This window comes from Sorex fumeus, unplaced genomic scaffold (assembly GCF_029834395.1).
Source record: "Sorex fumeus unplaced genomic scaffold, SorFum_2.1 ptg000018l, whole genome shotgun sequence".
Classification (NCBI taxonomy): Eukaryota; Metazoa; Chordata; class Mammalia; order Eulipotyphla; family Soricidae; genus Sorex; species Sorex fumeus.
In genome coordinates, this window is record NW_026606075.1 from 37,044,419 (window position 1) to 37,318,555 (window position 274,137).

Genomic DNA, 274,137 nt, shown 5'->3' on the forward strand with positions numbered 1-274,137 from the left:
CACGCCAGCAGAGGGCCTGGCCACGCACCTGGGCCGCCCAGCGCCCAGCCCGGCCCGTGGCCTCGCTCCGGGCCGCTGCCGACCCCGGGGCTTAGCTCCGCGGCCCATGCGGGCTGAGGGACAGGCCGCGCGCTGGGGCGGTCCCGCGCCCGGCCCGGCCCTGGCCCCGCTCCGGGCCGCAGCCGACCCCAGGGCTTAGCTCCGTGGCACCCGCCGGGGGTGGGGCCGGGCCGCCCGCCTGGGCCGGCCGCGCCCGCTACGGCTCTCGGCCCCGCTCCGGGCCGCTGCTGACCCCTGGACTTAAGCTCCGCGGCACCCGCAGGACAAGGGCCGGCTGCGCGCACCGGCCGCTCTGCTCACGTCCCGACACTCGGCCACGCACCGGGCCGCTGCCGACCCCGGGGCTTACCTCCGCGGCCCACGCGGGCTGAGGGACGAGCCGCGCGCCGGGGCGCTGCCAACTCCAGGGCTTAGCTCCACGGCACACGCGGTCCGAAGGCTGTGCCGCGGGCCAGCGCCGCCCCGCACCCGGCCCTGCCCTGGCCCTGCTCTGGGACGCTGCCTAACCTGGGGCTTAGCTCTGCGGCACCCGCTTGCCGAGGGCCAGGCCGCGTGCCCGGGCCGCACCGCGCCCGGCCTGGCCTTCGGCCCCGCTCTGGGCTTCTGCCGACCCCAGGGCTTAGCTCCGCAGCACCCGCGGTCCGAGGGTTGGGCCGCGCGCCCTAGCCACCCCGCTACCTTCCTGCCCCTCAGCCGCATTCTGGGCCGCTGGCGAACCAGGGGCTTAGCTCTGCGGCACCCGCCGGCTGAGGGCTGGGCCACACGCCCGGGCAGCCCCGCGCCCGGCCCAGCCTTCGGCCCTGCTCTGGGCCGCTGCCGAACCCTGGGCTTAGCTCCGCGGCACCCGCGTGCCGAGGGCAAGGCTGTGTGCCTGGGCCGCACCGCGCCCGGCCCGGCCTTCGGCCCCGCTCCGGGCCGCTGCCAAACCCGAGGCTTAGCTCCGCGGCACATGCGGGCAACGGGCCGTGCCAGACGCCGTGTCCGCCTTACGCTCCACCCGGCCCTGGCCCCGCTCCGGGCCGCTTCCGACCCGGGGCTTAGCTTCGCGGCACTCACCGGCGGAGGGCCAGTACTCGCGCCCGGGACAGCCGCGCCCGTCACGGCCTTCGGCCACGCTCCGGGCTGCTGCCGACCCTGGGGCTGAGCTCCGCGGCACCCGCGGGCTGAGGGTCGGGCCACGCGCCTGCGCCGCCCCGCGCCCGACCTGGCCCTCGCCCCAGCTCCGGGCCACTGCCGACCCCGGGGCTTAGCTCCGAGGCACCCGCCATGGCCCTCGGCCCCGCTCCGGGCCGCTGCTGACCCCTGGGCTTAAGCTCCACGGCACCCGCGGGACAAGGGCCGGCCTCGCGCCGGGGTGTTGCCAACTCCAGGGCTTAGCTCCGTGGCACACGCGGGTCGAGGGCTGTGCTGCGGGCCAGCGCCGCCCCGCACCCGGCCCTGCCCTGGCCCTGCTCCAGGCCGCTGCCGACCCTGGGGCTTATCTCCGCGGCACCCGCGGGCAAAGGGCGGTGCCGCGGACAGGGCCTGGCCCCGCTCTGGGCCACTTCCGACCCGGGGCTTAGCTCCGTGGAACCACCCGGCGGACCGCTCGGCAGCGTGCCCGTGGCGCCCCGCGCCTGGCCCGGCCTTCGGCTGCTGCTGTCCCCGGGGCTTAGCTCTGCGGCACCCGCGGTCCAAGGATCGGTGGAGGGCCGGGCCGAGAGCCTGGGCGCCCCGCACCTGGCCCGGCCCACGTCCCCGCTCCGGGCCGCTGCCGACCCCGGGGCTTAGCTCCGCGGTACCCGCCGGCCGAGGGACGGGCCGCGCGATTGTGCCGCCATTCACCCATCTGGCCCTAGGCCCCGCTCCGGGGTGCTGCCGACCCCGGGGCTTAGCTCCGCTGCACCCTCGGGCCGAGAGGGGCGCCCCGTGCATTGTCCGGTCCTCAGACCCGGTCATGGCCGCTCCGGGCCCCGGGGCTTACCTCCGCGGCAACGCCGTCGGAGGACACGGCCGCGCACCTGGGCCGTACTGCGCCCGGCCCGTCCTTCGGCCCCGCTCCGGGCCGCTGCCGACTCCGGGGCTTAGCTCTGCGGCACCTGCCGGCGGAGGGCCTGGCCATGCGTCTGGGCCGAACAGCACCCGGCCCGCCCCTCGGACTCGCTCCGGGCCGCTGCCAACCCCGGGGCTTAGCTCTGCGGCCCACTCGGGCCGAGGGACGGGCCGTGCGCCGGGGCCGCCCCATGCCTGATCCGGCACTCGGCCCCGCTCCGGGACGCTGCCGACCCCAGGGCTTAGCTCTGCTGCATATGCCAGCGGAGGGCCTGGCTACGCGCCTGGGCCGCCCTGCACCCAGCCCGGCCCTCGGCCTCGCTATGGGCCCCTGCCGACCCTGGGTCTTAGCTCCGTGGCACCCGCCGGCCGAGGGCAGGGCCGCACACCTGGGTTGCCCAGCGCCTAGCCCGGCCCTCAGTCTCACTGTCGACCCCGGGGCTTAGCTCCGCGGCCCCCGCGCCCGAGGACAGGCACCACGCTGGGGCCGCCCCGCGCCCGACCCGGCCCTCGGCCCTGCTGCGGGCCGCTGCCAATCCCAGGGCTTAGCTCCGCGGCACCCACCAGCGGAGGACCGGGCCGCGCGCCCGGGCCAACCCGCCCCCGGCACGGTCCTCGGCCCCGCTCCGGGCTGATGCAGACTGTAGGATTTATCTCCGCAGCACCCGTGTTCCAAGGGCCGGGCCGCGTCCAGGACGCTCCGCGCCCGGCACGGCCCTGGCCCCACTACGGGCCGCTGGCGACCCTGGGGCTTAGCTCCGAGGCACCCGCTGGCGGAGGACCGTGCCGCACGCCTGGGCTGCCCCGCGCCTGACCCGGCCCTCGTCTCCCCTCCGGGTCGCTGCTGACCCCGGGGCATAGCTCCGCGGCACCCGCCGGCAGAGGACCTGGCCACGTGCCTGACTGCCCCGATCCCGTCCCAACCATCGGCCATGCTCCGGGCCGCTGCCGAGCACGGGGCTTAGCTCCGCGGCACCCGCCGGCCGATGGCCGGGTCGTGCACCCAGGACGCCCCGCGGTCCCACTCCGCGCCGCTGCCCAATCCGGGGCTTAGCTCTGCGGCACCCGCCAGCGGAGGGCCGGGCCACGCGCTGGGCCGCCCCGCACCCGCCCCGGCCCTCGGGCCCGCTCCGGGCCGCTGCCGACCCTGGGGCTTGGCTCCGCGGCAACCACCGGTGGAGGACCGGCCGAGCGACCGGGCCACCCAGCCCCCGGCCAGGTCCTCGGCTCCGCTCCGGGCCGCTGCCGACCCCGGGACTTAGCTCCGTGGCACCCGCGGGACAATGGCCGGGCCGCGCACATATGCCTCTCCGCTCCGTTCCCGACACTCGGCCGCGCTCTGGGCCGCTGTCGACCCCGAGGTGTAGCTCCGCGGCACACGCCAGCAGAGGGCCTGGCCAGGCGCCTGGGCCGCCCAGCGCCCAGCCCGTCCCTTGGCCTCGCTCCGGGGTGCTGCCGACCCCAGGGCTTAGCTCCGCGGCCCAGGGGGGCTGAGGGACAGGCCGCACGCCGGGGCCGCCCCGCGCACGGCCCGGCCCTGGCCCCACTCCGGGCCGCAGCTGACCCTGGGGCTTAGCTCCGTGGCACCCGCGTGACAAGTGTCAGGCCGCTCGCCTGGACTGCACCTTGCCAGGCCTGGCCTTCGGCCCGCTTCGGGCCGCTGCCGAGCCCGGGGCTTAGCTCCGCGGCACCCGCCGGCCGATGGCCAGGTCGTGCACCCAGGACGCCCCGCGTTCCCACTCCGCGCCGCTGCCCAAACCGGGGCTTAGCTCTGCGGCACCCGCCAGCGGAGGGCCGGGCCACGCGCTGGGCCGCCCCGCACCCGCCCCGGCCCTCGGGCCCGCTCCGGGCCGCTGCCGACCCTGGGGCTTGGCTCCGCGGCAACCACCGGTGGAGGACCGGCCGAGCGACCGGGCCACCCAGCCCCCGGCCAGGTCCTCGGCTCCGCTCCGGGCCGCTACCGACCCCGGGACTTAGCTCCGTGGCACCTGCGGGACAATGGCCGGGCCGCGCACATATGCCTCTCCGCTCCGGTCTCGACACTCGGCCGCGCTCTGGGCCGCTGTCGACCCCGAGGTGTAGCTCCGCGGCACACGCCAGCAGAGGGCCTGGCCAGGCGCCTGGGCCGCCCAGCGCCCAGCCCGGCCCTTGGCCTCGCTCTGGGGTGCTGCCGACCCCGGGGCTTAGCTCCGTGGCCCAGGCGGGCTGAGGGACAGGCCGCACGCCGGGGCTGCCCCGCGCCCGGCCCAGCCCTGGCCCCGCTCCGGGCCGCAGCTGACCCTGGGGCTTAGCTCCGTGGCACCCGCGTGACAAGTGTCAGGCCGCTCGCCTGGACTGCACCTTGCCAGGCCTGGCCTTCGGCCCGCTTCGGGCCGCTAGCGAACCCGGGGCTTAGCTCCGCGGCACACGCGGGCAAAGGGCCGTGCTGCGCGCCGGGTCCGCCGCACGCCCCGCTCCGGGCCTTTGCAGACCGCGGGACTTAGCTCCGCGGCACCCGTGGTCCGAGGTCCGGGCCGCGCGCCCAGGACGCCCCGCGCACGGCACGGCCCTCGGCCCCGCTACGAGCCTAAGCCGACCCCGGGGCTTAGCTCTGCGGCACCCACCGGCGGTGGGGCCTGGCCGCCTGCCTGGGCAGATCGCGCCCGCGATGGCCCTCGGCCCCGCTCTGGGCCGATACTGACCCCAGGGCTTAGCTCCGCGGCACACGCCAGTGGAGGGCCTGGCCACGCGACTGGGAAGCCCAGCGCCCGGTCCGGCCCTCGGCCTCGCTCTGGGCCGCTGCCAACCCTGGGGCTTATCTCCGCGGAACCCACCGGAGTAGGGGTGGGCCGTGCGCCCGGGCCGCCCTCAACCGGGCCCGGCTCTCGGCCCCGCTCCGGGCAGCTGCCGAACCTGGGGCTTAGCTCCGCGGCACCTGCCGGCCGTGGGCAGGGCCGCACGCCTGGGTCGCCCAGCGCCCAACCCAGCACTCGGCCCTGCTCCGGGCCGCTGCCGACCCTGGGGCTTAGCTCCGCGGCACCCGCGGGCAAAGGGCGGTGCCGCGCGCAGGGCCTGGCCCCGCTCTGGGCCGCTTCCGACCCGGGGCTTAGCTCCGTGGAACCACCCGGCGGACGGCTCGGCAGCGTGCCCGTGGCGCCCTGCGCCCGGCCCGGCCTTCGGCCGCTGCTGTCCCCGGGGATTAGCTCTGCGGCACCCGCGGTCCAAGGATCGGTGGAGGGCCGGGCCGAGAGCCTGGGCACCCCGCACCCGGCCCGGCCCACGTCCCCGCTCCGGGCCGCTGCCGACCCCGGGGCTTAGCTCCGTGGTACCCGCCGGCCGAGGGACGGGCCGCGCGATTGTGCCGCCATTCACCCATCCGGCCCTAGGCCCCGCTCCGGGGCGCTGCCGACCCCGGGGCTTAGCTCCGCTGCACCCTCGGGCCGAGAGTTAGGGGCGCCCCGTGCATTGTCCGGTCCTCAGACCCGGTCATGGCCGCTCCGGACCCCGGGGCTTACCTCCGCGGCAACCGCCGTCGGGGGACGCGGCCGCGCACCTGGGCCGTACTGCGCCCGGCCCGTCCTTCGGCCCCGCTCCGGGCCGCTGCCGACTCCGGGGCTTAGCTCTGCGGCACCTGCCGGCGGAGGGCCTGGCCACGCGTCTGGGCCGAACAGCGCCCGGCCCGCCCCTCGGGCTCGCTCCGGGCCGCTGCCAACCCCGGGGCTTAGCTCTGCGGCCCACTCGGGCCGAGGGACGGGCCGTGCGCCAGGGCCGCCCCATGCCTGATCCGGCACTCGGCCCCGCTCCGGGCCGCTGCCGACCCCAGGGCTTAGCTTCGCGGCACATGCTAGCGGAGGGCCTGGCTACGCGCCTGGGCCGCCCCGCGCCCAGCCCGGCCCTCGGCCTCGCTCTGGGCCCCTGCCGACCCTGGGTCTTAGCTCCGCGGTACCCGCCGGCCGAGGGCAGGGCCGCACACCTGGGTCGCCCAGCGCCCAGCCCGGCCCTCAGTCTCACTGTCGACCCCGGGGCTTAGCTCCGCGGCCCCCACGCCTGAGGACAGGCACCACGCTGGGGCCGCCCCGCGCCCGACCCGGCCCTCGCCCCTGCTGCGGGCCGCTGCCAATCCCAGGGCTTAGCTCCGCGGCACCCACCAGCGGAGGACCGGGCCGCGCGCCCGGGCCACCCCGCCCTGGCACGGTCCTCGGTCCCGCTCCGGGCCAATGCAGACTGTAGTATTTATCTCCGCAGCACCCGTGTTCCAAGGGCCGGGCCGCGTCCAGGACGCTCCACGCCCGGCATGGCCCTGGCCCCACTACGGGCCGCTGGCGACCCTGGGGCTTAGCTCCGAGGCACCCGCTGGCAGAGGACCGTGCCGCACGCCTGGGCTGCCCCGCGCCTGACCCGGCCCTCGTCTCCCCTCCGGGTCGCTGCTGACCCCGGGGCATAGCTCCGCGGCACCCGCCGGCAGAGGACCTGGCCACGTGCCTGACTGCCCCGATCCCGTCCCAACCATCGGCCGCGCTCCGGGCCGCTGCCGAGCCCGGGGCTTAGCTCCGCGGCACCCGCCGGCCGATGGCCGGGTAGTGCACCCAGGACGCCCCGCGGTCCCACTCCGCGCCGCTGCCCAAACCGGGGCTTAGCTCTGCGGCACCCGCCGGTGGAGGGCCTGGCCGCGCGCTGGGCCGCCCTGCACCCGTCCCGGCCCTCGGGCCCGCTCCGGGCCGCTGCCGACCCTGGGGCTTGGCTCCGCGGCAACTACCGGTGGAGGACCGGCCGAGCGACCGGGCCACCCAGCCCCCGGCCAGGTCCTCGGCTCCGCTCTGGGCCGCTGCCGACCCCGGGACTTAGCTCCGTGGCACCCGCGGGACAATGGCCGGGCCGCGCACATATGCCGCTCCGCTCCGGTCCCGACACTCGGCCGCGCTCTGGGCCGCTGTCGACCCCGAGGTGTAGCTCCACGGCACACGCCAGCAGAGGGCCTGGCCAGGCGCCTGGGCCGCCCAGCGCCCAACCCGGCCCTTGGCCTCGCTCCGGGGTGCTGCCGACCCCAGGGCTTAGCTCCGCGGCCCAGGCGGGCTGAGGGACAGTCTGCACGCCGGGGCCGCCCCGCGCCCGGCCAGGCCCTGGCCCCGCTCCGGGCCGCAGCTGACCCTGGGGCTTAGCTCCGTGGCACCCGCGTGACAAGTGTCAGGCCGCTCGCCTGGACCGCACCTTGCCAGGACCGGCCTTCGGCCCGCTTCGGGCCGCTAGCGAACCCGGGGCTTAGCACCGCGGCACACGCGGGCAAAGGGCCGTACCACGCGCCGGGTCCGCCGCACGCCCCGCCAGGCCCTGGCCCCGCTCCGGACCACTGCCGACCTGGAGCTTAGTTCCGCGTCACGCGCGGGCAAAGGGCCGTGCCGCGCGCTGGGTCCACCGCACGCCCCGCTCCGGGCCATTGCAGACCGCGGGACTTAGCTCCGCGGCACCCGTGGTCCGAGGTCCGGGCCGCGCGCCCAGGATGCCCCGCGCACGGCACGGCCCTTGGCCCCGCTACGGGCCGCAGCCGACCCCGGGGCTTAGCTCCGCGGCACCCACCGGCGGTGGGGCCTGGCCGCCCGCCTTGGCAGACCGCGCCCGCGATGGCCCTCGGCCCCGCTCTGGGCCGATACTGACCCCAGGGCTTAGCTCCGCGGCACACGCCAGTGGAGGGCCTGGCCACGCGACTGGGAAGCCCAGCGCCCGGTCCGGCCCTCGGCCTCGCTCTGGGCCGCTGCCAACCCTGGGGCTTATCTCCGCGGAACCCGCCGGAGTAGGGGTGGGCCACGCACCCGGGCCACCCTCAACCGGGCCCGGCTCTCGGCCCCGCTCCGGGCAGCTGCCGAACCTGGGGCTTAGCTCCGCGGCACCTGCCGGCTGTGGGCAGGGCCGCGCGCCTGGGTCGCCCAGCGCCCAACCCAGCACTCGGCCCTGCTCCGGGCCGCTGCCGACCCCGGGGCTTAAGTCCGCGGCACCCCCCGGCTGAGGGCTGGGCCACACGCCCAGGCCGCCCTGCACCCGGCCCGGCCCTCAGACATGCTCCGGGCTGCTGCCGACCCCGGGCCTTAGCTCCATGACACCCGCGGGACAAGGGCAGGACCGCGCGCATGGGCCGGCCAGCTCCTGTCCCTACACTCGGCCGCGTTCCGGGCCGCTGCCGAACCTGGGGCTTAGCTTCGCGGCACCCGCCGGCAGAGGACCGGGCCGCGCGCCCGAGCCGTCCCGCTCCCGTCCCGACCCTTTTCCGCGTTCCTGGCCACTGCCGACCCCGGGGCTTAGCTCCGCGGCACCCGCCGGTGGAGGGCCTGGCCACGTGCCCGGGCTGTCCCGCGCCCGGCCCGGTCCTCGGCCCCGCTCCGGGCCGCTGCCGACCCCAGGGCTTAGCTCTGCGGCACCCATGGGCCGAGGGCCTGGCCGCGCTACTGGGCCACCCTGCGCGCGGCCCGGTCCTCAGCCCCGCTCTGAGCCGCTGCCGACCCCGGGGCAAAGCTCCGCTGCACCTGCCGCCGGAGAGCCAGGCCTCGCGCCCTGACCGCCCAGCGCCCGGCCCCGCACTCGGCCCCGCTCCTGGCCGCTGCCGACCCCGGGTCTTAGCTCCGCGGCACCCGGGAGACGAAGGCCGGCCACGCGTACGGGCCGCCTCCCTCCCCTCCCGACCCTCTGCCGTGCTCCAGGCCGCTGCCGAACCCGGGCCATAGCTCCGCGGAACCCGCCGGAGTAGGGGTGGGCCGCGCGCCCAGGACACCCCGCACCCTGACCGGCCCTGGACCCGCTCCAGGCCACTGCCGACCCCGGGGCTTAGCTCCATGGCATCCACCATCGGAGGGCCAGGCCACGCGCCCGGGCCGCCCCGCGTCCGGCCCGGCCCTCGGCCCCACTCTGGGCCGCTTCGGACGCCCTGACTTAGCTCAGCTGCACCCGCCGGCGGAGGGCCGTGCCGCGTGCCTAGGACGCCCCACGCCAGGCCCGGCCCTCGGCCCCGCTCCAGACCGGTGCCGACCCCGGGGCTTAGTTCCGCGGCACCCGCCGGCGGAGGGCCGTGCCGCGTGCCTGGGACGCCTCACGTCCGGCCCGCCTCTTGGCCCCGCTCCGGGCCGCAGCCGACCCCGGAGCTTAGCGTCGCGGCACATGCGGGCCGAGGGCCGGGCCGCGTGCCCCGGCTGCTCCGCGCCTGTCCAGGCCCTTGGCCGCGCTCAGGGAAGCTGCCGACGCCGGGGCGTAGCTCCGTGGCACTCATTGGCGGAGGGCCGGACCACGCGCCCGGGCCGGCCCTCGGCCCCGATCCGGGCCGGTGCTGACCCCGGGGCTTAGCTCCGCGGCACCCACGGGCCGAGGGCTGGGCACGCACCGGGGCGCCCCGCGCCGGTCCCGAAACTCGGCCGCGCTCCTGGCCGCTGCCGACCCTGGGGCTTAGCTCCGCGGCACCCGCCGTCGGAGTGCCGGGCCGGCGCCCGGGCCGCCCCACACCCAGCCCGGCCCTTGGCACAGCTCCGGGCCGCAGCTGACCCCGGGCCTTAGCTCCGCGGCACCCGCAGGCCGAGGGCCGGGCCATGCGCCTGGCCACCCCACGCCGGTCCCGACCCTCGGCCGTGCTCCGGGCCGCCGCCGTCCCCGGGGCTTAGCTGCACGGCACAAGCCGGCGGAGGGCCGGGCTGACCCGCACCGGTTCGGTCCTCGGCCCCTCCTCGGGACGCTGCCAACCCCGGGGCATAGCTCCGCTGCAGCCTCCGGCGGAGAGCCGGGCCTTGCTCCCTGGCCGCCCAGCACCCTGCCCCGCCCTCGAACCCGCTCCTGGCCGCTGCCAATCCCAGGGCTTAGCTCTGCGGCACCCGCAGGCCGAGGGCCGGGCCACGCACCCGGGCGACCCCGTGCCTGGCCCTGCCTTCAGCCCCGTTCCAGGCCACTGCCGACCCCGGGGCTTAGCTCCGCAGCACCCGCCGGTGGAGGGACGGGTCGCGCGCCCGGACCTCCCCGCGCCCGGCCCGCCCCTCGGCCCCGCTGCGGGCCGCTGCCGACCCCGGGGCATAGCTCCGAGGCACCCGCGGGCCGAGCGCCGTGCCACGCGCCCGGCCGCACCACGCCGGTCCCCACCCTTGGCCGCACTCCGGGCCGCTGCCGACCCCGGGGGCTTAGCTCCGCGGCACCCACGGGCCGAGGGCCCGGCCGCGCTCCCGGGCCGCCATGCGCGCGGTCCGGCGCTCAGCCCCTCTCTGGTCCGCTGCCGAACCCGGGGCATAACTCTCGCTGCACCCGCCGGCGGAGAGCCGGGCCTCGCGCCCTGGCCGCCCAGCGCCCGGCCCCGCCCTCGGCCCTGCTCCGGGCCGCTGCCGATCCCGGGGCTTAGCTCCGCGGCACCCGCCGGCCGAGAGCCTGGCCGCAGTCCTGGGCCGCCCCACGCCCTGACCGGCCCTCGGCCCCACTCCGGCCAGCTGCCGACCCTGGGGCTTAGCTCCGCGGCAACTGCCGGCTGGGGCCCGGGCCGCTCGCCCGAGCCGCCACACGCCTTGCCCGGCCCTCGGCCCGCTCCGGGCCGCTGCGGACCCCCTGGCTTAGCTCCGCAGCACCCGCCGACGTAGGGCAGTGCCGCGTGCCCGGGCCGCCCTGCGCCCGGCGCGGCCCTTGTCCCAGCTCTGGGCTGCTGCCAACCCCGGGACTTAGCTCCGTAGCTCCCGCCGGTAGAGGGCCGGGCCGTGTGCCCGGGCTGCCCAATGCCCGGCCCGGCCCTTGGCCCCGCTCCAGGCCGCTGCCGACCCGGGGCTTAGCTCCGCGGCACCCGCGGGCCGAGGGCCGGGCCGCAAGCCCGGGACGCCCCACGCCTGGCACGGCCCTCGGCCACGCTCCGGACAGCTGCTGACCCCGGGGCTTAGCTCTGCGGCACCCGCCGGTGGAGGGCCGGGCCGCGTGCCCGGGAGGCCCCGCGCCCGGCCCGCCTCTCGGCCCCGCTCCCGGCTGCAGCTGACCCCGGGGCTTAGCTTCGCTGCACATGCGTGCCGAGGGCCGAGCCACGCGCCCCGGCCGCTCTGCAAACGGCCAGGCCCTCGGCCGCTCTCCGGGCCGCTACCGAACACGGGGCTTAGCTCCGCGGCACCAGCCGGCCGAGGGCTGGGCCACGCGCCTGGGCCGCTCCGCGGCCCCGCTCCGTACCGCTGCCGATCCCGAGGCTTAGCTCCGCGGTGTCCGCCGGCCGAGGCCCGGGCCGCGCGCCTGCGCCGCCCCTCGCCCTGCTCGGCCCTCGGCCCCGCTACGGGCCGCTGACGACCCCGGGGCTTATCTCCGGGGCACCCACCGCTGGAGGGCTGGGCCGTACGCCCCGGCCGCCCCGCGCCTGGCCCGGCATTCGGCCCCGCTCCGGGCTGCTGCTGACCCCGGGGCTTAGCTCCATGGCACAGGCCGGTGGAGGGCCGGGCCGGCCCGCGCCCGGCCCAGTCCTCGGCCCCGCTCTGGGCCGCTGCCGACCCCGGGGCTTAGCTCCACGGCACCCATGGGCCGAGGACCCAGCCGCGCTCCCGGGCTGCCCTGCGCGCGGCCCGGCCCTCAGCCCCTCTCTGGGCCGCTGCCGACACCGGGGCAAAGCTCCGCTGCACCTGCCGGCGGAGAGCCGGGCCTCGCGCCCTGGCTGCCCAGCGCAAGGCCCCACACTCGGCCCCGCTCCAGGCCACTGCCGACCCCGGGGCTTAGCTCCGCGGCACCCGGGAGTCGAGGGCCGGCCACGCGCACCGGCTGCGTCGCTCCCCTCCTGACCCTCTGCCGCGCTCCGGGCTGCTGCCGAACCCGGGCCTTAGCTCCGCAGAACCTTCCGGCGTAGGGGTGGGCCACGCGCCCGGGCCACCATCAACCGTGCCCGGCTCTCGGCCCCGCTCCGGGCAGCTGCCGACCCTGGGGCTTAGCTCCGCGGCACCTGCCGGCAGAGGGTCGGGCCGCGGGCCCAAGCCGCCCCGTGCCCTGACCGGCCCGGGCCCCGCTCCAGGCCGCTGCCGACCCAGGATGGCACCCGCCATCGGATTGCCGGGCCACGCGCCTGGGCCGCCCCGCTCCCCCACTCTGGGCCGCTGCCGACCCCGGGTTTAGCTCCGCGGAACATGCCAGCCGAAGGCCAGGCCGCACGCATGGGTGACCCAGTGTCCGGCCAGGCCCTCGGGCACGCTCGGGGAAGCAGCCGATGCCGGGGCGTAGCTCCGCGGCACCCGCCGGCGGAGGGCCGGGCCACGCGCCCGGGCCGCCCCGCACCCGTCCCAGCTTTCGGCCCCTCTCCGGGCCACTGCCGACCCCGGGGCTTAGCTCCTCGGCACCCGCCGGCCGATGGCCAGGCCGCATGCCTGGGTGACCCAGTGCCCAGCCCGGCCCTTGGCCCCGCTCCTGGCTGCTGCCGATCACTGGGCTTAGCTCCGCGGCGAACGCCGGCGGAGGGCCAGGCCACGCGCCCGGGCCACCCCGCGGCCTGCCCGCCAATCGGCCCCGATCCGGGCCGCAGCCGCCCCTGGGGCTTAGCTCTGCAGCACATGCGGGCTGAGTCCCGGGCCGCGCGCCCGGGCCGCCCCGCGCCCGACCCCGTGCTCGGCCAGGCTCCGGGCCGCTGCCGACCCAGGGGCTTAGCTCCGTGGCACCCGCAGCTGGAGGGCCGGGCCGCGCGCCCGGGTCGCCCCTTCTCCGGCCCGGCCCTGGGCCCCACTCCTGGCCGGTACCGACCCCGGGACTTAGCTCCGCGTCAGCCGCGGCCGAGGGCTGGGTGCGCACCGGGTCGCCCCGCGCTGGTCCCGAAACTCGGCTGCGCTCCGGGCCGCTGCCGACCTTGGGGCTTAGCACCGCGGCACCCGCCGTCGGAGTGCCGGGTCGCGAGCCCGGGCCGCCCCACACCCGGCCCGGCCCTTGGCACCGCTCCAGGCCGCAGCTGACCCCGGGCCTTAGCTCCGCGGCACCCGCAGGCCGAGGGCCGGGCCACACGCCTGGCCGCCCCGAGCCGGTCCCGACCCTCGGCCATGCTCCGGGCTGCTGCCGTCCCCGGGGCTTAGCTCCACGGCACAAGCCGGCGGAGGGCCGGTCCGCCCCGCACCCGGCCCGGACCTCAGCCCCACCTCGGGCCGCTGCCGACCCCGGGGCATAGCTCCGCTGCACCCTCCGGCGGAGAGCCGGGCCTCGCGTCCTGTCCGCCCAGCGCCCGGCCCCGCCCTCGGCCCCGCTCCTGGCCGCTGCCAATCCCGGGGCTTAGCTCCGCAGCACCCGCCGGCGAAGGGACGGGTCGCGCGCCCGTGACTCCCCACGCCCGGCCCACCCCTCGGCCCCACTCCGGGCCGCAGGCGACCCCGGGGCTTAGCTCCGCGCACATGCGGGCCGAGGGCCGGGCCGCACGCCCTGGCCGCTCCGCGCCTGGCCAGGCCCTCGGCCATGCTCAGGGCCGCTGCCGACCCCGGGGCTTAGCTCCGCGGCAACCCAGGCGGAGGGCTAGGCCACGCACCCGGGACTCCCCGCGACCGGCCCGGCCCTAGCACCCTCTCCGGGCCGCTGCCGACCCCGGGGCTTAGGTCCGTGGCACCCGCGGGACAATGGCCGGGCCGCGGGCATGTGCCGCTCCGCTCCCGTCCCGACACTTGGCCGCGCTCTGGGCCGCTGCCTACCCCGAGGCGTAGCTCCACGGCACACGCCAGCAGAGGGCCTGGCCACGCACCTGGGCTGCCCAGCGCCCAGCCCGGCCCTTGGCCTCGCTCCGGGCCGCTGCCGACCCCGGGGCTTAGCTCTGCGGCCCATGTGGGCTGAGGGACAGGCCGCGCGCTGGAGCCGCCCTGCGCCCGGCCCGGCCCTGGCCCCGCTCCGGGCCGCAGCCGACCCCGGGTCTTAGCTCCGTGGCACCCGCATGCCGATGACGACCCCTGGGCTTAAGCTCCGCGGCACCCGCCGGCGGTGGGGCCGGGCCGCCCGCCTGGGCCGGCCGCGCCCGCCACGGCTCTCGGCCCCGCTCCGGGCCGCTGCCGACCCCTGGGCTTAAGCTCCGCGGCACCCGCGGGACAAGGGCCGGCTGCGCGCACCGGCCGCTCTGCTCCCGTCCCGACACTCGGCCGCGCTCCGGGCCACTGCCGACCCCGGGGCTTACCTCCGTGGCCCACGCGGGCCGAGGGACGAGCCGCGCGCCGGGGCGCTGCCAACTCCAGGGCTTAGCTCCACGGCACACGCGGTCCGAAGGCTGTGCCGCGGGCCAGCGCCGCCCCACACCCGGCCCTGCCCTGGCCCTGCTCAGGGACGCTGCCTACCCTGGGGCTTAGCTCTGCGGCACCCGCGTGCCTAGGGCCAGGCCTTCGGCCCCGCTCCGGGCTTCTGCCGACCCCAGGGCTTAGCTCCGCGGCACCCGCGGTCCGAGGGTCGGGCCGCGCGCCCTAGCCACCCCGCTACCGTCCTGACCCTCAGCCGCATTCTGGGCTGCTGGCGAACCAGGGGCTTAGCTCTGCGGCACCCGCCGGCGGAGGGCTGGGCCACACGCCTGGGCAGCCCCGCGCCCGGCCCAGCCTTCGGCCCTGCTCCGGGCCGCTGCCGAACCCGGGGCTTAGCTCCACGGCACCCGCGTGCCGAGGGCCAGGCAGTGTGCCCGGGCCGCACCACGCCCGGCCCGGCCTTCGGCCCCACTCCGGGCCACTGCCAAACCCAAGGATTAGCTCCGCAGCACATGCGGACAAAGGGCCGTGCCAGACGCCGTGTCCGCCTTACACCCCACAATGCCCTGGCCCTGCTCCGGGCCGCTGCCGACCCGGGGCTTAGCTATGCGGCACCCCCAGGCGGAGGGCTAGGCCACGTGCCCGGGACTCCCCGCGACCGGCCCGGCCCTAGGACCCGCTCCGGGCCGCTGCCGACCCCGGGGCTTAGGTCCATGGCACCCGTGGGACAATGGCCGGGGCCGCGGGCATGTGCCGCTCCGCTCCCGTCCCGACACTTGGCCGTGCTCTGGGCCGCTGCCTACCCCGAGGCATAGCTCCACAGCACACGCCAGCAGAGGGCCTGGCCATGCACCTGGGCCGCCCAGCGCCCAGCCCGGCCCTTGGCCTCGCTCCGGGCCGCTGCCGACCCCGGGGCTTAGCTCCGCAGCCCATGGGGCTGAGGGACAGGCCGCGCGCTGGGACCGCCCCGCGGCCGGCCCGGCCCTGGCCCCGCTCCGGGCTGCAGGCTACCACGGGGCTTAGCTCCGTGGCACCCGCTTGCCAAATACCAGGCTGCGCGCCCAAGCCACCCCGCGCCGGTCCCGGACGCGCGCCGGGGCCGCCCCACGCCTGGCCAGGCCCAGGCCCCGCTCCGGGCCACTGCCGACCCCAGGGCTTAGCTCCGCCGCAAGCGCCGGCGGAGGGCAGGGCCGCGCGCCCGGGCCGCCCCGTGCCTGGCATGGCCCTCGACCCCACTCCGGGCCACTGCCGACACCTGGGCTTAGCTCCGCAGCACACACGGGCCGAGGGCCGTGCCGTGCCAGGGCACTTCTCTGCCCCGCGTTGGGCCGTAGTCAACCCGGGGCTTAGGTCCGCGGCACCCACAGTGCGAGGGCCGGGCCGCGAGCCCTGGCCACCCCTGCCTGTCCCGACCCTCGGCCACGTTCCGGGCCACGGCCGATCCCGGGCCTTAGCTCCGCGTCACCCACTGGCGGAGGGCCTGGCCGCGTGCCCGGACCTCCCCGCGCCCTGCCCGGCCCTCGGCCCCGCTCCGGGCTGCTGCCGAACCCTGGGCTGACCTCAGCGGCACGTGCCGGCAGAGGGCCGGGCCGCGCACCAAGGCCGCCCAGCACCCGGCCCGGCCCTCAACCCCGCTCCGGGTCGCTGCTGACCCCGGGGCTTAGCTCCGCGGCAGCCGTCGACCAAGGTCCGGGCCGCGCACCCGGGCCGCCCCGTACTCGGCCCGGCCCTCGGCACCGCTCCTGGCCGCTGCCGACCCCGGTGCTTAGCTCCGCGGTGCCCGTGGGCCTAGGGCCGGGCCGCGCGCCCGGGCGGCCCTGCGCCTGTCCCGGCCGTGTGCCTTGGCCGACCCGTGCCCGGCCAGGCCCTGGGCCCACACCGGGCCGCTGCCGACCCGGGGCTTAGCTCCGTGGCACCCGCTGGCGGAGGGCCGTGCCGCACGCCCGTGCCGGCCGCGCCCGGCCCGGCCCTTGGCCCCACTCCGGGCCACTGTCAACCCTGGGTCTCAGCTCAGCGGCATCCGCGGTGCGAGGGCTGGGCCATGCACCCGGGCCGCCCCGCACCCTGCCCGGCCCTTGGCCCCGCTCTGGAACGCTGCCCACCCAGGGGCTTAGCTCGGCGCCACCCGCCGGCGGAGGGCCGAGCCACGCGCCGGGGCCGACACGCGCCCGGCCCTACACTCCGCCCCGCTCCGGACCGCTGTCGACACCGGGGCTTAGCTCTGTGGCACCCGCGGACCAAGGGCTGTGCCGCGCGCCTGGGCTGCCCTGCGCCCTGCCCGGCCCTCGGCCCCACTCCAGGCTGCTGCCGACCCCGGGGCTTAGTTCGGCGGCACCCGAAGGTGGAGGGGCGGGCCACGCCCCCGTTCCGCCCCGTGCACTTCTCGGCCCTCAGTCCCACTCCAGGACGCTGCCGACCCCGGGATTAGCTCCGCGGCACCCGCCGGCGGAGGGCCGGGCCACGCGCCCGGGCAGCCCAACGCCCGGCCCGGCCCTCGGCCCCGCCCTGGGCCGTTGCTGACCCTGGGGCTTAGCTCTGCGGCACCCGCGGTCCGAGTGTTGGGCCGAGCGCCCGAGCCGCACCGCTACCGTCCCGACCCTCTGTCCGTGTTCTGGGCTGCTGCCGACCCCGGGGCTTAGCTCTGCGGCACCCGCGGCCGAGGGCGGGGTCGCATGCCCGTGCCGCACCGCGCCCGGGCATGCCCTCCGCCCCACTCCGGGCCGCTGCCGACCCCAGAGGTTAGCTCCGCGGCATCCGCCGGCGGAGAACCGTGTCGCGCGCTAGGGCTGCCCCGCGCCCAGCCCGGCCCTCGTCCCTGCTCTGTGCCGCTGCTGACCCCGGGGCTTAGCTCTGCGGCACCCGCCGGCGGAGGACCGGGCCACGTGCCCGGGCTGCCCCGCTCCCGTCGGGACCCTCGGCCGCACTCCGGGCCGCTGCTGACCCTTGGGCTTAGCTCCACGGCACCTGTCGACGGAGGGCCGGGCCGCGGGTCGGGGGGGGCCCCACGCCCGTCCCGACCTTGGCCCCGCTCCGGGCCGCTGCTGAACCCGGGGCTTAGCTCTGCGGTACCCGTCATCGGAGGGTCAGTCCGCGTGCCAGGGCCGGCAGCGACCGGCCCAGCCCCCGGCCCCGCTCCGGGGCGCTGCCGACACCATGGCTTCGCTCCACGGCACCCGCGGGCCGAGAATGGGGCCGCGCGCCTGGGCCGCCCCACGCATTACCCAGCCCTCGGCCCCGGTGCCGGGCGCTCCCACCCCGGGGCTTACCTCCGCGGCACCTGCCAGTGGAGGATGGGGCAGAGCGCCCGAGCCGTCCCGCGCACGCCCCGGCCCTCGGCCCCGCTCCGGGCCGCTGCCCACCCGGGTCTTAGATCCGCGTCACTAGAGGGCCGATGGCACCCGCGGGCCGAGAGATGGGGCCGCGCGCCCTGGCCGCGCTGCGACTTGTCCGGCCCTCAGCCCCGTTCCCAGCCGCTCCCGACCCTGGGGCTTACCTCCGCGGAACCCGCCGGCGGAGGATGGGGTCGTGCGCCTGGGCCATCCCGCGCACGGCCCGGCCCTCGGCCCCGCTCCGGGCCACTGCTGACCCCGGGGCTTAGCTCCGCGGCACCAGCAGGCCGAGGGCAGGGATGCGCGCCTGAGCCAACTCGCGCCGGGCCCAGCCCTCGGCCACGCTCCTGGCCGCTGCCAACCTCGGGGTTTAGCTCCGCGGCACACAACGGTGGAGGAACGTGCCGCGCGCCCGGGCCGACCCGCGCCCGGCCCAGCCCTCGGACCCGCTCCGGGCCGCGGCCGACCCCGGGGCTTAGCTCCGCGGCACACGCAGGCAAAGGGCCGTGCCGCGTGCCGGGGCCGCCGCACGCCCCGCCGGGCCCTGGCCCTGCTCTGGGCCGCTTCTGACCCCGGGCTTAGCTCCGCTACACCCCCCGGCAGCCAGATGGGCAGCGGGCCCGGGCCGCCCAACACCCGGCCAGGCCCTCGGAACCGCTCCGGGCCACTGCCAACCCTGGGGCTTAGCTCTGCGGCACCACCCGGTGGAGGACCCGGCGAGAGCCCGGGCTGCCCCGCGCCCAGCACGGCCCACGTCTCCGCTCCGGGCCGCTGCCGACCCCGGGGATTAGCTTCGCGGTACATGCCAGCGGAGGGCCTGGCCACGTGCATGGGCTGCCCCGCGCCCGGCCCGGTCCTCGGCCCTGCTCCGGGCCGCTGCCAACCTCGGGGCTTAGCTCCGTGGCACACAACGGCGGAGGACCGTGCCGCGCCCCCGGGCAGCCCCGCGCCCGGCCCGGCACTCATCCCCCCTCCGGGCCGAGGCCGACCCCGGGAATTAGCTTCGCGGCAACCGCTGGCTGAATGCTGGGCCACACGACCTGGCCACCCCACGCCCAGCCCGGTCCTCGGCCCCGCTCCGGGCCGCTGCCGACCCCGGGGCTTAGCTCCGCGGCACCCACCGGCGGAGGACCGGGCCACGTGCTCGAATGCCCCGATCCCGTCCTGTCCATCGGCCGCGCTCCGGGCCATTGCCGACCCCGGGGCTTAGCTCCGCGGCACCCGTTGGCGGAGGGCCAGGCCGCGCGCACGTGCCGCTCCGCCGGCTGAACGCCGGGCCACACGACCTGGCCACCCCACGCCCGGCCCGGTCCTCGGCCCCGCTCCGGGCCACTGCCGACCCCGGGGCTTAGCTCTGCGGCACCACCCGGTGGAGGGCCCGGCCGAGAGCCCGGCCTGCCCCGCGCCCAGCACGGCCCACGTCCCCCGCTCCGGGCCGCTGCCGACCCCGGGGATTAGCTCCGCGGCACCCACCGGCGTAGAGCCGGTCCTCGCGCCTGGGCCGCCCCGCGCGCGAAACGGCCCTCAAACCTGCTCTGGGCCGCTGCCTACGCTGAGTCTTAGCTCCGTGGCAGCCGCAGGACAAGGGCCGGGCCGCGCGCAAGTGCCGCTCCGCTCCCGTCCCGACACTTGGCAGCGCTCCGGGCCGCTGCCAACGCCGGGGCTTAGCTCTGTGGCACACGCCATTGGAGGGCCTGGCCACGCGCCTGGTCTGCCCTGCGCCTAGCCCGGCCCTCGTCCCCCCTCTGGGCCGCTGCCAACCGCGGGGTTAGCTCCGTGGCACCCGCCGGCGGAGTACCGTGCCTCGCCCGGGCTGCCCCGCACCTGGACCGGCCCTCTTCCCTCCTCCGGGCCGCTACCGACCTTGGGGCTTAGCTCCTCGGCACCCGCCGGCGGAGGACCGGGCCAGGTGCCTGACTGCCCCGATCACCTCCCGACCCTCGTCCCCGCTCCGGGCCGCTGCCGATGCCGGGTCTTAGCACTGTGTCACTCGCCGGTGGAGGGCCGGGCCGAGCGCCCGGGCCACCCCGACCCGGCCCGGCCCTCGGCCCTGCTCTGAGCCACTGAAGACCCCGGGGCTTAGCTCCGCGGACCACGCGGTCCGAGGGACGGGCCGCGTGCCGGGGCCGCCCCGCGCCCGGCTCGGCCCCAGCCCCGCTCCAGGATGCTGCTGACCCCGGGGCTTAGCTCCGCGGCAACCAACGGCGGAGGGCCGGTCCTTGCGCCTGGGTCGGCCGTGCCCGCCACGGCCATCGGCCTCGCTCCGGGCTGCTGCCTACCCCGGGGCTTAGCTCCGCAGCACCCGTTGGTGGAGGACTGGGACACGCTTGGGTCGACTGCGTCCGCCACGGCCCTCCTCCCCGCTCTGGGACACTGCCGACCCAGGGGCTTAGGTCTGCGGCACTCGCCGGTAGAGGGCCGGGCCGAGAGCCCGGGCTGCCCCACGCACGGCCCGGCCCACGGCCCCGCTCCGGGCCGCTGCCGACCCCGGAGCTTAGGTTCGCGGCTCCCGCGGTCCGAGGGCCGGGTCGCGCGCCCAGGCTGCACCGCACCCAGCCTGGCCCTTGGCCCTGCTCCGGGCCGCTGCCGACTCCGGGGCTTAGATATGCGGCACCCATGGGCCGAGGACCAGGCAGCGAGCCCTGGCCGCACCTCTCCCAGCCCGGCCCTCGGCCCCGTTAAGGGTCGCTGCCGACCCGGGGCTTATCTCCACGGCACCCACCGGCGTAGAGCCGGTCCTCGCGCCTGGGCCGCCCCGCGCGCGTACCGGCCCTCAAACCTGCTCCGGGCCGCTGCCTACCCTGAGGCATAGCTCCGTGGCAGCCGCAGGACAAGGGCCGGGCCGCGCGCACGTGCCGCTCCGCTCCCGTCCCGACACTTGGCCGCGCTCCGGGCCGCTGCCAACGCCGGGGCTTAGCTCCGTGGCACACGCCATTGGAGGGCCTGGCCACGCGCCTTGTCTGCCCTGCGCGGGGCCCGGCCCTCGTCCCCCCTCCGGGCCGCTGCCGACCGCGGGGCATAGCTCCGTGGCACACGCCATCGGAGGGCCTGGGCACGCGCCTGGTCTGCCCTGCGCCTGGCCCGGCCCTCGTCCCCCCTCCGGGCCGCTGCCGACGGCGGGGCTTAGCTCCGCGGCACCCGCCGGCGGAGTACCGTGCCTTGCCCGGGATGCCCCGCACCTGGACCGGCCCTCGTCCCTCCTCTGGGCCGCTACCGACCTTGGGGCTTAGCTCCTCAGCACCCGCCGGCGGAGGACCGGGACACGTGCCTGACTGCCCCGATCTCCTCCCGACCATCGGCCGCGCTCCGGGCCGCTGCCGACCCCGGGGCTTAATACCGCCGCACCCGTGGTCCGAGGATCGGGCCGCGCGCCTGAGCCGCCCCGCTCCCGTCCCGACCCTTCGCCACATTCTGGGCCGCTGGCGAACCCAGGGCTTAGCTCCGCGGCACCTAACGGCGGAGGGCCATTCCTCGCGCCCGGGCCGGCCGCGCCCGTCGCCGCCCTCGGCCCCACTCCGGGCCGCTGCCGACCCCGGGGCTTAGCTCCGCGGCACCCTCGTTCCGAGGTTCGGGCCGCGCTCCTGCGCCGCCCCGCGCCCGACACGTTCCTCGGCCACGCTCCGGGCCGCTGCTGACCCCAGGGCTTAGCTCCGCGGCACCCGCGGTCCAAGGGTCGGGCCGATCGCCCGAGCCGCCCCGCTACCGTCCCGACCCTCGGTCCCGTTCCGGGCCGCTTCCGACCCCGGGGCTTAGCTTCGCGGCACCCGCCGGCTGAATGCCGGGCCACCCCACGCCCAGCCCGGTCCTCGGCCCCGCTCCGGGCCACTGCCGACCCCGGGGCTTAGCTCCGCGGCACCCGCCGGCGGAGGACCGAGCCGCGCCCGGGGCAGCCCCGCGTACGGCCCGGCCCTCATCCCCCCTCCGGGCCGCTGCAGACCCCGGGGCTTAGCTCCGCAGCAACCACCGGCGGAGGACCGGGCCACGTGCTCGAATGCCCCGATCCTGTCCTGCCCATCGGCCGCGCTCCGGGCCGCTGCCGACCCCGGGGCTTAATACCGCCGCACCCGTGGTCCGAGGATCGGGCCGCGCGCCTGAGCCGCCCCGCTCCCGTCCCGACCCTTGGCCACATTCTGGGCCGCTGGCGAACCCAGGGCTTAGCTCCGCGGCACCTAACGGCGGAGGGCCATTCCTCGCGCCCGGGCCGGCCGCGCCCGTCGCCGCCCTCGGCCCCACTCCGGGCCGCTGCCGACCCCGGGGTTTAGCTCCGCGGCACCCTCGTTCCGAGGTTCGGGCCGCGCTCCTGCGCCGCCCCGCGCCCGACACGTTCCTCGGCCACGCTCCGGGCCGCTGCTGACCCCAGGGCTTAGCTCCGCGGCACCCGCGGTCCAAGGGTCGGGCCGATCGCCCGAGCCGCCCCGCTACCGTCCCGACCCTCGGTCCCGTTCCGGGCCGCTTCCGACCCCGGGGCTTAGCTTCGCGGCACCCGCCGGCTGAATGCCGGGCCACCCCACGCCCAGCCCGGTCCTCGGCCCCGCTCCGGGCCACTGCCGACCCCGGGGCTTAGCTCCGCGGCACCCGCCGGCGGAGGACCGAGCCGCGCCCGGGGCAGCCCCGCGTACGGCCCGGCCCTCATCCCGCCTCCGGGCCGCTGCAGACCCCGGGGCTTAGCTCCGCAGCAACCACCGGCGGAGGACCGGGCCACGTGCTCGAATGCCCCGATCCCGTCCTGCCCATCGGCCGCGCTCCGGGCCGCTGCCGACCCCGGGGCTTAGCTCCGTGGCACCCGCCGGCGGAGGTCCAGGCCGCACGCCCGGGCAGCCCCGCGCCCGGCCCGGCACTCATCCCCCCTCCGGGCCGCTGCCGACCCCTGGAATTAGCTTCGCGGCACCCGCTGACTGAATGCTGGGCCACACGACCTGGCCACCCCACGCCCGGCCCGGTCCTCGGCCCCGCTCCGGGCCTCTGCTGACCCGGGGGCTTAGCTCCGCGGCACCCGCTGGCGGAGGACTGAGCCGCGCCCCCGGGCAGCCCCGCGTCTGGCACGGCCCTCCTCACCCCTCCGGGCCGCTGCCGACCCCGGGGCTTAGCTCCGCGGCACCCACCGGCGGAGGACGGGGCCACGTGCTCGAATGCCCCGATCCCGTCCTGTCCATCGGCCGCGCTCTGGGCCACTGCGGACCCCGGGGCTTAGCTCTGCGGCACCCGTCGGCGGAGGGCCAGGCCGCGCGCACGTGCCGCTCCGCCGGCTGAATGCCGGGCCACACGACCTGGCCACCCCACGCCCGGCCCGGTCCTCGGCCCCGCTCCGGGCCACTGCCGACCCCGGGGCTTAGCTCCGCGGCACCCACCGGCGGAGGTCCAGGCCACGTGCTCGAATGCCCCGATCCCGTCCTGTCCATCGGCCGCGCTCCGGGCCGCTGCCGACCCCTGGGCTTAGCTCCGCGGCACCCGCCGGCGGAGGGCCAAGCCGCGCGCCACGGCCGCCCCGTGCACGGCCTGGCCCTCGGCCCATATCCGGGCCACTGCCGACCCCAGGGCTTAGCCCTGCGGCACCCGCCGGCGGAGGGCCAGGCCGCGCGCCTGGGCAGCCCCACGCGCGGACCGGCACTCGGCCCCGCCCCGGGCCGCTGCTGAACCCGGGGCTTAGCTCCGTGGCACCCACGGTCCGAGTGTTGGGCCGAGTGCCCGAGCTGCACCGCTACTGTCCCGACCCTCTGTCCGCGTTCTGGGCCGCTGCTGACCCCGGGGCCCAGCTCCGCGGCACACGCGGGCCCAGAGCTGGGCCACGCGCGGCCGGCCGCACCCGCAACGGCCCTCGGCCCCGTTCCAGGCAGCTTCCGACCACAGGGTTTAGTTCCGGCACCCGCGGGCCGAGGGTCGGGCCGCGCGCCCGGGCCGCCCCATGCCTGGCACTTCCCTCGGCCCCGCTCTGCGCCGCTGCTGACCAGGGGGCTTAGCTCCGTGGCACCCGCGGTCGAGGGCGGGGACGCGTGCCCGTGCCGCACCGCGCCCGTCCATCTCCTCCGCCCCGCTCTGGGCCGCTGCCGACCCCGGGGGTTTGCTCCGCGGCACCCACCAGGGGAGGACCGTGCCGCGCGCTAGGGCTGCCCCGTGCCCGCGCCGGCCCTCGTCCCCGCTCCGTGCTGCTGCTGACCCCGGGGCTTAGCTCCGCGGCACCCGTCGGCGGAGGACCGGGCCACGTGCCCGGGCTGCCCCGCTCCCCTCGGGACCCTCGGCCGCGCTCCGGGCCGCTGCCGACCTTTGGGCTTAGCTCCGCGGCACCCGTCGACGGAGGGCCAGGCCGTGCGTCGGGGGGGCCCCACGCCCGTCCCGACCATGGCCCTGCTCCGGGCCGCTGCCGAACCCGGGGCTTAGCTCTGTGGTACCCGCCGTCGTAGGGTCAGTCCGCATGCCAGGGCTGGCGGCGACCGGCCAGGCCCCCTGCCCCGCTCCGGGGTGCTGGCGACCCCGCGGCTTAGCTCCACAGCACCCGCGGGCCGAGAATGGGGCCGCGGGCCCGGGCCACCCCACGCTTTGCCGGACCCTCGGCCCCGCTCCAGGCCGCTGCCGACCCCGGGGCTTAGCTCTGCGGCACCCCCGGCGGAGGGCCGGGACAATCGCCCGGGCTGCCCCGAGCCCGGCCCGGCCCTCGATCCCCATCTGGGCCGCTGCCGACCCTGGGGCTTAGCTCCGCGGCACTAGCGGGCTGAGGACCGGGCCACGCGCCAGCGCCACCCCGCGCCCGGCTCGGCTCTCAGCCCCGCTCCGTGATGCTGCCAAGTCCGGGGCTTCGCTCCGCGGCACACGTGGGCCGAGGGCTGTGCCACGCGCCAGCGCCGCCCCGTAACCGGCCCGGCCCTGGCCCCCCTCTGGGCCGCTGCCAACCCCGGGGCTTAGCTCCGCAGCACCCGCGTGCCGAGGGCCAGGCCACGTGCCAAGGCCGCACCACGCCCGGCCCGGCTTTCGGCCCCGCTCCGGGCCGCTTCTGAACCCGGGGCTTAGCTCCGCGGTACATGCGGGCAAAGGACTGTGCCGCGTGCCGGGGCCGCCGCACGCCCCGCCCGGCCCTGGCCCCGCACCAGGCCGCTTCCGACCCGGGGCTTAGCTCCACTGAACCCCCGGTGGACGGCTGGGCAGCGTGTCCGGGCCGCCCCGCACCCGGCCCAGCTCTCGGACCCGCTCCGGGCCACTGCCGACCCCGGGTCTTAGCTCTGTTGCACCCGCCGGTGGAGGGCCGGGCTGAGAGCCCGGGCTGCCCCGCGCTCTGCATGGCCCACGTCCCCGCTCCGGGCCGCTGCCAACCCCGGGGATTAGCTCCGCGGCACATGCCAGCGGAGGGCCTGGCCACGCGCCTGGGCTGCCCAGCGCCCGGCCCGGGCCTCGGCCTCGCTCCGGGCCGCTGCCGACACCGGGGCTTAGCTCCGTGGCACACGCGGGCTGATGCACGGGCTGCGCGCCGGGGCCCCCCCGTGCCCGGCCCGGCCCAGGCCCCGCTCCGGGCCTCTGCCGACCCTGGGTCTTAGCACCGCGCTACACGTGGGCAAAGGGCCGTGCAGCACGCCGGGGTCGCCGTGCGCCACACCCGGCACGGGCCCCGCTCCGGACCACTGCCGACCCGGGGCTTAGCTCCGCGACACCCACGGGCGGAGGATCGGGCCACGCGTCCGGGCTTCCCCGCGTACTGCCCGGCCCTCGGCCCTGCTCCAGGCCGCTGCCGACCCTGGGACTTAGCTCCACGGCACCCGCTGGCGGAGGACCGGGCTGCGTGCCCCATCCGCCCCGCTCCCGTCGGGACCCTCGGCTGTGCTGCGGGCCGCTGCCGACCCCAGGGTTTAGCTCCGCGGCACACGCGGGCCTAGGGTCGAGCCACGCACCTGCACCGCCCCGCGCCCGACCCGGTCGAGGGCGGGGACGCGTGCCCGTGCCGCACCGCGCCCGTCCATCTCCCCGGCCCCGCTCCGGGCCGCTGCTGACCCCGCGGCTTAGCTCCACGGCACCCGTGGGCCGAAAATGGGGCCACGCGCCCGGGCCACCCCACGCCTTGCCCGGTCCTCGGTCCCGCTCCCGGCTGCTCCCGAACCCGGGGCTTACCTCCGCGGCACCCGCCAGCGGAGGATGGGGCGGTGAGCACGGGCCGTCCCGCGCATGCCCCGGCCCTCGGCCCCGCTCCGGGCCGCTGCCGACCCAGGGCTTAGCTCCGCACACCCAGCGGCGTAGAGCCGGTCCTCGTGCCTGGGCCGCCCCGCGCCCGGCCCGGCCCTCGGACCCGCTCCGGGCCGCTGCCTACCCCGAGGCTTAGCTCCGTGGCAGCCGCGGGACAAGGGCCGGGCCGCGCGAACGTGCCGCTCCGCTCCCGACCCGACACTCGGCCACGCTCCGGGCCGCTGCCGATGCCGGGGCTTAGCTCCGCGGCACACGCCATTGGAGGGCCTGGCCTCGCGCCTGGTCTGCCCCACGCCTGGCCTGGCCCTCGTCCCCCCTCCGGGCCGCTGCTGACCCCGGGCTTTGCTCCGCGGCACCCGCCGGCGGAGGACCGTGCCTCGCCCGGGCTGCCCCGCACCTGGCCCAGCCCTCGTCCCTCCTCCGGGCCGCTGCCGACCCCGGGGCTTAGCTCCTCGGCACCCCCCGGCGGAGGACCGGGCCGCGCGCCGGGGGGGCCCTACGCCCGTCCCCACCTTGGCCACGCTCCAGGCCACTGCCAAACCCGGGGCTTAGCTCTGCGGTACCCACCGTCGGAGGGTCAGTCCGCGTTCCAGGGCCGGTGGCGACCGGCCCGGCTCCCGGCCCCGCTCTGGGGCGCTGCTGACCCCGCAGCTTAGCTCCACAGCACCCGCGGGCCGAAAATGGGGCCGCACGCCCGGGCCACCCCTCGCCTTGCCCGGTCCTCGGTCCCACTCCCGGCCGCTCCCGACCCCGGGGCTTACCTCCACGGCATCCGCCAGCGGAGGATGACGCGGCGCGCACGGGCCGTCCCGCAGACGCCCCGGCCCTCGGCCCCGCTCCAGACCGCTGCCGACCTAGGGGCTTAGCGCTGCGGCACCCGCCGGTGGAGGGCCGGGCCGATCGCCCGGGCTGCTCCGTGACCGGCCCGGCCCTCGGTCCCGCTCCGGGCCACTTCGGTCCCGGGGCTTACATCCGCGGCACCAGCAGGCCGAGGGCAGGGCTGCGTGCCTGAGCCGACCCGCGCCGGTCCCGGCCCTCGGCCACGCTCCTGGCCGCTGCCGACCCCGGTGCTTAGCTCTGCAGCACACAACGGCGGAGGACTGTGCCGCGCGCCCTGGCAGACCCGCGCCCGGCCCAGCCCTCGGACCTGCTCCGGGCCGCTGCCGACCCTGGGGCTTAGCTCCGTGGCACCCGTGGGAGAAGGGCCGGGCCGCGTGCATGGGCCGGCCCGCTCCAGTCCCGACACTCGGCCGCGCTCCGGGCCGCTGCCGAACCCAGGGCTTAGCACCACGGCACCTGCGGGCCGAGGTCCGGGCCGCGCGCCCGGTCTCCCCCGCGCCCGGCCCAGCCCTGGGACCCGCTCCGGGCCACTGCCGACCCCGGTGCTTAGCTCTGTGGCACCCGTGGGACAAGGGCCAGGCCGCGCACCAGGGCCGCCCCGCGCACGGCCTGGCCCTCGGCCCATTTCCGGGCCGCTGCCTACCCCGGGGCTTAGCTCCGCGGCACCCATGGCCGGAGGACTGGGCCCCGCACCCGGGCCGGCCCTCGGACCCGCTCCGTGCCGCTGCCGACCCCAGAGCTTAGCTCCGTGGCACCAGCGGGACAAGGGCCGGGCCACGGGCATGGGCCGGCCCGCTCCCGTCCCGACAATCAGCCGCGCACCGGGCCGCTGTCGACCCAGGGGCAGCCCTCGGCCCCGCTCCAGGCCGCTGCCACCCGGGGCTTAGCTCCGCGGCACGCACAGGCGGAGGGCAGGTCCTCGCGACCGGGCCGGCCGTGCCCGTCACGGACCTCAGGCCCGCTCCGGGCCGCTGCCGACCCCGGGGCTTAGCTCCGCGGCACCCGCGGTCTGAGGGTCGGGCCGCGCGTGCCCCGCCGCACACCCGACCCGGCCCTCTGCCCCGCTCGGGACCGCTTCCGACCCGGGGCTTAGCTCCGCGACACCCGCGGGCGGAGGACCGGGCCACGCGTCCGTGCTGCCCCGCGCACTGCCCGGCCCTCGGCCCTGCTCCAGGCCGCTGCCGACCCTGGGACTTAGCTCCGCGGCACCCGCTGGCGGAGGACCGGGCTGCGTGCCCTGTCCGCCCCGCTCCCGTCGGGACCCTCGGCTGTGCTGCGGGCCGCTGCCGACCCTGGGGCTTAGCTCTGCGGCACACGCGGGCCTAGGTTCAGGCGGCGCACCTGCACCGCCCCGCGCCCAACCCGGCCCTCGGACCCTCTCCGGGCCGCTGCCGACCCCGCGGCTTAGCTCCGCGGCACCCGCCGGCGGAGGACCGGGCCGCACGCCTGCACTGCCCCGCGCCCTTCACGGCCCTCGGCCCTGCTCCGGGCCACTGCCGACCCCGCGGCTTAGCTCCACAGCACCTGTGGGCCGAAAATGGGGCCACGCGCCCGGGCCACCCCACGCCTTGCCCGGTCCTCGGTCCCGCTCCTGGCTGCTCCTGACCCCGGGGCTTACCTCCGCGGCACCCGCCAGTGGAGGATGGGGCGGCGAGCACGGGCCGTCCCGCTCATGCCCCGGCCCTCGGCCCCGCTCCAGGCCGCTGCCGACCCAGGGGCTTTGCTCTGTGGCAACCACCGGTGGAGGGCCGTGCCGATCGCCTGGGCTGCCCCGCGCCCAGCCCGGCCCTCCACCCCGCTCCGGGCCGCTGCCGATCCCGGGGCTTAGCTCCGCGGCACTCTCCGGCCTAGGGCCGGGCCGCGCCCTTGTGCCGCCCTGCACCGGCTGGGCCCCGCGGAACCGCTCTGGGCCTCTGCCGACCCCGGAGCTTAGCACCATGGCACCAGCGGGCCGAGGTCCGGGCTGCGAGCCGGGGGGCCCTGCTCCCATACCGGCCATGGCCCCGCTCTGGGACGCTGCCGACCACAGGCCTTAGCTCCGCGGCACCACCCGGCGGAGTGCTGGGCCGTGCGACGCCGCCGCCCCACGACCGGCCCGGCTCTCGGACCCACTCCGAGCCCCTGACGACCCCGGGGCTTAGCTCCGTGGACCACGCGGTCCGAGGGACGGGCCGCGTGCCGGGACCGCCCCGCGCCTGTCTCGGCCCTTGCCCCGCTCCTGGCCTCTGCCGACCCTGGGGCTTAGCTCCGCGGCACCCACCGGCGGAGGGTCGGTCCTCGCCCCTGGGTTGGCCACGCCCGCCACGGCCATCGGCCCCGCTCCGGGCCACTGCCTACCCCGGGGCTTAGCTCCGCAGCACCCTTCGGTGGAGGGCCGGGATTCGCAACTGGGTCGGCCGTGCCCGTCACGGCCCTCCTCCCCGCTCTGGGCCGCTGCCGACCCCGGGTCTTAGGTCTGTGGCACCCGCCAGTGAAGCGCCGGGCAGCGCGCCCAGGCAGCACGGGCTCCGCTCCGGGCCGCTGCCTACCCCGGGACTTAGCTCCACGGCACACGCGGTCCGAGGGCTGTGCCACGTGCCGGGGCCGCCCCGTGCACGGCCCGGCCCTGGCCCCACTCCGAGCCACTGACGACCCCGGGGCTTAGCTCCACTGACCACGCGGTCCGAGGGATGGGCCGCTTGCCGGGGCCGCGCCACGCCTGGCTCAGCCCTGGCTCTTCTCCTGGACGCTGCCGACCCCGGGGCTTAGCACTGTGGCACCAGCGGGTCGAGGGCCGGGCTGCGAGCCCAGGGGGCCCTGCTCCCGTACCGGCCATGGCCCCGCTCCCGGACGCTGCCGACCACAGGCCTTAGCTCCGCGGCACCACCCGGCGGAGTGCAGGACCCCGTGCACGGCCGGGCCCTGGCCCCGCTCCGAGCCACTGACGACCCCGGGGCTTAGCTCCGCGGACCATGCTTTCTGAGGTATTGGTCGCGTGCCCGGGCCGCACCGCGCACAGCCCGGCCCTCGTCCCTGCTCCGGGCCACTGCTGATGCCGGGTCTTAGCACTGCGGCACCCGCCGGTGGAGGGCCAGGCCGAGCGCCCGGGCTGCCCCGCCCCGGCCCGGCCCTCGGCCCTGCTCTGAGCCACTGAAGACCCCGGGGCTTAGCTCCACGGACCACGCGGTCTGAGGGACGGGCCGCGTGCCGGGGCCGCCCCGCGCCCGGCTCAGCCCCAGCCCCGCTCCTGGACGCTGCCGACCCCGGGGCTTAGCTCTGTGGAAACCAACGGCGGAGGGCCGGTCCTCGCGCCTGGGTCGGCTGTGCCCGCCACGGCCATCGGCCCCGCTCCGGGCTGCTGCCTACCCCGGGGCTTAGCTCCGCAGCACCTGTCGGTGGAGGACCGGGACGCGCTTGGGTCGACTGCGCCCGCCACGGCCCTCCTCCCCGCTCTGGGACACTGCCAACCCCGGGGCTTAGGTCTGCGGCACTCGCCGGTAGAGGGCCGGGCCGAGAGCCCGGGCTGCCCCACGCACGGCCCGGCCCACGGCCCCGCTCCGGGCCGCTGCCGACCCCAGGGCTTAGGTTCGCGGCTCCCGCGGTCCAAGGGCCGGGTCGCGCACCCGGGTTTCACCGCGCCCAGCCTGGCCCTTGGCCCTGCTCCGGGCCGCTGCCGACTCCGGGGCTTAGATCCGCAGCACACGCGGGCCGAGGACCGGGCTGCGAGCCCGGGCCACACCTCTCCCAGCCCGGCCCTCGGCCCCGCTAAGGGCCGCTGCCGACCCCGGGGCTTAGCTCCGCGGCACATGCGGGCAAAGGGCCGTGTCGCGCGCTGGGGCCGCCGCGCGCCCCGCCTGGCCCTGGCCCCGCTCTGGGCCGCTGCCGACCCCGGGGATTAGCTCCGCGGCACCTGCGGACCAAGGGTCGGGCCACGCGCCTGCGCCGCCCCGCGCCCTACCCGGCCCTCGGCCCCGCTCCCGGCCGCTGCCGACCCCGGGGCTTAGGCATCCCACAGCGGAGGGACGGGCCGCGCGCCCGAGCCGCCCCTGCTCCTGTCCCGACACTCGGCCGCGCTACGGGCCGCTGCCTAACCCGGGGCTTAGCTCCGCAGCACCCGTCGGTGGAGGGCCGTGTAGCACTTGGGTCGGCCGCGCCCAACACGGCCCTCCTTTCCGCTCTGGGCCGCTGCTGACCCCCGGGCTTAGCTCTGTGGCACTAGCAGGCCGATGCCTGGGACGCGCGCCTGGGCCACTCCACGCCCAGCCCGGCCCTCGGCCAGGCTCCTGGCGGCTGCCGACCCCGGGGCATAGCTACGCGGCACCCGCGGGCCGAGAGATGGGGCCGTGTGCTCGGGCCGCCCCGTGCCTTGCCCGCCCATCGACCCTGCTCCGGTCCTCTGCCGACCCCGGTGCTTAGCTTCGCGGCACTCGCTGGCGGAGGACCAGGACGTGCACCCGGGCTGCCCTGAGCACTGCCCGGCCCTCGGCCCTGCTCCAGGCCGCAGCCAACCCCGGGGCTTAGCAACGCATCACCCGCCGACGGAGGACCGGGCCACGTGCCCGGGCTGCCCCGCTCCCGTCGGGACCCTTGGCCGCTCTGCGGGCCGCTGCCGACTCCCGGGCTTAGCTCCGCGCACCCGCGAGCCGAGGGCTGGGCCGCGAGCCGGGGGTCCCGCTCCCGTCCCGGCCATGGCCCCGCTCCGGGCCGCTGCCGAACTCAGGGCTTAGCTCTGCGGTACCCGCTGACTTAGTGTCAGTCCGCGTGCCAGGACCGGGGGCGACCGGCCGGGCCTTCGGACCCGCTCTGGGGAGCTGCCGACCCCGTGGCTTAGCTCCACAGGACCCGCGGGCCGAGAGTCGGGGCCGCATGCCTGGGCCGCCCTGAGCCTTGCCCGACCCTCGGCCCCGCTCTGGGCCACTGCTGACCCCGGGGCTTAGCTCTGCGGCACCCACCGGTGGAGGGCCGGGCCGAGCACCCGGGCTGCCCCGCGCCCGGCCCGGCCCACGGCCCCGCTCTGGGCCGCTGCCGGTCCCGGGGCTTAACTCCGCAGCACACGCCAGCGGAAGGCCTGGTCACGCGCCTGGGCTGCCCAACGCCCGGCCCAGCCCTCGGCCTCGCTCCGGGCCGCTGCCGACCCCGGGGCTTATCTCCGCGGCCCACGCGGGCCAAGGGACAGGCCACGCACTGGGGCCGCCCAGTGCCCGGCCCGGCCCTGGCCCTGCTCGGGGCCGCTGCCGACCCCGGGACTTAGCTCCGTGGCACCCGCGGGCCGAAGGCCAGGCCGAGCACCCGGGCCGCACCGCGCCCTCCCCGGCCCTCGGCCCCGCTCCGGGCCGCTTCAGACCCCGGGGCTTAGCCCCACGGCACACGCGGGCAAAGGGCCGTGACGCGCGCCGGGGCTGCCGCGCGCCCTGCCCAGCCCTGGTCCTGCTCCGGGCTGCTGCCATCCCCGGGCTTAGCTCCGCGGCACACGCCAGCGGAGGGCCTCGTCACGCGCCTGTGCCGCCCAGCTCCAGTCCCGGCCCTCGGCCTCGCTTAAGGCCACTGCCGACCCCGGGGCTTAGCTCCGCGGCACTAGCGTGCCAATGGCCGGGCCGCGCACCTGGGACGCCCCGTGCCTTACCCGGCCCTCGGCCCCGCTCCCGACCCCTCCGGACCCCGGGGCTTAACCCCGCGGCACCCTTCGGCGGAGGAACGTGTGATGCGTCCGGACAGCCCCGCGCCCGGCCCGGTCCTCAGCCCCGCTCCAGGCCGCTGCCGACCCCGGGGCTTAGCTCCGCGGCACCCACCGTCGGAGGGCAGGTCCTCGCGTACGGGCCGGCCGCACCCGTCACGGACCTCAGGCCCGCTCCGGGCCGCTGCCAACCCCGGGGCTTAGCTCCGCGGCACCTGCGGTCTGAGTGTCGGGCCGCGCGCCTGCGCCGCCACGCGCCCGACCAGGCCCTCTGCCCCGCTCCGGGCCGCTGCCGACCCTGGGGCTTAGCTCCACGACACCCGCGGGCGGAGGACCGGGCCGCGCGTCCGGGCTGCCCCGTGCACTGCCCGGCCCTCGGCCCTGCTCCGGGCTGCTGCCGACCCCGGGGCTTAGCTCCGCGGCACCCGCTGGCGGAGGACCGGGCTGCGTGCTCGGTCCTCCCCGCTCCCGTCGGGACCCTCGTCCGCGCTGCGGGCCGCTGCCGACCCCGGGGTTTAGCTCGGCGGCACCCGCGGACCGAGAGATGGGGCCGCGTGCCCGGGTTGCCCTGCGCCTTGCCCGGCCCTAGGCCCCCCTCCCGGCCGCTCCAGACCCCGGGGCTTATCACCGCGGCACACGCCGGCGGAGGATGGGGCCGCGCGCCTGGGCCGTCCCACGCCCGGCCCGGCACTCGTCCCTGATCCGGGCCGCTGCCGACCCCGGGGCTTAGCTTCGGGTCACCTGCCGGCTGAGGACCCGGCCGTGCGCTCTGAACGCCCCGCGCCTGGCACGGCCCTCAGCCCCACTCCGGGCCACTGCCGACCCCGGGGCTTAGCTCTGCGGAACCCGCCGGTGGAGTGCCAGACCGAGCGCCCCGGCTGCCCCACGCCCGGCCCGGCCATCGGCCCCGTTCCGGGCCGCTGCCCACCCCGGGTCTTAGCTCCACGGCACACACCAGCAGAGGGCCTGGCCACGCGCCTGGGCGGCCAGCAGCCGGCCCGGCCCTCGGCCTCCTTCTGGGCCGCTGCTGACCCGGGGCTTAGCTCCGCGGCACCCACCGGCGGAGGGCCAGTCCTCGGGTCCGGGCCGGTCGCGCCCGTCATGGCCCTCGGCCCCATTCCGGGCCGCTGCCGACCCTGGGGCTTAGCTCCGCGGCACCCGCGATCCAAGGGTCGGGCCAATCGCCCGAGCCGTCCCGCTACCGTCCCGACCCTCGGTCCCATTCTGGGCCGCTGCCGACCCCGGGGCTAAGCTTCGTGGCACTCAACGGCTGAATGCCGGGCCGCGCGACCTGGCCACCCCGCGCCCGGCCAGGTCCTCGACCCCGCTCTGGGCCGCTGCCGGCCCCGGGGCTTAGCTCTGCGGCACCCGCCGGCGGAGGACCGGGCCACGTGCCCGACTGCCCCATGCCCGGCCCGACCCTCGTCCCCTCTCCGGGCCGCTGCCGACCCCGGGGCTTAGCTCCGCGGCACCCGCCAGCGGAGTACTGGGCCACGTGCCCGACTGCCCCGATCCTGTCCCGACCATCGCCTTGCTCCGGGCCGCTCCCGACCCCGGGGCTTAGTACCGCGGTACCCATCGGCGGAGGGCCAGGCCGCGCGTCAGGGCTGCGCCACGCACGGCCTGGCCCTCGGCCCCGCTCCTGGCCGTTGCCGACTCCGGGGCTTAGTCCCGCTGCACCCGATCGCGTAGGGCCGGGCCGCGTGCCCGGGATGCCCCACACCCGGCCCGGCCCTCGGCCCCGCCCTGTGCCGCTGCTGACCCCGGGGCTTAGCTCTGCGGCAACCGCTGTCCGAGTGTTGGGCCGAGCGCCCGAGCAGCCCCGCTACCGTCCCGACCCTCTGTCCGCGTTCTGGGCCGCTGCCGCTCCCCGGGCCTGGATCCGCGGCACACGCGGGCCAAGGGCTGGGCCGAGCGCGGCCGGCCGCGCCCGCAACGGCCCTCGGCCCCACTCCGGGCAGCTTCCGTCCGCAGGGCTTAGGTCCGCGGAACCCGCAGGCCGAGGGTCGGGCCGCACGCCCTGGCCGCCCCGCGCCCGGCACGTCCCTCGTCTCCGCTCCGGGCTGCTGCCTACCCAGGGGCTTAGCTCCGCAGCACCCGCCGGCGGAGGGCCGGGCCGAGGGCCCGGGCTGCCCCGCACGCGGCACGGCCCACGGCCCTGCTCTAGGCCGCTGCCGACCCTGGGGCTTAGCTCCGCGCCGCACGTCAGCGGAGGGCCTGGCCACGCGCCTGGGCAACCGAGCGCCCGGCCCGGCCCTCGGCCTCGCTCTGGGCCACTGCCGACCCCGGGGATTAGCTCCACGGCACCCGCAGGCCGAGGGTCGGGCCAGGCGCCTGCGCCGCCCCGCACCCTACCCGGCCCTCGGCCCCACTCCGGGCTGCTGCCGACCCCGGGGCTTAGCTCCGCGGCATCCCACAGCGGAGGGCTGGGCCGCGCGCCCGAGCCGTCCCGCTCCCGTACTGACACTCGGCCGCGCTACGGGCCGCTGCCTGACCCTTGGCTTAGCTCCGCAGCACCCATCGGTGGAGGGCCGGGTCGCGCTTCGGTCAGCCACACCCGCCACGGCCTTCCATTCTGCTCTTGGCCGCTGCCGACCCCGGGGCTTAGGTCTGCGGCACCCACCGGCGGAGGGCTGCTCTGCGGCACCCACGGGACAAGGGCCGGCCGTGCACACCGCTGCTCCGCTTCTGTCCCGACACTCGGCCGCGCTCTGGGCCGCTGCCTACCCCGGGGCTTAGCTCCGCGGCACACGCCAGCGGAGGGCCTGGCCACGCGCCTGGGCCGCCCAAGGCCCGGCCCTGTCCTCAGCCTCACTCCGGGCCGCTACCAACCCCGGGGCTTAGCTCCGCGGCCCAAGCGGGCCAAGGGACGGGCCGCGCGCCAGGGCGCTGCCAACTCCGGGGCTTAGCTACACGGCACAGGCGGGCTGAGGGATGGGTCGCGCGCCCGGGCCGCACCGCGCCCAGCCCGGCCCTCGGGCCCTCCCGGGCCGCTGCCGACCCCGGGGCTTAGATCCGCGGCACATGCGGGCAAAGGACCGTGTCGCGCGCTGGAGCCGCCGTGCGCCCCGCCCGGCCCTGGCCCCGCTCTGGGCCGCTGCCGACCCCGGGGATTAGCTCCACGGCACCCGCGGGCCGAGGGTCGGGCCGCGCGCCTGCGCCGCCCCACGACTAGCCGGCCCTCGGCCCCGCTCCGGGCCGCTGCCGACCCCGGGACTTAGCTCCGCGGCATCCCACAGCGGAGGGCTCGGCCGCGCGCCTAGCCGCCCAGCTCCCATACCGGCACTCGCCTCACTATGGGCCGCTGCCGCCCCCAGGGCTTAATTCCGCGGCACCTGCTGGCGGTGGGTCCGAGCCGACCGCCTGGGCTGGACGCGCCCGCCACGGCCCTCGGCCCCGCTCCGGGCCGCTGCCGACCCCTGGGCTTAAGCTCCGCGGCACCCACGGGACAAGGGCCGGCCGCGCGAACCAGCCGCTCCGCTTCCGTCCCGACATTCGGCCGCGCTCTGTGCCGCTGCCGACCCCGGGGCTTAGCTCCGCGGCACACGCCAGCGGAGGGCCTGGCCATGCGCCTGGGCCGTCCAAGGCACGGCCCTGTCCTCAGCCTAGCTCCGGGCCGCTCCTGACCCTGGGGCTTAGCTCCGTGGCCCACTCGGGGCGAGGGACGGGCTGTGCGCCGGGGCTCTGCCAACTCCGGGGCTTAGCTACGCGGCACACGCGGACTAAGGGCTGTGCCGCAGGCTGGCTCCGCCCCGCACCCGGCCCGGCCCTGGCCCCGCTCCGGGCCACTGCCGACCCTGGGGCTTAGCTCTGCGGCACCCACGGTCTGACGATCGGTGGAGGGTCGGGCCGAGCGCCGGGGCTGCCCCGCGCCCGACCCGGCCCACATCCCCGCTCCGGGCCGCTGCCGACCCTGGGGCTTAGCTCCGCAGCACCCGCGTTCCGAGGATCGGGCAACGCGCCCGAGCCGCTCCACTACCAGCCCGACACTCGGCCGCGTTCTGAGCCGCTGGCGAATCCGGGGTTTAGCTTCGCGGTACCCGCCGGCTGAGGGACGGGCCGCGCGACTGTGCCGCCATGCACCCGTCCGGCCCTCGGCCCCGCTCGGGGGCGCTGCCGAACCCGGTGCTTAGCTCCGTGGCACAAGCCAGAGGAGGGCCTGGCCACGCGTCTGGGCCGCCCAGCGCCCGGCCCGGCCCTCGGCCTCGCTCCGGGCCGCTGCTGACCCCGGGGCTTAGCTCCGCGGCCCACTCGGGCCGAGGGACGGGCCACGCACTGGGGCCGCCCCACGCCCCGTGCATTGTCCGGTCCTCGGCCCCGCTCACGGCCACTCTGGATCCTGGGGCTTACCTCTGCGGCACCCGCCGGCGGAGGACGGGGCCGCGCGCCTGGGCCGTCCCGCACCCGGCCCGGCCTTCGGCCCCGCTCTGGGCCGCTGCGGACCCCGAGGCTTAGCTCTGCGGCACCTGCCGGTGGAGGGATGGGCCGAGCGCCCGGGCTGCCCCGCGTCCGGCCCGGCCCTCGGCCCCACTCCGGGCCGCTGCCGACCCCGGGGCTTAGCTCCGTGGCACAAGTCAGAGGAGGGCCTGGCCACACGCCTGGGCCGCCCAGCGCCCAGCCCGGCCCTGGTCTCGCTCCGGGCCGCTGCCGACCCCGGGGCTTATCTCCGCGGCACACGCCAGCAGAGAGCCTGGCCACGTGCTTGGGCCGCCCAGCGCCCGGCCAGGCCCTCGGCCTCGCTCCGGGCCGCTGCCGACCCCGGGGCTTAGCTCCGCGGCCCACTCAGGCCAAGGGCCGGGCCGCGCACTGGGGCCGCCCCACGCCTTGAACGGCCCTCGGCCCCGCTCCCGGCCACTCCCGACCCCGGGGCTGACCTCCACGGCACCTGCCGGCGGAGGATGTGGCCACGCACCTGGGCCGTCCCGCGCACGGCCCAGCCCTCGGCCCCTCTCCGGGCCGCTGCCGACCCCGGGGCTTAGCTCTGCGGCACTAGCGGGCCGATGGCACCCGCGGGCCGAGAGATGGGGCCGTGCGCCCGGGCCGCCACGCACCTTGCCTGGTCCTCGGCCCTGCTCCCGGCCGCTCCCGAAACCGGGGCTTACCTTCGCGGCACCCTCGGGCCTAGGGCCCGGCCGCGCACCCGGGCTACACCGCGTCCGGCCCGGCCCTCGGCCCCGCCCCGGGCCACTGCTGACCCCGGGCCTTAGCTCCTCAGCCCAAACGGGCTGAGGTTCGGGCCGTGCGCTGGGGCCGCCCGCACCCAGCCTGGCCCTGCCCCGCTCCGGGCCGCTGCCGAGCACGGGGTAGCTCCGCGGCACCCGCATGCCGAGGGCCAGGCTGCGTGCCCGGGCCGCCTCACGCCCCACCCGGCCCTAGCCCCGCTCTGGGCCACTGCCGACCCAGGGCTTAGCTCCGCAGCACCCACCGGCGGACGGCTGAGCAGCGCGCCCGGGCCACCCCGCGCCCGGCCCGGCCCTTGGACCTGCTCCGGGCCGCTGCCGACCCCGGGGTTTAGCTCTGCGGCACCCGCCAGTGGAGGGCCAAGCCAAGATCCCGCGCTGCCCCACGCCCGGTCCGTCCCATGGCCCCACTCCTGGCCGCTGCTGACCCCGGGGCTTAGCTCCGCGGCACCTGTGGGCCAAGGGCCGGGCCGCGCGCCCGGGCCGCCCCGCGCCCGGCCCGTCCCTTGGCCCCGCTCCGGGCCGCTGCCGACTCCAGAGCTGAGCTCCGCAGCACCCGCCGGGGGAGGGCCTGGCCACGCGCCAGTACTGCCCAGTGCCCGGCTTGGCCCTTGGCCACACTCCGGGCCGCTGCCGACCCCGGGGCTTAGCTCCGTGGCACACAATGGCGGAGGGCCGGGCCGCACGCCTGTGCCGCCCAGCACCCGGCCGGGCCCTGTGGCACCGCTCCAGGCCGATGCTGACCCCGGGGCTGAGCTCCGCGGCACCCACCGGCGGGGGGCCTGGCCATGCGCCCGGACCGCCCAGCGCCTGGCTCAGCCCTCAGCCCCACTCCGGGCCGCTGCCGACCTCGGGGCTTAGTTCCACTGCACACGCCGGCCGAGGGTCGGGCCGCGCGCCTATGCCGCCCCGCACCCCACTGGGCCCCACGGCACCGCTCCGGGCCGCTGCCGACCCTGGGGCTTAGCTCTGTGGCACCCGCGGGCCGAGGGCTGGGCTGCGAGCCGGTGGGGCCCCGCTCCCGTCCCGGCCATGGCCCCGCTCCGGGCTGCTGCCGAACCCGGGGCTTAGCTCTGAGGTACCCGCCGATGGAGGGTCAGTCCGCGTGCTAGGGCCTGCGGTGACCTGCCCAGCCCTCAGCCCCGCTCCCGGCCGCTCCCGACACCGGGACTTACCTCTGCGGCACCCGCCGGCGGAAGATGGGGCCACGCGCCCGGGCAGTCCCGCGCACGGCACGACCCTCGGCCCCGCTCCAGTCTGCTGCCGTCCCCGGGGCTTAGCTCTGCGGCACCCGCCGGTGGAGGGCTGGGCCGAGTGCTCAGGCAGCCCTGCACCCGGCCCGGCCCTTGGCCCCACTTCGGCCGCTGCCGACGCCAGGGCTTAGCTCCCCGGCACTAGCGGGCCGATGGAACCCGCGGGCCGAGAAATGGGTCCGCGTGCCCGGGCTGCCCCGCGCCTTGCCCGTCCCTCGGTCCCGCTCTCGGCACTGCCGAACCCGGGGCTTAGCATGGCGGCACCCTCCGGCAGAGGACCGGGCCGCGCGCCCGAGCAGTCCCGCTCCCTTCCCGAACCTCATCCGCGTTCCTTGCCACTGAGGACCCCGGGGCTTAGCTCCGTGGCACCTGCCGGCGGAGGGCCTGGCCACGTGACCGGGCTTCCCCGCGCCAGGCCTGGCCCTTGGCCCCGCTCCAGGCCGCTTCCGACCCCGGGGCTTTGCTCCGCAGCACCTGCGGGCCGAGGGCCGGGCCGCTCGCACGGGCAAGCCCGCTCCCGTCGGGACCCTCGGCTGCGCTCGGGGCCGCTGCAGACCCCAGGACTTAGCTCCGCGGCACCCGTCGGTGGACGTCCGGGCCACGCGCCCGGGCCGCCCCTCGCCCGCCCCACCATCAGTCCCGCTCCAGGCCGCTGCCTACCCCGGGGCTTAGCTCCGTGGTACCGACCGGCCGATGGCCGGGCTGTGCGACCGGGCCACCCTGCGCCCGGCCTGGTCCTCGGCCCCGATCCGGGCCGCTGCCCACCCCGGTGCTTAGCTCCGCGGCACCACCTGGCGGAGGGCTGGGCCGCGCGCCCGGGCCGCGTTGCGCCCGGCCGGCCCTCGGCCCCGCTCCGGGCCGCTGCCTACACAGAGGCTTAGCTCCGCGGCACCCGCCGGCGGAGGGCCGGTCCTCGCGTCCGGGACGGCCGCACCCGTCACGGCCCCCGGACACGCTCTGGGCGTCTGCCGACCCCGGGGCTTAGCTTCGAGGCAACTGCGTGCCGAGGGTCGGGCCGCGCGCCAGCACCTCCCCGCGCCCAGCCCGGCCATCGGCCCCGCTCCGGGCCGCGGTCGACCCCGTGGCTTAGCTCCACGGCACCCGCCGGCAGTGGACCGGGCCAAGCTCACGGGCTGTCCCTCGCCCGACCCGGCCCTCGGCCCCGTTCTGTGCCGCTGCCGACCCCGGGGATTAGCTCTGCGGCACCCGCCGGTGGAGGACCAGTCTGCGCGCCCGTGCTGCCCCACGCCCTGCCCGGCCCTCGGCCCCTCTCCGGGCCGCTGCTGACCCCGGGGCTTAGATCCGCGGCACCCGCGGACCGAGTGCCGGGCCGCGAGCCCGGGCCGCCCCGCGACTGGCCGCCCTCTGCTCCGCTCCGGGCCGCTGCTGAGCCCGGGGCTTAGCTCTGCGGCACCCACCGGCGGAGGGCCGGGCCATGCATCCGGGCGGCCCCCTCACCCGGCCCGGCCCTCGGCCCCGCTCTGGGCCGCTGCCGACCCCGGCGCTTAACTCCGCGGCAACCCCCGGCCGAGGGCTGGGCCGCGCGCCCTTCTAGGCCCGCAGTCGGCCCGGTGCTCGGCCCCGTTCTGGGCCGCTGCCGACCCCGGGGCTTAGCTCCGCGGAACCCGCGTGCGAAGGCCGGGCCGCAGGCCCGATCTGCCCCGGGACCGGCCAGGCCCTCAGCCCCGCTCCAGGCCGCTGCCGACCCCGGGGCTTAGCTCTGCGGCACCCGCCGGCGTTGGGCTGTGCCGCGTGCCCGGGCTGCCCGCGCACGGCCCGGCCCTCTGCCCCGCTCCGGGCTGCTGCCGACCCTGGGGCTTACCTCCGCGGCACCCACGGGCGGAGGGCCGGGCCGAGCGCCCGGCCAACCCGTGCCCGGCTCGGCTCTCGGCCCCGCAACAGGCCGCTGCCGACCCCGGGACTTAGCACCGTGGCACCCACTAGCGGAGGGCCGGGCCACGCGCCACGGCTGCCCTGTGCCCAGCACGGCCCTCGGCCCGCCCTGGGCCGCTGCTGACCCCGGGGCTTAGCTCTGCGCAGCCGCGGGCCGAGGGCCGGGCCGTGCACACGGGCTGCCCCACGCCCAGCACGGACCTCGGCCCCGCAACAAGCCGCTGCCGACCCCGGGGCTTAGCACCGCGGCACCCGCCGGTGGAGGACCAGGCCACGCGTCCGAGCCGCCCCACTCCAGTCCCGACCTTCGGCCGCGTTCTGGGCCGCTGCCGACCCCGGGACTTAGCTCTGCCGCACCCGCCGGCGGAGGGCCGGGCCGGGCACACGGGCTGCCCCACGCCCGGCACGGAACTCGGCCCCGCTCCGGGCTGCTGCCGACCCCGGGGCTTATCTCCACGGCACACGACAGCGGAGAGCCAGGCCACGCGCCGGTCTGCCCAGCGCCCGGTGCGGCCCTCGGCCCCGCTCCTGGCCGCTGCCGACCCCGAGGATTAGCTCCGTGGCCTACGCGGGCCAAGGGCCGGGCCACGCGCCGGGGACGCCCCGCGCCTGGCCCAGCCCTGGACCCGCTCCGAGCCGCTGCCGACCCCCAGGCTTAGCTCCTCAGCACCCGCGGGCTGAGGCCCGGCTGCGAGCCCGGGCCACACCGCTCCTGGCCCGGCCTTCGGCCCCGCTCCGGGCTGCTGCCGACCCCGGGGCTTAGCTCCGCGGCACCCGCGGGCCGAGGGCGGGGCCGCGCTAAGGCCGCAGCACGCCCAGCACTGCCCTCGGCCCCGCTCAGGGCCGCTGCCGACCCCGGGGCTTAGTTCCGCGGCACCCACGTGCTGAGGGCTGGGCCGCGCCCCCGGGCCGCCCCACGCCCGGCCAGTCCCTCGGCCTCGCTCCGGGACACTGCTGACCCCGGGGCTTAGCTCCGCAGCAGTAATGGGCCGAGGGCCGGGCCACATGCCCGGGCCGCCCCGTGCCCGTACCGACACTTGGCTGTGCTCCAGACCGCTGCCGACCCTGGGGCTTAGCTCCACGGCACTGCGGGCCGAGGGCCGGACCGCGTGCCCGGGCCGCCCCGCGCTTGAACCGACACTCGGCCGCGCTCCAGTCCGCTGCCGACCCAGGAGATTAGCTCCGCGGCACCGCCAGCGGAGGGCCTGACAGCGCACCAGGCCGCCCCACGCCCGGCCCGGCCCTCGGCCCCGCCCAGGGCCGCTGCTGCCCCCGGGCCTTAGCTCCGCGGCACCCACGTGCCGAGGCCCGGGCTGCGCCCCCGGGACACACGGTGCCTGGTCCAGTCCTCGGCCCCGCCCCGGGCCGCTGCCGACCCCAGGGCTAAGCTCCGCGGCACCCGCCGGCGGAGTACCGGGACACGCACCCGAGACGCTCCGCTCTGGTCCCCACCATCGGCCGCGTTCTGGGCCACTGCCGACCCCGGGAATTAGCCCTGCGGCACCAGCCGGCGGAGGGAAGAGCCGTGCGCTCGGGCTGCCCCGCGCCTGGCCCGGCCCTCGGCCCCGCTCCGGGCCGCTGCCGACCCCGGGGCTTAACTCCGCGGCCCACATGGGCCGAGGGCCGGGCCGCGCGCCCGTGCCGCCCCACGCCCGTAACGACACTCGGCCGCGCTCCAGACTGCTGCCGACCCCGGGGCTTAGCTCCATGGCACCCGCCGGCCGAGGAAAGCGCCGCGCGCCCGGGCCGCCCCGTGCCAGGCCTGGTCCTCAGCCCCGCTCTAGGCCGCTGCCAACCCCGGGGCTTGGGTCCGCGACACCAGCGGGCCGAGGGCCGTGCGGCGCGCCTGGAACGCCCTGCGTCCGGCCCGACCCTCGGCCACACTCTGGGCCGTAGCAAACTCAGGGGATTTGACCCGCGGCACCCGCTGGCGTGGGCCTGGCCGCGCGTCCGGGCAGAGCTGCGCCCGGCACGGGCCCTAGGCCCCGCCCCGGGCCGCTGCTGACCCCGGGGCTTAGCTCCGCGGCACCCATGTGCAGAGGGCCAGTCCTGGCGCCCGGGCCGCACCGCGCCCAGTGCGGCCCTTGGCCCCGCCCTGGGCCGCTGCTGACCCCGGGGCGTAGCTCCACGCCACCCGCCGGCGGAGGGCCGGGCCGCGCGCCCGGGCCGCAACTAGCCCGGCCCGGCCATCGGCCCCGCTCCGGGCCGCTGCCGACCCCGGGGCTTAGCTCCGCGGCACCCGCGGGCAGAGGACTGGGCCACGCACCCAGGCCTCGCAGCGCCCGGCCTGGCCCTCGGCCCCGCTCCGGGCCGCTGCCAACCCCGGGGCTTTGCTCCGCGGCACCCGTCGGCGGAGGGTCGGTCCGCGCTCCCGGACCGGCTGCTCCAGCCACGGCCCTGGGCCCCGGTCCGGGCAGCTGCCGACCGCGAGGCTTAGCTATGCGGCACTGGCGGGCCAAGTGCCGGGCCGCGCGCCCGTGCAGCCCCGCTCCCGTCGGGACCCTTGGCCGTGGTCCAGTTCGCTGCCGACCCTGGGGCTTAGCTCCACGGCACTGCAGGCCGAGGGCCGGGCCGCATGCCCGGGCCACCCTGCGCCAGAACCGACACTCGGCCGTGCTCCGGGCCGCTGTCGACCCCCGAGCTTACCTCCACAGCAACCGTCGGCGGAGGTCCGGGCCGCGCGCCCGTCCGCCCCGCGCCCGTCCCCAACCTCGGTCCCGCTCCAGGCCGCTGCCGACCATGGGGCTTTGCTCCGCGGTATCCGCCGGCCGTGGGCCGGGCCGCGCGACTGGGATGCCCCGCGCCCTGCTCGGCCCTCGGCCATGCTCCGGACCGCCACCAACCCAGGGGCTTTGACCCACGGCACCAAAAGGCGGAGGGCCTGGCCTCGCGCCCTGGCCAACCGGCGCCCGGCCCAGCCCTCGGCCCTGCCCCGGGCCGCGGCCGACCCCGTGGCTTAGCTCCATGGCAGCCGCCGGCGGAGGACCGGGCCAAGCTCCCAGGCTGTCCCTCGCCCGAACCGGCCCTCGGCCCTGCTCCGGGCCGCGGCCGACCCCGTGGCTTAGCTCCGCGGCACCCACGGTCCGAGGGTCGGGCCGCGCGCCCGAGCCGCCCCACTCCCCTCCCGACCCTCGGTCGCGTTCTGGGCCGCTGCCTATCCCGGGGCTTAGCTCCGCGGCACCCGCGGTCCGAGGGCCGGGCCGCGCGCCTGGGCTGCACCGTGCCCGGCTCGGTCCTCGGCCCCGCTCCGGGCCGCTGCTGACCCCTGGACTTAGCTCCTCGACACCAGCGGGCCGAGGGCGGGGCCACGTGCCTGGGCCTCCCTGCGCCCGGCCCGGCCCTCGACCACGCTCTGGGCCGGTGCCGACCCAGGGGCTTTGCCCCGTGGCACCCGCCGTAGAATGGCCTGGCTGCGCGCCCGGGCGGCCCCACGCCCGGCCCGGCCCTCGGCCCCGACACAGGCCGCTGCTGACCCCGGGGCTTAGCTCCGCGGCACCCGCGGGCCGAGGACCGCGTTGCGCGCCCGGGTCCCACAGCACGCGACACAGCCCTCGGGCCTGCCATGGGCCGCTGCTGTTCCCGGGGCTTAGCTCCGCGCCACCCGCCAGCGGAGGGCTTGGTTACGCGCCGGGGCCGTCCAGCGCCCGGTCCGGCCTTCAGCCCCGCTCCGGGCCGCTGCCGACCCCGGGGCTTAGATCCGCGGCATCCGCTGGCGGAGGACTGGGCCACGTGCCCTGGCTGCCCTGATCCCGTCGGGACCCTCTGCTGCGTTCTGGGCCGCTGCAGACCCCAGGGCTTAGCCCCGCGGCACCAGCGGACCGAGGGTCGGGCCACGCGCCAAAGGCGCCCCACTCCCGTCCCGACCCTCGGCCCCGCTTCGGGCTGCTGAGGACCCCGGGGCTTAGCTCCGTGGCACCCCCCGGCGGAGGACCGGGCCTCGTGAACGGGTTGCCCCGATCCCGTCGGGACCCTAGGCCGCACACCGGGCCGCTGCCGACCCCGGGGTTTAGCCCCGCGGTACCCGCCGGCGCAGGGCAGGGCCGCACACCCGGGCCGCCCCGTGTCCGCCTCGGCCATTGGCCCCACCCTAGGCTGCTGCTGACCCTGAGGCTTAGCTCCACAGCACCCGCGGTCAGAGGGACGGGCCGCCGGCCGGAGACGCCCCGCTCCCCTCACGACCCTCGGCCGTGTTCTGGGCCGCTGCAGACTCCAGGGCTTAGCCCCACGGCACCAGCGGACCGAGGGTCGGGGCGCGCGCCCAATCCGCCCCGCTCCCGTCCCGACCCTCGGCCCCGCTTCAGGCTGCTGAGGACCCTGGGGCTTAGCTCCGCGGCACCACCCAGCGGAGGGCGTGGCTGCGCACCCGGGGCGCCCCGCGCCCGTCTCGGCCCTCGGCCCCTCTCCGGGCCACTTCCAACCCTGGGGATTAGCTCCGCGGCACCCGCCGGCGATGGGCCGGGCCACGCGCCCAGGTCTCCCCACGCCCGGCACATCCCTCGGCCTCACTCCGTGCAGCTGCCGACCCCGGGGCTTAGCTTCTTGGCACCACCCGGCGGAGGGCCGGGCCGCATGCCCGGGCCGCACCGTGCCCGGCCCTGCCCTCGGCCCCGCTCCGGGCCGCTGCCCACCCTGGGGCTTAGTTCCACGGTACCCTTGGGCCGAGGGCTGGGCCACGCGCCAGGGCCGCCCCGCACCCGTAGCGACACTTGTCCGCGCTCCAGACTGCTGCTGACCCCAGGGCTTAGCTCCGTGGCACCCGTGGGCCGAGGGCCGGGCCGCGTGCCCGGGCCGCCCCGCGCCAGTACGGACACTCGGCCGCGCTCTAGACCACTGCCGACCCCGGCGCTTAGATCCGCGGCACCCGCCGGCCGAGCGCCGGGCCCCTCGCCCTGGCCACCCCTTCCCCGGCCCAGCCCTCGGCCCCACTCCGGGCCACTGCCGACCCCGGGGCTTAGCCCGCGGCATCCGCCGGCGGAGGGCCGAGCCGCGTACCCGAGCCGCCCCGCTGCCTTCCTGACCCTCGGCTGCGTTCCGGGCCACTGCCGACCCCGGGGCTTAGCTCCGCGGCACCCGCGGGCCGAGGGCCGGGCCGTATGCCCAGGCCGCCCCGCGCCGATACGGACACTTGACCGCGCTACACACCGCTGCCGACCCCGGGGCTTAGCTCCGCGGAACCCACCAGCCGAGGGCCGGGCCGCTCGCCCGGGCCACCCCACAACCGGCCCAGTCCTCAGCCCAACTCCGGGCCGCTGCCAACCCCGGGGCTTAGCTCCGCGGCACCCGCCGGCCGAGGGCCAGGCCGCTCGCCCGGGCCACCCCACGCCCGGCCCAGTCCTCAGCCCCACTCCAGGCCCCTGCCGACCCCAGGGCTTAGCCCGCGGCATCCGCCGGCGGAGGGCCGAGCCGCGCACCCGAGCCGCCCCGCTCCCTTCCTGACCCTCGGCCGAGTTCCGGGCCGCTGCGGACCCCGGGGCTTAGCTCCGCGGCACCCGCGGGCCGAGGTCCGGGCCGTGTGCCCAGGCTGCCCCGCGCCGGTACGGACACTCGACCGCGCTACACACTGCTGCCGACCCCGGAGCTTAGCTCCGCGGCACCCGCCGGCCGAGGGCCGGGCCGCTCGCCCGGGACACCCCACGCCTGGCCCATCCCTCGGCCCCACTCCAGGCCACTGACGACCCCGGGGCTTAGCCCCGCGGCATCCGCCGGCGGAGGGACAGGCTGCGCGCCCGAGCTGCCCCGCTCCCTTCCTGACCCTCGGCCACGTTCCGGGCTGCTGCCGATTCTGGGGCTTAGCTTTGTGGCACCTGACGGCGGAGGGACGGGCCGCGCGCCCTGGCTATCCTGCGCCCGGCTATCAGCCCCGCTCCGGGCCTCTGCCGACCCCAGTGCTTAGCTCCGCGGCACCCGCGGGCTGAGGGCTGGGCCGCGCGCCAGGGCCACCCCTCGCCCGTACCGACACTCGGCCGCACTCCAGACCTCTGCTGACCCCGGGTCTTAGCCTCGCGGCATCGGCCGGCGGAGGTCCGAGCCGCGCGCCCGAGCCGCCCCACTCCCTTAATGACCCTCAGCCACGTACCAGGCCGCTGCCGACCCCGGGGCTTAGCTCCGCGGCACCCACCGGCCGAGGGCTGGGCCGCTCGCCTGGGCCACCCCACGCCCGGCCCAGTCCTCAGCCCCACTCCGGGCTGCTGCCGACCCCGGGGCTTAGCCCCGCGTCATCCGTCGGCGGAGGGCCGAGCCATGCGCCCGAGCCGCCCCACTCCCTTGCTGACCCTCGGCCGCGTTCCGGGCCGCTGCCGATTCCGGGGCTTAGCTCCGCGGCACCCGCAGGCCAAGGGTCGGGCCGCGTGCCTGGGCCACACCATGACTGGCCCGGTCCTCGGCCCCGCTCCGGGCCGCTGCCGACCCCGGTGCTTCGCTCTGCGACACCAGTGGGCCGAGGTACGGGCCGCGCACCTGGTCCTCCCCGTGCCCGGCCCGGCCCTCGGCCACGCTCCGGGCCGCTACTGACCCAGGGGTTTTTGCCCGCTGCACCCACGGCGGATGTCCTGGACGCGCTCCCGGACCGCCCCGCACCTGGCCTGGCCCTCGGCCCCGCCCCGGGCCGCTGCTGACCCTGGGTCTTAGTTCTGCCGCACCCGCGGGCTGAGGGCCGGGCTGCGCGGCTGGGCAACACCGCCCCCGGTCCGGCCCTTGGCCCCGCCCCAGGCTGCTTCCGACCCCGGGGCTTAGCTCCGTGTCACCACTGGCGGAGGGTCTGGCCACGCGCCCGGGCCGCCCCGCGCCCAGGCCGGCCCTCGGCCCTGCTCCGGGCCGCTGCCGACCCCGGGGCTTAGCTCCACGGCACCCACCATCGGAGGACCGGGACGTGCACCCGAGCCGCCCCGCTCCCGTCCCGACCATCGGACGCATTCCGGGCCGCTGACGACCCCGGGGCTTAGCTCCACGGCACCCGCCGGCGTAGGGCCGGGATGCGGCCCGGTCTGCCCCGCGCCTGGCCCGGCCCTCGGCCTTGCTCCGGGCCGCTGCCGACACCGGGGCGTAGCTCCGCGGCCCCCACCAGCGGAGGGCCTGGCCACACGCCCGGGCCTTCCAGTGCCCGGCCCGGCCCTCGGCCCAGCTCCGGGCTGCTGCCGACCCCGGGGCTTAGCTCCGTGGCACCCGCGGGACAAGGGCACCGCTGCGCGCATGGGCCGCCCTGCTCCCATCACGACACTCGGCCGCGCTCCGGTCCGCTGCCTACCCTGGGGCTAAGCTCCGCGGCACCAGCGGGCCAAGGGCCGGGCCGTGTGCCTGGGCCACCCCGCGGCTGGCCCGGCCCTCGGCCACGCTCCGGGCCGCTGCCAACCCCGGAACTTAGCTCTGCGGCACCTACCGGTGGAGGACCAGGCCGCGCGCCCTGGCTGCTCCGCGCCCGGCCCGGCCATCGGCCCCACTCCGGGCCGATGCCGACCCCGTTGCTTAGCTCCGCAGCACCCGCCGGCGGAGGTCCGGGCCACGTGCCCGGGCTGCCCCGATCCCGTCGGGACCCTAGGCCGCGCTCCAGGCTGCTGCCGACCCCGGGGCTTAGCCCCGCGGTACCCGCTGGCATAGGTCCGGGCCGCGCGCCTGGGCCTGCCCGCGTCCACCTCGAACCTTGGCACCACCCCGGGCCGTTGCTGACCCCGAGGCTTAGCTCTGTGGCACCCGCTGTCCGAGGGTCGGGCCGCGCGCCCGAACCGCCCGCTCCCCTCCCATCCCTCGGCCGCGTTCTGGGCTGCTGCCGACCCCGGGGCTTAGATCTGCGGCACTCGCCGGCGGAGGGCTGGGCCATGCGCCCGTGCCGCCCCACGCCCGGCTCGGCCCTCGGCCCCGCTCCGGGCCTCTGCCGACCCCGGGACTTAGCTCCGCGGCACCCACGATCTGAGGGTCGGGCCGCGCGCCAGGGCCGCCCCAAGCCCGTACCGACACTCGACTGCGCTCCAGACCGCTGCTGACCCCGGGGCTTAACTCAGCAGCACCGGTGGGCCGAGGGCCGGGCCGCGCGCCTGGGCCACCCCATGCCCGGCTCAGCCCTCGGCCCCAGTCTGGGCCGCTGCCACCCCGGGTCATAGCCTCGCGGCATCCGCTGGCCGAGGGCCGGGCCGCTCGCCCGGGCCACCCCATGCCCGGCCCGGGCTTCGGCCATGCTCCGGGCCACTGCTGACCCCGGGGCTTTGTTACGCGGCACCCGCCGGCGGAGGACCGTGCCACGTGAACGGGCTGCCCCGATCCCGTCGAGACCCTAGGCCGCGCTCCGGGCCGCTGCCGAACCTGGGGTTTAGCCCGTCGGTACCCTCCGTCGCAGGGCAGGGTCGTGCACCAGGGCCGCCCCGCGTCCGCCTCGGCCCTCGGCTCCGCCCCGGACCGCTGCTGACCCCGAGGCTTAGCTCCACAGCACCCGCTGTCCGAGGGACGGGCTGCCGGCCCGAGCAGCCCCGCTCCCCTCCCGACCGTCGGCCGCGTTCTGGGCCGCTGCATATCCCGGGGCTTAGCTCCGCGGCACCCGCAGTCCGGGGGCCGGGCCGCGAGCCCGGGCCGCACCAAGACCGGCTCGGTCCTCAGCCCCACTCCGGGCCGCTGCTAACCCCTGGGCTTAGCTCCGGGACAGCAGCGGACCGAGGGCGGGGCCGCATGACTGGGTCTCACTGCGCTCGGCCAGGCCCTCGGCCACGCTCTGGGCTGCTGCCGACCCAGGGGCTTTGCCCCGCGGCACCCGCCGTAGAATGGCCTGGCTGCGTGCCCGGGCTGCCCCGCGCCCGGCCCGGCCCTCGGCCCCGCCCCAGGCCGCTGCTGACCCCGGGGCTTAGCTCCGCGGCACACGCGGGCCGAGGGCCGGGTCGCGCGCCCGGGTTCCACAGAGCCCGACAGGGCCCTCGGGCCTGCTGCGGGCCGCTGCCGTCCCCGGGGCTTATCTCCGCGCCACCCGCCAGCGGAGGGCCTGGCTACGCGCCGGGGCCGTCCAGCGCCCAGTCCGACCTTCGGCCCCGCTCTGGGCCGCTGCCGAACCCGGGGCTTAGCTCCGCGGCATCCGCCGGCGGAGGACCGGGCCACGTGCCCTGGCTGCCCCGATCCCGTTGGGACCCTCGGCCGCGTTCTGGGCCACTGCGAACCCCAGGGATTAGCCCCGCGTCACCAGCGGACCGAGGCTCGGGCCGCGCGCCCAAGCCGGCCCGCTCCCGTGCCTACCCTCGGCCCCGCTTCTGGCTCCTGAGGACTCCGGGGCTTAGCTCCGCGGCACCCCCTGGCGGAGGGCTGGGCCGCGCGCCCGGGCCGCCCTGCGCCCGGCTCGGCCCTCGGCCCCTCTCCGGGCTGCTGCCGATCCCAGGGCTTAGCTCCGTGGCACACGCGGGCCGAGGGCTGGGCCCCGCACCAGGGCCGCCCCGCGCCCGTACTGACACTCGGCCGCGATCCAGACCGCTGCTGACTCCGGGGCTTATATCCGCGGCACCCGCCGGCCGAGGGCCGGGCCACGCGCCGTGGCCACCCCGCGCCAGTACCGACACTCGGTCGCGCTCCAGACTGCTGCCGACCCCGGGGCTTAGATCCGCGGCACCCACCGGCCGAGGGCCGGGCCGCTCGCCCGGGCCACCCCATGCCCGGCCCAGCCCTCGGCCCCACTGCGGGCCGCTGCCGACCCCGGGTTTTAGCCCCGCAGCATCCGCCGGCGGAGGGCCGAGCCGCGCACCTGAGCTGCCCCACTCCCTTCCTGACCCTCGGCCGCGTTCCGGGCCGCTGCCGACCCCGGGGCTATGCTCCGCGGCACCCGCGTGCCGGGGGCCGGGCCGTGTGCCCGGACCGCCCCGCACCGGTACGGACACTCGACCGCGCTCCAGACCGCTGCTGACACCGTGGCTTAGCTCCGTGGCACGCGCCGGCCGAGGGCCGGGCCGCTCGCCCGGGCCACCCCACGCCAGGCCCAGCCCTCGGTCCCACTCCAGGCCGCTGCCGACCCCAGTGCTTAGCTCCGCGACACCAGTGGGCCGAGGGCCGGGCCGCGCACCTGGGCCTCCCCGCGCCCTCCCCGGCCCTTGGCCACGCTCCGGGCCACTACCGACCCAGGGGTTGTTGCCGCGGCACCTGCCGGCAGATGTCCTGGCCGCGCGCCCGGGCCGTCCCGCACCTTGCCCGGCCCCCGGCCCCAGCACGGGCCGCTGCTGACCTTGGGGCTTAGCTCCGCCGCACCCGTGGGCCAAGGGCCGGGCTGCACGCCCAGGCCGCCCCGAGCCCAGCCCGCCCTCGGCGCTGCTCCAGGCCGCTGCGACCCTGGGGCTTAGCTATGCGGCACCCACCGGCGGAGGACCGGGACGTGCACCCGAGCCGCCCGACCATCGGCCGCGTTCCGGGCCGCTGCCAACCCCAGGGCTTAGCTCCACGGCACCCGCCGGCGTAGTCCCAGGCCGCGCCCCTGGCCGCCCTGTGCCCGGCCCGGCCCTCGGCCCCGCTCAGGGTCGCTGCCGACCCTGGGGCTTAGCTCCGTGGCACCCACTGGACAAGGGCCCGGCCACGCGTACGGGCTGCCCCGCTCCTGTCCCGACACTCGGCCGCGCTCCGGGCCCCTGCCTACCCCGGGGCTAAGCTCCGCGGCACCAGCAGGCCGAGGGCCGGGCCACGTGCCCGGGCTGACCTGCACCCGGCCCAGCCATCGGCCCCGCTCCTGGCCGATGCCGACCCCGTGGATTAGCTCCGCGGCATCCGCCGGCGGAGGACCAGGCCACGTGCCTGGGCTGCCCCGATCCCGTCGGGACCCTAGGCCGCGCTCTGGGCCGCTGCCGACCCCGGGGTTTAGCCCCGCGGTACCCGCCGGCGCAGGGCAGGGCCACGCGCCCTGGCCAGCCCGCATCCGACTCGGCCCTCGCCCCGCCCCGGGCCGCTGCTGACCCCGAGGCTTAGCTCCGCAGCACCCGCGGTCCGAGGGTCGGGCCGTGCGCCCGAGCTGCCCCGCTCCCCTCCCGACCCTCGGCCGCGTTCTGGGCCGCTGCCGACCCCGGGGCTTAGCTCTGCGGCACACGCCGGCGGAGGGCTGGGCCGCGCGCCTGTGCTGCCCCACGCCCGGCTCTGCCCTCGTCCCCGCTCCGGGCCGCTGCCCACCCCGGGGCTTAGCTCCGCGACACCCACGGGCCGAGGGTCGGGCCGCGCGCCCCGGCCGCCCTGTGCCCGGCCCGGCCCTCTGCCCTGCTCCGGGTCACTGCTGACCCCGGAGCTTAGGTCTGCGGCACCCGCGGGCTGAGGGCAGGGACGTGCGCCCAGGCAGCACCACGTCCGCCTTGGCCCTCGGCCCCATCCCGGGCCGCTGCCTATCCCGGGGCTCAGCTCCGCGGCACCCGTGGTCCGAGGGCCGGGCTGCGCGCCAATGCCGCACCATGCCTGGCTCGGTCCTCGGCCCCGCTCTGGGCCGCTGCTGAAACCTGGGCTTAGCTCCACGGCACCAGCGGGCCGAGGGCGGGGCCGCGTGCCTGGGCCTCCCTGTGCCCGGCCCGGCCCTCGGCCACGCTCTGGGCTGCTGCCGACCCAGGAGCATAGCCCCGCGGCACCCGTTGTCGGATGGCCTGGCTGCGCGCTCAGGCGGCCCCGCGCCCGGCCCGGCCCTCGGCCCCACCCCAGGCCGCTGCTGACCCCCGGGCTTAGCTCCGCGGCACCCGCGGGCCGAGGGCCCGGTCGCGCGCCTGGGTCCCACAGAGCCCGGCCGGGCCCTCGGGCCTGCCGCGGGCCGCTGCCGACCCCGGGGCTTAGTTCCGCGCCAGCCGCTAGCGGAGGGCCTGGCCACGCGCCCGGACCGTCCATTGCATGGTCCGGCCTTCGGCCCATCTCCGGGCCGCTGCCGACCCCGGGGCTTACCTCTGCGGCATCCACCGGTGGAGGACCGGGCTACGTGCCCTGGCTGCCCCGATCCCGTCGGGACCCTCGGCCGTGTTCTGGGCTGCTGCTGACCCCAGGGCTTAGCCCCGCAGCACCAGCGGACCGAGGGTCGGGCCGCGCGCCCAAGCCGCCCTGCTCCCGTCCCGACCCTCGGCCCCGCTTCGGGCTGCCGAGGACCCCGGGGCTTAGCTCCGCGGCACCCACGGGCGGAGGGCTGGGCCGCGCGCCCGGGCCGCCCCACGCCCGGCTCGGCCGTCGGCCCCTCTCCGGACCGCTGCCGACCCCGGGGCTTAGCTCCGCGGCACACGCGGGCCGAGGGCTGGGCCGCCACGGGGCCGCCCCGCGGCCGGTCCTTCCCTGGCCCCGCTTCGGGCCACTTCCAACCCTGGGGCTTAGCTCCGTGGCACCCGTCGGCGAAGGGCTGGGCCACGTGCCCGGGCCTCCCCAAGCCCGGCACATCCCTCGGCCTCACTCCGTGCAGCTGCCGACCCCTGGTCTTAGCTCCGCGGCACCCCCCAACGGAGGGCCTGGCTCCGCGCCCGGGCCGCCCAGCGTCCAGCCCGTCCCTCGGCCCCGCTCCGGGCCGCTGCTGACCCCGGGGCTTAGCTCCGTGGCACACGCGGGCCAAGGGCCGGGCCGCGCCGGGGCCGCCCCACGCCCGGACCGGCCCTGGCCCCACTCCAGCAGGTGCCGACCCCGGGGCTTAGCACCCCGGCACCCACGAGCTGAGGGCTGGGATGCGCGGCCAGGCTGTCCCGTGCCCGGCACATACCTCGGCCCTGCTCCAGGCCGCTGCCGACCCTTGGGCTTAGCTCCGCGGCACCCCCCGCCGGAGGGCCGGGCCGCGCGCCCGGGCCGCACCGGGCCCCGCCCGGCCCTCAGCCCCGCTCCAGGCCGCTGCCGATGCCGGGCCTTAGCTCCACGGCACCCACCGGCGGAGGGCCTGTCCACGCGCCCGGGCTGCCCAGCGCCCAACATGGCCCTCAGCCCCGCTCCGGGCCGCTGCCGAACCCGAAGCTTAGCTCCATGGCACCAGAGGGCTGCGGGCCGGGCCGCGTGCCCGGGCCGCCCCGCGCCCGTCACGTCCCTCGGCCCTGCTCCGGGCCGCTGCCGACCCCGGGGCTTAGCTCCACGGCATCCCCTGGTAGAGGGCCTGGTCGTGCCCGGGCCGCACCGCAACCAGCCCGGCCCTCGGCCCTGCTCCGGGCCGCTGCTGACCCCGGGGCTTTGCTCCGTGACACCAGCGGGCCGAGGGCGGGGCTGCGCTCTAGGGCCTCCCCGCGCCCGGCCCAGCCCTCGGCCACACTCCTGGCCGCTGCTGAACCCGGGGCTTAGCTCCGCGGCACCCGCAGGCCGAGGTCCGGGCCGCTTGCCCGGGCCGCACCGCGCCTGTCCCGGCCCTCGGCCCCTCCCCAGGCTGCTGCCGACCCCGTGGCTTAGCTACACGGCACCTGCCAGCGGAGGACCGGGACGCGCACCCGAGCCACCCCGCTCCCGTCCCGACCATCGGCCGCGTTCCGGGCCGCTGCTGACCCCAGTACTTAGCTCTGCAGCACCCACCGGCGGAGGGCCGGGCCGCGTTCCCAGGCTGCCCCACGCCCGGTCCGGTCCTCGGCCCCGCTCCGGGCCGCTGCCGACACCAGGGCTTAGCTCCGCGCCACCCGCCAGCGGAGGGCCTGGCCACGCGCCGGGGATGTCCAGCGCCCGTTCCGGCCTCCAGCCCCGCTCTGGGCTGCTGCCGATCCTGGGGCTTAACTCCGCGACCCAGGCGGGCCGAGGGCTGGGCCGCTCGCCGGGGCCGCCCCATGCCCGGCACTGCCCTGGCCCCGCTCCTGGCCACTGACGACCCCGGGGCTTAGCTTCACGACACCCGCCGGCGGACGACCAGGCCGCGTTCTGGGCCTCTGCGAACCCCAGGGCTTACCCCGCGGCACCCGTGGTCCGAGGGTCGGACCGTGCGCCTGAACCGCCCCGCTCCCATTCTGACCCTCGAACCCGCTTTGGGCCGCAGACGACCCCGGGGCTTAGCTCCATGGCACCCCCCGGCGGAGGGCTCGGCCGTGTGCCTGGGCCGCCCTGCGCCTGGCCCGGCCCTTCGCCCCGCTCCGGGCTGCTGCCGACCCCGAGGCTTAGCTCCGCGGAACACGCGGGCAGAGGGCCGGGCCGCGCCGGGGCTGTCCTGCGCCCGGCCCGGCCCTGGCCCCGCTCCAGACCACTGCCGACCTCGGGGCTTAGCTCCGTGGCACCCGCCGGCGAAGGGCCGGTTCGTGTGCCCGGGCCAGCCACGCCCAGCACGGCCCTCAGTCCCGCTCCGGGCAGCTGCCGCCCCCAGGACTTAGCTCCGCGGGACCCGCTAGCCAAGGGCCGGGCCACGTGCCCGGGCCGCCCCGCGCCCGACACATCCCTCGGCCCCGCTCCGGGCCGCTACTGACCCCGGGGCTTAGCTCCGTGGCACACGAGGGCCGATGGCCGGGCCGCGCGCCGCGGCTGCCCCTCTCACATCCCGGCCCTGGCCACGCTCCAGGCCGCTGCTGACCCCATGGCTTAACTCCGCGGCACCTGGTGGCAGAGGGCCGTTCCGCGCGCCCTGGCCGCACCGCGGCCGGCTCTGCCCTCGTCCACGCTCTGGGCCGCTGCCAACCCCGGGACTTAGCTCTGCGGCACCCGCAGGCCGAGGGCCGGGCCGCGCGCCCTGGCCGCACCGCGGCCGGCTCTGCCCTCAGCCCAGATCCGGGCCGCTGCCGACAAAAGGGCTTAGCTCCGCGGCACCCGTTGGCGGAGGACCGTTCTAAGCGTCCGGGCTGCCCCGCGCCCGGCATGGCCCTCGGCCGCGTTCCGGGCCACTGTGAACCCCGGGACATAGCTCCGTGGCACCCGCCAGCAGAGTACCGGGCCACGCGCCCGGCCTGCCCCGCGCCCGGCCCAGCCATCAGCCCCGCTCCGGGCCGATGCCGACCCCGGGGCTTAGCTCCGCGGCACCCGCCGGCGGAGGACCAGGCCACGTGCCCGGGCTGCCCTGATACCGTAGGGACCCTAGGCTGCGCTCCGGGTCGCTGCCGACCCCGGGGCTTAGCCCCGCGGTACCCGCCAGCGGAGGGCCGGGCCACATGCCCTGGCAGCCCCGCGTCCGCCCCGGCCTTCGGCCCCGCCCGGGCCCGGTGCTTAACCTGGGGCTTAGCTCTGTGGCACTCGCGGTCCGAGGGTCGGGCCGCGCGCCCGAGCCGCCCCGCTCCCGTCCCGACCCTTGGCCGCGTTCTGGGCCGCTGCCAACCCCTGGGGTTAGCTCTGCAGCACAGGCCGGCGGAGGGCTTGGCCACACACCCGGGCTGCCCCGCGCCCAGCCCAGCCCTCGGCCCTTCTTCGGGCCGCTGCCGACCCCCGGGCTTAGCTCCGTGGCACACAACAGCGGAGGGACGGGTCGCGTGCCCGGTCTGACCCGCACCCGGCCCAGCCCTCAGCCCCGCTCCGGGCCGCTGCCGACCCCTGGTCTTAGATCCGCAGCACACGCCGGCCAAGGGCCAGGCCACGCGCCTGAGCCGCCCCGCACCCGGCCAGGCCTGCGGCACCGGTCCGGGCCATTGCTGAACCCGGTGCTTAGCTCCGCGGCACCCACAGGCCAAGGGCCGGGCGGCGAGCCGGGGGGTCTCCGCTACCGTTCCAGCCATGGCCCAGCTCCGGACCTCTGCCAAACCCGGGGCTTAGCACTGCGGTACCCGCCGACAGAGGGTCAGTCCGCGTGCCAGGGACGGCCGCGACCAGCCCGGCCCTCAGCCCCGCCCTGGGGCGCTGCCGACCCCACGGCTTAGCTCCACGGCACCCGTGGGCCGAGAGACGAGGCCTGGCGCCCGGGCCACCCCGTGCCTTACCCGGCCCTCGGCCCCGATCCCGGCCGCTGCTGACCCTTGGGTTTAGCTTCGCGGCAACAGCCGGCGGAGGACTGGGCCGCTCGCACGAGCCGTCCCGCTCCCGTCCCGACCCTCGGCCGCAATCTGGGCTGTTGCCCACCCCGGGGCTTATCTCTGCGGCACCCGCCGTCGGAGGGCCGGTCCACGCACCCGGGCCGGCCGCGCCCAGCACGGCCCTTAGTCCCGCTCCGGCCAGCTGCCGACCCCGGGGCTTAGCTCTGTGGCACCCCTCGACGGAGGGCCGGGCCGCGCACCCGGGCCGCACCACGCGCGTCCCTGCCTCGGTCCCGCTCCGGGTCGCTGCCGACCCTGGGGCTTAGCTTTGCAGCACCAACAGGCCGAGGGTCGGGCCGTGCGCCCGGGACACCCTGCGCCCCTACCGACACTCGGCCGCGCTCCAGACCGCTGCCGACCCTGGGGTTTATCTCCGCGGCACCCGCCGGCGAAGGACGGGGCCGCACACCCGAGCAGCCCCGCTCCCGTCCCGAACCTCTGCCGCGTTCTGAGCAGCAGCAGACCCCGGGACTTAGCTCTCCGGCACCCGCCGGCGGAGAGCCGGGCCGCACGCCCGGGCCGCTCCGAGCCCGGCTAGGCCCTCGGCCCCGCCCCGGGCTGCTGCTGAACTTTCGGCGTAGCTCCGCCGCAACCGCGGGCCGAGAGCCGGGCTGCGCGCCCGGGCCGCACCGCGCCTGTCTCGGCCCTCAGCCCTGCCCCAGGCTGCTGCCGACCCCGGGCTTAGTTCGGCGGCACCGCTGGCAGAGGGACTGGCCGTGCACCCACACCGCCCCGCACCCAGCCCGGCCCTCGTCCCTGCTTCGGACCGCTGCCGAAGCGGTCTTATCTCCGTGGCACCCACCGTCTAGGACCGGGACGTGCACCCGAGCCGCCCCGCTCCCGTCCCGACCATCGGCTGCTTTCCGGGCCGCTGCCGAACCCGGGGCTTAGATCCGCGGCACATGCTGGACAAGGGCCGGGCCGCGCGCCTGTACCACCCCGCACCCGGCCAGGCCCGCGGCACCACTCCGGGCCGTTGCCGAACCCGTCGCTTAGTTCTGTGGTACCCGCTGACCTAGGGTCAGTCCGCGTGCCAGGGCCGGCCGCGACCGGCCCGGCCGTCGGCCCCGGTCCGGGGCGCTGCCGACCCCACATCTTAGCTCCACGGCACCCGCGGGCCGAGAGACGGGGCCGCGCGCCCGGGCCGCCCCGCGCCTTACCCGGCCCTCGGCCCCGCTCCCGGCTGCTGCCGACTCCGGGGCTTAGCTCCGCGGTACCCGCCGGCTGAGGACCGGGACGCGCGCCCGAGCATCCCCGCTCCCGTCCGGACCCTCGACCGCAATCTGGGCTGCTGCCGACCCCGGGGTTTAGCTCTGCAGCACCCACCGGCAGAGGGCAGGGACGCGCGCCTGGGCTGCCCTGCGCTGGCCCGGCCCTCGGCCCCGCTCCAGGCCACTGACGACGCCGGGGCTTAGCTCCGCGGCACCCCCCGGCGGAGGGCCGGGTTGCGCGCCCCTGCAGCACTGCGCCCGGCCCGGCCCTCGGCCCCAATTCGGCCCGCTTCCGACCCCGGGGCTTAGCTCCGCGGCGCTCGCCGGCAGAGGGCCTGTTCACGCGCCCGGGCTGCCCAGCACCCAACCCGGCCCTCGGGCCCGCTCCGTGCCGCTACCGACCCCGGGGCTTAGCTCCCGCCCCTGGTCACGCTCTGGGCCGAAGCCGAACCAAGGGCTTAGCTCCGCAGCACCCGCTGGCTGAGGGCCGGTCCGCGTGCCCGGGCCGGCCGCGCCCGGCACGGCCCTCGGTCCCGCTCCAGACCGCTGCCATCTCCCGGGGCTTAGTTCCGCGGCACCAGTTGGCTGCAGATCGGGCCGCGCGCCCGGGCCACCCCGCGCCCAGCACATACCTCCGCACCGCTCCGGGCCGCTGCCGACCCCGGGGCTTAGCTCCGCGGCACCTCCCAGCGGAGGGCCGGGCCACGCGCCCGGGCCACACCGCGCCCATCCCGGCCTTCGGCCCCCCTTCGGGCAGCTGCCGACTGCTAGCTCCCGGCCCTGGTCACGCTCTGGGCCGCAGTGGCACCCGCTGTCTGAGGGCCGGTCCACGCACCCTGGTCGGCCGCACCTGGCACGGCCCTCGGGCCCGCTCCAAACCGCTGATGTCCCCCGGGGCTTAGTTCTGCGGCACCAGCGGTCCGCGGGCTGGGCCGCGCGCCCGGGATGTCCTGGGGCCGTCACGTCCCTCGGCCCCGGTCTGGGCCGCTGCTGACCCCGGGGCTTAGCTCTCGGCCCTGGTCACGCTCCGGGCTGCAGCCGAACCCAGGGCTTAGCTCCGCGGCACCCACTGGCTGAGGGCCAGTCCACGCGCCCGGGTCAGCCGCACCTGGCACGGCCCTCGGTCCCGCTCCAGACCACTGATGACCCCCGGGGCTTAGTTCCGCGGCACCAGTGGGCCGTGGGCCGGGCCGCGCGCCCGGGACGTCCTAGGGCCGTCATGTCCCTCGGCCCCGGTCTGCGCCGCTGCTGACCCCGGGGCTTAGCTCCGCGGCAACCGCCGGCGGAGGGCCGGGGCCGCGCACCGACACCGGGGCTTAGCTTCGCGGCACCAACAGGCCGGGCCGCACCGCCCCGCACCAGTACCGACACTCGGCCACGTCCCAGACCTCTGCCGACCCAGGGTCTTAGCCCGCGGTACCCGCGGGCCGAGGGCCGGGCCGTGCTCCCGGGCCGCCCCGCGCCCATACAGACACTCGGCAGCTGCCGTCCCCGGGGCTTAGCCCCGCGGCATCCGGCAGCGGAGGGCCAGGCCGCGCGCCCGAGCCGGCCCACTCCCTTCCCGACCCTCGGGCGTGTTCCCGGCAGCTGCCGACCCCGGGGCTTAATTTTGCACCCGCCGGCGGAGGCAGAGGCCCTGACTGCGCGCCCGGGCTGCTCCACGCCCGGCCCGGCCCTCGGCCCCGCTCCGGGCCACTGCCGACCACGGGGCTTAGCTCCGCGGCACCCGCCGGCGGAGGGCCTGGCCTCGCGCCCGGGCCATTGCTGACCCCGGGGCTTAGCTCCGCGTCACCAGCGGGCCGAGGGAGGGGCCGCGTGCCTGGGCCTCCCCGTGACCTGCCCGGCCCTTGCCACGCTCTGGGCCGCTGCCAACCCAGGGGCTTTGCCCCGCGCCACCCGCCGTCGTATGGGGTGGCCGCGCGCCTGGGCCCCCACGTGCCCGGCCCGGCCCTCGGCCCAGCCCCGGGCCGCTGCTGACCCCGGGGCTTAGCTCCGCGCCACCCACGGTCCGAGGGCCTGGCCGAGCTCCCGGGTCGCACCGAGCCCGGCCCGGCCCTCTGCCCTGCCCCGGGCCGCTACCGATCCTGGGGCTTAGCTCCGTGGCACACGCCGGCGGAGGGCCTGGCCACGCGCCTGGGCTGTCCAGCGCATGGCCGGGCCTTCGGCCCCGCTCCAGCCGCTACCGACGCCGGGGCTTAGCTCCGCGGCACCCGCCGCCGGAAGGCCTGGCCACACGCCCGGGCCTCCCAGCGCCCAGCCCGGCACTCGGCCCCGCTCTGGGCCGCTGCCAACCCAGGGCTTAGTTCTGCGGCTCACGCGGGCCGAGGGCTGGGGCGCACCGGGGCCGCCCCGTGCACGGCCCGGCCCTGGCCCCGCTCCGGGTGGCTGCCGACGCCGTGGCTTAGCTCCGTGGCACCCACCAGCGGAAGGCCTGGCCACGCGCAAGGGCCTCCCAGGGCCCAGCCCGGCACTCAGCCCCGCTCCGGGCCGCTGCCAACCCAGGGCTTAGCTCCGCGGCTCACGCGGGCTGAGGGCTGTGCCGCGCACCGGGGCCGCCCCGTGCCCGGCCCAGCCCTGGTCCCACTCCGGGCGGCTGCCGAAGCCGTGGCTTAAGTCCGCGGCACCCGCCGGCGGAGGACCGGGCCACGTGCCCGGGCTGCCCCGATCCCGTCCGGACCCTAAGCCGCGTTCTGGGCCACTGCGGACCCCAGGGCTTAACCCCGCGGCACCCGAGGTCCGAGGGTCGTTGCCGCACAATCAAGACACCCCGCTCCCATCCCGACCCTCGGACCCACTCGGGGCCGCTGCCGACCCCGGGGATTAGCTCCGTGGCACCCATGGGACAAGGGCCAGGCCGCGCACACAGGCCGCCACTCTACTGTCCCGACACTCGGCCGCGGTCCAGGACGCTGCCAATGCCAGGACTTAGTTCTGCAGCACCCGCCGGCGGAGGACTGGGCCACGTGCCCGGGCTGCCCCGATCCCATCGGAACCCTCAGCCGCGTTCTGGGCCGCTCCCGACCCTGGGGCTTAGCTCCGCGGCACCCCCCGGCGGAGTGCTGGGCCGCGCGCCTGGGCCGCCCTGCGCCCTACCTGGCCCTTGGCCCCGCTCCGGGCCGCTGCCGACACCAGGGCTTAGCTCTACGGAACCCGCCAGAGGAGGGCATGACACGCGCGCAGGCCATCCAGCACCCGGCCCGGCCTTTGGCCCCGCTCTGGGCCGCTGCCTACCCCGGCGCTTAGCTCCGAGGCACAGGCGGCCCGAGGGTCGGGCCGAGCGCCGGGGCAGCCCCACGCCCGGCATGACCCTAGCCCCGCTCTGGGCCGCTACTGACCCTGGGGCTTAGCTCCAGGGCACCCACGGGCCAAGGGCCGGGCCGCGCACCCGGGCCGCACCACACCCGGCCTGGCCCTCGGCCCCGCTCCGGGCCGCTGCCGACCCTGGGGCTTAGCTCCGTGGCACACGCCGGCGGAGGGCCTGGCCATGCGCCTAGGCCATCCAGCGCACGGCCGGGCCTTCGGCCCCTCTCCGGGCCGCCACCGATGCCGAGGCTTAGCTCCGTGGCACCCGCCGGCGGAAGGCCTGGCCAACTGCCTGGGCCTCCCAGCGCCCAGCCCGACACTCGGCCCCGCTCTGGGCCGCTGTCAACCCAGGGCTTAGCTCCTCGGCTCACGCGGGCCGAGGGCTGTGCCGCGTACTGGGGCCGCCCTGTGCCCGGCCCGGCCCTGGCCCCGCTCTGGGCGGCTGCCGACGCCGTGGCTTAGCTCCGTGGCACCCACCGGCGGAAGGCCTGGCCACGCGCCCCGGCCTCCCAGTGCCCAGCGCGGCACTCGGCCCCGCTCCGGGCCGCTGCCTACCCAGGGCTTAGCTCCGCGGCTCACGCCAAAGGAGGGCATGGCCACGCGCCCGGGCCATCCAGCACCCGGCCCGGCCATCGGCCCCGCTCTGGGCCGCTGCCTACCCCGGCGCTTAGCTCCGAGGTGCAGGCGGCCCGAGGGCCGGGCCGCGCGCCTGGGCAGCCCCGCGCCCGGCCCGAGCCTAGCCCCGCTCTGGGCTGCTACCGACCCTGGGGCTTAGCTCCACGGCTCCCGCGGGCCGAGGGCCGGGCCGCGCACCCGGGCCGCACCACACCCGGCCTGGCCATCGGCGCTGCTCCGGGCTGATGCCGACCCCGGGGCTTAGCTCCGTGGCACACGCTGGCGGAGGGCCTGGCCACGCGCCAGGGCGGTCCAGCGCACGGCCGGGCCTTCTGCCCCTCTCCGGGCCGCTGCCGACGCCGAGGCTTAGCTCCGCGGCACCCGCCGGCGGAAGGCCTGGCCACCTGCCCGGGCCTCCCAGCGCCCAGCCTGGCTCTCGGCCCCGCTCTGGGCCGCTGCCAACCCAGGGCTTAGCTCCGCGGCTCACGCGGGCCGAGGGCTGTGCCGTGCACTGGGGCCGCCCCGTGCCCGGCGCGGCCCTGGTCCCGCTCCGGGCGGCTGCCGACGCCGTGGCTTAGCTCCGCGGCACCCACCGGCGGATGGCCTGGACACATGCCCGGGCCTCCCAGCGCCCAGCCCGGCCCTAGGCCCCGCTCCGGGCTGCTGCCAACTCCGAGACTTAGCCCCGCGGCACCCGCCGGTGGAGGACCGGGCCGCGCGCCCGGGCTGCCCCTCGCCCAGCCCGGCCATCGGCCCCGCTCCGGGCCGCTGCCGACCCCGGGACTTAGCTCCGAGGCACCCGCCGGCGGAAGGCCTGGCCATGCGCCCGGGCCTCCCAGCGCCCAGCCGGCACTCGGCACCGCTCCGGGCTGCTGCCGACCCCGGGGCTTAGGTCCGCGGCACCCGCCGGCGGAGGACCGGGCCACGTGCCCGGGCTGCCCCGATCCCGTCGGGACCCTCAGCCGCGTTCTGGGCCACTGCGGACCCCAGGGCTTAGCCCCGCGGCACCCGAGGTCCGAGGGTCGGGCCGCACAACAGAGATGCCCCGCTCCCATCCCAACCCTCGGACCCACTCCGGGCCGCTGCCGACCCCGGGGCTTAGCTCCGTGGCACCCACGGGACAAGGGCCAGGCCGCGCGCACGGGCCGCCGTGCTACCGTCCCGACACTCGGCCGCGCTCCGGGACGCTGCCAACCCCAGGACTTAGTTCTGCGACACCCGCCGGCGGAGGACCGGGCCACGTGCCCGGGCTGCCCCGATCCCGTCGGGACCCTCGGCCGCGTTCTGGGCCGCTCCCGTCCCTGGGGCTTAGCTCCGCGGCATCCCCGGCGGAGTGCTGGGCCGCGTGCCTGGGCCGTCCCCCGCCCTGCCTGGCCCTTGGCCCCGCTCCGGGCCGCTGCCGACACCAGGGCTTATCTCCGCGGCACCGGCCAGCGGAGGGCATGGCCATGCATCCGGGCCATCCAGCACCCGGCCCGGCCATCGGCCCCGCTCTGGGCCACTGCCTACCCCGGCGCTTAGCTCCGAGGCACAGGTGGCCCGAGGGCAGGGCCGCGCGCCAGGGGAGCCCCGCTCGCGGCCCGAGCCTAGCCCAGCTCTGGGCCGCTACCGACTCTGGGGCTTAGCTCCGCGGCACCCGCGGGCCGAAGGCCGGGCCGCGCACCCGGGCCGCACTGCACCCGGCCTGGCCCTCGGCCCCGCCCCGTGCCACTGCCGCCCCCCGGGCTTAGCTCCGTGGCACACGCCGGCGGATGGCCTGGCCACGCACCAGGGCCGTCCAGCGCACGGCCGGGCCTTCGGCCCCACTCCGGGCCGCTGCCGACGCCGGGGCTTAGCTTCGCGGCACCCGCTGGCGGAAGGCCTGGCCACCTGCCCGGGCCTCCCAGCGCCCAGCCCGGCACTCGGCCCCGCTCTGGGCCGCTGCCAACCCAGGGCTTAGCTCCGCGGCTCACGTGGGCCGAGGGCTGTGCCGCGCACTGGGGCCGCCCCGTGCCCAGCCCGGTCCTGGCCCCACTCTGGGCGGCTGCCGACGCCGTTGCTTAGCTCCGTGGAACCCATCGGCGGAAGGCCTGGCCACGCGCAAGGCCCTCCCAGCACCCAGCCCGGCACTCAGCCCCGCTCTGGGCCGCTGCCAACCCAGGGCTTAGCTCCGCGGCTCACGCGGGCCGAGGGCTGTGCCGCGCACTGGGGCCGCCCCGTGCCCGGCCCGGTCCTGGCCCTGCTCTGGGCGGCTGCCGACGCCGTTGCTTAGCTCCGCGGCACCCATCGGCGGAAGGCCTGGCCACGCGCAAGGCCCTCCCAGCGCCCAGCCCGTCCCTCGGCCCCGCTCCGGGCCGCTGCTGACCCCGGGGCTTAGCTCCGCGGCACACGCGGGCCGAGGGTGGGGCCGCACCGCGCCCGGCACAGCCCTGGCCCCGCTCCGGGCCACTGCCGACCCCGGGGCTTTGCTTCGCGGCACCCGCCGGCGGAGGGCCTTTCCACGTGCCCGGGCCGGCCGCTCCCGGCACGGCCCTCAGTCCCGCTCTGGACAGCTGCTGAACCCGGGGCTTAGCTCCGCGGCACCAGCAGGCCGCGGGGCGGGCCACGCGCCCGGGCCGCCCCACGCCCGTCACGTCCCTCGGTCCAGCTCCGGGCCACTTCGGACCTCGGGGCTTACCTCCGGGTAACCCCCGGCGGAGGGCCGGGCCGTGCGCCCGGGCTGCACCTTGCCCGTACCGACACTCGGCCGCGCTTCAGACGGCTGCCGACCCCGGGACATAGCTTCACGGCACCAGCGGTCGGAGGACCGGGCCGTGCGCCCCGGCTGCCCCGCGCCCGGCCCGGCCATCGGCCCTGCTCCGGGCCACTGCCGACGCCAGGAGTTAGCTCCGCGGCACCCAACGGCGGAGGACCGGGCCACGTTCCCGGGTTGCCCCGATACAGTCGGGACCATCGGCCGCGCTCCGGGCCACTGCCGACCCCGGGGCTTAGCCCCGCGGCACCCGCCGGCGGAGGGCTGTGCCGCGCGCCCGGGCCACAGCGCGCCCGCCCCGGCCCTCGGCCCCGCCCTGGACCGCTGCTGACACCAGGGCTTTGCTCCGCAGCACTCGCGGTCCGAGGGTCGCACCGCGCCCCTGAGCCTCCCCGCTCCCATTCCGACCGTCGGTTGCGTTCTGGGCCGCAGCCAACCCTGGGGCTTAGCTCTGCAGCACCCGATGGCGGAGGGCTGGGCCGCGTGCCAGGGCTGCCCCACGCCCGGCTCGTCCCTCGGCCCAGCTCCAGGCCGTTGTCGACCCCGGGGCTTAGCTCCGCCTCACCCGCGGGCCGATGGTAGGGCCACGCGCCCGGGCTGCCCCGCACCCAGCCCAGTCCTTGGCCCCGCTCCGGGTTGCTGTCAACCCCGAGCCTTAGCTCCGTGGCACCAGGGGGCCGAGGGCCGGGCCGCGCGCCTGTGCCGCCCCGTGCCCACCACGGCCCTCGGCCCCGCTCCGGGCCGCTGCCGACTCCGGGGCTTAACTCCGCGGCACCCACTGGTGGAAGGCCTGGCCACGCGCCCGGGGCTCCCAGCACCCAGCCCGTCACTTGGCACCGCTTCGGGCCGCTGCCGACCCCGGTGCTTAGCTCCGCGGCACCAGCCTGCGGAGGACCGGGCCATGTGCCCGGGGTGTCCCGATCCCGTCGGGCCCCTCGGCCACCTTCTGGGCCGCTGCGGACCCCAGGGCTTAGCTCTGCGGCACCCGAGGTCCGAGGGTCGGGCCGCGCACGCGAGCCGCCCCGCTCCCATCCCAACCCTCGGCCCCGCTTCGGGCCGCTGCAGACCCTGGGGCTTAGCTCCGTGGCAACCCCCGGCGGAGGGCAGGCCCGCGCGCCAGGGCCGCCCCGCGCCCGGCTCCGCCCTCGGCCCCACTCCAGGCCGCTGCCGACCCCGAGGCTTAGCTCCGTGGCACCCAAGGGACAAGGGCCAGGCCGCGCGCACGGGCCGCCACGCTACCGTCTCGACACTCGGCCGCGCTCTGGGATGCTGCCAACCCCAGGACTTAGTTCTGCGGCACCAGCCGGTGGAGGACCGGGCCACGTGCCCGGGCTGCCCTGATCCCGTCAGGACCGTCAGCCACATTCTGGGCCGCTGCCGAACCTGGGGCTTAGCACCGTGGCACCCCCCCGGCGGAGGGCTGGGCCGCGCGCCTGGGCCGCCCCGCCCCCGGCACGGCCCTCGGCCACGCTCCGGGATGCTACCGACCCCGCGGCTTAGCTCCGCAGCCCAGGCAGGCCGAGGGACGGGCCGCGCGCTGGGTCCGCCCCACGCCCGGCCCTGGCCTGGCCCCGCTCCGGGCCGCTACCGACCCCGGGGCTTCGCCCCGCGGCACCCGCCAGTGGAGGCCTGGCCACGCGCCTGGGCCGTCCATCTCCTGGCCCAGTCTTCGTCCCCGCTCCGGGCCGCTGCCGACCGCGGGGCTTAGCTCCGCGGCACCCGCCGTCGGAGGGACTGCCCACGCGCCAGGGATGCCCCGCACCCGGCCCGGCCCTCTGCCCCACCCTGGGCAGCTGCCGACCCCATGGCTTAGCTCTGCGGCACCCGCCGGCGGAGGGCAGGGCCACGCGCCCTGGCTGCCACGCGCCCGGCCCGGCCTTCAACCCCGCTCCGGGCCGTTGCCGACACCGGGGCTTAGCTCCGCGGCACCAACAGGCCGAGGCATGGGCCGAGCTCCCAGGCCACCCCGTGCCCGTACCGACACTCGGCCGTGCACCAGACTGCTGCCGAACCCGGGGCTTAGCTCCGAGACACCCGCGGACCGACGCCTGGGCCGCACGCCCGGGCCGCCCTGCGCCCGTACGGACACTCCGGAGAGGGGCCAGGGCCGGACCGCGCGCCTGGGCCGCCCCGTGTCTGGCCCGGCCCTCGTCCATGTTCTGGGCCACTGCCAACCCAGTGGCTTTGCCCCGCGGCACCCGCTGATGGAGGGCCTGGCCGCGCACCCAGGCCGCCCCGTGCCCGGCCCGGTCCTGGCCCCGCTCCGGGCCGCTGCTGACTCAGGCGCTTAGCTCCAAGGACCACGCGGGCCGAGGTCCGGGCCGCACGCCGGGGCCGACCCGCGCCCGGCCCGGCCCTGGCCCCTCTCCGGGCCGCTGCCGACCCAGGGGCTTAGGTCTGCGGCCCACACGGACCGAGGGCCGGGCCGCGCACCGGGGCCGCCCCGCGCCCAGCCCGGCCCTGGCCCCGCTCCGGGCCACTGCCGAACCCAGGGCTTAGCTACGCAGCACCCGCCGGCGGAGGGCCTGACCACGAACCCGGGCCTCCCAGGGTCTGGACCGGCCCTGGCCCCGCTCTGGGCCGCTGCCGAACCCGGGGCTTAGCTCCGCGGCACCCGCAGGTCGAGGGCCGGGCCGTGCGCCCTGGCCGCACCGCGCCCGGCCCGGCCCTCGGCCCCGCTCCGGGCCGCTGCTGACCCCGGAGATTAGCTACGCGGCACCCGCCTGTGGAGGGCCTGGCCACGAACCCGGGCTTCCCAGCGCCCGGCCCGGCCCTCGGCCCCGATCCGGGCCGCTGCCAACCCCGGGGCTTAGCTCCGCGGCACACAGGGGCCGCTACCGACCGTGGGGCTTAACTCCGCAGCACCTGTCGGCGGAGGGCCGGTCCGTGCGCCTGGGCCGGCCTCGCCCGCCACGGCCCTCATCACCGCTCCGGGCCGCTGCCAACCCCGGGTCATAGCTCCGTGGCATCCCCCGGCGGAGGGCTGTGGCTAGCGCCCGTGCCGCATTGCGCACAGCCCAACACTCGGCCCCGCTCCGGGCCGCTGCCAACACCGCGGCTTAGCTCCGCGGCACCCCCCGGCGGAGGGCCAGTCCTCGCGCCCGGGACGGCTGCTCCCATCATGGTCCCCGGCCCCGCTCAGGGCCGCTGCCGACACCAGTGCTTAGCTCCGGGGCACCCGCGTGCCGAGGGTCGGGCCACACGCCCGCAACTCCACGCGCCTGGCCTGGCCCTCGGCCCCACTCCGGGCCGCTGCCAACCGCGGGGCTTAGCTCCGCGGCACCCCCCGGCGGAGGGCTGGGCCGCACACCTGGGCTGCATTGCACCCGGCCCGGCCCTAGGCCCCGCTCCGGGCAGCTGCCGACCCCGGGGCTTAGCACCGCGGCACCCACTGTCGGAGGACCTGGCCGCGTTCCCGGGCCGCCCAGCTCCCGTCGGGACCCGCCGCCGTGCTCCGGGCCGCTGCCGACCCCCGAGCTTACCTCTGCGGCACCCGAGCCCGGCCCGCCCTCGGTCCCGCTCCAGGCCGCTGCTGACCCGGTTCTTAGCTTCGCGATACCCGCCAGCCGAGGGCCGGGCTGTGCGACTGGGCCACCCCGCGCCTGGCCCGGTCCTCGGCCTGATCCGGGCCGCTGCCGACCCCAGGGCTTAGCTCCGCGGCACCCGCGGGTCGAGGGCCGGGCCGCGCGCCCGGGCCGCCCCTCGCCCGGCACGGCCCTCGGACACGCTCCGGGCCACTTCTGACCCCGGGGCTTAGCTCCGCGGCAACCGCCTTCGGAGGGCCGGGCATTGTGCCCGGGCCGCACCGCGCCCAGCCCGGCCCTCGGCCCCACTCCGGGCCGCTGCCGACCCCAGGGCTTAGCTCCAGGGCACCAACGGGCCGAGGGCCGGGCCGTGCGTCCAGGCCACCCTGCGCCCGTACCGACACTCGGCCGCGCTCCAGACCGCAGCCGACCCTAGGGCTTAGCTATGCGGCACCCGCCGGCGAAAGGAAGCGCCGCGCGCCTGGGCCGCCCCCTGCCTGGCCTGGTCCTCGGCCCTGCTTTAGGCCGCTGCCGACCCAGGGGCTTAGCTCTGAGGACCACGCGGGCTGAGGTCCGGGCCACACGCCGGGGCCGCCCCGCGCCCGGCCCGGCCCTGGCCCCTCTCCGGGCCGCTGCCTACCCCGGGGCTTAGCTCTGCGGCACCTGCCAGCGGAGAAACAGGCCGTGCGCCCGGGCTGCCCCGTGCCCGGCCCGGCCCTGACCCCGCTCCGGGCCGCTGCCGACCCCGGGGCTTAGCTCTGTGGCCTACACGGTCCGAGGGCCGGGCTGCGCTCCGGGGCCACCCCGCGCCCGGCCCAGCCCTGGCCCCGTTCTGGGCCGCTGCCGACCCTGGGGCTTAGCTCTGAGGCCCACGTGGGTCGAGGGATGGGGCGAGCGTCAGGACCGCCCCGCGCCCTGCCGGGCCCTGGCCCCGCTCCTGGCCGCTGCTGACCCCAGGCTTAGCTACGCGGCCCAAGCGGGCCGAGGGATGGGCTGCTCGCCAGGGCCGCCCAGTGCCATAACCGGCCCTGGCCCCTCTCCGGGCGGCTGCCGACCCCGGGTGCATAGCTCTGCAGCACCCGCGGGCCGAGGGTCGGGCCGCACGCTCGCGCCGCCCCGCTCCCGGCCCGGCCCTCAAACCCACTCCGGGCCGCTGCCGAGCCCGGGGCTTAGCTCCGCGGAACCCGCGCGTCAAGAGCCGGGCCTCGCACAGGGGCCGCCCCGCGCCCTGTACGGCCGCGTGCCGGGGCCGCCCCATGACCGCTCATGCCCTGGCCCCGCTCCAGGCGGCTGCTGACCCCAGGGCTTAGCTCCGTGGCACCCGTCAGCGGAGGGCCGGTCCACGCACCTGGGCCGGCCGCGTCCGGCACGGCCCTCAGCCCCGCTCCTGGCCGCTAATGACCCCGCGGCTTAGCTCCGCGGCACCCGCCGGCGGAGGACCAGGCCGCGCACCCAGGCTGCCCCACACCCGGACCGGCCCTCGGCCCTGCTCCGGGCCGCTGCCGACCCCGGGGCTTAGATCCGCAGCACCCGCGGACTGAGGGCCGCCCGTGCGCCCGGGCGGCCCCCTAGCCCAGCCCTGCCCTCGGCCCCGCTCCGGGCCGCTGCCGACCCTGGGGCTTAGCTCCACGGAACCCGCCGGCGGAGGGCCGGGCCGCGTGCCCGTGCCGCCCCGAGACCGTCCCATTCCTCGGCCCTGCTCTGGGCCGCTGCCGACCCCGGGACTTAGCTCTGCCACACCCGCCGGTGGAGGGCCGGGCTGCGCACCCGGACTGCCCCACGCCCGGCACGGACCTCGGCCCCGCTCTGGGCCGCTGCCAACCCCGGGGCTTAGCTCCGCGGCAGCAATGGGCCGAGGGCAGGGCCGTGTGCCCGGGCCGCCCCGCGCCCGTACCGACACTCGGCCGCGCTCCAGGCCGCTGCCGACCCAGGAGCTTAGCTCCGCGGCACCCGCCGGCCGAGGGCTGGGCCACTCGCCCGGGCCACCCCGCTCCCAGCCCGGCCCTAGGCCCCACTCCGGGCCGCTGCCGACCCCGGGGCTTAGCCCCACGGCATACTCCGGTGGAGGGCCGTGCCGCAGGCCCGTGCCGCCCTGCTCCCTTCCTGAACCTCGGCCGCATTCCAGGCCACTGCCGACCCCGGGGCTTAGCACTGCGGCACCCACTGGCGGAGGGCCGGGCCGCGCAGCTGGTCTGCCCCTCGCCAGGCCCGGCCCTCGGCACCGTTCCGGGCCGCTGCCGACCTTGGAGCTTGGTTCCGCGGCACACGCGGGCCGAGGGTCGGGCTGCGCGCCTGGGCCGCAACGTGCCCGGTCCGGTCCTCGGCCCAACTGTGGGCCGCTGCCGACCCCGGGGCTTAGCTCCGCGACACCAGTGGGCCGAGGGCCGGGCCGCACGCCTGGGCCGCCCCACGCCCGGACTGGCCCTCGGCCACGCTCCGGACCGCTGCCAACCCAGGGGGTTTGACGCGTGGCACCCGATGGCAGAGGGCCTGGCCTCGAGCCCTGGCAGACCCGCACCCGACCCAGCCCTCGGCCCCCGCCCCGGGCCGCTGCCGACCCCGGGGCTTAGCTCCGTGGCACCAACGGGCCAAGGGCCAGGCCGCGCGCCCGGGCCGCCCCATGCCCGTACCGACACTCGGCCGTCGATCCAGACCGCTGCCGACCCCGGGGCTTAGCTCCGCTGCACCCGCCGGCCGAGGGAAGCGCCGTGCGCCCGGGCAGCTCCAGGCCCGGCCTGGTCCCGGCCCCGCACTGGGCTGCTGCCGACCCCGGGACTTAGGTCCGCGACACCAGCGGGCCGAGGGCCGGGCCGCGCGCCTGGGCCACCCAGCGTCTGGCCCGGCCCTCGTCCATGATCTGGGCCGCTGCCAACCCAGGGGCTTTGCCCCGCGGCACCCTCTGACGGAGGGCCTGGCCGCGCGCCTGGTGCGACCCGTGCCCGACACAGCCCTCGGCCCCGACCTGGGCCGCTGCTGACCCCGGGGCTTAACTCCGCGGCACCCGCGAGCTGAGGGCCGTGCCGGGCGCTCGGGCCGCACCGCGCCTAGCCCGGCCCTTGGCCCTGCCCCGGGCCGCTGCCAACACCGGAGCTTAGCTACACGGCACCTGCCGGCGGAGGGCCGGGCCGCGCGCCCCGGCCTCCCCGTGCCCTTCCCGGCCCTTGGCCAGCTCCGGGCCGCTGCCAACCCCGGGGTTTAGCTCCGCGGCACCCGCCGGCGGAGGACCGGGCCACGTGCCTGGGCTGCCCCATTCCTGTCGGGACATTGGGCCACGATCCGGGCCGCTGCCGACCCCGGGGTTTAGCTCCTCTGTACCTGTCGGCAGAGGGCCGGGCCGCACGCCCAAGCCGGCCCGCTCCCTTCCCGACCCTCGGCCGCGTTCCGGGCCGCTGCCGACCCCGGGGCTTAGCTCTGTGGCACCCGCTGGCGGAGGCCCGGGCTGAGCGCCCGGGCTGTCCCACACCCGGCCTGACCCTCGGCCTCGCTCCGGGCCACTGCCGATCCCGGGGCTTAGCTCCGCGGCACCCACCGGAGGAGGATCGGGACGTGCACCCGAGCCGCCCCACTCCCGTCCCAACCATCGGCCGCATTCTGGGCCGCTGCCGACCCCGGAGCTTAGCTCTGCGGCACCCGCGGGCCGAGGGCGGGGCCGCGTGCCTGAGCCTCCCCGCATCCGGCCCGGCCCTCGGCCACGCTCTGGGCCGCTGCCAACCCAGGGGCTTTGTCCCCCAGCATCCGCCGTCGGATGGCATGGACGCTCGCCCGGGCTAACCCGCGCCCGGCCCGGCTGTCGGGCCCGCCCTGGGCCGCTGCTGACCCCTGGGCTTAGCTCCGCGGCACCCGCGGGCCGAGGGCCGTGTCGCATGCCCGGGTCCAACAGCGCTCGGCCGGGCACTCGGCCCTGCCGCGGGCCGCTACCGACCCCGGGGCTTAGCTCCGTGACACCCGCGGGCCGAGGGTCGGGCCGCGCGCCCGGGCCGCCCCGTGCCCGGCCCGGGCCTCGGCCCCGATCTGGGCCACTGCCGACCCCGGGGCTTAACTACGCGGCACCCGCGGTCCGAGGGCCAGGCCGCGCGCCCAGGCCACACCACGTCCGGCCCAGCCCTCGGCCCCGCACGGGGCCACTGCCGACCCGGGGGCTTAGCTCTGCGGCAACCGCCGGCGGAGGACCGGGACGTGCACACGAGCCGCCCCGCTCCCGTCCTGACCATCGGCCCCGATCTGGGCCGCTGCCAACCCCGGGGCTTAGCACCGCGGCACCCGCAGGCCGAGGTCGGGGCCGCGTGCCTGGGCCTCCCCGCGTCCGGCCCGGCCCTCGGCCATGCTCTGGGCCGCTGCCGACCCAGGGGCGTTGCCCCCTGGCACCCGCCGTCGGATGGCATGGACGTGCGCCCGGGCTGCCCCGCGCCCCGCCCGGCCCTCGGGTCCGACCCGGGACGCTGCTGACCCCGGGACTTAGCTCCGCGGCACCCGCGGGCCGAGGGCCGTGTTGCGCGCCCGGGTCCCACAGCGCTTGCTGGGCACTCGGCCCTGCCGCGGGCCGCTGCCGACCCCGGGGCTTAGCTCTGTGACACCCATGGGCCGAGGGTCGGGCCGCGCGCCCGGGCCGCCCCGTGCCCGGCCCGGTCCTCGGCCCCGCTCCGGGCCACTGCCGACCCCGGGGCTTAGCTCTGCGACACCAGCGGGCCGAGGGCAGGGCCGTGCGCTTGGACTTCTCCGCAACCGTCACGGCCATCGTCCCCGCTTCGGGCCGCTGCCGACCCCGGGGCTTAGCTCTGCGGCACCCGCCGGCGGAGGACGGGCCCACGTGCCCGGGCTGTCCCGATACCATCGGGACCCTCGGCTGCGCTCCGGGTCGCTGCCGACCCCGTGGCTTAGCCCCAAGGCACCCGCCGGCGGAGGGCCGGGCCTCGCGCCTTGGCCACCCCGCGCCCACCCCGGCCCTCGGCTCCGCCCCGGACCGCTGCTGACCCAGGGGCTTGGCTCGGCGGCACGCGCCGTCCCAGGGTCGGACCGCGCCTCTGAGCTGCCCTGCTCCCTTTCCGACCCTCGGCCGCATTCTGGGCCATTGCGGACCCCGGGGCTTAGCGCCACAGCACCCGCAGGCCGAGGGCCCGGCTGCGAGCCGGGGGGGCCCCGCTCCCGTACTGGCCATGGCCCAGCTCCGGGCCGCTGCCGACCCCGGGACTTGCTCCGTGGCACCAGGGGGCCGAGGGCCGGGCCGCGCACCTGGGCATCCCCACGCCCGACCCAGCCCTCGGCCACGCTCTGGGACGCTGCCGACCCTGGGGCTTAGCTCCACAGCACACAATGGCGGAGGGCCGGGCCGCGCGCCCAGGCCTACCCGAGCCTGGCCCGGCCCTCGGCCATGCTCCAGACCGCTGCCGACCCCGGGGCTTAGCTCCGTGGCACCAGCCGGCTGATGGCCGGGCCGCGCGCCTGTGCTGCACCGCACCCGGCCGGGCCTGCGGCTCCGCTCTGGGCGGCTGCCGACTCTGGGGCATAGCTCCGCAGCACCCGCGGGCCGAGGGCCGGGCCGCGAGCCGGGGGGGCCCCGCTTCCGTCCTGGCCATGGCCCCTCTCCGGGCCGCTGCCGACCCCGGCTTAGCTCCACGACACCTGCGGGCCAAAGGCAGGGTTGTGCGCTCAGGCCGCACCGCGCCGATCCCGGCCCTCGGCCTCGCTCCGGGCCACTGCCGACCCCGGGGCTTAGCTCCGCTGCACACGCCAGCGGAAAGCCTGGCCACGCGCCCTGGCCACCCAGCGCCCGGTCCAGCCCTCGGCCTCACTCCGGGCCGCTGCCAACCCCGGGGCTTAGCTACGCGCCACCCGCAGGCCGAGGGCCGGGCCTCATGCCTGGGCCGACACCGCGCTCTGTCCGGCCCTCGGCCCCGCTCGGGGCCACTGCCGACCCCGGGGCTTAGCTCCGCGGTATACACGGGCCGAGGGCTGTGCCACGTGCCATGGCTGCCCCGCTCCCGTGCCGACCCTCGGCTCCGCTTCGGGCCGCTGCCGACCACGGGGCTTAGCTCCGCGGCACACAACGGCGGAGGGCCGGGCCGCGTGCCCGGGCTGACCCGCGCCCAGCCCGTCCCTCGGCCGTGTTCCAGACCACTGCTGACCCCGGGGCTTAGCTCCACGGCACACGCCGGCTGAGGACCGGGCCGTGCGCCTGTGCTGCACCGCACCCAGCCGGGTCCGCGGCACTGCTCTGGGCGGCTGCTGACTCCAGGGCGTAGCTCCGCGGAACCCGCGGGCCGAGGGCCGGGCCACGTGCCCGGGCCGCACCGCGCCCGGACTGGCCCTCAACCCCACTCCAGGCCGCTGCCGACCCTGGTGCTTAGCTCCGCTGCACACGCCAGCGGAGGGCCTGGCCATGCGCCCGCGCCACCCAGCGCCCGGCACGGCCCTCGGCATCGCTCCGGGCCACTGCCGACCCCGGGGCTTAGCTCCGCGGCACCCGCCGGCGGAGGACCGGGACGTGCACCCGAGCCGCCCCGCTCCCGTCCCTACCATCGGCCGCGTTCTGGGCCGCTGACGACCCCGGGGCTTAGCTCTGCGGCACCCGCCAGCGGAGGGCCGGGCCGCGCGCCCGGGCTGCACCGCGCCCGACCAGGTCTTCTGCCCCGCTCCGGGCCGCGGCCGACACCGGGGCTTAGCTCTTTGGCACCCGCGGGACAAGGGCCGGGCCGCGCGCTCGGGCCGCCCCGCTCCCATCCCGACACTCGGCCACGCTCCGTGCCGCTGCCGACCCCGGAGTTTAGCTATGCGGCACCCGCAGTCCGAGGGCCAGGCCGCGCGCCCGGGCAACACAACGCCCGGCGCGGCCCTCGGCCCCGCACTGGGCCGCTGCCGACCCCGGGGCTTAGCTCCGCGGCAACCGCCGGCGGAGGACCGGGACGTGCACCCGTGCCGCCCCGCTTCCGTCCCGACCATCGGCCGCGTTCTGGGCCGCTGCCGACCCCAGGACTTAGCTGTGCGGCACCCGCCGGCGGAGGGCCGGGCCACGCGCCCAGGCTGCTCCGCGCCCGGCCCGGTCTTCGGCACCGCTCCGGACCGCTGCTGACCCAGGGGCTTTGCTCGGCGGCACGCGCAGTCCCAGGATTGGACCGCGCCCCCGAGCTGCCCCGCTCCCTTTCCGACCCTCGGCCGCGTTCTGGGCAGTTGCGGACCCCGGGGCTTAGCGCCACAGCACCCACGGGCCGAGGGCCCGGCCGCGAGCCTGGGGGGCCCTGCTCCCGTACTGGCCATGGCCCAGCTCCGGGCCGCCGCCGACCCCGGGGCTTAGCTCCGCGGCACCAGCGGCCTGAGGGCCAGGCCGCGCACCCGAGCCTCCCCGCTCCCATCCCGAATCTCGGCCCCGCTTCGGGCCGCTGCCGACCCCGGGTTTAGCTCCGCGGCACTCGCCAGCGGAGGGCCTGGCCACGCTCCCGGGCCATCCAGTGCCTGGCCCGGCCTTCGGCCCCTCTCCGGGCAGCTGACAACCCCGGGGCTTATATCCGTGGCACCCGCGGGCCGAGGGCTGGGTCGCGTGCAGGGCCGCACCGCGACCTGCCTGGCCCTCGGCCGTGCTCCGGACCGCTGCCCACCCAGGGGCTTAGGTCCCGGCACCCGCCGGCTGAGGGCCGGACCGTGCACCTGTGCTGCACCGCACCTGTCCGGGCCCGCGGCACCGCTCTGGGCAGCTACCAACTCCGGGGCGTAGCTCCACAAAACCCGTGGGCCGAGGGCCGGGACGCGAGCCGGGGGGACCCCGCTCCCGTCCAGGCCATGGCCCCGCTCCGGGTCGCTACTGACCCCGACTTAGCTCTGCGACACCCGCGGGCCAAGGGCAGGGCCGCGCACCCGGGCCGACCCGCGACCGACCCGACTCTCGGCCATGCTCCAGACCGCTGCCGACCCCGGGGCTTAGATCCGCGGGACCTGCCGGCTGAGGGCCGGGCGCGCGCCAGTGCTGCACCGCACCCGGCTGGGCCCGCGGCACCGCTCTACGCGGCTGCCAACACCAGGGCTTAGCTCTGCGGCACCCGCGGACCGATGTCCGGACCGCGCGCCCGGGCCGCCCCGCGCATGTACGGACACTCGGCCGCGCTCCAGACCACTGCCGACCCCAGGCTTAGCTCTGCGGCAACCGCCAGCAGAGGCCCAGGCCGCGCGCCCGGTTCCCCTCGCCCGTCCCGGCCTTCGGCCCTGCTCCGGGCCGCTGCCGACCCAGGGGCTTAGCTCCGCGGCACCCGCCGGACGAGGGTCGGGCCGCGCGCCAGAGTCACCCCGTGCCTGCAACGGTCCTCGGCCCCTCTCCGGGCCGCTGCCGACCCCGGCGCTTAGCTCCGTGACACCAGCGGGCCGAGGGCGGGGCCGCGCTCCTGGGCCTCCCCGCGCCCGGCCCGGCCCTCGGCCCCACTCCGGGCCGCGGCCGACCCCGTGGCCCTCGGCCAGCTCCGGGCCGCTGCCGACCCCAGCGCTTAGCTCCGCGACACCAGCGGGCCGAGGGCAGGGCCGCGCGCCTGGGCCTCCCCTCGCCCGTCCCGGCCTTCGGCCCTGCTCCAGGCCACTGCCGACCCCAGGGCTTAGCTCCGCGGCACCAGCGGCCTGAGGGCCAGGCCGCGCACCCGAGCCTCCCCGCTCCCATCCCGAATCTCGGCCCTGCTTCGGGCCACTGCCGACCATGGGTTTAGCTCCGCGGCACCCCGCGGCGGAGGACTGGGTCGCGTGCCCGGGCCGCCCCGCGCCCGGCCCGATCCTCGGCCCCGCTACGGGCTGCTGCCAACCCGGGGCTTAGCTCCGTGGCATCCGTGGGACAAGGGCCTGGCCACGCGCACGGGCCGCCCCCCTCCCGTCCAGACACTTGGCCGCTCTCCAGGCCGCTGCAGACCCCGGGGCTTAGCTACGCGGCACCCGCGGGCCGAGGGCCGGGCCGTGTGTCCGGGACGCACTGCGCCCACTCCGGCCCTCGGACCCGCTCGGGGCCACTGCCAACCCCGGGGCTTAGCTCCGTGGCACACACAGGCCGAGGGCTCTGCCGCGTGCCTTGGCCGCCCCGCTCCCGTCCCGACCCTCGGCCCCGCCTCGGGCCGCTGCCGACCCCGGGGCTTAGCTCCGCAGCACCCCACTGGGGGGTCGTGGCCGCGCGCCCGGGCCGCCCCGCGCCCGGCCCGGCCCTCGGCCCCGCTCCGGGCCGATGCCCACCCCGGGGCTTAGCTCCGTGGCACCCGCGGGACAAGGGACCGGCCGTGCTCCCGGGCCACCCCGCGCCCACCCCTGCCCTCGGCTCCGCCCCGAACTGCTGCTGACCCCGGGGCTTAGCTCCGCGGCACCAGGGGGCCGAGGGTCGGACCGTGCCCCCGAGCCGCACCGCTAACTTTCCGAACCTCGGCCGCATTCTGGGCCGTTGCAGACCCCAGGGCTTAGCTCAGCGGAACCCGCGTGCCGAGGGTTGGCAGTGGCCCCGAGCGGGTCCGAGGGCCGGAGTGGGCGCAGTGCGTCCCGGACACACGGCCCGGCCCTCGGCCCGCGGGTGCCGCGTAGCTAAGCCCCGGGGTCTGCAGCAGCCTGGAGAGCGGCCAAGTGTCTGGACGGGAGGGGGGGCGGCCCGTGCGCGTGGCACCCGGAGCTAAGGGTCCAAGGGTCGGGCCACGCGCCCAAGCCGCCCAGCTCCCGTCCCGACCATCGGCCGCCTTCTGGGCCGCTCCCGACCCCGGGGCTTAGCTCTGCGGCACCCGCAGTCCGAGTGTCGGGCCGCGCGCCAGAGCGGCTCCGCGCCCGGTCCGGCCCTCGGCCCAGCTCCAAACTGCTGCCGACCCCGGGGCTTAGCTCTGCGGCAACCGCCGGCGGAGGACCGGGCCACGTGCCCGGGCTGCCCCGATCCCGTCGGGACCCTCGGCCGCGTTCTAGGCCGATGTGGACCCCAGGGCTTAGCCCCGCAGCACCCGCGGTTCGAGGGTCGGACCGTGACCCCGAGCCGCCCCACTCCCGTCCCGACCCTCAGTCCCGCTTCGGGCCGCTGCCGACCCCGGGGCATAGCTCCGCGGCACCCCCCGGTGGAGGGCTGGGCTGCGCGTCCGAGCTGCCCCGAGCCTGGCCCGGTCCTCGGCCCCGCTTGGGGCCGCTTCCGACCTCGGGGCTTAGGTACATGGCACCCGCGGTCCTAGAGCCGGGCCGCGGGCCAGGGATGCCACGCGCCTGTACGGACTCTGGGCCGCGCTCCAGACCGCTGCCGACCCCGGGGCTTAGCTCCGCGGCACCCGCCGGCCGAGGGCCGGGCCGCTCGCCCGGGCCACCACACGCCCAGCCTAGCCCTCGGCTCCACTCCGAGCCGCAGCCGAACCTGGGGCTTAGCTCCGCGGCATATGCCGGCTGAGGCCTGGACCGCGCGCCCGAGCTGCCCCGCTGCCTTCCTGACCCTACGCCCCGCTCCGGGCCGCTTCCGACCTCGGAGCTTAGATCCGCGGCACCCGCCGGCGTAGGGCCGGGCCACGCACCCGGGCTGCCCTGCGCCCGGCTCGGCCCTCGGCCCCGCTCCCGGCCGCTGCTGACACCGGGGCTTAGCTCCGCGGCACCCTCCAGCGGAGGGCCTGGTCACACGCCCAGGCCTCCCAGCGCCCGGCCCGGCTCTCGGCCCCGCTCCGGGCCGCTGCCGATCCCGGGGCTTTGCTCCGTGGTACCTGCTGGACAAGGGCCGAGCCGCGCGCCCGGGCCGCATCGCGCTCGATCCGGCCCTCGGCCCCGCCCCGGGCCGCTGCCGACCCCGGGGCTTATCTCCATGGCACCCGCTGGCGGAGGACCGGGACGTGCACCCGAGCCGCCCTGCTCCGTCCCGACTATCAGCCGCATTCTGGGACACTGCCGACCCCGGGTCTTAGCTCCACGACACCCACCAGCGGAGGGCCTGGCCATTCGCCCGGGCCGTCCAGCACCTGGTGTGGCCTTCGGCCCCACTCCGGGCCGCTGCCAACCCCTGGGATTAGCTCCGCGGCCCACGAGGGCTGATGGCCGGGCCGCGAGCTGGTGCCGCCCCGTGCCCGGCCCGGCCCTGGCCCCGCTCAGGGCCACTGCCGACTCCGGGGCTTAGCTCCGCAGCACCCGCCAGTGGAGGGCCTGGCCACGCGCCCTGGCCTTCCAGCGCCCAGCCCAGCCCTTGGCCACGCTCGTGCCGCTGCCGACCCCGGGGCTTAGCTCCGTGGGACCCTCGGGACAAGGGCCCGGCCGCGCACACGGGCCGTCCCGCGCCCATCACATCCCTCGGCGCCTCTCCGGGCCGCTGCCGACACCAGGGTTTAGCTCCGCGGCACCCCCCGGCGGAGGGCCTCTCCACGCGCCCGGGGATGCCCAGAGCCCGGTCCGGCCCTCGGTCCCGCTCCGGGTAGCTTTCGACCCCGGGGCTTAGTTCCGCGGCACCCGCCGGTGGAGGACCGGGCCGCGCGCCCGGGACGCACCGCACCCTTCACGTCCCTCAGCCCCGCTCCAGGCCGCTGCCGACCCCGGGGCTTAGCTCCTTGGCAACCCCCGGCAGAGGGCCGGGCCATGCGCCTGGGACGCCCCGCACCCTGCACATCCCTCAGCCCCACTCTTGGCCGCTGCCGACCCCGGGGCTTAGCTCCGGGGCAACCCCCGGCAGAGGGCCGGGCCGCGCGCCCGGGCCGCACCGTGCCCGGCCCGGCCCTCTGCCATGCTCCGGGCCGCTGCCGAACCCGGGGCTTAGCTTTGCGGCACCAACAGGCCGAGGGCCAGGCCGCGCGCCCGGGACAGCCCGCGCCCGTACCGACACTCGTCCGTGCTCCAGACCACAGCCGACCATTGGCTTAGCTCCGAGGCACCCGCGAGCCAAGGGCCGGGCCGCGAGCCGGGGGGGCCCCGCTCCTGTCCCGGCCATGGCCCCGTCTCAGACCGCTGCAAACCCCGGGACTTAGCTCCACGGCACCCACGGGCTGAGAGATGGGACCGCGTGCCCGGGGCCGTCCCGCGTCTTTCCCGGCCCTCGGCCCCGCTCCCGGCTGCTGCCGACCCTGGGGCTTAGCTCCGTGACACCCGCCGGCGGAGGACTGGGCTGCGCACCCGAGCAGCCCCACTCCCGTCCCGACCCTCGGCCGCATTCTGGGCCGCTGCAGACCCTGGGGCTTAGCTCTGCGGCACCCGCCGGCGTAGGGCCAGGCCGCGCGCCCGGGCTGCCCCGCGCCCGGCCCAGCCCTCGGTCCCGCTCCCAGCCGCTGCTGACACCGGGGCTTAGCTCCGCGGCACCCGCCAGAGGAGGGCCTGGTCACGCGCCCAGGCCTCCCAGCGCCCGGCCCGGCCCTCGGCCCCGCTCTGGGCCCCTGCCGACCCCGGGGCTTTGCTCCGTGGTACCCGCTGGACAAGGGCCCTGCCGCGCGCATGGGCCACCCCACGCCCGGGCCGGCCCTCGGCCCCACTCCGGGCCGCTGTCGACCCTGGGGCTAAGATCCGTGGCACCAGCGGGCTGAGGGCCGGGCTGCGCACCCGGGCCTCCCCGCACCTGGACCGGCCCTCGGCCCAGCTCCGGGCCGCTGCCGACCCCGGGATGTAGCTCCGCGGCACCTGCTGGCAGAGGACCGGGCCGAGCGCCCGGGCTGCCCCGCGCCCGGCCCAGCCCTCGGCCGCGTTCTAGGCAGCTGCGGACCCCAGGGCTTAGCCCCGCGGCACCCGCGGTCCGAGGGTCGGACCACTAGCCCAAGCCGCCCCACTCCCGTCCCGACCCTTGGCCCCGCTTCGGGCCGCTGCGGACCCCGGGGCTTAACTCCTCGGCACCCCCCGGCGGAGGGCTGGGCCGCGCGCCCGGGCCGCCCCACTCCCGTCCCGACCCTCGGCCCCACTTCGGGCCGCTGCCGACCCTGGGGCTTAGCTCCTCGGCACCCCCCGGCGGAGGGCTGGGCTGCGCGCCCGGGCCGCCCTGCACCTGGCCCGGCCCTTGGCCCCGCTCGGGGCCACTTCCGAACCCGGGGCTTAGGTATGCGGCATCCGCGGTCCTAGGGCCGGGCCGTGGGCCAGGGACGCCGCGCGCCGGTATGGACTCTGGGCCGCGCTCCAGACCGCTGCCGACCCCGGGGCTTAGCTCCGCGGCACCCGCCGGCCAAGGGCCGGGCCGCTCGCCCGGGCTACTCCACTGCCGGCCCAGGCCTCGGCTCCACTCCGAGCCGCCGCCGACCCCGGGGCTTAGCTTCGCGGCATCCGCCGGCGTAGGACCGGGCCGTGCACCCGGGCTGCCTCGCGCCCGGCCCGGTCCTCGGCCCCGCTCCTGGCCGCTGCCGACACCGGGGCTTAGCTCTGTGGGACCCGCGGGACAAGGGCCTGGCCGTGCGCACGGGCTGCCCCGCGCCCGGCCCGACCATCGGCCCCGCTCCGGGCTGATGCCGACCCTGGGGCTTAACTCCGCAGCACCCGCCGGCGGAGGACAGGGCCACGTGCCCGGTCTGCCCCGATCCCGTTGGGACACTAGGCCGCGCTCCGGGCCACTGCCGACCACGGGGCTTAGCCCCGCTCTACAGCCGGCGGAGCGCCCGGCGCGCCCTGGCCGCCCCTCGTCCGCCCCGGCCCTCGGCCCTACGCCGGGCTGCTTCTGACCCCGGGGCTTAGCTCTGCGGCACCCGCGGTCCGAGGTTCGGGCCGCGTGCCCAAGCCGACCCGCTCCCGTCCCGACCCTCGGCCGCGTTCTGGGCCGCTGCCGACCCCCCGGGGCTTAGCTCCGCGGCACCCGCCGGCGGAGGGTCGGGCCGTGCACCCGGGCCGCACCGCGCCCGTCCCTTCCTTCGGCCCCTCTTCGGGCCGCAGCCAACCCCCGGGCTTAGCTCCGCGGCACCCTCCGGCAAAGGACCTGTACACGCGCCCGGGCCGCCCAGGGCCCGGCCCGGCCCTCGGGCCCTCTCCGGGCCGCTGCCGACCCCGGGGCTTAGCTTCGCAGCACCAAGAGACCGAGGGTCGGGCCACGCGCCCGGGATAGCCCGCGCCCGTACCGACCCTCGGCCGCGCTCCAGACCGCTGCCGACCACGGGGCTTAGCTCCACGGCACCCGCGGGCTGAGGGCCGGGCCGCGAGCCGGGGGGTTCAGTTCCCGTCCCGTCCATGGCCCCACTCCAGACCGCTGCCGACCCCGGGGCTTAGCTCCACGGCACCCGCGGGCCGAGAGATGGGGCCGCGCACCCGGGCTTTCCCGCGCCTTGCCCGTCCATCGGCCCTGCTCCCGGCTGCTGCCGACCCTGGGGCTTAGCTCCGCGGCACCCGCCGGCGTAGGGCCGGGCCGCGCACCCGAGCAGTCCCGCTCCCGTCCCGACCCTCGGCCGCGCTCCAGACCGCTGCCGACCCCGGGGCTTAGCTCTGCGGTACCCGCAGGCCGAGAGCCGGGACGCGCGCCCAGGCCGCCCCGCGCCCGGCACGTCCCTCGGCCCCGCTCCGGGCGCTGCCGATGCCGGGGCTTAGGTCCGCTGCACCCCCCGGCGGAGGGCCGTGCCGTGCTCCCTGGCCACACCGCGCCCTGCCCGGCCCTCGGCCCAGCTTCGGGCCTCTGCCAACCCCGGGGCTTAGCTCCGCGGCACCCGCCAGCGGAGGGCCTGTCCACGAGCCCGGGCTGCCCAGCGCCCAACCCGGCCATCGGCCCCACTCCAGGCCACTGCCGAGCCCGGGGCTTAGCTCCGCGGCACCAGCGGGCTGCGGGCTGGGCGGCGCGCCCGGGCGGCCCCGCGCCCGTCACGTCCCTCAGCCCCGCTCCAGGCCGCTGCCGACCCCTTGGCTTAGCTCCGCGGCAACCCCCGGCAGAGGGCCTGTCCGCGTGCCCAGGCCGCACCACGACCGGCCTGGCCCTCGGCCCCGCTCCGGGCCTCTGTCGACCCCGGGGCTTAGCTTCGTGGCATCAACAGGCCGAGGGCCGAGCCGCGCGCCTGGGCCTCCCCGCGCCTAGCCCGACGCTCGACCACACCCCGGGCTGGTGCCGACCCCGTGGCTTAGCTTCACGGCACCAACAGGCCGAGGGCCGCGCTGCGCGCCCGGGCCGCCCCGCGCCCGTACTGACACTCGGCTGTGCTCCAGACCGCTGCCAACCCCGGGGCTTAGCTCCGCGGCACCCGCCGGCACAGGGCCCGGCCGCGCGCCCGAGCCGGCCCGCTCCCTTCCCGACTCTCGGCCGGTTCCGGGCCGATGCTGACCCCGGGGCTTAGCTCCGCGGCACCCGCGGGCCGAGAGTCGGGCCACACGCACAGGCCGCCCCGTGCCTGTCCCGGTCCTCGGTCGCGCTCTAGGCCGCTGCCAACCCCGGGGCTTAGCTCCATGGCACCCGCCGGCGGAGGACCTGGCCGCGCGCCCGGGCTGCCCCGCCTCAGGCCCGGCCATCGGCCCCGCTCCAGGCCACTGCAGACCCCGGGACTTAGCTCGGCGGCACCCGCGGGTGGAGGACCGGGCCTGGTGCCCAGTCTGCCCTGATCCCGTCGGGACCCTCGGCCGCGTTCTGGGCCGCTGCGGACCCCAGGGCTTAGCCGCGCGGCACCCGCTCCCGTCCCGACCCTCGGCCCCGCTTCGGGCCACTGCCGACCCCGGGGCTTAGCTCCGCGACACACGCGGGCCGAGGTCCGGGCCGTGCAGGGGCCGCCCCGCACCCGGCCCGGCCCTGGCCCCGCTCCGTGCCACTGCTGACTCCGGGGCTTAGCTCTGCGGCAACCACGGGCCGAGGGCCGGGACGCACGCTCGGGCCGCACCTCTCCCGACCCGGCCCTCGGCCCCCTCCCGGGACGCTACCGACCCCTTGGCTTAGCTCTGCGGCACCGGCCGGTGGAAGGCCTGGCCGCGCGCCCGGGCCGCCCTGCGCCCAGCCCGGCCCTCGGCCCCGCCCCAGGCCGCTGCTGACCCCGGGGCTTAGCTCTGCAGCATCTGCTGGCGGAGGGCCCGGCCAGGCGCCCGAGCCGCCCCGCTTCCTTCCTGACCCTCGGCCGCATTCCGGTCCACTGCGGACCCCGGGGCTTAGCTCTGCGGCACCCGCGGGCCGAGGGCCGGGCAGCGTGCCCGCGCCACCCCGCACCGGTATGGACACTCGGCCGCGCTCCAGACCGCTGCCGACCCCTGGGCTTAGCTCCGCGGCACCCACCGGCCGAGGGCCGGGCCGCTCGCCCGGGCCACCCCGTGCCCGGCCCAGTCCTCGGCCACACTCCGGGCCGCTGCCGAACCCGGGGCTTAGCCCCACGGCAACCACCGGCGGATGTCCAGGCCGCGCCCGGGCCGACCCGCACCTGGCCCGGCCCTCAGACCCGCCCCGGGCCGCTGCTGACCCTGGGGCTTAGCTCCGCCGCACCCACGGGCCAAGGGCCGGGGTGCGCGCCCGGGCAGCACCGCCCCCGTCCCGGCCCTCGGCCCCGCCCCGGGCCGCTTCCGACCCCGGGGCTTAGCTCTGCGGCACCCACCGGCGGAGGACCGGGACATGCACACGAGCCGCCCCGTGCCCGTCCCGACCATCGGCCGCGTTCTGGGCCGCTGCCGACCCCGGGGTTTAGCTCCACGGCACCCGCCAGCATAGGACCAGGCCGTGCCCCAGTCCGCTCCGTGCCCGGCCCAGCCCTCGGCCCCGCTCCGGGCCGCTGCCGACACCGGGGCTTGGCTCCGCGGCACCCGCCAGCGGAGGGCCTGGCCACGCGCCCAGGCCTCCCAGTGCCCTGCCCGGCCCTCGACCCCGCTCCGGGCCGCTGCCAACCCTGGGGCTTAGCTCCGTGGCATCCGCGGGACAAGGGCCCGGCCGCACACATGGGCCGCCCCGCTCCCGTCCAGACACTCGGCCCCACGGTACCGCCGGCGCAGTGCCGGGACGCACGCCTGGGCCACCCCGTGTCTGCCTCGGCCCTCGGCCCCGCCCCGGGCCACTGCTGACCCCGGACTTAGCTCCGCGGCACCTGCGGTCCAAGGGTCGGGCCGCGCGCCCGAGCTGACCCGCTCCCCTCCCTACCCTCGGCCGCATTCTGGGCCGCTGCCGACCCCGGGGCTTAGCTCTGCGGCACCCGCCGGCGGAGGGCTGGGCCGCGCGCCCGTGCTGCCCCGCGCCTGGCTCGGCCCTCAGCCCGCTCCAGGCCGCTGCCGACCCCGGGGCTTATCTCCGCGGCACCCACGGGCCGAGGGCCGGGCAGCGAGCCGGGGGGCCCCGCTCCCGTTCCGGCCATGGCCCAGCTCCGGACCGCTGTCAAATCCAGGGCTTAGCTCTGCGGTACCCGCCGACTGAGGGTCAGCCTGCGTGAAAGGGCCGGCCGTGACCGGCCAGGCCGTTGGCCCCGCTCCGGAGTGCTGCTAATGCCAGGGCTTAGCTCCGCGTCATCCAGGGGCCGAGGGCAGGGCCGCGAGCCGAGGGGGCCCAGCTCCCATCCCGGCCATGGCCCCACTCCAGGCCGCTGCCGACCCCGGGGCTTAGCTCCGCGGCACACGCCCAGCGCCTGGCCCGGCACTCAGCCCCGCTCCGGGATGCTGCTGACAACTTGGCTTAGCTCCATGGCACATGCGGGCCGAGGTCCGAGCTGCGCCGGGGCTGCCCGGCTCCCGGCCCGGCCCTGGCCCCACTCCGGCAGGTGCAGACCCCGGGTCTTAGCTCCGCGGCACGCGCGGGACGAGGGTTGTGCTGCGCACATGGGCCGTCCCGCGCCCAGCACATCCCTTGGCCCCGCTCCAGCCCGCTGCCGACTCTGGGGCTTAGCTCCGCGGCACCTGCCTGCGGCGGGCCTGTCCACGCGCCCAGGCGGCCCAGCGCCCGGCCGGGCCCTCGGTCCCGCTCCGGGCCGCTGCCGACCCCGGTTCTTAGCTCTGTGGCAACCACCGGTGGAGGGCTGGGCCGCGCACCCGGGCCGCCCCGCGTCCGCCCCGGCCCTCGGCCCCGCCCCGGGCCGCTGTTGACCCCAGGGCTTAGCTCCGAGGCACCCTCCGATGGAGGGCCTGTCCACGCTCCCGGGCTGCCCAGCGCCCTACCCAGCCCTCGGCGCCATTCCGGGCCGCGGCCGAGCCCGGGGCTTAGCTCCGCGGCACCAGCAGGCCGTGCGCAGGGACGCGCGCCCGGGCCGCCCCGCGCCCTTCACGTCCCTCAGCCCCGCTCCGGGCCGCTACCGACAACAGGGGTTTAGCTCCGCGGCAACCCCCAGCAGAGGTCTTGGCCGCGCGCCCAGGCCGAACCACGCCCGGCCCGGCCCTCGGCACCGCTCTGGGCCGCAGCCAACTCCGGGGCTTAGCCTCGCGGCACCAACAGGCTGAGGGGGGGGCCGCGCGCCCGGGCCGCCCCGCGCCAGTACCGACACTCAGCCCCACTTCGGGCTGCTGCTGACCCAGGGGCTTAGCTCTGCGGCACCCGCCGATGGAGGTCCGGGCCGCGCACCCGGGCTGCCCTGCTCCTGGCCCGGCCCTCGGCCCCGCCCCGGGCCACTGCCAACCCCGGGGCTTAGCTTCGCGGCACCAACAGTCCGAGGGCCGGGCCGCGCACCCAGGCCGCCCCGCGCCCGTACCGATACTCGGCCGCGTTCCAGACCGCTGCCAACCCCGGGGCATAGCTCCGCGGCACCCGCCGGCGGAGGGCCGGGTCACGCGCCCGAGCCGGCCCGCTCCCTCACGACCCTCGGCTCCGTTCCGGACCGCTGCCAAACCCGGGGCTTAGCTCCGCGGCACTCGCCAGCGGAGGACCGGGACGTGCACCCGAGGTGCCCCAATCCCGTCCCGACAATCGGCCGCGTTCTGGGCCGCTGCCGACCCCGGGCTTAGCTTTGTGGCACCCGCCGGCGGAGAGCCGGGTCGTGCTCCCGGGCTGCCCCGTGCCCGGCCCAGTCTTCAGCCCCACTCCGGGCCACTGCCGACACCGGGGTTTAGCTCCGCGGCAACCGCAATCGGAGGGCCTGGCCAGCGCCCAGGACGCCCAGCGCCCGGCCCGGCCCTCGGCCTCGCTCCGGGCCGCTGCCGACCCCGGGGCTTAGCTACGCAGCACCCGCGGGCTGAGGGCTGTGCTGCGTTCCGGGGACGCCCCGATCCAGTCCCCGACCCTCGGCCCCGCTTCGGGCCGATGCCCACCCTGGGGCTTAGCTCTGTGGCACCCGCGGGACAAGGGCCGGGCCGCGCGCAGGGGTCGCCCGGCTCACGTTCCGACACTCGGCCGCGCTCCGGGCCGCTGCCGACCCCAGGGCTTAGCTACGCGGCACCCGCAGTCCGAGGGTCGGGCCGAGCGCGTGTGCTGCACCGAACCCGGCTGGGCCCGCAGCTCTGCTCTGGGCGGCTGCCGACTCCGGGACGTAGCTCCGTGGCACCTGCGGGCCGAGGGCCAGGCCGCGAGCCGGGGGTCCCCGCTCACGTCCAAGGCATGGCCCCGCTCCGTGTCGCTGCCGAACCTGGCTTAGCTCCGCGACACCCGCGGGCCAAGGGCAGGACCGCGTGCCGGGGCCACACCGCGCCTGGCCCGTCCCTTGGCCCTGCTCCAGTCCGCTGCCGACCCCGGGGGCTTAGCTCTGCGGTACCCGCCGACGGAGGGTCAGTCCGCATGCCAGGGCCGGCGGCTACCGGCCTGGCCCTCGGCCCCGCCTCCGGTGCGCTGCCGAAACCGCGGCTTATTTACAAGGCACCCGCGGGCCGAGAGATGGGGCCACACACCAGGAACGCCCCACGCCTTGCCCGGCCCTCGGCCCCTCTCCGGCCGCTCCCAACCCCAGGGCTTACCTCTGCAGCACCCGCCGGTGGAGGATGGGGCAATGCGCCCGGGCCGTCCCAGGCACGGCTCGGCCCTCGGCCCCGCTCCGGGCCGTTGCCGACCCCGAGGCTTAGCTCCGCGGCATCCCCACCGCATAGGGCTGGGCCGCGTGCCCGAGCCGCCTCGCTCCCGTCCCTACACTCGGCCGCGCTATGGGCCGCTGCCTAACCCGGGGCTTAGCTCCGCAGCACACGTCGGTGGATGGCCGGGTCGCGCTTGGGTCGGCCGCGCCCGCCACGGCCCTCCTTTCCGCTCTTGGCCGCTGCCGACCCCCCGGGCTTAGGTCTGTGGCACCCACCGGCGGAGGGCCGTTCCTCGCGCCCGGGCGCGGGCCCGCGCCTGTCACGGCCCTCTGCCCTGCTCCGGGCCACTGCCGACCCCGGGGCTTAGCTCCGCAGCCGACTCCAAGGATTAGTTCGGAGGCACCCGACGGCGGAGGGCCGGGCCACGCACCTGTGCCGTCCTGTGCCCGGCCCAGCCCTCGTCCCCGCTTTGGGCCACTGCCGACCCCGAGGATTAGCTCGGAGGCACCCGATGGCGGAGGGACGGGCCGCGCGCCTGTGCAGCCCCGCACCCGGCCGGGCCCGAGGCACCGCTCCGGGCCGCTGCCGACCCCAGGCTTAGCTCTGCAGCACCCGCGGGCGGAGGACCGGGCCGCACGCCCTTTCCGACCTTGGCCCCCGCTCCGGGCATCTGCCGACCCCGGGCCTTAGCTCCATGGCACCCGTCGGCAGAGGTTCGGGCCTAGCTCCTGGGGCGACCCGCGCACGCACCGGCCCTCAGCCCCGCTCCGGGCCGCTGCCGACCCCGGGGTAGCTCCGCGGCACCCACCGGCGGAGAGCCGGTCCTCTCTCCCGGGCGGGCTGCGCCCGTCATGGCCCTCGGCCCCACTCCGGGAAGCTGCCAACCCCGGGCTTAGCTCCGCGGCACCCGCCGGCAGAAAACCGGGCCTCGCCCCAGGGTCGGCCGCGCCCACCACAGCCATGGGCCCCGCTCCGGGCCGCTTGCCTACCCCGGGGCATAGCTCCGCAGCACCCGTCAAGGAGGGCTGGGACGCGCAACTGGGTCGGCTGCGCCCGCCACGGCCCTCCTCCCCGCTCTGGGCCGCTGCCAACCCCGGGGATTAGGTCTACGGCACCCGCCGGTGGAGGGCCGGGGCACATTCCCGGGCAGCAACACGCCCGGCCCGGTCCTCGGCTCCGCTCCGGGCCGCTGTCAACCCTGGGACTTAGCTCCGCGGCACACGCGGTCCGAGGGCTGTGCCACGTGCCTGGGCCCCCCCCGTGCAGGGCCCGGCCCTGGTCCCACTCCAAGCCACTAATGACCCCGGGGCTTAGCTCCGCGGACCACGCGGTCCGAGGGACGGGTCGCGCACCTGGGCCGCACCGTGCCCAGCCCGGCCCTCGTCCCCGCTCCGGGCCGCTGCCGACGCCGGGTCTTAGCACTGCGGCACCCGCCGTTGGAGTGCCGAGCCGAGCACCCGGGCCGGCCCGCCCCGGCCTGGCCCTCGGACCCGCTCTGAGCCACTGACGACCCCGGGGCTTAGCTCCACGGCACACAACGGCGGAGGGATGGGCCCCGAGCCCGGCTCGGCCCTGGCCCCGCTCCGGGCTGCTGCCGACCCCGGGGCTGAGCTCCGCGGCACCCGCCGGCAGAGGGTCTGGCCACGCGCCCGGACCGCCCAGCGCCCGGCATGGACCTCGGCCACGCTCCCGGCCGCTGCCGACCCCAGGGCTTGGCTCCACGGCACACAACGGCGGAGGGACGGGCCTCACGCCCGGGCCGACCCGCGCCCGGCCCACCCCTTGGCCACGCTCCGGGCCCCTGCCGACCCCGGGGCTTAGTTCCGCGGCATCCGCCGGCCGAGGGCTGGGCCACGCGAATGTGCTGACCGGCACCCGGCCGGGCCCCGTGGCACTGCTCCAGGCTGCTGCCGACCCCGGGACTTAGCTCTGCGGCACTCGCGGGCCGAGGGCCGGGCCGCGAGCCGGTGGGGCCTCGTTCCCGTCCCGGCCATGGCCCCGCTCCGGGCCGCTGCCAACCCCGGGGCTTAGCTCTGCGGCACTAGTGGGCCGATGGCACCCGCAGGCCGAGAGTTGGGGCCACGCGCCCGGGTCACACCGCGCCTGGCCCGGCCCTCGGCCCCGCTCCCGGCCATTCCCGACCCGGGGCTTACATCCGCGGCACCCGCCGGCGGAGGATGGGGCCACGCACCCGGGCAGTCCCGTGCACGGCCCAGCCCTCGTCCCTGCTCCGGTCCGCTGCCAACCCCGGGGCTTAGCTCCGCGGCACCAGCGGGCCGAGGGCCTGGCCGCGTGCCTGGGCCGCCCCGCGCCAGGCCCGGCCCTAGGTCACTCTCCGGGCTGCTGCCGACCCCGGGGCTTAACTCCGCGGCACACAATGGGGGTGGGCTGGGCCGCGCGCCCGGGCCGACCCGCGCACGGCCCAGTCCATGGACCCGCTCCGGGCCGCTGCAGACCCAGGGGCTTAGCTCCGCGGCACATGCCAGCGGAGGGCCTGGCCACGCACCTGGGCCGCCCAGCGCCCGGCCCGGCCTTCGGCCTCACTCCGGGCCGCTGCCAACCCCGGGATTTAGCTCCGCGGCACACACCAGCGGAGGGCCTGGCCGGTCGCTGGGCGCCTGGGCCGCCCAGCGACCGAAACGGCCCTCGGACTCGCTCCGGGCCGCTGCCGACCCCGGGGCTTAGCCTCGCGGCACCCCCCGAAGGAAGGCTGGGCTGCACGCACGGGCCGCCCCGCACCCGGCCGGGCCCTCGGACCCAATCCGGGCTGCTGCCGACCCCGGGGCTTAGCTCCGTGGCACACAATGGCGGAGGGCCTGGCCGTGCGCCCGGGTCGCCCTGCGCACTGCTTGGCCCTCGGTCCCGCTCCGGGCCGCTGCCGACCCCAGGGCTTAGCTCCGCGGCACCCGTCGGCGGATGTCCGGGCCGCGCGCCCGGTCCACCCCGCACCCAACCCGGTCCTCGGCCCCGCTCTGGGCTGCAACAGACAGCGGAGCTTAGCTCCGCGGCACCCGCGGTCCAAGGGCCGGGCCGCGTGCCCAGGCCGCCCTGCTCCTGGCACGGCCTTCGGACCCGCTACGGGCTGTTGCCAACCCCGGGGCTTATCTCCGCGGCACCAGCGGGTCGAGGGCTGGGCCGCGCGCCTGGGCCGCCCCGTGCTGGGCCCGGCCCTCGGCCACGCTCCGGGCCGCTGCTGACCCCAGGGCTTAACTCCATGGCACACAACGGAGGAGGGCTGGGCCGCGCGCCCGGGCCGACCCGTGCCGGGCCCAGCCCTTGGCCCCGCTCCGGGCCGTTGCCGACCCCGGGGATTAGCTCCGCGGCACCCCCCGGTGGAGGGCTGGGCCGTGCGCCCGGGCCGCCCCGCACCCGGCCTGGCCCTCGGACCCGCTCCGGGCTACTACCGACCCCAGCGCTTAGCTAAGTGGCACCCGCGGGACAAGGGTGGGGCCGCGCGCATGGGCCGGCCCGCTCCCGTCCCGCAACTCGGCCGCGCCCCATGACCGCTGCCACACCCAGAGCTTAGCTCCGCGGCATCCGCTGGCAGAAGACCGGGCCGCGCACCCAAGCAGTCCCTCTCCTGTCCCGAACCTCCTCCGCGTTCCTAGCCACTGCCGACCCCGGGGCTTAGCTCCGCGGCACCCGCCGCCAGAGGACCGGGCCGCACGCCTGGGACGTCCCGCGTCCGGCCCGGCCCTCGTCCCCACTGCAGGCCGCTGCCGACCCCGGGGCTTAGCTCTGCGGCACTCACGGGCCGAGGGTCGGGCCGCGAGCTGGTGAGGCCTTGTTCCTTTCCCGGCCATGGCCCCGCTCCGGGCCGCTGCCGCCCCGGGGCTTAGCTCCACGGCACCAGCAGGCCGAGGGCAGGGCTGCGCGCCTGAGCCGACCCGCGCCGGGCCCGGTCCTCGGCCACGCTCCTGGCCGCTGCCGTCCCCGGTGCTTAGCTCCGCGGCACAAAACGGCGGAGGACTGTGCCACGCGCCCTGACAGACCCGCGCCCGGCCCAGCCCTCGGACCTGCTCCGGGCCGCTGCCGACCCCGGGGCTTACCTCCGTGGCACCCGCAGGACAAGGGCCGGGCTGTGCGCATGGGCTGGCCCGCTCCAGTCCCAACACTCAGCCGCGCTCCGGGAGGCTGCCGAACCCGGGGCTTAGCACCACGGCACCAGTGGGGCCGAGGTCCGGGCCGCGCGCCCGGTCTGCCCCACGGCCGGCCCCGCCCTGGGACCCGCTCCGGGCCGCTGCCGACCCCGGGGCTTAGCTCCGTGGCACCCGTGGGACAAGGGCCAGGCCGCGCACCAGGGCCGCCCTGCGCACGGCCTGGCCCTTGGCCCTGCTCCGGGCCGCTGCCTACCCCAGGGCTTAGCTCCGCGGCACCCACGGCCGGAGGACTGGGCCCAGCGCCCGGGCCGCCCCGCGCCCGGGACGGCCCTCGGACCCGCTCCGTGACGCTGCCGACCCCAGAGCTTAGCTCCGTGGCACCAGCGGGACAAGGGCCGGGCCGCGGGCATGGGCCGGCCCGCTCCCGTCCCGACAATCGGCCGCGCACCGGGCCACTGTCGACCCAGGGGCAGCCCTCGGCCCCGCTCCGGGCCGCTGCGGACCCGGGGCTTAGCTCCGCGGCACCCACAGGCGGAGTGCAGGTCCTGGCGACCGGGCCGGCTGTGCCCGTCACGGACCTCAGGCCCGCTCCGGGCCACTGCCGACCCTGTGGCTTAGCTCCGCGGCACCCGCGGTCTGAGGGTCGGGCTGCGCGTGCCCCGCTGCGCACCCGACCCGGCCCTCTGCCCCGCTCCGGACCGCTGCCGACCCGGGGCTTAGCTCCGCGACACCCGCGGGCGGAGGACCGGGCCACGTGTCCGGGCTGCCCCGCGCACTGCCCTGCCCTCGGCCCTGCTCCAGGCCGCTGCCGACCCTGGGACTTAGCTCCGCGGCACCCGCTGGCGGAGAACCGGGCTGCGTGCCCCGTCCGCCCCGCTCCCGTCGGGACCCTCGGCTGTGCTGCGGGCCGCTGCCGACCCCAGGGCTTAGCTCCGCAGCACACGCGGGCCTAGGGTCGGGCCGCGCACCTGCACCGCCCCGCGCCCAACCCGGACCTCGGGCCCTCTCCGGGCCGCTGCCGACCCCGCGGCTTAGCTCCACGGCACCCGCCGGCGGAGGACCGGGCCGCGCGCCTGCACCGCCCCGCGCGCTTCACGGCCCTCGGCCCTGCTCCGGGCCGCTGCCGACCGCGCGGCTTAGCTCCACGGCACCCGTGGGCCGAAAATGGGGCCACGCGCCCGGGCCACCCCACGCCTTGCCCGGTCCTCGGTCCCGCTCCCGGCCGCTCCCAACCCTGGGGCTTACCTCCGCAGCACCCGCCAGCGGAGGATGGGGCGGCGAGAACGGGCCGTCCCGCGCATGCCCCGGCCCTCGGCCCCGCTCCAGGCCGTTGCCGACCCAGGGGCTTTGCTCTGCGGCACGCGCCGGTGGAGGGCCGTGCCGATCGCCTGCGCTGCCCCGCGCCCGGCCTGGCCCTCGACCCTGCTCCGGGCCGCTGCCGACCCCGGGGCTTAGCTCCGCGGCACTAGCGGGCCGATGGCACCCACGGGCCGAGAGATGGGGCCGCGCTCCCTGGCCGCCCCGCGCCTTGCCCGGCCCTCTGCCCCGCTCCCGGCCGCTCCCGACCCCGGGGCTTACCTTCGCGGCACCCGCCGGCAGAGGATATGGCTGCGCGCCTGGGCCGTCCCGCCCATGGCCCAGCCCTCGTCCCCGCTCCGGGCCGCTGCCGCCCCGGGGCTTAGCTCCACGGCACCAGCAGGCCGAGGGCAGGGCTGCGCGCCTGAGCTGACCCGCGCCGGGCCCAGCCCTCGGCCACGCTCCTGGCCGCTGCCGACCCCGGGGCTTAGCTCCATGGCACACAACGGCGGAGGACCGTGCCGCGCGCCCGGGCCGACCCGCGCCCGGCCCAGCCCTCGGACCCGCACCGGGCCCTGCCAACCCCGGGGCTTAGCTCTATGGCACCCACGGGATAAGGGCCGGGCCACACGCACGGGCCGGCCCGCTCCCGTCCCGACACTCGGCCGCGCTCCGGGCCACTGCCGAACCCGGGGCTTAGCTCCGCGGCACCCATGGTCTGAGGGTCGGGCTGCACGCCTGCGCCGCCCCGCACCCGACCCGGCCTTCTGCCCTGGTCCGAACCGCTGCCGACCTCGGGGCTTAGCTCCGCGACCCCCGCGGGCGGAGTACCTGGCAGCGCGTCCGGGCTGCCCCACTCACTGCCTGGCCCTCGGCCCAGCTCCGGGCTGCTGCCGACCCCGGGTCTTAAATCCGCGGCACCCGCTGGTGGAGGACCGGGCTGCGTGCCCGGTCCGCCCTGCTCCCGTCGGGACCCTCGGCCGCGCTGCGGGCCACTGCCGACCCCGGGGCTTAGTTCACGGCACTCGCCGGCCTAGGGCCAGGCCGCGCCCCTGTGCCGCCTCGCACCGGCCGGGCCCCGCGGAACCGCTCCGGGCCGCTGCCGACCCCGGCAATTAGCACCACGGCACCAGCGGGCCAAGGTCCGGGCTGCGAGCCGGGGGACCCTGCTCCTGTACCGGCCATGGCCCCACTCCGGGCCGCTGCCGACCACAGGCCTTAGCTCCGCGGCACCACCCGGCGGAGTGCTGGGCCGTGCGACGCCGCCGGCCCGCGACCGGCCCGGCTCTCGGACCCGCTCCGAGCCCCTGACGACCCCGGGGCTTAGGTCCGTGGACCACGTGGTCCGAGGGACGGGCCGCGTGCCGGGGCCGCCCCGCGCCCAGCTCGGCCCTGGCCCCGCTCCTGGCCGCTGCCGACCCTGGGGCTTAGCTCCGCGGCACCCACAGGCGGAGGGCCGGTCCTCGCCCCCGGGTTGGCCGCGCCCGCCACGGCCATTGGCCCCGCTCCGGGTGCTGCCTACCCCGGGGCTTAGCTCCGCAGCACCCGTCGGTGGATGGCCGGGATGCGCAACTGGGTCAGCCGCGCACGCCACGGCCCTCCTCCCCGCTCTGGGCCGCTGCCGACCCCGGGTCTTAGGTCTGTGGCACCCGCCGGTGAAGGGCCGGGCCGCTCCGCTCCGGGCCGCTGCCTACCCCGGGACATAGCTCCACGGCACACGCGGTCCAAGGGCTGTGCCACGTGCCGGGGCCGCCCCGTGCACGGCCCGGCCCTGGCCCCACTCCGAGACACTGACGACCCCGGGGCTTAGCTCCGCGGACCACGCGGTCCGAGGGACGGGCCGCTTGCCGGGGACGCGCCACGACTGGCTCGGCCCTGGCTCTTCTCCTGGATGCTGCCGACCCCGGGACTTAGCTCTGCGGCACCAGCGGGCCGAGGGCCGGGCTGCGAGCCCGGGGGGCCCTGCTCCCGTAGGGGCCATGGCCCCACTCCCGGCCGCTGCCGACCACAGGCCTTAGCACCGTGGCACCACCCGGCGGAGTACAGGGCCCCGTGCACGGCGCAGCCCTGGCCCCGCTCCGAGCCACTGACGACCCCGGGGCTTAGCTCCGCGGACCATGCTTTCTGAGGTATTGGTCGCGTGCCCGGGCCGCACCGCGCACAGCCCGGCCCTCGTCCCCGCTCCGGGCCACTGCTGATGCCGGGTCTTAGCACTGCGGCACCCGCCGGTGGAGGGCCAGGCCGAGCGCCCGGGCTGCCCCGCCCCGGCCCGGCCCTCGGCCCTGCTCTGAGCCACTGAAGACCCCGGGGCTTAGCTCCACGGACCACGCGGTCTGAGGGACGGGCCGCGTGCCGGGGCCGCCCCGCGCCCGGCTCAGCCCCAGCCCCGCTCCTGGACGCTGCCGACCCCGGGGCTTAGCTCCGCGGAAACCAACGGCGGAGGGCCGGTCCTCGCGCCTGGGTCGGCCGTGCCTGCCACGGCCATCGGCCCCGCTCCGGGCTGCTGCCTACCCCGGGGCTTAGCTCCGCAGCACCCGTCGGTGGAGGACCGGGACGCGCTTGGGTCGACTGCGCCCGCCACGGCCCTCCTCCCCGCTCTGGGACACTGCCAACCCCGGGGCTTAGGTCTGCGGCACTCGCCGGTAGAGGGCCGGGCCGAGAGCCCGGGCTGCCCCACGCACGGCCCGGCCCACGGCCCCGCTCCGGGCCGCTGCCGACCCCAGGGCTTAGGTTCGCGGCTCCCGCGGTCCAAGGGCCGGGTCGCGCACCCGGGTTTCACCGCGCCCAGCCTGGCCCTTGGCCCTGCTCCGGGCCGCTGCCGACTCCGGGGCTTAGATCCGCAGCACACGCGGGCCGAGGACCGGGCTGCGAGCCCGGGCCGCACCTCTCCCAGCCCGGCCCTCGGCCCCGCTAAGGGCCGCTGCCGACCCCGGGGCTTAGCTCCGCGGCACATGCGGGCAAAGGGCCGTGTCGCGCGCTGGGGCCGCCGCGCGCCCCGCCTGGCCCTGGCCCCGCTCTGGGCCGCTGCCGACCCCGGGCATTAGCTCCGCGGCACCCGCGGACCGAGGGTCGGGGCGCGCGCCTGCGCCGCCCCGGGCCCTACCCGGCCCTCGGCCCCGCTCCGGGCCGCTGCCGACCCCGGGGCTTAGGCATCCCACAGCGGAGGGATGGGCCACGCGCCCGAGCCGCCCCTGCTCCTGTCCCGACACTCGGCTGCGCTACGGGCCGCTGCCTAACCCGGGGCTTAGCTCCGCAGCACCCATCGGTGGAGGACCGGGACGCGCTTGGGTCGAATGCACCCGCCACGGCCCTCCTCCCCGCTCTGGGACACTGCCGACCCCGGGGCTTAGGTCTGCGGCACTCGCCGGTAGAGGGCCGGGCCGAGAGCCCGGGCTGTCCCGCGCCCTGCCCGGCCCACGGCCCCGCTCTGGGTCGCTGCCGACCCCGGGGCTTAGGTTCGCGGCTCCCGCGGTCTGAGGGCCGGTTCGCTCACCCGGGCCGCACCGCGCCCAGCCTGGCCCTTGGCCCTGCTCCGGGCCGCTGCCAACTCCGGGGCTTAGATCCGCAGCACCCGTGGGCCGAGGACCGGGATGCGAGCCCGGGCCGCACCTCTCCCAGCCCGGCCCTCGGCCCCGCTAAGGGCCGCTGCCGACCCCGGGGCTTAACTTCGCGGCACATGCGGGCAAAGGGCCGTGTCGCGCGCTGGGGCCGCCGCGCGCCCCGCCTGGCCCTGGCCCCGCTCTGGGCCGCTGCCGACCCCGGGCATTAGCTCCGCGGCACCCGCGGACCGAGGGTCGGGCCGCGCGCCTGCGCCACCCTGGGCCCTACCCGGCCCTCGGCCCCGCTCCGGGCTGCTGCCGACCCCGGGGCTTAGGCATCCCACAGCGGAGGGATGGGCCGCGCGCCCGAGCCGCCCCTGCTCCTGTCCCGACACTCGGCTGCGCTACGGGCCGCTGCCTAACCCGAGGCTTAGCTCCGCAGCACCCGTCGGTGGAGGACCGGGACGCGCTTGGGTCGACTGCGCCCGCCACGGCCCTCCTCCCCGCTCTGGGACACTGCCGACCCCGGGGCTTAGGTCTGCGGCACTCGCCGGTAGAGGGCCGGGCCGAGAGCCCGGGCTGCCCCGCGCCCTGCCCGGCCCATGGCCCCGCTCTGGGTCGCTGCCGACCCCGGGGCATAGCTACGCGGCACCCGCGGGCCGAGAGATGGGGCCGTGTGCCCGGGCCGCCCCGTGCCTTGCCCGGCCCTCGGCCCTGCTCCGGTCCTCTGCCGACCCCGGTGCTTAGCTTTGCGGCACTCGCTGGCGGAGGACCAGGCCGTGCACCCTGGCTTCCCTGAGCACTGCCTGGCCCTCGGCCCTGCTCCGGGCCACTGCCGACCCCGGGGCTTAGCTCCGCATCACCCATCGACGGAGGACCGGGCCACGTGCCCGGGCTGCCCCGCTCCCGTCGGGACCCTCGGCCGCTTTGCGGGCCGCTGCCGACTCCCGGGCTTAGCTCCGCGGCACCCGTCGGCAGAGGATGGTGCGATGCGTCTGGACTTCCCCGCGCCCGGCCCGGCCCTCTTCCGCGCTCCGGGCCGCTGCCGACCCGGGGGCTTAGTTCCACGCACCCGCGAGCCGAGGGCCGGGCCGCGAGCCGGGGGTCCCCACTCCCGTCCCGGCCATGGCCCCGCTCAGGGCTACTGCCGAACTCGGGGCTTAGCTCTGCGGTACCCGCCGACTTAGGGTCAGTCCGCGTGCCAGGGCCGGGGGCGACCGGCCCGGCCTTCGGACCCGCTCCTTGGAGCTGCCGACCCCACGGCTTAGCTCCACGGGACCCGCGGGCCGAGAGTCGGGGCCGCATGCCTGGGCCGCCCCGAGCCTTGCCCGGCCCTCTGCCCCGCTCCGGGCCGCTGCTGACCCCGGGGCTTAGCTCTGCGGCACCCACCGGTGGAGGGCCGGGCCGAGCACCCGGGCTGCCCCGCGCCCGGCCCGGCCCTCGGCCCCACTCCGGGCCACTTCAGACCCCGGGGCTTAGCCCCACGGCACACGCGGGCAAAGGGCCGTGACGCGCGCCGGGGCCGCTGCGCGCCCTGCCCGGCCCTGGTCCCGCTCCGGGCTGCTGCCGTCCCCTGGCTTAGCTCCACGGCACACGGCAGCAGAGGGCCTCGTCACGCGCCTGTGCCGCCCAGCTCCAGGCCCGGCCCTCGGCCTCGCTTCGGGCCGCTGCCGACCCCGGGCCTTAGCTCCGCAGCACTAGCGGGCCAATGGCCGGGCCGCGCGCCTCGGATGCCCCGTGCCTTACCCGGCCCTCGGCCCCGCCCCCGACCCCTCCGGACCCCGGGGCTTAACCCCGTGGCACCCTTCGGCGGAGGTACGTGTGGTGCGTCCGGACAGCCCTGCGCCCGGCCCGGTCCTCAGCCCCGCTCCAGGCCGCTGCCGACCCCGGGGCTTAGCTCCGCGGCACCCACCGTCATAGGGCAGGTCCTCGCGTATGGGCCGGCCGCGCCCATCACGGACCTCAGGCCCGCTCCGGGCCGCTGCCAACCCCGGGGCTTAGCTCCGCGGCACCTGCGGTCTGAGCGTCGGGCCGCGCGCCTGCGCCGCCCCGCACCCGACCCGGCCCTCTGCCCCGCTCTGGACTGCTGCCGACCCTGGGGCTTAGCTCCGTGACACCCGCGGGCGGAGGACCGGGCCGCGCATCCGGGCTGCCCCGTGCACTGCCCGGCCCTCGGCCCTGCTCCGGGCTGCTGCCGACCCCGGGGCTTAGCTCCACGGCAGCCGCTGGCGGAGAACCGGGCTGCGTGCTCGGTCCGCCCCGCTCCCGTCGGGACCCTCGGCCGCGCTGCGGGCCTCTGCCGACCCCGGGGTTTAGCTCCGCGGCACCCGCGGGTCGAGAGATGGGGCCGCGTGCCCGGGTTGCCCTGCGCCTTGCCCGGCCCTAGGCCCCCCTCCCGGCTGCTCCAGACCCCGGGGCTTACCACCACGGTACACGCCGGCGGAGGATGGGGCCGCGTGCCTGGGCAATCCCGCGCACGGCCCGGCAGTCGTCCCTGATCCGGGCCGCTGCCGACCCCGGGGCTTAGCTTCGGGTCACCTGCCGGCTGAGGACCCGGCCGTGCGCTCTGAAAGCCACGCGCCTGGTACGGCCCTCAGCCCCACTCCGGGCCACTGCCGACCCCGGGGCTTAGCTCTGTGGCACCCGCCGGTGGAGTGCCAGGCCGATCGCCCCGGTCGCCCCGCGCCTGGCACGTCCCTCGTCTCCGCTCCGGGCCACTGCCTACCCCGGGGCTTAGCTCCACGGCACCCGCCGGCGGAGGGCCGGGCCGCACGCCAAGGCTGCCCGGCGCCCGGCTCAGCCCTCCTCCCCGCTCTGGGCCGCTGCCGACCCCGGGGCTTAGCTCTGCGGCACCCGCCGGTGGAGGGCCGGGACGAGGGCCCAGGCTGCCCCGCACCCGGCCCTGCCCACGGCCCCGCTCCAGGCCGCTGCCGACCCTGGGGCTTAGCTCCGCGCCACACGTCAGCGGAGGGCCTGGCCACGTGCCTGGGCAACTGAGCGCCTGGCCCGGCCCTCAGCCTCTCTCTGGGCCACTGCCGAACCCGGGGCTTAGCTCCACGGCACACGCCAGCGTAGGGCCTGGCCACGCGCCTGGGCCGCCCCGCTCCCGGCCTGGCCCTGGCTCCACTCCGGGCCTCTGCCGACCCCGGGGCTTAGCTCTGCGGCACCCGCCGGCAGTGGGCCTGGCCGCTCGCCAGGGCTGCCCGGCGCCCGGCTCGGCCCTCCTCCCCGCTCCAGGTCGCTGCCGACCCCGGGGCTTAGCTCCGCTGCCCACACGGGCCGAGGGATGGGCCACGCGCCCAGGCTGCACCGCGCCTGGCACAGCCATCGGCCTCGCTCCGGGCCGCTGCCAATCCCGGGGCTTAGCTTCGCGGCACCCGCGGGCCGAGGGTCGGGCCTCGCGCCTGCACCGCCCCGCGCCCGACACGGCCCTCGGCCCCACTCCGGGACGCTACCAACCCTGGGGCTTAGCTCCGTGGCACCCCCCGGCGGAAGGCTGGGCCGCACGCCCGGGCCGGCCCACTCGGGCCCGGCCCTGGTCCCCGCTCTGGGATGCTGCCGACCCCGGGGCTTAGCTCTGCGGCACCCGCCGATGGAGGGCTGGGCCGCGTGCCCGGGCTGCCCCGCGCCCGGCCTGGCCCTCGGCCCCGCTCCGGGCCGCTGCCGGCCCCGGGGCTTAGCTCCACGGAACACGCCAGGGGAGGGCCTGGCCACGCAACTGGGCTGCCAAACGCCCGGCCCGGCCCTCGGCCTCGCTCCGGGCCGCTGCCGAACCCGGGACTTAGCTCCGCGGCACACGCGGGCCGAGGGACGGGCCGCGCGCCCGGGACGGACCGCGCTCTGCCCGGCTCTCGTCCCCGCTCCGGGCCGCGGCCGATGCCGGGTCTTTGCACTGCGGCACCCGCCGGTGGAGGGCCGGGCCGAGCGCCCGGGCCGCCCTGCCCCGGCCCGGCCCTCGGCCCTGCTCTGAGCCACTGAAGACCCCGGGGCTTAGCTCCGCGGACCACGTGGTCCGAGAGACGGGCCGCGTGCCGGGGCCGCCCCGCGCCCGGCTCGGCCCCAGCCCCGCTCCTGGACGCTGCCGACCCCGGGTCTTAGCTCCGCGGCAACCAACGGCGGAGGGCCGGTCCTCGCGCCTGGGTCGGCCGTGCCCGCCACGGCCATCGGCCCCGCTCCGGGCTGCTGCCTACCCTGGGGCTTAGCTCCGCAGCACCCGTCGGTGGAGGACCGGGACGCACTTGGGTCGACTGCGCCTGCCACGGCCCTCCTCCCCGCTCTGGGACAGTGCCGACCCCGGGGCTTAGGTCCGCGGCACCCGCCATAGGAGGACAGGGCTGCGTGCGCAGGCTACCCTGCGCCCGGCCCATCCCTCGGACCCGCTCCGGGCCGCTGCCGGCCCCGGGGCTTAGCTCCGCGGCACCCGCCAGCCAAGGGGTGTGCCGCGCGCCCGGACCACACCGTGCCCGTATGGGCTCTCGGTCCCGCTCTGGGTCGCTCCCAATCCCGGGGCTTAGCTCTGGGGCAGCCGACGGCGGAGGGCCAGGCCGCGCGCCCTGACCGCCCCGCACCCATCCTGGCCCTCGGCCCCAGTCCGGCCGCAGCCAACCCTGGGGCTTAACTCCATGGCACCCGCCGACGGAGGACCGGGCCTCGCGCCTGGGCCGCCCCGCGCCCGGTACGGCCCTCGGCCCCATTCCAGGACGCTGCCGACCCAGGGGCTTAGCTCTGCTGCAACTGCGGGCCGAGGGCCGGGCCGTGTTCACGGGCTACCCCGATCCCATACCTACTCTCGGTCGCACACCGGGCCGCTGCCGACACCGTAGCTTAGCTCCGCAGAAACCTCCAGTGTAAAGTGCCGGTGGGCGCGTCCGCGACGGCCGTGCCCGATCCTGCCCTCGTTCCCGCTCCGGGCGGCTACAGACCCCAGGGCTTAGCTCCGCGGAACCGGCCAGCGAAGGGGCGGGCAGCGCACCCCGACCACACCGTCCCCGGCCGGGCCCTCGACCCCGCTCAGGGCCGCTCCCTACCCCGGGGCTTAGCTCCGGGGCAGCCGACAGCGGAGTGCCAGGCCGCGCGCGCGGGTTGCCCGGCGACCGGCCCGTCACTTGGCCCCGCTCCGGGCCGCTGCCGACCCTGGGACTTAGCTCAGCGGCTCCCGCCGGAGGAGGGTCGTTCTGCGCGTCCGGGTCAGTCGCGCCCAGCCCAGCCCTCGGCCCCACTCCGGGCCGCTGCTGACCCAGGTGCTTAGCTCCGCTGCACAAGCAGGCTGAGGGCCGGTCCGCGCTCCCGGGCCACCCTGCACCCGGCCCGGCCCTCGGCCCCACTCCGGGCCGCTGCAGACCCAGGGGCTTAGCTCCACGGCACCCGCGAGCCGAGGGCTGGGCCGCGTGCCTGGGCCGCCCTGCGCCCGGCCCGCCCCTCGGCCCCTCTCCGGGCCGCTGCCGACCCCGGGCTTAGCTCCAGGGCACCCGCCGGCGGAGGGGCGGGCCGCGAGCCAGGCCGCCCTGTGCCCAGCCGGGACCTCGGCACCGCTGCCGGCCACTGCCGACCCCGGGGCTAAGCACCGCAGCACCCGCTGCTGGAGGGCTGGTCCTCGCGCCCGAGCCCGCTGCGCCCGGCGCTGCCCTCGGCCCCGCTACGGGCCGCTGACGACCCCAGGGCTCAGCTCCGCGGCACCCGCCGGCGGAGGGCCGGGACGCGCGCCCGGGCAACCCCGCACCCGGCCCGGCCCTCGTCATAGCTCCGGGCCGCTGCCGACCCCGGGGTTTAGCTCCGTGGCACATGCGGGCAGAGGGCCGGGCCGCGGGCCCGGTTTGCCCCGCGCCCAGCCCGGCCACTGCCCCGCTTTTGGCCGCTGCCGACCCCAGGGCTTAGCTCCGCGGCACCCCCCGGCGGAGGGCACGGCCGCACGCCGGGGCTGACCCGGGCCCGGCACAGCCCTCGTTCCCGCTTCGTGCCCCTGCCAACCCCGGGGCTTAGCTCCGCGGCACCCACTGTCGGAGGACCGGTCCGCGCGCCCAGCCAGCCCCGCGCCCAGCCCGACCGTCCTCCCCGCTCTGGGCCACTGCCGACCCAGGGGCTTAAATCCGTGGCACAAGCGGGCCGAAGGAGCGGGCCGCGCACCCGGGCCAGCCCGCGTCCAGCCCGGCCCTCAGCCCTGCTCCGGGCCGCTGCCGACCCAGGGGCTTAGATACGCGGCACCCGCGAGCCGAAGGCCGGGCCGCGTGCCTGGGCCTCACTGCACCCGGGCCGGCCCTCGGCCCCTCTCCGGGCCGCTGCCGTCACCAGGGCTTAGCTCCGCGACACCCGCCGACGGTATGCCGGGCCGCGCGCCCGGGCCGGCCGCACCCGACCCGGCCCTCGGCTCAGCTCTGGGCGGCTGCCGACCCCGGGGCTTAGCTCCGCGGCTCCCGCCGGAGGGTCGGTCCACGCGTCCGGGTCAGTCGCGCCCGGCCCGGCCCTCGGCATTGCTCCGGGCCGCTGCTGACCCAGGTGCTTAGCTCCGCTGCACAAGCGGGCTGAGGGCCGGTCCGCGCTCCCGGGCCACCCTGCACCCAGCCCGGCCCTCAGCCCCTCTCCGGGCCACTGCCGACCCCGGGGCTTAGCTCAGCGGCACCCGCCGGCGGAGGGCCGGGCCGCACGCCCGGGCCACCCCGCGCCCGACCCAGCCCTAGGCCTAGCTCCGGGCCGCTGCCGACCCCAGGGTTTAGCTCCGCGGCACACGCGGGCAGAGGGCCGGGCCGCAAGCCCGGTTTGCCCCACGCCTGGCCCGGCCACTGGCCCCGCTTTTGGCCGCTGCCGACCCCGGGGCTTAGCTCGACGGCACCCACCGGCTGAGGGCCGGGCCGCGCGCCCGGACCGCCCCGCGCCCGGCCCGGCTCTTGGCCCCTCTCCGGGCCGGTGCCGACCCCGGGGCTTAACTCCGTGGCACCCGCTGGCGGAGAGGCGGGCCGCGTGCCCGGGCCACCCTACGCCCTGCACGGCCCTGGGCCCCGCTCCGGGTCGGTGCCAACTCCGGGGCTTAGCTCCACGGCACCCGCTGGCGGAGAGGCGGGCCGCGCTCTCGGGCCACCCCGTGCCCGGCCGGGCCCTCGGCTCCGCTCCGGGCCGGTGCCGACCTCGGGGCTTAACACCTTGGCACCCGCCGGCAGAGGACCGGGCCGCTCGCACGGGCTGCCCCGCACCCGCCCCGGCCGTTGGCCCCGCTACTAGCCGCTGCCGACCCCCGGGCTTAGCTCCGCGGCACCAGCGGGCCCAGGGCCGGGCCACGGGCCCAGGCCACCCCACTCCCTTCGCGACCCCCGGCTGCGCTTCGGGCCGCTGCCGACCCCGGGGCTTATCTCCATGCTTCCCACCGGCGGAGGGTCGGTCCGCAAGCCCTGGAAGGTCACGCCTCGCCTGGCCTTCGGCCCCGTGAGAGGCCGCTGGCGACCCCATGCTTAGCTCCGCGGCACATGCGGGACGAGGGCCCGGCCGCGAGCCCAGGTTGCCCCGCGCCCGGCCCGGACATCGGCCCCACTTTTGGCTGCTGCCGACCCCGGGGCTTAGCTCTGCGGCACCCCCGGCAGAGGGCTGGGCCGTGCTCCGGGGCCGACCTGGGCCCGGCACGGCCCTCGTTCCCGCTTCGGGCTGCTGCCCTCCACGGGGCTTAGCTCCACGGCTCCCGCAGGCGGAGGTTCGGTCCACGCGCCCAGGCCGGCCGTGCTCGGCACGGCTTTCGGCCCCAGTCCTGTCCACTGCCAACCCCGGGGCTTAGCTGCGCGGCACCCACTGGCGGAGGGCCAGTCCGCGCACCCGGGCCGGTCGCGCCCGTCCCGGGCCTCGGCCCCGCTGGGGGCCGCTCCCAACCCCAGGGTTTAGCTCCGTGGCACACGCCAGCGAAGGCCCGGACCGCGCGCCCGGGCTGCCCCGCTCACGGCCCGGAACTTGGCCCCGCTCCGGGCCGCTGCCGACCCCGGGGCTTAGATCCGCGGCACCCGCAGCCCGAGGGCCGGTCCGTGCGCCTGGGAGGCCGTGCCTGGCTCGGCCCTCGGCCCTGCTCCGGGCCGCTGCCGACCCCGGATCTTAGCTCCGCGGCACCCGCGGACCGAGTGCCGGGCCGCACGCCAGGGCCCCCCCTTGCCCTGCCTGGCCCTCGGCCCCGTTCCGGTCCCCTGCCGACCCCGGGGCTTAGATCCGCGGAACATGTGGGCCGAGGACCGGGCCGTGTCACCGGGATGCCCTGCGCCCTTACTGACCCTCGGTCGCGCTCCGGGCTGCTGCCGACCCTGGGACTTAGCTCCGCGGGACCTGCCGGCGGAGGGCCGAGCCGCATTTGGGGGCTGCCCCGCTTTCGGCACGGCCCTCGTACCCACTCCGGGACGTTGCCGACCCCGGACCTTAGCTCCGCAGCACCCGCGGACCAAGGGCTGGGCCGCGTGCCCGGGCCACCCCATGCCCTGATTGGCCCTCGGCCCCGTTCCGGGCCGCTGCCGTCCTGGGGAATTAGCTCCACGGCACCCGCGGGCCGAAGGCCCGGCCGCGCGCACAGGCTGCCCCGTGCCCGTCACGGCCCACGGCCCCTCAACTGGCCGCTGCCGACCCCAGGGCTTACCTCTGCGGAAACCTCTGGCCGAGTGTTGGGCCATGACACAGGGCTGCCCCGCGACTTTACCGACCCGCGACCGCGCTAGGGCGGCTGCCAACCCCCGGGCATAAACCCGCGGCACCCACCAGCGGAGGGACGAGCCGCGAGCCAGGCCGCCCCGTGCCCGGCGGGGCGATGGCGACGCTCTGGGCCGCTGGCGACCCCACAGCTCAGCTCCGCGGCACCCGCCGGCGGAGGGCTGGGCCGCGTGCCCGGGCCACCCAGCGCCCGGCCCGGCCCCCAGCCTCTCTCCTGGCCGCCGCCGACCCCAGGCTTAGCTCCGCGGCACACGCAGGCCAAGGGCCGAGCCGCGAGATGGGGTTGCCCTGCGCCCAGGCCCGGCCATCGGCCTGACTTTTGGCCGCTGCCGACCCCGGGGCTTAGCTCCGTGGCACCCCCGGTGGAGGGCCGGGTCGCGCGCACGGGCCGACCCGGGCCCGGCATGGTCCTCGTTCCTGCTTCAGGCTGCGGCCGAACCCGGGACTTAGCTCCGCGACTCCCGCAGGCGGAGGTTCGGTCCACGCGCCCGGGCCAGCCAAGCTCAGACCGGCCCTCGGCCCCGCTCCGGGCCGCTGCCGACCCCGGATCTTAGCTCCGCAAAACCCGCGGACCGAGGGCCGTGCTGTGCGCCCGGGCCACCCCGCGCCTGGCCGTCCCTCGGCCCCGCTCTGGGCCACTGCCAAACCCGGGGATTAGCTCTGCGGCACCTGCAGGCCGAGGGACGGGCCGCACTCCCGGGCTGCCCCGCGCCCGTAACGACCCTAGGCCGTGCTCCGGGCCGTTGTCGACACGGGGGCTTAGCTCCACGGCACGCGCCGGCGGAGCGGCAGTCCCCAAGCCGGGCTGCCCCGTGCCCGGCCGGGCCCTCGGCCCTGCTCTGGGCCACTGCTGACCCCAGGGCTTAGCTCTGCGGCTCCCGCAGGCGGAGGGTAGGTCCGCTCGCCCGGGCCGGCCGCGCCCGGCATGGTCCTCGGCCCCGCTCTGGGCCGCTGCTGACCCCGGATCTTAGCTCCCGGCTCCCGCGGACTGAGGGCCGGGCCGCGCCCCCACGCCACCCCGTGCCCAGCCCGGCCCTCGGATATGCTCCTTGCTGATGCCGAGCCCGGGGCTTAGCTCCGCGGCACCCGCGGGCCGAGGGACGTGCCGCACGCCCAGGCCACCCGTGCCTGGCCCGGCCCACAACCCCGCTCCGGGCCTCTGCCGACCCTGGTGCTTAGCTCCACGGAATCCACGGGCCGAGGGCTGACCCGCGCCACCGGGCCGCCCCGCGCCCTTACCGACACTCGGCCGCACTCCAGGCCATTGCTGACACCGGGGCTTAGTTCCACGGCACCAGCCAGCGGAGGGGCGGGCCGCGAGCCCGGCCGCCCCGTGCCCGGCTGGGCCCTCGGCCCCACTCCGGGCCGCTGCCGACTCCGGGTCTTAGCTCCGCGGTACTTGGCGGCGGAGGCCCGTACCTCACGCCCCGGTCGCCCCGCGCCCGGCACGGCCCTCGGCCCCGCTCCGAGCCGCTGCCGACCCCGGGGCTTAGCTCCGCGGCACCCGGGGGCCGAGGGCCGGGCCACGTGCCTCGACTGCCCCGCTCCTGACGCGACCCTCGGCCATGCTCTGGGCCGCTGCCGACCCCGGAGCTTAGCTCCGCGGCACCCGCGGGCCGAGGCCCGGGCCACGTTCCTGGGCCGCCCCGCTCCCGTCACGAACCTTGGCCATGCTCTGGGCCGCTGCCGACCCCGGGGCTTTGCTCCACGGCACCCACGGTCTGAGGGCCGAGCCGCACGCCCGGGCCGCCCCGTGCCCTGCCCGGCCCTCGGCCCCGCTTCGAGCCGCTGCCGACCCCGGATCTTAGCTCCGCGTCACCCGCGGACTGAGGGCCGGGCCTCGAGCCCGGGCTGCCCCGCTTCCGGCCCGCCCCACGGCCCCGCTCTGGGCCGCTGCTGACCCCGGGGCTTAGCTCCGCAGCATCCGAGGGCCGAGGGCCGGGCCACCCCACTGGGCCACCCCGTGCCCTTACGGACCCTCAGTCGTGCTCTGGGCCGCTGCCAACCCCCGGGATTAGATCCACGGCACCGGCGAGCGGAGGGACGGGCCGCGAGCCCGGCAGCTCATTGCCCGGCCCGGCCCTCGGCCCCGGTCCGGGCCGCTGCTGACCCAGGTGCTTAGCTCCGCTGCACAAGCGGGCTGAGGGCCGGTCCGCGCTCCCGGGCGACCCTGCGCCCGGCCCTGCCCTCGGCCCCACTCCGGGTCGCTGCAGACCCAAGGGCTTAGCTCCGCGGCACCAGCGAGCCGAGGGCTGGGCCGAGTGCCTGGGCCGCCGTGCGCCCGGCCCGGCCCTCGGCCTCTCTCCGGGCCACTGCCGACCCTGGGGCTTAGCTCAGCGGCACCCGCAGGGCGAGGGCCGGGCCACGTGCCAGGGCCGCCCAGCTCCCGTCGCGACCCTCGGCCGCGCTCTGGGCCGCTGCCGATCCGGGCGCTTAGCTCCGCGGCACACGCCTTCTGAGGGCCGGGCGACGAGCTAAGGCCTCCCGCGCCCAGTCCTGCCCTCATCCCGCTCCGGGCCACTGCCAACCCTGGAACTTAGCTCTGCGGCACCCGCAGACCGAGGGCCGGCCCGCGCGCATGGTCCGCCCCGTGCCCTGCCCGGCCCTCGACTCCACTCCGGGCCGCTGCCATCCCCGGGGATTAGCTCCACGGCTACCGCCGGCGGAGGACTGGGCAGTGCCCCCGCGCCATCCTGCGCCCGGCCCGGCTCTCGGCCCCATGCCGGGCTGCTGCCGACCGTGGGGCTTAGCTCCGCGGCACCCGCCGGCAGAGGGCCGGGCCGCGCACCCAGGCCACCCCGCACCCGGCCCGGCCCACAGCCTCGCTCCGGGCTGCTGCCGACCCCGGGGCTTAGCTCCGCGGCACCCGCCGTCGGAGGACCGGTCCGCACGCCCGGGCTGCCCTGCGCCCGGACAGGCCCTCGGGCCCGCTCCGGGCCGCTGCCGACCCAGGGGCTTAGCTCCGAGGCACACATGGGCCGAGGGCCGCGCCGCGTGCCCGGGCTGCCCTGCGGCTCGCCTGGCCCTCGGCCCCTCTCTTGGCCGCTGCCGTCACCGGGGCTAAGCTCCGCGGCACCCGCCGGCGGAGGGCCGGGCCGCACACCCGGGTCGCCCCGCAACCGGCCCGTCGCTTGGCCCCGCTCCGGGCCGCTGCCAACCCTGGGGCTTAGCTCAGCGGCTCCCGATGGAGGAGGGTCGGTCCGCGCGTCCGGGTCAGTCGCGCCCAGCCCGGCCCTCGGCCCCGCTCCGGCCGCTGCTGACCCAGGTGCTTAAATCCGCTGCACAAGCGGCCTGAGGGCCGGTCCGCGCTCCCGGGCCACCCTGCGCCCGGCCCGGCCCTCGGCCCCACTCCGGGCCGCTGCAGACCCAGGGACTTAGCTCCGCGGCACCCGCGAGCCGAGGGCTGGGCCGCGTGCCTGAGCCGCCCTGCGCCCGGCCCGGCCCTCGGCCCCTCTCTGGGCCGCTGCCGACCCCGGGGCTAAGCACTGCAGCACCCGCCGCTGGAGGGCTGGTCCTCGCACCCGAGCCCGCCACGCCCAGCGCTGCCCTTTGTCCTGCTACGGGCCACTGCCGACCCCGGGGTTTAGCTCCACGGCACACGCGGGCAGAGGGCCGGGCCGCGAGCCCGGTTTGCCCCGCGCCCGGCCCGGCCACCAGCCCCGCTTTTGGCCACTGCCGACCCCAGTGCTTAGCTCCGCGGCACCCCCCGGCAGAGCGCCCGGCTGCAGGCCTGGGCTGACCCGGGCCCGGAACAGCCCTCGTTCCCGCTTCGTGCCGCTGCCGAACCCGGGGCTTAGCTCCGCGGTACCTGGCGGCGGAGGCCCGTACCTCGCGCCCCGGTCGCCCCGCACCCGACACGGCCCTCAGCCCCGCTCCGAGCCGCTGCCGACCCCGGGGCTTAGCTCCGCAGCACCCGCGGGCCGAGGGCCGGGCCACGTTCCTCGACTGCCCCGCTCCCGTCGCGACCCTTGGCCATGCTCTGGGCCGCTGCCGACCCCGGAGCTTAGCTCCGTGGCACCCGCGGGCCGAGGCCCGGGCCACGTTCCTGGGCCGCCCTGCTCCTTCGCGAACCTTGGCCATGCTCTGGGCCGCTGCCGACCCCGGGCCTTAGCTCCGTGGCACCCACGGACTGAGGGCCGAGCCGCGCGCCCGGCCCGCCCCGCGCCCGGCCCGCCCCACGGCCCCGCTCCGGGCCACTGCTAACCGCGTGGCTTAGCTCCACGGCACCCGCGGGCCGAGGGCCGGGCTGCCCCACAAGCTGCCCCGTGCCCTTACGGACCCTCAGCCGCGCTCTGGGCCGCTGCCAACCCCCGGGCTTAGATCCACGGCACCGGCCAGCGGACGGACGGGCCGCGAGCCCGGCCGCTCATTGCCCGGCCGGGCCCTCGGCCCCGCTCTGGGCCGCTGCCGACCCCGGTGCTTAGCTCTGCGGCACCCGCCAGTGGAGGGCCGGTCCGCGCACCCGGGCCACCCTGCACCCGGCCCGGCCCTCGGCCCCACTCCAGGCCGCTGCAGACCCAGTGTCTTAGCTCCACGGCACCCGCGAGCCGAGGGCTGGGCCGCGTGCCTGGGCCACCCTGTGCCCAGACCGACCATTGGCCCCTCTCTTGGCCGCTGCCGACACGGGGGCTTAGCTCCGCGGCACCCGCGAGCCGAGGGCTGTGCCGCGTGCCTGGGCCACCCTGCACCTGGCCCGGCCCTCGGCCCGACTTCGGGCCGCTGCAGACCCAGGGGCTTAGCTCCGCGGCACCCGCGAGCCGAGGGCCGGGGCACGTGCCCGGGCCACCCCACTACCTTCGCGACCCTCGGCCTCGCTTCGAGCCACTGCCGACCCCGGGGCTAAGCACCGCAGCATCCACCGCTGGAGGGCTGGTCCTCCCGCCCAAGCCCTCCGCGCCCAGCGCTGCCCTCGGCCCCGCTCCGGGCCGCTGACGACCCCAGGGCTCAGCTCCGCGGCACCCACCGGCGGAGGGCCGGGACGCGCGCCTGGGCAACCCCGCACCCGGCCCGGCCCTCGTCCTAGCTCCGGGCCGCTGCCGACCCCGGGGTTTAGCTCTGTGGCACATGCGGGCAGAGGACCGGGCCGCGAGCCCGGTTTGCCCCGCACGCGGCCCAGCCACCGGCCCCGCTTTTGGCCGCTGCCGATCCCGGGGCTTAGCTCCGAGCCAGCCCCCGGCGGAAGGCCGGGCCGCGCGCCCAGGCCACCCCGCACCCGGCCCGGCCCACGGCCTCGCTCCGGGCTGCTCCGGGCCCGGCACAGCCCTCGTTCCCGCTTCGTGCCCCTGCCGACCCCGGGGCTTAGCTCCGCGGCACCCACCGTCGGAGGACCGGTCCGCGCGCCCAGGCAGCCCCGCGCCCGGCCCTACCGTTCTCCCTGCTCCGGGCCACTGCCCACACAGGGGCTTAGCTCTGCGGCACACGTGGGCCGAAGGACCAGGCCGCGCACCCGGGCCGGCCCGTGTCCTGCCCGGCCCTTGGCCCCTCTCTTGGCCGCTGCCCTCACCGGGGCGTAGCTCCGCGGCACCCGCCGGCGGAGAGCCGGGCCGCGCGCCTGGGTCACCCCGCGTCCGGCCCGTCGCTTGGCCCCGCTCCGGGCCGCTGCCAAACCTGGGGCTTAGCTCAGCGGCTCCCGATGGAGGAAGATCGGTCCGCGCATCAGGGTCAGTCGCGCCCAGCCCGGCCCTCGACCCCACTCCGGGCCGCTGCTGACCCAGGTGCTTAGCTCTGCTGCACAAGCGGCCTGAGGGCCGGGTCGCGCTCCTGGGCCACCCTGCGCCTGGCCCGGCCCTCGGCCCCACTCCGGGCCACTGCAGACCCAGGGGCTTAGCTCCGCGGCACCCGCGAGCCGAGGGCTGGGCCGTGTGCCCGGGCCGCCCTGCGCCCGGCCCGGCCCTCGGCCCCTCTCCGGGCCGCTGCCGACCCCGGGGCTAAGCACCGAAGCACCCGCCGCTGGAGGGCTGGTCCTCGCGCCCGAGCCCGCCACGCCCGGCGCTGCCCTTCGTCCCGCTCCGGGCCGCTGCCTACCCCCGGGTTTAGCTCCGCGGCACACGCGGGCAGAGGGCCGGGCCGCGAGCCCGGTTTGCCCCGCGCCCGGCCCGGCCACCAGCCCCGCTTTTGGCCGCTGCCGACCCCAGTGCTTAGCTCCGCGGCACCCCCTGGCAGAGCGCCCGGCCGCAGGCCTGGGCTGACCCGGGCCCGGAACAGCCCTCGTTCCAGCTTCGTGCCGCTGCCGAACCCGGGGCTTAGCTCCGCGGCACCCGCAGGGTGAGGGCCGGGCCACGTGCTCGGGCCGCCCAGCTCCCATCGCGACCCTCGGCCGCGCTCTGGGCCGCTGCCGATCCGGGCGCTTAGCTCCGCGGCACACGCCGTCTGAGGGCCGGGCCACGAGCTCAGGCCTCCCGTGCCCGGCCCTGCCCTCATCCCACTATGGGCCACTGCCAACCCCGGACCTTAGCTCCGCGGCACCTGCGGAACGAGGGCCGGGCCGCGCTCATGGTCCGCCCCGTGCCCTGCCCGGCCCTCGGCTCCGCTCCGGGCCGCTGCCATCCCCGGGGATTAGCTCCGCGGCTACCGCTGGCGGAGGACCGGACAGCGCGCCCAGGCAGCCCCGCGCCCGGCCCGGCCGTCCTCCCCGCTCCGGGCCACTGCCGACCCAGGGGCTTAGCACCACGGCACACGCGGGCTGAGGGACGGGCCGTGCTCCCGGGCCAGCCCGTGCCAGGCCCGGCCATCGGCCCCACTTTTGGCCGCTGCCGACCCCGGGGCTTAGCTCCGTGGCACCCCCCGGAGGAGGGCCGGGTCGCGCGCACGGGCCGAACCGGGCCCGGCACGGCCCTCGTTCCTGCTTCGGGCTGCGGCCGAACCCGGGGCTTAGCTCCGAGGCTCCCGCAGGCGGAGGTTCGGTCCACGCGCCCGGGCCAGCCGCGCTCGGACCGGCCCTCGGCCCCAGTCCTGGCCACTGCCAACCCAGGGGCTTAGCTGCGTGGCACCCGCCGGCTGAGGGCCAGTCCGCGCGCCCCGGCCAGTCGCGCGCATCCCGGCCCTCGGCCCCGCTCCGGGCCGCTGCCGAGACCAGGGCTTAGCTCCGCGGCACCCGCCGACGGAGGGCCGGGCCGCGCGCCCGGCCGGCCACGCCCAACCCAGCCCTCGGCCCAGCTCCGGGCCGCAGCCGACCCCGGGACTTAGCTCCGTGGCACCCGCGGACGGAGGGTCGGGCCGCGCGCCCGGGCCACCCCGCGCCCGGCCCAGCCCTTGGTCCCGTTCCGGTTCACTGCCGACCCCGGGGCTTAGCTCTGCAGCACCTGCGGGCCGAGGGATGAGCTGCGCTCCCTGGCTGCCCCGCACCCTTACCGACCCTCGGTCGCACTCCGGGCTGCTGCCGACCCCGGGGCTTAGCTCCGCGGCACCCATCAGCGAAGGGGTGGGCCACGCTCCCGGGCCAGCCCACGCCCGGCCCGGCCCTCGGCCCCGCTCCGGCCGCTGCTGACCCCGGGGCTTAGCTCCGCGGTATCCACAGGATGAGGGCCGGGCCACGTGCCCGGGCCGCCCCGCTCCCGTCGCGATCCTCGGCCATGCTCTGTGCCACTGCCGATCCCGGGGCTTAGCTCCGCGGCACCCACAGGATGAGGGCTGTGCCACGTTTCCGGGCTTCCCCGTTCCCGTCGCGACCCTCGGCCATGCTCTGTGCCTCTGCCGACCCCGGGGCTTAGCTCCGCGGCACCCGCGAACTGAGGGCCGAGCCGCGTGCCCGGGCCGCCCCGTGCCCTGCCCGTCCTACGGCCCCGCTCCGGGCCGCTTCTTACCCTGGGGCTTAACTCCGCGGCACCCGCAGACCGAGGGCCAGGCTGCGCGCATGGTCTGCCCCGTGCCATGCTGGCCCTCGGCTCTGCTCCGGGCCGCTGCCATCCCCGGGGATTAGCTCCGCGGCTACCGCCGGCGGAGGACCGGGCAGCGCGCCCGGGCCACCCTGCACCCAGCCCGGCCCTCGGCTCCATGCCGGGTCGCTGCCGACCCTGGGGCTTAGCTCCGCGGCACCCGCCGGCGGAGGGCCTGGCCGCGCGCCCAGGCCACCCCGCACCCGGCCCGGCCCACGGCCTCGCTCCGGGCTGCTGCCGAACCCGTGGCTTAGCTCCGCGGCACCCGCCGTCGGAGGACCGCCCAGGCCGCCCTGCGCCTCGCCCGGCCCTCGGCCTCTCTCTTGGCCGCTGCCGTCACCGGGGCTTAGCTCCGCGGCACCAGCGGGCAGAGGGCCAGGGCACGTGCCTGGGCCGCACCGCTCCCTTCGCGACCCTCGGCCGCGCTCCGGGCCACTGCCGAACCCGGGGCTTAGCTCCGCGGCACCCACCGGCAGAGGACCGGGCCGTGTGCCCGTGTCGCCCCGTGACGGGCCCGTCGCTTGGCCCCGCTCCGGGCCGCTGCCAACCCTGGGGCTTAGCTCAGCGGCTCCCGCCGGGGGAGGGTCGGTCCGCGCGTCCGGGTCTGTCGCGCCCAGCCCGGCCCACGGCCCCGCTCCGGGCCGCTGCAGACCCAGGTGCTTAGCTCCGCTGCACCCGCGAGCCGAGGGCTGGGCCACGTGCCTGGACTGCCCTGCGCCCGGCCCGGCCCTCGCCCCTCTCCGGGCCACTGCCGACCCCGGGGCTTAGCTCCGCTGCACCCGCCGTCGAAGTGTGGGCCGGGAGCCAGGCCGCCCCGTGCCCGGCCGGGACCTCGGCACCGCTCCGGGCCGCTGCCGACCCCGGGGCTAAGCACCGCAGCACCCGCCGCTGGAGGGCTGGTCCTCGCGCCCGAGCCCGCCGCGCCCGGCCCGGCCCTCGGCCACTCTCCGGGCTGCTGCAGACTCCTGGGCTTAGCTCCGCGACACCCGCCAGCGAAGGGGCGTGCTGCGCGCCAGGACCACACCGTGCCCGGCCGGGCTCTTGGCCCTGCTCCGGGCTGCTCCCTACCCCGGGGTTTAGCTCCGGGGCACCTGCCGGCAGAGGGCCAGGTCGCGCGCCCTGGCCACCCCACGCCGGTCCTGGCCCTCGGCCTCGCTCCGGGCCGCAGCCGACCCCGGGGCTTAGCTCCGTGGAACCCGCGGGCCGAGGCCAGGACCGTGCGCCCGGGCCACCCTGCACCCGATCCGGGCCTCGTCCCCGCTTCGGGCCGCTGCCGACGCCAGGGCTTAGCTCCGCGGCACCCCCCGGCGGAGGGCCCGGCCGCCCGCCTGGGCTGACCCGGTCCCGGCACAGCCCTCGTTCCTGCTTCGTGCCGCTGACGACCTCGGGGCTTAGCTCCGCGGCATCCACCGTCGGAGGACCGGTCCGCGTGCCCAGGCAGCCCCGCGCCCGGCCTGGCCGTCCTCCCCGCTCCGGGGAACTGCCGACCCAGGGGCTTAGCTCGCGGCACACGCGGGCCGAGGACCGGGCCGCGCCCCTGGGCCAGCCCGCACGCGGGCCGGCCCTCGGCCCCTCTTCCGGCCACTGCCGACACCAGGGCTTAGCTCCGCGGCACCCACCGACGGAGGGCTGGGCCGCGCGCCCGGGCTGGCCGTGCCCGTCCCGGCCCTCGTCCCAGCTCCGGACCGCTGCCGACCCCGGTGCTCAGCTCCACGGCACCCGCGGGCCGAGGGCCGTGCCGCAATCCAGGGCCGCCCCACGCACGGTCCGGCCATTGGCACCTCTCCGGGCCGCTGCCGACCCCGGGGCTTAGCTCCGCGGCACCCCCCGCCGGAGGGCCGGGCCAAGCTTCCGGGCCGATCAGGGCCCGGCACGGCCCTCGTCCCTGATTCGGGCCGCTGCCGACTCCGGGGTTTATATCCGCGGCACCCGCCGTCAGAGGACCGGTCCGCGCGCCCAGGCTGCCCCGCGTCTGGCACGGCCCTCGGCCCCTCTCCGGGCCGCTGCTGACTCCGGGTCTTAGCTCTGCGGCACCCGTCAGCGAAGGGGCGTGCCGCGTGCCTGGACCACACCATGCCCGGCCGGGCCCGTGCCCCTGCTCCGGGCTGGTCCCTACCCCGGGGCTTAGCTCCGGGGCACCCGCGGTGGAGGGCCAGGCCATGCGCCCTTGCCGCCCCGCGCCTGTGCTGGCCCTTGGCCCCACTCTGGGCCACAGCCGACCCCGGGGCTTAGCTCCGCGGAACCTGCGGGCTGAGGCCCAGACCGCGCGCCCGGGCCGATCCGGGCCCAGCACGGCCCTCGTTCCCGCTTCGGGCTGCTGCCGACCACGGATCTTAGCTCCGCGGCACCCGCGGACCGAGTGCCGGGCCGCGTGCCCGGGCCGCTACGCACCTGGCCCGTCACATGGCTGCGCTCTGGGCTGCTACTGACCCCGGGGCTTATCTCCGCGGCACACGCGGTCCCAGGGCTGGGCCACGAGCTCAGGCCGCCCGCGCCAGGCCTGGCCCTCGGCCCCCCCGGCCACTGCCGACCCCGGGGCTTTGCTCCGCAGCACCCGCCGGCGGAGGGCGGGTCCGTGCGCCTGGGCCGGCCGCTCCCGGCCCGGCCCACGGCCCCGCTCCGGGCCGCTGCCGATACCGGGGCTTAGCTCTGCGGAACCCACGTGCCGAGGGCCGGGTCGCACCACCAGGCCGCCCTGGGACCTTACAGACCCTTGGTCGTGCTCCGGGCTGCTGACGACCCCGGGACTTAGCTCCGTGGCACTCGCAGGCCGAGCCCCGGGCCGCGCGCCCGGGCCACCCCGCTACTGGCCCGGCCCTCGGCCCCGCTCTGGGCCACTGGCGACCACGGGGCTTAGCTCCGCGGCACTCGCTGGCCGAGGGCCGGGCCGCGTGCCCGGGCCGCCCCGCGCCCAGCCCGCCCCACGCCCCCGCTCCGGGCCGCTGCCGACCCAGGGGCTTAGCTACGCGGAACCCGAGGGCATAGGACCGGGCCGCACCACAGGGCCGACCCGCGCCCTTACCGACCCTCGATCGCGCTCCAGGCTGCTGCAGATCCCGGGACATAGCACTGCGGCACCCACCGGCGGAGGGCCGGGCCACATGCGGGGGCCGCCCCGCTCCCAGCACGGACCTCGGACCCGCTCCGGGCCGCTGCCAACCCCGAATCTTAGATCCGTGGCACCCACAGACCGAGGGCCAGACCGCGCGCCCAGGCCGCCCCGTGCCCTGCCCGGCCCTTGGCCCTGCTCCAGGCCGCTGCCATCCCAGGGGATTAGCTCCACAGCAACCACCGTCGGAGGACTGGGCCGCGTGCCCGGGCCACCCTGCGCCCAGCCCGACCCTTGGCACCGCTCCAGGCCACTGCTGACCCCGGGGCTTAGCTCTGCGGCACCCGGGGGGCCGAGGGCCCGGCCGCGCGCCCGGGCCGACCCGCGCCCAGCATGGCCCACGGCCCCGCTCCTGTCCGCTGCTGACCCCAGGGCTTAGCTCTGCGGAAACCTCAGGCCAAGGGCCGGGCCGGGACACTGGGCTGCCCTGCGCCCTTACCGAACTGCGGCCGTGCTCCGGGCCGCTGCCGACCCCTGGGCTTAGGTCCGCGGCATGCGCCAGCAGAGGGACGGGCCGCGAGCCAGGCAGCCCCGTGTCCGGATGGGCCCTCGGCCCCGCTCCGGGCCTCTGCCGACCCCGGGGCTTAGATCTGCGGCTCCCGCAGGCGAAGGTTTGGTCCACGCGTCCGGGCCGGCCGCGCTCTGCCCGGCCCTCGGCCCCAGTCCTGGCCACTGCCGACCACTGGGCTTAGCTGCGCGGCACTCACCGGCAGAGGGCCGGTCCGCGCGCCAGGGCCGGTCGTGCCCGTCCCGGCCCTCGGCCCCCGCACAGGACCGCTGCCGACCCCGGATCATAGCTCCACGCACCCGGGCCGCCCCTTGCCCTGCCCAGCCCTCGGACCCGCTCCGGGCCGCTGCCAACCCTAGGGCTTAGCTCTGCGGCACACGTGACCCGAGGGCCGGGCCGCGAGCACGTGTTGCCCCGCGCCTGGCCCGGCCATCGGCCCCACTTTTGGCCGCTGCCGACCCCGGGGCTTAGCTCCACGGAACCGGTGGGCCGAGGGTCAGACCGCGCGCCCGGGCCGACCCGGGCCCAGCACGGCCCTCGTTCCCGCTTCGGGCTGCTGCCGACCCTGGATCGTAGCTTCGCGGCACCCGCGGACCGAGGGTCGGGCCGCGTGCCCAGGCCACCCTGCGCTCGGCCCGGCCCTCGGCCCCGCTCCGGGCAACTTCCAACCCCAGGGGTTTAGTTCCGCCGCACACGCGGTCCGAGGGCCGGGTTGCGCTCCCGGGCCACCCCGCACCCGGTCCGACCCTCGGCCCCACTCCGGGCCACTCCCAACACCGGGGCTTAGCTCCACGGCACACGCGGTCTGAGTGCCGGGCTGTGAGCCCGGGCCGCCGCGCATCTGGCCTGCCATCGGCCCCACTTTCAGTCACTGCCGACCGCGGGCCTTAGCTCCGCGGCACCCGCCGGCTGAGGGCCGGGCCTCGCGTCCGGGCCGCCCTGCGCCCGGCCCGTCGCTCGGCCCCGCTCATGGCCGCTGCCGACCCTGGGGCTTAGCTCCGTGGCACCCGCCGGCGGAGGACTGGGCCGCGTGCCCGTGCCACCCCGTGCCGGCCCGGCCCTCAGACTCGCTCCGGGCCGCTGCCGACCCCAGGGCTTAGCTCCGCGGAACCCGCCTTCAGAGGACCAGTTCGCGCACCCATGCTTCCCCGCGCCAGGCCTGGCTCTCGACCCTGCTCCTGGCCGCTGCCGACCCAGGTGCTTAGCTCCGCTGCACAAGCGGGCTGAGGGCTGGTCCGCACTCCCAGGCCACTCCGCGCCGGCACGGCCCTCGGCCCCACTCCGGGCCACAGCTGACCCCGGGGCTTAGCTCCGCAGCACCCGCCGGCGTAAAGGGCTGGTCCACGCGCCCGGTCCGGCCATGCCCAACCCGGCCCTCGGGCCCGCTCCGGGCCGCAGCAGACCAGGGGCATACCTCCGCGGCACTCGCCGGCAGCGGGCCGGGCCGTGGGCCCGGGACACCCCATGCCTGGGCCGGCCCTCGGCCCCGCTCCGGGCCGCTGCAGACCCCGGGGCTTAGCACAGTGGCACCCACGGGCCGAGGGCCGGGACACGTGCCCAGGCCGCCCCGCTCCCGTCGCGACCCTCGACCACGCTCTGGGCCGCTGACGATCCCGGTGCTTAGCTCCGCGGCACACGCCGTCCGAGGGCCGAGCCACGAGCTCGGGCCGCCCGCGCCCGGCCCGGCCATCCACCCCGGTCCGGGCAACTTCCGACCCCAGGGCTTAGCTCCGCGGCACCCGCCGGCAGAGGGCTGATCTGCACGCCCTGGCCGCCCCGCACCCGTCCTGGCCCTCGGCCCCGATCCGGGCTGCAGATGACCCCGGGGATTAGCTCCACAGCACACGCCGGCGGAGGGCCGATCCGCACGCCCTGGCCGCCCCGCGCCCTGGCCGGCCCTCGGCCCCACTCCGGGCCGCTGCAGACCCCGGGGCTTAGCTCCATGGCACCCGCGGGCCGAGGGCCGGGCCACGTGCCCCGGCCGCCCTGCTCCCGTCGCGACCCTCGGCCGCGCTCTGGGCCGCTGACGATTCCAGCGCTTAGCTTCGCGGCACCCGCCGGCAGAGGGCCGGTCCGCGCGCCCGGGCCGGCCGCGCCTGGCACGGCACTCGGCCCCGCTCCAGGCTGCTGCCGACCCCAGATCTTAGCTCCACGGCACCCGTGGACTGAGGGCCGGGCCGTGCTCCCAGGACACCCTGCGCCCGGCGCAGTGCTCGGCCTCGCTCCGGGCCGCTGACGACCCCGGGGCTTAGCTCCGCGGCACGCCCCGGCGGAGGGCCAGGCCGCACGCCCGGGCTACCCTGCGCCTGGCCCCGGCCCTCGGCCCCGATCCGGGCCGCTGCCGACCCAGGGGCTTGGCTTCGAGGCACACTCGGGCCGAGGGGCGGGCCGCGCTCCTGGGCCACCCCGCGCCCGGCCCGACCCTTGGCCCAGCTCTGGGCCACTGCTGACCCCGGGGCTTAGCTCCGCGGCACCCGCCGTCCGAGTGCCGGGCTGCACGCCCTGGCCGCCCCGCGCACGACACTTCACTCAGCCCTGCTCCGGGCCGCTACAGATCCCGGGGCTTAGCTCCGCGGCACTCGTGGGCCGAGGGCCGGGCCGCGCGCCCTGGCCGCCCTGCGCCCGGCCAGGCCCACGGACAAGCTCCAGGCTGCTGCCGACCCCGGGGCTTAGCTCCGCAGAACCCGCGGGCCGAGGGCCGGGCCGCAACACCGGGCCACCCCGTGCTCTTACAGACCCTCGGCCGCGCTCCGGGCCGATGCCAACTCCCGGGCTTAGATCCGCGGCATCCGCCAGTGGAGGGACTGGCCACGATCCCGGCCGCCCCGTGCTTGGCCGGACCCTCGACCCCGCTCCGGGCCGCTGCCGACCCCGGGGCTTTGCTCCGCAGAACCCGCGGGCCGAGGGCCGGCCGCGACACCGGGCCGCCCCGTGCCCTGCCCAACCCTCGGCCCTGCTCCGGGCCGCTGCCGTCCCCGGAGATTAGCACCGCGGCTACCGCCGGCAGAGGACAGGGCAGCGCGCCTGGGCCACCCTGAGCCTGGCCCGACCCTCGGGCCCACTCCAGGCCGCTGCCAACCCTGGGGTTTACCTCCAAGGCACCCGCCGGCGGAGGGCCGGGCCGCGAGCCATGGCCGCCCCGCGCCTTGGCCCGCCCTCGGGTCCCGCTCCGGGCCACTGAGGACCCCAGGGCTCAGCTCCGCGGCACCCGCGGACCGAGGGACGGGACGCGCTCCCGGGCCGCGCCCGTCCCGGCCCTTGGCCCCGCTCAGGGCCGCGGCCGACACCGGGGCTTACCTCAGCGGCACCCGCCAGCGGAGGGCACGTCAGAACGGCCGGGCCGCCCGCGCATGGCCCGGTCCTCGGTCCCACTCCGGGACGCTGCCGACCCCAGATCTTAGCTCCGCAGAACCCGCGGACCGAGGGCCGGGCCACGACATTGGGCGGCCCCACACCCCTACCAACCCTCGCACTCGCTCCGGGCCACTGCCAACCCCGGGGCTTAGCTCCACGGATCCCTCTGGAGGAGGGCCGGGCCGCGCGCCCGTGACGCCCCGCGCCCGGCCCAGCCCTCGGCCGCGCTCCAGGCCGCTGCCGACCCTGGGGAATAACTCCACGTCACACGCCGGCGGAGGGCCGGTCCGCGCGCCGGGTCCAGCCACGACCGGCCCGGTCCTCGGCCCAGCTCCGGGCCGCTAGTGACCCCGGGACTCAGCTCCGCGGCACACGCGGGCCGAGGGCCGGGCCGCCCGCCCGGGCCACCTCGTGCCCGGCCCGGCCCTCGGCCCCTCTCCGGGCCTCTGCCGACCCTGGGGCTTAGCTCCGTGGCACCAGCTGGCGGAGGGCCGGGCCGCTCCGTAGGGCGGCCCCGCGCCCGTACCGACCTGAGCCGCCCTCTGGGCCGCTGCCGACCCCGGATCTTAGCTCTGCGGCACCCCCCACCGGAGGGCCCGGCCGCGCTCCCCGGCCGACCTGTGCCCGGCACGGCCCTCGTTCCTGCTTCGGGTCGCTGCAGACCCCGGGCCGTAGGTCCGTGGCACCTGCCGTCGGAGGACTGGTCTGCGCGCCCGGGCCGCCCCGTGCCGGGCCCGGCCCGCGGCCCCCGCTCCGGGCCACTTCCGACCCCGGGGTTTAGCTCCGCGAAACCCACGGGACGAGAGCCGGGGCGTGCGCCCGGTCCGCCACGTGCCCGGCTTGGGCCTCGGACCCGCTCCGGGCCGCTGCCGACCCTGGGGCTTAGATCCAGGGCACCCGCCGGAGGAGGGCCGGGCTGCGCGCCCGGGTCGCCCTGTGCCTGGCACGGCCCTCAGACCAGCTCCGGGCCGCTGTTGACCCCGGTGCTTAGCAGCGCGGCAACCTCTGGCTGAGGGCCTGGCCGCACGCTTGGGCCTCCCCGTGCCCGTCCTGGCCCTCGGCCCCGCTCCCAGCCGCTGCCGACCATGGGGCTTAGCTCCACGGCATCCGCCGGCGGAGGGGCGGGTTTGCGCGCCCGGGACACCCAATGCCCGGCCGGGCCCTCTGTCCCGCTCCGGGACTTTGCCGACCCCGGGGCTTAGCTGCGCGGCACCCGCCGGCCGAGGGGTGCACCGCCTGTCCGGGCAACTACTTGCCCGGCCGGGCTCTCGGCCCAGCTCTGAGCCGCTGCCGAACCCGGAACTTAGCTCCGCGGCACCCGGGGGCCGAGGGCCGGGAAACGTGCCATGGCTGCCCCGCACCCGTTGCGACCCTTGGCCGTGCTCCGGGTCGCTGCCGACCCCGGGGCATAGCTCCGAGGCACCCGCTGGCCGAGGGCCGGGCCACGTGCCAGGGCCGCCCCGCTCCCGTCCCAACCCTCGGCCGCGCTCCGGCGGCTGGCGACCCCGGGGCTTAGCTCCGCGGCACCCGCGGGCCGAGGGCCGGGCCACGTGCCAGGGCCGCCCCGCTCCCGTCCCAACCCTCGGCCGCGCTCCGGCGGCTGGCGACCCCGGGGCTTAGCTCCGCGGCACCCGCGGGCCGAGGGCCGGGCCGCGCGCCCTGGCCGCCCTGTGCACGTACGGATCCTCGGCCGTGCTCCGGGCCGCTGCCAACCCCAGGGCTTAGCTCCGCGGCACCCACAGGCGGAGTACCGGGCCGCTCGCCCGGGCAGCCCTGCGCCTGGCCCGGCCCTTGGCCCCGGTCTGGGCCGCTGCCGATCCCGGGGTTTAGCCTCGCAGTACACGCTAGCCGAGGGCCGTGCCACATGCCCGGATCGCCCCGCTACCGTCCAGACCCTCGGCCGCGCTCCGGGCCGCTTTCGACCACGGGGCTTAGCTCCGCGGCACCTGTCTGTGGAGGGCCAGTGCGCGCCTGGGCCAGCCGTGCCCAGCCCGGCCCTCAGCCCTGCTCCGGACCGCTGCCGACCCCGGGGCTTAGCTCCGTGGCACCCGCGGACTGAGGGCCGGGCCGCGCGACCGGGGCTGCCCCGCTCCCTGCCCGGCCCTCGGCCCCGGCTCTGGGCCGCTGCCAACACCGGGGCTTAACTCCGCGGCAACCGCCGACGGAGGACCAGGCCTCGGGTCCCAGGCCGCCCTGAGCCCGTCCCGGCCCTAGGCCTCGCTCCGGGCTGCTGCCCACCCCGGGGCTTAGCTCCGCGGCACCCGCTGGCAGAGGGCCGGGCTGCGCGCCCGGCCGCCCAGCGCCAGGCCCGGCCCTCGGCCCCGCTCCGGGACGCTGCCGACCCCGGGGCTTAGCTCCGCAGCACCCGCCAGCTGAAGGCCGGTCTGCGTGCCCGGCCCGACCGCGACCGGCCCTGCCCTCGTCCCCACTCCGGGACGCTGCGGACCATGGGGCTTAGCTCCGCGGCACCCGCCGAAAGAGGGCCAGTCCGCGCGCCCGGGCCGGCCGCGCCCGGCCAGGTCCTCGGCCCTGCTCTGGGCCACTGCCGACCCCTGGGCTTAGCTTCACGGCACCCGCGGACCGAGGGCCGGGCCGCGCGCCCGGGCTACCCCGCTCCCTGTCCGGCCCTCGGCCCTCCTCCGGGCCGCTGCCAACCCTGGGGCTTAGCTCCGTGACACCCGCTGGCGGAGGGCTGGTCCACACGCATGGGCTGGCTGCGCCGGGTCCGGCCCTCTGCCCCACTCCGGGCCACTGCCGACCCCGAATCTTAGCTCCGTGGAACCCTGGGACCGAGGGCGGGGCCGCGAGCCCGGGACGCCCCACGACCTGCTCGGCCTTCGGCCCTGCTCCAGGCCACAGCCGACCCCTGGGCTTAGCTCTGCGGTACCCGCGGGCCGAGGGCTGGGCCGCACCATCGGGCGGCCCTGCGCCTGGCCCGACCCTCGGACCCTCTCCGGGCCGCTGCCGACCCAGGGGCTTAGCTCCGCCGCACCGGCCGGCTGAGGGCCGGGCCGCGCGCCCGGGCCACCCAGCTCCCAGACCGGCCCTCGGCCCCGCTCCGGGCCGCTGCCGACCCCGGGTCTTAGCTCCACGGCACCCGCAGGCGGAGGGCTGGGCCTCGCGTGGGGCCGCCCCACGCCCGTCCCAGCTCTCGGGCCCGCCCCGGGCCGCTTCCGACCCCGGGGCTTAGGTCCGTGGCACCCGCCGGCGGAGGGCCGGTCCGCACGCCCGGGCCAGCTGCACCCGGCCCGGCCCTCGGCCCCAATTTTGGCCACTGCCGACCCCGGATCTTAGCTTCGCGGCACCCACCGTCGGAGGGCTGGGCCGCCCGCCACGGCCGACCCGTGCCCTGCACGGCCATCGATCCTGCTTCGGTCCGCAACTGACCCCGGGTCATAGCTCCGCGGCACCCACCGTCGGAGGACTGATCCACGCACCCAGGCTGCCCCGCGCCCGTCCCGGCCCTCGGCCCCGCTCCGGGCCACTGCCGACGCCTGGGCTTAGCTCCGCGGCACCCACGGGCCAAGAGCCAGGCCGTGCGCCCGGACCGCCCCGCGCCTGGCCGGGCTCTCGGCCGCTCTCCAGGGCGCTGCCGACCCCGGGGCTTAGCTCCGCAGCACCCGCGGGCCGAGGGCCAGGCCGCTCCATCGGGCGGCCCCGCGCCCGTACCGACCATCGGCCGCCCTCTGGGCCACTGCCGACCCCGGATCTTAGCTCCGCGGCACCCCACGGCAGAGGGCCAGGCCGCGCTCCCCGGCCGACCTGTGCCCGGCACGGCCCTCGTTCCCGTTTCGGGCCACTGCAGACCCCGGGGCGTAGATCGGCAGCACCCACGGCATGAGAGCCGGGGTGGCTCCCGGTCCGCCATGTGCCCGGCATGCCCCTCGGACCCGCTCCGGGCCGCTGCCGACTCTGGGGCTTAGATCCGCAACACCTGCCGGAGGAGGGCCGGGCCACGCGCCCAGGCCACCCCACGCCCGGCACGGCCCTCGGACCAGCTCCGGGCCGCTGCCGACCCCAGTGCTTAGCAGCAGGGCACCCACTAGCCGAGGGCCTGGCCGCGTGCTTGGGCCTCCCCGTGCCTGTCCCGGCCCTCGGCCCCGCTCCGGGCCGTGGCCGACCCCGGGGCTTACCTCCGCGGCACCCGCCATCGGTGGGCCGGGCCGCCCGTTCGGCCCGGCCGTGCCCGGCCCTGCCCTCGTCCCCGCTCCAGACGTTGTCGACACCGGGGCTTAGCTCCGCGGCACCCGCCGGCCGAGGGGTGCACCGCCTGTCCGGGCAACCACTTGCCCGGCCGGGCTCTTGGCCAAGCTCCGAGCCGCTGCCGGCCCTGGGGCTTAGCTCCGCGGCACACGCGGGCCGAGGGCAGGGCCGCACGCCCGGGCTGCCTCGCTCCAGGCCCGGGCCTCGGTCCCGCTCCGTGCCGTTGCCGACTTCGGGCTTAGATCCGCGGCACCCGCCGGCGGAGTGCCGGGCCGCACGCCCGGGCCGCCCCACGCCCGGTACGGCCCTCGGACCAGCTCCGGCCCGCTGCCGACCCCAGTGCTTAGCACCGCAGCACCCGCTGGCCGAGGGCCTGGCCGCGCACTTGGGCCTCCCCGCGCCCGTCCCGGCCCTCGGACCCGCTCCGGGATGCTGCCGACCCTGGGGCTTACCTCCGCAGCACCCGCCGGCGGTGGGCCGGTCCGCACGCCCTGGCCGCCCGTGCACGGCCCGGTCCTCGGCCCCACTCAGGGTCGCTGCCGACCCCGGATCTTAGCTCCGCAGAACCCGTGGACCGAGGGCCGGGCCGCGCCATCGGGCAGTCCCGCGCCCGTACCGACCCTCGCCCATGCTCCGTGCCTCAGCCGACCCCGGTGCTTAGCTTCGCGGCACTCGCCGGCGGAGGAGCGGGCCGCGCGCCTGGGCTGCCCCGCGCACTTCCCGTCCCTCGGCCCTGCTCCGGGCCGCTGCCGACCCCGGGGCTTAGCTCCGCGGCACCCGCCGACGGAGGACCCGGTCACGTGCCTGGGCCGCCCCGCTCCTGCCGGGACCCTCGGCCGTGCTGCGGGCCGCTGCCGACCCCCGGGCTTAGCTCCGCGGCACCTGTCGGCGGAGGACCGTGCGGTGCGTCAGGACTGCCCCGCGCCCTGCCCGGCCATTGTCCCCGCTCCAGGCCGCTGTCGACCCCGGGGCTTAGCTCCGCGGCACCCGCGTGACCGTGCCGCACCGCGCCTGGCCATGCCCTCCGGCCCGGTCCGGGCCTCTGCCGACCCCGGAGGTTAGCTCCACGGCACCCGCCGGCGGAGAACCGTGCCACGCGCTAGGGCTGCCCCGCGCCCGGCCCGGCCCTCGTCCCTGCTCTGTGCCGCTGCTGACCCCGGGGCTTAGCTCCGTGGCACCCGCCGTCGGAGGACCGAGCCACGTGCCCGGGCTGCCCCGCTCCCGTCGGGCCCCTCGGGCGCGCTCCGGGCCGCTGCCGACCCTTGGGCTTAGCTCTGCGTCCCCCGTCGACGAAGGGCTGGTCCGCGCGCCGGGGGGCCCCGCGCCCGTCCCGACCTTGGCCCCACTCCGGGCCACTGCCGAACCCTGGGTTTAGCTCTGCGGTACCTGCCATCGGAGGGTCAGTCTGCGTGCCAGGGCCGGCGGTGACCGGCCCGGCCCCCGGCCCGGCTCCAGGGCGCTGCCGACCCCGCGGCTTAGCTCCACAGCACCCGCGGGCCGAAAATGAGGCCGCGCACCCGGGCCACCCCACGCCTTGCCCGGTCCTCGGTCCCACTCCCGGCCGCTGCCGACCCCGGGGCTTAGCTCTGTGGCACGTGCCGGTAGAGGGCCGGGCCTAGCGCCCGGGCTGCCCCGCGCCTGGCCCGGCCCTCGTCCCCGATCCGGGCCGCTGCCCACCCCAGGTCTTAGCTCCGCAGCTCTAGAGGGCCGATGGCACTCACGGGCCGAGAGATGGGGCCGTTAGCCCTGGCCGACCCGCACCTTGCCCGGCCCTCAGCCACGCTCCCGTCCGCTCCCGTCCCCGGGGCTTACCTCCGCGGCAACCTCCGGCGGCTGATGGGGCCGTGCGCCCGGGCCGTCCCGCGCACGGCCCGGCCCTTGGCCCCGCTCCGGGCCGCTGCCGACCCCAGGGCTTAGCTCCGCGGCACCAGCAGGCCGAGGACAGGGATGCGTGCCTAAGTCGACCCGCGCCTGGCCCGGCCCTCGGCCACGCTCCTGGCCGCTGTCGACCCCGGGGCTTAGCTCCGCGACACACAACGGCGGAGGACCGTGCTGCGCGCCCGGGCCGACCCGCGCCCAGAACAGCCCTCGGACCCGCTCCGGGCCGCTGCGACCCCCGGGGCTTAGCTCGGTGGCACCCGCGGGACAAAGGCCGGGCCGCGCGCATGGGCCGGCCTGCTCCTGTCCCGACACTCAGCCGCGCTCCGGGCCGCTGCCGAACCCGGGGCTTAGCACCGCGGCACCGGCGGGCCGAGGTCCGGGCCACGCACCCGGTCTGCCCCGCGCCCGGCCCGGCCCTCGGATCCGCTCCGGGCCGCTGACGACCCCGGGGCTTAGCTCCGCGGCACCAGCAGGCAGAGGGCAGGGCTGTGAGCCTGAGCCGACCCGCGCCGGGCCCGGCCCTCGGCCACGCTCCTGGCCGCTGCCGACCCGGGGCTTAGCTCCGCGGCACACAACGGCGGAGGACCGTGCCGCGCGCCCGGGCCGACCCACGCCCGGCCCAGCCTTCGGACCCGCTCCGGGTCGCTGCCGACCCCGGGGCTTAGCTCCGTGGCACCCGCGGGACAAGGGCCAGGCCGCGCGCCAGGGGCTCCCTGCGCACGGCCTGGCCCTCGGCCCATTTCCGGGCCGCTGCCAACCCCGTGGTTTAGCTCCACGGCAGGAGCGGGCGGAGGACCGGGCCACACGGCCGGGCTACCCTGCGCATTGCCCGGCCCTCGGCCCTGCTCCGGACTGCTGCCGATCCCGGGGCTTAGCTCCGCAGCCCACGCGGACTGAGGGACGGGCCGCGGGCCGGGGCCGCCCCGTGCCCGGGCCGGTCCTCGGACCCGCACCGGGCCGCTGCCGACCCCAGAGCTTAGCTCCGTGGCACCAGCGGGACAAGGGCTGGGCCGCGGGCATTGGCCGGCCCCCTCCCGTCCCGACAATCGGCCGTGCACCGGGCCACTGCCGACCCCGGAGCAGCCCTCGGCCCCGTTCCGGGCCGCTGCCAACCCGCGTCTTAGCTCCGCGGCACCCACCGGCGGAGGGCAGGTCCTCGCGACCGGGCCGGCCGCGCCCGTCATGGCCCTCAGGCCCGCTCCCGGCCGCTGTCGACCCCGGGACTTAGCTCCGCAGCACCCACGGTCTGAGGGTCGAGCCGCGCGCCTGCGCCGCCCCGCACCCGACCCGGCCCTCAGCCCCGCTCCGGACCGCTGCCGACCCCGGGGCTTAGCTCTGCGACACCCGTGGGCGGAGGACCGGGCCGCGCGTCTGGGCAGCCCCGTGCACTTCCCGGCCTTCGGCCCTGCTCCGGGCCGCTGCTGACCCTGGGGCTTAGCTCCGCGGCACCCGCTGGCGGAGGACTGGGCTGCGTGCCTGGTCCGCCCCGCTCCCGTCGGGACCCGCGGCCGCGCTGCCGGCCGCTGCCGACCCCGGGGCTTAGCTCCGCGGCACCCGCAGGCCGAGAGATGGGGCCGTGCCTCTGGGTCGCCCCGCGCCTTGCCCGGCCCTCGGCCCTGCTGCCGGTCACTCCGGACCCCGGGGCTTACCACCGCGGCACCCGCCGGCGGAGGATGGGGCCGCGCGCCTGGGCCGTCCCGCGCCCGTCCCGGCCCTTGTCCCTGCTCCGGGCCGCTGCCGACCCCAGGGCTTGGCTTCGCGTCACCCGCTGGCTGAGGGCCCGGCCGTGCGCTCGGAACGCCCCGCGCGAGGCACGGCCCTCAGCCCCACTCCGGGCCGCTGTCGACCCTGGGGCTTAGCTCTGCGGCACCCGCCAGTGGATTGCCAGGCCGAGCGCCCGGGCTGCCCCACGCCCGGCCCGGCCCTCGGCCCCGCTCCAGGCCGCTGCCGACCCGGGGCTTAGCTCCGTGGCACCCAGCGCCGTAGAGCCGGTACGTGCGCCTGGGCCGCCCCGCGCCCGGCCCGGCCCTCGGACCCGCTCTGGGCCGCTGCCTACCCCGAGGCTTAGCTCCATGGCAGCCGCGGGACAAGGGCCGGGCTGCGCGCACGTGCCTCTCCGCTCCCGTCCCGACACTCAGTCGCACTCCGGGACGCTGCCGACGTCGGGGCTTAGCTCCGCGGCACACACCATCGGTGGGCCTGGCCACGCGCCTGGTCGGCCCCAGCGCCTGGCCGGGCCCTCGTCCCCCTGCTGGGCCGCTGCCGACCCTGGGGCTTAGCGCCGCGGCACCCGCCGGCGGAGGACCGTGCCTCGCCCGGGCTGCCCCGCGCCCGGCCCTGTCCTCCACCCCGCTCCGGGCCGCTGCCGACCCCAGGGCTTAGCCCCGCGGCACCCGCCGGTGGAGGACCGGGCCACGTGCCCGGGCTGCCCCGCTCCCGTCGGGACCCTCGGCCGTGCTCCGGGCCGCTGCCGACCCTTGGGCTTAGCTCCACGGCACCCGTCGACGGAGGGCCGGGCCGCGCGCCGGGGGGGCCCCGCGCCCTTGCCAACCATGGCCCCGCTCCGGGCCGCTGCCGAACCCGGGGCTTAGCTCTGCGGTACCTGCCGTTGGAGTGTCAGTCCGTGTGCCAGGGTCGGCGGCGACCTGCCTGGCCCCCGGCCCCGCTCCGGGGCGCTGCCAACCCAGCGGCTTAGCTCCACGGCACCCGTGGGCCGAGAATGGGGCCGCGCCCCCGGGCCACCCCACGCCTTGCCCAGCCCTCGGTCCCGCTCCGGGCCGCTGCCGACACCGGGGCTTAGCTCTGCGACACCCGCCAGCGGAAGGCCTAGCCACGCACCCGGGCCACCCAGCTCCCGGCCCAGCTCTCGGACCCGCCCCGGGCCGCTACTGATCCCGGAGCTTAGCTCCGCAGCCCACGCGGGCCTAGGGATGGGCCGCGCGCCGGGGCCACCCCGTGCCCGGCCCGGTACTGGCCCCGCTAAGGGCCGCTGCCGACCCGGGGTTTAGCTACGCTGCACCCACCAGCAGAGGGCCGGTCATCGCGCCCGGGCCGGCCGCAACCTTCACGGCCCTCGGGCCCTCTCCGGGCCGCTGCCGACCCCGGGGCTTAGCTCCGCGGCACCCGCCGGCGGAGGACCAGGCTACGTGCTCGACTGCCCTGATCCCGTCCTTACCATCGGCCTCGCTCCGGGCCGCTGCCGACCCCGGGGCTTAGCTCCGCGGCACCCTTCGGCGGAGGGCCAGGCTGCGCGCCAGGGCCGCCCCACGAACGGCCTGGCCCTCGGCCCATTTCCGGGCCGCTGCCGACCCCGGGGCTTATCCCCGCAGCATCCGCCGGCGGAGGGCCAGGCCGCGCGCCCAGGCAGCTCCGCGCCCGGCCCGGCCCTCGGCCCCACCCCGGGCTGTTGCTGACCCCAGGGCTTAGCTCTGCGGCACCCGCGGTTCGAGTGTAGGGCCGAGCGCCTCAGCCGTACCGCTGCCGTCCCGACCCTCTGTCCGTGTTCTGGGCCGCTGCCGACCCCGGGGCTTAGCTCTGCGGCACCTGCGGCCTAGGGCGGGGTCGCGTGCCCGTGCCACACCGTGCCCGGCTATGTCCTCCGCTCCGCTCCGGGCCGCTGCCGACCCCGGGGGTTAGCTCCGCGGCACCCGCCGGCGGAGAACCGTGCTGCTCGCTAGGGCTGCCCCGCGCCTGACCCGGCCCCCGGCCCCGCTGTGGGGCGCTGCCGACCCCGTGGCTTAGCTCCACGGCACCCGTGGGCCGAAAATGGAGCCGCGCGCCCGGGCCACCCCACGCCTTGCCCGCTCCTCGGTCCCGCTCCCGGCCGCTCCCGACCCCGGGGCTTACCTCCGCGGCACCCGCCAGCGGAAGATGGGTCGGAGCGCCCGGGCCATACCGCGCATGCCCCGGCCATCGGCCCCGCTCCAGGCCGCTGCCGACCCCAGGGCTTAGCTCTGCGGAACCTGCCGGTGGAGGGCCGGGCCGAGCGCCCAGGCTGCCCTGCACCCTACCCGTCCCTCGACCCAGCTCAGGGCCGCTGCCCACCCCAGGTCTTAGCTCCGCGGCACTAGAGGGCCGATGGCACCCGTGGGCCGAGAGATGGGGCCGCGTGCCCTGGCCGCCCCGCGCCTTGCCCGGCCCTCAGCCCCGCTACCGGCTGCTCCCGACCCCGGGGCTTACCTCCGCGTCAACCGTCGGCGGAGGATGGGGCCGCGCACATGGGCCGGCCTGCTCCCGTCCCAACACTCGGCCGCGCTCCGGGCCGCTGCCGAACCCGGGGCTTAGCACCGCGGCACCTGCGGGCCGAGGTCCAGGCCGCACGCCCGGTCTGCCCCGCGCCCGACCCAGCCCTCGGATCCGCTCCGGGCCGCTGCCGACTCTGGGGCTTAGTTCCGCGGCACCAGCATGCCGAGGGCAGGGCTGCGCGCCTGAGCCGACCCACGCCGGGCCCGGCCCTCGGCCACGCTCCTGACTGCTGCCGACCCGGGTCTTAGCTCCGCGGCACACAATGGCGGAGGACCGTGCCGCGCGCCGGGGCCGACCCGCGCCCGGCCCAGTCCTCGGACCCGCTCCGGGCCGCTGCCGACCCCGGGGCTTAGCTCCGTGGCACCCGCGGGACAAGGGCCAGGCCGCGCGCCAGGGGTGCCCCGTGCATGGCCTGGCCCTTGGTCCATTCCCGGGCTGCTGCCGACCCCGTGGTTTAGCTCCGTGGCACCCGCGGGCGGAGGACCGGGCCACGCGCCCGGGCTGCCGCGCGCACTGCCCGGCCCTCGGCCCTGCTCCGGGCCGCTGCCGACTCCGGGGCTCAGCTTCGCGGCCCACGCGGGCCGAGGGACGGTCCTCAGGCCGGGGCCGCCCCGCGCCCGGCCCGGACCTCGGCCCCGATCAGGGCCGCTGCCGACCCCGGGGCTTAGCTCCGTGGCACCCACCGGCGGAGGGCTGGGCCCCGCGCCCGGTCTGCCCCGCGCCCGGGCCGGCCCTCGGACCCGCTCCGGGCCGCTGCCGACCCCAGAGCTTAGCTCCGTGGCACCAGTGGGACAAGGGCCGGGACGCAGGCATTGGCTGGCCCGCTCCCGTCCCGACAATCGGCCGCGCACCGGGCCTCTGCCGACCCCAGGGCAGCCATCGGCCCCGCTACGGGCCGCTGCCGACCCCGGGGCTTAGCTCTGCGGCACCCACGGGCGGATGACCGGGCCGATCGTCCGGGCTGCCCCACGCACTGCCCGGCCTTCAGCCCTGCTCCGGGCCGCTGCTGACCCCGGGGCTTAGCTCCGCGGCACCCGCAGGCGGAGGACCGGGCGGCGTGCCCGGTCTGCCCCGCTCCCGTCGGGAACCGCGGCCGTGCTGCGGGCCGCTGCTGACCCTGGGGCTTAGCTCCACGGCACCCGCGGACCGAGGGCAGGGCCGCGCGCCCGGGCCGCCCCGCACCCGGCACGTCCCTCGTCTCTGCTCTGGGCCGCTGCCGAACCCGGGGCTTAGCTTTGTGGCACCTGCCGTTGGAAAGCCACACCGAGCGCCGTGGCTGCCCCACACTCGGCCCGGCCCTCAGCCCCGCTCTGGGAGTCTTCCGACCCCCGGGGCTTAGCTCCGCGGCACACGCCAGCAGAGGACCGGTCATCGCTCCCAGGCTGGCCGTGCCCGTCACAGTCCTCAACCCCGCTCCCGGCCCGGCCCTTGTCCCCGCTCCGGGCCGCTGCCGACCCCGGGGCTTAGTCTCCACGGCACCCGCGTGCCGAGGGCCAGACCATGTGCCAAGGCCGGACCGCGCCCGGCCCGGCCTTCGGCCCCGCTCCGGGCCGCTGCCGAACCCGGGGCTTAGCTCTGCAGCACCCCCGGTGGAGGGTTGGGCCGAGAGCCCGGGCTGCCCCGCGCCCGGCACGGCCCACGTCCCCACTCCGGGCCGCTACCGACCCCGGGGATTAGCTTCGCGGCACATGCCAGCGGAGAGCCTGGCCATGCGCCTGGGCTGCCCAGCGCCCGGCCCGGCCCTCGGCCTCGCTCCGGGCCGCTGCCGACCCCAGGGCTTAGCTCCGCGGCACACGTGGGCCGAGGGACGGGCCGCGCGCTGGGGCCGCCCCGCGCCCAGCCCGGCCCAGGCCCCGCTCCAGGCCACTGCCGACCCCGGGGCTTAGCACCGCGGCACACGCGGGCAAATGGCCGTGCAGCACGCCGGAGCCACCGTGCGCCGCACCCGTCCCTGGCCCCGCTCCGGGCCGCTGCCAACCCGGGACTTAGCTCCGCGGCACCCACCGGCGTAGAGCCGGTCCTTGCGCCTGGGCCGCCCCGCGCCTGAACCGGCCCTCGGACCCTCTCAGGCCGCTGCCGACACCGAGGCTTAGCTCCGTGGCAGCCGCAGGACAAGGGCCGGGCCGCGCGCATGTGCCTCTCCACTACCATCCCGACACTTGGCCGCGCTCTGGGCCTCTGCCAATGCCGGGGCTTAGTTCCGTGGCACACGCCATCAGAGGGCCTGGCCACGCGCCTGGTCTGCCCCGCGACTGGCCCGGCCCTCGTCCCTCCTCCGGGCCGCTGCCGACCCCGGGGCTTAGCTCCGCGGCAGTAGCGGGCCGATGGCACCCGCAGGACGAGAGATGGGGCTGCACGCCCTGGCCGCCTCGCGCCTTGCCCGGCCCTCAGCCCCGCTACCGGCTGCTCCCGACCCCGGGGCTTACCTCCACGTCAACCGCCGGCGGAGGATGGGGCCGCGCGCATGGGCCGGCCCGCTCCCGTCCCAACACTCGGCCGCGCTCCGGGCCGCTGCCGAACCCGGGGCTTAGCACCGCGGCACCTGGGGCCGAGGTCCAGGCCGCGCGCCCAGTCTGCCCCGCGCCCGTCCCAGCCCTCGGATCCGCTCCGGGCCGCTGCCGACTCTGGGGCTTAGTTCCGCGGCACCAGCATGCCGAGGGCAGGGCTGCGCGCCTGAGCTGACTCACGCCGGGCCCGGCCCTCGGCCACGCTCCTGACTGCTGCCGACCCGGGTCTTAGCTCCGCGGCACACAATGGCAGAGGACCGTGCCGCGCGCCGGGGCCGACTCGCGCCCGGCCCAGTCCTCGGACCCGCTCCGGGCCGCTGCCAACCCCGGGACTTAGCTCTGTGGCACCCAAGGGACAAGGGCCAGGCCGCTCGCCAGGGGTGCCCCGCGCATGGCCTGGCCCTCGGCCCATTCCCGGGCCGCTGCCGACTCCGTGGTTTAGCTCCGTGGCACCCACGGGCGGAGGACCGTGCCACGCGCCCGGGCTGCCGCGCGCACTGCCCGGCCCTCGGCCCTGCTTCGGGCCGCTGCCGACCCCGGGGCTCAGCTCCGCGGCCCACGCGGGCCGAGGGACGGGCCGCAGGCCGGGGCCGCCCGCGCCCGGCCCGGACCTCGGCCCCGATCCGGGCCGCTGCCGACCCCGGGGCTTAGCTCCGCGGCACCCACCGGCGGAGGGCTGGGCCCCGCGCCCGGTCTGCCCCGCGCCCGGGCCGGCCCTCGAACCCGCTCCGGGCCGCTGCTGACCCCAGAGCTTAGCTCCGTGGCACCAGCGGGACAAGGGCCGGTACGCAGGCATTGGCCGGCCCGCTCCCGTCCTGACAATTGGCCGCGCACCGGGCCTCTGCCGACCCCGGGGCTTAGCTCCGCGGCACCCGCTGGCGGAAGACCAGGCTACGTGCCCGGGCTTCCCCGCGCACTGCCCGGCCCTCGGCCCTGCTCCAGGCCACTGCCGACTCCGGGGCTTAGCTCTGCGGCACCCGCGGGCAGGGCCGGGCCGCGAACCCGGGCCACACCGCGCCCGGCCCGGCCCTCGGCCCCGCTCCGGGCCGCTGCCGACCCGGGGCTTAGCTCCGCGGCTCCCACCGGCGGAGGGCAGGTCCTCGTGACCAGGACAGCCGCGCCCGTCACGGCCCTCAGGTCCAGTCCGGGCCGCTGCCGACCCCGGGGCTTAGCTCCGCAACACCCGCGGGCGGAGAACCGGACCGCGCGTCCGGACTGCCCTGCGCACTGCCCGGCCCTTGGCCCTGCTCCGGGCCGCTGCCAACCCCGGGGCTTAGCTCCGCGGCACCCGCTGGTGGAGGGCCGGGCCGCGTGCCCAGTCCACCCCGCTCCCGTCGGGACCCTCGGCCGCGCTGCGAGCCGCTACTGACCCCAGGGCTTAGCTCCGCGGCACCCGCGGGCCGAGAGATGGGGCCGCGTGCCTGGGTCGTCCCGCGCCTTGCCCTGCCCTCGGCCACGCTCACGGCCGCTCCGTTCCCCGGGGCTTACCACCGCGGCACCCGCCGGCGGAGGATGGGGCCGCGCCCGTCCTGGCCCTCATCCCTGCTCCGGGCCGCTGCCGACCCTGGGGCTTAGCTTCGCGTCACATGCCGGCTGAAGGCCCGGCCGTGCGCTCGGAACGCCCCGCGCCTGGCACGGCCCACAGCCCTACTACGGGCCACTGCTGACCCCCGGGGCTTAGCTATGCGGCACCCGCCAGCGGAGGGCTGGACCGCGCGCCCCGGCTGCCCCGCGCCCGTCTCGGCCCTCGGCCCCACTCCGGGCCGCTGAGGACCCCGCGGCTTAGCTCCGCGGCACCTGCGGGCCGAGGGTCGGGCCGGGTTCCAGGGCCCCCCTGCGCCCATCCCGGCCCTCGGCCCCGCTCCGGGTCGTTGCCGAAACCGGGGCTTAGCTCCGTGGCACCAGCGGACCGAGGGCCGGGCCGTGCGCCTGGGCCACCCCGCGCCCGGCCCAGCCCTCAGCCACGCTAAAGGCCACTGCCGACACCGGGGCGTAGCTCTGCAGCACCAGTGGGCCGAGGGCTGGGCTGCGAGCCGGGGGGGCCCTGCTCCCGTACCGGCCATGGCCCCGCTCCGGGCCGCTGCCGACCACAGGCCTTAGCTCCGCGGCACCACCCAGCAGAGTGCTGGGCCGTGCGACCCCGGCTCCCCGCGACCAGCCCGGCCCTCGGACCCGCTCTGGGCTGCTGCCGACCCGGGGCTTAGCTCCGTGGCACCCGCGGGACAAGGGCCGGGCCGCACGTACAGGCGGGCCCGCTCCCGTCCCGACACTCGGCCGCGCTCCGTGCCGCTACCGACTCCGGGGCATAGCGGTCCGAGGGCTGTGCCACATGCAGGCGCCGCCCCGTGCACGGCCCGGCCCTGGCCCCGCTCTGAGCCACTGAGGACCCCAGGGCTTAGCTCCGCGGACCACGCGGTCCGAGGGAGGGGTCGCATGCCCGGGCCGCACCGCGCCCTGCCCGGCCCTCTTCCCCGCTCCGGGCCGCTGCCGACCCCATGTCTTAGCACTGCGGCACCCGCCGGTGGAGGGCCGGGCCGAGCGCCTGGGCCACCCTGCCTAGGCCCGGCCCTCGGCCCCGCTCCGAGCCACTGACGACCCCGGGGCTTAGCTCCGCGGACCACGCGGTCCGAGTGACGGGCCGCATGCCGGGGCCGCCCCGCGTCCGGGTCGGCCCTGACCCCGCTCCTGGACGCTGCCGACCCCGGGACTTAGCTCCGCGGCAACCAACGGCGGAGGGCCGGTCCTCGCGCCTGGGTTGGCCGTACCCACTACGGCCATCGGCCCCGCTCCGGGCCGCTGCCTACCCCGGGGCTTAGCTCCGCAGCACCCATCGGTGGAGGGCCGGGACACGCACCTGGGTCAGCCACGCCCACCACGGCCCTCCTCCCCTCTCTGGGACGCTGCCAACCCCGGGGCTTAGCTCTGCGGCACCCGCCAGTGGAGGGCCGGGCCGGGCGCCCGGACCGGCCTACGGCCCCGGTCCAGGCCGCTGCAAACCCCGGGACTTAGATCCGCAGCACACGCGGGCCGAGGGCTGTGCCACGCGCTGGGGCCGCCCCGTGCCCGGCCCGGCCCTGGCCCCGCTCCGGGCCGCTGCTGACCCCGGGGCTTAGCTCCGCAGCACACGTCGGTGGAGGGCCGGAACGCGCGCCTGTGTCGGCCGCGCCCGCCATGGCCATCGGCCCCTCTCCGGGCAACTGCCGACCGCAGGGCTTAGCTCCGCGGCAATAGCGCGCCGAGGGCCGGGCCCCGCGCCCGAGCCACCCCGCGCCTGGTACGGCCCTCGGCCCTGCTCCAGGCCGCTGCCTAACGCGGGGCTTAGCTCCACATCACCCGTCGGTGGAGGGCCGGAATGCACTTGGGTCGACCGCGCCCGCCACGGCCCTCCTCCCCGCTCCGGGCCACTGCCAACCCCGGGCGTAGGTCCGCAGCACCCGCGGGCCGAGAGCTGGGTCGCGCGCCCAGGCCGCACCGTGCCCAGCCTGGCTCTTGACCCTGCTCCGGGCCGCTGCCGACTCCGGGGCTTAGATCCGCGGCACCCGCGGGCCGAGGACTGGGCTGCGAGCCCGGGCCGCACCTCTCCCAGCCCGGCTCTCGGCCCCGCTCCGGGCCGCTGCCAACCCCAGAGCTTAGCTCCGCGGCAGATGCGGGTAAAGGGCCGTGTTGCGCTCTGGGGCCACCTTACTCCCCGCCCGGCCCTGGCCCCGCTCTGGGCCGCTGCCGACCCCGGGGATTAGCTCCGCAGCACCCGCGGGCCGAGAGTCGGGCCGCGCGCCTGCGCCGCCCCTCGCCGTACCCGGCCCTCGGCCCCGCTCCGGGCCGCTGCTGACTCCGGGGCTTAGCTCCGCGGCATCCCACGGTGGAGGGATGGGCCGTGCGCCCGAGCCGCCCCGCTCCCGTCCCGACACTCGGCCACGCTACGGGCCGCTGCCAAACCCGGGGCTTAGCTCCGCAGCACCCGTCGGTGGAGGGCCGGGTTGCGCTTGGGTCGGCCGAGCCCGCCATGGCCCTCCTTTCCGCTCTGGGCAGCAGCTGACCCCGGGGCTTAGTTCTGCGGCACTAGCGGGCTGATGGCTGGGACGCGCGCCTGGGCCACCCCGCGCCTGTGCCAGCCCTCGGCCCGGCTCCTGGCCACTACCGACCCCGGGGCATAGCTACGTGGCACCCGCGGGCCGAGAGATGGGGCCGCATGCCCGGGCCGCCCCGTGCCTTGCCCGGCCCTCGACCCGGCTCCTGGCTGCTCCGGACCCCGGAGCTTAGCTCCAAAGCACCCGCGGGACAAGGACCGGGCCGCGCGCCCGGGCCGACCCGCGCCCGCACCGGCCCCCGGCCCTGCTCCGGTCCTCTGCCGACCCCGGTACTTAGTTTCACGGCACCCGCCGGCGGAGGACCAGGCCGCGCGCCGGGGCTGCCCCGCGCCCGGCCCGGCCCTCGTCCGCACTCCGGGCCGCTGCCGACCCCGGGGCTTAGCTCCACGTCACCCGCTGACGGAGGACCGGGCCAAGTACCCGGGCCGCCCCACTCCGGTCGGGACCCTCAGCCGCGCTGCGGGCTGCTGCCGACCCCTGCGCTTAGCTCCGCGGCACCCGTCGGCGGAGGACCATGCGGTGCGTCCGGACTGCCCCGCACCCGGCCCGGCCCTCGTCCGCGCTCCGGGCCGCTGCCAACCCAGGGCTTAGCTCCCCGGCACACGTGGGCAAAGGGCTGTGCGGTGCGCCGGGGATGCCGCCCGCCCCGCCCGGCCTTGGCCCCGCTCCGGGCCGCTGCCGACCCGGGGCTTAGCTCTGTGGCTGCCACCGGCGGATGGCAGATCCTCGCGACCGGGCCGGCCGCGCCCGTCACGGCCCTCAGGCCCAGTCCGGGCCACTGCCGACCCCAGGGCTTAGCTCCGCGTCACCCGCGGGCAGAGAAACAGGCCGCGCGTCCGGGCTGCCCCGCGCACTGCCCGGCCCTTAGCCCTGCTCCGGGCTGCAGCCGACCCCGGGGCTTAGCTCCGCGGCACACGCTGGTGGAGGGCCGGGCCGCGTGCCCGGTCGGCCCCGCTCCCGTCGGGACCCTCGGCAGCGCTGCAGGCTGCTGCCGACGCCGGGGCTTAGCTCCGCGGCACCCGCAGGCCGAGAGATGGGGCCGCGCGCCTGGGTCGCCCCGCACCTTGCCCGGCCCTCGGCCCCGCTCCCGGCCGCTTCGTTCCCCGGGGCTTACCACCGCGGCACCCGCCGGCGGAGTATGGGGCCGCGCGCCAGGGCCGTCCCGCGCCCAGCCCGGCCCTCGTTCCTGCTCCGGGCTGCTCCCAACCCCGGGGCTTAGCTTCGCGTCACCCGCCTGATGAGGGCCCGGCCGTGCGCTCGGAACGCCCCTCGCCCGGCACGGCCCCCAGCCCCACTCCAGGCCACTGCTGACCCCGGGGCTTAGCTATGCGGCACCCGCCAGCAGAGGGCTGGACCGCGCGCCCGGGCTGCCCCGCACCCCGCTTGGCCCTCGGCCCCACTCCGGGCCGCTGAGGACCCCGAGACTTAGCTCCGCGGCACCCGCGGGCCGAGGGTCGGGCCAGGCTCCCGGGCCGCCCTGCGCCCGGCCCGGCCCTCGGCCCTGCTCTGGGCCGCTGCCGACCCCGGAGCTTAGCTCCATGGCACCAGCAGACCGAGGGCCGGAGCTTAGCTCCATTGCACCAGCGGACCGAGGTCCGGGCCACGCGCTTGGACCACCCCGCGCCCGTCCCAGCCCAGAGCCATGCTAAGGGCCGCTGCCGACCCCGAGGCTTAGCTCCACCGCACACAACTGCGGAGGGTCGGGCCGCACGCCCTGGACGACCCGCGCCCGGACCAGCCCTCGGCCCTGCTCCGGGCCGCTGCCGACCCCGGGGCATAGTTCACGGCACCCGCCGGCCGAGGGCTGGTCCGCACCCCTGTGCCGCCACGCACCCGGCCGGTCCCCGCGGAAACTCTCCGTCCCCTGCCGACCCCGGGGCTTAGCTCTGTGCACCAGCGGGCCGAGGGCCGTGCTGCGAGCCGGGGGGGCCCTGCTCCCGTACCGGCCATGGCCCCGCTCCTGGCCGCTGCTGACCACAAGCCTTAGCTCCCCGGTACCACCCGGCGGAGTGCTGGGCCGTGCGAACCCTGCCGCCTCGCGACGGGCCCGGCCCTCGGACCTGCTCCGGGCCGCTGCCGACCCGGGGCTTAGCTCCGTGGCACCCGCGGGACAAGGGCCGGGCCGCGCATATGGGTCGGCCCGCTCTAGTCCCGACACTCGGCCGGGCTCTGGGCCGCTACCGACTCCGGGGCATAGCACCGTGGCACCCGCCGGGGGAGGGCCGGGCCGCGTGCCCTGGCTGCCCCGCGCCCGGTTCGGCCCTCGTCCCCGCTCCGGGCCGCTGCCGACGCCGGGTCTTAGCACCGCGGCACACGCGGGCAAAGGGCTGTGCAGCACGCTGGGGCCGCCGTGTGCCGCGTCCGGCCCTGCCCCGCTCCGGGCCGCTGCCGACCCGGGGCTTAGCTCCATGGCACCCACCAGCATTGAGACGGTCCTCGCACCTGGGCCACCTCGCGCCCAGCCAGGCCCTCGGACTCGCTCCGGGCCGCTGCCTAACCCGAGGCTTAGCTCCGTGGCAGCCGCGGGACAAGGGCCGGGCCACGCGCACATGCCGCTCCGCTCCCGTCCCGACACTCGGTCGCGCTCCGGGCCGCTGCCGATGCCGGGGCTTAGCTCCGTGGCACACGCCATCGGAGGACCTGGCCATGCGCCTGGGCTGCCCTGCGCCTGGCCCGGCCCTCGTCCCCCCTCCGGGCTGCTGCCGACCACGGGGCTTAGCTCCGCGGAACCCGCTGGCGGAGGACCGTGCCACGCCCGGGCTGCCCCGCACCTGGCCCGGCCCTCGTCCCTATTCCGGGCCGCTACCGACCCCGGGGCTTAGCTACTCGGCACCCGCCGGCGGAGGACCGGGCCACGTCCCTGACTGCCCCGATCCCCTCCCGACCATCGGCCGTGCTCTGGGCCGCTGCCAACCGGGGGCTTAGCTCCGCGGAACCCTTGGGCCGAGGTTAGGGCCGTGCGCCTGCGCTGCCCCGCACCCGACCCGTTCCTCGGCCACGCTCCTGGCCACAGCCGACCCCGGGGCTTAGCTTCGCGGCACCTGCCGGCAGAATGCCGGGCCGCGAGACCTGGCCACCCCGCGCCCAGCCCGGTCCTTGGCCCCGCTCCGGTCCGCTGCCGACCGCGGGGCTTAGCTCCGCGGCACCTGCGGGCCGAGGGTCGGGCCGCGCGCCCGGGCCGCCCCACGGCCGGCACGTCCCTCGGCCCCGCGCCGGGCCACTGCCGACCCCGGGGCATAGCTCAGCGGCACCCGCGGTCGAGGGCGGGGCCCCGTGCCCGTGCTGCACCACGCCTGGTCCTGTCCTCCGTCCCGCTCCGGGACGCTGCCGACCCCGGGGGATAGCTCCACGGCACCCGCCGGCAGAGGACCATGCCATGCGCTAGGGCTGCCCCGCGCCCGGTCCGGCCCTTGTCCCCGCTCCGTGCCGCTGCTGACCCCGGGGCTTAGCTCCGGGGCACTCGCTGGTGGACGACCGGGTCACATGCCCGGGCTGCCCCGCTCCCGTCCGGACCGTTGGCCGCGCTCCGGGCCGCTGCCTACCCTTGGGCTTAGCTCCGCGGAACGCGTGGATGGAGGGCCGGGCCGCGTGCCGGGGGGGCCCCGCGCCCGTCCTGACCATGGCCCCGCTCCGGGCCGCTGCCGAACCCGGCGGAGTGCTGGGCCGTGCGAACCCCGCCGCCCCGCGACCGGCCCGGCCCTCGGACCCGCTCTGCGGTACCTGCCTTCGGAGGTTCAGTCCGCATGCCAGGGCCGGCGGTGACCGGTCCGGCCCCCGGCACCTTTCTGGGGCGCTGCCGACGCCGCGGCTTAGCTCCACGGCACCCGCGGGCCGAGAATGGGGCCGCGCGCCCGGGCCACCCCACGCCTTGCCTGGCCCTCGGTCCCGCTCCCGGCCGCTCCCGACCCCAGAGCTTACCTCCGCGGCACCCGCCAGCGGAGGATGGGGCAGTGCGCCCGGGCCGTCTCACGCACGGCCCGAACCTTGGCCCCGCTCCAGGCCGCTGCCGACCCCGGGGCTTAGCTCTGCGGCACCCGCCGGTGAAGGGCCGCGACGAGCGCCCGGGCTGCCCCGCGCCCGGCCTGGACCTCGATCCCGCTAAGGGCTGCTGCCGACCCCGGGGCTTAGCTCCGCGGCAGTAGCGGGCCGATGGCACCCGCAGGACGAGAGATGGGGCCGCGCACCCTGGCCGCCCCGCGCCTTGCTCGGCCGTCAGCCCCGCTCCCCGCTTCTCCCGACCCCGGGGCTTAGCTCCGCGGCACCAGCAGGCTGAGGCAGGGCTGCACGCCTGAGCCGACCCACGCCGGGCCAGGCCCTCGACCACACTCCGGGCCGCTGCCGACCCAGGGGCTTAGCTCCACGGCACACAACGGTGGAGGACCGGGCCCTCGAACCCGCTACAGGCCGCTGCCGACCCCGGGGCTTAGCTCCGTGGAACCCACGGGACAAGGGCCGGGCCGCGCGCATGGGCCAGCCCGCTCCCGTCCCGACACTTGGCCGCGCTCCAGGCCGGTGCCGAACCCGGGGCTTAGCACCGCGGCACCTGCGGGCCGAGATCCGGGCCGCGTGCCCGGTCTGCCCCACGCCCGGAACGGCCCTCGGCCCTGCTCTGGGCCGCTGCCCACCCCGGGGATTAGCTCCACGGCACCCGCGGGCGGAGGACCGGGCCGCGCGCCCGGGTTGCCCCGCTCACTGCCTGGCCCTCGGCCCTTCTCCGGGCCGCTGCCGACCCCGGGGCTTAGCTGCACAGCCTAGGCGGGCCGAGGGACGGGCCGCGGGCTGGGGCCGCCCCGCGCCCGACCAGGCCCTCGGCCCCGCTGCGGCCTGCTGCCGACCCCGGGGCTTAGCTCGGCGGCACCCACCGGCTTAGGGCTGGGCCCCGCGCCCGGGCTGCCCCGCGCCGAGGCCGGCCCTCGGACCCGCTCCGGGCCGCTGCCGACCCCAGAGCTTAGCTCCGTGGCACCAGCGGGACAAGGGCCGGACCGCGGGCATGGGCCGGCCCGCTCCCGTCCCAACAATCGGCCGCGCAACGGGCCACTGCCGACCCCGGGGCTTAGCACCGCGGCACCAGCGGGCCGAGCTCCGTGCTGCGTGCCCGGCCCGCCCCGCGCCCGGTCCGGCCCTCGGCTCTGCTCTGGGCCGCTGCCGACCCCGGGGCTTAGCTTCGCGGCACCCCCCAGTGCTGGACCGGGCTGCGGGCCCGGGCCACCCAGCACACTGCCCAGCCCTTGGCATCGCTCCGGGCCGCCCCCGACCCCGGGGCTTAGATTCGCGGCACCCGCCGGCGGAGGGACCCACCGCGCGCTCAGAACGCCCGTGCCAGGCACGGCCCTCAGCCCCACTCTGTGCCGCTGCCGACTCCGGGGCTTAACTCCGCGACACCTGCGGGCCGAGGGCCGGGCTGTGAGCCCGGGGACCCCGCTCCCGTCCCAGCCATGGCCCCGCTCTGGGCCGCTGCCGTACCCGGGGCTTAGATCTGCGGTACCGGCTGACAGAGGATCAGTCCACGTGCCAGGGCCGGCGGCGACTAGCCCGGCCCTCAGCCCCGCGCCGGGGCTCTGCCGACCCCGCGGCTTAGCTCCACGGCACCTGCGGGATGAGAGTTGGGGCCGCGCGCCCGGGCTGCTCCGAGCCTTGTCTGGCCCTCGGCCTCGCTCCCGGCCGTTCCTGTCCCCGGGGCTTACCTCCCTGGCACCCGCCGGTGGAGGATGGGGCCGTGCGCCAGGGCCGTCCCGCGCATGGCCCGGCCCTCAGCCCCGCTCCCGGCTGCTCCGGACCCTGGGGCTTAGCCTCGTGGCACCCGCGGGACAAGGGCCGGGTCGTGCGCATGGGCCGGCCCGCTCCCGTCCCGACACTCGGCCCTGCTCCGGTCCTCTGCAGACCCCGGTGCTTAGCTTCGCGGCACCCGCTGGCGGAGGACCGGGCCGCGCGCCCAGGCTGTCCCGCTCCCGTCGGGACCCTCGGCCGCGCGGCGGACCGCTGCCGATCCCGAGGCTTAGCTCCGTGGCACCCTCGGGACGAGAGATGGGGCCACGTGCCTGGGTCGCCCCGTGCCTTGCCCGGCCCTCGGCCCCGCTCACGGCCGCTCCGGACCCCGGGGCTTACCGCCGCGACACCCGCCGTCGGAGGATGGGGCCGCGCGCCTGGGCCGTCCCGCGCCCGGCCCGGCCCTCGTCCCTGCTCCGGGCCGCTGCCGACTTCGGGGCTTAGCTTTGCGTCACCCGCCGGCTGAGGGCCCTGCCGTGCGCTCAGAACGCCCCGCGCCCGGCACGTCCCACATCCCCACTCAGGGCCGTTGCTGACCCCGGGGCTTAGCTATGCGGCACACGCCAGCGGAGGGCTAGACCATGAGCCCGGGCTGCCCCGCGCCCGTCTCGGCCCTCGGCCCCAGTCCGGGCCGCTGACGACCCCGCGGCTTAGTTCCGCGGCACCCGCGGGCCGAGGGTCATGCCGGGCTCCCAGGCCCCCCCGCGCCTGGCCCGGCCCTCGGCCCCGCTCCGGGCCGCTGCCGACCCCGGGGTTAGCTCCGCGGCATCAGCGGACCGAGGGCTGGGCCGCGCGCCTGGGCTACCCCGCGCCCGGCCCGGCCCTCAGCCACACTAAGGGCCGCTGCCGAACCCGATGCTTAGCTCCGCCGAACACAATGGCAGAGGGCCGGGCCGCACGCCCGGGCCGACATGCGCCCGGCCCAGCCCTCGGCCCCGCTCCGGGTCGCTGCCGACCCCTGGGCTTAGCTTCGCGTCACCCGCCGGATGAGGGCCCGGCCGTGCGCTCGGAACGCCCCGCGCCCGGCACGGCCCGCAGCCCCACTCTGGGCTGCTGCTGACCCCGGGGCTTAGCTATGCGGCACCCGCCAGCGGAGGGCTGGACCGCGCGCCCGGGCTGCCCCGCGCCCCGCTCGGCCCTCGGCCCCACTCCGGGCTGCTGAGGACCCCGCGGCTTATCTCCGCGGCACCCGCGGGCCGAGGGTCGGGCCGGGCGACTGGGCCGCCCCGCGCCCAGCCCGGCCCTCGGCCCCGCTCTGGGCCACTGCCGACCCCGGGGCTTAGCTCCATGGCACCAGCGGACCAAGGGCCGGGCCGTGCGCCTGGGCCACCCCGCTCCCGTCCCAGCCCTCAGCCACGCTAAGGGCCGCTGCCGACCCCGGGGCTTAGCTCCACCGCACACTACTGCGGAGGGTCGGGCCGCATGCCCTGGACGACCCGCGCCCGGACCAGCCCTCGGCCCCACTCCGGGCCGCTGCTGACCCCGGGGCATAGTTCACGGCACCTGCCGGCCGAGGGCAGGTCTGCACCCCTGTTCCTCCACGCACCCGGCCGGTCCCCGCGGAACGTCTCCATCCCCTGCCGACCCCGGGGCTTAGCTCTGTGGCACCAGCGGGCCGAGGGCCGTGCTGTGAGCCGGGGGGGCCCTGCTCCCGTACCGGCCATGGCCCCGCTCCTGGCCGCTGCCGACCACATGCCTTAGCTCCCCGGCACCACCAGGCGGAGTGCTGGGCGTGCGACCCCGCCGCCCCGCGACCAGCCCAGCCCTCGGACCCGCTCTGGGCCGCTGCCGAACCCGGGGCTTAGCTCTGCGGTACCGGCCGTTGGAGGTTCAGTCCGCGTGCCAGGGCCAGCGGCGACCGGCCCGGTGCCCGGCACCGCTCCCGGGCGCTGCCGACCCCGCGGCTTAGCTCCACGGCACCCACGGGCCGAGAATGGGGCCACACGCCTGGGCCACCCCACGCCTTGCCTGGCCCTCGGTCCAGCTCCCGGCCGCTCCCGACCCCAGGGCTTACCTCCGCGGCACCCGCCAGCGGAGGATGGGGCGGCGCGCCCGGGCCATCCCGCGCACGGCCCGAACCTCGGCCCCGCTCCAGGCCGCTGCCGACCCCGGGACTTAGCTCCGCGGCAGTAGCGGGCCGATGGCACCCGCAGGACGAGAGATGGGGCCGCGCGCCCTGGCCGCCCCGTGCCTTGCCCGGCCCTCAGCCCCGCTCCCGGCCGCTCCCGACCCCGGGGCTTAGCTCCACGGCACCAGCAGGCTGAGGCAGGGCTGCGCACCTGAGCCGACCCATGCTGGGCCAGGCCCTCGGCCACGCTCCGGGTTGCTGCCGACCCAGGGGCTTAGCTCCGCGGCACACAACGGTGGAGGACCGGGCCCTCGAACCCGCTCCGGGCCGCTGCCGACCCCGGGGCTTAGCTCTGTGGAACCCACGGGACAAGGGTCGGGCCGCGCGCATGGGCCGACCCACTACCGTCCCGACACTTGGCCGCGCTCCAGGCCGGTGCCGAACCCGGGGCTTAGCTCCGCGGCACCTGTGGGCCGAGGTCCGGGCCACGCGCCCGGTCTGCCCTGCGCCCGGAACGGCCCTCGGCCCTGCTCCGGGCCGCTGCCGACCCCGGGACTTAGCTCCGCGGCACCCACAGGCGGAGGGCTGGGCCCCGCGCCCGGGCCGCCCCGCGACGAGGCCGGCCTTCGGACCCGCTCTGGGCCGCTGCCGACCTCAGAGTTTAGCTCCGTGGCACCAGCGGCACATGGGCCGGACCGCGGGCATGGGCCGGCCCGCTCCCATCCCAACAATCGGCCGCGCACCGGGCCACTACCGACCCCGGGGCTTAGCACCGCGGCACCAGCGGGCCGAGCTCCGTGCCGCGTGCCCGGCCTGCCCTGCTCTGGGCCGCTGCCGACCCCGGGGCTTAGCTTCGTGGCACCCGTCAGTGGTGGACTGGGCTGCGGGCCTGGGACACCAGATGCACTGCCCGGCCCTCGGCCCCGCTCGGGGCCGCTGCCGACCCCGGGGCTTAGATTCGCGGCACCCGCTGGCGGAGGGACCCACCGCGTGCTCGGAATGCCCCACCCCAGGCAAGGCCCTCAGCCCCACTCTGTGCCGCTGCCGACTCCGGGGCTTAGCTCCGCGAAACCTGCGGGCCGAGGGCCGGGCCACGAGCCCGGGGTCCCCGCTCCCGTCCCGGCCATGGCCCCGCTCTGGGCCGCTGCCGAACCCGGGGCTTAGATTTGCGGTACCGGCCGACGGAGGATCAGTCCGCGTGCCAGGGTTGGCGGCGACAAGCCCGGCCCTCGGCCCCGCTCCGGGGCGCTGCCGACCCCGCGGCTTAGCTCCACGGCACCTGCGGGACGAGAGTTGGGGCCGCGCGCCTGGGCCACTCCAAGCCTTGTCTGGCCCTCGGCCCCGTTCCCGGCCGTTCCCGTTCCCGGGGCTTACCTCCGTGGCACCCACCGGCGGAGGATGGGGCCGCGCGCCAGGGCCGTCCCGCGCACGGCCCCGCCCTTGGCCACGCTCCGGCCCGCTGCCGATCCCGGAGCTTAGCTAAGCGGCACACGCCAGGGGAGAGCCTGGCCACGCGCCTGGGCTGCCCAACGCCCGGCCCAGCCCTCGGCCTCACTCCAGGCCGCTGCCGACCCCGGGGCTTATCTCCACGGCCCACGCGGGCCGAGGGACGGGCTGCGCGCCAGGGCCGCCCCGCGCCCGCCCGGCTCTGGCCCCGCTCCGGGCCGCTGCCCACCCCGGGGCTTAGCTCCGCGGCACCCGAGGGCCGAGGGCCGGGCCGCTCGCCCGGGCCGGACCGCGATCGGCCCGGCCCTCGGCCCCGCTCCGGACGACCGCCTACCCCGGGCTTAGCCCCAAGGCACACGCGGGCAAAGGGCCCTGCCACGCGCCGGGGTCGCCGCGCGCCCCGCCCGGCCCTGGCCCCGCTCCTGGTCGCTGCCGTCCCAGGTCTTAGCTCCCCGGCACACGCCAGCGGAGGGCCTGGCCACGTGCCTGGGCCGCCCAGCTCCTGTCCCGCCCCTCGGCCGCGCTCAGGGCTGCTGCTGACCCCGGGGCTTAGCTCTGCGGCACTAGCGGGCCGATGGCTGGGACGCGCCCCTGGGCCACCCCGCACCCGGCCCGGCCCTTGGCCAGCTCCTGGCCGCTGCCGACCCCGCGGCATAGCTCCGCGTCACCCTCAGCCCGAGAGATGGGGCCACGTGCCCGGGCCGCCCTGTGCCTTGCCCGGCCCTCGGCCCCGCTCCCGGCCGCTCCGGACCCTGGGGCTTAGCCTCGTGGCACCCGCGGGACAAGGGCCGGGTCGCGCGCATGGGCCGGCCCGCTCCCGTCCCGGCCCTCGGCCCAGCTCCGGACCGCTGCCGACCCCAGGGCTTAGCTCCGTGGCATCCGATGGCGGAGGACCGGGCCTCGTGCCCAGGCCGCCCCGCTCCTGAAGGGACCCTCGGCCGCGCTGCGGAACGCTGCCGATCCCGGGGCTTAGCTCCGCGGCACCCTCGGGCCGAGAGATGGGGCCGCGTGCCCAGGTCGCCCCGCGCCTTGCCCGGCCCTCGGCCCCACTCCCGGCCGCTCCGGACCCTGGGGCTTACCGTCGCGGCACCGGCCGTCAGAGGATGGGGCCACGCCTGAGCCGGCCCTCGTCCCAACTCCGGGCCGCTGCCGACCCCGGGGCTTAGCTTCGCGGCACCCGCCGGCTGAATGTCGGGCCGCGAGACCTGGCCACCCCGCGCCCAGCCCGGTCCTCGGCCCCGCTCTGGTCCACTGCCGACCGCGGGGCTTAGCTCCACGGGTCCCCCCGGAGGAGGACCGTGCCGCGCCCCCAGGCTGCCCCGCGCCCGGCCCGGCCCTCACCCCTCCTCCAGGCCGCTGCCGACCCCGGGGCTTAGCTCCGCGGCACCCGCGGGCCGAGGGTCGGGCCGCGCGCCCGGGCGGCCCCACGCCCGGCACATCCCTCGGCCACGTGCCGGGCCGCTGCCGACCCCGGGGCTTAGCTCTGCGGCACCCGCGGTCGAGGGCGAGGCCGTGTGCCCGTGCTGCACCACGCCTGGTCCTGTCCTCTGCCCCGCTCCGGGCCGCTGCCGACCCCGGGGGATAGCTCCACGGCATCCGCCGGCAGAGGACCATGCTGCGCGCTAGGGCTGCCCCGCGCCCGGCCTGGCCCTTGTCCCCGCTCTGTGCCTCTGCTGACCCCGGGGCTTAGCTCCGCGGCACTCGCCGGTGGAAGACCGGGCCACATGCCCGGGCTGCCCCGATCCCGTCCGGACCCTCGGCCGCGCTCCGGGCCGATGCCGACCCTTGGGCTTAGCTCCGCGGAACCCGTAGACGGAGGGCCGGGCCGTGCGCCGGGGTGGCCCCGCGCCCGTCCCGACCATGGCCCCGCTCCGGGCCGCTGCCGAACCCGGGGCTTAGCTCTGCCGTACCTGCTGTTGGAGGTTAAGTCCGCGTGCCAGGGCTGGCGGCGACCGGCCCGGCACCCGGCACCGCTCCGGGGCACTTCCGACCCTGCGGCTTAGCTCCACGGGACCCACGGGCCGAGAATGGGGCCGCGCGCCCAGGCCACCTCACACCTTGCTTGGCCCTCGGTCCCACTCCAGGCCGCTCCCGACCCCAGGGCTTACCTCCGCGGCACCCGCCAGCGGAGGATGGGCCAGCGCACTCGGGCCGTCCCGCGCACGGCCCGAACCTCGGCCCCGCTCCAGGCCGCTGCCGACCCCGGGGCTTAGCTATGCGGCACCCGCCGGTGGAGGGCCGCGACGAGGGCCCGGGCTGCCCCGCGCACGGCCCGGCCCTCGATCCCGCTAAGGGCCGCTGCAGACCCCGGGGCTTAGCTCCGCGGCAGTAGCGGGCCGATGGCACCCGCAGGACGAGAGATGGGGCCGTGCACCCTCGCCGCCCCGCGCCTTACCCGGCCCTCAGCCCCGCTCCCGGCCGCTCCCGACCCCGGGGCTTAGCTCTGCGGCACCAGCAGGCTGAGGCAGGTCTGCGCGCCTGGGCCGAGGTCCGGTTCGCGCGCCCGGTCTGCCCCGCGCCCGGAACGGCCCTCGGCCCTGCTCTGGGCCGCTGCCCGCCCCGGGGATTAGCTCCACGGCACCCACGGGCGGAGGACCGGGCCGCGCGCCCGGGCTGCCCCGCGCACTGCCCGGCCCTCGGCCCTGCTCCGGGCCGCTGCTGACCCCGGGGCTTAGCTCAGCGGCACCCACTGGCGGAGGGTTGGGCCCCGCGCACGGGCCGCCCCGAGCCGAGGCCGGCCCTCGGACCTGCTCCGGGCTGCTGACGACCCCAGAGCTTAGCTCCGTGGCACCAGCGGAACAAGGGCCGGACCGCGGGCATGGGCCGGCCCGCTCACATCCCAACAATGGCCGTGCACCGGGCCACTGCCAACCCCGTGGCTTAGCATCTCGGCATCAGCGGGCCGAGCTTCGCGTCGCGTGCCCGGCCCGCCTCACGCCCGGTCCGGCCCTCGGCCCTGCTCTGGGCCGCTGCCGACCCCGGGGCTTAGCTTCGCGGCACCCGTCAGTGGTGGAATGGGCTGCAGGCCCGGGCCACCCGGCGCACTGCCCGGCCCTCGGCCCTGCTCCGGCCCGCCGCCGACCCCGGGCTTATCCTCACGGCACACACGGGCAAAGGACCGTGCCGCGCGCCGGGGTCGCCGCGCGCCCCGCCCGGCCCTGGCCCCGCTCCTGGCCGCTGCTGTCCCAGGTCTTAGCTCCCCGGCAAACGCCAGCGGAGGGCCTGGCCACGCGCCTGGTCCACCCAGCTCCTCTCCCGGCCCTCGGCCACGCTCCGGGCCGCTTCTGACCCCGGGGCTTAGCTCTGCGGCACTAGCGGGCCGATGGCTGGGACGCGCCCCTGGGCCACCCCGCACCCGGCCCGGCCCTTGGCCAGGCTCCTGGCCGCTGCCGACCCCGCGGCTTAGCTCCGCGTCACCCGCGGCCCGAGAGATGGGGCCGCGTGCCCGGGCCGCCCTGTGCCTTGCGCAGCCCTCGGCCCCGCTCCCGGCCGCTCCGGACCCTGGGGCTTAGCCTCGTGGCACCCGCGGGACAAGGGCCGGGTCGCGCGCATGGGCCGGCCCGCCTCTGTCCCGACACTCGGCCCTGCTCCGGTCCTCTGCCGACCCCGGTGCTTAGCTTCGCGGTACCCGCTGGCGGAGGACCGGGCCGAGCGCCCGGGCTGCCCTGAGCACTGCACGGCCCTCGGCCCAGCTCCGGACCGCAGCCGACCCCGGGGCTTAGCTCTGCGGCACCCGCTGGCGGAGGACCGGGCCTCGTGCCAGGTCCGCCCCGCTCACGTTCGGACCCTCGGCCGCGCTGTGGACCGCTGCTGATCCTGGGGCTTAGCTCCGCAGCACCCTCAGGCCGAGAGATGGGGCCGCGTGCCCGGGTCGCCCCGCGCCCTGCCCAGCCTTCAGCCCCGCTCCAGGTCGCTGCCAACCCCGGGGCTGAGCTCTGCGGCACCCACGGTCCGAGGATTGGTGGAGGGCCGGGCCGAGAGCCCGGGCTGCCCGCGCCCGGCCTGGCCCACATCCCCGCTCCAGGCCGCTGCGACCCCGGGTCTTAACTCCGCAGCACCCGCGTTCCGAGGATCGGGCCGCGCGCCCGACCTGCCCCGCTACCATCACGACACTCGGCCGCGTTCTGGGCCGCTGGTGAAACCGTGGTACCCGCCGTTAGAGGGCCGGGGCGCGCGCCCGGGGAGCACCGCGTCCGGCCCGGCCCTCGGCTCCGCTCCGGGCCACTGCCAACCCTGGGACTTAGCTCCACAGCACACGCGGTCCGAGGGCTGTGCCACGTGCTGGGGCCGCCCTGTGCACGGCCCGGCCCTGGCCCCTCTCCGAGCCACTGACGACCCCGGGGCTTAGCTCCGCGGACCACGTGGTCCGAGGGACGGGTCACGCGCCCGGGCCGCACCGCGCACAGCCCGGCCCTTGTCCCCGCTCCGGGCCACTGCTGACGCCAGGTCTTAGCATTGCGGCATCCGCCGGTGGAGGGCCGGGCCGAGCGCCCGGGCCGCCCCGCCCCGGCCCGGCCCACGGCTCCGCTCCGAGCCACTGATGATCCCGGGGCTTAGCTCCGCGGACCACACGGTCCGAGGGACGGGCCGCATGCCTGGGCCAACCCGCGCCCAGTTCGGCCTTGGCCCCGCTCCTGGCCGCTGACGACCCCGGGTCTTAGCTCCGCGGCAACCAACGGCGGAGGGCCGGTCCTCGCGCCTGGGTCTGCCGTGCATGCCACGGCCATTGGCCCCGCTCCAGGCCGCTGCCAACCCCGGGACTTAGCTCCACGGCACACGCGGTCCGAGGGCTGTGCCACGTGCTGGGGCCGCCCCGTGCACGGCCTGGCCCTGTCCCCGCTCCGAGCCACTGACGACCCCGGGACTTAGCTCCACGGCACACACGGTCCGAGGGCTGTGCCACGTGCCTGGGCCGCCCCGTGCACGGCCTGGCCCTCGGCCCCACTCTGAGTTGCTTACGACTCCGGGGCTTAGCTCCGCGGACCACGCGGTCCGAGGGACGGGCCGCGTGCCGGGGCCGCCCCGCGCCCGGCTTGGCCCTGACCCCGCTCCTGGCCGCTGCCGACCCCGGTGCTTAGCTCCGCAGCACCCACCGGCGGAGGGCTGGTGCTCGCTCCCGGGTCGGCCGCACCCGCCACGCCATCGGCCCCGCTCCGGGCCGCTGCCTACCCCGGGTATTAGCTCCGCAGCACCCGTTGGTGGAGGGCCGGGATGCGCAACTGGGTCGGCCGCGCCCGCCACGGCCCTCCTCCCCGCTCTGGGCTGCTGCCGACCCCGGGGCTCACGTCTGCGGCACCCGCCTGTGGAGGGCCGGGCCGAGAGCCCGGGCTGCCCTGCGTCCCGCCCGGCCCACGGCCCCGCTCCTGGCCGCTGCTGACCCGGGGGCTTAGCACCGCCACAACCGTGGGCCTAGGGCAGGGTCGCGCGACCTTGCTGCAACGCGCCCAGTCTGGCCCGTGGCCCTGCTCCAGGCCGCTGCCGACCCCGGGGTTTAGATCCGTGGCACCCGCGGACTGAGGGCCGGGCCGCGCGCCCGGGCCGCACCATGCCCAGCCCGGCCTTCGGCCCCGCTCCGGGCCGCTGTCGACCCTGGGGCTGAGCTACGCGGCACCCGCCGGTGGAGGGCCTGACCACGCGCCCGGACCGCCAAGCGCCTGGCACGGCACTCGGCCACGCTTCGGGCCGCTGCCGACCCAGGGGCGTAGCTCCGCGGCACACAATGGCGGAGGGCCGGGCCACACGCCCGGGCCGACCCGTGCCTGGCCCAGCCCTTGGACCCGCTCCGGGCTGCTGCCGACCCCGGGGCTTAGCTCCGCGGCACACGCCAGCAGAGGGCCTGGCCACGCACATGGGCCGCCCAGCGCCAGGCCCGGCCTTCGGCCTCGCTCCGGGCCGCTGCCGACCCCGGGGCTTAGCTCTGCGGCACACGCCAGAGGAGGGCCTGGCCACACGCATCGGTGGCCCAGCGCATGGCCCGGCCCTTGGCCTCACTCCGGGCCGCTGCCGACCCCAGTCGGGGCTTAGCTCCGCGGCACACGCAGGCCGAGGGAAGGGCCGCACGCCTGGGCCGCCCAGCTCCCAGCCCGACCCTCGGCCTCGCTCCGGGTCGCTGCCGACACCGGGGCTTAGCTCCGCGGCCCACGTGGGCCGAGGGACGAGTCGCGCGCCGGGGCCACCCCACGCCCGACCCGGCCCTCGGCCCCTCTCCGGGCAGCTGACGACCCAGGGGCTTAGCTCCTTGCAACCCCGGCGGAATGCTGGGCCACGCGCCGGGCCGCCCTGCGCCCGACCCGGCCTCGGACATGCTCCGGGCCGCTGACAACCCCGGGGCTCAGCTCCGCGGCACCCGCCGGCGGAGGACCAGGCCGTGCGACCGGGCCACCCAGGTCCCGGCCCGGTCCGCGGTCCCGCTCCCAGCCGCTGCAGACCGCGGGACTTAGCTCCGTGGCACCCACTGGCAGAGGACAGGGCCACGTGCCCGACTGCCCCGATCCCGTCCCGACCATCGGCCGAGCTCCGGGCCGCTGCCGACCCCGGGCTTAGCTTCGCGTCACCCGCCGGCTGAGGGCCCGGCCGTGCACTCGGAACGCCCCGCACCCAGCACGGACGTCAGCCCCACTCTGGGTCGCTGCTGACCCCAGGGCTTAGCTATGCGGCACCTGCCAGCGGAGGGCTGGACTGCGCGCCCAGGCTGCCCTGCGCCTGGCTCGGCCCTCGGCCCCACTCCGGGCCGCTGACGACCCTGTGGCTTAGCTCCGCCGCACACAACGGCGGAGGGCCGGGCAGAACGCCTGGGCCGACCCGCGTCCGGCCGAGCCCTCGGCCCCGCCCTGGGCCGCTGCCGACCCCGGGGCTTAGTTCACGGCACCCGCTGGCCGAGGGCTGGGCCGCGCCCCTGTGCCGCCCCGCACCCGGCCGGGCCCCGCGGAACCACTCCGGGCCGCTGCCGAACCCGGGGCTTAGCTCTGCGGCACCAGCGGGCCAAGGGCCGGGCCGCGAGCCGGGGAGGCCCTACTCCCGTACCGGCCATGGACCCGCTCCGGGCCACTGCCGACCACAGGCCTTAGCTCCGCGGCACCACCCGGCGGAGGGCTGGGCCACGCTACCCCACCACCCCGCGACAGGTCCGGCCCTCGGACCTGCTCCGGGCTGCTGCCGACCCGGGGCTTAGCTCCGTGGCACCCGCGGGACAAGGGCCGGGCCGCACGTACGGGACGGCCTGCTCCCGTCCCAACACTCGGCCGCGCTCCGGGCCGCTACCGACTCCGGGGCATAGCACCATGGCACCCGCGGCGGAGGGCCGGGCCTCGCGTCCAGGCTGCCCCGCGCCCGGTTCGGCCCTCGTCCCCGCTCCGGGCCGCTGCCAACGCCGGGCCTTAGCACAGCGGCACCCACCGGTGGAGGGCCGGGCCGAGCGCCCGGGCCGCCCTGTCCCGGCACGGCCCTCGGCCCCGCTCTGAGCCGCTGACGACCCCGGGGCTTAGTTCCGCGGACCACACGGTCCGAGGGACGGGCCGTGTGCTGGGGCCGCCCCGCACCCGGCTCGGCCCTGGCCCCGCTCCTGGCTGCTGCCGACCCCGGTGCTTAGCTCCGCAGCACCCACCGGCGGAGGGCCGGTCCTTGTCCCCGGGTCGGCCTCGCTCGCCACGGCCATTGGCCCCGCTCCAGGCCGCTGCCTACCCCGGGGCTTAGCTCCGCAGCACCCGTTGTTGGAGGGCAGGGACGCGCAACTGGGTGGGCCGCGCCCGCCACGGCCCTCCTCCCCGCTCTGGGCCGCTGCCGACCCTGGAGCTGAGGTCTGCGGCACCCGCCGTTGGAGGGTCGGGCCGCACGCCCGGGCAGCATCGCGCCAGGCCTGGCCTTCAGCTCCGCTCCGGGTCGCTGCCAACCCCGGGACTTAGCTCCACGGCACACGCAGTCCGAGGGCTTTGCCACGTGCCAGGGCCGCCCCGTGCACGGCCCGGCCCTGGCCCCGCTCCGAGCCACTGACGACCCCGGGGCTTACCTCCGCGGCACCCGCCGGCGGAGGATGGGGCCGCGCGCCCGGGCCGTCCCGTGCATGGCCCGGCCCTCGGCCCCGCTCTTGGCCGCTGCCGACCCCGGGCTTAGCTCTGCAGCACCCGCAGGCGGAGGGCCGGGCCGCACACCCGTCCCGGCCATGGCCCCACTCGGGCCGCTGCTGAACCCAGGGACTAGCTCCGCGGCACCCACCGGCGGAGAGTCGGTCCTCGCTCCCGGGCGGGCTGCGCCCGTCAGGGCCCTCGGCCCCACTCCGGGCCGCTGCCAACCCCGGGGCTTAGCTCCGCGGCACCCACCGGCAGAGGACCGGAATGCGTGTCCGGGCTGCCCCGCGCCAGGCCCGGCCCTCGGCCCCTCTCCGGGCCGCTGCTGACCCGGGGGCTTAGCTCCGCGGCACCCGCAGGCCGAGGGATGGGCCGCGCGCCCGGGCCGCCCCTCGCCCGGCCCGGCCCTTGGTCCCGCTCCGGGCCGCTGCCGACCCCGGGGCTGAGCTCCCGGCACCCGCCGGCGGAGGGCCTGGCCACGTGCCCGGACCGCCCAGTGCCCGGCACGTTACTCGGCCATGCTCCGGGCCGCTGCCGACCCCGGGGCGTAGCTCCACGGCACACAACAGCGGAGGGCCGGGCCGCACGCCCAGGCCGACCCGCGCCTGGCCCACCCCTCGGACACGCTCCGGGCCGCTGTCGACCCCAGGGCTTAGTTCCGCGGCACCCGCCGTCCGAGGGCCGGGCCACGCGAATGTGCTGCCCCGCACCTGGCCGGGCCCCGCGGCACCGCTCCAGGCCGCTGCCGACCCCGGGGCTTAGCTCTGCGGCACCCGCGGGCCGAGGGACGGGCCGCGAGCTGGTGGGGCCCCGTTCCCGTCCCGGCCATGGCCCCACTCCGGGCCTCTGCCGACCCCGGGGCTTAGCTCCGCGGCACTAGCGGTCCGATGGCACCCGCGGGAAGAGAGATGGGGCCGTGCGCCCTGGCCGACCAGCGCCTTGCCCGGCCCTCAGCCCCGCTCCCGGCCGCTCCCGACCCCGGGGCTTACCTCCACGGCACCGGCCGGCGGAAGATGGGGTCACGCGCCCGGGCCGTCCCGCGCACGGCCCGGCCCTCGGCCCCGCTCCGGGCCGCTGCCAACCCCGCGGTTTAGCTCCGCGGCACCAGCAGGCCGAGGCAGGGCTGCGCGCCTGAGCCCACCCGCGCCGGGCCCGGCCCTCGGCCACGCTCCGGGCCGGTGCCGACCCCGGGGCTTAGCTCCGCGGCACACGCGGGCAAAGGGCCGTGTCGCTCGCCCGGGCTGCCGCACGCCTTGCCCGGCCCTGGCCCCGCTCTGGGCTGCTGCTGTCCCCAGGGCTTAGCTCCGCGGCACCCGTGGTCTGAGTGTTGAGTCGAGTGCCCAAGCCGCTCCGCTAATGTCCCGACCCTCTGTCCGCGTTCTGGGACACTCCGGACCCCGGGGCCTAGATCCGCGGCACACTCAGGCCGAGGGCTGGGCCGCGCCCGGCCGACGCGCCCGCAACGGCCCTCGGCCCCGCTCCGGGCAGCTTCCGACCACAGGGCTTAGGTCCGCGGCACCCGCGGGCCGAGGGCCGGGCCGCACGCCCGGGCCGCCCCGCGCCCAGCATGTCCCTCGTCCAGCACGCTGGAGCCGCCATGCGCCGTGCCCGTCCCTGGCCCCGCTCCGGGCCGCTGCCAAACCCGGGGCTTAGCTCCGTGGCACCCACCGGCGTAGAGCCGGTCCTCGCGCCTGGGCCGCCCCGTGCCCGAACCGGCCTTCGAACCCGCTAAGGCCGCTGCCTACCCCGAGGCTTAGCTCCGTGGCAGCCGCAGGACAAGGGCCGGGCCGCGCGCACGTGCCGCTCCGCTACCGTCCCGACACTTGGCTGCGCTCTGGGCCGCTGCCAACGCCGGGGCTTAGCTCCGCGGCACATGCCATCGGAGGGCCTGGCCACGCGCCTGGTCTGCCCCGCGCCTGGCCCGGCCCTCGTCCCCCTTCCGTGCCGCTGCAGATCCCAGGCCTTAGCTCCGTGGCACCCGCCGGCGGAGTAAAGTGCCTCGCCCGGGTTGCCCCGCACCTGGACCGGCCCTCGTCCCTCCTCCGGGCCGCTGCCGACCCAGGGGCTTAGCTCCGTGGCACCCTCGGGCCGAGGTTTGGGCCGCAGGCCTGCGCCGCCACACGCCCAACCAGTTCCTCGATCACGCTCCGGGCCGCTGCCAACCCCGGGGCTTAGCTCCGCAGCCCCCGCTGTCGGAGGACCGGGCCACGTGCTCGACTGCCACGATCCCGTCCTGACCATCGGCCGCGCTCCAGGCCGCAGCCGACCCAAGGGCTTAGCTCTGCGGCACTCGTCGGCGGAGGGCCAGGCCGCGCACCAGGGCCGCCCCGCGCACGGCCTGGCCCTCAGCCCATTTCCGGGCCGCTGCTGACCCCGGGGCTTAACCCTGCGGCACCCGTCGGTGGAGGGCCGGGACGCGCTTGGGTCGACCGCGCCCACCACGGCCCTCCTCTCTGCTCTGGGCCGCTGCCGACCCCGGGGCTCACGTCTGCGGCACCCGCCGGTGGAGGGCCGGGCCGGGAGCCCGGGCTGCCGCGTGCCCCGCCCGGCCCGGGCCGCACCGTGCCCAGCCCGGCCCTCGGCCCCGCTCCGGGCCGCTGCCGACCCCGGGGCTTAGCTCCACGGCAAACGCGGGCAAAGGACCATGTCGTGCGCTGGGGCCGCCGCGCGCCCCGCCCGGCCCTGGCCCCGCTCTGGGCTGCTGCCGACCCCGGGGATTAGCTTTGCGGCACCTGCGGACCGAGGGTCAGGCCGCGCGCCTGCGCCACCCCGCGTCCTACCCGGCCCTCAGCCCCGCTCCGGGCCGCTGCCGATCCCGGGGCTTAGCTCTGCCGCACCAGCGGGCCGAGGGCCGGGCCGCGAGTCGGTGGGGCCCCGCTCCCGTCCCGGCCATCGCCCTGTTGCGGGCCGCTGCCGAACCCTGGGCTTAGCTCTGCGGTACCCGCCGATGAAGGGTCAGTCCGCGTGCCAGGGCCGGCGGCGACCTGCCCAGCCCTCGGCCCCTCTCCAGTCCGCTGCCGTCCCCGGGGCTTAGCTCTGCGGCACCCGCCGGTGGAGGGCTTGGCCGAGTGCCCGGGCAGCCCCACGCCCGGCCCGACCCTCGGCCCCACTCCGGCCGCTGCCGAATCCGGGGCTTAGCTCTGCGGCACTAGCGGGCTGATGGCACCCGCGGGCCAAGAGATGGTGCCGCACGCCCGGGCTGCCCCGCGCCATGTCCGGCCCTCGACCCCGCTCTCGGTCACTGCCGAACCCGGGGTTTAGCTCCGCAGCACCCGCCGGCAGAGGACCGGGCCGTGCGCCCGAGCAGTCCCACTCCCGTCCCGAACCTCGTCCGCGTTCCTGGCCACTGCCGACCACGGGGCTTAGCTGCGTGGCACCCGCCGGCGGAGGGCCTGGCCACGTGCCCGGGCTGCCCCACGGCAGGCCTGGCCCTTGGCCCCGCTCCAGGCCGCTGCCGACGCCGGGCCTTAGCAGAGCGGCACCTGCCAGTGGAGGGCCAGGCCGAGCACCCGGACCGCCTCATCCCGGCACGGCCCTCGGCCCTGCTCTGAGCCGCTGACGACTCCAGGGCTTAGCTCCGCGGACCACGCGGTCCGAGGGTCGGCCCACGTGCCAGGGCAGCCCCGCACCCGGCTCGGCCCTGGCCCCGCTCCTGGCCGCTGCCGACCCCGGTGCTTAGCTCCGTGGCACCCACCGGCGGAGGGCCGGTCCTCGCCCTCGGGTCGGCCGCGCCCGCCACGGCCATTGGCCCCGCTCTGGGCCGCTGCCTTCCCCGGGGCTTAGCTCTGCAGCACCTGCCGTTGGAGGGCCGGGACGCGCAACTGGGTCGGCCGCGCCCGCCACGGGCCTCCTCCCCGCTCCGGGCCGCTGCTGACACTGGGACTTAGCTCCACGGCACATGCGGTCCGAGGGCTGTGCCATGTGCCGGGGCCGCCCCGTGCACGGCCCGGCCCTGGCGCCGCTCTGAGCCACTGACGACCCCGGGGCTTAGCTCCCTGGACCACGCGGTCCGAGGGACGGGTCGCGCGCCCGGGCCCAACCGCGCCCATCCTGGCCCTCGTCCCCGCTCCGGGCCGCTGCCGACGCCAGGTCTTAGCACTGTGGCACCCGCGGGGGAGGGCCGGGACGAGCGCCCGGGCCGCACCGCCCCGGCCCGGCCCGCGGCTCCGCTCCGAGCCACTGACAATCCCGGGGCTTAGCTCCGCGGACCACGTGGTCCGAGGGACGGGCCGTGTACCGGGGCCGCCCCGCGCCTGGCTCGGACTTGGCCCCGTTCCTGGCCGCTGACGACCCTGTGTCTTAGCTCCGCGGCAACCAACGGCGGAGGGCCGGTCCTCGCGCCTGGGTCGGCCGTGCCCGCCAAGGCCATTGGCCCCGCTCCGGGCCGCTGCCTACCCCGGGGCTTAGCTCCGCAGCACCCGTCGGTGGAGGGCCGGGACGCGCACGTGGGTCAGCCGCGCCCGCCACGGCCCTCCTCCTCACTCTGGGCCGCTGCCGACCCCGGGGCTTAGCTCTGCGGCACCCGCCGGTTGAGGGCCGGGCCGCGCACCCGGCCCGGACCTCGGCCCCGCTCCGGATCGCTGCAAACCCCCAGACTTAGATCCGCGGCACACGCGGGCCCAGGGCTGTGCCACGTGCTGGGGCCACCCCGTGCCCGGCCCGGTCCTGGCCCCGCTCCGGACCGCTGCCGACCCTGGGGCTTAGCTCCGCAGCACCTGTCGGTGGAGGGCCGGAACGCGCGCCTGGGTCTGCCGCGCCCGCCAGGGCCATCAGTCCCTCTCCGGGCAACTGCCGACCGCAGGGCTTAGCTCCGCGGCACCAGCGGGCTGAGGGCCGGGCCCCGCGCCCAAGCCCCCCCGCGCCTGGTACGGCCCTCGGCCCCGCTCCGGACCACTGCCTAACCCGGGGCTTATCTCCGCAGCACCCGTCAGTGGAGGGCCGGGACGCGCTTGGGTCGACCGCGCCCACCACGGCACTACTCCCCGCTCTGGGCCGCTGCCGACCCCAGGGCTCAGGTCTGTGTCACCCGCTGGTGGAGGGCCGGGCCGAGAGTCCGGGCTGCCCCGCGCCCCGCCCGGCCCACGGCCCCGCTCCGGGCCGCTGCCGACCCCATGGCTTAGCACCGCGGCACTCGCCTGCTGAGGGGCGAGCCGCGCACCCGGACCGCCCCGTGCCCGGCCAGTTCCTCGGCCCCGATCCAGGGCGCTGCCAACCCCGGGTCTTAGCATCGCGGCACCCCCCGGCCGAGGGCCGGGTCACGTGCCCGGGCCACCTAGCTCTTGTCCCGATCCTCGGCCCCGCTCCGGGCCACTGCCTAACCCGGGGCTTAGCTCCGCAGCACCCGTCGGTGGAGGGCCGGGACACGCTTGGGTCGACCGCACCCGCCACGGCCCTACTCCCCGCTCTGGGCCGCTGCCTACCCCAGGGCTCAGGTCTGCGTCACCCGCTGGTGGAGGGCCGGGCCAAGAGCCCGGGCTGCCCCGCACCCCGCCCGGCCCACGGCCCCGCTCCAGGCCGCTGCCGACCCCGTGGCTTAGCACCGCGGCACTCGCCTGCAGAGGGGCGAGCCGCGCGCCCGGACCGCCCCGTGCCCGGCCAGTTCCTCGGCCCCGATCCAGGGCGCTGCCGACCCCGGGTCTTAGCATCGCGGCACCCGCCGGCCGAGGGCCACCTTGCTCTTGTCCCGATCCTCGGCCCCGCTCCGGGCCGCTGCCTAACCCAGGGCTTAGCTCCGCAGCACCCGTCGGTGGAGGGCCGGGACGCGCTTGGGTCGACCGCGCCCGCCACGGCCCTCCTCCCCGCTCTGGGCCGCTGCCGACCCCGGGGCTTAGGTCTGCGGCACCCACCGGCGTAGGGCCATTCCTCACGCCCGGGCCGGCCGCGCCCATCACAGCCCTCTGCCCCGCTCCGGGCCGCTGCCGACCCTGGGGCTTAGTTCCGAGGCACCCGAGGGCCGAGGTTCAGGCCGCGTGCCAGCGCCGCCGCGCGCCCGACCCGGCCCTCGGCCCCCTTCCGGGCCGCTGCCGACCACAGGGCTTAGCTCCGCGGAAAACGCGGACAAAGGGCCGTGGCGCGTGCTGAGGCCGCCGCACGCCCCGCCCGGCCCTGGCCCCGCTCCGGGCCGCTGCCGACCTGGAGCTTAGTTCCGCGGAACACGCGGGCAAAGGGCCGTGCCGCACGCCGGGGCCGCCGCACGCCCCGCCCAGCCCTGGCCCCGCTCCGGGCCGCTGCAGACCGCGGGACTTAGCTCCGCGGCACTCGCAGTCCCTGGGCCGGGTCGCGCGCCCAGGCCGCCCCGCGCCCGGCACGGCCCTCGCCCGCATCGGGCCACTGCCGACCCCAGGGCTTAGCTCTGCGGCACCCGCCGGCGGTGTGGCCGGGCCGCCCGCCTGGGCTGGACGTGCCCGCCACGGCCCTCGGCCCCGTTCCGGGCCGCTGCTGACCCCTTGGCTTAAGCACCGCGGCACCCACGGGACAAAGGCCGGCCGCGCGCAACGGCCGCTCCGCTCCCGTCCGGACAGTAGGCTCTGGGCCGCTGCCGACCCCGGGGCTTAGCTCCGCGGCACACGCCTGCGGAGGGCCTAGCCACGCGCCTGGGCCGCCCAAGGCCCGGCCTGGCCCTCAGCCTCGCTCCGGGCCGCTGCCGACGCCTGGGCTTATCTCCGTGGCCCACGTGGGCCAAGGGACGGGCCGCGCGCCGCAGCACTGCCAACTCCGGGGCTTAGCTCTGAGGGACACGCGGGCCGAGGACTGTGCTGCGGGCCGTGCCGACCAGCACCCGGCCCGGCCCTGGCCCCGCTCCATGCTGCTGCCAACCCTGGGGCTTAGCTCCGCGGCACCCCGTGCCGAGGGCCAGGCCGAGTGCCCGGGCCGCACCGCGCCCGGCCGGCCTTCGGCCCCGCACCGGGCCGCTGCCGAACCCGGGGCTTAGCTCTGCAGCACACGTGGGCAAAAGGCCGTGCCGCACGCCGGGCATAGCCCCGCTCCGGTCGCTTCCGGTCCTGGGTCCCGCTCACGGCTGCTCTGGACCCGGGGGCTTACCTCCACGGCACCCGCCGGTGGAAGACCGGGACGCGCGCCTGGGTCATCCCGCGCCCGGCCCGGGCTTCGGCCCCACTCTGGGCCGCTGCCGACCCCCGGGCTTAGCTCTGTGGCACCCGCCGGTGGAAGGCCGGGCCGAGCGCCCGGGCTGCCCCGTGCCCGGCCCGGGACTCGGCCCCAATCCGGGCCGCTGCCGACCCGGGGACTTAGGTCCACGGCACACGCCAGTGGAAGGCCTGGACACGCGCCTGGGCCGCCCAGTGCCCAGCCCGGCCCTGGCCTCGCTCCGGGCCGCTGCCGACCCCGGGGCTTAGCTCCACGCCACACGACAGCAGAGGTCCTGGCCACGCACCTGGGCCGCCCAGCGCCCGGGCCGGCCATTGGCCTCGCTCCGGGCCGCTGCCGACCCCCGGGGCTTAGCTCCGCGGCACCCGCCGGTTGAGGGCCGGGCCGCGCACCCGGCCCGGACCTCGGCCCTGCTCCGGGTCGCTGCAAACCCCCGGACTAAGATCCGCGGCACACGCGGGCCCAGGGCTGTGCCACGCGCTGGAGCCACCCCGTGTCCGGCCCGGTCCTGGCCCCGCTCCGGGCCGCTGCCGACCCCGGGGCTTAGCTCTGCAGCACCCGTCGGTGGAGGGCCGGAACGCGCGCCTGGGTCAGCCGCGCCCGCTAGGGCCATCGGTCCCTCTCCGGGAAACTGCCGACCGCAGGGCTTAGCTCCGCGGCACCAGCGGGCTGAGGGCCGGGCCCCGCGCCCAAGCCGCCCCGCGTCCGGTACGGCCCTCGGCCCCACTCCAGGCCGCTGCCGACGCCGGGCCTTAGCACAGTGGCACCCGCCGGTGGAGGGCCGGGCCGAGCGCCTGGGCCGCCCCGTCCCGGCACGGCCACCGGCCCCGCTCTGAGCCGCTGACGACTCCGGGGCTTAGCTCCGCGGACCACGTGGTCCAAGGGACCGGCCGCGTGCCGGGGCCACCCCGCGCCCGGCTCGGCCCAGGTCCCGCTCCGGGCCGCTGCCTACCCCGGGGGCTTAGCTCCACAGCACCCGTTGGTGGAGGGCCGGGACGCGCTACTGGGTTGGCCGCGCCCGCCATGGCACTCCTCCCCGCTCTGGGCCGCTGCCGACCCCGGGGCTTAGGTCTGCGGCACCCGCCGTTGGAGGGCCGGGCCGCCCGCCCGGGCAGCACCGCGCCCGGCCCGGCCCTCGTCTCCGCTCCGGGCCGCTGCCAACCCCGGGACTTAGCTCCACAGCACACGCGGTCCGAGGGCTCTGCCACATGCCGGGTCCGCCCCGTGCATGGCCCGGCCCTGGCCCCGCTCCGAGCCACTGATGATCCTGGGGCTTAGCTCCCTGGACCAAGCGGTCCGAGGGACGGGTCGCGCTCCAGGGCCGCACCGCGCCCAGCCCGGCCCTCTTCCCCGCTCTGGGCCGCTGCCGACGCCGGATCTTAGCACTGTGGCACCCGCCGGTGGAGGGCCGGGCCGAGTGCCCGGGCCGCCTCGCCCCGGCCCGGCCTGCGGCTCCGCTCCGAGCCACTGACGATCCCGGGGCTTAGCTCCGCGGATCACGCGGTCCGAGGGACGGGCCGCGTGCCGGGGCCGCCCCGCGCCGGGCTCGGCCTTGGCCCCGCTCCTGGCTGCTGACGACCCCGGGTCTTAGCTCCGCGGCAACCAACGGCGGAGGGCCGGTCCTCGCACCTGGGTCGGCCGTGCCTGCCACGGCCATTGGCCCCGCTCCGGGCCGCTGCCTACCCCGGGGCTTAGCTCCGCAGCACCCGTCGGTGGAGGGCTGGGACGTGCACCCAGCCCGGCCCTCGGCCCAGCTCCGGGTAGCTGCAAACCCCGGGACTTAGATCCGCGGCACCAGCGGGCCGAGGGCCAGGCCCCGCGCCGAAGCCGCCCCGCGCCCGGGACGGCCCTCGGCCCCGCTCCGGGCCGCTGGCTAACCCGGGGCTTAGCTCCGCAGCACCCGTTGGTGGAGGGCCGGGACGCGCTTGGGTCGACCGCGCCCACCACGGCCCTCCTCTCTGCTCTGGGCCGCTGCCGACCCCGGGGCTCACGTCTGCGGCACCCGCCGGTGGAGGGCCGGGCCGGGAGCCCGGGCTGCCGCGCGCCCCGCCCGGCCCACAGCCCCGCTCCGGGACGCTGCTGACCTCGGGGCTTAGCTCCGCCGCAACCGTGGGCCGAGGGCAGGGTCGCGCGCCCTGGCTGCACCGCGCCCCATCTGGCCCGTGGCCCTGCTCCGGGCCGCTGCCTACCCCGGGGCTTAGATCCGCAGCACCCGCAGGCCGAGGGCCGGGCCGCACGCCCGGGCCGCACCGTGCCCAGCCCGGCCCTCGGCCCCGCTCCGGGCCGCTGCCGACTCCAGGGCTTATCCCCGCGGCAACTGCCCGCGGAGGGCTGGGCTCTGCGCCCGGGCAGTACCGCGCCCGGCCTGGCCCTCGACCCCGCCCGGCCGCTGCTGACCCCGGGGCTTAGCTCTGCGGCACCCGCGGTCCGAGTGTTGGGCCGAGCACCCGAGCCGCCCGCTACCGTCCCGACCCTCTGTCCGCGTTCTGGGCCGCTGCCGACCCCGAGGCCTAGATCCGCGGCACACGCAGTCCGAGGGCTGGGCCGCGCGTGGCTGGCTGAGCCCGCAACGACCCTCGGCCCCGTTCTGGGCTGCTGCCGACCCCGGGTCTTAGCTCCGCGGTACCCGACAGCGGAGGGGCGGGCCGCAAGCCCGTGCTGCCCCACGCCCAGCTCGACCCTCGTCCCCACTCTGGGCCAGTGCTGAACCTGGGGCTTAGCTCTGCGGCACCCGCCGGAGGAGAGCCGTGCCGAGCGTCCTGGCTTCCCCACGCCCGTCCCGGCCCTCGGCCCCGCTCCGGGAGTCTGCCGACCCCGGGGCTTAGCTCCGCGGCACACGACAGCGGAGGGCCAGTCATCGCGCCCGGGCTGGCCGCGCCCGTCACAGTCCTCGGCCCCGCTCCGGGCCGCTGCCGACCCCGGGGCTTAGCTTCGCGGCACCCGCGGGCCGAGGGTCGGGTCTCGCTCCTGCACTGCCCCGCGCCCGACACGGCCACGCCTGCAACGGCCATCGGCCCCGCTCCGGGCTCCTGCCGACCCCGGGACTTAGCTCCACGGTACCCGCCGGCGGAGGGCCGGGCCGCGAGCCCGGGCTACCCCACGCCCAGCTCGACCCTCGTCCCCATCTGGGCCGCTGCCGAACATGGGGCTTAGCTCCGCGGCACACGCCAGCGGGGGTGGTCATCGCGCCCGGGCTGGACGCGCCCGTCACAGCCCTCGGCCCCGCTCCAGGCCGCTGCCGACCCCGGGGCTTAGCTTCACAGCAGCCGCGAGACGAGGGTCGGGCCTCGCGCCTGCACCGCCCCGCGCCTGACACGGCCCTCGCCCCCACTCCGGGATGCTACCTACCCCGGGGCTTAGCTCTGCGGCAACCGCCGGTGGAGGGCCGGGACGATCGCCCGGGCTGCCACACGCCCGGCCCAGCCCTGGCCTCACTCCGGGCCGCTGCCGACCACGGGGCTTAGCTCCGCGGCACCCGCGGGCCGAGGGCCGGGCCGCACGCCCGGGCGCACTGCGCCCTGCCTGGCCTTCGGCCCCGCACTGGGCCGCTGCCTACTCTGGGACTTAGCTCCATGGCACACGCGGGCAAAGGGCCGTGCCGCGCGCCTGGGCTGCGCACCCCGCCCGTCCCTGGCCCCGCTCTGGGCCGTTGCCAACCCCGGGGCTTAGCTCCGCGGCACCCGTGCCCGAGGTTCGGGCTGCGCGCCTGGGCCGCCCTCTGCGCGACCCGGCCCTCGGCCCCGCTCTGGGCAGCTAAGGACCCCGGGGCTTAGCTCCGCGACAACCCCGGCGGAAGTCTGCGCCACACGCCCGGGCCGCCCTGCGACTGGCCCGGGCCTCATACCCGCTCCGGTCCGCTGCCGACCCCGGGGCTTAGCTCCGCGGCACTAGCGGGCCGAGGGCCGGGCCACGTGCCCGGGCTGCCCCACACCCGGCCCGGCCCTCGGCCCCGCTCTGGGCCGCTGCCGAACCCGGGACTTCGCTCCGCGGCACACGCGGGCCGAGGGACGGGCCGCGCGCTGGGGCCGCCCCGCGCCCGGCCCGGCCCTCGGCCCCGCTCTGGGCAGCTAAGGACCCTGGGGCTTAGCTCCGCGGCAACCCCGGCGGAAGTCTGCGCCACACGCCCGGGCCGCACTGCGCCCTGCCCGGCCTTCGGCCCCGCACTGGGCCGCTGCCTACCCCTGCGACTGGCCCGGGCCTCATACCCGCTCCGGTCCGCTGCTGACCCCGGGGCTTAGCTCATCGTCACCCGCCGGCGGAGGACAGGGCCACGTACCCGAAAGCCCTGATCCCGTCCCAACCACCGGCTGCGCTCCGGGCCGCTGCCGACCCCGAGGCTTAGCTCCGTGGCACCCGTCGGCGGAGGCACAGGCCGCGCGCCAGGGCCGCCCCGCGCACAGCCTGGCCCTCGGCCCCGCTCCGGGATGGTGCCAACACCGGGGCTTAGCCCCGCGGCACCCCCCCGGCGGAGGGCCGGGCCGTGAGCCCGGGCCGCCCAGCACCCGACCCGGCCCTCGGCCCCGCCCCGGGCCGCTGCTGAGCCCGGGGCTTAGCTCCGAGGCACCCGCGGTCCGAGGGTCGGGCTGCGCGCCCGAGCCACCCCGCTACCGTTCCGACCCTCGGCCGCGTTTTGGGTCGCTGGCAAACCCGGGGCTTAGCTCCACGACAGCCGCCAGCGGAGGGCCTAGCCACGCGCCCGGGCCGCCCAGCTCCCGGCACGGCCCTCGGACCTGCCTCTGGCCGCTGCTGACCCCGGGGCTTAGCTCAGCAGCCCACGCGGGCCGAGGGATGGACCGCGCGCCGGGGCCACCCCGCGCCCGGCCCGGCCCTGGCCCCGCTCAGGGCCGCTGCCGACCCGGGGCTTAGCTCCGCTGCACCCCACGGCGGAGGGCTGGGCCGCGCGCCCTGGCCGCCCCACCCCTGGCCCGGCCCTCATCCCCGCTCCGGGCCGCTGCCGACCTGGAGCTTAGCTCCGCGGCACACACGAACAAAGGGCCGTGCCGCGCGCCGGGGCTTTGGTCCGCGGCATCCGCCGGCGGTGGGGCTGGGCCACGCGCCCAGGTCCCCCTGCACCCAGCCCAGCCCTCGGCCCACTCCGGGCCGCTGCCAACCCCGTGGCTTAGCTCCGCAGCACCCGCCAGCGGACGACCGTGCCGCGCGACCGCCCCGCTACCGTCCCGACCCTTGGCCGCGTTCTGGGCCGCTGGCGAACCCGGGGCTTATCTCTGTGGCATCTGCCGGCGGAGGACTGGACCGCGCGCCCGGGCTGCCCCGCACCCGGCTCGGCCCTCGGCCCCACTGCAGGCAGATGCCGACACAGGGGCTTGGTTCCGCGGCACCCGCCAGCGGAGGGCCTGGCCACGCGCCCGGGCCGCCCAGCGCCCGGCCCGGCCCTCGGCCCCGCTCCGTGCCGCTACCGAACCCAGGGCTTACCTCCGTGTCACCTGCGGGCCTAGGGACCGGCCGCGCACCCGGGCCGCACCGGGCCCTGCCCGACCCTCGGTCCCACCCCGGGCCGCTGCTGACTCCGTGGCTTAGCTCCGCAGCATACGCGGGCCGAGGGCCGGGCCGCGCACCCAGGCCGCACCGCCCCCGGCCCGGCTCTCGGCCCCGCTCTGGCACGCTGCCAACTCCGGGGCATAGCTCCGCGGCACATGCGGCCCGAGGGCTGTGCCGCGCGCCAGCGCCGCCACATACCTGGCTCGGCCTTAGCCCAGCTCCGGGCTGCTGCCGACCCCGGGGCTTAGCTCCGTGGCACCCGCGTGCCGAGGGCCAGGCCACGTGCCAAGGCCGCACCGCGCCTGGCCCAGCCTTCGGCCCCGCTCCGAGCTGCTGCCGAACCCGGGGCTTAGCTCCGCGGCACACGCGGACAAAGGGCCGTGCAGCGCGCCGAGGCCACCGCACGCCCCGCGCGGCCCTGGACCCGCTCCGGGCCGCTTCCGACCCGGGGCTTAGCTCCGCTGCACCCCCCGGCAGACGGCTCGGCAGCGCGCCCAGGCCGCCATCCACCTGGCCCAGCCCTCGGACCCGCTTCAGGCCGCTGCCGACCGCGGGCTTAGCTCTGCGGCACCCGCCGGTGGAGGGCCGGGCCGAGAGCCCGGGCTGCCCCACGCCCGGCACGGTCCTCGGCCTCACTCCGGGCCGCTGCCGACCCCGGGGCTTAGCACCGTGGCACACGAGGGCCGAGGGACGGGCCGCGCGCTGGGGCCGCCCCGCGCCTGGCCCGACCCAGGCCCCGCTCCGGGCCGCTGCCGACCCGGGGCTTAGCTCCACGGCACCCACCGACATAGAGCTGGTCCTCGTGCCTGGACGACCCCACGCCCAGCCCGGCCCTCGGACCCGCTCCGGGCCGCTGCTGACCCTGGGGCTTAGCTCCGTGGCAGCCGCAGGACAAGGGCCGGGCCGCGCACACGTGCCGTTCCGCTCCCGTCCCAACACTCGGCCGCGCTCCGTGCCGCTGCCGACGCCGGGGCTTAGCTCCGCGGCACACGCCATCGAAGGGCCTGGCCACATGCCTGGTCTGCCCCGCGCCTGGCCCAGCCCTCGTCCCCCCTTTGGGCCGCTGCCGAACCCGGTGCTTAGCTCCGCGGCACCCGCCAGCGGAGGATCGTGCCTCGCCCGGGCTGCCCCGCACCTGGACCAGCCCTCAGCCCTCGGCCCTCCTCCGGGCCTCTGCCGATCCCGGGGCTTAGCTCCACGGCACCCACCGGCGGAGGACTGGGCCACGTGCCTGACTGCTCCAATCCCCTCCCGACCATCGGCCGCGCTCCGGGCCGCTGCCGACCCCGGGGCGTAGCTCCGCGGCACCCGCGGTCCAAGGATCGGGCCGCAAGCCCGAGCCGCCCCGCTACCGTTCCGACCCTCGGCCGCATTCTGGGCCGCTGGCGAACCCGGGACTTAGCTCCGCGGCACCCACCGGCGGAGGGCCATTTCTCGCGCCCAGGCCGGCCACGCCCGTCACGGCCCTCGGCCCCACTCTGGGTCGCTGCCGACCCCGGGGCTTAGCTCCGCGGCACCCGCCGGCGGAAGACCGTGCCACGCCGCCGGGCTGCCCCGCGCCGGCTCCGGCCCTCTTCTCCCCTCTGGGTCGCTGCCGACCCCGGAGCTTAGCTCTGCGGAACCCGCCGGTGGAGGACCGGGCCACGTGCTCGACTGCCCCGATCCCGCACTGACCATCGGCCGTTCTCCGGGCCCCTGCCGACCCCGGGGCTTAGCTCCGCGGCACCCGTCGGCGGAGGGCCAGGCCGCGCGCCAGGGCCGCCCCGCGCACGGCCTGGCCCTCGGCCCATTTCCCGGCCGCTCCCGACCCCGGGGCTTAGCCCTGCGGCACCCGCCGGCGCAGAGCCGGGCCGCTTGCCTGGGCAGCCCCGCGCCCGGCCCGGCCCTCGGCCCCGCCCCAGGCCGCTGCGGAACCCGGGGCTTAGCTCCGCGGCACCCGCAGTCCGAGTGTTGGGCCGAGCGCCCGAGCCGCACCGCTACCGTCCCGACCCTCTGTCCACGTTCTGGGCCGCTTCCGACCCGGGGGCCTAGCTCCACGGCACACGCGGGGCCGAGGGCTGGGCCGCGCGCGTCCGGCCGCACCAGCAACGGCCCTCGGCCCCGCTCTGGGCAGCTTCCGACCGCATGGTTTAGCACCGCGGCACCAGCGGGCCGAGGTCCGGGCCGTGCGCCCGGCCCGCCCCACGCCCGGACAGGCCCTCGGCCCTGCTCTGGGCCGCTGCCGACACCGGGGCTTAGCTCCACGGCACCCGCCGGTGGTGGACCGTGCAGCGGGCCCGGGCTGCCCGGCGCACTGCCCGGCCCTCGGCCCTGCTCCGGGCCGCTGCCGAACCCGGGGCTTAGCTCCGCGGCACCCGCCAGAGGAGGACGGGGCCGCGCGCCTGGGCCGTCCCGCGCCCCGCCTGGCCCTCGGCCCCACTCCGGGCCACTGCCGCCCCGGGGCTTAGCTCCGCGGCACCCGCGGGCCGAGGGCCGGGTCGCGCACCCGGGCCGCACCGCGCCCAACCCGGCCCTTGGCCCTGCTCCGGGCCGCTGCCGACCCCGGGGTTTAGATACGCGGCACCCGGGGGCCGAGAACCGGGCCACGCGCCCATGCCGCACCATGCCCAGCCCGGCCCTCGGCCCCGCTCCGGGCCGCTGCCGACCCCGGGGCTTAGCTCCGTGGCACACGCGGGCCAAGGGCCGTGTCACACGCTGGGGCTGCCGCGCGCCCCTCCCGGCCCTGGCCCCACTCTAGGACGCTGCTGACCCCGGTGATTAGCTCCGCGGCTTTCGCGGGCCGAGGGTCGGGCCGCGCGCCTGCGCCGCCCCGCGCCCTACCCGGCCCTCGGCCCCGCTCCGGGCCGTTGCCGACCCCGAGGCTTAGCTCCGCGGCATCCCACCGCATAGGGCTGGGCCGCGTGCCCGAGCCGCCCCGCTCCCTTCCCTACACTCGGCCGCGCTATGGGCCGCTGCCTAACCCGGGGCTTAGCTCCATAGCACCCGTCAGTGGATGGCCGGGTCTCGCTTGGGTCGGCGCTCCCGCCACGGCCCTCCTTTCCACTCTTGGCCGCTGCCGACCCCGGGGCTTAGGTCTGCGGCACCCACCGGCGGAGGGCCGTTACTCGCGCCCGGGCCGGCCGAGCCCGACCCGGCCCTCAGCCCCGCTCCGGGCCACTGCCAACCCCGCGGCGTAGCTCCGCGGCACACGCCAGTGGAGGGCCTGTCCACGCGCATGGGCCGCCCAGCGCCCAGGCCCGCCCTCGGACCCGCTCCGGGCCGCTGCTGACCCCATGGCTTAGCTCCGTGGCAGCCGCGGTACGAGACAGGCTGCGCGCACGTGCCGCTCCGCTCCTGTCCAGACACTCGGCTGCGCTCCAGGCTGCTGCCGACGCCGGAGCTTAGCTCTGCGGCACACGTCATCGGAGGGCCTGGCCATGCACCTGGTCTGCCCCGCGCCTGGCCCGGCCCTCGTCCCCCCTCCGGGCCACTGCCGACCCCGGGGCCTAGCTCCGTGGCACCCGCCGGCGGAGGACCGTGCCTCGCCCGGGCTGCCCCGCACCTGGCCCGGCCCTCGTCCCTCCTCCGGGCCGCTGCCGACCCCGGGGCTTAGCTCCTCGGCACCCGCCGGCGGAGGACCGGGCCACGTGCCTGACTGCCCCGATCCCCTCCTGACCATCGGCCGTGCTCCGGGCCGCTGCCGACCCCGGGGCTTAGCTCCTCGGCACCCGCGGTCCGAGAATCGGGCCGCACGCGCGAGCAGCCCCGCTACCGTCCCGACCCTCGGCTGCATTCTGGGCTGCTGGCGAACCCAGGGCTTAGGTCCGCAGCACCCACCGGTGGAGGGCCATTCCTCGCGCCCGGGCCGGCCGCGACCGTCACGGCCCTCGGCCCCACTCTGGGCCGCTGCCGACCCCGGGGCTTAGCTCTGCGGCACCATCGGGCCGAGGTTCGGGCCGCGCGCCTGCGCCGCCCCCCGCTCGACCCGTTCCTCGATCCCGCTCCGGGCCGCTGCCGACCCCGGGGCTTAGCTCTGCGGTACTAGCAGTCCGGTGGCACCCGCGGGACGAGAGATGGGGCCGCGCGCCCTGGCCGTCCCGTGCACGTCCCGGCCCTCGGTCCCGCTCCGGTCCTCTGCCAACACCGGGACTCAGCTCCGCGGCACCAGCAGGCCGAGGCAGGGCTGCGCGCCTGAGCCAACCCGCACTGGGCCTGGCCCTCGGCCCCGCTCCGGGCCGCTGCCGACCCCGGGGTTTAGCTCCGCGGCACCCGCTGGCATAGAACTGTGCCGCGCGTTAGGGCTGCCCCGCGCCTGGCCCGGCCCTCATACCCCCTCCGGGCCGCTGCCGACCCCGGGGCTTAGCTCCGTGGCACCCGCCGGTGGAGGACCGTGCCTCGCCCGGGCTGCCCCGCACCTGGCCCGGCCCTCGTCCCTCCTCCGGGCCGCTGCCGACCCAGGGGCTTAGCTCCTCGGCACCCGCCGGCGGAGGACCAGGCCAGGTACCTGACTGCCCCGATCCCCTCCTGACCATCGGCCGTGCTCCGAGCCGCTGCTGACCCCGGGGCTTAGCTCCTTGGCACCCGCGGTCCCAGTATCGGGCCGCGCGTCTGAGCAGCCCCGCTACTGTCCCGACCCTCGGCCGCATTCTAGGCCACTGGCGAACCCAGGGCTTAGGTCCGCAGCACCCACCGGCGGAGGGCCATTCCTCACGCCCGGGCCGGCCGCAACCGTCACGGCCCTCGGCCCCACTCCGGGCCGCTGCCGACCCCGGGGCTTAGCTCCGCGGCACCGTCGGGCTGAGGTTCGGGCCGCGCGCCTGCGCCGCCCCGCGCCCGACCCGTTCCTCCATCCCGCTCCGGGCCGCTGCCGACCCCGGGGCTTAGCTCCGCGGCACTAGCGGTCCGATGGCACCCGCGGGACGAGGGATGGGGCCGCGCGCCCTTGCCGTCCCGTGCACGTCCCGGCCCTCGGCCCCGCTCCGGGCTGCTGCCAACCCTGGGGCTTAGCTCCGCGGCACCAGCAGGCCAAGGCAGGGCTGCACGCCTGAGCCAACCAGCACTGGGCCTGGCCCTCGGCCACGCTCCGGGCCGCTGCCGACCGAGGGACTTAGTTCCGTGGCACAACAACGGCGGAGGACCGGGCCGCGCACCTGGGCTGACCCGTGCACTGCCCGGCCCTCGGCCCTGCTCCGGACCGCTGCCGACCCCGGGGCTTAGCTCCGCGGCACCCACCAGCGGAGGGCATGGCCCCGTACCCAGGCCGCCCCAGTCCGAGGCCGGCCCTCGGACCCGCTCCGGGCCGCTGCCGACCCCAGAGCTGAGCACCGTGGCACCAGCGTGATAAGGACCGGACTGCGGGCATGGGCCGGACCGCTCACGTCCCGACAATCGGCCGTGCACCGGGCCACTGCTGACCCCGGGGCTTAGCACCGCGGCACCAGCGGGCCGAGGTCCGGGCAGTGCACCCGGCCCGCCCCGTGCCCGGACAGGCCCTCGGCCCTGCTCTGGGCCGCTGCCGACCCCGGGGCTTAGCTCCACGGCACCCGCCGGTGGTGGACCGTGCTGCGGGCCCGGGCTGCCCGGCGCACTGCCGGCCCTCGGGCCTATTCCGGGCCGCTGCCGAACCCGGGGCTTAGCTCCGCGGCACCCGCCGGAGGAGGACGGGGCCGCGCACCTGGGCCGTCCCGCACCCCGCCCGGCCCTTGGCCCTGTTCCGGGCCGCTGCCGACCCCGGGGCTTAAATACGCGGCTCCCGCGGGCCGAGTGCCGGGCCGCGCGCCCGGGCCGCACCGTGCCCAGCCTGGCCCTCGGCCCCGCTCCAGGCCGCTGCCGACCCCGGGGCTTAGCTCCGTGGCACACGCGGGCAAAGGGCCGTGTCACGCGCTGGGGCCTCCCAGCCCTGGCCCCACTCTGGGCCGCTGCCAAACCCAGGGATTAGCTCCGCGGCTTTCGCGGGCCGAGGGTCGGGCCGCGCGCCTACGCCGCCCCACGCACTACCCGGCCCTCGGCCCCGCTCCCGGCCGCTGCCGACCCCGGGGCTTAGCTCCGCGGCATCCCACCGCGGAGGGCTGGGCCGCGTGCCCGAGCCACCCCGCTCCCATCCCTACACTCGGCCGCGCTACGGGCCGCTGCCTAACCCGGGGCTTATCTCCGCAGCACCCGTCGGTGGAGGGCCGGGTCGCGCTTGGGTCGGCCGCGCCCGCCAAGGCCCTCCTTTCCGCTCTTGGCCGCTGCCGACCCCGGGGCTTAGGTCTGCGGCACCCACCAGCGGAGGGCCGTTCCTCGCGCCCGGGCCGGCCGCGCCTGTCACGGCCCTCTGCCCTGCTCCGGGCCAGTGCCGACCCCGTGGCTTAGATCCGCAGCCCACGCGGGCCGAGGGATGGGCCGCGCGCCAGGGCCGCCCCGCGCCCGGCCCGGCCCTCAGCCCCGCTCCGGGCCACTGCCGACCCCGCGGCTTAGCTCCACGGCACACGCCAGCGGAGGGCCTGGGCACGCCCTCGGCCTCGCTCCGGGCCGCTGCCGACCCTGGGGCTTAGCTCCGCGGCAACAGACGGCGTAGGGCCGGGCCGCGCACCTGTGCCGTCCTGTGCCCGGCCCGGCCCTCGTCCCCGCTTTGGGCCACTGCCGACCCCGAGGATTAGCTCGGTGGCACCCGACGGCGGAGGGACGGGCCGCGCGCCTGTGCAGCCCCGCACCCGGCCGGGCCCGCGGCACCGCTCCGGGCCGCTGCCGACCCTGGGCTTAGCTCTGCAGCACCCGCGGGCGGAGGACCGGGCCTCTCTCCCGGGCGGGCTGCGCCCGTCACGGCCCTCGGCCCCACTCCGGGAAGCTGCCAACCCCGGGGCTTAGATCCGCGGCACCCGCCGGCAGAGAACCGGGCCTCGCCCGAGGGTCGGCCGCGCCCACCACGGCCATGGGCCCCACTCCGGGCCGATGCCTACCCTGGGGCTTAGCTCCGCAGCACCCGTCAGAGGAGGGCTGGGACGCGCAACTGGGTCGGCCACGCCTGCCACGGCCCTCCTCCCCACTCTGGGCCGCTGCCGACCCCAGGGATTAGGTCTGCGGCACCCACCGGTGGAGGGCCAGGCCACACGCCCGGGCAGCACCGCGCCTGGCCCGGTCCTCGGCTCCGCTCCGGGCCGCTGTCAACCCCGGGACTTAGCTCTGCGGCACCCGCCAGCAGAGGGCCTTGCTACGCGCATGGGTCGCCCAGCGCCCAGCCCTGCCCTCAGGCCCGCTCAGGGCCGCTGCCGACCCCGGGGCTTAGCTCCGCGGCACACAATAGCGGAGGGCCGGGCCGCACGCCTGTGCCACCCCGCACCCGGCCGGGCCCCGCGGCACTGCTCCGGGCCGCTGCCGACCCCGGGGCTGAGCTCCCTGGCACATGCGGGCGGAAGGCCTGGCCACGTGCCCGGACTGCCCAGCGCCCGGCCCAGCCCTCAGGCTCGCTCAGGGCCGCTGCCGACCCTGGGGCTTAGCTCTGAGGTACCCGCTGAAGGAGGGTCAATACGCGTGCCAGGGCCGGCGGCGACAGGCCCGGCCCTCGGCCCCGCTCCAGGCCGCTGCCGACCCCGGGGCTTAGCTCTGCGGCACCCGCAGGTGGAGGGCCGGGCCGAGCGCCAGGACTGCTCCGTGCCCGGCCCAGCCCTCAGCCCCGCTCCAGGCCGATGCCGTCCCCGGGGCTTAGCTCCGTGGCACACGCCAGCGGAGGGCCTGGCCACGCGCCTGGGCTGCCCAGCACCCGGCCCGGCCCACGGCTTCGCTCCGGGCCGCTGCCGACCCCAGGGCTTAGCTCCGCAGCCCACGCGAGCCGAGGGACAGGGCGCGTGCCGGGGCCGCCCCACGCCTGACCCGGCCCTCGGCCCCGCTCCGGGCCTCTGCCAACCCCCGGGCTTAGCTCCGCGGCACACGCCAGCGGAGGGCCGGGCCACGCGCCTGTGCCGTCCATGCCCGGCCCGGCCCTTGTCCCCGCTCCGGGCCGCTGCCGGCCCCGAGGATTAGCTCGGCGGCACCCGACGGCGGAGGGCCGGGCCACGCGCCTGAGCCGCCCCGCACCAGGCCGGGCCTGAGGCACCGCACCGGGCCCCGGCCGACCGCGGGGCTTAGCTCCGCAGCACCTTTCGGAGGAGGACCGGGCCACGTGCCCGGGCCGCCCTTTTCCCATCGGGACCCTCGGCCGCGCTCCGGGCCTCTGCCGACCCCGGGGCTTAGCTCTGCGGCACCCGTTGGCAGAGGGTCGGGCCGAGCGCCCGGGGCGCCCCACGCACGCTCCGGGCCTCAGCACCGCTCCGGGCTGCTGCCGACCCCGGGGTTTTGCTCGGCCGCACCCACCGGCGGAGAGCCAGTCCTCGCGCCCAGGCGGGCTGCGCCCGTCACGGCCCTAGGCCCTGCTCCGGGCCGCTGCCGACCCCGGGGCTTAGCTCCATGTCACACAACGGTGGAGGGCCAGGCCGCACTCCGGGAATGACCCGCGCCCGGCCCACCCCTCAGTCATGCTCCGGGCCGCTGCCAACCCCGGGGCTTAGTTCCGCGGCACCCGCGGGCCGAGGGCCGGGCCGCACGAATGAGCCGCCCCGCACACGGCCGGGCCCCGCTGCACCACTTCAAGCCACTGCCGACCCCGGGGCTTAGCTCTGCGGCACCGGCGGGTCGACGGCCCGGCCGCTGCCACGCCGGTAACGGCGTCGCCCACGTAGCAACGCTGCAAGGGGCTCAGGCAAGGGCCTGGGTCCCTGGGAAGGGAAGGTTCGTGACCTACGGGTTTATGCCTCCGGCAGCCCCCTTTCACTGTTTTTATAGGCGCCTCTGACATGCAGTCTTCACCTGCCATTCTGTGGGAGCATGCCTCCGGTAGCCCCCTTTCACTGTTTTTATAGGCGCCTTTGACATGCAGTCTTCACTTGCCATTCTGTGGGAATAGGCCTCTGGCAGCGCCCCCTTTCACTGTTTTCTGGGCGCCTCTGACATGCAGTCTTCACTTGCCATTCTGTGGGAATAGGAGCCTGCTTGTTAAATATCTTGATTTAACTTTTGGCCTTGGAAAGATGCTTGCTAGTAGAGTTAATATTAGTTTTTGCAAAATTCTGATTTTTACATGCCTGCTAGTAAAGTAGAGTTAATATTAGCTTATAAAGTCCTGATATTTTCTTTAGTTTATGGGTAGGCGTTTTTAGGGAAATAGAAGCTTAATGTCAGTAAAAGTAGACAATTAAGAAATTATAAGGAACATAATATTTCACTCACATATTTTATTAGAACAAGTGGATCTTTTGCCCTAATCTTAAAACAGAACGTGTACGTGCCCCCTGTTGTCTTGGAAACATGACCCATGGCCTGATGTAATGTGTGCTTTGCCACGTTGTTTCTGTAACTGTATAAAAAGAAGAACTCTGGACGCAATAAACCGCAGCAGCACTCAACCTCTCTTGTGTTGGTGTCTGTCTGTCCAACGCGCCGAATCTCCTGCTCTCCTGTGCACCTTCGCCTGGTCCCCCTCAGTCTGGTGGTCTTCGACCAAGCAAGTCTGCGGCAGGCCGCGAGCCGGTTGGGCCTCGTTCCCGTCCCGGCCATGGCCCCGCTCCGGGCCGCAGCCGATCCCGGGGCTTAGCTCCGCGGCACTAGCGGGCCGATGGCACCCGCGGGCCGAGAGTTGGGGCCGCGCGCCCGGGCCACACCACGCCTTGCCCGGCCCTCGGACCCGCTCCGGGCCGCTGCCGACCCCGGGGCTTAGCTCCGCGGCACCAGCCGGCTGAGGGCTGGGCCACGCGCCTGGGCCGCCCCGCAACCGGCCCAGCCCTCGGCCACGCTCCGGGCTGCTGCCGACCCCGGGTCTTAGCTCCGCGCCACCAGTGGTCCGAGGGCCTGGCCGCGCGCCTGGGCCGCCCCGCGCCGGACCCGGCCCTTGGTCAAGCTCTGGGCAGCTGCCGACCCCGGGGCTTAGCTCCGTGGCACACAACAGCGGAGGGCTGGGCCGCGCGCCCGGGCCGACCCGCGCCCGGCCCAGCCCTTGGAACCGCTCCGGGCTGTTGCCGAACCCGGGGATTAGCTCCACGGCACACGCCAGCGGAGGGCCTGGCCAGGCACCTGGGCCGCCCAGCGCCCGGCCCGTCCTTCGGCCTTGCTCCTGGCCGCTGCCGATCCCGGGGCTTAGCTCCACGGCACACACCAGAGGAGGTCCTGGCCACGCGCATGGGCTGCCCAGCGACCGGCCCGGCCCTCGGCCTCGCTCCGGGACGCTGCCAACCCCGGGGCTTAGCTCCGCGGCACCCGCCGGCCGAGGGCTGGGTCGCGCGCCCGGGCCACCCCGCACCCGGCCCGGCCCTCGGACCCACTCCGGGCTGCTGCCGCGCCCGGGGCTTAGCTCCGCAGCATCAGCCGGCAGAGTACTGGGCTGCGAGCCCGAGCAGTCCCGCTCCCGTCCCGAATCTCGTCCGCGTTCCTGGCCACTGCCGACCCCACGGCTTAGCTTCATGGCACCCGCCAGCAGAGGGCCTGCCCACGCGCCCGGAGAGCCCCGCGCCCGGCACGGCCCTTGGACACGCTCCGGGCCGCTGCTGACCCCGGGGCTTAGCTCTACGGCACACAACGGTGGAGGGCCGGGCCGCGTGCCCGGGTCGCCCTGCGCACTGTGTGGCCCTCGGTCCCTCTCCGGGCCACTGCCAACCCCGGGGCTTAGATCCGCGGCACCCATCGGCGGAGGTCCGGGCCGTGCGCCAGGTCCACCCCGCACCCAGCCCGGTCCTCGGCCCCCCTCTGGGCCACAACAGACAGCAGAGCTTAGCTCCGCGGCACCCGCGGTCCGAGGGCCGGGCCGCGCGCCCAGGCCGCCCTGCACCTGGCACGGCCCTCGGATCTGCTACGGGCTGTTGCCGACCCCGGGGCTTAGCTCGCGGCAACCGTCGGCAGAGGGCCGGGCCGCGCGCCCGGGCCTCCCCGTGCCTGACCCAGCCCTCGGCCATGCTCCGGGCCGCTGCCGACCCCTGGGCTTAGCTCCATGGCACACAACGGCGGAGGGCTGGGCCGTGCGCCCGGGCCGACCCGCGCCGGGCCTAGCCCTTGGACCCGCTCCAGGCCGCTGCCGACCCTGGGGCTTAGATCCACGGCACCCGCGGGCCGAGGGACGGGCCGCGCGCCCGAGCAGTCCCTTTTCCGTCCCGAAACATATCCGCGTTCCTGGCCACTGCCGACCCCGGGACTTAGCTCCGCGGCACCCGCCGACAGAGGACCAGGCCGCGTGGCTGAGCTGTCCCGCTCCCATCCTGAACATCGTCCGCGTTCGTGGCCACTGCCGACCCCGGGGTTTAGCTCCACGGCACACGCCAGCGGAGGGTTAGGCCACGCGCCCGGACCGCCCAGCGCCCGGCCCGGCCCTCGGCCTCGCTCCGGGCCACTGCTGACCCTTGGGCTTAGCTCCGCGGCATCCGCCAGCGGATGGCCTGGCTACGCGCATGGGCCCCTGCCCTCGGCCTCGCTCGGGGCCGATGCCGACCCCGGGGCTTAGCTCTACGGCACCCGCGGGCAGAAGGCCGGGCCAAGCGCCCCTGCCGCCCCGCGCCCGGCCTGGCCCTTGGCCCAGCTCCAGGCCGCTGCCGACTCCGGAGCTGAGCTCCGAGGCACCCGCCGGCGGAGGGCCTGGCCACGCGCCCGGACCGCCCGGCGCCCGGCACGGCCCTTGGCCACGCTCTGGGACGCTGCCAACCCCGGGGCTTAGATTCGCGGCACCCGCGGGCCGAGGGACGCGCCGCGTGCCTGGACCGCCCCGCACCCGGCCCGGCCCTTGGCCCCGCAACAGGCCGCTGCCGACCCAGGGACTAAGCTCAGCGGCATCCGCCAGCAGAGGACCGGGCCGCGCACCCGAGCAGTCCCGCTCCCATCCCGAACCTCGTCCGCGTTCCTGGCCCCTGCCGACCCCGGGGCTTAGCTCCGCGGCACCCGCCGGCGGATGGGGCCGCGTGCCTGGGCCGTCCCGCACCCGGCCTGGCCCTCGCCCCCGCTCCGGGCCGCTGCTGACCCCGGGGCATAGCTCCACAGCACCCGCGAGCCGAGGGCGGGGCCACGCTCCCGGGCCGCACCGCGCCCTACACGGCCCTCAGCCCCGCTACGGGCCACTGCTGATCCCGGGGCTAAGCTCCACGGCACACGCCAGCGGAGGGCCTGGCCACGCGACTGCGCCGCCCAGTGGCCGGCCTGGCCCTCTGCCTCATTCCGGGCCGCTGCTGACCCTGGGGCTTAGCTCCACGGCACCCGCCATGGGAGGGCCTGGCTACGCGCATGGGCCGCCCAGCGCCCAGCGCCCGGCCCAGCCCTCAGGCCCGCTCCAGGCCGCTGCCGAACCCGGGGCTTAGCTCTGCGGTACCCGCTGACGGAGGGTCAGTCCGCGTGCCAGGGCCGGCGGCGCCTGTCCCGGTCCTCGGTCCCGCTCCGGGGCGCTGCCGACCCCGCGGCTTATCTCAACGGCACCTGCGGGCCGAGAATGTGGCCGCGCGTCCGGGCCGCCTCACACATTTCCCAGCTCTCGGACCCGCTGCTGGCCGCTCCCGACCCCGGGGCTTACCTCCGCGGCACCCGCCGGTGGAGGATGGGTCCGCGACCCCGGGCCGTCCCGCGCAAGGCACGGCCCTCGGCCCCGCTCCAGGCCGCTGCCGTCCCCGGAGCTTAGCTCTGCGGCACCCGCCGGTGGAGGGCCGGGCCAAGCACCTGGGCAGCCCCGCGCCCGGTCCGGCCCTCGGCCCTGCTCCGGGCCACTGCCAACCCCGGGGCTTAGCTCCGCAGCACTAGCGTGCCGATGGCACCCTCGGCCCGAGACATGGGGCAGCACGCCCAGGCTGCCCCGCGCCTTGCCCGGCCCTCGGCCCCGCTCCTGGCCGCTCCCGACCCCAGGGCTTACTTCCGCGGCACCCGCCGGCTGAGGGCTGGGCCGCGCGCCCAGAATGGCCCGTGCCCGGCACGGCCCTCAGCCCCACTCAGAGCCACTGCTGACCCCTGGGCTTAGCTCCGCGGCACCCGCCGGCGGATGGGGCCGAGCGCCTGGGCCGTCCCGCACCCGGCCCGGCCCTCACCCCCGCTCCGGGCCGCTGCTGACCCCGGGGCATAGCTCCACGGCACCCGCGGGCCGAGGGCGGGGCCACGCTCCCGGGCCGCACCGCGCCCTACACGGCCCTCAGCCCCCGCTCCGGGCCACTGCTGACCCCGGGGCTAAGCTCCACGGCACACGCCAGCGGAGGGCCTGGCCACGCGCCTGCTCCGCCCAGTGGCCGGCCTGGCCCTCGGCCTCGTTCCGGGCTGCTGCTGACCCTGGGGCTTAGCTCCACGGCACCCGCCATGGGAGGGCCTGGCTACGCGCATGGGCCGCCCAGCGCCCAGCGCCCGGCCCAGCCCTCAGGCCCGCTCCAGGCCGCTGCCGAACCCGGGGCTTAGCTCTGTGGTACCTGCCGACGGAGCGTCAGTCCGCGTGCCAGGGCCAGCGGCGAATGGCCCGGTCCTCGGTCCCGCTGCGGGGCGCTGCCAACCCCGCGGCTTATCTCCACGGCACCCGCGGGCCGAGAATGTGGCCGTGCGTCCGGGCCGCCTCACGCATTTCCCAGCTCTCGGACCCGCTGCCGGCCGCTCCCGACCCCGGGGCTTACCTCCGCGGCACCCGCCGGCGGAGGATGGGTCCGCGCGCCCGGGCCTCCCTGGCACGGCTCGGCCCTCGGCCCCGCTCCAGGCCGCTGCCGTCCCCGGGGCTTAGCTCTGCGGCACCCGCCGGTGGAGGGCCGGGCCAAGCACCCGGGCAACCCCGCGCCCGGCCCGGCCCTCGGCCCTGCTCCGGGCCGCTGCCAACCCCGGGGCTTAGCTCCGCGGCACTAGCGGGCCGATGGCACCCTCGGCCCGAGACATGGGGCAGCATGCCCGGGCCGCCCCGCGCCTTGCCCGGCCCTCGGCCCCGCTCCTGGCCGCTCCCGACCCCAGGGCTTACCTCCGTGGCACCCGCCGGCTGAGGGCTGGGCCGCTCGCCCAGTCCGCCCCGCACAAGGCCCGGCCCTCGGCCCCCCTCTGGGCCACAACAGACAGCAGGGCTTAGCTCCGCAGCACCTGCGGGCCGAGGACCGGGCCGCGCGCCCAGGCCGCCCTGCGCCTGGCACGGCCCTCGGATCCGCTACGGGCTGTTGCCGACCCCGGGGCTTAGCTCGCGGCAACCGCCGGCAGAGGGCCGGGCCGCGTGCCAGGGCCTCCTCGTGCCCGACCCAGCCCTCGGCCACGCTCCGGGCCGCTGCCGACCCCTGGGCTTAGCTCCATGGCACACAACGGTGGAGCGCTGGCCCGTGCGCCCGGGCCGACCCGCGCCGGGCCTAGCCCTTTGACCCGCTCCAGGCCGCTGCCGACCCCGGGGCTTAGCTCCGCGACACCTGCTTTCCGAGGGCAGGCCCGTGGGCCTGGGCCGCCCAGCGCCCAGCCCGACCCTCGGCCTCGATCCGGGTCGCTGCCAACACCGGGGCTTAGCTCCACGGCCCACGTGGACCGAGGGAGGGGCCGTGTGCCGGGGCCGCCCCGCGCCTGACCCGGCCCTTGGCCCCGCTCCGGGCTGCTACCGACCCCGGGGCTTAGCTCCGCGGCATCCGCCTGCAGAGGACTGGGCCGCGCGCCCAAGCAGTCCCGCTCCCGTCCCGAACCTCGTCCGCGTTCATGGCCACTGCCGACCCCGGGGCTTAGCCCCCTTGGCACCCGACGGCGGAGGGCTTGGCCACGTGCCCGGGCTGCCCCGCGCCAGGCCTGGCCCTCGGCCCCGCTCCGGACCGCTACCGACCCCGGGGCTTAGATCCGCGGCACCCGAGGGCCGAGGGACGGGCCGCGTGCCCGAGCAGTTCCTTTTCCGTCCCGAACCTCGTCCGCGTTCCTGGCCACTGCCGACACCGGGGCTTAGCTCCGCGGCACCCGCCGGCAGAGGACCAGGCCGCGCACCTGAGCTGTCCCACTCCCGTCCTGAACCTCGTCCGCGTTCGTGGCCACTGCCGACCCCGGGGTTTAGCTCCGTGGCACACGCCAGCGGAGGGCCAGGCCACGCGCCTCGCTCCGGGCCACTGCTGACCCTTGGGCTTAGCTCCGCGGCATCCGCCAGCGGATGGCCTGGCTAAGCGCATGGGCCGCCCAGGGCCCAGCCCTGCCCTCGGCCTCGCTCGGGGCCGATGCCGACCCCGGGGCTTAGCTCTGCGGCACCCGCGGGCAGAGGGCCGGGCCGAGCGCCCCAGCCGCCCCGCGCCCGACCCGGCCCGTGGCCCCGCTCCGGGCCGCTGCCAACTCTGGAGCTGAGCTCCGTGGCACCCGCCGGCGGAGGGCCTGGCCACGCGCCCGGACCGCCCAACGCCCGGCACGGCCCTTGGCCACGCTCTGGGACGCTGCCGACCCCGGGGCTTAGATTCGCGGCACCCGCGGGCCGAGGGACGCGCCGCGCGCCCGGGCCACCCCGCACCCGGCCCGGCCCTTGGCCCAGCAACAGGCCGCTGCCGACCCAGGGGCTAAGCTCAGCGGCATCTGCCGGCAGAGGACCGGGCCGCGCACCCGAGCAGTCCCGCTCCCGTCCCGAACCTCGTCCGCGTTCCTGGCCCCTGCCGACCCCGGGGCTTAGCTCCGCGGCACCCGCCGGCAGATGGGGCCGCGCGCCTGCGCCGTCCCGCACCCGGCCCGGCCCTCGCCCCCGCTCCGGGCCGCTGCTGACCCCGGGGCTTAGCTCCGCGGCACCCGCGAGCCGAGGGCGGGGCCACGCTCCCGGGCTGCACCGCGCCCTACATGGCCCTCAGCCCTGCTCCGGGCCACTGCTGACCCCGGGGCTTAGCTCCACGGCACACGCCAGCGGAGGGCCTGGTCACGTGCCTGCGCCGCCCAGTGGCCGGCCTGGCCCTCGGCCTCGTTCCGGGCCGCTGCTGACACTGGGGCTTAGCTCCACGGCACCCGCCATGGGAGGGCCTGGCTACGCGCATGGGCCGCCCAGCACCCAGCGCCCGGCCCAGCCCTCAGGCCCGCTCCAGGCCGCTGCCGAACCCGGGGCTTAGCTCCGCGGTACCCGCCGACGGAGGGTCAGTCCGCGTGCCAGGGCCGGCGGCGACTGGCCCGGTCCTCGGTCCCGCTGCGGGGCGCTGCCGACCCCGCGGCTTATCTCCACAGCACCCGCGGGCCGAGAATGTGGCCACGCGTCCGTGCCGCCTCATGCATTTCCCAGCTCTCGGACCCGCTGCCGGCCGCTCCCGACCCCGGGGCTTACCTCCGCGGCACCCGCCGGCGGAGGATGGGTCCGCGCGCCCGTGCCTCCCGGGCACGGCTCGGCCCTCGGCCCCGCTCCAGGCCGCTGCCGTCCCCGGGGCTTAGCTCTGCGGCACCCGCCGGTGGAGGGCCGGGCCAAGCGCCCGGGCAGCCCCGCGCCCAGCCCGGCCCTCGGCCCTGCTCTGGGCCGCTGCCAACCCCGGGGCTTAGCTCCGCGGCACTAGCGGGCCGATGGCACCCTCGGCCCGAGACATGGGGCAGCACGCCCGGGCCGCCCCGCACCTTGCCCGGCCCTCGGCCCCGCTCCTGGCCGCTCCCGACCCCAGGGCTTACCTCCGCGGCACCCACCGGCTGAGGGCTGGGCCGCGCGCCCGGAATGGCCCGTGCCCGGCACGGCCCTCAGCCCCACTCAGGGCCACTGCTGACCCCGGATCTTAGCTCCGCGGCACCCGTCGGCGGAGGAACCGGCCGCTCGCCCAGTCCGCCCCGCACAAGGCCCGGCCCTCGGCCCCCCTCTGGGCCACAACAGACAGCAGGGCTTAGCTCCGCGGCACCCGCGGTCCGAGGGCAGGGCCGTGCGCCCAGGCCGCCCTGCGCCTGGCACGGCCCTCGGATCCGCTACGGGCTGTTGCCGACCCCGGGGCTTAGCTCGCGGCAACCGCCAGCAGAGGGCCGGGCCGCGCGCCCGGGCCTCCTCGTGCCTGACCCGGCCCTTGGCCCCGCTCCGGGCCGCTGCCGACTCCGGAGCTGAGGTCCGTGGCACCCGCCGGCGGAGGGCCTGGCCACGCGCCCGGACCGCCCAGCGTCCGGCACGGTCCTTGGCCACGCTCTGGGACGCTGCCGACCCCGGGGCTTAGATTCGCGGCACCCGCGGGCCGAGGGACGCGCCGCGCGCCCGGGCCGCCCCGCGCCCGGCCCGGCCCTTGGCCCCGCAACAGGCCGCTGCCGACCCAGGGGCTAAGCTCAGTGGCATCCGCCGGCAGAGGACCGGGCCGCGCACCCGAGGAGTGCCGCTCCCGTCCCAAACCTCGTCTGCGTTCCTGGCCCCTGCCAACCCCGGGGCTTAGCTCTGTGGCACCCGCCGGCTATGGGGCCAGCGCTTGGGCCGTCCCACAACCAGCCCGGCCCTCGCCCCCGCTCCGGGCCGCTGCTGATCCCGGGGCTTAGCTCCACGGCATCCGCCGGCAGAGGACCGGGCCGTGCGCCCGAGCAGTCCCGCTCCTGTCCCGAACCTCGTCCGCGTTCCTGGCCACTGCTGACCCCGGGACTTAGCTCCGCGGCACCCGCGGGCCGAGGGATGGGCAGCGCGCCCGGGCTGCCCTGTGCCAGGCCTGGCCCTCGGCCACATTCCGGGCCGCTGCTGAAACCCGGGGCTTAGATCCGCGGCACCCGCGGGCCGAGGGACGGGCCGCGCGCCCGAGCTACCCCGCGCCCAGCCCTGCCCTTGGCCCCCCTCTAGGCCGCTGCCGACCCCGGGGCTTAGCTGCGCGGCATCCGCCAGCAGAGGACCGGGCCGCGCGCCCGAGCAGTCCTGCTCCCGTCCAGAACCTCGTCCACGTTCCTGGCCACTGCCGACCCCCGGGCTTAGCTCCGCGGCACCCGCCGGCAGAGAGCCTTGGACGCGCCCGGACCACCCAGTGCCCGGCACGGCCCTTGGCCATGTCCGGGCCGCTGCCGACCCCGGGGATTAGCTCTGTGGCACACAACGGCGGAGGGCCGGGCCGCGCGCCCGGGTCGCCCTGCGCACTGCCCAGCCGTCGGTCTGCTCCGGGCCGCTGCCGACCCCGGGGCTTAGCTCCGCGGCACCCGTCGGCGGAGGTCCGTGCCGTGCGCCCGGTCCAACCCGCATCCAGCCCGGTCCTCGGCCCCGCTCTGGGCCGCAACAGACAGCGGGGCTTAGCTCCGCGGCACCCGCTGTCCGAGGGCCGGGCAGCGCGCCCAGGCCGCCCCGGCCTGGCACGGCCCTCAGCCCCGCTACGGACTGTTGCCGACCCCGGGGCTTAGCTCGGCGGCACCCGCCGGCGGAGGTTGGGTCCGTGCGCCCGGGTCGCCCTGCGCACTGCCCGGCCCTTGGTCCCGCTCCGGGCCGCTGCCGACCCCGGGGCTTAGCTCCGTGGCACCCGTCGGCGGAGGACCGGGCTGCGCACCCGGGTCGCCCTGCGCATTGCCCGGCCCTCGGTCCCACTCCGGGCCGCTGCCGACCCCAGGGCTTAGCTTCGCGGCACCTGTCGGAGAAGGTCCGGGCGCGCGCCCGGTCCACACCGCACCCAGCCCGGTCCACGGCCCCGTTCTGGGCCGCAACAGACAGCAGAGCTTAGCTCCACGGCACCCGCGGTCCGAGGGCTGGGACACGCCCCCAGGCCGCCCCGCGCCTGGCACGGCCCTCAGACCCGCTACGGGCTGTTGCCGAACCCGGAGCTTAGCTCCGCGGCAACCGCCGGTGGAGGGCCAGGCCGCGCGCCCGGGCCGCCCTGCGCCCGGCCTGGCCCTCGGCCACGCTCCAGGCCGCTGCCAACCCCTGGGCTTAGCTCCGCGGCACCAGCTGGACGAGGGTTGGGCTGCATGCCTTGGCCGCCCTGCGCCGGGCACGGCCTTCGGCCACGCTGCGGTCCGCTGCCGACCCCGGGGCTTAGCTCCGCAGCACCCCCCGGCGGAGGGCTGGGCCGCGCACCTGGGCCGCCCCGCACCCGGCCCGGCCCTCGGACCCGCTCCAGGCCGCTGCTGACACCGGGGCTTAGATCCGCGGCACCCGCGGGCCGAAGGACGGGCCGCGCGCCCGGGTCGCCCCGAACCCGTCCCAGCCCTTGGCCCCCCTCCAGGCCACTGCCTACCCCGGGGCTTAGCTCCACGGCATTCGCCGGCAGAGGACCAGGCTGTGCGCCCGAGCAGTCCCGGTCCCGTCCCGAACCTCGTTCGCGTTCCTGGCCACTGCCGACCCCGGGGCTTAGCTCCGTGGCACACAACGGCGGAGGGCCGGGCCACACGCCTGTGCCGCCCCGCACCCGGCTGGGCCCCACGGCACCGCTCCGGGCCGCTGCCAATCCTGGGTCTGAGCTCCCCGGCACCCGCCGGCAGAGGGCCTGGCCACGCGCCCGGACCGCCCAGCCCTCAGGCCCACTCAGGGCCGCTGCCAACCCCGTGGCTTAGTTCCGCGGCACCCGCCGGCCGAGGGAGGGGCCGCGCGCCTGTGCCGCCCCGCAACCGGCCGTACCCCGCGGCACCGCTTTGGTCCACTGCCGACCCCGGGCTTAGCTTTGCAGCACCCGTGGGCCGAGAACATACCCGCGAGCCAGTGGGGCCCTGCTCCCGTCCCGGCCATGGCCCCACTCCAGGCCACTGCCGAACCCAGGGCTTAGCTCTGCGGTACCCGCCGACGGAGGGTCAGTCTGCGTGCCAGAACCGGCGGCAACAGGCCCGGCCCTCGGCCCCACTCCGGGGCGCTGCCGACCCCGCGGCTTATCTCCACGGCGCCCACGGGCCGAAAATGGGGCCGCGCGCCCGGGCTGCCCCACGCATTTCACAGCTCTCGGCCCCGCTGCCGGCTGCTCCCAACCCCGGGGCTTACCTCTGCGGCACCCGCCGGCGGAGGATGGGGCCGCGCGCCCGGGCCGTCCCGCGCACAGCATGGCCCTCGGCCCCGCTCCAGGCCGCTGCCGTCCCTGGGGCTTAGCTCTGCAACACACGCCGGTGGAGAGCAGGGCCAAGCGCCCGGGCTGACCCACGCCCGGCCCAGCCCTCGGTCCCGCTCCGGGCCGCTGCTGACCCCGGGGCTTAGCTCCGCGGCACTAGTGGGGCGATGGCACCCTCGGGCCGAGAGATGGGGCCGTGCGCCCGGGCCACCCCGCGCCTTGCCCGGCCCTCGGCCCCGCTCCCGGCCGCTCCCGACCCCAGGGCTTACCTCTGCGGCACCCGCAGGCTGAGGGCCGGGCCGCACGCCGGGAATGGCCCGCGCCCGCCACGGCCCTCAGCCCCATTCAGGGCCACCGCTTACCCCCGGGGCTGAGCTCCGCGGCACCCGTCGGCGGAGGTCCGGGCCTCGCGCCCAGGCGGCCCCACACACGGCCCGGTCCTCGGCTAGCTCCGGGCCGCTGCCAACCCCGGGGCTTAGCTCTGCAGCATCCGCGGGCCGAGGGCGGTGCTGCGTATCCGTGCCTCACCGCGCCCGGCCCTGCCCTCCGACCCAGTCTGGGCCGCTGCCGACCCCGGGGGTTAGCTCCGCGGCACCCGCCGGCGAAGGACAGTGCCGCGCGCTTGGGCTGCCTCGCGCCCGGTCCGGCCATGGCCCCGCTCGGGCCGCTGCCGACCCCGCGGCTTAGCTCCACCGCACCCGCGGGCCGCGAAAGGGGCCGCGCGCCCGGGCCATCAGGCGCACGGCCCGACCCTCGTACACGCTCCAGGCCGCTGCCGACCCCGGGGCTTAGCTCTGCGGCACCCGCCGGTGGAGGGCCGGGCCGGGCGCCCGGACTGCCCCGCGCCTGGCCAGCCCTCAGCCCCGCTCCGGGCCGCTACCGACCACGGGGCTTAGGTCCGTGACACACGCCAGCGGAGGGCCTGGCCACGCTCCTGGGCCTCCCAGCGCCCGGCCCGGACCACGGCCTCGCTCCGGGCCGCTGCCAACCCCGGGGCTTACCTCCGTTGCCCACGCGAGCCGAGGGACGGGCCGCGCGCCGGGGCCGCCCCACGCCTGACCCGGCCCTCGGCCCCGCTCCAGGCCTCTGCTGACCCCAGGGCTTAGCTCCACAGCACACGCCAGTGGAGGGCTGGGCCGCGGGCCTGTGCCGTCCCGTGCCCGGCCCGGCCCTCGTCCCCGCTCCGGGCTGCTGCCGACCCCGAGGATTAGCTCGGCGGCACCCGACGGTGGAGGGCCATGCCGCGCGCCTGTGCCGCCCCGCACCGGGCCGGGCCCGAGGCACCCCTCCGGGCCCCTGCCGACCCCGGGGCTTAGCTCCGCAGCACCCGCGGGCGTAGGGCTTGGCCGCACGCCTGTCCCGGCCATGGCCCCTCTCGGGCCGCTGCTGAACCTGGGGATTAGCTCCGCAGCACCCGCCGGCCGAGGGCCGGGCTGCGACCCCGGGGCGCCCCGCTTTTCTCCCGGCCCTCGACCACGCTCTAGGCCACTGCCGACCGTGGGGCTTAGCACCGCGGCACCTTTCAGAGGAGGACCGGGCCACGTGACCGGGGCGCCCTTTTACCTTCTGGACCCTCGGCCGCGCTCCGGGCCTCTGCCGACCGCGGGGCTTAGCTCCGTGGCACCCGTCGGCTGAGGGTCGGGCCGAGCGCCCGGGGAGTCCCGCGCATGCCCTGGGCCTCAGCCCCGCTCCGGGCCGTGCCTGTCACGGCCCTCGGCCCCACTCTAGGCTCTTGCCAACCCTGGGGCTTAGCTCCGCAGCACCCACCGGCAGAGGACCAGGATGAGCGCCCGGGCCGACCCGTGCCCGGCCCGGCCCTAGGCCCCGCTCCGGGCCGCTGCCGACCCCGGGGCAGAGCTCCGCGGCACCCGCCGGCGGGGGGCCTGGCCACGCGCCCCGACCGCCCAGTGCCCGGCACGGCCCTCGGCCACGCTCCGGGCCGCAGCCGACACCGGGGCTTAGCTCCACGGCACACAACGGTGGAGGGCCGGGCCACACGCCCGGGCTGACCCTCGCCCGGCCCACCCCTCGGCCACGCTTCGGGCCGCTGCCGACCCAGGGGCTTAGTTCCGCGGCACCCGCCGGCCGAGGGCCGGGCCGCACGAATGTGCCGCCCCGCACTTAGCAGGACCCCGCGGCACCGCTCCAGGCCACTGCCGACCCCGGGGCTTAGCTCTGCGGCACCCGCGGCCGAGGGCCGGGCCGCGAGCCAGTGGGGCCTAGTTCCCGTCCCGGCCATGGCCCCGCTCCAGGCCGCTGCCGACCCCGGGACTTAGCTCCGCGGCACTAGCGGTCCGATGGCACCCGCGGGCCGAGAGTTGGGGCCGCGCGCCCGGGCCGCACCACGCCTTGCCCGGCACTCGGCCCCGCTCCTGGCCGTTCCCGACCCTGGGGCTTACCTCCGCGGCACCCGCCGGCGGAGGATGGGGCCGCACACCCGGGCCGTCCCGCGCACGGCCCGTCCCTCGGCCCTGCTCCGGGCCACTGCCGACCCCGGGGCTTAGCTCCGCGGCCCAAGCGGGCCGAGGGACGGGCCACACGCCAGGGCCGCCTCCCGCCCTACCCGACCCTCTGCCCCGCTCCGGGCCGCTGCCGACCCCAGGGCTTAGCTCCGCGGCACCCGTGGTCCGAGGGCCAGGCCCGCGCCCAGGCCGCCCCGTGCCTGGCACAGCCCTCGGACCCGCTACGGGCTGTTGCCGACCCCGGGGCTTAGCTCTGCGGCAACCGCCTGCGGAGGGCTGGGCCGCGCGCCCGGGCTGCCCCGCGCCCAGCCCGGCCCTCGGCCACTCTCCGGGCCGCTGCCAACCCCTCGGCTTAGCTCCGCAGCACCAGCTGGCCGAGGGCTGGGCCACGCGCCTGGGTCGCCCTGCGCCGGGCCCGGCCCTCGGCCACGCTCCGGGCCGCTGCCGACGACGGGGCTTAGCTCTGCGGCACACAACAGCGGAGGGCTGGGCCGCGACCCCAGGCCGACCCGCGCCCCGCCCAGCCCTTGGACACGTTCCGGGTCGCTGCCGACCCCAGGGCTTAGCTCCGCGGCACCCGCAGGCCGAGGGCAGGGCCGCGGGCCTGGGCCGCCCAGCGCCCAGCCCGACCCTTGGCCTCTCTCCGGGTCGCTGCCGACACCGGGGATGAGATCCGCAGCCCACGCGGACCGAGGGACGGGCCACGCACCGGGGCCGCCCCGCGCTCGACCCGGCCCTTGGCCCCGCTCCGGGCCGCTGCCGATCCCGGGACTTAGCTCCGCGGCACCCCCCGAAGGGGGGCAGGGCCGCGCGCCCGGGCCACCCCGCACCTTGTCCGGCCCTTGGACCCGTCCCGAACCTCGTCCACGTTCCTGGCCACTGCCGACCCCAGTGCTTAGCTCTGCGGCACCCGCCGTCGGAGGGCCTGGCCACGTGCCCGGGCTGCCCCGCGCCATGCCCGTCCCTCGGCCCCTCTCCGGGCTGCTGCCGACCCTGGGGCTTAGATCCACGGCACCCGCGGGCCGAGGGACGGGCCGCGCGCCCAGGCCGCCCCGCGCCCGGCCCGGCCCTTGGCCTCCCTCTAGGCCGCTGTCGACCCCGGGGCTAAGCTCCGCGGCATCCACCGGTAGAGGACCGTGCCGCGCGACTGAGCAGTCCTGCTCCCGTCCCGAACCTCGTCCTCGTTCCTGGCCACTGCCGACCCCGGGGCTTAGGTCCGCGGCACCCGCCGGCGGAGGGCCTTGCCACGCGCCCGGACCACCCAGCGCCCAGCACGACCCTTGGCCACGTCCGGGACGCTGCCGTCCCCGAGGCTTAGCTCCACGGCACACAACGGCGGAGGGCCGGGCCGCTCGCCCGGGTCGCCCTGCGCACTGCCTGGCCCTCGGTCCCGCTCTGGGCCGCTGCCGACCCCGGGGCTTAGGTCCACGGCACCCGTCTGCGGAGGTCCGGGCCGCGCGCCCAGTCCAACCCGCACCCAGCCCGGTCCTCGGCCCCGCTCTGGGCCGCAACAGACAGCAGGGCTTAGCTCCGAGGCACCCGCGGTCAGAAGGCCGGGCCGCGCACCCAGGCCGCCCTGCGCCTGACACAGCCCTCGCCCCGCTACGTGCTGTTGCCGACCGCGGGGCTTAGCTCCAGGGCACCTGTGGGCTGAGGGCCGGGCCGCGGTCCAGTGGGGCCCCGCTCCCATCCCGGCCATGGACCTGCTCCGGGCCGCTGCCGAACCCGGGGCTTAGCTCTGCGGTACCCGCCGACGGAAGGTCAGTCCGCGTGCCAGGGCCGGCCTCGACCGGCTTGGCACTCGGCCCCGCTCCCGGCCGCTCCCGACCCCGGGGCTTAGCTCCGCGGCACCCGTGGGCCGAGGGCGGGGCCACCCTCCCGGGCCGCACCACGCCCGGCCCGGGCCTCAGCCCCGCTCTGGGCCACTGCCGACCCCTGGACTTAGCTCCACGGCACACGCCAGCGGAGGGCCTGGCCACGCGCCTGGGACACCCAGCACCTGGCCCAGCCCTCGGCCTCGCTCCGGGCCGCTGCTGACCCTGGGGCTTAGCTCCGCGGCACCTGCCAGCGGAGGGCCTGCCTACGCGCACAGGCCGCCCAGGGCCCAGCCCCGCCCGCGGCCTCGCTCGGGGCCGCTGCCGACCCCGGGGCTTAGCTCCGTGGCACCCGCCGGCCGAGGGGCGGGCCGCACGAATGTGCCACCCCCGCACCTGGGCAGGCCCCGCAGCACTGCTCCAGGCCACTGCCGACCCCGGGGCTTAGCTCTGCGGCACCCGCGGGCCGAATGCCGGGCCGCGAGCCGGTGGGGCCTCGTTCCCGTCCCTGCCATAGCCCCGCTCCGGACCGCTGCTGACCCCGGGGCTTAGCTCCGCGGCACCCGCGGGATGAGGGCGGGGCCACGCGCCCGGACCGCACTGCGCCCGTCCCAGCCCTCAACCCCGCAACTGGCCGCTGCTAACCGCGGGGCTTACCTCCGCGGCACCCGCCGGCGGAGGACGGGGCCGCGCGCCTGGGCCGTCCCGCGCCTGGCCCAGCCCTCGTCCCCGCTCCGGACCGCTGCCGACCCCGGGGCTTATCTTTGCGGCACCCACCAGCTGAGGGCTGGGCCGCGCGCTCGGAACGCCCCGCGCCCAGCACGGCTCTCAGCCCCACTCCGGGCCGCTGCCGACCCCGAGGATTAGCTCGGAGGCACCCGACGACAGAGAGCATGGCCGCGCGCCTGTGCTGCTCCGCACCCGGCCGGGCCCGAGGCACCGCTCCGGGCCGCTGTCGACCGCGGGGCTTAGCTCCGCTGCACCCGTCGGAGGAGGACCGGGCCACGTGCCCGGGCCGCCCTGCTCCCGTCGGGAACCTCGGCCGCGCTCCAGGCCGCTGCAGACCCCTGGGCTTAGCTCCGCGGCACCCATCGGCGGAGGGTCGGGCCGCGCGCCCGGGCCGCCCCACGCCCGGCCCGGCCCTCGGCCCGCTCCGGGCCACTGCCAAACCCGGGGCTAAGCTCCGCGGCACACAACAGCAGAGGGCCTGGCCATGCGCCTGGGCTGCCCAGTGGTCGGCCCGGCCCTCGGCCTCGCTCCAGGCCGCTGCCTTCCCTGGGGCTTAGCACTGCGGCACCCGCCGGTGGGGGACCGGGCCACGTGCCCGGGCTGTCCCACGCCCGGCTCGGCCCTCGGCCCCGCTCCGGACCGCTGCCGATCCCAGGGCTTAGATCCGCGGCACCCGCGGGTCGAGGGACGGGCCACGCGCCCGGGCTGCCTCGCACCTTGCCCGGCCCTTGGCCACCCTCCAGGCCGCTGCTGACCCCGGGGCTTAGCTCCGTGGCACACGCCAGCGGAGGGCCTGGCCACGCACCTTGGCCGCCCAGCACCAGGCCCGGCATTCGGCCTCGCTCCGGGCCGCTGCCGACCCCGGGGCTTAGCTCCGCTGCACACACCAGCGGAGGGCCGGGCCACGCGTCTGGGCCGCCCAGTGACCGGCCCGGCCCTCCGCCTCGCTACGGGCCGCTGCCGACCCCGGGCTTAGCTCCGCGGCCCACGCGGGCCGAGGGACAGGCCGCGCGCCGGGGCCTCCCAGCGCCCGAACCGGCCCTCGGCCCCGCTCCGGGCTGCTGCCGACCCTGGGGCTTAGATCCGTGGAACCCGCGGGCCGAGGGACGTGCCGCGCTTGGGCCGCCCCCCGCCAGGCCCGGCCCTTGGCCCCGCTCCAGGCCGCTGCCGACTCCGGGGCTTAGCTCCGCGGCACCCGCCGGCCGAGGGCCAGGCCGCACGAATGTGCCGCCCCGCACCCGTCCTGGCCCCGTGGCACCGCTCCAGGCCACTGCCGACCCCGGGGCTTAGCTCTGAGGCAACCGCGGGCCGAGGGCCGGGCCGCGAGCCGGTGGGGCCTCGTTCCCATCCCGGCCATTGCGCCGCTCTGGGTCGCTGCCGACCCCGGTGCTTAGCTCCATGGCACCAGCGGGCTGCGAGCTGGGCCGCGTGCCTGGGCCGCTCCGCACCCGGCCCTGCCCTCGGCCACGCTCCGGGCCGCTGCCGACCCCGGGGCTTAGCTCTGCGGCCCACGCGGACCGATGGACGGGCCGCATGCCGGGGCCGCCCTGCGCCCGACCCGGCCCTTGGCCCCGCTCCGGGCCGCTGCCGACCCCAAGGCTTAGCTCCGCGGCACACGCCAGCGGAGGCCCGGGCCGCGTGCCTGTGCTGTCCCGCACCCAGCCGGGCCCGAGGCACAGCTCCGGGCACCTGCCGACCCCGGGACTTAGCTCTGCAGCACCCGCGGGAGGAGGGCCGGGCCGCACGCCCGTCCCGGCCATGGCCCCTCTCAGGCCACTGCTGAACCCGGGGATTAGCTTCGCGGCACCCACCGGCCGAGGGCCGGGCCGCACGAATGTGCCGCCCCGCACCCGGCCGGGCCCGGCGGCACCACTCCAGGCCACTGCCGACCCCGGGGCTTAGCTCTGCGGCACCCGCGGGCCGAGGGCCGGTCCGCGAGCCGGTGGGGCCCCGTTTCCGTCCCGGCCATGGCCCCGCTCCGGGCCGCTGCCGACCCCGGGGCTTAGCTCCGCGGCATCAACGGGCCGAGGGCTGGGCCGCGCGCCTGGGCCGACCAGCGCCAGGCCCGGACCTCGGTCACGCTCCAGGCCGCTGCCGACCCCAGGGCTAAGCTCCGTGGCACACAACAGCGGAGGGCTGGGCCGCGCACCCGTGCCGACCCGTGCCCGGCCCAGCCCTTTGACCCGCTCCAGGCCGCTGCCGACCCCGGGGCTTAGCTCTGCGGCAACCGTGGGCCGAGGGCCGGGCCGTGAGCCAGTGGGGCCCCGCTCCCGTCCCGGCCATGGCCCCGCTCCGGGCCGCTGCCAAACCTGGGGCTTAGCTCTCCGGTACCCGCCGACGGAGGGTCAGTCCGCGTGCCAGGGCCGGCAGCGACCGGCCCGCCTCTCGGCCCCGCTCCGGGGCGCTGCCGACCCCGCGCCTTATCTCCACGGCACCCGCAGGCCCAGAATGGGGCTGCGCGCCCGGGCCGCCCCACGCCTTTCCCAGCCCTCGGCCCCGCTCCCGGCCGCTCTCGACCCCCGGGCTTACCTCCGCGGCACCCGCCGGCGGAGGGCCGGGCCACGCGCCCAGGCCGCCCCATGCCCGGCCCGACGCTCGGCCCGCTCCGGGCTGCTGCTGACCCCGGGGCTTAGATCCGTGGCACCCGCGGGACAAGTGATGGCCGCGGGCATGGGCCGACCCGCTCCCGTCCCGACAATCGGCCGCGCTCCGGGCCACTGCCGACCCCTGGGCTTAGCTCCGCGGAACTCGCCGGTGGTGAACCGGGTCGCGGGCCCGGGCTGCGCCGCGCACTGCCCGGCCATCGACCCGCTCCGGGCCGCTGCCGACCCCGGGGCTTAGCTCCGGGGCACTCGCCGGCGGAGGACCGGGTCAAGTGCCCGGGCTGCCCCGATCCCGTCCCGACCATCAGCCGCGCTCCGGCCCGCTGCCGACCCCGGGGCTTAGCTTCGCGGCACCCGCCGGCTGTGGGCCGGGCCGCGGGCCCGGAACAGCCCGCGCCCGGCACGGCCCTCAGCCCCCCTCCGGGCCTTTGTTGACACCGGGGCTTAGCTCCGCGGCACCCGTCGGCGGAGGTCCGGGCAGCGCGCCCAGGCCGCCCCTCACACGGCCCGGCCCTAGGCTATCTCCGGGCCATTTCCGACCCCGGGGCTTGGCTCTGCGGCACCCGTGGGACGAGGGCGGTGCCGCGTGCCCATGCCGCACCATGCACATCCCTGCCCTCTGCCCCGCTGCGGGCCGCTGCCGACCCCAAGGGTTAGCTCCACAGCACCCCCGGTCCGAGGGTCGGGCCGCGCGCCCGAGCCGCCTCGCTCCGGTCCCCACCCTCGGCCGCATTCCGGGCCGCAGCCGATCCCGGGGCTTAGCTCCACGGCACCCCCCGGCGGAGGGCTGGGCTGCGCGCCCGGGCCGCACCGCGCCCGGCCCGGCCCTCGGACCCGCTCCAGGCTGCTGCCGACCCCGGGGCTTAACTTCGTGGCACCCGCCGGACAAAGGCTGGGCCATGCGCATGGGCCGGCCCTCTCCCGTCCCGACACTCGGCCACGCTCCGGGCCGCTGCCGAACCCGGGGCTTAGCCCCGCGGCACCTGCGGGCTGAACTCCGGGCAGCGCGCCCGGTCTACCCCGCACCTGGAACATCCCTCGGCCCAGCTCCGGGCCACTGCCGACCCCGGGGCTTAGCTCCGTGGCACCCGCCGGCGGAGGACTGGGCCGCGTGCCCGGGCCGCCCTGCTCCCGTCCGGACACTCGGCCATGCTGCGGGCTGCTGCCGACCCCTGGGCTTAGCTCCGCGGCACCCTTCGGCAAACGTCTGGGCCGCGCGCCCCGGTCGCCATGCGCACTACCTGGCCCTCGTTCCCTCTCCGGTCCAATGCTGATCCCGGGGCTTAGCTCCGCGGCACCCGTCGGCGGAGGTCCGTGTCGCGCGCCCGGGTTGCCCTGCACACTGCCCGGCCCTGGGTCCCGCTCCGGGCCGCTGCCGATCCCTGGGCTTAGCTCCGCGGCACCCTTCGGCAAACGTCTGGGCCGCGCGCCCCAGTCGCCATGCGCACTACCTGGCCCTCGGTCCCTCTCCGGTCCAATGCTGATCCTGGGGTTTAGCTCCGCGTCACCCGTCGGCGGAGGTCCGTGTCGCATGCCTGGGTCGCCCTGCACACTGCCCGGCCCTGGGTCCCGCTCCGGGCTGCTGCCGACCCCGGGGCTTAGCTCCGCGGCCCCCGTCGACGGAGGTCCGGGCCGTGCACCCGGTCCACCCTGTGCCCAGCCCGGTCCTCGGCCCCGCTACGTGCCGCTACAGTCAGGGGGGCTTAGCTACGAGGCACCCGCGGTCTGAGGGCCGGTCCGCGCACCCATTCCGCCCCGTGCCCGGCACGGCCCTCGGCCCCGCTACGGGGCGTTGCCGACCCCGGGGCTTAGCTCCTTGGCACCTGCCGGTGGAGGGCCGGACCGGGCGCCCGGGCCGCCCTGCGCCCGGCCCGGCCCTCGGCCCGCTCCTGGCCGCTGCTGACCCCGGGGCTTAGCTCCTTGGCACCCGTGGGCCCAGGGCTGGGCCATGCTCCCGGGCCGCACCGCGCCCACCCGACCCTCAGCCCCGCCCCGGCCCGCTGCCAAACCTGGTGCTTATCTCCGGGGCACCCGCCGGCGGAGAAGTGGGCCACGTGCCCGGGCTGCCCCGATCCCGTCCCGACCATCGGCCGCGCTCCGTCCGCTGGCGACCCCGGGGCTTAGTTTCGGGGCACCCGGCGGCTGGGGGCTGGGCCGCGCGCCCGGAACGGCCCGCGCCCGGCACGGCCCTCAGCCCCACTCCCGGCCATTGTTGACCCCGGGGCTTAGCTCCGTGGCACCCGTGGTTGGAGGTCCGGGCCGCGCGCCCAGACCGCCCCGCACACGGCCCGGCCCTCGGTTAGCTCCGGGCCGTTTCCGACCCCGGGGCTTAGCTCTGTGGCACCCGTGGGCCGAGGGCAGTGCCGCGTGCCCGTGCCGCACTGTGCCCAGCCCTGCCCTCCACCCCGCTGCGGGCCGCTGCCGAACCCGAGGGTTAGCTCCGCGGCACCCTCCGGCGGTGGACCATGCAGCACGCTAAGGCTGCCCCGCGCCCGGTCCGGCCCTCGTCCCCGCTCCGAGCTGCTTCCGACCCCCGGGCGTAGCTCCGCGGCACCCGCCGGCGGAGGACTGGGCCACGTGCTCGGGCTGCCCCACTCCCGTCGGGACCCTCGGCCACGCTCCAGGCCGCTGCCGAACCCAGAACTTAGCTCCACAGCACCGCCGGTCCGAGGGTCGGGCCGCGCGCCCAAGCCGTCCCGCTCCCGTCCCACCCTCGACCGCGTTCCGGGCCACAGCCGACCCCGGGGCTTAGCTCCACGGCACCCACCGGCCGAGGGCCGGGCAGTGCGACTGTGCCGCCCCGCACCCGTCCATGCCTGCGGCACCGCTCCAGGCCGCTGCTGACCCAGGGGCTTAGCTCCTCGGCACACGCAGGCAAAGGGCCGTGTCGCTCGCTGGGGCCGCCCCGCACCTTGACTGGCCCTGGCCCCGCTCCGGGCTGCTGCCGACCCTGGGGCTTAGCTCCACGGCACCCGCCGGCCGAGGGCCGGGCAGTGCGACTGTGCCGCCCCGCAACGGTCCGGGCCCGCGGCACCGCTCCGGGCTGCTGCCGACTCTGGGGCTTAGCTCCGCGGTACCCTCCGACGGAGGGTCAGTCCGCGTGCCAGGGCCGGCATCGACCGGCCTGGCACTCGTCCCCGCTCCCGGCCACTCCCGACCCTGGACCTTATCTCCGCGGCACCCGCCGGCGGAGGACGGGGCCGCGCCCCTGGGCCGTTCCACGCCCGGCCCAGCCCTCGTCCACGCTCCGGGCCGCTGCCGACCCCAGGACTTAGCTTCACGGCACCCGACAACGGAGGGCCAGGCCGCGCGCCTGTGCCACCCTGCACACGGCCGGGCCCGAGGCACCGCTTTGGGTCGCTGCCGACCCTGGGGCTTAGCTCTGCGGCACCCGCGGGATGAGGGCCTGGCCGCACGCCCGTTCCAGCCATGGCCCCGCTCGGGCCGCTGCTGAACCCCGGGGCCGAGGGCCGGGCATTGCGACTGTGCCGCCCAACACCCGTCCGGGCCCGCGGCACCACTCCGGACCACTGCCGACTCTGGGGCTTAGCTCCGCGGTACCCGCCGACGGAGGGTCAGTCCGCATGCCAGGGCCGGCCTCGACCGGCCTGGCACTCGGCCCCGCTCCCGGCCGCTTCCGACCCCGGGGCTTAGCTGCGCGGCACCTGCGGTCCGAGTGTTGGGCTGAGCGCCCGGGCCGCCCCGCGCCCGCCACATCCATCGGCCCCGTTCCGGGCTGCTGCCTACCCCGGGGCTTAGCTCCGCGACACCAGCGGGCCGAGGGCCGGGCCGCGCGCCCGTGCCTCACCATGCCCGGCCCGGCCCTCGGCCCTGCCCCGGGCCGCTGCGGACCTCGGGGCTTAGCTCAGCAGCAACCGCCGGTGGAAGGCCTGGCCGCGTGCCCATGCCACCCTGCGCCCGGTCCAGCCCTGGCCCCGCGCTGGGCCGCTGCCGACCCCAGGGCTTAGGTCTGCGGCACCCGCCGGTGGAGTTCCAGGCCGAGTGCCCTGGCAGCCCCACGCCCGGCTCAGCCCTCGGCCCAGCTCCAGGCCACTGCCCACCCCAGGGCTTAGCTCCACGGCACACGCCAGCGGAGGGCCTGGCCACTCGCCTGGGGAGCCCATCAGCCGGCCCGGCCCTCGGTCTCGCTCTGGGCCGCTGCTGACCCGGGACTTAGCTCCGCGGCACCCACCGGAGGAGGGCCAGTCCTCGCGCGTGGCCGGATGTGCCCGTCACGGCCCTCGGCCCCGCTCTGGTCCGCTGCTGACCCCGGGGCTTGGCACTGTGGCACACGCGGGCAAAGGGCCGTGCCGCGCGCCGGGGCCGCCACATGCCCCGCCCGGCCCTGGCCCCGCTCCGGGCCGCTGCCGACCTGGAGTTTAGCTCCGCGGCACACGCGGGCAAAGGGCCGTGCTGCGCGTCGGGGTTTAGCTCCGCGGCACACGCTAACGGAGTGCCTGGCCACGCGCCTGGGACTCCCCACTCCTGGCCCGTCCCTGGCTCCACTCCGAGCCGCTGCCGACCCCGGGGCTTAGCCCCGTGTCACCCACGGGCCAAGGGCCGGTCCGCGCGCACGTGCCGCCCCGCTCCCGTCCCGACACTCGGCCGCACTCCGGGCCGCTCCCGACCCCAGGGCTTAGCTCCGCGGCACCCATCGGCGGAGGGCCAGGCCGCGCGCCCGGGCCGCCCCGCGCATGGCCTGGCCCTCTGCTCCGCTCTGGGTCGCTGTCGACCTCGGGGCTTAGCTCCGCGGCACACACCAGCCGAGGGCCGGGACGCGCGCCAGTGCCGCCCTGCAGCCGGCCGGGCCCCGAGGCACCGCTCCGGGCCGCTGACGCCACACGCCAGCGGAGGGCCTAGCCACGCGCCTGGGCTGCCCAGCCACACGCCAGCAGAGGGCCTAGCCACACGCCTGGGCCGCCCAGCGCCCGGCCCGGCCCTCGGCCTCGCTCCGGGCCACTGCCGACCCCGGGGCTTAGCTCCGCGGACCACGCGGGCCGAGGGACAGGCCACGCCTCCAGGCCGCGCCACGCCCTGCACGGCCCTGGCCCCGCTCTGGGACGCTGCCGACCCCGGGGCTTAGCTACGCGGCACCCGCGGGCCGAGGGCCGGGCCGCACCCACGGCCGCACCGCGCACGGCCCGGTCCTCGGCCCCACTCCGGGCCGCGTCCGACCCCGAGGCTTAGCTCTGCGGCACACGCAGGCAAAGGACCATGCCTCCCGCCTGGGCCGCCGCGAGCCCTGCCCGGCCCTGGCCCCGTTCCGGGCTGCTGCCGACCCGGGGCTTAGCTCCACGGCACACACCGGCAGTGTGCCAGTCCTCGCGCCCGGGCTGGCTGCGCCCGTCACGGCCCTCGGCCCGGCTCTGGGCCGCTGCCGACCCCGGTGCTTAGCTATGCGGCACCCGCGGCGGAGGGTCGGGCCGCGTGCCCGGGTAGCACCGCGCCGGTCCCGGCCCTCGGCCCCGCTCCGAGCTGCTGCCGAACCCGGGGCTTAGCTCTGCGGCACACTCCTGCCGAGGGCCGGGCCGCACGCCTGTGCCTCCCCGTACCCGGCTGGGCCCCGCGGCACCCCTCCGGGCCGTTGCCGATCCCGGGGCTTAGCTCCGCGGCCCCCGCGGGCCGAGAGATGGGGTCGCGCGCCCGGGACGCCCCGCTCCCATCGGGACCCTCGGCCGCGCTGCGGGCCGCTGCCGACACCCGGGCTTAGCTCCGCGGCACCCGTCGGCGGAGGTCCGGGCCGCGTGCTGGTGCTGCCCCGCGCCCTGCACGGCCCTGGACCCGCTCCGGGCCGCTCCCAACCCCGGGGCTTACCGACGCGGCACCCAAGGCCCGAGGGCCGTGCCGCGCGCCCGGGTCGCACCGCGCATGGCCCAGCCCTCGGCCCCACTCAGGGGCCGCAGCCGACCCCGAGGCTTAGCTATGCGGCACACGGGGGCAAAGGGCCGTGCCGCGCGCCGGGGCCGCCGCGCGCCCCACCCAGCCCTGGCCCCACTCCGGGCCGCTGCCGACCCCCGGGGCTTAGCTCCGCGGCACCCACGAGCCGAGGGCCGGGCCGCGCGCGCGGGCCGCACCGCAACTGGCCCAGCCCTCGGCCCCGCTCCGAGCCGCTGCCGACCCCAGGGCTTAGCTCCGCGGCACATGCCTTCCGAGGGCCGGGCCTAACGCCTGTGCCGCCCCGCAACGTGCCGGGCCCCGTGGCACCTCTCCGGGCCGTTGCTGATCCCGGGGCTTAGCTCAGCGGCACCCGCAGAAGGAGGGTCAGTCCAATTGCCAGGGCCGGCGGTGACCGGCCCGGCCCTCGGACCCGCTCCGGGGCGCTGCCGACCCCGTGGCTTAGCTCCACGGCACCCGCGGGCCAAGAGATGGGGCCGCGCGCCAGGGACGCCCCGCTCATGTTGGGACACTCGGCCGTGCTGCGGGCCGCTGCCGACACCTGGGCTTAGCTCCACGGTACCCTTCAGCGGAGGTCGGGGCCCTGCACCCGGGCCGCCCCGCGCCGGGCCCGGCCCTCGTTCCCGCTCCGGGCCGCTGCCGACCTTGGGGCTTAGCTCCGTGGCACCCGCCGGGGGAGGGCCAGGCCGCGCGCTGGCGCCTCCCCGGGCCCTGCACGGCCCTGACCCCGCTCCGGGCCGCTGCCAACGCCGAGGCTTAGCTCCGCGGCACCCAAGGCCCGAGGGCCGTGCCGCGCGCCCGGGTCGCACCGCGCACGGCCCAGCCCTCGGCCCCGCTCAGGGCCGTAGCCGACCCCGGGGCTTAGCTACGCAGCACACGGGGGCAAAGGGCCGTGCCGCGCGCCGAGACCGCCGCGCACCCCACCCAGCCCTTGCCCCGCTCCTGGCCGCTGCCGACCCTTGGCTTAGCTCCTCGGCACCCGCCGGCGGAGAACCGGGCCGCATGCCCGGGCCTCCCCGCTTATGTCGGGACCCTCGGCCACGCTGCGGTTCACTGCCGACCCCCGGGGCTTAGCTCCACGGCACCCGTCGGCGGAGGACCGGGCCGCGTGCCTGGGCTGCCCCGCGCACTGCCCGGCATCGGCCCTGCTCCAGGAGGCTGCCGACCCCCGGGCTTAGCTCCACGGCACCCGTCGGCGGAGGTCCAGGCCGCGCGCCCGGGCCGCCCCGTGCCCGGCCCGGCCCTCGTTCCCACTCCGGGGCTCTGCTGACCCCTGGGCTTAGCTCCGCGGCACCCGCGGGAAAAGGGCCGGGCTGCGCGCACGGGCCGCCCCGCTCCCGTCCTGACACTCGGCCGTGCTCCAGGCCGCTGCTGACCGGGGCTAAGCACGGCGGCACCAGTGGGCCGAGGTCCGGGCTGTGCGAACGGGCCGCCCCACGCCCGGACCGGACCTCGTCCCCGCTCCGGGCTGCTGCCGACCCCGTGACTTAGCTCCGCGGCACCCGCCGATGGAGAACTGGGCCGCGCGCCCGGGCCGCCCCGCGCCCAGCCCGGCACTCGTTCCCACTCCGGTGCGCTGCCGACCCCGGGGCTTAGCTCCGCGGCACCCGCGGGAAAAGGGCCGGGCTGTGCGCACGGGCCGCCGGGCTCCCGTCCTGACACTCGGCCGCGCTCCAGGCCACTGCTGACCGGGGCTAAGCACCGCGGCACCAGTGGGCCGAGGTCCGGGCTGTGCGAACGGGCCGCCCCGCGCCCGGACCGGACCTCGTCCCCGCTCCGGGCTGCTGCCGACCCCGTGACTTAGCTCCGCGGCACCCGCCGATGGAGAACTGGGCCGCGTGCCTGGGCTGCTCCAAGCCCAGCCGGGCCCTCGGCCCCGCTCGGGGCCGCTGCCGACCCCGGGGCTTAACTCCGTGGCACCCGCTGGCGGAGGACCGGGCCGCGCGCCCTGGCTGCCCCGCGCACTGCCTGGCCCTTGGCCCTGGTCCGGGCCACTGCCGACCCCCGGGCTTAGATCCGCGGCACCCGCCGGCGGAGGACGGGGCCGCGCCCCCGGGCCGGCCTTCGGCCCCACTCCCGGCTGCTGCCGACCCCATGGCTTAGCTCTGTGACACCCGTCGGCGTAGGGCTGGACCGCATGTCCCGGCTGCCCCACGCCTGGCTGGGCCCTCGGCCCCGCTCCGGGCCGCGGCTGACCCCGAGGCTTAGCTCTGTGGCACCCGCCGGTGTAGGGCTGGACCGCATGTCCCGGCTGCCCCACGCCCGGCTGGGCCCTCGTCCCCGCTCCGGGCCGCGGCTGACCCCGAGGCTTAGCTCCGCGGCACATGCAGGCAAAGGGCCATGCCGCGCGCCTGGGCCGCCACGCGCCCTGCCCGGCCCTGGCCCCGCTCCGGGCCGCTGCCGACCCGGGGCTTAGCTCCGCGGCACCCACCGGTGGAGTGCTGGTCCTCGCGCCCGGGCTGGCCGTGCCCGTCACGGACCTCGGCCCCGTTCCGGGCCGCTGCCGACCCCGGGGCTAAGCTCTGCGGCACCCACAGCGGAGGGTCTGGCCGCGCGCCCGGCATCCCCGCACCCGTCGCGGCCCTCGGTGCTGCTCCGAGCCGCTGCCGACCCCGGGGCTTAGCTCCGTGGCACAAGCCTGCCGAGGGCCGGGACGCGCGCCTGTACCGCCACGCACCCGGCCGGGCCCCGCGGCATCCCTCCGGGCCGTTGCCGATCCCGGTTCTTAGCTCCGCGGCACCCGCTGAAGGAGGGCCAGTCCGCTTGCCAGGGCCGGCAGCGACCGGCCCGGCCCTCGGCCCCGCTCCGGGGCACTGCCGACTCCGTGGCTTAGCTCCACGGCACCCACGGGACGAGAGATGGGGCCACGCACCAGGGACGCCCCACTCACGTTGGGACACTCGGCCGCGCTGCGGGCCGCTGCCTACACCCGGGCTTAGCTCCTCGGCACCCGTCGGCGGAGGTCGGGGCCATGCGCCCGGGCCGCCCTGCGCCGGGCCCGGCCCTCGTTCCCGCTCCGGGCCGCTGCCGACCCTGGGGCTTAGCTCCGCGGCACCCGCCGGGGGAGGGCCAGGCCGCGCGCTGGCGCTGCCCCGCGCCCTTCACGGCCCTGGCCCCGCTCCGTGCCACTGCCAAACCCGGGGCTTAGCTCCGCGGCACCCAAGGCCCAAGGGCCGTGCCGCGCGCACGGGTCGCAACGCGCCCCACCCAGCCCTGGCCCCGCTCCTGGCCGCTGCCGACCCTTGGCTTAGCTCCTCGGCACCCGCCGGCTGAGAACCGGGCCGCATGCCTGGGCCGCCCCGCATACGTCGGGACCCTCGGCCATGCTGCAGTTCGCTGCCGACCCCCGGGGCTTAGCTCCGCGACACCCATGGCGGAGGACCGGACCGCGCGCCCGGGCTACCCCGCGCACTGCCCGGCATCGGCCCTGCTCCGGGACGCTGCCGACCCCCGGGCTTAGCTCCGCGGCACCCGTTGGCGGAGGTCCAGGCCGCGCGCCCGGGCCACCACGCGCCTGGCCCGGCCCTCGGTCCTGCTCCAGGGCGCTGCCGACCCCGGGGCTTAGCTCCGAGGCACCCACCGGCGGAGGACCAGGACATGGACCCGGGCTGCTCCTCTCACGTCGGGACCCTCGGCCGCGCTCCGGGCCGCTACAGACCCCGGGGCTTAGCTCTGCGGCACCCGCGGTCCGAGGGCCGGGCCGCGCGCCCAGGCCGCACCGCAACTGGCCCAGCCCTCGGCCCCGCTCCGGACCGCTGCCGACCGTTGGCTTAGCTCCTCGGCACCCGCCGGCGGAGAACCGGGCCCCATGCCCGGGCAGCCCCGCTTACGTCGGGACCCTCGGCCACGCTGCGGTTCACTGCCGACCCTCGGGGCTTAGCTCTGTGGCACCCGCGGACCGAGGGCCGGGCCGCGCGCCCAGGCCGCACCGCAACTGGCCCAGCCCTCGGCCCCGCTCTGGACTGCTGCCGACCCCGGGGCTTAGTTCCACGGGAACCACCGGCGGAGAACCTGTCCTCGCGCCCGGAATGGCCCCGCCCGTCACGGCCCTCGATCCCGCTCCGGGCCGCTGCCGACCCCTGGGCTTAGCTCCATGGCACCCGCGGGCCGAGGGTAAGACTGCGATTGTGCCGCCCCGCGCCCGATCCGGCCCTCGGACCCGCTCCCGGCCGCAGCCGACCCCGGGTCTTAGACCCGTGGCACCCGCGGGACAAGGGCCGGGCCACGCGCCTGGGCCGCCCCGCGCCTGGCCCAGCCCTCGGCCCCGCCCCAGGCTGCTGCTGACCCCGGGGCTTAGCTCCGCAGCACCCGTGGTCCGAGGGTAGGGCCGCGCACCCGAGACCGCCCCGCTACCTTCCGACCCTCGGCCGCGTTCTGCGCCGCTGGCGATCCCGGGGCTTAGCTCTGTGGCATCCGTCGGCGGAGGGCTGGGCCGCGCGCCTGTGCTGCCCACGCCCGGCTCGGCCCTCGGCCACGCTCCGGACCGCTGCTGACACCAGGGCTTAGCTCCGCAGCACCCGCGGGCCGAGGGCCGGGCCGCGTACCTGGGCCGCACCACGACCGACCCGGGCCTCGGCCTCGAACCGGACCGCTACCGACCCCGGGGCTTAGCTCCGCGGCACCCACGGGAAAAGGGCCGGGCCGCGTGCAAGGGCCGCCCTGCTCCCGTCCTGACACTCTGCCGCGCTCCGGGCCGCTGCCGAACGGGGCTAAGCACCGTGGCACCAGTGGGCCAAGGTCCGGGCTGTGCGAACGGGCCGCCCCGCTCCCGGACCGGATCTCGGCCCCGCTCCGGGCTGCTGCTGACCCCGGGACTTAGATCGCGGCACCCGCTGATGGAGGACCGGGCCGCGCGCCCGGGCTGCTCCGCGCCCGGCCCGGCCCTTGGTCCTGCTCCGGGGCGCTGCTGACCCCGGGGCTTAGCTCCGCAGCACCTGCCGGCAGAAGACCGGGACACGGGCCCGGGCTGCCCCGCTCCCGTCCCGACACTCGGCCGCGCTTCGGGCCGCTGTCGACCCCGGGGCTTAGCTCCGCGGCACACGCCAACGGAGGGCCTGGCCACACGCCTGGGCCGCCCAGCTCCCGGTCAGGCACTCAGCCTCGCTCCGGGCCGCTGCCGACCCCGGGGCTTAACTCCGCAGCACCCGTGGTCCGTGGGTAGGGCCGCGTGCCCGAGACCACCCCGCTACCTTCCCGACCCTCGGCCCGCTCCGGGCCGCTACAGACCCCGGGGCTTAGCTCCGCAGCACCCGCGGGCTGAGGGCCGGGCCACGTACCCAGGCCTCACTGAGCCCGGCCCGGGCCTCGGCCCCGCCCCGGGCCACAGCTCACCCAGGGGCTTAGCTCCGCAGCCCACTCGGCCAGAGGGCCGGGCCGCGCGCCGGGGCCGCCCTGCGCCAGGCATGGCCCTGGCCCTGCTCTGGGCCTCTACCGACCCCGGGACTTAGCTCCGCGGCACCCGCGGGAAAAGGGCCGGGCTGCGCGCACGGGCCGCCCCGCTCCCGTCCTGACACTCGGCCGCGCTCCGGGCCGCTGCTGACCGGGGCTAAGCACCACGGCACCAGTGGGCCGAGGTCCAGGCTGTGCGAACGGGCCGCCCCGCCCCGCGCCCGGACCGGACCTCGTCCCCGCTCCCGGCTGCTGCCGACCCCGGGACTTAGCTCCGCGGCACCCGCCGATGGAGAACTGGGGCGCGCGCCCGGGCTGCTCCGCGCCCGGCCCGGCCCTCGGCCCCGCTCGGGGCTGCTGCCGACCCCGGGGCTTAACTCAATGGCACCCGCCGGCGGAGGACCTGGCCGCGCGCCCTGGCTGCCCCGCGCACTGCCCGGCCCTAGGCCCTGCTCTGGGCCGCTGCCGACCCCCGGGCTTAGCTCCGCGGCACCCTCGGTCCGAGAGATGGAGCCGCGCGCCCGGGCCGCTGCATGCATTGGCCGGTCCTCGGCCCCGCTCATGGCCGCTCCGGACCCCGAGGCTTACCTCCACGGTACCCGCCGGTGGAGGACGGGGCCGCGCACCTGGACCGTCCCGCGCCTGGCCCGGCCTTCGGCCCCGCTACTGGCCGCTGCCGACTCCATGGCTTAGCTCTGCGGCACCCGCCGGCGGAGGGCTGGACCGCGCGCCCCGGCTGCCTTGCGCCCGGCTGGGCCCACGGCCCCGCTCTGTACCGCTGCTGACCCCGGGGCTTATCTCCGTGGCACCAGCGGGCCGAGGGCCAGGCCGTGTGCCTGGGCCGCCCCACGCCTGGAACGTCCCTCGGCCCTGCTCCGTACCGCTGCCGACCTTGGGGCTTAGCTCCGCGGCACACACCAGACGAGGGTCAGGCCGCGCGTCAGTGCCGCCCCGCAGCCAGTCAGGCCCCGAGGCACCGATACGGGCCGCTGCCGATCCCGGGGCTTAGCTCCGTGGCACCCGCGGGCCGAGGGCCGGGCCGCGAGCCGGGGGGTCCCGCTCCCGTCCCGGACATGGCCCCACTCCGGGTCGATGCTGAACCCGGGGCTTAGCTCTGCGGTACCCGCCGACGGAGGGTCAGTCCACGTGCCAGGGCAGGCGGCTCCCGGCCTGGCCCTCGGCCCCGCACTGATGCGCTGCCGAACCCGCGGCTTATTTCCACACCACCCGTGGGCCGAGAGATGGGGCCGCACACCCGGAACGCCCCACGCCTTGCCTGGCCCTCGGCCCCGCTCCCGGCCGCTCCCAACCCCGGGGCTTACCTCCGAGGCACCCGCTGGCAGAGGATGGGGCCGCGAGCCTGGGCCGTCCCGTGCCCGGCCCGGCCTTCTTTCCTGCTCCCGGCCGCTGCCAACCCCATGGCTTAGCTCTGCGGCACCCGCTGGCGTAGGGCTGGACTGCGCGCCCCGGCTGCCCTGCGCCCGGCTGGGCCCTTGGCCGCGCTCCGGGCCGCTGCTGACCCCGGGGCTTAGCTCCGCGAACCACGCGGGCCGAGGGATGGGCCGCGCACCCGGGCCGCACCGCTCCCGGCACGGTCCTGGCCCCGCTCCGGGACGCTGCCGACCCCGGGGCTTAGCTCCGCGGCACCCGCGGGCCGAGGACGGAGCCGTGCGACTGGGCCGCCGCGCACCCTGCCCGGCCCTGGCCCCGCTCCGGGCCGCTGATGACCCGGTGCTTAGCTCCTCGGCACCCACCGGCGGAGTGCCGGTCCTCGGGCCCGCGCTGGCCGTGCCCGTCACGGACCTCGGCCCCGTTCCGGGCCGCTGCCGACCCCGGGGCTTAGCTATGCGGCACCCGCGGCGGAGGGTCGGGCCACGCGCCCGGGCAGACCCGTGCCCGTCCCGGCCCTCGGCGCCGCTCCGAGCCGCTGCCGACCCCGGGGCTTAGCTCCCTGGCACATGCCTGCCGAGGGCCGGGCCGCACGCCTGTACCACCACGCACCCGGCCGGGCCTCGCGGCACCCCTCCGGGCCGTTGCTGATCCCGGGTCTTAGCTCCGCGGCACCCGCCGAAGGAGGGTCAGTCCGCTTGCCAGGGCCTGCGACGACCGACCCAGCCCTCAGCCCCGCTCTGGGGCGCTGCCGACCCCGCGGCTTAGATCCACGGCACCAGTGGGCCGAGAGATGGAGCTGCTCGCCCGGGACGCACCGCTCCCGTTGGGAACCTCGGCCGCGCTGTGGGCCGCTGCCGACCCTGGGGCTTAGCTCCGCGGCACCCGCCGTGGGAGGGCTGGGCCGCACGGTGGGGCAACCCTGCGCCCTGCACGGCCCTGGCCCCGCTCCGTGCCGCTGCCAACCCCGGGGCTTAGCTCCCCGGCACCCAAAGCCCGAGGGCCGTGCCGCGCGCCAGGGCCGCACCGCGCACGGCCCAGCCCTCGGCCCCGCTCAGGGCCGCAGCTGACCCCGGGGCTTAGCTACACGGCACACAGGGGCAAAGGGCCGTGCCGCGCGACGGGGCCGCCGTGCGGCCCACCCGGCCCTGGCCCCGCTCCGGGCCGCTGCCGACCCTGGGCTTAGCTCCTCGGCACCCGCCGGCGGAGGAACAGTCCGCATGCCCGGGCCGCCCCGCTTTCGTCGGGACCCTCGGCCGCGCTGCGGTTCGCTGCTGACCCCAGGCTTAGCTCTGCTGCATCCCTCGGCGGAGGACCGGGCCGCCCTCCCGGGCTGCCCCGCGCACTGCCCGGCCTCGGCCCTGCTCCGGGATGCTGCCGACCCCCAGGCTTAGCTCCACGGCACCCGTCGGCGGAGGTCCACGCCACGCGCCTGGGCCGCTCCACGCCCGGCCCGGCCCTCGGTCTCGCTCCGGGGCGCTGCTGACCCTGGGGCTTATCTCCGCGGCACCCGCCAGCGAAGGACCAGGACACGGACCCGGGCTGCCCCTCTCAAGTCGGGACCCTCGGCCGTGCTCCGGACTGCTACCGACCCCGGGGCTTAGCTCCGTGGCACCCGCAGGCCAAGGGCCGGGCCGCACGCCCGGACCGCACCGCAACTGGCCCAGCCCTCGGCCACGCTCCGGGCCACTGCCAACCCCTGGGCTTAGCACCGCGGCACACACGGGCAAAGGGCCGTGCCACGCGCCGGGGTCGCCGCGCGCCCCGCCCGGCCCTGGCCCCGCTCCGGGCCGCTGCCGACCCAGGGCTTAGCTCCGCGGCACCCACCGGCGGAGAGCCGATCCTCACGCCCGGAACGGCCCCGCCCGTCATGGCCCTCGACCCCGCTCCCAGCCGCTGCCAACCCCGGGGCTTAGCTCCGCGGCAAAAGTGGGCCGAGGGCCGAGCCGTGCGCCTGGGCTGCCCCGCGCCCAGACCGTCCCTCGGCCACCCTCCGGGCCGCTGCCGACCCTGGGGCTTAGGTCTGCGGCACACAATGGTGGAAGACTGGGCCGCGCGCCCGGGCCAACCCGCGCCCGTCCCAGCACTCGGACCGGCTCCGGGCCGTTGCCGACCTTGGGGCTTAGTTCCGCGGCACACACCAGCCGAGGGCTGGGCCGCGCGCCAGTGCCGCGCTATAGCCGGCCGGGCCCCGACTCACCGCTCCGGGCCGCTGCCGACCCCGGGGCTTAGCTCCGCGGCACCCGCGGGCCGAGGTCCGGGCCGCGAGCCGGGGTCCCCGCTCCCGACCCGGCCATGGCCCCGCTCCGGGTCGCTGCCGAACCCGGGGCTTAGCTCTGCGGTACCCGCCGACGCAGGGTCAGTCCGTGTGCCAGGGCCGGCGGCTACCGGCCTGGCCTTCGGCCCCACTCCGGTGCGCTGCCGAAACCGTGGCTTATTTACAAGGCACCCGCGGGCCGAGAGATGGGGCCGTGCACCAGGAACGCCCCACGCCTTGCCCGGCCTCGGCCCCTCTCCCAGCCGCTCCCAACCCCAGGGCTTACCTCCGCAGCACCCGCCGGCGGAGGATGGGGCCACGCGCCCGGACCATCCCAGGCACGGCTCGGCCCTCAGCCCCGCTCCGGGCCGCTGCCGACTCCGAGGCTTAGCTCCACGGCACATGCCAGCGGAGGGCCTGGCCATGTGCCTGGCCGGCCCAGCGCCCGGCCCGGCCCTCGGCCTCGCTCCGGGCCGCTGCCAACCCCGGGGCTTAGCTCCGCGGACCATGCGGGCTGAGGGACGGGCCGCCCACCTGGGTCGCACTGCACCCGGCACGGCCCTGGCCCCGGTCCGGGACGCTGCCGACCCTGGGGCTTAGCTCCGCGGCACCCATGGGCCGAGGGCCGGGCCTCGCGCCCCGGCCTCACCACGCACGGCCCGGGCCTCAGCCCCGCTCAGGGGCGCGGCCAACCCCGAGGCTTAGCTCCGCGGCACACGCAGGCAAAGGTCTGTGCCGCTCGCCCGGGCTACCGCGCGCCCTGCCCTGCTCTAGCGCCGCTCCGGGCCGCTGCCGACCCGGGGCTTAATTCCGCGGCACCGACCGGCGGAGTGCCGGTCCTCGCGCCCGGGCTGGCCGCGCCCATCACGGCCCTCGGCCCCTCTACGGGCCGCTGCCGACCCCGGGGCTTAGCTATGCAGCACCCGCGGCGGAGGGTCGGCCGCGCGCCCGGGCAGCTCCGCACCCGTCCCGGCCCTCGGCCCCGTTTTGAGCCTCTGCCGACCCCGGGGCTTAGCTCCGCGGCACACGCCTGCTGAGGGCCGTGCCGCGCGCCTGTGCCACCCCGCACCCGGTCTGGCCCCGCGGCACCTCTCCAGGCCGCTGCCGATCCTGGGGCTTAGCTCCGCGGCACACGCCGAAGTAGGATCAGTCCACTTGCCAGGGCCGGTGGTAACCGGCACGGCCTTCGGCCCCGCTCCGGGGCGCTGCCGACCCCGCGGCTTAGCTCCATGGCACCAGCGGGCCCAGACATGGGGCTGCACGCCCGGGACGCCCTGCTCCCGTCGGAACCCTCGGCCGCGCTGCGGGCCGCTGCCGACACCCGGGCTTAGCTCCGCAGCACCCGTCGGCGGTGGTCCGGGCCATGCGCCCGGCCACCCTGTGCCGGGCCCGGCCCTCAGTCCCGCTCTGGGCCGCTGCCAACCCTGGGGCTTAGCTCCGCGGCACCCGCCGATGGATGACCGGGCTGTTGACCGGGCTGCTCCGTGCCCGGCCCGGCCCTCGGCCCCGCTCTGGGCCGCTGCCGACCCCGGGGCTAAACTCCAGGGCACCCGCCGGCGGAGAACCGGGCCGCGCGCCACAGCCGCAGTGCGCACGGCCCGGCCCTCGGCCCCGCTCCGGGCCGCGACTGACCCCGAGGCTTAGCTCCACGGCACACGCAGGCAAAGGGCCGTGCCGCGCGCCCGGGCCGCCTCGCGCCCTGCCTGGCCCTGGCCCCGCTCCGGGCCGCTGCCGATCCGGTTCTTAGCTCCGCGGCACCCACCGGTGGAGTGCCGGTCCTCGTGCCCGGGCTGGCCGCGCCCGTCACGGCCCTCGGCCGCATTCTGGGCCGCTGGCGAACCCGGGGCTTAGCTCTATGGCATCCGTCGGCGGAGCGGTGGGCCGCGCGCCAGGGCTGCCCGCGCCCGGCTCAGCACTCGGCCACTCTCCAGACCGCTGCCGACACCAGGGCTTAGCTCCGTGGCACCCGCAAGCGGAGGGCCTGACCACGCGCCCGGGACGCCCAGCGCCCGGCCCGGCCCTCGGCCTACTTCGGGCTGCTACCGACCCCGGGGATTAGCACCGCAGCACCCGCGGGCCAAGGGCCGGCACGCGTACCCGGGCCGCACCACGCCTGACTCGGGCCTCGGCCTCGCCCCGGGCCGTTGCTGACCCGGGGCTTAGCTCCACAGCCCACTCGGCCAGAAGGCCGGGCCGCGCGCCGGGGCCGCCCCTCGCCAGGCACGGCCCTGACCCTGCTCCGGGCCGCTACTGACCCCGGGGCTTAGCTCCGCGGCACCCGCGGGAAAAGGGCCAGACAGCACGCACGGGCCGCCCCGCTCTCGTCCTGACACTCTGCCTCGCTCCGGGCCGCTACCGAGCGGGGCTAAGCACCGTGGCACCAGTGGGCCGAGGTCCGGGCTGTGAGAATGGGCCGCCCCGCGCCCGGACCGGACCTTGGCCCCGCTCCGGGCTGCTGCCGACCCCGGGACTTAGCTCCACGGCACCCGCCGATGGACGACCGGGCCACGAGCCCGGGCTGCCCCGCGCACTGCCCGGACCTCGGCCCTGCTCCGGGCCACTACCGACCCCGGGGCTTAGCACCGCTGCACCCGTGGGCCGAGGGTGGGGCCGCACACCCGGGCCATACCGCACTGGGCCCGGCCCTCGGCCCCGCCCCTGCCGCTGCCGACCCCGGGGCTTAGATCCACGGCACACAATGGCGGAGGACTGGGCCGCACGCCCGGGCCAACCCGCGCCCGTCCCAGCACTCGGCCCGGCTCCGGGCCGCTGCCGAACTCGGGGCTTAGTTCCGTGGCACACACCAGCCGAGGGCCGGGCCACGCGCCAGTGCTGCCCTACAGCCAGCCTGGCCCCGACTCACCGCTCCGGGCCGCTGCCGACCCCGGGGCTTAGCTCCGCGGCACCCTCGGGCCGAGGTCCGGGCCGCCAGCCGTGGGTCCCCGCTCCCGACCGGGCCATGGCCCCTCTCCGGGTCGCTGCCGAACCCAGGGCTTAGCTCTGCGGTACCCGCCGACGGAGGGTCAGTCCGCGTGTCAGGGCCGGCGGCTACCGGCCTGGCCCTCGGCCCCGCTCCAGTGCGCTGCCGAAACCGCGGCTTATTTACAAGGCACCCGCGGGCCGACAGATGGGGCCGCACACCAGGAACGCCCCACGCCTTGCCCGGCCCTCGGACCCTCTCCCGGCCGCTCCCAACCCCAGGGCTTACCTCCGCAGCACCCGCCGGCGGAGGATGGGGCCGCGTGCCTGGGCCATCCCAGGCACGGCTCGGCCCTTGGCCCCGCTCCAGGACGCTGCCGACCCCGAGGCTTAGCTTCGTGGCACACGCCAGTGGAGGGCCTGGCCTCGCGCCTGGGCAGCCCAGGGCCCGGCCCGGCCCTTGGCCTCGCTCCGGGCCGCTGCCGACCCCGGGGCTTAGCTCCGCGGACCATGCGGGCCGAGGAACGGGCAGCCCACCCGGGCCGCACTGCACCCGGCACGGCCCTGGCCCCGCTCCGGGACGCTGCCAAACCCAGGGCTTAGCTCCGCGGCACCCACGGGGCAAGGGCCGGGCCTCGCGCCCCGGCCACACCACGCACGGCCCGGGCCTCAGCCCCGCTCAGCGCCGTGGCCAACCCCGAGGCTTAGCTCCGCGGCACATGCAGGCAAAGGTCCGTGCCGCTCACCCGGGCTGCCCCACGCCCTGCCCTGCCCTTGCCCCGCTCTGGGCCGCTGCCGACCCGGGGCTTAGCACCGCGTCACCGACCGGCGGAGTGCCGGTCCTCGCGCCCGGGCTGGCCGCCCCCGTCACGGCCCTCGGCCCCGCTCCGGGCCGCTGCCGATCCCGGGGCTTAGCTATGCGGCACCCGCGGCAGAGGGTCGGGCCGCACGCCCGGGCAGCTCTGTGCCCGTCCTGGCCCTTGGCCCCACTCCGAGCCTCTGCCGACCCCGGGGCTTTGCTCCGCGGCACACGCCTGCCGAGGGCCGTGCCACGCGCCTGTGCCACCCCGCACCCAGACGGGCCCCGCGGCACCCCTCGGGGCCGCTGCCGCTCCCGGGGCTTAGCTCCGCGGCACCCGCCGAAGCAGGGTCAGTCCACTTGCCAGGGCCGGTGGTGACCAGCCCGGCCCTCGGCCCTGCTCCGGAGCGCTGCCGACCCTGCGACTTAGCTCCGCGGCACATGCAGGCAAAGGGCAGTGCCGCGCGCCCAGGCCGCCGCGCGCCCTGCCTGGCCATGGCCCCGCTTCGGGCCGCTGCCGATCCGGGGCTTAGCTCCGCGGCCCACGCGGGCCGAATGACAGGCCGCGCGCCGGGGCCGCCCCGCGCATGGCCCAGCCCTTGGCCCCGCCCCAGGCTGCTGCTGACCCTGTGGCTTAGCTCCGCAGCACCCGTGGTCCGAGGGTAGGGCCGCGCGCCCGAGACCGCCCCGCTACCTTCCCGACCCTGGGCCGTGTTCTGGGCCACTGGCGATCCCGGGGCTTAGCTCTGCGGCATCCTTCTGCAGAGGACTGGGCCGCGCATCTGTGCCACCCTGCGCTCGGCCCGGCCCTCGGCCACGCTCCGGGCCGCTGCTGACCTCGGGGCTTATCTCTGCGGCACACAACTGCGGAGGGCCGGGCCACGCGCCCTGGCCGACCGGAGCCCGGCCCAGCCCTCGGCCCAGCTCCGGGCCGCTGCCGACCCCGGGGCTTAGCTCCGCGGTACCCACCGACGGAGGGTCAGTCCGCGTGCCAGGGCCGGCCGCGAACGGCCCGGCCCTCGGCACCGCTCAGGGGCACTGCAGACCCCAGAAATTAGCTCAGAGGAACCCGCCGGCGGAGGGTCGGGCCGCGCGCCGGTGCGGCCCTGTGCCCGTCTCGGCCATGGCACCGCTACAGGCCGATGCCGACCTCGGGCCTTAGCTCCGCAGCATCTGTCAGCAGAGGGCCGGGCGGCACGCCCGGGCCTACCCAGCGACCGAACCCGGCCCTCAGCCCCGCTCCGGGCAGCTGCCGACCCTGGGGTTTAGCTCCGCGGCACCCGCGGGCCGAGGGCGGGGCCACGCGCCAAGGCCGCAACGTGCCCGGCCCGGCCCTCGGGCCCACTCCGTGCCGCTGCCGACCCCGGGGCTTAGCTCCGCGGCAACTGCCAGCCGAGGGCCGGGCCGCGCGGCCTGGCCGCCCCACACCCTGCCCGGCAGTCGGTCCGCTCCCGACCACTGCCGACCCAGGGGCTTAGCTCCGCAGCACCCGCAGGCGAGGGCCATTCCAAGCGCCCAGGCCGCCCCTTGCCCGGCCCATCCCTCGGCGCCGCTCCGGGCCGCTGCCGACCCTGAGGCTTAGCTCCGCGGCACCCGCGGGCCGAGTGCCAGGCCTCACACTGGTGTCGTGCCACGCCCTGCTCGGCCGCGAGCCGGGTCGCCCCGCGCCGTGCCAGGCCCTCGCCCCGCTCCAGGCCGCGGCCGACCCCTGGGCTTAGCTCCACCACACTCGTGGGCGAGGTCAGTGCGGCACGCCCGGGCCTCCCCGCGCCCGGCCCGGCCCTTGGCCCTGCTTCGGGCCGCTGCCAACAATGGGGCTTAGCTCTGCGGCACCCACCGGCGGAGGGCCGGGCCGCGCGCCCGGGTCGATTCGCGCCCGGCACGGCCCTCGGCCCTGCTCCGGGTTGCTACTGACCCCGGGGCTTCGCTCCGCGGCACGCGCCGCCGGAGGGCCGGGCCGCGTGCCCGTGCGGGCCCGTGCCTGGCCCGGGCCTCGGTCCCGCTCCGGGCCGCTGCCGACCCCGGTGTTTAGATCCGCGACACCCGCGGGCGAGGGCCGTTCCGCGCACCCGGGCCGCCCCGCTCCCGGCCCGGCCCTGGGCCGTGCTCCTGGCCGCTACCGACCCCGGGGCTTAGCTCCGCGGTACCCACCGATGGAGGGTCAGTCCGCGTGCCAGGGCCGGCCGCGAATGGCCCGGTCCTCGGCACCGCTCGGGGGCACTGCCGACCCCAGAAATTAGCTCGGAGGAACCCGCCAGCGGAGGGTCTGGCCGCGCGCAGGTGGGGCCCCGTGCCCGTCTCGGCCATGGTACCGCTACAGGTCGCTGCCGACCTTGGGCCTTAGCTCCGCGGCATCCATCGGTAGAGGGCCGGGCCGCGCGCCCGGGCTCACCCAGCGAGCGAACCCGGCCCTCGGCCCTGCTCCGGGCAGCTGACGACCCCGGGGTTTAGCTCCGCCGTACCCGCAGGCCGAGGGTGGGGCCACTCGCCAAGGCCGCACTGCGCCCGGCCCGGCCCTCGGCCCCGCTCCAGGCCGCTGACGATTCCGGGGCTTAGCTCCGTGGCACGCGCGAGCAGAGGACAGTGCCACGCCCCCGAGCAGCCCCGCTCCCGTCCCGACCCTCGGCCGCGTTCTGGGCCCCTGCCGATTCCGGGGATTAGCTCTGCGGCACCCGCCGGCGGAGGACCAGGCCATGCGCCCGGGCTGCCCGGCGCCCGACCCGGCCCTCGGCCCTGCTCCGGACCGCTGCCGTCCCCGGGGCTTAGATCCACGGCACCCGCAGGCGAGGGCCGTTCCGTGCGCACTGGCCGCCCCGCGCCCGGCCCTGCCCTCGGCCCTGCTCCGGGCCGCTGCCGACTCCGGGGCATAGCTCCGCGGCACCACCAGCGGAGGGCCAGGCCTCGCGCCTGGGCCCGCCCTCACTCCGCCCGGACCTCGGCCCCGCTCCGGGCCAGTACCTACAATGGGATTAGATCCTTGACACCCGCGGGCGTGGTCAGTGCGGCACGCCTAGACCTCCCCGCGCCAGGCCCGTCCCTCGGGCCTACTCCGTGCCGCTGCCGACCCCGGGGCTTAACTATGCGGCACCTGCCACCCGAGGGCCGGTCCGCGGGGCCTGGCCGCCCCGCGCCCTGCCCGGCCATCGGCCCGCTCCGGACAGCTGCCAACCCAGGGGCTTAGCTCCACGGCACCCGCGGGCGAGGGCCGTTCCGAGCGCCCGGGCCGCCCCGTGCCCGGCCCATCCCTCGGCGCCGCTCCGGGCCGCTGCAGACCCTGGGGCTTAGCTCCGCGGCACCCGCGGGCCGAGTGCCAGGCCTCACACTGGTGTCATGCCACGCCCTGCTCGGCCGCGTACCGGGCCGCCCCGCGCCATGCCAGGCCCTCGCCCCGCTCCGTCCGCAGCCGACCCCTGGGCTTAGGTCCACCACACTCGCGGGCGAGGTTAGTGCGGCGCGCCCGGGCCGCCCCGCGCCCAGCCCGGCCCTCGGCCCTGCTTCGGGCCGCTGCCGACAACGGGGCTTAGCTCCGCGGCACCCACAGGCGGAGGGCCGGGCCGCGCGCCCGGGCCAATTCGTGCCCGGCACGGCCCTCGGCCCTGCTCCAGGCTGCTACCGACCCCGGGGTTTCGCTCCGCGGCACGCGCCACCGGAGGGCCGGGCTGCATGCCCGGTCGGGCCCGTGCCTGGCCCGGCCCTCGGTCCCGCTCCGGGCCGCTGCCGACCCCGGTGTTTAGATCCGCGACACCCGTGGGCGAGGGCCGTTCCATGCGCCCGGGCCTCCCTGCGCCCGGCCTTGCCCTGGGCCCTGCTCCTGGCCGCTACCGACCCTGGGGCTTAGTTCTGCGGCACTCGCGGGCCGAGGGCCAGGCCTCACAACAGGGTCGCCCCACGCCTGGCCCGGCCCTCGACCCGCTCCAGGCCGTGGCCAGCCCCGGTGCTTAGCTCCGTGGCACCCGTCGGCGGAGGGCCAGGCCGCGCGCCCGGGCTGACCTGCACCCGGCATGGGCCTCGGCCACCTCCGTGTCGCTGCCAACCCCGGGGATTAGCTCCGCGGCATCCGCCGGCGGAGGGCCGGGCCGCGCGCCCCGGCTGACCTGCGCCCGGCATGGCCCTCGGCCCGCTCCGGGCCGCTGCCAACCCAGGGGCTTAGCTCCACGGCACACGCCGGTGGAGGGCCGTTCCGAGCGCCCGGGCCGCCCCGTGCCTGGCCCATCCCTCGGCGCCGCTCCGGGCCGCTGCCGACCCTGGGGCTTATCTCCGCGGCACCCGCGGGCCGAGTGCCAGGCCTCACACTGGTGTCGTGCCACGCCCTGCTCGGCCGTGCGCCGGGCCGCCCCACACCGTGCCAGGCCCTCGCTCCACTCCAGGCCGCGGCCGACACCTGGGCTTAGCTCCGCCACACTCGCAGGCGAGGTCAGTGCGGCGCGCCTGGGCCGTCCCGTGCCCGGCCCGGCCCTCGGCCCTGCTTCGGGCCGCTGCTGACAACGGGGCTTAGCCCCGCGGCACCCACCGGTGGAGGGCCGGGCCGCGCGCACGGGCCGATTCGCGCCCGGCACGGCCCTCGGCCCTGCTCCGGGCCGCTACGACCCCGGGGCTTCGCTCCGCTGCACACGCCACCGGAGGGCCGGGCCGGGTGCCCGGGCGGGCCCGCGCCTGGCCCGGCCCTCGGTCCCGCTCCGGGCCACTACGACCCCGGGGCTTCGCTCCGCTGCACGCGCCGCCGGAGGGCCGGGCCGCGTACCCGGGCGTGCCCGCGCCTGGCCCGGCCCTCGGTCCCGCTCCGGGCCGCTGCCAACCCCGGTGTTTAGATCCGCGACACCCGCAGGCGAGGGCCGTTCCGCTCGCCCGGGCCGCCCCGCGCCCGGCCCAGCCCTGGGCCCTGCTCCTGGCCACTACCCACCCTGGGGCTTAGTTCTGCGGCACTCGCGGGCCGAGGGCCAGGCCTCACACCAGGATTGCCCCACGCCTAGCCCGGCCCTCGACCCGCTCTGGGCCGCGGCCGGCCCCGGTGCTTAGCTCCACGGCACCCGTCGGCGGAGGGCCAGGCCGCGCTCCCCGGCTGACCTGCGCCCGGCATGGGCCTCGGCCACCTCCGTGTCGCTGCCAACCCCGGGGATTAGCTCCGCGGCATCCGCCGGTGGAGGGCCGGGCCGCGCACCTGGGCCACCCCATGCCCTGCCCAGCCCTCAGCCCCGCTCCGGGCCGCTGCCGACCCAGGGGTTTAACTCCGCGGCACACGCCGGTGGAGGGCCTGTCCGCGCGCCCGAGCCGCCCCGCGCCCAGTCCGGCCCTCGGCGCCGCTCCGGGCCGCTACCGACCCTGGGGCTTAGCTCTGTGGCACCGGCGGGCCGAGTGCCAGGCCTCACACTGGTGTCGCCCCACTCCCTGACTGGCCATGCGCAGGGCCACCCCGCGCCGTGCCAGGCCCTTGCCCCACTCCGGGCCGCGGCCGACCCCTGGGCTTAGCTCCGCGGCACCCGCGGGCGAGGTCAGTGCGGCACGCCCGGGCCGACCCACGCCCGGCACGGCCCTCGGCCCCCTCTGGACTGCTGCCGACCCCGGGGATTAGCTCCGCGGCATCCGCCGGCGGAGAGCTGTTCCACGCGCCCGGGTAGCCCCTCACCCGGCATTGCCCTCTGCTCTGCTCCGGGCCGATGCCGACCCTGGGGCTTAACTCCGCGGCAACTGCCAGCCGAGGGCCGGGCCGCGCGGCCTGGCCTACCCGCGCCCTGCCCGGCCGTCGGCTCCCTCCGGACCGCTGCCGACCCAGGGGCTTAGCTCCGCGGCACCCGCGGGCGAGGGCCGTTCCAAGCGCCCGGGCCGCCCCGTGCCCGGCCCATCCTTCGGCACCGCTCCGGGCCGCTGCCGACCCTGGGGCTTAGCTCCGCGGCACCCGTGGGCCGAGTGCCAGGCCTCACACTGGTGTCATGCCACACCCTGCTCTGCCGCGCGCCGGGCCGCCCCGCGCCGTGCCAGGCCCTCGCCTCACTCCAGGCCACGGCCGACCCCTGGGCTTAGCTCCGCCACAGTCGCGGGCGAGGTCAGTGCGGCGCGCCCGGGCCGCCCCGCGCCCGGCCTGGCCCTCGGCCCTGCTTCGGGCCACTGCCGACAATGGTGCTTAGCTCTGCGGCACCCACCAGCGGAGGGCCGGGCCGCGCGCCCAGGCCGATTCGCGCCCAGCACAGCCCTCGGCCCTGCTACGGGCCGCTACTGACCCCGGTGCTTCGCTCCGCGGCACACGCTGCCGGAGGGCCAGGCCGCGTGCCCGGTCGGGCCCGCGCCTGGCCTGGCCCTCGGTCCCGCTCCGGGCCGCTGCCCACCCCGGTGTTTAGATCTGCGACACCCGCGGGCGAGGGCCGTACCGCGCGCCCGGGCCGCCCCGGTCCCGGCCCGGCCCTGGGCCCTGCTCCTGGCCGCTACCGACCCTGGGGCTTAGTTCTGCGGCACTCGCGGGTCGAGGGCCAGGCCTCACACCAGGGTCGCCCCACGCCTGGTCAGGCCCTCGACCCGCGCTGGGCCGCGGCCGGCCCCGGTGCTTATGTCCGCGGCACCCGTCGGTGGAGGGCCAGGCTGATCCCAGGGCTTAACTCCGCGGCACAGCCCTTGGCCCCGCTCCGGGCAGCGGCGGGCCACGGGGCTTATGTCCGCGGCACCCGTCGGCGGAGGGCCAGGCCGCGCGCCCGGGCCGACCCACGCCCGGTACGGCCCTCGGCCCCCTCCGGACCGCTGCCGACCCCGGGGATTAGCTCCGCGGCATACGCCGGCGGAGAGCTGGTCCACGCGCCTGGGTAGCCCCTTGCCCGGCATTGCCCTCGGCCCTGCTCCGGGCCGATGCCGACCCCGGGGCTTAACTCCACAGCAACTGCCAGCGGAGGGCCGGGCCGTGCGGCCCGGCCACCCCGCCCCCTGCCCAGCAGTTGGCTCCCTACGGACCGCTGCCCACCCAGTGGCTTAGCTTCGCGGTACCCGAGGTCGAGGGACGTTCCATGCGCCCGGGCCGCCCCGCGTCTGACCTTTGCTGACCACGGAGCTTAGTTCCGCGGCACATGACGACGGAGGGCCTGGCCGTGCGCCCGGGCCGCGCTGCGCCCGGCCTGGCCCTCGGCCCCGCTCCAGGCTGCTACCGACCCTGGTCTTTGCTCTGCGGCATCCGCACGCGGAGGGCCGGACCGCGCGCCCGGGCAGCCTCACGCCCGGCCCGGCCCTTGACCACGCTCCGGGCCGCTGCCGACCCCGGGGATTAGCTCCGCGGCACACAACAGCGGAGGGCCGGGCCGCGCGTCGGTCCGACCCGCGCCAGGCCCTGCCCTTGGCCCCGCTCCGGGCCGCTCCCAACCCTGGGGCTTAGCTCCGTGGCACCTGCCGGCCGAGGACCAGGCCGCGCGACTGTGCCGCCCTGCGCTCGACCCGGCCCTAGGCCACGCTCCGGGCCGCTGCTGACCTCGGGGCTTATCTCCGCGGCACACAACTGCGGAGGGCCGGGTCGCGCGCCCGGGCCGAACCAAGCCCGGCCCAGCCCTCGGCCCAGCTGCGGACCGCTGCCATCAGTACCCGCCGACGGAGGGTCAGTCCGCGTGCCAGGGCCGGCCGTGACCGGCACGGCCCTCGGCCCCGCTCCGGGGCGCTGCCGACCCCGGAAATTAGCTCGGAGGAACCCGTCGGCAGAGGCCCGGGCCGCGCGCCCGGGCCCACCCAGAGCCCAAACCCGGCCCTCGGCCCCGCTCTGGGCAGCTGCCGACCCCGGGGTTTAGCTCCGCGGCAACCGCGGGCCGAGGGCGGGGCCACGCGCCAAGGCCGCACCGCGCCCGGCCCGGCCCTCAGCCCCGCTCCGGGCCGCTTTCGACCCCGGGGCTTAGCTCCACGGCACGCGCCCCCGAGCAGCCCCGCTCCCATCCCGACCCTCGGCCGCGTTCCGGGCCGCTGCCGACCCCGGGGCTTAGCGGGCCGAGGGTCGAGCCACGCGCCCGGGCCGCCCCGCGCCCGGCCCGGCCCTCGGCCCAGTTCCGGGCCGCTGCCAACCCCGGGGCTTATCTCCGCGGCACACAACTGCGGAGGACCGGGCCTGGCGGCCGGGCTGACCCACGCCTGGCCCTGCCATTGGGCTCGCTACGGGCCGCTGCTGACCCCGGGGCTTAGCTCTGTGGCACCCGCGGGTGTAGGGCCAGACGGCGCACACGGGCCGCCCCACGCCCGGCCCGGCCCTCGGCTCGCTCCAGGCCGCTGCTGACCCTGGGGCTTAATTCCGCGGCACCCGCGGGCCGAGGGCCGCGCCACGCTCCTGGGCCGCCCCGCACCCGGGACAGCGCTCGGCCCTTCTACGGGCTGCTGCCAACCCCGGGGCTTAGCTCCACGGCACCCACGGGTGGAGGGCCTGGCGGCACGCCTGGGCTGCCCCGCGCCCTGCCCGGCCCTCGGCTCGCTCCGTGCCGCTGCCGACCCTGGGGCTTAGATCCTCGGCACCCGCCGGCGGAGGACCGGGCCACATGCCCGGGCTGCCCCGCTCCCGTCGGAACCCTCGGCCACGCTCCGTATTTCTGCCGACCCTTGGGCTTAGCTGTGTGGCACCTGTGGTCCGAGGGTCGGGCCGAGCGCCCAAGCCACCCCGCTCCCATCCCTACCCACGGCCGCGTTCCGGGCCTCTGCCGACCCCGGGGCTTAGCTCTGTGGCACCCGCCGGCGGAGGGCTGGGCCATGCGTCTGGGCTGCCCCGCGCCCGGTCCGGCCCTCGGCCCCTCTCCGGGCCACTGCCGACCCTGGTGCTTAGCTCCGCGGCACCCGCGGGCCGACAGTCGGGCCGCGCTCCCTGGCCACCCCGTGCCCGGGCGGGCCCTCGGCCAAGCTCTGGGCCGCTGCCGACCCCGGGGCTTAGCTCCGCGGCACCCGCGGGTGGAGGGCCTGGCGGCGCGCCCGGGCTGCCCGGCGACCGAGCCGGCCCTCGGCTCATTCCGGGCCGCTGCTGACTCCGGGGCTTAGCTCCGCGGCACCTGCGGTCCGAGGTTCAGGCCGTGCGCCCGAGCCGCCCTGCTCCCATCCTGACCCTTGGCCGTGTTCCTGGCCACTGCCAACCCCAGGTCTTAGCTCTGCGGCACCCGCCGGCGGAGGGCTGGGCCATGCGCCTGGGCTGCCCCGCGCCCGGTCCGGCCCTCGGCCCCGCTCTGGGCCGCTGCCGACCCCGGGGCTTAGCTCCCCGGCACACAACGGCGGAGGTCCGGGCCGCGCGTCGGGCCGACCCACGCCCGGCCCTGCGCTTGGCCCCGCTCCGAGCCGCTGCCAACCCTGGGGCTTAGCTCCGCGGCACCTCCCGGCCGAGGGCCGGGCCGCGCGACAGTGCCGCCCTGCACTCAGCCTGGCCCTCGGCCACGCTCCGGGCCGCTGCTGACCTCGGGGCTTATCTCCGCGGCACACAACTGCGGAGGGCCGGGCCGCTCGTCTGGGCCGCCCCAAGCCAAGCCCAGCCCTCGGCCCAGCTCCGGACCACTGCTGACCCCGGGGCTTAGCTCCACGGTACCCACCGACGGAGGGTCAGTCCACGTGCCAGGGCCGGCCGTGACCGGCCCGGCCCTCGGCCCTGCTCCGGGGCGCTGCCGACCCCGGAAATTAGCTCGGAGGAACCCGCCGGCGGAGGGCCGGGCCGCGCGCCGGTGGGGCCCCGCGCCTCTCTCGGCCATGGCACCGCTACGGGCCTCTGCCGACCTCGGGGCTTAGCTCCGCGGCACCCGTCGGCAGAGGGCTGTGCCGCGCACCCGGGCCCACGCAGCGCCCGAACCCGGCCCTCGGACCCGCTCCGGGCAGCTGCCAACTCCGGGGTTTAGCTCCACGGTACCCGCGGGCTGAGGGCGGGGCCACGCACCAAGGCCGCACCTCGCCCGGCCCGGCCCTCGGCCCCGCTCCGGGCCGCTGACGACCCCGGTGCTTAGCTCCATGACACGCGATGGCGGAGGACAGTGCCGCACCCCCGAGCAGCCCTGCTCCCGTCCCGGGCCTCGGCCCCGCTCCGAGCCGCTGCCGACTCCGGGGCATAGCTCCGCGGCACCACGGGCGGAGGGCCAGACCTCGTGCCCGGGCCCGCCCTCGCCCCGCCCGGACCTCGGCCCCGCTCTGGGCCGCTACCTACCCTGGGCTTAGATCCTTGGCACCCACGGGCGTGGTCAGTGCGGTGCGCCCGGGCCGCCGCGCGCCCGGCCCGGCCGTCGGCCCGCTCCGGAACTCTGCTGACCCAGGGGCTTAGCTCCACGGCACCCGCGGGCGAGGGCCGTTCCGCGCGCCCGGGCCGCTCCACGCTCAGCACCTCCCTCGGCGCCGCTCCGGGCCGCTACCGACCCTGGGGCTTAACTCCGCGGCACCCGCGGGTCGAGGGCCGGGCCTCGCCCTGGGGCCTCCCAGTCCCCTGCCCGGCCATGCGCCGATGCTGCTCCGCAGACGGCCAGGCCCTGGCCCCGCTCCGGGCCGCTGCTGTACCCGGTGCTTAGCTCCGCGGCACCCGCCGGCGGAGGGTCAGGCCTCGCACCAGGGCCCGCCCTCGCCCGGCCTGGACCACAGCCCGGCTCCGGTCCGCTGCCTACCCTGGGCTTAGATCCTTGGCACCCGCGGGCATGGTGAGTGCGGCGCACCCGGGCCGCCCCGCGCCAGGCCCGTCCCTCGGGCCCGCTCCGGGCCGCTGCCGACCCTGGGGCTTAATTCCGCGGCACCTGCCAGCCGAGGGCCGGGCCGCGCGGCCTGGCTGCCCCACACCCTGCCCGGCCGTCGACCGCCTCCAGATCACTGCAGACACCGGGGCTTAGCTCCGCGGCACCCACAGGCGAGGGCTGTTCCGCGCGCCCGGGCCACCCCACGCCCGGCCCGTCCTTCGGCGCCGCTCCGGGCCCCTGCCGACCCCGGGGTTTAGCTCCGAGGCACACGCCGCCGGAGGGCCTGGCCGCCTGCCCGGGCTGCCCCGCGTCCGGCCCGGCCCTCGGCTCCGCTCCGGGCCGCTACCGACCCTGGGGCTTAGCTCCGCGGCACCGGCGGGCCAAGTGCCCGGCCTCACACTGGTGACGCCCCACACCCTGCCCGGCCACGCGCAGGTCGCCCCGCACCGTGCCAGGCCCTTGCCCAGCTCCGGGCCGCGGCCGACCCCTGGGCTTAGCTCCGCGGCACCCACAGGCGAGGTCAGTGCGGCGCGCCCGGATCGCCCCGCGCCCGACCCGGCCCTCAGCCCCAGTCCGGGCCGCTGCTGACCCCGGGGCCTAGCTCTGCGGCACCCGCCAGCGAGGGCTGGGTGGCACGCACGGGCCATCCCACGCCTGTCCTGACCCTGGCCGTGCTCCGGACCGAAGCAGACTCCGGGCCTTAGCTCCGCGGCACCCGCCGTCAGAGGGTCGGGCCGCGTGCCCGGGCAGCCCCATGCCCGGCTCGGCCCTTGACCATGCTCCGGGCCGCTGTTGACCCCGGGGATTAGCTTCGCGGCACCCGCGGGCGAGGGCCGGGCCGCGCGCCCGGGCCACCCAGCGCCTGTCCCGGCCCTCGGCCCCGCTTCGTGCCACTGCCGACCCCGGGGCTTAGCTCGGCGGCACCGGCAGGCGAGGACCGGGCCGCGCGCCTGGGCCGCTCCACACCCGACTCGGCCCTCAGCCCCGCTCCGGGCCGCTGCCGACCCCGGGGCTTAACTCCGCGGCACCCGCAAGCCGAGGGCCAGGCCTCGCGCCTGGGCCCGCCCTCACTCCGCCCGGACCTCGGCCCCGCTCCGGGCCAGTACCTACAATGGGATTAGATCCTTGACACCCGCGGGCGTGGTCAGTGCGGCACGCCTAGACCTCCCCGCGCCAGGCCCGTCCCTCGGGCCTACTCCGTGCCGCTGCCGACCCCGGGGCTTAACTCCGCGGCACCCGCAAGCCAAGGGCCGGGCCGTGCAGCCTGGCCACCCCGCGCCCGGCCTGGTCTTCGGCCCCCTCCAAGCCGTTGCCGACCCCGGGGCTTAGCACCGTGGCACCCGCGGGCGAGGGCCGTTCCGCGCACCCAGGCCGTTCCGTGCCCGGCCTGGCCCTCGTCCCCGCTCATGGCCGCTACCGACCCTGGGGCTTAGTTCTGCGGCACCCGCGGGCCGAGGGCCATGCCTTACACCGGGGTCGACCCATGCCCTACCCGGCCGGACGCCGGGGCCACCCCACGCCTGGCCCGGCCCTCGCCCCGGTCCGGGCCGCAGCCGACCCCGGGGCTTAGCTCCGCGGCACCCATCGGCGGAGGGCCGGGCCGCGCGCCTGGCCGACCCGCGCCCGGCACCCGGTCCAGCCGTCATCCCCTCTCCGGGCTGCTGCCGACACCGGGGCTTAGCTCCGAGGCACCCGCGGGCGGAGGGCCGGTCCGCGCACCCAGGCCAGCCGCATACAGCACAGCCCTCGGGCCTGCTCCGGATCGCTGCCGACCCCGGGGCTTAGCTCCACGGCACCCGCCTGCGGAGGGCCAGGCCGCGCGCCCGGGCCGCCCCACGCACGTCCAGACCCTCGGCCATGCTCCGGGCCGCAGCAGACTCCGGGCCTTAGCTCCGCAGCACCCGCCGGCAGAGGGCCGGACCGCGGGCCCGTGCCGCCCCACGCACGGCCCGGCCCTCGACCCCACTTTGGGCCGCTGCCAACCCCAGGGTTTAGATCCACGGCACCCGCGGGCGAGGGCCGGGGCGCGCCAGGGGTGCCCGGCGCCCGGCTCGGCCCTCCTCCCCGCTCTGGGCCGCTGCCGATCCCGGGGCTTAGTTCTGCGGCACCCGCCAGTGGAGGGCCGGGCCGAGCGCCCGGGCTGCCCCGCGCCCGGCCCGGCCCACAGCCCAGCTCCAGGCTGCTGCCAACCCTGGGGCTTAGCTCCACGGCACACGTCAGCGGAGGGCCTGGCCACGCGCCTGGGCTACCGAGTGCCCGGCCCGGCCCTCGGCCTCGCTCCGGGCCGCTGCCGACCCCGGTGCTTAGCTCCATGGCACCTCCGGGACAAGGGCTGGGCTGCGCGCACGGCCGCCCCGCTCCCGGCCCAGCCCTTGGCCCCACTCCGGGTCGCTGCCGACCCCAAGGCTTAGCTCCGCGGCCCACACGGGCCACGGGACGGGCCGCGCGCTGCGGCTGCCCCACGCCCAGCCTGGCCCTGGCCCCGCTCTGGGCCACTAATGACTCCGGGGATTAGTTCTGCGGCACCCGCGGGCCGAGGGCCAGGCCGCGCGCGCGGTCCGCACCGCGCCCGGGACGGCCTTCGGCCTCACTCCGGGCCGCTGCCGAACCCGGGGCTTATCTCTGTGGCACACGCGGGCAAAGGGCCGTGCCGCGCGCCAGGGCCGCCGCACGTCGGGGATGCCGCGCGCCCCGCCCGGCCCTCGGCCCCGATCTTGGGCGCTGCTGACCCCGCGGCTTAGCTCCACGGCACCCGAGGGCCCGGAGAAAGGGCCATGCGCCAGGGCCGCCTCGCGCCTTGCCCGGACATCGGTCCCGCTCCGTGCCACTGCCAACCCCGGGGCTTAGCTCCCCGGCACCCGTCAGCATAGGGCCGGGACAAGCGCCCGGGCCAGCCGCGACCGCCACGGCCCTCAGACCCGCTCCGGGCACCTGCCGACCGCGGGGCTTAGCTCCGCGGCACCCGCGGGCCGAGGGCCGGTCCATGTTCCCGGGCCGCCCCGTGCCTGGCACGGCCCTCTGCCCCGCTCTGGGCCGCTGCTGACCCCGGGTCTTAGCTCCGTGGTACCCGCCAGCGGAGGGCCGGGCCGCAAGCCCGGGCTTCCCCACGCCCAGCTCGACCCTCGTCCCCACTCTGGGTCGCTGCTGAACCCGGGGCTTAGCTCTGTGGTACCCGCCGGTGGAGAGCCGCGCCGAGCGCCCTGGCTGCCCCACGCCCGACCCGGCCCTCGGCCCCGCTCCGGGCAGCTTCCGAACGCAGGGTTTAGCTCCGCGGTACCCGCGGGATGAGGGTCGGGCTGCGCACCCGGGCCGCCCCACGCCCGGCACGTCCCTCTGCCCCACTCCGGGCCGGTGCTGACCCTGAGGCTTAGCTCTGCGGCACCCACGGTCGAGGACGGGGCCGCGTGCCCGTGCCGCACCGCGCCTGGCCTTGTCCTCCGCCCCGCTCTGGGCCGCTGCCGACCCTGGAGGTTAGCCCTGCGGCACCCACCGGAGGAGGACCATGCCGCGCGCTAGGGCTGCCCCGCGCCAGGCCCGGCCCTCGTCCCCGCTCCGTGCCGCTGCTGACCCCGTTGCTTAGCTCCGCGGCACCTGCCGGCGGAGGACCGGGCCACGTGCCTGGGCTGCCCCGCTCCCGTCGGGACCCTCGGCCACGCTCCGGGCCGCTGCCGACCCTTGGGCTTAGCTCTGCGGCACCCGCGGGTCGAGGGCCGGGCCGCGCGCCCGGGCCGCACCGCGCCCGGGACGGCCTTTGGCCTCCCTCCAGGCCGCTGCCGACCCCGGGGCTTATCTCTGTGGCACACACGGGCAAAGGGCCGTGCCGCGCACCGGGGCCGCCGCACGCTGGGGCAGCCGCACATCGGGGACGCTGCGCGCCCCGCCCGGCCCTCGGCCCCGCTCTTGGGCGCTGCCGACCCCGCGGCTTAGCTCCACGGCACCCGAGGGCCGGGAGAAGGGGCCAAGCGCCCGGGCCGCCCCGCGCCTTGCCCGGACCTTGGTCCCGCTCTGTGCCGCTGCCGACCCCGGGGCTTAGCTTCCCGGCACCCGTCGGCGTAGGGCCAGGACGCACGCCCGGGCCGGCCGCGACCTCCAGGGCCCTCGGACCCGCTCCGGGCAGCTGCCGACCGCGGGCTTAACTCCGCGGCACCCGCCGGCGGAGGACCGTGCCGCGCGACCGCCCTGCTACCCTCCCCACCCTCGGCCGTGTTCTGGGCCGGTGGCGAACCCGGGGCTTTTCTCTGCGGCATCCGCCGGCAGAGGACTGGGCCGCACGCCCGGGCTGCCCCGCGCCCGGCTCGGCCCTTGGCCCCACTAAGGGCCGCTGCCGAAACAGGGGCTTAGCTCCGCGGCACCCGCCAGCGGAGGGCCTGGCCACGCGCCTGGGCCGCCCAGCGCCCGGTTCGGCCCTCGGCCCCACTCCGGGCCGCTACCGACCACGGGGCTTACCTCGGCGTCACCTGCGTACCTAGGGACCGGCCGCGCACCCGGGCCGCACCGTGCCCTGCCCGGCCCTCAGTCCCACCCCGGGCCGCTGCTGACCCCGGGGCTTAGCTCCGCAGCCCATGCGGGCCGAGGGCTGTGCCGCGCGTCAACGCCGCCCCGTACCCGGCCCAGCCCTGGCCCCGCTCCGGGCCGCTGCCGACCCCGGGCATAGCTCCGCGGCACCCGCGTGACGAGGGCCAGGCCACGTGCCAAGGCCGCACCGTGCCCGGCCCAGCCTTCGGCCCCGCTCCGGGCCGCAGCCGAACACGGGGCTTAGCTCCGCGGCACACGCGGACAAAGGGCCGTGCCGCACGCCGGTGCCGCCGCACGCCCCGCCCGGCCCTGGCCCCGCTCCGTGCCGCTTCCGACACGGGGCTTAGCTCCGCTGCACCCCCCGGCGGATGGCTGGGAAGCGAGTCGGGGCCGCCCCGTACCCGGCCCAGCCCTCAGACCCGCTCCTGACCGCTGCCGACCCCGGGCTTAGCTCCGCTGCACCCCGCGGCGGACGGCGGGGCAGCGCGCACGGGCTGCCCCGCACCCGGCCCAGCCCTCGGACCCGCTCCGGGCCGCTGCCGACCCCGGTTATTAGATCCGCGGCACATGCCGGTGGAGGGCCGGGCCAAGACCCCGGGCTTCCCCGCGCCCGGCACGGCCCACCTCCCCGCTCCGGGCCCCTGCTGACCCCGGGGATTAGTTCCGCGGCACATGCCAGCGGAGGGCCTGGCCACGCGCCTGGTCCACCCAGCGCCCGTACCGGCCCTCGGCCTCGCTCCGGGCCACTGCCGACCCCGGGGCTTAGCTCCGCGGCAACCGCCGGCTGAATGCCGGGCCGCGCGACCTATCCACCCCGCGCCCGGCCCGGTCCTCAGCTCCGCTGCGGGCCGCTGCCGACCCCGGGGCTTAGCTCCGCGGCACCCGCCGGCGGAGGACCGTGCCACGCCCCCGGGCTGCCCCGCGCCCGGTCCGGCCGTCATCCCCTCTCCGGGCCGCTGCCAACACCGGGGCTTAGCTCTGCGGCACCTGCGGGCTCAGAGCTAGGCCGCGCGCCAGGGCCACCCCGCACACGGCCTGGCCCTCGGCCCATTTCCGGGCTGCTGCCGACCCCGGGGCTTAGCCCTGCGGCAGCCGGCGGAGGGCCGGGCCGCGCGCCCGGGCAGCCCCGCGCCCGGCCCGGCCCTCGGCCCCACCCCGGGCCGCTGCTGACTCTGGGGCTTAGCTCCGTGGCACACGCGGGTCGAGGGCTGGGCCGCGCGCGGCTGGCCGTGCCCGCAACGGCCCTCGGCCCCGCTCCGGGCAGCTTCCGACTGCAGGGTTTAGCTCCGCGGCATCCGCGGGCCGAGGGTCGGGCCATGCGCCCGGGCCTACCCAAGCCCGGCACATCCCATGGCCCAGCTCCGGGCCGCTGCTGACCCCGGGGCTTAGCTCTGCGGCACCCGCGGTCGAGGGTGGGGCCGCGTGCCCATGCCGCACCACGCCCGACCCTGTCCTCCGCCCCGCTCCAGGCCGCTGCCGACCCCGGGTCTTAACACCGCGCGACCCGCCGGCGGAGGACCGGGCCACGTGCCCGGGCTGTCCCGCTCCCGTCGGGACCCTCGGCCGCGCTCCGGGCCGCTGCCGACCCTTGGGCTTAGCTCCGCGGCACCCATCGACGGAGGGCCGGGCCGCGCGCCGGGGGGCCCCGCGCCCATCCCGACCATGGCCCCGCTCCAGGCCGCTGCCGAACCCGGGGCTTAGCTCTGCGGTACCCGCCGTCGGAGGGTCAGTCCGCGTGCCAGGGCTGGCGGCGACCGGCCCTGCCCCCGACCCTGCTCCGGGGCGCTGCCGAACCCGCGGCTTAGCTCCACGGCACCCATGGGCTGAGAATGGGGCCGCACGCCCAGGCCACCCCACGCCTTGCCCGGCTCTTGGCCCCACTCCAGGCCGCTGCCGACCCCGGGGCTTAGCTCTGCGGCACCCGCCGGTGGAGGGCCGGGACGAGGGCACGGGCTGCCCCGTGCCCGGCCCGGCCCTCGATCCCGCTCTGGGCCGCTGCCGAACCCGGGGATTAGCTCCGCGGCACTAGCGGGCCGAGGGCCGGGCCGAGCACCCGGGCCGCACCGTACCCGGCCCGTCTCTCGGCCCATCTCCGGGACGCTGCCAACTCCGGGGCTTAGCTCCACGGAACACGTGGGCCGAGGGCTGTTCCGCGCACCAGCACCGCCCTGTACCCGGAGCGGCCCTGGCCCCGCTCCGGGCCGCTGCCGACCCCGGGTCTTAGCTCCGCGGTACCCGCTGGCAGAGGGCCGGACCGCGAGCCCGGGCTGCCCCACGCCCAGCTCGACCCTCGTCCCCACTCTGGGCCACTGCCGAACCTGGGGCTTAGCTCTGCGGCACCCGCCGGTGGAAAGCCGCGCCGAGTGCCCTGGCTGCCCCACGCCCGGCACGGCCCTCGGCCCCGCTCCGGTAGTCTGCCGACCCCGGAGCTTAGCTCCGCGGCACACGCCAGCAGAGGGCCGGTCATTGCGCCCGGGCTGGCCGCGCTCATCACAGACCTCGGGCCCGCTCCGGTCCGCTGCTGACCCCGTGGCTTAGCATCCGCCAGCGCTGGGGCCGGGCCGCACGCCCGGGTCGCCCCGCACCCGGCTCGGCCCTCGGCCTGCTCCGGGCCGCTGCCGACACCGTGGCTTAGCTCCGCGGCACCCGCCAGCGGAGGACAGTGCCGCGCGACCGCCCCGCTACCGTCCCATCCCTAAGCTGCGTTCTGGGCCGGTGGCGAACCCGGGGCTTATCTCTGCGGCATCCGCTGGCGGAGGACTGGGCCGTGCGCCCGGGCTGCCCCGTGCCCGGCTTGGCCCTCGGCCCCACTAAGGGCCGCTGCCGAAACAGGGGCTTAGCTCCGTGGCACCCGCCAGCGGAGGGCATGGCCACACGCCTGGGCCGCCCAGCGCCCAGCCCGGCCCTCGGCCCCGCTCTGGGCCACTACCTACCCCGGGGCTTACCTCCGCGTCACCTGCGGGCCTAGGGACCGGCCGCTCACCCGGGCCGCACCGCGCCCTGCCCGGCCCTCGGTCCCATCCCGGGCCGCTGCTGACCCCGGGGCTTAGCTCCGCAGCCCACGCGGGCCGAGGGCTGTGCCGTGCGCCAGCGCCGCCCCGTGCCTGGCCCGGCCCTGGCCCCGCTCCGGGCCGCTGCCGACCCCGGAGCTTAGCTCCGCGGCACACGCGTGCTGAGGGCCAGGCCACGTGCCAAGGCCGCACTGTGCCCGGCCCAGCCTTCGGCCCCGCTCCGGGCTGCTGCCGAACCCGGGGCTTAGCTCCGCGGCACACGCGGGCAAAGGGCGTGCCACGTGCTGGTGTCGCCGCACGCCCTGCCTGGCCCTGGCACCGCTCCGGGCCGCTTTCGACGCAGGGCTTAGCTCCGCTGCACCCCCCGGAGGACAGCAGGGTAACGCGCTCGGGCCGCCCCACACCCGGCCCAGCCCTCGGACCCGCTCCGGGCCGCTGCCGACCCCGGGGCTGAGCTCTGCGGCACCTGCCGGTGGAGGGCCTGGCTGAGAGCCCGGACTGCCCCGCGCACGGCCCAGCCCTCAGCCCCGCTCCGGGCCGCTGCCGACCCCGAGGATTAGCTCCGCGGCACATGCCAGCGGAGGGCCTGGTCATGCGCCTGGGCCACCCAGCGCCCAGCCCGGCCCTCGGCCTCGCTCCATGCCGCTGCCGACCCCGGGGCTTAGCTCCGCGGCACACGCTGGCTGAGGGACGGGCCACGCGCCGGGGCCGCCCAGCGCCTGGCCCGGCCCTGGCCCCACTCTGGGCCACTGCCAACCCGGGTCTTAGCTCCGCGGCACCCACCGGCGTAGAGCCGGTCCTCGCGCCTGGGCTGCCCCGCGCTCGGCCCAGCCCTTGTACCCACTCCGGGCCGCTGCCTACCCCGAGGCTTAGCTCCGTGGCAGCCGCGGGACATGGCCCGGGCCGCGCGCACTTGCTCCGCTCCCGTCCCAACACACGGCTGCGCTCCGGGCCGCTGCCAACGCCGGGGCTTAGCTCCGAGGCACACGCCATCGGAGGGCCTGGCCACGCGCCTGGTCTGCCCCGCGCCTGGCCCGGCCCTCGTCCCCCCTCTGGCCCGCTGCTGACCCCGGGTCTTAGCTCCACGACACCCGCCAGCGGAGGACCGGGACACGTGCCTGACTGCCCCGATCCCCTCCCGACCATCGGCCGTGCTCCAGGCCGCTGCCGACCCCGAGGCTTAGCTCCACGCCACCCGCGGTACAAGGATCGGGCCATGCACCCGAGCAGCCCCGCTACCGTCCCGACCCTCGGCCGCATTTTGGGCCGCTGGCGAACCCGGGGCATAGCTCCGCGGCACCCACCGGCGGAGGGCCATTCCTCGCGCCCGGGTCGGCCGTGCCCATCACGGACCTCGGTCCCACTCCGGGCCTCTGCCGACCCCGGGGCTTAGCTCCGCGGCACCCTCGGGCCGAGGTTCGGGCCGCGCGCCTGCGCGGCCCCGCGCCCGACCCGTTCCTCGGCCACGATCCTGGCCGCTGCTGACACCGGGGCTTAGCTCCGCGGCACCCGCAGTCCGAGGGTCGGGCCGATCGCCCGAGCCGCCCCGCTACCCTCCCGACCCTCGGTCCCGTTCTGGGCCGCTGCCGACCCCGGGGCTTAGCTCCGCGGCACCCGCCGGTGGAGGACCGTGCCGCGCCCCCTGGCTGCCCCGCGCCATGTCCGGCCCTCATCCTCCCTCCGGGCCGCTGCCGACCCCGGGGCTTAGCTCCACGGCTCCCGTCGTCGGAGGGCCAGGCCGCGCTCCCGGGCAGCCCCGCGCCCGACCCAGCCCTCGGCCCCGCCCCAGGCTGCTGCTGACCCCGGAGTTTAGCTCCGCGGCACCCGCAGTCCGAGTGTTGGGCCGAGTGCCTGAGCCGCACCACTACCGTCCCGACCCTCTGTCCGCGTTCTGGGCTGCTGCTGACCCCGGGGCCTAGCTCTGCGGCACACGCGGGCTGAGGGCTGGGCCGCGCGTGGCCGGCCGCGCCCGCAACGGCCGTTGGCCCCGCCCGGGCAGCTTCCGACCGCAGGGTTTAGCTCCGCGGCACCCGTGGGCCGAGGGTCGGGCCGCACGCCCAGGCCGCCCCACGCCCGGCACGTCCCTCGGCCCCGCTCCGGGCCGCTGCCGACCCCGGTGCTTAGCACTGCGGCACCCGCGGTCGAGGGTGGGGCCGCGTGCCCGTGCCGCACCGTGCCCGGCCCTGTCCTCCAACCCGCTCCGGGCCGCTGCCGACCCCGGGGGTAGCTCCGCGGCACCCACCGGCCGAGGACCGTGCCGCGCGCTAGGGCTGCCCCAAGCCCGGCCCGGCCCTTGTCCCCTCTCCGTGCCACTGCTGACCCCGGGGCTTAGCTCCGCGGCACTCGCCAGCGGATGACCGCGCCACGTCCGCGGGCTGCCCCGCTCCTGTCGGGACCCTCGGTCGCGCTCCGGGCCTCTGCCGACCCTTGGGCTTAGCTCCGCGGCACCCGTAGATGGAGGGCCGGGCCGCGCGCCGGGGGGGCCCCTCGCCCGTCCCGACCACGGCCCAGCTCCGGGCCGCTGCCGAACCCGGGACTTAACTCTGCAGTACCCGCCATCAGAGGGTCAGTCCGCATGCCAGGGCCGACGGTGACCGGCCCGGCTCCCGGCACCGCTCCGGGGTGCTGCCGACCCCGCGGCTTAGCTCCATGGCACCCGCAGGCCGAGAATGGGGCCGCGCGCCCGGGCCACCCCACGCCTTGCCTGGCCCTCGGTCTTGCTCCCGGCCGCTCCCGACCCCAGGGCTTACCTCCGCGGCACCCGCCAGCGGAGGATGGGGCGGCACGCCCGGGCCGTCCCACGCACGGCCTGGCCCTCGGCCCTGCTCCCGGCCGATGCCGACCCCGGGGCTTACCTCTGTGGCACCCGCCGGTGAAGGGCCGGGACGAGCGCCCGGCTGCCCCGCGCCCGGCCCGGCCCTCGATCCCGCTCCGGGCCGCTGCCGACCCCGGGGCTTAGCTCCGCAGCACTAGCGGGCCGATGGCACCCGCGGGACGAGAGATGGGGCCGCGCGTCCTGGCCGCCCCGCGCCTTGCCCGGACCTTAGCCCCGCTCCCGGCCGCTCCCGACCCCGGGGCTTGGCTCCGCGGCACCAGCAGGCTGAGGTAGGGCTGCGCACCTGAGCCGACCCGCGCCTGGCCCGGCCCTCGGCCACGCTCCGGGCCGCTGCCGACCCAGGGGCTTAGCTCCGCGGCACACAACGGCAGAGGACCGGGCCGCAACCTCCGGGCCGACCCGCGCCCGGCCCGGCCCTTGGACCCGCTCCAGGCCTCTGCCGACCCCGGGGATTAGCTCCGTGGCACCCACGGGACAAGGGCCCTCGGACCGGCTCCGGGTTGCTGCCGACCCCCGAGCTTAGCTCTGAGGCACCAGCGGGACAAGGGCCAGACCACGGGCATGGGCCGGCCCGCTCCCGTCCCGACAATCGGCCGCGCACCAGGCCACTGCTGACCCCGGGGCTTAGCACCGCGGCACCAGCGGGCCGAGGTCCGTGCTGCGCGACCGGCCCGCCCCGCGCCCGGAACGGCCCTCGGCCCTGCTCAGGGCCGCTGCCGACCCCGGGACTTAGCTTCGCGGCACCCGCCGGTGGTGGACCGGGCTGCGGGCCCGGGCTACCCGGCGCACGGCCCGGCCCTTGGCCCTGCTCCGGGCTGCTGCCGACCCCGGAGCTAAACTCCACGGCACACGCCGGCGGAGGACGGGGCAGCGCGCCAGGGCCATCCCGCGCCCCGCCCAGCCCTCGGCCCCACTCCGGGCCGCTGCCGACCCCGGGGCTTAGATTCGCGGCACCCGCCAGCAGAGGGACCCACCGCGTGCTTGGAACACCCCGCGCCAGGCACGGCCCTCAGCCCCACTCCGGGCCGCTGCCGACCCCGGGGCTTAGCTCCGCAGCACACGCAGGCAAAGAACCGTGCCTGGCGCCGGGGCCACCGCATGCCCCACCCGGCCTTGGCCCCGCTCCAGGACGCTGCCGACCCGGGGCTGAGCTCCGCGGCACCCACCGGCGGACGACTGCGCAGCGCGCCCGGGCCGCCCCGCGCCCGGCCCGGCCCTCGGACCCTCTCCGGGCCGCTGCCGACCCCGGGGCTTAGCTCCGCGACACTTGCGGGCCGATGGCACCCGCGGGACGAGAGATGGGGCCGCGTGCCCTGGCCACCCCACGCCTTTCCCGGACCTCAGCCCCGCTCCCGGCCGCTCCCGACCCCCGGGGCTTAGCTCCACGGCACCAGCAGGCTGAGGCAGGGCTGCGCACCTGAGCCGACCCACGCCTGGCCCGGCCCTCGGCCACGCTCCGGGCCGCTGCCGACCCAGGGGCTTAGCTCCGCGGCACACAACGGCAGAGGACCAGGCTGCAACCCCCGGGCCGACCCGCGCCCGGCCCAGCCCTCGGACCCGCTCCGGGCCTCTGCCGACCCCGGGGATTAGCTCCGTGGCACCCACGGGACAAGGGCCAGGCCGCGCGCATGGGCCGGCCCGCTCCCGTTCCGAAACTCGGCCGAGCTCCGGGCCGGTGCCGAACCCGGGGCTTAGCACCGCGGCACCTGCGGGCCGAGGTCTGGGCCGCGCGCACGGTCTGCCCTGCGCCCGGAACGGCCCTCGGCCCTGCTCTGGGCCGCTGCCCACCCCGGGGCTTAGCTCTGTGGCACCCGCGGGCAGAGGACCGGGCTGGGCGCCCGAGCTGCAACGTGCACTGCCCGGTGCTCGGCCCTGCTCCGGGCCACTGCCGACCCCAGGGCTTAGCTCCGCGGCCTATGCGGGCCGAGGAACGGGCCGCGGCCGGGGCCGCCCCGCGCCCGGGCCGGCCCTCGGACCAGCTCTGGGTTGCTGCCGACCCCAGAGCTTAGCTCCGTGGCACAAGCGGGACAAGGGCTGGACCACGGGCATGGGCCGGCCCGCTCCCGTCCCGACAATCGGCCGCGCACCGGGCCACTGCCGACCCCGGGGCTTAGCACCGCGGCACCAGCGGGCCGAGGTCCGTGCCGCGTGCCCGGCCCGCCCCGCGCCCGGAACGGCCCTCGGTCCTGCTCTGGGCCGCTGCCAACCCCGGGGCTTAGCTTCGCGGCACCCTGCCGGTGCTGGACCGGGCTGCGGGCCCGGGCTACCCGGCGCACTGCCCGGCCCTTGGCCCTGCTCCGGTAGGCTGCCGACCCTGGTGCTAAACTCCGCGGCACACGCCGGCGGAGGACGGGGCCACGCGCCTGGGCCATCCTGCACCCTGCCCAGCCCTCGGCCCCGCTCCGGGCCGCTGCCGACCACGGGGCTTAGATTCGCGGCACCCGCCGGCAGAGGGACCCACCGCGTGCTTGGAACGCCCTGCACCAGGCACGGCCCTCCGCCCCACTCCGGGCTGCTGCCGACCCCGGGGCTTAGCTCCGCAGCATACGCGGGCAAAGAACCGTGACTGGCGCCGGGGCCGCCAAATGCCCCACCCGGCCCTGGACCCGCTCCGGGACACTGCCGACCCGGGGCTGAGCTCTGCGGCACCCAGCGGCGGACGACTACGCAGCACGCCCGGGCCGCCCTGCGCCCGGCCCGGCCCTCGGACCCTCTCCGGGCCGCTGCCGACCCCGGTGCTTAGCTCTGCGTCACCCGCCAGTGGAGGGCCAAGCCGACATCCCGGGCTGCCCCTTGCCCGGCCCGGCCCACGGCCCTGCTCCTGGCCGATGCCGACCCCGAGGCTTAGCTCCGCGGCACCCGCGGGCCGAGAGCCGGGCCGTGCGCCCGGGCCGCCCCGCGCCCGGCCCGGCCCTTGGCCCCGCTCCGGGCCGCTGCAGACTCCAGAGCTTAGCTCCGCGGCACCCGCCGGAAGAGGGCCTGGCCACGCGCCAGGACCGCCCAGCGCCCGGCACAGCCCTTGGCCACGCTCCAGGCCGCTGCCGACCCCATGGCTTAGCTTGCGGCACACAACGGCGGAGGGCCGGGCCGCACGCCTGTGCCACCCCGCACCCGGCCGAGCCCCGTGGCACCGCTCCGGGCCACTGCTGACCCCGGGGCTGAGCTACGGGGCACCCACCGGCGGAGGGCCTGGCCACGCGCCCGGACTGCCCAGCGCCCGGCCCGGTCCTCAGCTCCGTTCCGGGCCGCTGCTGACCCCGGGGCTTAGCTCCACGGCACCCGCCGGCGGTGGGGCCGGGCTGCCCGCCTGGGCCGGACGGGCCCTCCACGGCCCTCGGCCCCGTTCCGGGCCGCTGCCGACCCCTTGGCTTAAGCTCCGCGGCACCCACGGGACAAGGACCGGCCGCGCGCACCGGCCTCTCCACTCCCGTCCCAACAGTCGGCCGCGCTCTGGGCCGCTGCCGACCCCGGGGCTTAGCTCCGCGGCACACAACGGCAGAGGGCTGGGCCACGCGCCTGGGCCAAACCGTGCCCGGCCCATCCCTTGGACCCGCTCCGGGCCGCTGCTGACCCCGGGACTTAGTTCCGCGGCACACGCCAGCGGAGGGCCTAGCCACGCACCTGGGCCACCCAGCACCCGGCCCGGCCTTCGGCCTCGCTCTGGGCTGCTGCCGACCACGGGGCTTAGCTCTGTGGCACACTCCAGCGGAGGGCCTGGCCACACGCATCGGTGGCCCAGCGCCCGGCACGGCCCTCGGCCTCGCTCTGGGTCGCTGCCGACCCCGGGCGGGGCTTAGCTCCGCGGGCCCGCCGGCCGAGGGAAGGGCCGCGCGCCTGGACCGCCCAGCACCCAGCCTGACCCTCGGCCTCACTCCGGGTCGCTGCCGACACCGGGGCTTAGCTCCACGGCCCACGTGGGCCGAGGGACGCGCCGCTCACCGGGGCCGCCCCGCGCCCGACCCGGCCCTCGGTCCCTCTCCGGGCAGCTGACGACCCCGGGGCTTAGCTCCGCGGTGACCCCGGCAGAATGCTGGGCCACGCGCCGGGTCGCCCCACGCCCGACCGGCCTCGGACCCGCTCTGGGCCGCTGCCGACCCCGGGGCTTAGCTCCGCGGCACCCGCCGGCAGAGGACCGGGCTGCATGCCCGGTCCGCCCCGATCCCATCGGGACCCTCGGCCGCGCTGCAGGCCGCTGCCGACTACAGGGCTTTGCTCCGCGGCACCCGCGGGCCGAGAGATGGGACCGCGCGCCTGGGTCGCCCCGTGCCTTGCCCGGCCCTCGGCCCCGCTCCCGGCCGCTCTGGACCCTGGGGCTTACCACCGCGGCACCCGCCAGCGGAGGATTGTGCCGTGCGCCTGGGACGTCCCGCGCCCGGCCTGGCCCTCGTCCCTGCTCCGGGCCGCTGCTGACCCCTGGGCTTAGCTTCGCGTCACCCGCTGGCTGAGGGCCCGGCCGTGCGCTCGGAACGCCCCGCGCCTGGCACGGCCCTCAGCCCCACTCCGGGCTGCTGCCGACCCCGGGGCTTAGCTCTGCGGCACCCGCCGGTGGAGTGCCAGGCCGAACGCCCGGGCTGCCCCATGCTCGGCCCGGCCCTCGGCCCCGCTCCGGGCCGCTGCCCACCCCGGGGCTTAGCTCCGCGGCACACACCAGCGGAGAGCCTGGCCACGTGCCTGGGGCGCCAGGCAGCCGGCCCGGACCTCGGCATCACTCTGGGCCTCTGCTGACCCGGGGCTTAGCTCCGCCGCACCCACCGGCAGAGGGCAGGTCCTCGGGCCCTGGCCAGCCGCGCCCGTCACGTCCCTCGGCCCCACACCGGGCCGCTGCTGACCCTGGGGCTTGGCTCCGCGGCACCCGCAGTCCGAGGGTCGGGCCGATCACCCGAGCCGCCCCACTACCGTCCCAACCCTTGGTCCCGTTCTAGGCCGCTGCCGACCCGAGGGCTTGGCTTCGTGGCACCCGCCGGTTGAATGCCGGGCCACGCGACCTGGCCACACCGCGCCCGGCCCGGTCCTCGGCCCCGCTCCGGGTCACTGCCGGCCCCGGGGCTTAGCTCCGCGGCACACGCCGATGGAGGAGCGTGCCGCGCCCCCCGGCTGCCCCGCGCCTGGCTCGGCCCTCGTCACCACTCCAGGCCGCTACCGACCCCGGGGATTAGCTCCGCGGCACCCATCGGCGGAGGGCCAGGCCGCGCGCCAGGGCCACCCCGTGCACGGCCTGGCCCTCGGCCCCGCTCCGGGCCGCTGCCGACTCTGGGGCTTAGCCCCGCGGCAACCGCCGGCGGAGGGCTGGGCCGCTCGCCCGAGCCGCCCCGCTACCGTCCCGACCCTCTGTCCGCGTTCTGGGCCGCTACCGACCCCGAGGCCTAGATCCGCGGCACACGCGGGCCGAGGGCTGGAGTGCACGTGACCGGCCGTGCCCGCAACGGCCCTCGGCCCCACTCCGGGCAGCTTCTGACCGCAGGGCATAGCTGCGCGGCACCCGCGGGATGAGGGCCAGGTCACGTGCCCGGGCCGCCCCGCGCCCGGCACGTCCCTTGTCTCCACTCCGGGCCGCTGCCTACCCCGGGGCTTAGCTCCGCGGCACCCGCCGGCGGAGGGCCGGGCCGTGCGCCAGGGGTGACCAGCACCCGGCTCGGCCCTTCTCCCCGATCTGGGCTGCGGCCGATCCCGGGGCTTAGGTCTGCGGCACCCGCCAGTGGAGGGCCGGGCCGAGCGCCCGGGCTGCCCCGCGCCCGGCCCGGCCCACGGCCCTGCTCCGGGCCTCTGCCGACCCTGGGGCTTAGCTCCACGGCACACGTCAGCGGAGGGCCTGGCCACGCGCCTGGGCAACCGAGCACCCGGCCCGGCCCTCGGCCTCGCTCCGGGCTGCTGCCGACCCCGGGGCTTAGCTCCGCGGCACACGACAGCGGAGGGCCTGGCCACGCGCCTGGGCCGCCCCGCTCCCGGCCCAGCCCTCGGACCCGCTCCCGGTCGCTGCCGACCCCGGGGCTTAGCTCTGCGGCACCCGCCAGTGGAGGGCCGGGCCGAGAGCTCGGGCTGCCCCGCGCCCGGCATGGCCCATGTCCCCGCTCCGGGCCGCTGCCGACCCTGGGGATTAGCTCCGCGGCACATGCCAGCGGAGGGCCTGGCCACGCGCCTGGTCCGCCCAGCGCCCGGCCCGGCCCTCGGCCTCGCTCCTGGCCGCTGCCGACCCCTGGGCTTAGCTCCGCGGCACCCGCCGGCTGAATGCCGGGCCGCACGACCTGTCCACCCCGCGTCCGGCCCAGTCCTCGGCCCTGCTCCGGGCCGCTGCCGACACCAGGGCTTAGCTCCGCGACAGCCGCCAGCGGAGGGACTAGCCACGCGCCCAGGCCGCCCAGCTCTCGACCCGGCCCTCGACCCGCCCCGGGCCGATGCTGACCCCGGGGCTTAGCTCAGCAGCCCACACGTCCCGAGGGACGGGCCGCGCGCCTGGGGCCGCCCCGCGCCCGGTCCGGCCCTGGCCCCACTCAGGGCCGCTGCCAACCCGGGGCTTAGCTCCGTGGCACCGCCCGGCGGAGGGCTGGGCCGTGCGCCCGGGCCGTCCCGCTCCCGGCCCGGCCCTCATCCCCGCTCCGGGCCGCTGACGACCTGGAGCTTAGCTCCGCGGCACACGCGGGCAAAGGGCCGTGCCGTACGCCGGGGCTTAGCTCCGCGGCATCCGCCAGCGGTGGGGAAGGGGCCGCGCGCCCGGATCGCCCCGCATGCGGCCCGGCCCTCGGCCCGCTCCTGGCCGCTGCAGACCCCGTGCTTTAGCTCCGAGGCACCCGCCGGCGGAGGAACGTGCCGCGCAACCGCCCCACTACTGTCCCGACCCTCGGCCGCGTTCTGGGCCACTGGAGAACCCGGAGCTTATCTCTGCGGCATCCGCCGGCGGAGGAATGGGCCGCACGCCCAGGCTGCCCCGCGCCCGGCTCAGCCCTCGGCCCCACAGCGGGCCGCTGCTGACACAGGGGCTTAGCTCCGCGGCACCCGCCAGAGGAGGGCCTGGCCACGCGCCCGGGCCGCCAGCGCCCGGTCCAGCCCTCGGCCCCGCTCCGGGCCGCTACCGACCCCGGGGCTTACCTCCGCATTACCTGCAGGCCTAGGGTCCGGCAGTGCACCCGGGCCGCACCGCGCCATGCCCAGCCATCGGTCCCATCCCAGGCAGCAGCTGACCCCGGGGTTAGCTCCGCAGCCCACGCGGGCCGAGGGCCGATCCGCACACCTGGGCCGCACCGCCACCGGCTCGGCTCTCGGCCCTGCTCCGGCACGCTGCCAACTCCGGGGCTTAGCTCCGTGGCACACGAGGGCCGACGGCTGTGCCACGCACCAGCTCCGCCACGTACCCGGCCCGGCCCTGGCCCCACTCCGGGCCGCTGCCGACCCCGGGGTTTAGCTCTGCGGCACCCGCGTGTCGAGGGCCAGGCCACGTGCCAAGGCCGCACCGCGCCAGGCCCAGCCTTTGGCCCCGCTCCGGGCCGCTGCCGAACCCGGGGCTTAACTCTGCGGCACACGCGGACAAAGGGCCGTGCCACGCGTCGGGGCCGCCGCATGCCCCCCCCGGCCCTGGCCCCGCTCCGGGCCACTTCCAACCCAGGGCTTAGCTCCACTGCACCCCCCGGAGAACAGCTGGGGAGCGCGCCCGGGCCACCCCGCACCCGGCCCAGCCCTCGGACCCGCTCCAGGCCGCTGCTGACCCCGGGGCTTAGCCCTATGGCACCCGCCGGTGGAGGGCCGGGCCGAGAGCCCGGGCTGCCCCGCGCCCGGCACAGCACACGTTCCCGCTCCTGGCCGCTGCCGACCCCGGGGATTAGCTCTGCGGCACATGCCAGCGGAGGGCCTGGCTACGCGCCTGGGCCGCCCAGCGCCCAGCCCGGCCCTCCGCCTCGCTTCGGGCCGCTGCTGACCCTGGGGCTTATCTCCGCGGCACACGCGGGCCGAGGGATGGGCCGCGGGCCGGGGCCGCCCCGCACCCGGCCCAGGCCCCGCTCCGGGCCGCTGCCGACTCCGGGGCTTAGCACCGAGGCACACGCGGGTAAAGGGCCATGCAGCACGCCGGGGCCACTGTGTGCCGTACCCGGCACAGGCCCCGCTCCGGGCCGCTGCCGACCCGGGGCTTAGCTCCGCGGCAGCAACGGCGTAGAGCCGGTCCTCGCGCCTGGGCCGCCCCACGCCCGGCCCGGCCTGTGGACCCGCTCCGGCCGCTGCTGACCCCGGGGCTTAGCTACGTGGCAGCCGCGGGAATAGGGCCGGGCCCCGCGCACGTGCCACTCCGCTCCAGTCCCGACACTCGGCCGTGATCCGGGCCGCTGCCGACGCCGGGGATTTGCTCCGCGGCACACGCGATCGGAGGGCCTGGCCACGCGCCTGGTCTGCCCTGCACCTGGCCCGGCCCTCGTCCCCCCTCCGGGCCTCTGCCGACCCCGGGGCTTAGCTCCGCGGCACCCGCTGGCGGAGGACCGTGCCTCACCCAGGCTACCCCGCACCTGGCCCGGCCCTCGGCCCTCGTACCTCCTCCGGGCAGCTGCCAACCCCGGGGCTTAGCTCCGCGGCACCCGCTGGCAGAGGACCGGGCCACGTGCCTGACTGCCCCGATCCCCTCCCGACCATCGGCCGCATTCTGGGCCGCTGGCGAACCCGTGGCTTAGCTCCGCGGCACCCACCGGCGGAGGGCCATTCCTTGTGCCCAGGCCGACCGCGCCCGTCATGGCCCTCAGCCCCACTCTGGGCCACTGCCGACCCCAGGGCTTAGATCCGCGGCACCCTCGGGCCAAGGTTCGGGCCGCGCGCCTGCGCCGGCCCACGCCCGACCAGTTCCTCGGCCACGCTCCGGGCCGCTGCTGACCTCGGGGCTTAGCTCCGCGGCACGCGCGGTCCGAGGGTCGGGCCGATCGCCCGAGCCGCACCGCTACCGTCCCGACCCTCGGTCTCGTTCCGGGCCGCTGCTGACCCCGGGGCTTAGCTTCGCGGCACCCGCCGGCTGAATGCCGGGCCGCGTGACCTGTCCACCCTGTGCCCAGCCCGGACCTCGGCCCCGCTGCGGGCCGCTGCAGACCCCGGGGCTTAGCCCCGCGGCACCCGTCGGCGGAGGGCCAGGCTGCGCGCCAGGGCCGCCCCGCGCACGGCCTGGCCCTTGGCCCATTTCCAGGCCGCTGCCGACCCCGGGGCTTAGCTCTGCGGCACCCGCTGGCGGAGGGCCGGGCCGCGCGCCCGGACAGCCCCGCGCCCGGCCCGGCCCTCAGCCCCGCCCTGGCCGCTGCTGACCCCGGGGCTTAGCTCCGCGGCACCCGCTGTCCGAGTGTTGGCGTGATCGCCCAAGCCGCACCGGTACCATCCCGACCCTCTGTCCACGTTCTGGGCCGCTGCCGACCCCGGGGCCTAGCTCCGCGGCACCCGTGGGCCGAGGGTCGGGCCGCGTTCCCTGGCCGTCCCACGCCCGACACCTCCCTCGGCCCCGCTCCAGGCCGCTGCTGACCCCGGGGCTTAGCTCTGCGGCACCCGCGGTCGAGGGCGGGGACGCGTGCCCGTGCCGCCCCGCGCTCGGCCCTGTCCTCCGCCCCACTCCGGGCCGCTGCCGACCCCGGGGGTTAGTTCCGTGGCACCCGCTGGCGGAGGACCGTGCTGCGCGCTAGGGCTGCCCCGCGCCCGGCCCGGCACTCGTCCCCGCTCCGTGCCGCTGCTGACCCCAGGGCTTAGCTCCGCGGCACCCACCGGTGGAGGACCGGGCCACGTGCCCGGGCTGTCCCGAACCGTCAGGACCCTCGGCCACGCTCCGGGCCGCTGCCGACCCTTGGGCATAGCTCCGCGGCACCCGTTGACGGAGGGCCGGGGCCGCACGCCGGGGGGCCCTGCACCCGTCCCGACCATGGCCCCGCTCCGGGCCGCTGCCGAACCCGGGGCTTAGCTCTGCGGTATGGGCCGTTCGTGGGTCAGTCCGCGTGCCAGGGCCGGGGGCGACCGGCCCTGCCCCTTGTACCGCTCTGGGGTGCTGCCGACCCCGCGGCTTAGCTCCACGGCACCCATGGGCCGAGAGTGGGGCCGTGCGCCCGGGCCACCCCACGCCTTGCCCGGCCCTCGGCCCCACTTCAGGCCGCGGCCGGAGAGGGCCGGGCCGGCAAGGCCGTGCGGGTGGCCCGGGCGCACGAGCCCACTATCGGCCATGCGGCTGCCGGGCCCGGCCCTCAAGCCGCGCGGGTCGCCCGCACCCCAGAGCGGTACAGGGGCAGGCGGTCGCACCCGCGCCCTGGGCACGCGGCCCTGCCCCCGACCGGGCCCGGGCCTCGGACCCGCTCCGGTCCAATGCTGAACCCGGGGCTTAGCTCCCCGGCACGCGCTGGCGGAGGACCGGGCCACGCGCCCGGGCTTCCCCGTGCACTGCCCGGCCCTGGGCCCCGCTACAGGCTGCTGCCGACCCCGGGGCTTGGCTCCGCGGCACCCGACGGTGGAGGACCGGGCTGTCCGACCGGGCCACCCCGCCCCCGGCCCGGTCCTCGGCCCCTCTCCGGGCCGCTGTACAACGCGGCTCTTAGCTCCACGGCACTCGCCGGCGGAGGACAGGCCACATGCCCGACAGCCCCGATCCCGTCCCGACCATCGGCCCCGCTCCGGCCCGCTGCCGACCCCGGGGCTTAGCTCTGTGGCACCCGTCGGCGGAGGCACAGGCCGCGCACCAGGGCCGCCCCGCACACGGCCTGGCCCTCAGCCCCACTCCTGGACGGTGCCAACACCGGGGCTTAGCCCCGCGGTAACCCCCAGCGGAGGGCCGGGCCGCGCGACCGGGCCACCCCACGCCCGTCCCGGCCCTCGTTCCCGCCCTGGGACGCTGCTGACCCCGGGGCTTAGCTCCGCGGCACCCGCGGTCCGAGGGTCGGGCCGCGCGCCCGAGCCACCTCGCTATCGTTGTGACCCTCGGCTGCATTCTGGGCCGCTGACGAACCCGGGCCTTAGCTCTGCGGCACCTGACGGCAGAGGGCTGGGCTGCGCGCTCGGGCTGCCCCGCGCCCGGCTCGGCCCACGGACCCGCTCCGGGCCGCTGCCGACACCGGGGCTTAGCTCCGCGACAGCCGCCAGCGGAGGGCCTAGCCACGCGCCCGGGCCACCCAGCTACCGGCCCAGCCCTCGTCCCCGCTCCGGGCTGCTGCCGACCTGGAGATTAGCTCCGCGGCACACGCGGGCAAAGGGCCGTGCCGTGCGCCGGGGCTTAGCTCCGCGGCATCCGCCAGCGGTGGGGCTGGGCCGCGTGCCCGGGTCGCCCTGCACCCCACCCGGCCTTCGGCCCGCTCCAGGCCGCTGCCGACACCGTGGCTTAGTTCCGCGGCACCCGCCGGCGGAGGACCGTGCCGCGCGACCGCCCCGCTACCGTCCCGACCCTCGGCCACATTCTGGACCGCTGGCGAACCCGGGGCTTATCTCTGCGGCATCCGCCGGCAGAGGATTGGGCCGCGCGCCCGGGCTGCCCCTCGCGGGGCTCGGCCCTCGGCCCCACTGAGGGTAGATGCCGACACAGGGGATTAGCTCCACAGCACCCGCCAGCGGAGGGTCTGGCCACGCGCCCGGGCCGCCCAGCGCCCGGCCCGGCCCTCGGCCCCGCTCCGGACCGCTACCGACCCCGGGGCTTACCTCAGTGTCACCCGCGGGCCTAGGGACTGGCCGCACACCTGGGCCACACCGCGCCCTGCCCGGCCCTCGGTCCCACCCCGGGCAGCTGCTGACCCCGGGGCTTAGCTCCGCAGCCCACGCGGGCCGAGGGACGGGCCGCGCACCCGTGTAGCACCGCCCCCGGCCCGGCTCTCGGCCCTGCTCCGGGCCGCTGCCGACACCGGGGCTTAGCTCCGCGGCACCCGCGTGCCGATGGCCAGGTCCACGTGCCAAGGCCGGACCGCGCCCGGCCCAGCCTTCTGCCCCGCTCCGGGCCGCTGCCGAACCTGGGGCTTAGCTCCGCGGCACACGCGGAGAAAGGGACGTACCATGCGCCGGGGCCGCCGCATGCCTCGCCCGACCCTGGCCCCGCTCCGGGCCGCTTCCGACCCGGGGCTTAGCTCCTCTTCACCCCCCGGCGGACGGCTGGGCAGCGCACCCGGTCCGCCCCGCACCCGGCTCAGCCCTTGGACCCGCACCGGGCCGCTGCCGACCCCGGGGCTTAGCTCTGCGGCACCCGCCAGTGGAGGGCCGGGCCGAGATCCCGGGCTGCCCCGCGCCCGGCACAGCCCACGTCCCCACTCCGGGCCGCTGCCGACCTCGGGGATTAGCTCTGCGGCACATGCCAGCGGAGGGCCTGGCCACGCGCCTGGGCCGCCCAGCGCCCGGCCCGGCCCTCGGCCTCGCTCAGGGCCGCTGCCGACCCCGAGACTTAGCTCCACGGCACACGCGGTCCGAGGGACGGCCCGAGCGCCGGCACCACCCCGCGCCGGCCCGGACATGGCCCCGCTCCGGCCTGCTGCCGACCCGGGGCTTAGCTCCGCGGCACCAACCGGCGTAGAGGCCGTCCTCGCGCCTGGGCCGCCCCGCGCCCAGCCCGGCCCTCGGACCCGCTCCGGGCCACTGCTGACCCTGGGGCTTAGCTCTGTGGCAGCCGCACGACAAGGGCCAGGCCGCACGCACGTGCTGCTCTGCTCCCCCCAACACTCAGCCGCGCTCCGGGCCGCTGCCGACGCCAGGGCTTAGCTCCGTGGCACACGAGATCACAGTGCCTGGCCACACGCCTGGTCTGCCCCGCGCCTCGCCTGGCCCTCGTCCCCCCTCCGGGCCGCTGCCGACCCCGGGGCTTATCTCCGCGGCACCCTCCGGCGGAGGACCGTGCCTCGCCCGTGCTGCCCGCACCTGGCCCGGCCCTTGGCCCTCGTCCCTCCTCCGGGCAGCTGCCGACCCCGGGGCTTAGCTCCGCGGCACCCGCTTGCGGAGGACCGGGCCACGTGCCTGACTGCCTCGATCCCCTCCCGACCATCGGCCGCGCTATGGGCCGCTGCCGACCCCGGGGCTTAGCTCCGCAGCACCCGCAGTCCAAGGATCGGGCCGCGCGCCCAAGCCACCCCGCTACCGTCCCGACCCTCGGCCGCATTCTGGGCCGCTGGCGAACCCGGGGCTTAGCTCTGCGGCATCCGCCGGCGGAGGGCTGGGCTGCGCGCCCGGGCTGCCTTGTGCCCGTCTCGGCCCTCAGCCCAGCTCCGGGCTGCTGCCGACACCGGGCTTAGCTCCGCGGCACCCGCCAGCGGAGGGCCTGGCCACGGGCCCAGGCCGCCCAATGCCGGCACTGCCCTTGGCCCCACTCCGGGCCGCTGCCGACCCCGGGGCTTAGCTCCGCGGCCACCGTCGGCGGAGGGTTAGGCCGAGCGCCCTGGTGGCCCTGCGATCGCCCCGGCCCTCAGCCCCGCTCCAGGCCACTCCCGACCCCGGGGTTTAGCTCCGCGGCATCCACAGGCGGAGGGCTGATCCTCGCGCCCAGGCAGGCCACGACCGTCACGGCCCTCGGCCCCGCTCCGGGCCGCTGCCAAACCCGGGGCTTAGCTCTGCGGCACCCGCCGGTGGAGGGCCGTCCCGAGCGCCCGGGCTGCCCTGTGCCAGGCCTGGCCCTTGGCCCCGCTCCAGGCCGCTGCCGACCCTGGGGCTTAGCATCACAGAACCCACGGGCCGAGGGCCAGGCCGTGTGCCCGGGCCGCCCCGGGCCCGGCCTGACCCTTGGCCCCGCTCCGGGCAGCTGCCGACCCCGGGGCTTAGCTCCGCGGCACCCACCGCACAAAGGCCGGGCCGCGCGCATGGGCGGGCCCGCTCCCGGCCCAGCCCCAGCACCGTTCCGGGCCGCTGCCGACCCCAGGGCTTAGCTCCGTGGCACCCGCGGGACAAGGGCCAGGCCGCGCGCACCGGGCCGCCCCGCTCCCGTCCCGACACTCGGGTGCGCTCCGGGCCGCTGCCGACCCCGGGGCTTAGCTCTGCAGCACACACCAGCGGAGGGCCTGGCCACGTGCCTGGGCCGTCCAGTGCCCGGCCAGGCCCTCAGCCTCGCTCCGGGCCGCTGCCAAACCCGGGGATTAGCTCTGCGGCCCACGGGGGCTGAGGGACGTGCCGTGCACCAGGGCCGCCCCGCACTCGGCCCGGCCCTGGCCCCGCTCCGGGCCGCTGCCGAACCCGGGGCTTATCTCTGTGGCACACGCGGGCAAAGTGCCGTGCCGCCCACCTGGGCTGCTGCGCGCCGGGGCCACCACGCGCCAGATGCGCCACGCGCCAGGCCCGGCCCTCGGCCCCGCTCTGGGTCTCTGCCGACCCTGTGGCTTAGCTCCAAGGCACCCACGTGCCGAGGGCCGGTCCACACTCCCGGGCCGCCCAGTGCCCGGCACGGCCCTCGGCCCCACTCTGGGCCGCTGCCGACCCCGGGGCTTAGCTCTACGGTACCCGCTGGTGGTGGAACGGGCCGCGAACCCGGGCTGCCCCACGCCCACCTTGACACTCGTCCCAACTCTGGGCCGCTGCCGAACCCGGGGCTTAGCTCCGTGGCACACGCCAGTGGAGGGCCGGTCATCGCGCCAGGGCAGGCCACGCCCATCACGGCCCTCGGCCCCACTCTGGGCAGCTGCCGACCCCGGGGCTTAGCTCCGCAGCACCCACCGCACAAAGGCCGGGCCGCGCGCATGGGTGGGCCCGCTCCCGGCCCAGCCCCAGCACCGTTCCGGGCCGCTGCCGACCCCAGGGCTTAGCTCCGTGGCACCGCGGGACAAGGGCCAGGCCGCGCGCACCGGGCCGCCCCGCTCCCGTCCCGACACTCGGGCGCGCTCCGGGCCGCTGCCGACCCCGGGGCTTAGCTCTGCAGCACACACCAGCGGAGGGCCTGGCCACGTGCCTGGGCCGTCCAGTGCCCGGCCAGGCCCTCAGCCTCGCTCCGGGCCGCTGCCAAACCCGGGGATTAGCTCTGCGGCCCACGGGGGCCGAGGGACGTGCCGTGCACCAGGGCCGCCCCGCACTCGGCCCGGCCCTGGCCCCCGCTCCGGGCCGCTGCCGAACCCGGGGCTTATCTCTGTGGCACACGCGGGCAAAGTGCCGTGCCGCCCACCTGGGCCGCTGCGCGCCGGGGCCACCGTGCGCCAGATGCGCCACGCGCCAGGCCCGGCCCTCCGCCCCGCTCTGGGTCTCTGCCGACCCTGTGGCTTAGCTCCAAGGCACCCACGTGCCGAGGGCCGGTCCACACTCCCAGGCCGCCCAGTGCCCGGCACGGCCCTCGGCCCCCACTCTGGGCCGCTGCCGACCCCGGGGCTTAGCTCTACGGTACCCGCTGGTGGTGGGACGGGCCGCGAACCCGGGCTGCCCCACGCCCACCTTGACACTCGTCCCAACTCTGGGCCGCTGCCGAACCCGGGGCTTAGCTCCGCGGCACACGCCAGCGGAGGGCCGGTCATCGCGCCAGGGCAGGCCACGCCCATCACGGCCCTCGGCCCCACTCTGGGCCGCTGCCGACCCCAGGGCTTAGCTCCGCGGCACCTGCGGGGCGAGGGTCGGGCCGTGCGCATGCCCCGCCCCGCACTCGACACGGCCCTCGGCCCCACTCGGGATGCTACCGACCCTGGGGCTTAGCTCCGCGGCACCCCCGGGCGGAGGGCCGGGCCGCGCGCCCGGGCCGCCCCGCTCCCGGCCCGGCCCTCGGCCCCGCTCCGGGCTGCTGCCGACCCTGGGGATTAGCACCGCGGCACACGCTAGCGGAGTGCCTGGCCACGCGCCTGGGCCTTTCCGCTCCCGGACCGTCCCTGGCTCTGCTCCGAGCCACTGCCGACCCCGGGGCTTAACTTCGCGGCACCCGCCGGCGGAGGACCAGGCCTCGCGCCAGGGCTGCCCCGCGCACTGCCCGGCCCTTGGTCCCGCTCCGGGGCACTGCCAACCCCGGGGCTTAGCTGCGCGGCACCCGCCGGCAGAGGACCGGGACACGGGCCTGGGCTGCCCCGCTCACGTCGGGACCCTCGGCTGCGCTCCGGGCCGCTGCCGACCCTTGGGCTTAGCTCCGCGGCACCCGTCGGCGGAGGGCCAGGCCGCGCGCCCAGGCCGCCCCGTGCACGGCCTGGCCCTCTGCTCCGCTCCGGGCCGCTGCCGACCCCGGGGTTTAGCCCCACGGCACCCGCGGGCCGAGGGCCGGGCCGATCGCCCGAGCCGCCCCGCTACCGTCCCGACCCTCAGTCTCGTTCCGGGCCGCTGCCGACCCTAGGGCTTAGCTTCGCGGCACCCGCCGGCGGAGGACCGTGCCACGCCCCCGGCCTTCTCCGCGCCCGACCCGGCCCTCGTCCCCCCTCCGGGCCGTTGCCGACCCCGGGGTTTAGCTCCGCGGCACCCGCCGGCAGAGGACCGTGCCACACCCCCGGGCTGCACCACACCCAACCCGACCCTCGTCTTCCCTCCTGGCCGTGGCCGACCCCGGGGCTTAGCTCCGCGGCACCTGCCGGCAGAGAACCGGGCCGCGCGCCCGGGCAGCCCCGCGCCCGGACTGGCCCTCGGCCCCGCCCCGGTCCGCAGCTGACCCCGGGGCTTAGCTCCGCGGCACCCGTGGTTCGATTGTTGGGCCGAGCGCCCGAGCTGCCCCACTACCGTCCCGATCCTCTGTCTGCATTCTTGGCCGCTGCCGACCCCGGGGTCTAGCTCCGCGTCACACGCGGGCCGAGGGCTGGGCCGCGCCCGCAACGGCCCTCAGACCCGCTCCGGGCAGCTGCCAAACACAGGGCTTGGCTCCGTGGCACCCGCGGGCCGAGGGCCGGGCCGCACGCCCAGGCCGACCTGCGCGCACCACGTCCATCGGCCCCGCTCCGGGCCGCTGCCGACCCTGGGGCTTAGCTCCGCGGCACACGTCAGTGGAGGGCCTGGCCACGCGCCTGGGCCGCCGAGCGCCCGGTCCGGCCATCTGCCTCTCTCCGGGCCGCTGCCGACCCGAGGGCTTAGCTCCGCGGCACACGCTAGTGGCGGGCCTGGCCACGCGCCTGGACCGCCCCGCTACCGCCCCAGCACGGGCTCCGCTCCGGGCCGCTGCCGACCCCGGGGTTTAGCTCCGTGGCACCCCCGGGACAAGGGCCGGGCCGAGCGCAGGGGCAGCCCCGCTCCCGGCCCAGCCCCTGGCCCCGCTCCGGACCACTGCCGACCCCGGGTCTTACCTCCACGGCACATGGCAGCGGAGGGCCTGGCCACGCGCCTTGGCCATCCAATGGCCGGCCAGGCCCTCAGCCTCGCTCCGGGCCACTGCCAAACCCGGGAATTAGCTCTGTGGCCCACGCGGGCTGAGGGACGGGCCGTGCGCTGGGGCCGCCCCGTGCCCGGCCCGGCCCTGGCCCCGCTACGGGCCTCTGCCGACCCCAGGGTGTAGCTCCGCGGCACCCTCGGGCCGAGGGCCAGGCCGCGTGCCCGAAGGCTGCACCGCGCCCGGTACGGCCTTCGGCCTCTCTCCGGTCCGCTGCTGAACCCGGGGCTTATCTCTGTGGCACACGTGGGCAAAGGGCCGTGCCGCGCGCTTGGGCCGCTGTGCGCCGGGGCCGCCGCACGCTGTGTCCGACGCAAGCCCCGCCTGGCCCTCAGCCCCCCTCTGGGGCTCTGCCGACCTCGCGGCTTAGCTCCACGGCACACACGGGCCGAGGGCCGGTCCACGCTCCCGGGCCCCCCAATGTCCAGCACGGCCCTCGGCCCTGCTGTGGGCTGCTGCCGACCGGGGGCTTAGCTCCGCGGTACCCGCTGGCCATCGCGGGGCTTAGCTCCGTGGCACCCCCAGGACAAGGGCCCGGGCTGGCCACGCCCGTCACGGCCCTCGGCCCCACTCCGGCTTAGCTCCGCGGCACGTGCCAGCGGAGGACAGTGCCGCGCCCCCGAGCAGCCCCGCTCCCGTCCCGACCCTCGGCCACGTTCTGGGCCGCTGCCGACCCCGGGGATTAGCTCTGCGGCACCCGCCGGCGGAGGACCGGGCCACGCGCCCGGGCTGCCCCGCGCTGGACCCGGCCCTCAGCCCCGCTCCGGGCCGCTGCCGACCCTGGGGCTTAGCTCCGTGGCACGCGCCGAAGGAGGACCGTGCCGCGTCCCCAAGCAGCCCCGCTCCAGTCCCGAACTTTGTCCCCGCTCCGGGCCGCTGCCGACCCCGGGGCTTAGATCCGCGGCACCCGCTGGAGAGGGCCATTCCGCGCGCCCGGGCCGACCCGTGCCCGGCCCGGTCCTCAGCCCGGCTCCAGGCCGCTGCCGACCCCGGGATTTAGCTCCGCGGCACACACCGGCGAAGGGCCTGGCCGCGCACCCGGACTGCCCCGCGCCGGGCGCGACCCTCGGCCCCGCTCCGGGCTGCTACCGACCCCGGGGCTTAGCTCCGCGGCACCCGCGGGCCAAGTGCCAGGCCTCACAGTGGTGTCGCGCCACGCCCTGCTCGACCGCGTGCCGGGACGCCCCGCGCCGTGCCAGGCCCTCGCCCCGGCCAGGCCACGGCCGACCCCTGGGCTTAGCTCCGCGGAACCCGCAGGCGAGGTCAGTGTGGCGCACCCGAGCTGCCCGGCTCTGCCCTCGGCCCCCTTTGGACCGCTGCCAACCCCGGGAATTAGCTCCGTGGCATCCGCCAGCGGAGATCCGGTCCACGCGCCCGGGTAGCCCCTCGCCGGGCACGGCCCGCGGTCCTGCTCCGGGCCGCTGCCGACCCCGGGGCTTAACTCCGCGGCACCTGCCAGTCAAGCGCCGGGCCGTGCGGACTGGACGCCCCGCACCCTGCCCGGCTGTCAGCCCCTCCGGACCGCTGCCGACCCAGGGGCTTAGCTTCGTGGCACCCGCGGTCGAGGGACGTTCCGCGCGCCCGGTCCGCACCGTGCCCAGCCCGTCGCTTGGCGCCTCTCCGGGCCTCTGCCGACCACGGAGCTTAGCTCCGCGGCACACGCCGGCGGAGGGCGTGGCCGCGCGACCGGGCCGCCCCGCGCCCGACCTGGCCCTCGGCCCCACTCCGGGCTGCTACCGACCCTGGGGCTTATCCCCGCAGCACCCGCTGTCCGAGGGCCGGGCCGCGCGCCCGGGCCACACCGCGCCCGGCCCAGACCTCGGCCCCCCTCCGAGTGGCTGCCGACCCCGGGGCTTAGCTATGCGGATCTCTGCGGCGCAGGGCCTGGCCACGCACCCGGGCCGCCCAGCGCCCTGCACGGCCCTCGGCCCCACTCCGGGCCGCTGCCGACCCCAGGGCTTAGGTCAGCGGCACACGCGAGCCGCGGGCCGGGCCGCGCGCCGGGACCACCCCGCGCCTGGCCAGGCCGCGTGCCGGGGCCGCCCCGCGCCCGGCCCGGCCTTGGCCCCACTCCATGCCGTTGGCGACAACGGGGCTTAGCTCCGCGGCACCCGCCGGCGGAGGACCGGGATGCGCGCCCAGGCCGGCCGCGCCCGGTACGGCCTTCGGCCCAGCTCCGGACCGCTGCTGACCCCGGGGCTTAGCTCCGCGGCACCCGCGGGCCTAGTGCGGGGCCGCGCGCCCAGGCCGCACCACGCCCGGCCCGGCCCTCGGCCTCACTCCGGGCCGCTGACGACCCCTGGGCTTAGCTCCGCGGCACCCGTGTGCCGAAGGCCGGGCCGCGTGAGCGGACTGCCCCGCGAACGTACCGACACTTGGCCGCTCTCCAGAACACTGCCGACCCTGGGGCTTAGCTCCGCGGCACACACCGGCGAAGGGCCTGGCCGCGCACCCGGACTGCCCCGCGCCGGGCGCGACCCTCGGCCCCGCTCCGGGCTGCTACCGACCCCGGGGCTTAGCTCCGCGGCACCCGCGGGCCGAGTGCCAGGCCTCACAGTGGTGTCGCGCCACGCCCTGCTCGACCGCGTGCCGGGACGCCCCGCGCCGTGCCAGGCCCTCGCCCCGGCCAGGCCATGGCCGACCCCTGGGCTTAGCTCCGCGGAACCCGCAGGCGAGGTCAGTGTGGCGCACCCGGGCTGCCCGGCTCTGCCCTCGGCCCCCTTTGGACCGCTGCCAACCCCGGGAATTAGCTCCGTGGCATCCGCCAGCGGAGATCCGGTCCACGCGCCCGGGTAGCCCCTCGCCGGGCACGGCCCGCGGTCCTGCTCCGGGCCGCTGCCGACCCCGGGGCTTAACTCCGCGGCACCTGCCAGTCAAGCGCCGGGCCGTGCGGACTGGACGCCCCGCACCCTGCCCGGCTGTCGGCCCCTCCGGACCGCTGCCGACCCAGGGGCTTAGCTTCGTGGCACCCGCGGTCGAGGGACGTTCCGCGCGCCCCGGGCCGCACCGTGCCCAGCCCGTCGCTTGGCGCCTCTCCGGGCCTCTGCCGACCACGGAGCTTAGCTCCGCGGCACACGCCGGCGGAGGGCGTGGCCGCGCGACCGGGCCGCCCCGCGCGCGACCTGGCCCTCGGCCCCACTCCGGGCTGCTACCGACCCTGGGGCTTATCACCGCAGCACCCGCTGTCCGAGGGCCGGGCCGCGCGCCCGGGCCGCCACGCTCCCGTCGGTAACGTCGGCCGCGCTCCTGGCCGCTTCCGACCCCAGGCTTAGCTCCACGTCACCCGTCGGCCGAGGGGCGGGCCGGGCGCGCTGGTGGCCCCACGCCCGTCCCGGCCCATGGCCCCGCTCCGGGCCACTACCAACCCTGGGGATTAGCTCAGCGGCACCCGCGGGCCTAGGGCGGGGATGCGCGACCGGGCGGCACAGCGCCCGGCCCGGCCCTCGGCCCCGCTACGGGCCGCTGCTGACCCCGGGGCTTAGCTCTGCGGCACCCGCCGGCCGATGACCGTGCCGCGCACCCGGGCTGCCCCACGCCCTTCCCGACCCTCGTCCCCGCTCCGGGCCGCTGCCGACCCTGGGGCTTAGCTCTGCGGCACCTGCTGGCCGAGGGCCGGGCCTCGCTACCGGGCCACCCCGAGCCTGGCTCGGCCCTCGGCCCCGCCCGGGGCCGCTTCAGACGCCGGGGCTTAGCTACGTGGCACACTCCAGCGGAGGACCGGGCCACGTGCCTGGGCCGACCCGCTCCTTTCGGTTCCCTCGGCCGTGCACCGGGCCGCTTCCGACCCCGGGGCTTAGCTCCGTGGCACACGTCGGCGGAGCGAATGGCCGCGCCCTGGGCCGCCCCGCCCCACGCCCAGCCAGGCCCTCTGCCCCAATACGGGCCGCTGCAGACCCCGGGGCTTAGCTCCGTGGCACCCGCCGCCCTAGGGCCGGGCCTCGCGACCGGGCCACACCGCGCCCTGCCCGGCCCTCGGCCCCTCTCCGGGCCACACCGCGCCCTGCCCGGCCCTCGGCCCCTCTCCGGGCCGCTACCGACCTCGGGTCTTAGCTCCGCGGCACACGCCGGCGGAGGGCTGGGCCACGCGCCCAGGCCGCCAGACGCCGAGCCCGGCCCACGGCCCGCTCCGAGCGGCTGCCGACCCCGGGGCTTAGCTCCGCAGCACCCGCCGGCGGAGGACCGGGACGCGCGCCCGTTCTGCCCCGCGCCCTGCCCGGCCCGGCCCTCTGCCCCACTACGGGCCGCTGCCGACCCCGGGGCTTAGCTCTGCGGCACCCGCCGCCCTAGGGCTGGGCCTCGCGACCGGGCCACACCGCGCCCTGCCCGGCCCTCGGCCCCTCTTCGGGCCGCTACCGACCTCGGGTCTTAGCTCCACGGCACGCGCCGGTGGAGGGCTGGGCCGCGCGCCCAGGCCCCCCGACGCCGGGCCCGGCCCACGGCCCGCTCTGGGTGGCTGCCGACCCCAGGGCTTAGCTCCGCAGCACCCGCCGGCGGAGGACCGGGACGCGCGCCCGTTCTGCCCCGTGCCCTGCCCGGCCCTCATCCCTGCTCCGGGCCGCTGCCGAACCCGGGGCTTAGCTCCGCGGCACCTGCCGGCGGAGGACCGGGCCACGTGTCCCGGCCGCCCCGCTCCCGTCGGTTCCCTCGGCCACGCTCAGGGCCGCTTCTGACCCCTGTGCTTGGCTCCGCGGGACACGTGGGCTGAGGACCTGGCTGTGCGTTGGGGCCGCCCCGCGCCCGGCCCGGCCCTGGCCCTACTCCAGGCCGCTGCCGACCCTGGTGCTTAGCACTGCGGCACCCGCTGGCAGAGGGCCGGTCCGCGCACCCGGGCCACCCTGCGCCCGGCACGGCCCTCTGCCCCGCTCAGGGCCGCTGCCGACCCCGGGACTTAGCTCTGCGGCACCCGCCACAGAAGGCCGGGCCGTGCATCCGGTCTGCCCCCGCCCGGCCCGGACCTCGGCCCCTCTCCGGGCAGCTGCCGACACCCGGGCTTAGCTCCGCGGCCCCCTAGGACCGAAGGTTGGGGCGCGCGCCCGGGCCGCCCCACTCCCGGCACGGTCCTCGGCCCTGGTCCGGGCCGCTGACGACCCCGGGGCTTAGCTCCGTGACACCAGCAGACCGAGGGCCGGGCCGCGTGTCTGGGCCGCCCCGCGCCCGTACCGACACTCGGGCGCTCTCCAGACCGCTGCTGACCCCGGGGCTTAGCTCCGCGGCATCCGCCGGCCGAGGGCCAGGCCGCGCGCCCGGGCCACCCTGCGCCCGGCCCGGCCCTCGGCCCCGCCCCGGGCCGCTGTCGACCCTGGGGCTTAGCTCCGCGGCACACTCTGGCGGACGACTGGGCCACGTGCCTGGGCCGCCCCGCTCCCGTCTGTACACTCTGCCGGGCTCCAGGCCGCTTCCGACCCCGGGGCTTAGCTCCCTGGCACACGTCCGCGGAGGGCCGGGCCGCACGCCCGGGCCACCCCATGCCTGGCCCGGCCATCTGCCCTGCTCCAGGCTGCTGCAACCCCAGGGCTAAGCTCTGCGGCACACTCCGGCGGAGTACCGGGCCACGTGCCCGGGATGCCCCGCTCCCGTCGGTACCCTTGGCCACGCTCCGGGCTGCTTCCGAGCCCGGGGATTAGCTCCCCGGCACCCGTCGGCGGAGGGCCAGGCCGTGCGCCTGGGCCGCCCCGCGCCTGGCCCGGCCCTCGGCCCCACTCCGGGCCGCTGCCGACCCCGGGGCTTAGCTCCGCTGAACCCGCCGGCCGAGGGCCGGGCCTCGTGACCGGGCCAACCCGCGCCTGCCCGGCCCTCGGCCCTGCTCCAGGCTGCTGCCAAACCCGGGTCTTAGCTCCGTGGCACACGCGAGCCGAGGGCCGAGCCGTGCACCGGGGCCACCCCGCGCCCGGCCCGGCCCTGGCCCCGCTCCAGGCCGCTGCCCACCCCAGGGTTTAGCTCTGCGGCGCCAGCCGGTGGAGTGCAGTTCCGCGCGCCTGGGCCGGCCGCGCCCAGCACTGCCTTCGGCCCAGCTCCGGGCAGCTGCCGACCTCGGGGCTTAGCTCCGCGGCACGCGCCAGTGGAGGGCCGGGCCGCGGGACCTGGATGCCCCGCGCCTGCCCTGGCCCACGGTCCGCTCCGGGCCGCTGCCGACACCGGGGCTTGCTCCGTGGCACCCGCGGGCCTAGGGCGGTGCCACGCACCCGTGCTGCACCGCGCCCGGTCAGGCCCTCGGCCCCACTCCGGGCCGCTGCCGACCCCGGGGCTTAGCTCCGCAGCACCCCCCGGCGCAGGACAGTGACGCGCGCCCGGTCTGCCCCGTGCCCTGCCCGGCCCTCGTCCCGGCTCCGGGCCGCTGCCGACCTCGGGGCTTAGCTCCGCGGCACCTGCCGGCAAAGGACCGGGCCACGTGTCCCGGTCGCCCCGCTCCCGTCGGGACCCTCAGCCACGTTCTGGGCCGCTGCCGATCCCGGGGCTTAGCTCCGCGGCATACGCGAGCCGAGGGCTGGGCCGCGCACCGGGACCACCCTGCGCCTGGCCCGGCCACGCATCGGGGCCGCCCCGGGCCCGGCCGGTCCTGGCCCCGCTCCAGGCCGCTGGCGACAACGGGGCTTAGCTCTGTGGGCCCCAATGGTGGAGGACCGGGACACGCGCCCAGGCCGGCCCTGCACGGCACGGCCCTCGGCACCGTTCCAGGCAGCTGCCGACCGCCGGGCTTAGCTCCGCGGCACCCACGGGCCGAGGGCCGGGCCGCGCACCTGGGCCGTCCCACGCCCGGCACGTCCCTCGGCCCCTCTTCGGGCCGCTGCAGACCCCAGGGCTTAACTCTGCGGCACCCGTTGGCGGAGGGCCAGGCATTGGGACCGGGCAATCCCACGTCCGGCCCGGCTCTCGGCCCCGCTCCAGGTCGCTGCGGAACCCACGGCTTATCCACGTGGCACCCGCTGTCCGAGGGCCAGGCCGCGCGCCTGGGACACACCGCGTCCAGCCCTCGGTCCCGCTCCCGGTGGCTGCCGACCCCGGGGCTTAGCTGTGCGGAACCCTGCGGCACAGGGCCTGGCCACGTGCCCGGGCTGCCCAGCGCCCTGCCAGGCCCTCGGCCCCGCTCCGTGCCGCTGCCGACCCCGGGGCTTAGCTCCGCGGCACACGCGAGCCGAGGGCCAGGACACGCGCCGGGGCCACCCCGCGCCTGGCCAGGCCACGCGCCGGGGTCGCCCCGCGTCCGGCCCGGCCCTGGCCCCACTCCAGGCCGCTGCTGACCCCGGGGCTTAGCTCCGCGGCACCCCCCGACTGCCGCAGACTTGCTTGGTCGAAGACCACCAGACTGAGGGGAGACCAGGCGAAGGTGCACAGGAAAGCAGGAGATTCGGCGCGTTGAACAGACAGACACCAACACAAGAGAGGTTGAGTGCTGCTGCGGTTTATTGCATCCAGAGTTCTTCTTTTTATACAGTTACAGAAACAACGTGGCAAAGCACACATTACATCAGGCCATGTGTCATGTTTCCAAGACAACAGGGGGCACGTACACGTTCTGTTTTAAGATTAGGGCAAAAGATCCACTTGTCCCAATAAAATATCTGAGTGAAATATTATGTTCCTTATAATTCCTTAATTGTCTACTTTTACAGACATTAAGTTTTTATTTCCCTAAAAACGCCTACCCATAAACTAAAGAAAATATCAGGTATTTAGACCTAATATTAACTCTACTTTACTAGCAGGCATGTAAAAATCAGAATTTTGCAAAAACTAATATTAACTCTACTAGCAAGCATCTTTCCAAGGCCAAAAGTTAAATCAAGATATTTAACAAGCAGGCTCCTATTCCCACAGAATGGCAAGTGAAGACTGCATGTCAGAGGCGCCCAGAAAACAGTGAAAGGGGGGCTGCCGGAGGCCTATTCCCACAGAATGGCAAGTGAAGACTGCATGTCAGAGGCGCCTAGAAAACAGTGAAAGGGGGGCTGCCGGAGGCATGCTCCCACAGAATGTCAGGTGAAGACTGCATGTCAGAGGCACCTATAAAAACAGTGAAAGGGGGCTGCCGGAGGCATAAACCCATAGGTCACGAACCTTCCCTTCCCAGGGACCCAGGCCCTTGCCTGAGCCCCTTGCAGCATGTTGCTACGTGGGCGACGCCGTTACCGGCGTGGCAATTCCTCCCTTTTTATTTTTTAGACGCATGACATTCATGTCAACCCGAACCTTCTGCGTAGGGCTACGTCGACGCGGTTACAGGCGTGGCAGTTCCTCCCTTTTTATTTTTCAGACGCATGGCATACATGTCAACGCGAACCTTCTGCGTAGGACGAAGCATATTTCGGAATGCTACGTCGACGCCGTTACCGGCGTGGCACCCGACCGAGCGTCGGGCCGCACGCCCGAGCCGCCCCACTCCCATCCCGACCCTCGGCCTCGTTCCGGGCCGCTGCTGACCCCGGGGCTTAGCTCCGCAGCACCTGCTTGCCGAAGGCCAGGCCGCGTGCCCGGGCCGCCTCGCGCCTGTACCGACACTTGGCCGCTCTCCAGACCGCTGCTGACCCCGGGGCTTAGCACCGCGGCACACTCCAGCGGAGGACCGGGCCACGTGCCCGGGCCGCCCCGCTCCCGTCGGTACCCTCGGCCGCACACCGGGCCACTTCCGACCCCGGGGCTAAGCTCCACGGCACCCGCCGGCGCAGAACTGCCGCGCGCCCGGTCTGCCCCGCGCCCTGCCCGGCCCTCGTCCCTGCTCCGGGCCACTGCCAACCCCGGGGCTTAGCTCCACGGCACCTGCTAGCGGAGGACCGGGCCACGTGTCCCGGCCGCCCCACTCCCGTCGGGACCCTTGGCCGCGTTCCGGACCACTGCCAACCCCGGGGCTTAGCTCCGCGGCACCCGCCGGCGGAGTACTGGACCACGCGCCCGAGCCTCCCTGCTCCCGTCCCGACCCTCGGCCGCGTTCTGGGCCGCTGCCGAACCCGGAGCTTATCCCCGCGGCACCCTCTGGCCGAGGGCGAGGCCGCGCGCCCGGGCCGCACCGCGCCCGGTCCGGCCCTCCGCCCCGAGCCGGGTGGCTGCCGACCCCGGGGCTTAGCTCCATGGCACCCTCTGGCGCAGGGCCTGGCCACGCGCCCGGGCCGCCCAGTGCCCTACCCGGCCCTCGGCCCCGCTCCGGTCCGCTGACGACCCCGGGGCTTAGCTCCGTGGCATACGCGAGCCGAGGAGCGGCCGCGCGCTGGGGCCACCCTGCGCCTGGCCCGGCCGCGCGCCCGGGTCGCCCCGCGCCCTTCCGTGTACTGGCCCCGCTCCAGGCTGCTGGCGACAACGGGACTTACCTCCGCGGCACCCGCCGGCGGAGGACCGAGACGCGCGCCTTGGCCGGCCGCGCCCGGCACGGCCCTCGGCACCTTTCCGGGCAGCTGCAGACCGCCGGGCTTAGCTCAGCAGCACCCGCGGGCTGAGGGCCGGGCCGCGCGCCCGGGCCGTCCCGCGCCCGGCATGTCCCTCGGCCCCGCTCTGGGCCGCTGCCGACCCCGGGGCTTAGCTCCGCGGAACCCCCCGGCGGAGCGTCATGCCGCGCGCCCGAGCCGCCCCGATCCCTTCCCGACCCTCGGCCGCGTTCTGGGCTGCTGCAGACCCTGGGTCTTAGCTCTGCGGCACCTGTCAGCGGAGGGCCAGGCCTTGCGACCGGGCCACCCCGTGCCCGGCCCGGCCCTCGGCCCCGCTCTGGGCCGCTGCCGAACCCGGGGCTTTTCTCCGCGGCACCCGCTGTCCGAGGGCCGGGCCGCGCGCCCGGGCTGCACCACACCCGACCTGGCCTCGGCCCCGCTCCGGGTGGCTGCCGACCCTGGGGCTTAGCTCCGCAGCACCAACCGGCCAAGGGCAAGGCCAAACGCCCGGGTCACCCCGCGCCCGGCCGGCCCTAGGCCCCACCCCGGGCCGCTGCTGACCCCGGGGCTAAGCTCTGCGGCACACTCCGGCGGAGTATGGGCCACGTGCCCGGGACGCCCTGCTCCCGTCGGTACCCTTGGCCGCGCTCCGGGCCGCTTCCGACCCCGGGGATTAGCTCCGCGGCACCCGTCGGTGGAGGGCTGGGGCGCGAGCTCGGGCCGCCCCGTGCCCGACCCGGCCCTCGTCCCCACTGCAGGCCGCTGCCTACCCCGGGGCTGAGCTCCGCGCAACCCGCCGGCCGAGGGCCGGGCCTCGTAACCGGGCCACCCCGCACCCTGCCCGGCCCTCGGCCCTGCTCCGGGCTGCTGCCAAACCCGGGTCTTAGCTCCGCGGAACACGCGTGCTGAGGGCCGAGCCGCGCACCGGGGCCACCCCGCGCCAGCCCCAGCCCTGGCCCAACTCCAGGTCGCTGCCGCCCCTGGGGCTTAGCTCCACGGCGCCAGCCGGTGGAGTGCAGGTCCGCGCGCCTGGGCCGGCCGCGCCCAGCACGGCCTTCGGCCCAGCTCCGGGCAACTGCAGACCTCGGGGTTCAGCTCCGCGGCACCCACGGGCCGAGGGCCGAGCTGAGCCCGGGCCGCCCGCGCTCGGCTCGGACCTTGGACCTGCTCCGGGCCGCTACAGACACCAGGGCTTAGCCCCGCGGCACGCGCCGGCGGAGGGCCAGGCCGCACGCCCTGGATGTCCCGCACCCGCCCTGGCCCACGGCCCACTCCGGGCCACTGCTGACACCAAGGCTTAGCTCCGTGGCACCCACAGGCCTAGGGCGGTGCCGCACGCCCGTGCCGCACCGCACCCGGCCAGGCCCTCGGCCCCGCTCTGGGCCGCTGCCAAACCCGGGGCCTACCTCCGCGACACCCACCGCCCGAGGGCCGGGCCGCGCGCCCGGGCCGCCCCGCGCCGAACCCTTCCCTCGACCCAGCTCTGGGTTGCAGCCGAACCCGGGTCTTAGGTCCGCGGCACCCGCTGGACATGGGCAGGACCACAAGTCCGGGCCGCCCCAGGCCCGCCCCGGCCCTCGACACCGCTCCAGGCTGCAGCCGACCCCGGGGCTTAGCTCCGCAGAACCCCCGGCCGCCCAAGGGCCGGGCCACGCGCCCGGGTCGTCCCGCGGCCCTGCTTTGGGGCGCTACCGACTCCGGGGCATAGCTCCACGGCATCCGCCGGCCGAGGGCCGGGACGCGCACCCGGGCCGCCCCGCGCCCGGCCCCACCCTCGGCCCCGCTCCAGGCTGCTGCCGATCCTGGGGCTTAGCTCTGCGACCCCCACCCGCCAAGCGATGGGCTGCGCGCCGGGGATGCCCTGCGGCCCCACTCCGTGCTGCTGCCGTCCCCAGGGCTTAGCTCCGCGGCACCAGCCCACCGAGGGCCGGGCTGCATGCACGAGATGCCCCACGCCCGGCCCGGCCTTTGGCCCCACTCGGGGCCGCTGCCGAACCCGGGGCTTAGCTCCGCTGCACCCGCCAGCCGAGGGCCAGGCCGCACGCCAGGGCCGCCCCTCGCCCGGCACGGCCCTCGGCCGTGCTTCGGGCCGCAGCCGACCCCGGGGCTTAGTTCCGAGGCACCCACCGGCTGAGAGCCGTTCCGCGTGCCCGTGCCGCCCAGCGGCCTCGCTCTGGGCCCCTGCCAACCACAGACTTAGCTCCGCGGCACCCGCCGTCCAAGGGCTGGGCCAAGCGCCCGGGCCGTCCCACACCAGGGACGGCCCTCTACCCCGCTCCGGGCCGATTCCGACATCGGGTCTTAGCTCCGCGTCACCTGCTGGCCGAGGGCGGGGCCGCGCGCTCGGGCCGCCCCACAACCGAACCGGCCCTCGGCCCTGCTCTGAGCCGCTGCCGACCCCGGGCTTAGCTCCGAAGCAGCTGCTGTCCGAGGGCCGGGCCGCGCGCCCGGGATGCCTCGCGGCCCCGCTCCGGACCACTGGCGACCCCGGGGCTTAGCTCCGCGGCACCCACCGGCCGAGGTCCAGGCCTGGCGCCCGGGCCTCCTCTCGCCCGTCCCGGCCCTCGGTCCCGCTCCGGGCCGCTGCCGACCCCGGGGCTTAGCTCCACGGCAGCCGCCGGTCGAGGGCCAGGCCATGGGCCCTGGACGCCCCGCGGCTGGCCCGGCACTCGGCCCCGCTCCGGGCTGCTGCCAAACCTGGGGCAAAACCTCCACGGCACCCGCCGGCCGAGGACCAGGCCGCGCAACCAGGCCGCCCGACACCCGGCTTGGCCCGCGGCCCTGCTGCGGGCCGCTGCCGACCCTGGGGCTTAGCTACGCGGCCCTAGTCGGCTGAGAGCCGGGCCGCGCGCCCGTGCCGCCCCACGGCCCAATTGGGCCACTGCCGACCACGGGGCTTAGCTCCGCGGCCCCCGTCGTCCGAGGGCGGGGCCGCGCGCCTGGGCCCCCCGCGGCCCCGCTCCAAGCTGCTGCCCACCCCGGGGCTTATCTCTGCGGCAACGGCCCGCCGAGTGCCGAGCTGTGCGCACGAGATGCCCCACGCCTGGCCCAGCCCTCGGCCCCGCTCAGGGCCGCTGCCGAACCCCGGGGCTAAGTACCGCTGCACCTGCCATCCGAGGGCTGTGCCACGCACCCGGACTGCCCCACGCTGTTCTGGGCCTCGGACCCGCTACGGGCCACTGGCGACCCCAGGGCTTAGCTCCGCGGCCCCCACCTGCCGAGGGACAGGTTGCACGCCAGGGCCGCCCCGCGCCCGGCACGGACCTGACCCCACTCCATGCTGCTGCCGACCACAGGGCTTAGATCCACTGCACCCGCCGGCGAAGTGTCATCCATGCGGACGGGCTGCACCGCACACAGCCGGTCCCTTGGCCACGCTCCGGGCCGCTGCCGACCCCAGGGCTTAGCTCCGCTGAACCCGCCGGCCGAGGATCAGGCTGCACGCCAGGGCCGCCCCTCGCCCGGCACGGCCATCGGCCCTGCTTCGGGCTGCTGCCGACCCTGGGGCTTAGTTCTGAGGCACCCGCCAGCCAAGAGCCGGTCTGCGCGCCCGGGCCGCACCGCGGCCTTGCTCTGGGCCCCTGCCAACCACGGGGCCTAGCTCCGCGGCATCCGCCCGCCAAGAGCCAGGCCACGCGCCCGGGCCGCCCCACGCCAGGGACGGCCCTCTACCCCGCTCCGGGCCGATTCCGACATCAGGTTTTAGCTCCGCGTCACCCACTGGCCGAGGGTGGGTCCGCGCGCTCGGGCCGCCCCACAACCTAACCAGCCCTTGGCCCCGCTCTGGGCCGCTGCCGACCCCGGGGCTTAGATTCGAAGCACCTGCCAGCCGAGGACCGGGCCGCGCGCCCGGGATGCCCTGCGGCCCCGCTCCGGACCGCTGGTGACCCCGGGGCTTAGCTCCACGGCACCCGCCACCCGATGGCCGGGCCTGGCTCCCGGGGTGCCCCACGGCCGGCCCGACCCTCGACCCCGCCAGGGCCGCTGCCAACCCCGGGGTTTAGCTCAAAGCTACCGGAGGGCGGAGGGTTGGGCCGCGCACCAGGGACGCCCCGCGGCCCTGCTCTGGACCGCTGCTGATCCGGGGCTTAGCTCCACGACCCCGCTGGCCGAGGGCCGGGCCGCGAGCCCGGGCCGCCCCGCGCCAGGCCCGGCCTTCTACCCCGCTCTAGGCCGATGCCGACTCTGGGGCTTAGCTCCACGGCACCCGCCGGTCGAGGTCCGGGCCTCGCGCCGGGGCCGCCTTGCGCCCGTCCCGGCCCTCGGTACCGCTCCGGACCGCTGCCGACCCCGGGCCTTAGCTCCGCGTCACCCGCTGGCCGAGGGCGGGGCTGCGCGCTCGGGCCGCCCCGCAACCGAACCGGCCCTGGGCCCCACTCTGGGCCGCTGCCGACCCCGGGGCTTAGATCCGAAGCACCAGCCAGCCGAGGGCTGGGCCGTGAGCCCGGGATGCGCCGCGGCCCCGCTCCGGACCGCTGGCGACCCCGGGGCTTAGCTCCACGGCACCCGCCGGCCGAGGTCCGGGCCTCGCGCCGGGGCCGCCTCACGCCACTCCGGCCCTCGACCCCGCTCTGGGCTGCAGTCGAACCCGGGGCTAGCTCCGCGGCACCCGCCGGCCAAGGGCAGGGCCACGCGCCCGGGCCTCCCCGCGCCCGCCCGGCCCTCGACACCGCTCCGGGCTGCAGCCGACCCCGGGGCTTAGCTCCGCGGCAACCGCCGCCCAAGGGCCGGTCCACACGCCCGGATCACCCCGTGGTCCCGCTCTGGGCCGCTGCCGATCCTGGGGCTTAGCTCCGCGACCCCTGCCCGCCAAGCGCCGGGCTGCGCGCCCGGGACGCCCTGCGGCCCTCCTTCGGACCACTGCGGACCCCGGGGCTTAGTTCCGAGGCACCCGCCCCCCGAGAGCCGTTTCGCGTGCCGGGCTTCACCGCGGCCTTGCTCCGGGCCCCTGCCAACCACGGGGCTTAGCTCTGCAGCACCCGCCGGCCGAGGGCCGGGCCACGCTCCCGGGCCGCCCCACGCAAGGGACGGCCCTCTAGCCTGCTCCGGGCCGATTCCGACATCGGGTCTTAGCTCCGCGTCACCCGCTGGCCGAGGGCGGGGCCGCGCGCTCGGACCACCCCACAACTGAACCGGCCCTGGGCCCCGCTCTGGGCCGCTGCCGACCCCGGGGCTTAGATTCAAAGCACCTGCCGGCCGAGGGCCGGGCCTTCGCGCCCGGGATGCCCCGCGGCCCCGCTCCGAACCGCTGGCGACCCCGGGGCTTAGCTCCACGGCACCCGCCTGTCGAGGTCCGGGCCTCGCGCCGGGGCCGCCTTGCACCCGTCCCGGCCCTCGGTACCACTCCGGGCCACTGCCGACCCATGGCCTTAGCTCCGCGTCACCTGCTGGCCGAGGGCGGGGCCGCACGCTCGGGCCGCCCCGCAACTGAACCGGCCCTGGGCCCCACTCTGGGCCGCTGCCGACCCCGGGGCTTAGATCCGAAGCACCTGCCGGCCGAGGGCCGGGCTGTGAGCCCGAGATGCCCCACGGCCCCGCTCCGGACCGCTGGCGACCCCGGGGCTTAGCTCCACGGCACCCGCTGGCCGAGGTCCGGACCTCGCGCCGGGGCCGCCTCACGCCCACCCCGGCCCTCGACCCCGCTCTGGGCTGCAGCCGAACCGGGGACTAGCTCTGCGGCACACGCTGGCCAAGGGCAGGGCCACGCGCCCGGGCCTCCCCGCACCCGCCCGGCCCTCTACACCGCTCCGGACTGCAGCCGACCCGGGGGCTTAGCTCCGCGGCACCCGCCGCCCAAGGGCCGGTCCACACGCCCGGATCACCCCGCGGTCCCACTCTGGGCCGCTAGCGATCCTGGGGCTTAGCTCCGCGACCCCTGCCCGCCAAGCGCCAGGCTTCGTGCCCTGGACGCTTTGCGGCGCTCCTTCGGGCCGCTGCCGACCCCGGGGCTTAGTTCCGAGGCACCCGCCGCCCGAGAGCTGGTTCGCGTGCCCGGGCCGCACCGCGGCCTTCCTCCGGGCCCTGCCAACCACAGGGCTTAGCTCCGCGGCACCCGCTGGCCGAGGGCCGGGCAACGCTCCCGGGCCGCCCCACACAAGGGACGGCCCTCTACCCCGCTCCGGGTCGATTCCGACATCGGGTCTTAGCTCCACGTCACCCGCTGGCCGAGGGCGGGGCCGCGCGCTCGGGCCGCCCCGCAACCGAACAGGCCCTGGGCCCCGCTCTGGGCCGCTGCCTACCCCGGGGCTTAGATTCGAAGCACCTGCCAGCCGAGGGCCGGGCCGCGAGCCTGGGATGCCCCGCGGCCCCGCTCCGGAGAGCTGGCGACCCCGGCGCTTAGCTCCACGGCACCGCCGGCTGAGGTCCGGGCCTCGCGCCGGGGCCGCCTCGCGCCCGTCCCGGCCCTCGGCCCCGCTCCGGGCCGCTGACAAACCCGGGGCATACCTCCGCGGCACCCACCGCCCGAGGGCCGGGCCGCGCGCCCGGGCTGCCCCGCGCCCACCCCGGCCCTCGACCCCACTCTGGGCTGCAGCCGAACCTGGGGCTTAGCTCCGCGGCACCCGCCGGCCAAGGGCAGGGCCACGCGCCCGGGCCGCCCCGCGACCGCCCCGACCCTCGACACCGCTCCGGGCTGCAGCCGACCCCGGGGCTTAGCTCCGCGGCACCCGCCGCCCAAGGGCCGGGCCAAGCGCCCGGGCCGCCCTGCGGCCCTGCTTTGGGGTGCTGCCGACCCCGGGGCATAGCTCCGCGGCATCCGCCGGCCGAGGGCCGGGACGCGCACCCGGGCCGCCCCAAGCCCGGCCCCGCCCTCGGCCCCGCTCCGGGCCGCTGCCGACGCTGAGGCTTTCGGCCCTGCTTCGGGTTTCCTCTGACACCGGGGCTTAGTTCCGAGGCACCCGCGGGCCGAGCGCAGGGCCGCGAGCCAGCGCCGCCCCGCGGCCCCGCTTCAGGCCGCGGCCGACCCCGGGTCTTCTCTCCGCGGAACTTGCCGGTCGAGGGCCGGGCCATGCGCCCAGGCCGCCCCGCGGCCCAATTGGGCCGCTGCCGACCACGGGGCTTCTCTCCGCAGAACTTGCCGGTCGAGGGCCGTCTCGCGCACCCGGGCCGCCCGCAGTCCCGTTCCAGGTCGCTGCCGACCCTGGTTCTTAGCTCCGTGGCACCTGCCGGCCGAGGGATGGGCCGGCGCCCGGCCCGGCCCTCGGCCCCGCTCCCGGCCGCTGCCGACCCCGGGGCTTAGCTCTGCGGCACCCGCTGGCGAAGGGCCAGGCCGCGCGCCTGGGCGCCCCCGCGGCCCCGCTCTGGGCCCCAGCCCACCCCGGGGCTTAACTCCACGGCAACGGCCTGCCGAGGGCCGAGCCGTGCACATGAGATGCCCCACGCCCGGCCCGGCCTTCGGCCCCACTCGGGACTGCAGCCGAACCCGGGGCTTAGCTCCGCTGCACCCACCGGCCGAGGGCCGGGCTGCGAGCCCGCGCCACCCCGCGCCTGGCCCTGCGCTCGGCCCCGCTCCGGGCCGCTGCCGACGCTGAGGCTTAGCTCCGCGGCACCCGCCGCCTTTGGGCCGGTCGGCGCGCCCGGGCCAGCCGCTCCCGTCCCGTCCCTCAGCCCCGCTCTGGGCCGCTGCCGACCCAGGGGCTTAGCTCCACGGCACCCGCCACCCGAGGGCCTGGCCACGCGCCCGGGACGCCCTGCGCACTGCCAGGCCCTCGGCCCCGTTCCGGGCTGCTGCTGACCCCGAGGCTTAGCTCCACGTCACCCGCGTGCCGAGGGTCTGGCCGCGCGCCCGTGCAGCCCCGCGCCCCTCCCGACGCTCGGTTGCGCTCCGGGCCGCAGCCCAACCCAGGGCTTAGCTCCGCCCCACACTTCGGCGTAGGGCCGGTACGCGCACCCTGGCCGCCCCGTGCCTGGTCCGGCCCTCAGCCCCATTCCGGACCGCTGCCGACCCCGGGGCTTAGCTCTGTGGCACCCGCCGGTGGAGGGCTGTGCCGCGCGCCCGGGCCGCCCCGCGAACGGCACGACCCTCGTCCCTGCTACGAGCCGCTGCCGACCCCGGGACGTAGCTCCGCGTCACCCGCCGGCGGAGGGCCAGGACGCGCGAACGGGCCGTCCCGCGCCCGGCCCAGCCCTCTGCCCCACTCCGGGGTGCTGCCGACCCCAGGGATTAGCTCCGCGGCACCCGCGGGCCGAGGGCCGGGCTGCGAGCCCGTGCCGCCCAGCGCCCGAACCTACCCTCGGCCATGCTCCGGGCCGCAGGCCACCCTGGGGCTTAGATCCGAGGCACCCGCCGGCGGAGGGCCGGGCCGACTCCAGGGCTTAGCTCTGCGGCACCCGCCGGCGGAGGCCCGGGCCACGCGCCCGGGCCGCCCCGGTCCCAGCCCGCCCTCGGCCCCGCTCCCGGCCGCTGTCGACCCCGGAGCTTAGCTCCCCAGCACCCTCGGGCTGAGGGCCTGGCCACGCGCCCGTGCCGCCCCGCTCCCATCCCGACCCTCGGCCGCGCTCTGGGCTGCTGCCTATCCCGGGACTTAGCTCCGCGGCAACCACCAGCGGAGGGCCGTGCCGCGCGCCCGGGCCGCCCCGCGAACAGCACGACCCTCGGCCCCGCTCTGGGCCGCTGCCGACCCCGGGACGTAGCTCCGCGTCACCCGCCGGTGGAGGGCCAGGACGCGCGAACGGGCCGTCCCGCGCCCGGCCCGGCCCTCTGCCCCACTCCGGGGTGCTGCCGACCCCAGGGATTAGCTCTGCGGCACCCGCGGGCCGAGGGCCGGGCTGCGAGCCCGTGCCGCCCAGCGCCCGAACCTACCCTCGGCCACGCTCCGGGCCGCAGCCCACCCTGGGGCTTAGATCCGAGGCACCCGCCGGCGGAGGCCCGGGCCAGGCGCCCGGGCCGCCCCGTGCCCGGCCCGCCCTCGGCCCCGCTCCCGGCCGCTGTCGACCCCGGAGCTTAGCTCCCCAGCACCCTCGGGCTGAGGGCCTGGCCACGCGCCCGTGCCACCCCGCTGCCATCCCGACCCTCGGCCGCGCTCTGGGCCGCTGCCTACCCCGGGACTTAGCTCCGCGGCAACCGCCAGCGGAGGGCCGGGCCGCGCGCCCGGGCCGAACCGTGCCCAGCATGGCCCTCGGCCCCGCTCCAGCCGCTGCTGACCCCGGGGCTTAGCTCTGAGGCACCCGCGAGCGAAGGGCTGGGCCGCGTGCCTGTGCCACCCCACTCCCGTACCAATACTCGGCCGCGCTCCGGCCGCTGCTGAACCCGGGGCTTAGCTCCGCGGCATCCGCCAGCGGAGCGACAGGCCCCCGCTCGGGCTTCCCCGCACCCGGCCCGGCCCTCGGCCCCGCTCCGGGCCGCTGCCGCCCCTGGGGCTTAGCTCCGCCGCACCCACGGGCCGAGGGCCGGGCCGCGCGCCCGGGCCGCCCCGCGCCCTTCCCGGCCCTTGGCCCTGCTCCGGGCTGCTGCCGACCCCGGGGCTTAGCTCTGCGGCACCCACCGGAGGAGGGCCGGTCCGGCCGCCCGGGCCGGCCACGCCGGGCCCAGCCCTCGGCCCCGCTCCGGGCCGCTTCCGACCCTGTTGCTTAGCTCCGCGGCATCCGCGGGCCGAGGGCCGGGCAGCACGCCCGGGCCGTCCCAAGCCCTGCCAGGCCCTCGGCCCTGCTCCGGGCCGCTGCCGACCCCGGGGCTTAGCTCCGCGGCACCCGCTGGCAGAGGACCGTGACGCACGCCCGGGCCGTACCGCGCCCTGCCCGGCCCTCCACCCCGCTTTGGGTCGTTGCTGACCACGGGGCTAAGCTCCGCGGTACCCGCGGGCCGAGGGCCCGGCCGCGCGCCCAGCCGCCCCACGCCCCTCCGACCCTCAGTCGCGCTCCGGGCCGCTGCCGACCCCGTGGCTTAGGTCTGTGGCACCCGCTGGTAGAGTGGCGGGCATCGCGCCCAGGCCGCCCCGTGACCGGCCTGGCCCTCGGCCCCGCTCCAGGCCGCTGCCGACCCAGAGTCTTAGCTCCGTGGCATCCACCAGAGGAGGGCTGGGACGAGCGCCCGGGCCAACCCGCTCCCAGCCCGGCCTGCGGCCCTGCTCTGGGTCGCTCCCGACCCCGGGACTTAGCTCCAAGGCACCTGTGGGCCGAGTGCCAGGCCACGTGCCCGGGCTGCCCGGCGCCTGGCCCGGCCCTTGGCCCAGCTCCGGGCCGCTGCCAACCCCGGGGCTTAACTCCACAGCACTCGCCGGCCGAGGGCCGGGCCGTGCGCCCGGGCCGCCCCGAGCTCGTCCCGGCCCTCGGCCCCGATCTGGTCCGCTGCCGACCCTGGGGCTTAGTTCCGTGGCACCCGCCGGCAGAGGGCCAGGCTGCGCGCTCAGGCCGGCCGGGCCCGGCGCGGCCCTCGGCCCCGCACGGGTCCGCTGCCGACCCAGGGGCTTAGCTCTACGCACCCACGGCTGAGGATCTGTCCGCGCACCCGTGCCGTCCCGCGCCCGACCCGGCACTAGACCTGCTCCGGGTCGCTGCCTACCGCGGGGCTTAGCTCTGCGGCACCCACCGGCTTTGTGCCGGTCGGAGCGCCCGGGCAGGCCATGGCTGGGCCGGCCCTCAGCCCAGCTCCGGGTCACTCCCGACCCCAGGGCTTAGCTCCGTGGCACCCGCCGCCAGAGGGCCGGAGCGCACGCCTGGGCCCCCCCGCGTCCGGCACGGCCCTTGGCCCCACTCAGGGTCGCTGCCTACCCCGGGGCTTAGCTCCGCAGCACCCGCCGGCGGAGCACCTGGCCGCGCACACGGGCTGCCCCGCGCCCGGCCTGGCCCTCGGCCCCGCTCCAGGCCGTTGCCGACCCCGGGGCTTAGCTCCATGGCACCCACCGCCAGAGGGTCGGGCCATGCGTCTGCGTCACCCGGCATCCGGCACGGCCCTTGGCCCCACTCAGGGCCGCTGCCAACCCTGGGACTTAGCTCCGCGGCACCCGCGAGCTGAGGGCCGGGCCGCACGACGGGCTGCCCCGCGCCCGTCCAGACCCTTGGGCACGCTCCGGGCCGCTGCCGACCCCGGAGCTTAGCTGGGCGGCACCTGCCGCTGGAGGGCCGGTCTGCGTGCCCTGGCTGCCCCGCGCATGGCACGACCACTGGCCCCGCTGCGGGCCACTGCCGACGCCGGGGCTTAGCTCCGTGGCACCCGCGGCTCGAGGGCCGGGCCACGCGCCTGGGCTGTCCCGCTCCCGTCCCGACCCTCAGCCGCGCTCCGGGCCGCTATCGAACCCGGGGCTGATCTCCAAGGCACCCTCCAGAGGAGGACAAGGCTGCGCGCCGGGGCCGCCCCACGCCCGGCCCGGCCCTGGCCCCGCTCCGGGCCGCTGCCGACCCTGGGGCTTAGCTCCACAGCACACGCCGGCGGAGGGACGGGCCTCGCGCCCGGGCCGACCCGCGACCTGCCCAGCCCTTGTCCCCGCTCCTGGCCGCTGCCAACCCCGGGGCTTAGCTCAGCAGCACCTGTGGCCCGAGGGCCGGGCGACACGAACGGGTTGCCCCGCTCCCTTCCCGACCATCAGCCGTTCTCTGGGCCGCTGCCGACCCCGGTGCTTAGCTCCGCAGCACCTGTGGCCCGAGGGCTGGGCGACACGACCGGGTTGCCCCGCTCCCGTCCCGACCATCAGCCGCTCTCTGGGCTGCTGCCGACCCCGGGGCTAAGCTCCGCAGCACCTGGGGCCCGAGGGCCGGCAACGCGCCCGGGCCTCACCGCTCCCGTACCAACCGTCAGCCGCTCTCCGGGCCGCTGCCGACCCCAGAGCTTAGCTCCGCGGTACCCGCAGGCGGAGGGCCGGGCCGCGCGCCCGGGCCTCCCCGCGAACGGCACAACCCTCGGCCCCGCTCTGGGCCGCTGCCGACCTCGGGGCTTAGCTCCGCGGCATCCGCAGGGTGAGGGCCGGGCCACGCGCCCGGGCAGCCCCGCGAACGGCACGACCCTCGGCCCCGCTCCGGGCCGCTGCCGACCTCGGGGCTTAGCTCTGCAGCACCCGCCGGGCGAGGGCCGGGCCACGAGCCCGGGCCACCCCGCGAACGGCACGACCCTCGGCCCCGCTCCGGGCCGCTGCTGACCCCGGGTCTTAGCACCGAGGCACCCGCCGGCGGAGGGCTGGGCCACGCACCTGGGCCGCCCCGTGAATGGCACGACCCTCGGCCCCGCTCCGGGCTGCTGCCGACCTCGGGGCTTAGCTCCGCAGCACCCGCAGGGTGAGGGCCGGGCCACGCGCCCGGGCAGCCCCGCGAACAGCACGACCCTCGGTCCCGCTCCGGGCCGCTGCCGACCCCAGGACTTAGCTCCGCGTCACCCGCCGGCGGAGGGACAGGACGCGCAAACGGGCCGCCCCCCGCCGGCCCGGCCCTCAGCCCCGCTCCGGGGTGCTGCCGAACCCAGGGATTAGCTCCGCGGCACCCTCCGGCAGAGGGCCAGGCCAGGCGCCCAGGCCGCGCCGCGCCCGGCCCGCCCTCGGCCCCGCTCCCGGCCGCTGTCGACCCCGGGGCTTAACTCCACGGCAACCGCGGGCTGAGGGCCGGTCCGCGCGCCCAGGCCGCCCCTCGCCCGTCCAGGCGCTAGGCCCGTATACGGGCCGCTGCCGACCCCGGGGCTTAGCTCCACGGCACCTGCTGGCGGTTGGCCGGGTCGTGCGCCGGGGCTGCCCCGTGCCCGGCCCGGCCCTCGACCCCACTCCGAGCCGCTGCCGACCCCGGGGCTTATCTCCATAGCACCGGCCAGCGGAGGCCCAGGCCGCGCACCAGGGCCGCCCCGGGCAGGTCCTGGCCCTCGGCCTCGCTCCGGGCCGCTGCCGAAACCAGGGCTTAGCTTCGCGGCACCCACCGGCGGAGGGCCAGGCCGAATGCACCGGCCGCCCCGCGCCCGGCCCAGCCCTTGGTCCCGCTCCGGGCCTCTGCCGACCCTGGGGCTTAGCTACGCAGCACCCGCAGCCTGAGGGCCGGGCCACGCGTACGGGCCACCCCGCTCCCGTCCCGACCATCAGCCGCTCTCCGGGCCGCTGCCGACCCCGGGGCTTATCTCCGCGGCACCCGCGGGCTGAGGACCTGGCCGTGCGCCCGGGCTGCCCCGCGCCCTGCCCAGTCCTCGGCCTCGCTCCGGTCCGCTGCCGACCCAGGGGCTTAGCTCCACGCACCCACGTGCCGAGGGTCTGGCCGCACACCCGTGCCACCCCGCGCCCGACCCGGCCCTAGACCCGCTCCGGGTGGCTGCCTACCCCGGGGTTTAGCTCCGCGGCACCCGCCATCTTTGGGCCGCTCCACGCGCCCGGGCCGGCCATGGCTGGGCCGGCCCTCGGCCCCGCGTCGGGCCACACCCGACCCCAGGGCTTAGCTCCGTGGCACCCGCCGCCAGAGGGCCGGGCCGCGCGCCCAGGCCGCCCCGCGTCCAGCACGGCCCTTGGCCCCGCTCAGGGCCGCTGCCGACCCTGGGGCTTAGCTCCGTGGCACCCGCTGTCTGAGGGCCGGGCCGCGCGACGGGCCGCCCCGCGCCCGTCCCGACGCTTGGGCACGCTTCGGGCCGCTGCTGACCCCGGAGCTTAGCTCCGCGGCACCCACCGACGGAGGGCTGGGCCACGCGCCTGGGCTGCCCCGCGCACGGCACGACCACTGGCCCCACTACGGGCCACTGCCGACCCCGGGGCTTATCTCCACGGCACCCGCCGGCGTAGGGCCGGGCCGTTCGCCAGGTCCGCCCCACGCCCGGCCCGGCC